The sequence below is a fragment of the Sinohyriopsis cumingii genome, chromosome 16 (genome assembly GCF_028554795.1).
Source record: "Sinohyriopsis cumingii isolate HCF-2022 chromosome 16, ASM2855479v2, whole genome shotgun sequence".
In the NCBI taxonomy this organism is placed as follows: domain Eukaryota; kingdom Metazoa; phylum Mollusca; class Bivalvia; order Unionida; family Unionidae; genus Sinohyriopsis; species Sinohyriopsis cumingii.
In genome coordinates this window covers 3359850-3648207 of record NC_142976.1, presented here as the reverse complement: position 1 = coordinate 3648207, position 288358 = coordinate 3359850, and the positions used below count along the sequence as shown (strand labels likewise).

Below are 288358 nucleotides of genomic sequence, written 5' to 3'. Positions count from 1 at the left end.
GTTAGTGTTAGGACTGGTCGGCCTGGTGTCAGGATAATGTGACTGGGTGGGACATCATGCTATATGTCTGCGGCATGATACCCCAGTGCTAGACATCACTATAAACTGCCCAACTGCAGACATCGTAGCGATATGACTGAATTTTTTTTAAAGCTACGTTAAAAATACAAATCACACACACATTTTCTGAACGTCCAAAACAGTTTTCTTCACAGGAAACTTTCGCACACATTTGCATGGAATAAATACATTTTGTGCGTGAACAAATCATACAGTGATGTCACTAATTAGATCACGTGATTACGTGATTGCAAGTTTGCTTACAATTTGAAAAGGCTCATGAAGCGACGAACGCTCTCCGTTTTGATGTGCAATACCATATTTAACAGGCTTCCTCACTGGCTAAACGTCAAATTTCAGCAAACCCAAGCAAGTTTAATGCCATTGCGACTCTCCCATTACCGTCTAAACATTTAATTTAACTCGCACGTTACATGTGCCCCGTTAACATGGTAATACTTGTACGTTAGTTGTGCCACGCTAATATGCTGATACTCGTACGTTACATATGTCCCAATAACATGTTAATACTCATAAGATACATGTGCCCCGCCAATATGTTAATACTCGTACGTTACTTGTACCAGGCTAACATGCTAATACTCATACGTTACATGTGTGCCGCTAACACGTTAATACTCGTTCGTTACATGTGCCCCGCTAACATGTTAATACTCATACGTTACATGTGCCCCGCTAACATGTTAATACTCATACGTTACATGTGCCCCGCTAACATATTGATAATACCTAATGGGAGTCGGAGAAACCAGGGAGCGAAGCCTGTCGAATGTCAAATTTAGTAAAGTATAATTACTGATTTGAAAACATGCGATCGATTCGGATTAAGCGTATCTTTGGTGTCTAGTATAAGATTATATAGCCCCATGTCCTATCACAGGAAAGACATGTACACTGTTCATGTAACTGCTTGTAGAGAATGAGTGCCCAAACCTGGCTATAGTAATTGGTATTAGCAGAGAAACATAATTCGTCGTGTCATCAGAAGATTTTGAATGATAAAAAGTGCTAACTGTGCCTCCAATGAAAATTATTCAACACATGTCAAATGCGAATTGTGAGGAAAATGCTGTTCAGGTAAGACAGAATAGTATTTTCTCTTTAAGCTCAATCTTTTACAACGTTTGATATAATACTGCCGATGCTATCAACCAGCCGATTTATCCTTATCACTTAATGATAAGGAATTACTGGAATATAAACAAAAGCCTATTAAGGTTCATTTTTGTGAGGGACACTAGCTGCATTACACAAACATGTATATAAAGCACATCGATATGAACCTTTATCATATTTATGAAAAGAAGAAGAAAAACCCAAAAGTATATAATAGTAAAAGGTAGTATGACTAACTTTTATTATTTATTTTTATTCATCTAAGACATCTGATTATTTAAAATCAGGTCAGAGCAATTATGTTTTGTCAGTCGGACTTTCATAGTTGCTACATAAGCTTTTGTGTGTGAAGTCGTTACAGAAAGCAGGCCTGGAGTTGCAAATTGATGTAGTTCACCTTGTAAACAATTACCGAATGATGCAGAAAACGTAAATCAGTCTAAATTTCTACCATCTCAATGACAATTATACGCTACAACTTACACTAGAATAAACCCATCTCCAGAGGAAATTTCAATGATCTTTTTAATCAACAGCAAACAATCACGAAAAGGCAAATAGTTTTCAAACGTTGCTTATGTTTGCTTTTAATTAGTTCGTGTTATTTTTATTTCTCTTCATATCTATAATGAGACATACCATAACCGAAGACACGTTTCTAAATGTATGACAATAAGACAGCTTCGTATATTTAGGTTCAACTCAAAGAAATACAGTTATGTATATTTGTAACAGAGAGCCATAACCAGGCGTTATCTTGTACCCAAAGACAACGCACAGATTATTTGATGTAGTTTTCTACGGAGAAACTTTAATCATGGAATGTGGTATACTCTAGCTCAGAGGTGGGCAAACTTTCCAGTGTAAGTGCCGCATACACAAATGTACACCTTGTCGCGGGCCGCATAGTTCATTAAGTAAAATAATTAATATTTGAAATAGCAAAACCAAAAGGTTTTTCTAAATAACATCATAATTAATTTTCAGTTGTTAATATTTGAAAACTTAAACTTCAAAAGAAGCACATTTATTTGATAAACAGAGTAACATAAACAGAGTCAGTGCGAATGATGACTTGTTCCTAGGCCGCATGAAAACCCTTGGCGGGCCGCATGCGGCCCGCGGGCCGTATTTTGCCCACACCTACACTAGCTGATGCATATGCATAATAAATTAACTAATGATCACTACTCTATTGTCTGAAAGCAGACTTAGAAGATTTGTTCATGCAATTCTAAGTGTGACGGCACCTATAAATAACTTAATTATATTATACCAATCACATTGAATGCATATTATTTTTAGTTTCTGGTGTATTTATTGAATATTAGGTTAAAGATACTAATAATATTGAATTCACGTTTTAAAAACAAAATGTAAGTGGTAGGATGGATAATTTTGTTGAACAAGAAGAATGCCATTCGTTAGGATCGATCAAAGAAAGTTTATTTCTCATTGCAAATAATTTTGTACAAACAAATATATCACTACCCTTTAACTTCTTGTGATCGATTTTATATATTTATAAACTAGTATTTTAATGATGTCGTCCTACAAGTGGTAAAGCAAGTTAAGATATGCTTAAAAGATAGTTTGTTCAAAACTGGAATTCCAGGTATGACTCTTCTAGTAAAACAGTGCTAAATAGATTTCTTACAAATAGCTTTCCTATAAAGAATATCCAATGTTTAGTAATATTAAGAATTGTATAATAATACTAACTAATATTGCGAACTCCATAATCTCCATGTTGTAACATGTAGATGGTTTGATTTCATTAGTTTTGATGGCATTTTTAAAATATATTCTTGACTCTATCATGAAGAAGAAACAGGAGCTAAATGATTTTGCAAGAGGAGCACTAGAGCGAAACGGGTTGATTGTCTAAGTCTCAAACGATATAATGTGAAAATAGACTTTATAAATTTTATAGCGTGATAGAGGACGAGTTTCATTTTGAATAGAAGGTCAGAGTTACAAGGAACAGAGACATAAATAAATACCCGAATCTTATTGGAGACATCCAAATATAGCTAAACGAATAAATCGACGTTCAAGTAATTTCAATCAGAACATTGTACGAAAAGCAAGTTTACACGTCTCTCAAACTCCACAATGAATTCGTGCAGTTTGCACCACAATCTTTCAGTGAATGTTTGAAAGATTAGTAATAAGTACACGTTCCCTACTAGCCTCACATGATACTTATATATTTTAAATCTTTTTGCTTTTTCTACTCCATTTGGTGATAATATACTCACTTTTTCCCTTTCTTTAAAAATGTGATGGCTTGTATTTTTCTTCTTTCTTTCTTTTCTTGTCTTCAAGAGATGTTTTTGTAAGTTTCTTTTGTATTAATTAAAAGAGATTCAAGAAACAAAGATTAACATTTTGACCGAACATCATAAGTTTTCATTATGACTCACTTTGTGTCTGCCATGTTTTCTATGACCAGTTTTATCTAAGAGCATAAGTGTTGTAACTTATCACGGCCCTTAAAATAAAGTTTTTTATATATAAAAAACCCCACAAATTTGTATAATGATATAGACATAATCTCCATTTTGTAAAATTATATATGTTGTTTGTTGTTTCAAGACTGGTCGCTTCTACTTAGGCATTATGGGATTGTTGAAAGCATGCAATATTTACTGACCTCCGAAACTGAAGATCTCGACGACGTGAAAAAATACACACCTCTGACACTGAAGAATTCGACAAACGAAGTGCTCCAATGAGCTTGAGCAATTGTATCTTTTGCAAGAACACGTGTAACACATTTAAACGACAAGTTTTACTAAGATCAAATTATAATGAAGAAATATAATAGACTGACTTGAGCAAGTCATCATAACAACATACCTAATGGAACCAGCTGTTTTGAACTATTTTGTTAGACTCTAATCATTCGTACCTCACCGCCAAACTGGTTGGAGTAGGAATCATATCCAAAATTGGAGAGTAAAGCGCGATGATGTAGAGTACACATAAGTTAAAAGTGTTCCTGCGGTTCAATCCATCATGGGAACAAACCACTTTGCTAGATAATTGGATAATGCTTGTATTGGTGACAGATGACAGTATGTAAATTACTGTGTTACTATATTTATATTCCAGTCTGGTATTCTGAATTATGGATAATATCCTGATAAGAACAAGAATAGTGATATTATCGTAGGCTGTTGGGTAAGTAAACAAGAATAGCGATATTATCGTAGGCTGTCGGGTAACTAAACAAATCGTAATGCTAGATAATAATGTACGTTATTTTCAAATGCTACGACAAACAGTGAAATTAACTACTTAATAACATTTTCAGTAAGCTTGGTTTGGGGACATGATACTACCATTCCGTGTGTTGTAATCTCTATTTAATGAAAAATTTTCAATTTGGTTACTAAATTTTCTTCGTTTACCACGTCAACATAAAAAAATCCGCACGCTTCTGGAACCTTGGCATTCGCTGTATAAGCATCACTCTTTACAACCTGTCATATTTTCACTTTTTGGTAAACGATGTTTGGGTACAAGTGAGTACAATACAATTCATGGCTGTCGCGGTCCGATACGGCCACACGTTCGATCAGAAATGAACGCATTTACACGGTATTAAAGCATATTGAGCTTTAAAATGAACGCTTTGATATCAACTGCAGTTAGTTCAAACCTTTTTGCATTCTGGTTGTTAACTGTTTATAACGGAGGAATTTCTCCCGCACCTACCATTGTCGATAGCTAATGACTGTACTAAAAGAAAGTTGCCTGTAACGACCCTTTTGTTTAGAATGTACCGAATGTATAAGTTTCATCATAAATTCATTTCTGCGCATTATGTTGTATATAACGGAATCGGATACAAATTGCCATAAATCATATTTAAAAAACAACACGTGTTTAGATGCTGACACCAAAGTTTTGAGTACATCTTTAAGACTTGTTTTCTTCAACTACATCATAAACTGTCTTTTCTCTACGTAGTACAATGCAAACGAATAACGCCCAAGAAGCAAAATAACTTCTATGGTTATTAATACTGAATCCGGACAACGTCATCATGTATGGTATCGCTCCAGTCTCTTATCATAATGTAAATTTATCTGAACTGGAAGATATATTTAAACAGCTATCAATGATAAGTTTTAAAAACCATACTCACTTGATATTTTGTATACCGGTAGCACGTACGCTGATCAAGCTATTTCCTCCGCGTTGGTTTTTAAGTGAACGTAAGGAAAACCGGTTAATACCACGACAAAAATCAATATTTTACCTCGTAGTATGACTTCACTATCTCGTTATTCCCTTAGCTGTATGGTAATTACTACAAACTGTCTTGTAATTACGACTTTATTATGCCGTAGTTGCGACTTAGTATCTCGGAACTACGACACAATATCTCGAAATTACGACTTAACTATTACAGGATGAATTGCTTACGACGTAGCACTAACAGTCTTCTGAAGAAGCATAATCAAATTACTTATCAGATAGAAAATTTTATTTGTATAAGGTATATATTAAACAATATTCTAGCAGCATGAAGCCACATTTCTAAAGAGGATACATGAGTGTTGGATTTACATTACGAAAGACGATACCTGAGTGCTGGATTTACATTACGAAATACGATACACGAGTGTTGGTTTTACATTACGAAAGACGATACATGAGTGATGGATTTACATTACGAAAGACGATACATGAGTGTTGCATTTACATTACGAAAGACGATACACGAGTGTTGGATTACATTACGAAAGACGACACATGAGTGTTGGATTTACAATACGAAAGACGATACATGAGTGTTTGATTACATTACGAAAGACGATACATGAGTGTTGGATTACATTACAAAAGACGATACATAAAGTGTTGGATTTACATTACGAAAGAAGATACATGAGTGTTGGATTACATTACAAAAGACGATACATGAGAGAAGGATTTAGAGGAACCACGAATTTTTTAATTTAGTTGAATGTACTGGCCTTTGAAAATAGCTTGAAATTTTACTTAGCTTTTAATATCAAATGATGATTTATTTCGTCCTGGTTTTCAATGGAGTCAGATTTTAGTATGTTCTCGACCGTACATGTCTTAACATAAATTTAAAATAACAATAACACTGGTCTACAACCAAAATGCTTCCGAAATAAATATAGTAAAACTTTACTAATTCGGGGTCACTGAGAACGAAAAATGATGCTTAAAATTGTTGATTAGCTCTACTTTTAAAGATATGATACTACTGGGTCAATATATACGGTCCTTGACATGGGAATGGCGAAGGATAAGTGAGTTATAAAGAAAAGGATCTCAATTAAAAAAAAAAATGACTAAAACACATATTTGATTGATCTATGAATAAATCTATGACTGCGAATGGGCAGTACTTGCTTTATAAGCAAAACAATGAATGATGCAATCCGAAGCTGGCATTGCGTCATACATGATATAAATTGTATCATGTTATTCCTAGAAGTAATGGATGATGCAATCATAACTAAGCTTGCATCACTCTGCTAATTAAATTGCCCGATATCAGCTCTAGAAATCATACAGTGCCGTGCTCTCTTATTTGTCAGTGTTTGATTTTGCAAAGAAACACCTTTCTGTTTAGCCAAAGTGAACAGAGATGCCTCGTACTTGTGTGAACAATGCAGATAACCTCTCCTATGTTTCTGGTGAAGTATCTTTTGCATCACAAAAGCGCAGTATAACCACTATGGTTAAGAAAGCCTATCACCTTTTTTTGGCTGCAAAGTTGGAGATTAGGACAAGAGGTGGGCATCACTCATATGCTGCAACCCTTGTGTGCAACAAAATTCACCAGTGGCTGAAAAGGAAAAGGAAATATATGCCTTTTGCAGTGCCAAGGATTTGGAGAGAGCCAACAGATCATATCAGCAATTGTTACTTCTGCATAGTACCTCCGATTGGTAAAGGTGTGTCAAAGAAGAAAAAGTGAATTGTGTGTTATCCAAAAATTTCATCAGCTATACTTCCAGGTCCCCATGTAGAAGGAATGCCGTTTAATGATGCACCAAAATCATTCTCACTTAAGTCAGACGAAGAAGAGGAAGAGGAATAAACTTCTAGTCCTGAACTATCAATGTCACATGATCCATATTTTCTCCCACCCTCCTCCTTTGAACCACACCTCATAACACAAAGTGAACTGAATGACTTTGTCAGGAATTTGGAACTATTCAAGAGTAAGGCAGAGCTGTTGGGCTAAAGACTACAGCAGTGGAATCTCCTGGCAGATGATGTTGGGGTTTCCATGTTCCGTGACCGTCAAAAGGATCTTATCGTATTCTTCTTCAAGGTAGATAATCTTGTAGCCTGCAACAACATCGATGGTGTGATGATCCAGATGAGTGGAGACTATTTAATGATTCATCGAAGACGAGTCTTAAGTTTCGCTGCATATGGCAATGTTTTGCTATCAATTCATGTTGGTCATGCAGTCCATATGAGGGAAACCTATGAAAACATAATACAACTTTTGAGGTGCATCAACTGTGACCAAAATCAGTGACAGCTTTTTGGCGATTTGAAGGTTCTTGTTCTCTTGCTTGATCTGCAAACTGATTACACAAAGTACTGTTGTTTTCTCTGTGGGATTGTCGTGCGAGAGATTCCCACTGCATCAAGAGAGATTGGCCACTTGTTGGATCAGGAAGATTTGCTACCACCCTTGCACATCAAGCTGGGTCTGATGAAGAACTTTGTCAAGGCCATGGACAAAACACACTTAACTTTAAAGTATCTCCGTTTAAAATTTCTAAGGTTAAGTGAAGCTAGATAAAGGAATGTGTCTTTGTTGGCCGTCAGATTCGTGAACTTCTTCGAATCGATGCATTTAGACCGCTCACTGCGTGATAGGGAAAAGACGGCATGGAAAGAATTCCAGCTAATGGCAAGAAATCTTATCGAAAATAATAAGGCAGACAACTACAGTGAGCTGGTGGAAAACCACCTCAAGGCATACAAAAGACTTGGTTGCAATATGTCACTAAAGATTACTTTTTTGCACTCCCACCTAGATGTTTTTTTCAACCGAATGGTGGATGGTGGAGCAGTGAGCGACGAGCACGGCAAGCGATTTCACCAGGACATTGCAACAATAGAGAAAATAAAGCCCATCAATGCTTGCAGACTATTGCTGGACAGTGAAAAGAGATGCTTCATTTCATGAATACAGAGACAAGCCAAAAAGCGCCGAATATACACTGAATAGAACTAAATTATGTACTTATATATAATTCCAATTTTTGTGAATTGACTGCGTTTTCTACGTTTCTAATGGATGCAAACGGTCACGTGATAGTGATCTAGAATTTTTTACACATCGATAAATTCTGCGGACATCCTTTGGTTTCCTGTTTCCAGATTATTTGATGTGGAGTTTTATCTATATCAACGCCTTACACCCTCATAATAACAACAAGATCCAACCCATCCACTTATGTGATTTCCGATACAAAATGTCAAGCCAAATATTAAAATCTACCATTAGAAGTTAAAACAATGTAATTGCACAGACATTCCTGCACTCCAACACTCGCCCCTTTTGCCGAAGAAGACATATGGCAGGTTTTAGAAGCCAATCTTCAGACGTTATTGCATTTCACCTCGACAACAAGTTACAGCAGTGATTATTGTAGGTCAGGGTTATATGCCAACCAAGGGATATCACTAAAAATGGACCCGATTTTGCTTTTGAAAGATCGAAATGCGTAGAAAGTAAAAACGTCGTTGCTATAACAACACGTGACATACGCAAGCGTAGTGTTAAAAAAAAAGAATATTCCTGGTTTAACCGCAACAACCATTGTTTATATATTAAAACAATGATCTTAACAATATATTACTGGCATGATCCGTTATGACATTCTACCCCCTATCACCGTATATAGAATCTATGAATCTTGGGTAGCAAAGATAGGGTTATGTATTCTATCGCATTTAAGAGGCTAATGAAGTAAAACTTCTATGTATATAAAAAAGTGACTGTTTTGTTGATTGAATCTGCTGATCTGATGTTAGAAAGGAATTAAATTGAAATAATAAGGATTAAATGATCATGGTTGGGTATTTATCGATGAGTAAATTTTACCTAATCACACATAAAGTTTACATAAAACCCTTCGGACTTTTTTTTACTTTGTGAGTGATTAGGTAAAATTTACACGTAGATAAATACCCAAACATTATCATTTAATCCTGTAATTAATAATAGTTTTTTGGCTTTTGTTTCATAATTAATTTTACAATTTATGATTAAAACTCTACTATCTACACAATATACATAGACGTAAAATGTAAAAATACGTAAAATGTAAAACTTAAATATCTTGTAAACAGTAGGTACTCAGTTGTTTCATTCGTCATATTTGAATTCAGCACATCAAAATCCATAATAACTAGCACATTTTATCTCTGAAGCAGACGACTTCTAAAAAATTGTAGACCAGTGTAACTTGAGAGATCACATTTTATATAGAAGCTAAACGGATACCAAGTTCTCTAACTTACACGGAAAACTCGAATGTTAGTTTTAAATTATTTACCTTTCTGCTCATCGTTTTTTATTGGGGGGGGGGGCTTATCGCAAAGAATGGTGCTTCATCACCTAAACATGCTAAGAAACTGTTGTTATCGACTCTGAACAGTAATCTTTGTTGAAGGGGATAGAAAAAAGCAATTTATTGTGCACTTGTGTGCTTTCAACAGCTGACGGAAGTGGCATTATGTAAAACAAGCTTTTACGCGTATCATCAATAATTTAATGCACTATCACTCCTCGTTATCTATTATGTTTGTATTTTGATCATAGGCGTCTGCAGAGTCGACGAGTAGGGGGAGGTAGTTGCCCCCTCCCCTGGCAAAAAATAAAAAGCATTGTGCCGTATATTAACAGCACCTTTCATTTTGGCTACCGTATTCTTGGCAGTATGAATACTGAAGGTCACCGTCCAAAAGGTCACGTCCAGCGTTGGAAGTTAAAAAAGCACTATTCCATTTGTATCACTCACGAAAGAATCAGATGTACAGTCATAGAAAATACTGTGTTGGTATCTGTACAATGTATGAATTATACTTGTACCCAAAGCGGACTGTTCTTAAATATTCATATTTCATGTTGTTGAAAATATCAATTACATAGGTTGAGAGAAATTTTAATATTTAATATTTTAATATTTAAAACTTGTTTGATCAAGACAAAAATTCATATTAAATGCACATAATACTGCGAATGGATGTATATTACTAAAATGCCCTTTCTGAATTTGATATTCTAAGAAAATGAATTTTCATCCATGGTGTAGGTCACTTTTTACTACGTTTTGGATTGAAGAATCTGAAACGTCAGATTCCGATTGCAGCAATAGTTCGCTTATATGCCTCCGTTCGAAAGTGGCTACAATAAATCATCTGTGTACTGTTCCAGCCATTTCAGACAAAGATCGCACAGAATCAGACGATATGTCTTCATGTAGTACCTGTGTAGCATTGAGAATCAATAAAGCATAAATTCAAGCTTATCAAAGGTTTGTAATAGAAGTTCTTCACACATATTATGATGGATCGTGAGCATTGTAAATTGCCCCTTCTCTCTCTCTCTCTCTCTCTCTCTCTGTGAAATGATGTGCGCAACAGTTGCACAACGAGGGTTTGCCCCATTTCTCGATTTTACATTTGAAAAAGAAACCTTTAGCTACGCTCAATTTCGTATACGATGCTAATTCCAACTGTACACATTTCGTCAAAATATTTGGTTTAAATAGTGACCTCCAGTGTAAATATTGATGTCCATAAATTTATGTTACCCATTTTCTTGGTAGCAGTATACGTCAGTTATATTTCAGTTAAATTCCTACTACTGAAAAGTGTCTTATTTTCTAAATGGTATAGCGTTCCCATGACGTAAATGCCTGATTCTTTTGAAATCTGTTCAGCTGGTCAAGAACTGCGTTCCAATCACACCGCGATAATGTAAACGAATAGCCCTCAGGAGGCGTAATAACTTGGAAGAATTTATTATTGCTCTTTAATCTTGACAATATGTCTCATATCAATCCAATTTAATATCGTTGTGCAAATTTCTCTTAAAAGTTGTATTTATTTCAGTTGCTTTTACGACAACAGGTGCAAGAACATTTTAATTCTTGACCTTGACATGGTGGCATTGATAAAACATGCAATCGACTGAGATAACTCTTTGTAAGCGCTTTCAAGCATCATTTACAAGATGGGTATTAAATGTTTTGGTATGTGCTATAATTGTGCGACAGTTAAGAAATGCATGAAAGACCAAGAGTACAATATGGGAATCAGTACGTGTTTTTTCTTTAGGTCAGACGTGAATGTAGACTACAACACGAAGTTAAGCACTGCACAGACGGATAATTTGCTATGCTTAAAGAGAGTAGAATAAGTTGTTTCAAATAATGTATATTTTTATTTTACTTTTTAATGATCTAGACTTGATCTTGACATTTTCTTTCAAATACTTCAATCAGCAACATAATACAATCGAATTTATTATCCACACACATTTAGAAGTTATAGAAAATCAAAATAACAAGGCCATGTTAAGATAAAATTATTTTTAAGTTTCAATTTAAGTCCACCAGCTGAGTCACCTCTTGCAGATATGGCTTTCATTTTCAAGCTCAAGAGGTTTCTTTAATGCGAGGGACTTATACAGTTCAAAAGGACGAAATAATTTCATATATTTTATCCTAAATGATAACCAAATTTTCTTAAAATCTCCCCCCTAATTTTTTTTGTCTTGCATAATTTCAGCTTACAGAAAGAATTTAGAAATCCACTTTGAACGATTACATAATTTGTATTGGGTATTTCCGACTTTATAGTAAAATTTAAAACCGGGCGCAAGGGAGTTCAGACGTAAAGTTTGCTCCAAAGAATAATCCAACCAATTAACCAATTACTAAAATTTACCCCCAAAAGTCGCGGAGATGCTCAATAGCACTTTAACGAAAAATATAACTTTGGAATGTATTTCAGAAATTTATATTAATCGTTAAAATGATATATGGTTATAAAACTGTCAGTTCTTCTTCAGATTATCTCACCAGGCTGCGTCATAGAAAAGCTTCACAGTGGTCTCGAGATAGAAGCTCAAAGAAGATATTAATTTTCTTTTTGATTCGTTGTACCTTTTTCTAGACTATTTCCACGTGGTTTTTAGTAGATATTTATACTTAAAATATCTAAAGAAACAAAATCCTGATATTACAGTATTCACGTATGCATTGGATAATATAATACGTGTTGCTTCATAGCAGGTTCACGTGACCTCGTGCTCAGGTAGCAGAAGTATAAATAGATAAATCGGAACGCCTAATGCCAAGCATTACGGTAAATGGGTCTATCGAGATCGCTGTAATGTTTAAACGTATACATTCTTTAAATTGTATTGCAATAACAGTTTTAAATGTCTGTTTGACATACTCCCAAAACAATGCAAACGAATTCTTGTCAGGGGGCAAAATTATTTGAAAGATTTAAATAACACTCTCCAATTTTGACAGTGTCAAGAGGTCCCTGGTAAATCCAGTCGAGTGCTTTTATGAGCTTCAGCGACCGATTTAAGAACGACAATTCTCATCTTAGAAAGAATACGTTAAATTTGATCGTGATACCGTCATTCGCCATTTTTCCGAGATTCAATAAAATCAGTATAGGCCAATGTTGCAAATGTATTTTTAACATTAGGTTGGAATTTTGTTTCAAGGTTTGTAATAGTTATTCAGCTCATTAAAACATATTACATAGATTACTGAATTTGGAAAACATGTCTGCAATGAAGGAATACTACAAAACAAGTGCTCATTTTAAACGGTACAACCAGATTCGTAAAAAAGAAACCAATGCAAAAGTAAAAGGTCTAGAGTTATCCAAATTCAATTTTCAAGAGGACATCATGGTCAACAAAACGTCTAACTTCAGTGAGTGTCTTTTTCAAATCTGTATTTTCTTATTTTGCGATCATAGACAGTATCTACGTCACTGTTTTGATGTTATGTTATAAACTACATCATGCTTATCGACAAAAGAATATTGAGAATGCGAACCTGAGACTTTGATTGACGAGCAGTGCTAATCCACCTTGGCACTGAAAATAAATAGATCGTGCATCTTGGTTTTTCAATGATTAGTCATTACTTGAAAGAAACCATTCCTATTCCATTGGGAATATACCGAACACAGTAATATTAACTGTTGCTAATGATACTATTGCAGTGACGAATCTAAGTAACTGATGATTTGTCAGCGTTAATGAATGCCAGTATTAATCTTCAGTCCGCTGTAAAATCATTTTCGTGCAAAACAGAGAGCGGATCAGTGATTGTATTGGATGACAAAGATATGCAACATGCCTTATAGCTGTATCGTGAGGTTATTTCTGATTATTGACCACATTTCAGCGGCCAAGGCAGTCTAAATCGGTAAGTGATGTGTGTATGCATTTAGACCAGGATGACAAACAACGATTTTGCTTGATTTTTCCTTTGTTGTCTTTTTGTATTTGTTACTTTTTTGTTTTGTTTTGTTTTATTATTTTTGTTGCTTTTTACTGGCTTTTATTACCGTATTATTCAGATACGTTAAAATTATATCTTTTAAGATTCCTAACTCTACAGACTGACTAAGAATAATCTGAAAACATATTATGCGCTCTCAAAGCGATGAAAAGACTGGTTGCGTCTAAATGCTGTATTTAGTCAAAATATGAGACTAAAAATATCATCTCTAGGACACCATCCTGATGTACTTTATATATTCTTTTGATGTTTAATATCTAGTATTATTTATGACAGAGCTTAATATCATTTACTAATGTTGTAAATCCAAAAACACCGACGAAGAGTAAAAACATTTTTGGACAATTCATAATAAAATGTATAATTGATTATGGTCATTTGTAGTCAGAAGAAGTATGCTATCTTTCCCAAGTGTAACGACCTTTGATTAACAGTTGTCTTCAATTGATTTTTTTTATGACCACCTTGGTGAGAGAGTTACGTCCTTCAACAACCGTTGAGAAATGGGTAAATAGCAACACAGAACTTTGTAGCCAGAGTTACAACCAATAATCATTAAATCGATATACATTTTGCATATGCCTTAGTTTTTATCACGCAATGCCGTTAATGTGAATTTAATTGACCCCATGATATTTATCACCTTATACAAAAAGATGTCGTTATTGCTTTATCTGTGGAAGACTCAAAGTCTTTCCCAGCATATATGTCCAGTTAAAGATTTATAGCTGTATCCACACAGCTTTCTAAATACCCGTAGGCTTACTGTTTTAGTTTTATAAAATTTTAATTGAAGTTCGTGGTCTGTTTTCCTAAATAACCAGACTGGGATTGGGGTTTCCAGTCGGTACCACTCTCCCTCTTTTCATAAGGTTCGTTTTAAATGAATGCTCGTGTATTCTCGTCTATTTCCACTTGCATTTGTCAGGCAACCGAAGGAAGGTAGAAAACGATCTAAACTAATAGATACTTTTCAGGTTGGTACATGGCTAATGAAAGAATAATTTCTCTTTTTATGAACGAAAACTGAGTCAAGAGTCTTTACTATTTGAAACTGTTGCGAGTCTATGTTCTTAAAATAAGCAACAGAAAGAGTGAAAGGCAACACGCTTTGTACAATTCAACGAATAATTTATTTCCGTAGAATACAAAGTGAAAATGAGAAGAAAAAAACTTACGATATTGAGAATTAAATCCTAAAATAATCCAAGAATTACAGACACAAGTCCTGGTAATTTAATGTATAGAGTAAAATTCAGTAGAATTTCAGATTAAATCCTCAAACTGTAGGAAATGTTTATGTGTAAATAGTTTTTTATTGAATCAGAGTAATATAATTCAAGGTTTGAATTCACTATAAATTCCAGTTGCTGTCTCTGTCCATGAATTTAATCAGAGACCTTTTGCATTTCCAGAGAAAATAATCGCTTGAATTAAATAATTTGAAGAAATAAAATTTCTAGCCAAAAAATGAAATGCTTGACACAACATATAATATAATTTGAAAGTGCTAGATCTTAAAGCGCCACTAAAACATATCTTCTCAGCTACAAGATTATATAGTTCTCTACTTGACCTCAGGTTATAATTATCATTTTCTAAAACAAAATTATTACCTAATGGAAAATAACCTTCTAGAATGATCCTGATGTTTACAAAATAGTCAAATACACTAAGGAAGTTCCAAAAACTAGAGCTAGACCCAAATAAACTTACTTACTTAAATTACTAATAATTCTGATTTTAAACCCATTCACACCGAGAATACCAAAATATGTTCGGTTTCGTCCATTATCTAAATTTAAATCAACACGAATACGCTGCATCCGTTTGGATTTACGTTGCTGATGGTTACAGCGTTACTTACTACTCTATTAACACCAGTTTTTACTGCATTCACTGGAATGTATGCTATCTCTTAATCAACTGCAATAACTGAAAATCATTTTATGTGATAATACAGGTTAGAAATTGGGATCGAAACAGTTTATACCATTAGAAAGAGATCAAATAGCATTAGTCAAAAGAGCCATATGTCGAAAAAAACATCACTGCTTAATTCGGTGTTTTACATACCATACGCGGATTGAGTTCATCTTACGACCTGATTCAATTTTGACCAGACGTCTTAATTGTTAAATGATCCCGAACCTTGCATTGGTGTATGTTAGCAATGTATTAGAAACCAGATGTAATTCATTTTCTTCGAGGCTAATTTGTTTGATCTAAATCTGACCTTTAAACGTTGGGGCACTAAACTGTCATTCAACAGATCGCTTGAAAAGCAGAAGAAACATGTCATGTCAAACACACTCAATAACTTGTGTTTAACTATTCAGACCAAACATGTCGTTCCTTCAGCTGCAGTTTCTAACACAACTAAGCATATAAAAGTAACAGATAAAAATGTGAGTAATGCGAGACCTATTTTTATTGCATTGGGTCTTTATTGAGACGAGATAAAAACAAACAAAATTATAAATGTACAGTTGTTAATAAAATATGCAAACAAAGGTGATAAAAATAATGACGTCCGAGATAAAATAATAGTATCCATAAAGAAAGGTTTGCAGATAAGATTATGTTGATCAATGCGTCAAGATATACCGCCATGGTGCCTGTAAAGTTTGGCCACTCATCCGGTTGAGCAAGTTTTTTTTAAATTGTGTTTCATATATGAAAAGCTCCATTGCAGAAATATTAGACGTACATGTAAAGCTTTTCAATATAATCTTGAAAACTGGGTTCATACCAATTATAGACATATTACTTTCATACCAGATGGTTGGGCTAAAGGTGTTATTGTGCCAGTTTATGAAAAGTGTGAGAAAACCAATGTATCCAGTTATAGACCTATGACTTTAGTCAGCGACTTTGGTAAGGCTTTTACCGCTGTGTTATTTTTTAAGACTATATTGTCTTAAACTAAGTGAATAAAAAAAAGAAAACCAGCAAGTTTTGTAAAATTGAACAATTAATTTATTTAACTATAATATAAACTGAAAATTGTTAAAAAGTACATTATTGTGCATTAAATCCCAAATAGCCCTTAAAATTCTATCATATGTTCAAAAGTATAGAATAATCCAAATGAATTCCATTGGTGTTCCAAATGGGTTACAATGTTGAAATTGCTGATATGCCAATTACCCGGACTAATATTTATTTGCTAACAGTTTTGATGTATCACAATGAAATAATAAAAAATTTCTCTCAATCAATTCGCAATAATCCCTAAATTGTGTTTTAGTCCGAAAGTATTATTAAGCACATTGTAATTCCAGTGAATAATTTAAATAAGTAAATCCTCTCAAATTAAAACACAACTAAAAGACTGGTTCAGCTAGGATGCTAAGATAGGAATGAGATATTCAAATATCAACAACAATAATATTAAGCATAAGACACAATTAGAGGACCAGGATGACGGTCGTCTTAAAAGAAATTCCCATCAAACTGTAAACAAAATCGTCTAGATTCAGAATGAAAAGCCGTATCTAGAACTCAAAGAAAACATCTTTACCTATAAAAATAATAATCTTAATATATAATCTACAATCATGCACAAAAGTTAGCAAGGTGCTATGTTGTTACAAAAATACATTAGTCAGGTCGGCCAACTGCTATCATTAATTATTGACAGAGGCAAATCACAATACAAATTAAATATACATAACACATGCCCTTCCCCCCCCCCCAAAGAAAAAGAAATATTTATACAGTAAAGGTTTCTTTTATATGGTAATGAAATATACATATGGTACTATAATAATTAGAATTACATAAATGTATTATGAATGACATAAAATATACCTAAAGCAAATTATATACATGTGAAAGTGCATCAGCAATTAGATTACAGTTTCTTTTGATGTAACTAATGTCAATGTTATATTCCTGCAACATCAAATACAACTTTAACAATCTCTGATTTTTGTTTTTTATTTTGGTAATGAGTTTGTGATTACTGGTTACCATTATCGAAGAAGGAGCTGAACTAATATAAACTTCAAAGTGCTGCAAAGACAATGTCAAAGCAAACATTCCTTATCGATTGTTGAATAATTTATCTGGTGCTTGTTGAATTTTTTTTTGAAATATAGTACGCCGGATGATCTACACTAGTATTGTCTTTTTGAATCAATACTCCACTATTCTAACATCACTTGCATCAACAAACATTTTAAATTTTTGAATGGTATCTGCAACTGAGAGAACTGACTGACTCTTAAGTAATGCCTTTATTTTATCAGAAGCCACCTGACATTTTTCAGATCAACGACATTTGGTTTTATTGTTCAAGACATTGGCCAGAGGTTCACCAGATATGAGAACTAATTGGAGCAAAATTTCCGATAATATCCAGTCATGCGCAAAAATTGCATCAGTTGTTTGTTTTTACTGATTAGCACTGGCAATTTAGATATAGCTTGATATCTTAATTGGGTTTAACTTAACCGTGTCTCACAATATGTCATAACAATATAACACAAGCACGGCAAAATTAACTTTTACTTAAATTAATTATGAAATTTGCATAATTGAGTCTATCAAAGAATTTCCGAATGGTTTCCAAGTGATTGTACCTGCTATCATTGTAGATGACGGCGTCATCGATGTAATCATCACAGTTATCTAGACCAGATATGATCATGTTCATTAAACGATGGAAAGCTGAAGGAGATTCTTTCATAGCAATTGATATCACTTTATAATAATAAAGCCAATCTGTAGTTACGAATGCCGACATTTCCTTTGCACACTCCGCTTGTGGAATTAGTCAGAATCCTTTCAAAAGGTCAAACTTGGTGACATGCTTAGCATTTCCAACTTTTTGTCAAAGCAGTCAGCGATTCTTGGCATTGAAGGTTAATATGTTTTGGCGACACTGTTAACTTTTATATGGTCGGTGCATATGTGGAACGTATTATCTGGTTTCGGTACTAGAATACGTGGTGAATTTCAGTTACTTTTACTTGGCTCTATGAAATCATTTTCCAACAAATAATGAGTTTCATTTTTCAAACATTCCGGTTTGAGAGGATCGATCTTGTAAGGATGCTGTTTCACAGGTGTAGAGTGTACGATTTCGACTTCATGCAAGATTTTGTTTGTTCGTGTAGGAACATCTAGAAACGTGTGCTCACATTGATATGATAGCTGTTTTAGTTCACTCTCTTCTCGAGGCTGCAGGTGCGAATGTTTCTGGTGCAGATTATTCAATGTTTCTGAATTAACAGACTGATTACACCCCATCATTTAAAGCGTCACAATGTGGGACAGGTACAACTAAACAATTGAATGATTACTAGGGCTACCTCTATCAACATACTCCTTTAACATGTTTATATGGCAAAGTTGTTTCTGTTCTCCTCTCTGATATGATATGATTTAAATCGCTTACTTTCTTTCCAGCTGTATAAGAACCATATTACTTAGCTTAAAGGGGATCTTGAAATATAGCAAAGAGGACCAGAACTTTATCACCATGCTGAAAACTCTTTTATTATATGCTCATTTTTTTTCTTCTCATTATCAGACTTGTTCAGTATTTTACGATATTGCACACCTTTATATTGCACACATGCGCAGGACACGTGTGCCCAATAGTGTATTAGGAACTACTTTGTAAACAAATCATGTACACTCGAATAGTAGGCACAATACGTTTTGGTTGATTAAATGTTTCGGAATTAACAAAGCAGATGTTTCGTGGACTGCCACATACCAACTGATTTGCTACAATCCGCGTTAACTTTTTTGATACAATGTTTCGGATTTTGGCGATAGACGCCAGATTTCATAAAATTGTTTGGTACATACAAATAACATGCAAGCTATAAAGGCATAAACTGTCTCCTATAGCTGGTAATTAGAATGTCAAAAAATATACTTACAGTTTTGCATTCTGAATTTTCTCAAAATGTACTTTCTTAGTTACATGAGCCATGTCATGATTTCTCAAGCTTGATTACACATTTCGAAATTGTACTGTAATTTCGACTATATTCTAAGTGTAATTAAATCCTTCTTACTGCACTCAAAATGAAATAAACATTAAATTCAATGGTGTCCTTTTGATAATTGCAATTGAAACACTTCATATTTTCCACACATTATGATTTCAAATAGTCAATGACAGAACAAACACACTTGCAGATGTGAACACGCTTCTCCCGCGCTGCTTCAATCCGATGTATTTCACGTACAATTTGCACAGATGAATCCAGTCCATAATCACGAACTTTCGTAGAATCGAAATAAAATACCAAGCTGTATTCATTCCAGATCAAATGGAAAAGCTGTTGCAATGCGCATTCATTCACAAAATATGACTCCAAATTTTAATGTTAACTAGACACGACATTTTCTTTCGAAAGTTATGTCGAGCGCGCGACTAAGTTCAAATTTATCTGGGCTTAGTTATGTGCGCAATAATAATGTTGTGTAGTGATGAATCTGTGCTTGTGTATTTAGTTTGGAATACAGCATAAATTCAGTTACTTTGTTTCTTGTAATGTATTTTGTTTATTTAATTAGGCCTTAGGTAGAATAAGAAAATGAGCATATAATGAAAAGGTTACTTCATTTGTATGGGAAAATATGAACTCGTTTTGTCGGATGGATATAGTGCACTCCCAAGTTCGTGCAGTATTGCATCCAAGAAAACTCGTTCATATTTTCCCATACAAATGCAGTAACCTATAACTCTTTTGTATTTTGCCATACGGTAATGCCATTTTTGTCTGAGTAGAGTGAGGATTACTTCTAAACACTTCACAAGCCGCTGACATTTGAAATAAGAGACATAGTCAAGAATCTTATTCTCAGAATGTTCGATTGAAAGAAGTTTCGCTAATAATAATTTAGATGGTCCACAGACAGTACGTCCAAAAACAGGTGCAAAGGACAAAAACCGAATTGTTCTTGAAATGATTCCCAAACAACAAACAAATGATATGAACACCCTGATCCCAATCATTTCCTGTATCAAAGCAATATGACCGAATCATATTCTTGAAAGTGTGATGAAATCTTTCTAAAACCCTTTGATCTTCAGGGTGATATGAAGAAGACGTAAACTCGGATACTTGATTCATGCATAACATGCTGGAAAATCCCAGGCACTGACTTTGGCCCTTGATGAGATTGTTGTGAAGTCCAAAAGTGTACAATACATTATTAAAACTTTTACTATGGTTTTAGTTCTGCTATTTCTCTAAGGAATTGTCTCTGGAAATCTTGTTGACGCACACATTATGGCCAACAAATATTGTCTGCCTGACTTGGTCTTAGGTAAGGGACCTACACATTTACCATTATTCTCCTATATGGTTTGTCAAATTCAGGCATAAGCTATTGGTACCTTCTGATTGGGTGTTCTTACCTTTTGACAAGTATGACAAGATCTGCAGTATTTAGAACATCACATTAAATCTTCGGCAAATTAAGATGATTAACGATTTTGTGTCCAAAATGACCAGCCAATCGAGTTTCATTAGTTAGACCAGGAATTTCCTGTCGATATGACTTATAAACAACAATCTGATTGCTCACTGACCACACGTCACCAGCAGTACATCAGGCGGCCTCCATTTTCTCATAAGGATCCTATTTTTCGCAAATAACAAGATTGTACTTGTGTGGCTTCAGTCTCGATAATACTCGTCTGAAGCAAAAGGGAGCTATCATAATCTTGATCCTGTTCGATAATGAGTGATTGTCTTTTGTCACCTTGATCAGAACAGAGTGAATTCACAGTAATCATTTTGTCATAGCTCCAGTAACTCCACAATATATGTATATTCTCCATGGGTAAAGAAGTCTGTGTTTCTATTAACACGGGTCCTGTTATTAAGTCTAATGACAAATTTAAACAACTGAGAGGAACATTAGCAAAGCCGCATTCTACTTCCTGAAAAAGACCACTTCCTCAAGAAGAAGACCTCTCGGATAAGGGCAAAGGTACCTAAGAATAAAAGACTATGTCCCTTAATATTTTAAAAAGGGATATGATTGGTTGAATCTCCAATAAGTGATATAGAACATGACAGTGGCCTTGCCTACTTTTAAATCTGTAACAATCAGAAATAACGCACCCTTTCTTCTTGAAATAAAAGCACGTAAGAAGAGATAATGATGTCTGATAAATTGTTTCAGAATTTTGATTCTTAAAAGTAGCTTTTTATCCAAAAGCGGCTAAGAGGAAGACTTGTTCACAAATCAAACTTTGTGAGTCAAGAAATAGTTATCAGCTACATGAGCAACATTAGCCAAAGTGTCGACCTTTCGCTAATCAAGATAGCTCTTGACGTCACTATGAATGCAATTCTTGAACTCTTCAACTAATATGATCTGCCTGAGGTTATCGTATTCTTGATCAACCTTCTCAGCTGAGCACAACCTATCAAACGAAGTAAATATTTAAAAAGAACTTGCAATATTGGGAACTAAATCGCAAAATCTCATAAAGTTCTGTCACAAGTCCAGAAGAATAGAGTGTTCCGAATGAATTTCAGTAGTATTTCGAATGACTTCCAATACTGAACGTGCTAATGTACCGATAGCCTATAATCTGCTAATGTTATAACAGTCTTGATGCATCAAAATGACCTAATCCAAAACGTACTTGAATGAATTCGCAATAATCCCAATATAGTGATTAAGCCCGAAAATATTAGGCACTCTGTAATTCTAGTGAATAATTTAAATAAATTAAATCCTCTCAACTCAATACAACTAAAATAGATTTGTTTTGGATGTTAAGACAGGAATGAGCAGTTCTAATATAAGCAACCTTATTATGAAATTCAAAAGCAAAATTAGAGGACCAGGATGAGGGTCATCTGAATTTTAATTTCCATCAAACTGTAAACAAAATTTGTTTCTAAAACTTCTATGGCCAGAGTCAAACTTGTATCCAGAAATCAAAACAAAGTAAACATATTTACATACATAATAATAATAATAATAATAATAATAATAATAATAATAATAATAATAACAATACTACTACTACTAGTACTATTACTACTACTACTACTACTACTAATAATAATAATAATAACAATAATAATAATAATAATAAATGATCTACAATCATATACACAAATTAGGAATGTAATATGTCTCATATCCTCCATTATGGACTGAGATAGCGTCAATACAAATTAAATATTTATAATGTATAATTATAGACAAATGTATGTTAATTATATGATCCAACATGTCTCTAAGTGAATTCCCAATAATCCCAAAATAGTGTTTTAGTCCGCAAGTATTATTGAGCACTTTGTAATTCCAGTGAATAATTTAAGTTAAAAATTCCTCTCAAAATAAAACTGAACACAACTAAAAGATTCCCCTTTGGATAGTAAGATAGGAATGAGAAATTCTAATATAAGCAACCCTAATATAAAAGCATAAAACACAGATAAGAGTTATCTTTACGGAAATTTCAATACAAATGTAAACAAAATTCGTTTCTGGAATCTTCTAGGTATCAAAACAAGAAAAACAACATTTTTGCATGCTGCTACTACTACTTCTTAATAATAATAATAATAATGATGATGATGATAATAATAATAATAATAATAATAATCTACACTCAGACAAAACTTAGGGATGAAATATGTCTAAACCTTTAATTATGGACAGAGGTAAATCCCATGCAAATTAAATATACATAACAAAATATAAGACTCTTTAACTTCGTTAATGAAAATAAATTACAATCTTAGCCATAAGCCGGATTCAGGAATTCCTATTCCACAAAAGACAATTTCTTTTGTATAGCCTTATTTAGTATTTATGACATTGCGAAATAATTTTTTATGTACGTTTGTAGATTTCAAAAACGTTTTTGATATAATGCATGTATTGCTGGATTATGACATGAGTTTTATTGGATCGACAATGAATGTTATAGCAAGTATTTATAATGATATCAAATCATGTGTCTGTGTTAATAATGAATTGTCCGGATTTTTCCCCCTGTAGAATATGTGTGAAACAAGCGGAAAATAAATCTCCATTATGGTTCTCCTTATTTCTAAAATACTATTTATAATTATTATTAGAAGAATACTGAAGGTCTGTAAATGTACCTTTATAAATTTGGTACATGGTGAACATAGTCGGTTCCTCCTAATGATTTGATTACAAAATACAAACACCATGAAATTAGAAAACATAAAACATGCTGAAAATATTTAAAGTAGGAAACAATATTAAGTCTTTATGTTTATTCTTGCAGTCGAAGTAGGTGAGTTTTAAAAGCACGCTTGAATGAGATCACTATGTCTTTGTCTCTAAGTTCAGTGGGCAATTCGTTCCACTGTGCTGGGCCCTGGTATGCAAAAAACGCTGTCCATATATAATACTGAGCTAGATTAGTTTGTAGTTATGTAGGAAAAATATTGCTTTTCATATGTATTCTCTCTTATACAAATATTTGTGTGATAATTCATATAACAATAAATGGATATAAGAAGCAAATCCTATATTGTTTGACGTTGTGTTAGCAACCTCTGGAGAAATCAAAGTTTTGTGTCAGTTTAATATTTATCAAAGTTTCTAGAATTGCGACTAAAAGACAAATAAAGACAAAGTTGGGCAGGTAACATCAATTTGTCCTCTAAAGATCTTAATTACCGATTATTTAAACTTGAATTGATTTAGAAAATATCTATTTCTAATTATCAAACAATGTATCTACAAATTTAATTGGGTTTAGAACCTCACATCATAGTTGAAAGTGATATACAGGCTAAGGTTTAACATAATGAAAGATACTGCGTACCCGCCAGTCGAAATAAATAGTGTTGGTTCCACTAGGGTTTTCACTGGTACTTCCGCCACCATTTATACTGGCCGCCATGTATAGCCTATCATGTGCTAAAAAAATAACATTACACCAACATCAACAAAAATGTATACCTCAATATTACATTCCAGGACTAAAGTTTATAAATACTATCAATTAATGAATACAGGTTACATACGAAAAATACTTGCAGGTTCTTAGAGATTTTGTTTTTTAAATTTTTTAATCTCTTTTTAGTATTAGGTTATGATATCACGCGTTGCTTACATGTTCGTTTCTTTTATTATACACCTATCATTTTGTTCTGAAGAAAAAGAAAGTCATTTCCTACACATCCTGTCAAACAAGGCTGGAAGTACATTTTTACTCGACGATTTCCGGTTACTACTCAACAAGCGTGAACAACTATGCCGTACTCTCACTTGACATGCACACAGAAATAAGTAATATTGCCTATAAGAAATCTTTATCCAAATATTTATCGACTAAAGATAAGTGTCAAAATAATGATGCCATTCCCTTGCAAATCCCCATCGGAGGCTTGCACACCGCTGTTATCTTGGTAAATGTAACTCGCATATATGGGCCTGGTGGAATCAGGTCACATTTAATTTTACATTATATTCTCTACCTTTGCTTCTCAGTAATGAACTTTTCATTGTGTCCAAATGATAATAAATCGTATTGTTACAATCCAGGGGCTTTGCTTGACGGAGCGGTGTCAAACCTTGGCACGATTCCGCTAGAAGTCATAAGTTCCCCCTAATTCCAAAGACTTCCATACAATTTTTGTTGTGAATTAGAATGCCCAACGTGTCCATTCTATAAATAATTTTACTCTAATCAATACAATACCACAATTCTTACACCTTTCCAGTTGTCTATCAACCGTATATCTGCATGGTTTCTATTCATCAACTTTCCGCACCTAGAGCATTTCACGCCGTAAAACTAAGTATACAACTACCCCTAACACAGGGAACTATTTTTACTACGCCACCTGAATCAGTCAAATCATGGTTCTAAACCACATTTCGCCTGTAAAATTGCACTACATTTGCCACCATGGCGATATAAACGGTATGTGCCGACGACGGAACAGTCCCTTCTCGTTTATTCTATTGTGTAATTAACCAATCTCCAATAAAAAATACTGCACCTGGAGCCAAACAACCGATTTAAACCAATAGATATTAAAAGGGACTATGGACACTCATGCGGCTTTGACCTGAATTCACAAAAAGTAAACAATAGCATCATGGAAACTCACTAACACTTCACTGCGTGACTTTTGCTCCTAGTAATTGGATAATTATTTCGGACTAAGGAATATTTCCACATTACCTATTTCCCATAATCAAACAAATAATCACAAAATTCTAAGAATTCCTTTAAACGGGACGTTATAACCAAATGCGCACACTCCAAATTTATTGCATTACCCCACCTTCAAAAGATCACTCGTCCTCGAGTTACACAAACGTCACACTTATGTGGTCAAGAATCAAAATTGATTACTCCCCTAAAATCAATGATTACTCCCCAACCCGATTAATGAGACCCAAACACGATTAAGATAATACTCAGAATCAATGGGCATGTTTCTCTTAACCCGTCACTCACATCTTAAACAAACTTTTTCTGGAAATCACCGATTTCTTCTAAATAAACTAAATGTTAACAATGAACACACATTAAGCAAGTTGAATCCAACATGAAAATGTTCGGATCAGCTATCCACGGTCAAACTCTCTCATAACAACCTTCAGAATTCACTGCAGGAAAGACTTCTCTGAACATAGTTCTCTAACAAGACAACAAGTGTTAACACTTGGCCATTCCTGTTTGCCCGAAAAACTCAGGTCTGGAGTTTGCGTTTCCTCCAATATAACATGTTTTCCAAAAGACCTTAGCGCACTTGCGAAAATATACTTTTTGTCTCAGTGTTGGACAACCGATCCTATCTTCTTACAACTAACTCACTACTAATTGACCAATGCTACAGCGACCGAACATGGTTCTTAGAGAACCCGCTCCCGAAAGCGAGAGTTTGAACACTATCACATAATGGATTCACCTATTATATGGTGTGCCGTATCACTACTTCATTATGATAATTATTTGTCATATGGCATATGCTATTAATTGTCTCTCAGGACTCCACAAATGGACACTATTCTTTCCAAGCAGACAATTAAGATTTACCAGTCGCCAATCATAAATACTGCACCTGGAGTCACACAACAAATGTACACCACTAGATTTTAATAAGGGCTATGGAACGCCAGGGACACTCATGTGGATCTGACCTGAATTCACCAAAAGTAAATAATAGCATCATGGAAATTCACTAACACTTCACTCCCTGACGTTTGCACCTAGTAATTGGCGAATTATTTCGGGCTAAGGAATATTTCCACAGGACCGAGTTCCAATAATCAAAAAAGTAAATTAAAAAATCTTTGAATTCGTTAAAACGGGGTGCTATAACCAAATGCGTATACTCCAAATTTAGTACTATAGAGATGAACAGACGGTGAAGTTCTTGTCATAGGTTATCCGACATTCTTTTGAGAGGCTGGATTATAAACAAAGCACCGAACATTAGGTCACAGATTTCACTTCCGGATCGTCATCAATGCCTCCTTAACCACTGTGCACTGTCACTGAAATACAAACAACCACAACATAATGCTAATATTTCTAAAGAATATATAATGACCTTTAAATCAGTACCAAAAGTACATAAATCTAACTCTTGTATCATCACCAAAACGAGAGAGGAAAAAATGATCTAAAAATAGACTGGGACTACAATCGTAGATACAGAACCGGAAGTAATAATGGGGATCGTGAATTACCTGATGAGCCGATGAGTATATGGATTTATGTAACCAAGAGTGACTGTAGTGAAACTGGGTGACTGTTGTTTCATTTATTAACCATGATATTCATGCGCATATCAGATGATCAAGATGTTCATGAAGTTCGTCTAAAAAAAGGTCGAAATGTTAACAATAGCACACGGTTTATTTTATACTTCATTTTCGGTTATTTTATTGACAGCATCAGAAATTCCTGATCTCTGCGCTTCGTATTTTGTAAAGATCCGGATGTTCTGATGCTTACAACTCGAAGTGATATAGCAAACGATTGCAGGAAAAACCACACAAAGATACCTCTGCAATATTCATCCAATCAGAGCATGAGTAGCGCGAATCTCTTTCGAGCAGCGCGTTCTTTATTGATCAAGCAAATGTAAGCGGCATCTTCGTAGATGTGCCACAGATAGTTCAGAGCATAAATTTTCCTGAGCAGTCATTCACGTACGTACAGAAAGCAAACCAGTCAGTGATGCCATGATCGTTTGTATACTCGAATTACTAACAACAAAGCAACATTTACCAAACTTACATCATGTGACATCACATATCATTACCATGTTAATCAAGTACATTCATGAAATAAGTTGATTTCATCTACACTGACACATTAAAAAAATTCCGATTGCGTAACCTGAGCAAACAAACTAGTTTCCAATTTTTAGTACCATAAAATCTTACCTTGCCTACTTCATCACTATCGACCACCATATCTCATTCTCACAGATGGAATGGAACTATTACGACTTTTGTACCATCTTGTTCCGTTTTTGTTTTCTTCAAAATGAATACCTTATATATTAATTTCACAAGATTTGCTTCCCTTGGGTACTATTCATATAAAAATGTCAATTTAAAGCAAATTGCTGTCAAAAATTGTTGTATTTGTTTTTGTTGTGAATGGATGTTTTCCTGTGTTTATTCAATCTGGAAAAATGTGGTTTATTTTATCGCAGTTGCCGTGTTGTTGTTTATTGATGTATGCGTAAACATTGTGACGTCACCAATGAAAACGTTTTGAAATTCATCCAATCAGAGCAACGGTTATGTAGTTATCACATAGTAGGTATAGTTTTCCTATAGCATGTACAGTTTCATATTTTTGATATTACCATATGTTAAAATATCACTTTATGTGATTCTGATTGGTCCAAATAAGCCCATGAAATTATTGTGCAGTATCCTCTTTACTGATTGGCTGGGATCGTGGGAAAACATTTTTAAACCCCGCCTTTTGGAATGTTTTTGTTTTGAATGAACATTTTTGGCGGTCTCTTTGAACTCGACTCGCGAAAGGAAATTGAGGAAAAATTATTTCGGCTGTCTGAATATGGATATGTTACCCCCAGAAGGGTTTGTTACGTCATGCATAACAATATCATAATAAGAAAGATGGCGTAAAACTATAGAACAAGAACAACGATGAGAAGTAAAACTAAGGGTATTGCTTATTTGATGGCGGGGTGGGGGAGGGTCGGTATATCTGTAACATAGATATAGAATCCACCGTATATACAAGCATGGTTTAAATGTTAACTTACAGAAGTAAACAAACTCACCTCTGTTCACAGAAGAATTTGGACATAAATGGGTCTCTTAACTGACAGTAACTTTCTCCAACCACAGCTGATCTTTGCGCAGTGTATACGGGATGCAAATCAGACTAAAAAAGAAATTTGTTCACGTCTTCTGTGCAGTCTATTGTGCCAGTCAAATACTGCAAATATCAGGTCACAAATGCATTGCAGTAAATGTGGGAATTTCTGCATCCAGTAATCCTATTTCACATGAAAATCGCAACAATGTAATGTTTTGTTCTGAAAGGGACATTCTAGGGTAAACATGTAGGCCTCCTGTATACCGTATCAAACAATGTGGCATCACATCGCATTGATCATAATGTTTTGAAAAATGATTTTGCCATTATAAAATGTTCTGTTTATTCGGATGGAAGCTTTTTCTTTGATTTATAGTTTGTAAAAAGGTACAATCTACTTTTACTATTTCAACTTTGTTTGGGACTATATTTTATGCACAACAAATGAAAGGTGCGCCGTATGTCAGAATGAACGAAATTATTCGTTCTTCTTTCAATCTAAATAATTTCCAGTGAAATAAAAACTATGAGATAAAAAGAATCTCAAATGGGTAATGATATAATATTAAATTTATAAAACTCGTTGAATAATGTCTAGCATTTTCTCGCCAAGGCTCGCAAAAGTTGGACAGTATTCAACTCGTTGAATAAATTCAAAATTATATCATTAACCTTTTGAGATCCTCTATTTATCACATAGTCGGCACACTTTGCTTACAGTGTGGGCAGTTTCATATATTTGATATTATACATGTGAACATATCACTTTATGTGAGTCGGATTGTTCCAAATAAGCCCGTGAAATTATTGTGCAGTAGTCTCTTTACTGATTGGCTGCGATCGTGGGAAAACTTTTTTTTAACCCCACCTTCTTGAATATGTTGTTTTCATTGAACATTTTTGGCCGCCATTTTTTGATTCGACTCGCAAATTAGGAAAAATATGGTCTCGTCTGTTTCAATATTGCCACTTTATCCCCACTGGGGTTTGTTGTGTCATGTATAGCATAACATAACATGAAAAATGGCAAAACCGCCAAGACAGAACCATAACAACAAGTAAAACTACCGGTATTGCTTAGATGATAACGAGGGTGGGGATGGATGGGCGGTATATCTGTAGAATGGAATCCACCCTATAAACAAGCTTGGTTTAAATGTGAACTTACTAAAGTAAATCAACTCACCATTGTTCATAGAAGAATGTAGACATAAAACAGTCTCCCAAACTAACAGAATATTATCCAACCACCGTATATTTATGCGATAGATATGTGATGCAAGTCCTTCTCAGAAGAGATTTGTTTACGTCTTCTAAACAATCTAATGTTCCAAATCAAATACTGCAAATATCCGTTCACAAATACATTACAGTAAATATGTGTATTTCTGCATCCAGTAAACTTCTTTTCTCAAAAATATCGCAACAGTGTAATGTTTAGTTGTGATTTGGAATTTCAACACTGTCACTGTTTTGTGAAAGCCAAATCTAGCCAGTACTGTGTACCGTATCAAATAACGTGACATCACACGCATTGGACATTTTGCGTTGACAAATAATTTGAATTTTGTAAAATGTTCTGTTCATTTTGCTGGACGCTTAATCTTTGATTTATAATTATCCAAAATGCATAATATACTTTTACTATTTCAACTTTGTTTGGGACTATTTTTTTACGCACAACAAATGAAAGGTACGGCGTTTGTCAGAATGTCTAAATAATTTCTACTGAAATAAAACTATAATAAAAAAGAATCTCAAATGGGTAATGAATTAATATTCAATTTATGAAACTCATTAAATAATGTTCAGATTTCGCTCGCCAAGGCATTATTCAACTCGTTTCATACATTCAATATTAAATAACTACAAATTTGAAATCCTCTATATATGTTATGGATGTACTGCGTCTGCCAAGTTGTCGAGAACAGACTAACATCCTTATATTCGGTTACATTCCATTTTTCGACGATTTTATCCTGTTTACTCTGCATCACTCTGTCAAAGGATTTCCATACTGTAGTGTTAGTAAAAAAATTATAAAGGTCTTCCTATTGTTTTAGACCATGCGCATTTGTAGCAATACACGCTTAAAATTGTCTGTTTTAATACATGGACACTTAATCATGGTTAAAAGAAAGCTTTCTCGTCAGGCAATTTTTAGGAATAAATTATTTAAGTCTTGACCGGATTAAGGTCCTTGTAGATCCTAGGCACTTCTTTTTATAAAACGACATACCTCTTTGTGTATAGACTTTTCAGCAATATGTTTTCATAGGCCCAAGGCACAGTACTTACTGTGCCTATCGGATAATACGAACTTGGTTCGAAGTGCGCTTGTTAGCTTACGTTCTCTTTTTCAAAGAAAACTGTAATTGCTTTAACAAACTCGTAGGTTGCATAACGGATTGTCAAAAGTGAAATACTACGGTGCCGGATAGAGTGTTTATTACAAACACTGAGAAGGGTTGGAAGCTTTATCTTAAAAATATAGTGAAGATGCCAGACTAGCGAAATCAGTTATTCCAGTATGATGTATTGAAGAAAATACGTTGTCTAAATTTTTATTTATTTGAGTAGTAATATACATTTATCAAATACAAATCCAATACCATGTGGCAGATCGATCCCGAACTGCTAGCTGTACCAATGGTAATATGGCTTAAGTGGAGTATGGCATACGAAGAAATTACGCACGTCTCTCTTATGAAACCAGTTATCTTGTCGTTATAAATTCAGTTTTATTTCCGTTATCTACGGCAAATAGATTTGTACCTGAATTTCACACTTAATAAAAACCATTTCCTTCTGCACATATTATAATAAACACGGCAAAGTTATTGATGCATATGTTTTAAATAAAACACATGCTTTTAGCACTTGAATATTTTATCCAAACAGGCTCCTATAAAAGATGCATAAAGATGACAAAATACTTATCTAAAGAAAGTCTTCGGAACTGACATTTGTTGGTGTTGTTGTTGCAGGGTTTAACGCCATTTTCAGCACAAGATAGGCTATACATGGCGGCCAGTATTAATGGTGGAGGAAGAACCCGGGAAAAAACCGGAAAGAACCACATACCCACGAGAAGCTGCTGACAAACTTTCTCACATAACCACATTAGCCGAATCTGAGTCTCGAACTGACGCAGACAGAGGTGGGATGGCAGTGATCCGTAACGGTGAGCGCTTTAGACCACTCGGCCACTCGGAACCTGGAGTTTCGACAGTTATTAGTTATTTTTTCAACTGAAATTATTCAATGATGGACTAGAAGAACTTAAACATGGCTTGTTCTGCAAAAGAAAGACTAATTTATTCATTTATCCATTTTTCGAATACCCGTAAAACGACCGTGCATATAGGAGTAATTTCACTTGTACGCGTAGAAATTCAGTGTATAAAACTGATACATACAGTACCTTTCACAATGATTGCACCTGCTTGTTCGTGGCCTAAACATCATATAGCTAGGAGACATCGAAAGTCTTGCAGTCAAGTAAGGAGATTTACAAGCGTGCTCCATTTTGATAATTGAGACAATATAGTATGGACATTGATACGATATTTTTTTAAAAAAATCAATTTTCATATGCAGTAGAAATCATGTTCTGTAAAGTGTGTGATTTGTATTTCTTTCACATGCTAGTAAATGGGGGGTACTAAAATATCCAACAGAACTTTCACTACCCTACTCAGATTTTCAAATGCTTTAAAGTTTAATATCAATCAACAGTAAGTGGCAATACATGAAGAGATTCGCAAATAAATAAATAAATCTCTCTCTCTCTCTCTGAAACTTTAACAATCAACCTATAGGTTTTATCATGACCCCATCCCTTTTTCGCTAGGTTCTCAAACTATATACGGTTGTATGAATATATCGGCGTATGTATGTGTATGCATGTGCGTTGTTCAACGCAATATCAATGACTATGTTCTTTGCTAGAATTTATTTTTCACACATAATTGTTTCAACGTTGTCGTTACCTTTTAAGAGTATCGTTCTTTATAATAAAGAACATATGTTCAATAATAATGAAAACTTCAACTAATTACTTGATGAAATATATCTTGCATATATTAAATGAACTTACGATCTATCCAGCTCGCATTACGATCTCTCCATCTCGTCTCCTCAAGTTCACCTAACAATCTCTCCAAGTCGATCTAAGATCTGTCCAAGTCACGCTACGATCTCTCCAACTCACGCTACAAGTCGCTCTACTATCTCTCCAAGTCGCTCTAAGATCTGTCCAACTCACGCTACGATCTCTCCAAGTCACTCTAAGATGTGTCCAACTCACGTTACGATCTCTCCAAGTCGCTCTAAGATCTGTCCAACTCACGCTATGATTTCTCCAACTCACTCTACGATCTCTCCAACTCACGTTACGATTTTTCTAGGTCACCCTACAATCTTTCCCACTCGCTCTACGATTTCGCTAGTTCGCTTTCTCCAGCACACCCTACGATATCTTTAACTCTTGCATTTTGAACGATTTGGCGTACTATACTGGTTTTGAACGATTTGGCGTACCATACTGGTTTTGAACGATTTGGCTTGGCATTCTGGTTTTGAACGATTTTAGCGTACCATACGTTCTGAACGATTTGAGTCAATTAAGAAATATAATACCATCATACAACGCTGGGGAAAGGTGGACATACATTTTAGTAGCTATGACTATAACATTGCAAAGTTTCATTAAAAGTCACACCAATAGATCGAACAATACATGGAAGTGTTTTGCTGTGTATGCACTAACTTATATTCATTTCAGACTAATCTCATTATGCCCTTCCTGCGGAGTGAAATTGTTTTTCCACTGCTGATTATTTGCCTGCTAATAGATTTAAAGTATGCGCCAGACCTGTAAATAACCTGCCTGGTATATAACATTCCACTTGAAAAGCCCACTTGGAATCCAATAACGGCATTGTCATCTGACGTCAGATTTCCATTAGAGTTAACAATAATTGGCCCATTTCGCTCTGGAGAATTTTGAAAATTCTTAAAAATATGTGTCAGCATTATTATAGTAAAGTGTGATTCCAGATAATGCAAAGACGGCACATCGGTCATTACAGATCATATACAGTGACGCAACAATATTATCATAACTGTATATTGGCTCTAATACAGTGTAATTAAGGTTAATATACACATTTCTACTGTGCAATTAACTTAGTTTACACATTTCTTTTGTGTAATTAGAGGTAATGTACACATTTCTACTGTGCAATTGACTTAGTTTACACATTTCTGTTGTGTAAATAAAGCTAATGTACACAATTCTACTGTGTAATTAAGATAATATACACATTTCTACACTGTAATTAACCTAGCATACACATTTATATTGTGTAATTAAGGTTAATGTACACATTTCTGCTGTGTAATTAAGTTAATATACACATTTAATAAGTTTTGTTTATGTTACGCTCGTTATATCACCTCATGACACACTAATGATGTTGTTATCTTTGGGAAACTAAATACGCTGTGTTCTATGATTATTTTTTATGTTAAAAACAAAGTATTACGATACTTTTTCCCCACCATGTATTATGTTAGTTTTTCTTTCTTTCTTTATCATGTGGTTGACAAACCTTTTCGACGCCATGCTTATCGTGATATTACTTGAGTTTGGTTGCCATTTGATCCTAAGGGTTCAGATTTCCCATAGGTTCTCAAAACATTTATTGGTGGGGAAACTCACGGATTAAAAGAGAGAAACAAAGAACATTATGTCCTCTTTTATCAAAACGTCACTCCATAACGAAGCACAAAAGGTTTTTCATCGTTGCGGTGCGAGAGGTTACCAGATTCGAATTGTAAGTTACAGACAGAACTCTCAATGTGACAGGTACGATTGCTTTTATTTAATTAAACATCAATATAATTAGAAAATTAAATAGGTACGGTTATAAATTCTGGATAAACAATTACACATAAACTTATTATGTTAATTCAACTCTTACTAACTTCATACAATTCAAGAATTTGTGCCTTTTAAAATATGATGTAAATTAGCAAATATTTAGTGCGCCAAAATTACCCGAAATATACTTACAAATTTGTAAGAAACCAATGTCTCTAAATATTTCTGAAATAATTTTCTTGTAGGTGCAACATTTTAAGTATTCGACCCAAAATGCTGAAACATGTGTAACTTTTAAAGCATTTTATATCAAAATTTAATTATCGAAAAGAGTGGAGTTGGCAGTGAAATCGCTTCCAACAATAAATCTAATATTAAAATTACAAATAATATATGAATTTCTCATAAGAGTTCAAACAATCCATAAAACACTGTATTGTACAATTCATACTATATAATATAACATACAGTTGTCTAAAGAAAAACATTAAAATGAATTCCACAGTATCTTTAAACACCAGATTCTGATTGAGAAAAAAGACTAAAATGCACGAAGTAGCAGCTTTAAATGTGTAAATGTTTTTCTTAAGTGTAAGGAACAGACAGAGCTCCAAACGTACGCAGATACGGTCATGCTTCCCGTACGCAGATACGGTCATGCTTCCCGTACGCATTTGGGCGATTATTTACAAAGGGCTTCATGTTTGGAACGCAGTCACCCTTGCTCCATAAAAGGATAGAATTAGTGCGAAAGTATCGTATCATTCAGCTACTTCTTGTATATATATATATATATATATATATATATATATATATATATATATATATATATATATATATATATATATATATATATATATATATATATATAGCCAGGCATGAGGGAATGAAACATTTACACATTTTAAAGCTGCTACTTCGTGCATTTTAGAGTGATCAATATTGCAGCTTTGATCCAGGGTTTAAAATTAGAAGAAACCATTTCTAAGGTAATATCGACAATCTTTATGATCATTAAAGGGAATAGATCAGGAAATAACAGAAACCATTTCTAAGGTAATATCGACAGTCTTCATGATCAATGAAGGGAATAGGTGATCATTGTAGGGAATAGGTAATCATTGAAGGGAATAGATCAGGAAATAACAGAAACCATTTCTAAGGTAATATTGACAGTCTTTATGATCAATGAAAGGAATAGGTGATCATTGAAGGGAATATGTAATCATTGAAGGGAATAGGTCAGGAAATAACAGCATATCAGATGATAGATGAAACAACAAAGCCGAAATACGATTTTAAAAAATTCCGGAACACTGACACAAATTAATGTATTGGAAGAAATATGGGAAGGGCACGGGCAAGCTGTTGATGTACTGTACCGTTCTGATGATGGAGGAGTGAATTCAACTGAACAAAACCCACAATACATTTATGTATATTACAGACTATTAATAGGGCTCTCGTATTTGATCCTAAGCACGTCAAACACTAAGAATTCCATTACAGATTATTGATATGGCTGTCGTAGTTGATCCTAAGCAAGTCAAAACACTATGAATTCCATTACAGACTATTGATATGGCTCTCGTAGTTGATCCAAAGCACGTCAAACACTACAAATTTCATTACAGATTATTGATATGGCTCTCGTATTTGATCCTAAGCACGTCAAACACTACGAATTCCAATAAAGACTAGTGATAGGGCTCTCATATTTGATCCAAAGCACGTCAAACACTACGAATTCCATTACGGACTAGTGATAGGGCTCTCGTATTTGATCCTAAGCACGTCAAAACTCTACGAATTCCATTACAGATTATTGATATGGCTTTCGTATTTGATCCTAAGCACATCAAAGCACTACGAATTCCATTACAGATTATTGATATGGCTCCGTATTTGATCCTAAGCACGTAAAAACTCTACGAATTCCATTACAGATTATTGATATGGCTCTCGTATTTGATCCTAAGCACGTCAAAACTCTACGAATTCCCACAATCACAAAATAGGCGTTTTTATTTTTTCTGCATCAATTTTGGACAAAATAAGAGTTCCCACTTTTTAAACCTTTTCACTTAATAATTCTAGCTTTATCAATGTAGAAGAAGGTAAGCTGGGGTGGGGGTCGGGGGTGGGGGGCTTGCTCGTTGGTATAGTGTCCGTTTAAAGTAGCATTCTATCCATAAGATACATTGCTGAATGAAAGACTTGTCTTTGCAGTTCTGAAGTCTGGAACCTGACTTGGCGGAACATTCTTGATATAATTTCGACTAAAAGCCGCTATTCTTTCGTTAGTATAATAAAATTTACAGAAATATATACAAATATAATCGATAGCTTAAAAAGCATATAAGCCATGAGTAATTTTAATAATTTACGGGTATTCACTAATGTATTGGTGGAATTTATGCACACTCTACGGTGTAAAGTGACTTAAAATCTCTCTTTTTATTTATTCTGAAGCTTTTAATTGATATTTTGTTAGATTTATGACATTATTCCAATCTCACCACTCAGAGAGAGGTTCGAGATGGCAAAATAATGTGAATTGAAATAATTGTTTAATTTATTAGACCGTCATATTTGTAATGAGAAGGAAATCTAGCCTCGAAACATTTTTTTAATCATTTTAAATTCAGTCATTAATCCTAAAACTCTCGGTGGTAAACCAGGGTGGACGGTGGTACTAATATTCGTTCCCTTACTTCTTGAACGAGGTTACCATGGCTTAGCTAGGTGGGTGGGTGTTGTCACCCGTTACGGTCAATATTAAATAATTCATTAATATCTACAATTAACCAGTACTAAAGGATGGTTCGTTTAATTTCCGGTTGTATTTTGTATCTGCATATAAATTGATCATAAATCATCCTTTGAACTCTTTTAATTCATGAAGTTATGCCAATAATTGATGTTTTACTATCCTGGATATCAGCCTCGTTTCCAGGTTCGGCACCTTTGGAGCACTCCCGCACTGCAACCGGTTGCATCATCACTTCGGAATTCTCTTTCCTTTATCGTTTTGGCGCTGACCCACAGCGCTGTCCAGGGTGAGCCAACTGTTGATCAGACTCAACCCAGAACCGATTAACGTTTCCACTGCTGATCTGTTTTTTCAGACAAATCCAAATTTGAAGCTTCCTCGGCCTGTTTGATAACCTTGGTGACTAATTTCTTTCGGATAGGTCTTGAAATCTCAATGACTTCCATGGCATGCCGAAAGGTCTGTGCTGTAACGCTTCTGCATCCTATTTCCACCGGTATATACCAAGTCTTCCCTCCATTCTTCTGACACTCATAGATGAGTGGCTGGTACTTGGCCAAATCTTTCTCATGGTCCTCCTCCATTCTAGATTCCCAATGTACTGTCAGTTCCAGCAAAATTACATGTTGGGTACCTCCTGACCACAGTAAAATATCAGGTCTGACGTTGGTGTTACCGATGTCTCTTGGGAACTTCATATGTCATTTTACCTCTGTTTGCATTTCCCAATCCTGTTCTAGTATTAAGATGTCCCTTGATTCAGTGCTTTGCTTTTGTGTATAGCCGCTTCTCACAAATCTGTTGAAGTTTGGACAACGTTTCACTTGACGTTTCTTTCTCCTGGCTATATCCATACTGGCAGCAATCTCAGAAATCACTTGGTATTGGTGCCAACACAGCAGCCTTCTGTTAAAGCTAAATTGCAAGATAACAGCACGTGCTCTAAATTTGCAAGTCTCCCACAAAGTTTAAAGTTTGGGTCGTCAGTTAGTCCTCATGACTTTCGGTTTGTTGGTGTGAGGAGAACATCATACACTGCAAGTAGGAAGAAGCATATTTTCTGGGTATCAGCTCTCTAGATGTTATTTCAAGACAGTTTGCTGGACCTCGAACCTACCAAGCGTAGCCAATTTATCTGCTTCCTCGTGCAAACAGCTTTGAATAGCATTGTCTTCCTCTTTTGCAAGACGTATTTCTTTCTGGACTATGGCAGCTTCTCTTTGATGCTTGCCGCTTGCCATGTAGACATTTTCAGACTTCCAAGTCCCAACGCTCATGTTTCTACTGTGCCTACCATGTCACTGTTCATCAATCAGGATTTTCGCTCAATTGTCGCTTAAGGTATCGTCCATTGTTTAAAGCTAAACCATCTTTAATTACGAATTGTGACCATTCAGACACATCAGTTGTATGCACACTTGGCTATTTCACCAAGTAATGTAGGTTTTCACAATTATTAAGTAAGGTGTGACATTGTTGTTATCTGCAGCAAGGCAAGGTTGCACCTGCAAACAAGTGCTTGAAGAATTTTTCCTATGGTTGATACTCAGACAGCGGCAGACATTTCCTTGTAAGGCACCAATTGTGCACAATTCCACGTAAAGCATAAAATGGCTTGTCGGTGTCTTTGCTATGACATGGTCGGATTTCCGAGTGTCGTGCTAATCGTTCTGTGTATTCAGACAGTGAGTGAGAAAGTCGTTTTACTATTTTACTACGAATCCCATACCTGAGGCAGCGCTCGAAACAGCAACTACTTTGTTTATTATTTTTTTCCACGAATTTGTAATTTACAGTTATTTCACGATGTTCTTTTTATAAATAATTGCCAGGAAAAATAACCTTTCTTTCTTAATAAATTGTTGTTGGACAGGTCTAAAAGTAAGTTTTTAAATCAGAATCTGTATAGCCTGATACATTCAGATATTTATTAATTCATTTTCATGTATTAAATCTGCAACGTCAGCTTAAATATACGCATAATCTGTTACATTATATGCAAACAGAATTTTTAGTGATATTGTGCTGACATGTCGAGTATTTCTTGCAGACCTCATAAAGATACTGTTACTTAATACAGTTTAATATAAATAGGAAATACAATAATAATAATAATAATAATAATAATAATAATAATAATAATAATAATGATAATAATAATAATAATAATAATAATGATAATAATAATAACAATAATAATAATAATAACAGTATTAATTACAATATTAATTATGATGCCACTTGCTATTTTTGAAGGCTTTATTCCTAATTTATTCGCTGTTAAGTGCTTCTCAAGACTTTTTACATTTGTTGTTAGTGTTTCTCAAGGTTCCGTTGAAGGTAAGCCATCGGCATATAATTAAATGTCAGCCAATGTTTTTATGTCTATTGAAGGTAAGCCATCGGCATATAATTAAATGCCAGCCAATGTTTCTATGTCTACTGAAGGTAAGCCATCGGCATAAAATCAAATGTCAGCCAATGTTTCTATGTCTATTGAGGGTAAGCCATCGGCATATAATTAAATGTCAGCCAATGTTTCTATGTCTATTGAAGGTAAGCCATCGGCATATAATTAAATGTCAGCCAATGTTTATATGTCTATTGAAGGTAAGCCATCGGCATATAATTAAATATCAGCCAATGTTTCTATGTCTACTGAAGGTAAGCCATCGGCATAAAATTAAATGTCAGCCAATGTTTCTATGTCTTTTGAAGGTAAGCCATCGGCATAAAATTAAATGTCAGCCAATATTTCTATGCCTATTAATAAACAATAGTGTCAGTATAACATTAGAACATTAAAACTTTGATTTTTGTAAATGGTTCTGTCAGCTTCTGTCATAATAAGCTGATGATTATGTTATCTTTGTTCAAATGCACAATACCACTGTGATATGAAAGCATTGAGTTTATATTTAGAAGTCATGCACGTGAGATTTCAGTATTAAAAATTGTACTGCCGTATGGTTGTGTGACTGTTAAGAAATCAGATGAACTTTATATTTGCGTCCGAGTTTCGTCCATAGTCCCAATTCTTATTGTAAGGATTTCCCACTTCATCAGAGAATAAGAAAGATCTCTTGAAGTTTAGGTCTAAAATTAACTGGACCATTATTCTAAGGAGAGTTCACCGGGCACAAAGAGTATAGAGTTATTGAATGGCCACCAAGTTAACGGCAAGTGCTATCCCGTAACATTTTGTTCGAGTTAGGGCATTATTCCGTTTTCATCACTCAGAGAAAGGTTCGAGATGTCAAAATAGTTCCAAGTGATGAAATTGTATACCTTATTAGACTGTCATATATTTTCTTCTGATTCTGGCAATGATCTAGCAATAAATGCATCTTGATTTTGGTTTCTGCCACTCTAACAGTTCTGAAAAGAAAGAATTTGTGATTTCGTGGACATTACACGTGAAATAGTAGTAATGTGAACAAGGCACTAACTGACCAGCAATGATTGGCAGTTTTGTCAGTAAAAGAAGGAAAAAAAGGAAAGAAAAGATCGAAAAATCGGATGCATTCAGCGCCTTATTATTAACCACAGGAAACAAGTCTTGATGATACTGTCTTGGTGACGGTCGATAACCTCTGTTATATTGATTTAATCGAAACTTGCTACCGTATTTTGGTACTGCAGTATAAATGCCCAAATAAATGCTTGTTTGTCTAACGATCGCCTGAAATATATCGGGAGTCTGGTTTATATATATATATATATATATATATATATATATATATATATATATATATATATATATATATATATATATATATATATATATATATATATGTATATATATATATATATATATATCTCGGGAGTCTGCTTTATATTTAGAAGAGATGAAAGAAGTTGCACATATTTAATACATTTGCTTGTCTGTATTTGTTGCAGGAACTAGGCACAACTCTGAAATTTGGTTGTATTTGTCATTATTTCGTTTGTAAACCCCGATTTAATTTTTTGTATATTTGTTTTAAGTTTAAATTTAAAAATTATAAAATGTCACGATTCTTGGCCAAATCTACACCAAGATTGTTGTTTTGGAGGTAAGATGCCCTAATACAAGTTTAAAATGGTACCTCTGCTCTCTCGTACTTAAGTGCGGATAAAGTACATCACTGTGTGCAGCTAAGGTGAAACGTAAGAGGTCGTATCCTGAAAAATATAAAACTGAACAAATGTAAGTTGCTTTAACATTATCATACATACATTAGAATTAAAAAAGAGTGCCGTCAAGTCTTCTGTCTCTAGATGGAAAAGTTGACTCTGTTCATGACGGTGAATTTTAGACTTTAAAGCCTTCAGAGCTAAATATTTAGTATAGTATTTACGACTGACTAGACCAAGAACCTCGGTGTATTCTTAAGCATTGGTCTCTGTCATCTTGAATAGACAAGTCAAAATCATTTACATAGCAAATGACCACGCACTGATTGAATTCGTATCGTGTCTTTGTAAGAACGAACTCCTGTAACCATGTGACAAATTAATATGTGTGGTACGTGTCTTTGTAAGAAAAAAATCCTACAACCATATGACAAATGAATGTGTGTAGTACGTGTCTTTGTACGAAAGAAATATTTCAACCATGTGACAAATTAATGTGTGTAGTACGTGTCTTTGTAAGAAAGAAATCTTGGCCTCTCATGCTTCGACCTCTTAGAAAGGAACACGTTAAATTTTTCATCATTTCGTTATTCAGATATGTACAAAATAACTTATTTATTTACTTATATCACATACATGAATGCAACAATATATATTAACGCCTCTAGGTTGCTTAATTATCAAACTGACGTGTCCACCGGGGATTTTTCCCGGATGCTAAATAAGGTAGCACTACACTAAGTTAATTCCTTACATATTTCCATTATTTTTCTTCATTTTGAAAAATAAAATCCACTGGATTCATTATAAGCAGAGATGCACCGAGACTGTCTTAGTCATGTTATACACTGACTCAGACGCAACCTATCACCTATCAACAAAGGCAAAGTTGTCTTTTCTAATAATAGTCGCATTTGAATGAAATCATTCGAAATTTAAGAGCAAAATGACCTTTTCGAAACCAACATAATCACATTGTTTTGCTTTTGTCGTCTTAAGCAAAAGCTGAGAGGCTAGGATGAGCTATCACCTGTTACCACTGGGTATCGTAATGCTATTAACTGTTCGAAAGATTGGACGTAAGATGACGTGATGAGATATCACCTGTTACCACTGGGTATCGTAATGCTATTAACTGTTGGAGAGATCATACGTAAGATGACGTGACAGTTTTTCTGTCTCCTACAGAATAACAGCCGAGTAACATTCATGTACTATTCTGAGACTCACCATAACGGAAAAATCGCCCACGCGATCTTTCCGTTTCTTCCTTGTGATCTCAGAAACGTTATAATCAACAAAATGAAAGTATCAGCTTAAAACTTTGTCTTTGATCAGAAGACTCGTCAACCTTTGCGACTTTTATGATCCGTAATAACTCGTGTGGTTATAAATGTATGGATATTTTGGTTACAGAGCACGGTTTTCTATGTTTGTTTTCTGTGTAATTACCATGACACGGTGATACATACTTAACTACGTGTAGCACATAGACATGCATACTAATCTATATATTTCGATGTCTTGGACCCTGAAAAAAATTTGAATTCTCCAAATGCAAATTGCTTCATCTTTCCAACAATCCCTCTTGAGAAATTCAATAACATTACTATGTTAGTCGGAATAATTAATAGGTAACTAAAATTTTAAATATTTCTCAACATTGATTATTTTTTTCATTGGAGATTTTCAAATGATAAAATAGAAATGGCTTTCAGGCATAATTTTTTAAACTTATATCTTTGTCCGTATTACGTCATGGTTAAAGTTTATTAAGTAATGCTGTTAATGCATGCATATTTCATAACATTTCAAATTCAAATCTTAGATGGCCGACAGAATCTAGAAAGCGGTTAGCTCTGCAAGCAAAATTATATAGATTAAGTCAGAAAAAATATGAAAATGACTGAAAATATGAAAGTAAATATGAAAGCGACAGAAAATGAAAAGTGAAACTGACAAGAATTATGAAAGTAAATATGAAATAGACAGGAAATGAAATTTGAAACTGACAGAAAATATGAAAGTCAATATGAAATAGACAGGAAATGTAGAAGTGACAGAAAATATGAAAGTAAATTTGAAAGTGAAAGTAAACAGGTTTTTGCTTCAATATAATACGATACTGTGTTCCTGCCACTAGAAAACAAACAGTGTCAAATATCTGATAAAACGACAGCAGAACTGTGTCATAGTTTAACGTTCTTAAAGCGAAAAGCTTGACATTAAGATTGGAAATATCACTTCACGTGATTTATTTTGTTGTTGCCTAAGATTGGGCTAAAGTACACACCATGATTCAATTAAAATATTTCTTCTTGTCCTCTACAACCAATTGAAACCAGTTTAATCATGTACTCTCTGAGCCACAATAATTCCTTAATGTAACTATGTGTGCCATATATCACACACCATATAATCCGTGGAATATTAATTCTCCTTTAGGGGCCCCGAGTGGGCGAGTGGTCTAAAGCGCTCTCCGTTACGGATCACTGCCATCTCACCTCTGCGTAGGTTCGAGTCTCGGATTCGGCCAATGTAGGTATGTGAGAAAGCTTGCCAGTAGATTCTCGAGGGTCGGTGGTTCTTTCGTGGTTTTCCCGGGTTCTTCCTCCACCAATTAATACTGGCCGCCATGTATAGCCTATCGTGTGCTGAAAAATGGCGTTAAACCCTACAACAACAACAACAACAAGTTCTCCTTTGAGATTTGGTTATCAAGAGAATTTTGATAGAGGGTGCTGAAATATGCTGTAAGATTGTAATTTTAAACAATGGCTCACTTCACAAGAAATACTTTCTTCTAGTTACCACATAAATAAAAACTGCGACTTCATTTTCAATATCGTGTTGAGTATCATGTTCAATATCGTGTTGAGTATCATTTTCAATATCGTGTTGAGTATCATTTTCAATATCGTGTTGAGTATCATTTTCAATATCGTGCTAAGTATTATTTTCAAAATCGTATTGAGTATTATTTTCAAAATCGTATTGAGTATAATTTTCAATATAGTTTTAAGTGTCATTTTCAGTACCCAATTACGTAAGATACAACATTATTTTTATATTTGATTTTGGCCGTGCATCTTATTGACTTCATGTCATTTTTTCCCTTTATTATTTCACATTCTATCCTTATGTGTAAGCAGCCTACCTTTTATTCCTTTTGTTATAAAGGATAGTACACACACTATATCAACGGCATTTTTTTCTGTTTCTTTTTTTCCTATGTGTAGGTTCAGCGACTACCATCATGCAATACCACTTAATTCAACTGTCACCGTGTACTTGTAATGTCTGAAAAAGTCATATTCAAATCAAGAGATTAAACCGTCTAGTCATCGAAGTCATAGAAAGCTGTAAGAACATATAACTCGTGTCCAGAACATCTAATTTCATCAACTGCATGCTGACTGAATCCTAGCACCTGCACTATTAATTTTAGAACGAATAAATCAAGATTATTAAATTTTAAAGAGCGCGTGCTAAATGTACTTTACGCTGTATAGAAAATGTCTAATATCTTTGGATAAATCAGTTACATGTTTGAAATTAAAACTTTATCAAAAATATCTTCTACATATTATCATCTCCCCCCACCCACAGAACTTCTTTGCAACCGATAATTACGATACATTGTCTCGTATTATCATCTGACTGTATCATCACCAGTCTCTGTTAGCTCGTATTTCAAATTGTTGCATATAGGAATTGACAGTCTGTAGCACTACTCCATTCGTTGCTTTTGCTTAGGTTACACGACTAAATTAGAGCATTAAATCTGGTTTCAAATTACAATATGAATTGCATCTAAAATATTTTATTACTAAAAACATGAAGAATGGAGAACGAAAATTCCTTTCACACGTGATAATCATCACGTGATAACCATCTAACAGTCAATGCACTAATAATGTTAAACTGCGGTCAGGCTGTCCCATTGTGTCTTCATGCGAGATTGCAGCAGCTCCAGCTTCCCCTGTATTTCCTGCCAATTACTATTTCAGGATTTGGTTAGCATGTTATTTGTTTTATTTGTTTCATTGATTGTTTAGCTTTTGTACTGCAAAGGTTATCATTTCCTAAAGGACCTTTAATATTGTGCGATTCGGACAACGGAAGTGCTTGATTAATCAAGGAGATCGCCCCTCCCGAGTCATATGAACTTAGCCATTTTTCAGGTGCCCAAAAGTTAATTACGAGCGCCTACAACTTTTCCAGGATGAATCCTATATGCACGTGGTCTGCGCTCAAGAGAAAAGTACGGTATGAAAAAACTAAAGTCCGTGTAAAACAAATTATATTTAGCCACTTTTGTATACATTTTAGATGCAATACCTGATACTAGTTGTAATGTCATATGAAACCAACAATAGAAATTATGGGAATAAAATATTCCTTCGAACAATATCTGTAATTAAAAACCATTGTAACTGTACAATATCAATTAGACTTTTCCTACTATATTGTCATTCAAATTATTATAAAAGCAAACAGAAAAATCAAATAAGGTTTAATTCGCTAAAGAACGCATATTAAATTCCAGCTGTTTGATATTTCTTGGGTCTTTTGATCTTGTGACGTTTTTCAGTTTCACATGTTATCAGTCATAGGCAGAAAAGTCAAATTTTAATTGGTTTTAAACGACTTGAGTATATATCTAACCGGTGATCGTTGAAGTTAAGAAATAAAACCAGTATGCAAATTCGGGCATAAAACCTTCTGTGAACTCAGGCATGAAACCTTTCTGCAGACTCAGGCATATTCTAAAATACGGACACTTTTTACATCTTCATAATATTGGTATTTTAACGCGCATAACGAAACTACATTTCAAAAATCTTCGGTTATCAAATGCTGAAGAATCAGTTATTTATTGTACAAGAACGTAGTTTTTAAATGCTTTAATTTTTTAAAGATTGAAAAAGAATACACACGGAAGTAAACACATTCAATCAACCAAAAGAATTTACTAATACAAATTTTGCAACCCACTGCAAACGTTTCTATGATAACAGCAAGTAAGCGACCATATTTAATTCATAGGCATGTATATCGCAGAATTCGTTAACACAAAACCGTTTCGTGGAACTTACTAGCAATGAGTACTATTAATCTCACTGGAGAGAGACATGGGCGTCTATCTTAATGGAACCCGACGGGAATTTTGTCTAAACAGTCGCACTATCTGGAATAACAATGATGCCCACACTTTTACTTGGATATATATATATATATATATATATACATATATATATATATATATATATATATATATATATATATATATATATATATATATATATATATATATATATATATATATATATATATCGTATATATTGATTCATAACTCTTTATGGTTACATTTTCTCTCTCTACCTCTTTTTTTAAGTAACACTGGAGACATGCAGATACAGACAGACAGAGACAGAAAGAGAAATTTCTTGAATGAAATATGTTTTAAAGAATAATTAGTCCAGCAATGCATTTCAGCTGTTTTATATTCTATTAATTGCATGCATTGCCAAACTACGAGGAGATTGTTTGTGAATGAATAAATGACGGACAAAACAGACACATAAAAGCCTTACAAAATTTGTGTTTCTCGGAAGCTGTATTATCTATTTATAGCTTTCGAAACTGCAATAACGTTAAATTTTATGCTTAACGGCAAATGTAAATTATTGCAGGCTAGCTTAAATTTAAACAATTTACTTTTCGTATGCTTGTATCTCTCTCTGCTTGTATCGTTTAGTACTTAAGGTCAAGCAATTTGGTGATAAATCTGTCAAACAATGGCATGTTTATTGTCAAGCTAAATCGGGCGTTTATCTTAACGGAACCCGACGGAAATTTTGTCTAAACAGTCGCACTATCTGGAATAACAATGATTCCCACACTTTTACTTGGATTTTTATATATATAACTATCGTATATATTGATTCATAACTCTTTTTGCTTACTTTTCCTCTCTCTACCTTCTTTTTTAAGTAACACTGGAGAAAGCAATTTTACCATAACGTTCTGATCTCTATTTAATGCGCCATTAAAAACCTTAACATCAGTGATGCCATCGTGCACCTTCACGTATACAACATGAAGATGGCTGTCCCTCTTCAGTTTAATAGTTTATTCTAAGTCCAATTTATTTTTCTTAAATACCCCTTGCACCGTTACTCACGAACCGGGTTCGATACTTTATCTGAGCACATTATGACTATCTAGCCTGGATGATTATATCGGAATGATTCTTTATATATTTCATTCATGTAATCATGTATACGCGCTTACAATGTGTGAAATCCAGGGAAAGGCGCTTTCTTCTCTGCTTAGTAGATATGTCATTTTATAAGCTAAATTTCATGTATACCTCTTGCATTTTTAAATTTAAATCCTGTAGGTTTGGACATAGAGCTGTGTGTAAAAATTGTACTTGCCTAGAGAGCGAGTTCTTCTATACCGTAAGTCCTTTACTTCAATATTGATCCATCCTGTAATTGTAGAAGAGTGTATGGACGAGTCGATTAGAATGTTGTTAGAAGATATCAAGGCTATACATGTCATAAATTGCAACACTGGCTTGTTTCTTGCATTGTAACTTGTTAATGTATATTTTTGTAAACGCTTTGTAATTATTTGTTTGTGTCATTTGCCTTGAAAAAGGTATCCACAAATCTTGAACGCTCATGGCCAGTTTCTCGGACTTACTGCACCGTCCTTTTCTATGTTTATATCCTATACGTACGTACGTACATACATACATGCATACATACATGCATACATACATACATACATATAATCAAGGGACTCATCTAACTCAAATTGCCTGCATATCAGGACCACTCAGTGCTTCTGGACTTTTCAAATCATTTTTGATGATAGGTTGGCGTTTCTTTATTTCTTTTCCTTCCTTCCTTCCTTCCTTCCTTCCTTCCTTCCTTCCTTCTCTCTCTCTCTCTCTCTCTCTCTCTCTCTCTCTCTCTCGCATATTCTATGAAGTCGAATCTCTCATTTCGTGTCCCTCAATGTCTGGCACTCTCCTCTTGGACAATTCAAGGAGAAAATTACTTTCAGTAAGTCTTAAAGCTAGTTTCTATCTTGCCTCAGAAATTTCGACTGACTATTTTCGCAATGGAAATTTCTTAAAAGCTTGGATATCGTCTGTGAACACATATCCCCTCGTTTAGCTTAGCCAATCAGGATTACTTTCTTTACCAGCCCCACAAAAGTTTTCATTTATTTTATTTGTATCACTTATTTTATGTATTTCATTGAAGTCAGAATAATCCCCTCTAGTCCACCTTTATTAATACCTATTCTGGAAAACATAATTTTACCACAAATGTTTCAAATGCCCAAGTTCCTAAATTTTTCTCAGTTTGTCTTAGGTTTATTTCCTTCATTTTGACCGATTCATGACATTACACTGATATATCTGTCGGACCGTTATCGAACGAACTCTAATTAAAATTCAGTTCATGTCCCAAACAGAGCAGATTCCATCCCTCGCAGTAAAAAATGTATGACGAGTTTAGCCCATACTCAAACATAATGGTTACTTGTCACGCTGACTAGGACAGAATGTACTGCGAAATTATCTGACATAATTTTGCACTATTACAAATGACATTCTCAAACTCAATGAACCAGTTCTGCATTCTTTGCTAGGCTGATCATGTATGGCTCCTAAAGTTAATTATTGAAATATATCAAAGATTAATATCAAAACCATATATGCCAACGTGCAACTCGAGACCATTTTTTTGCCATCCATGCGACAGAGAAATCTACCTGTTTTTCGAACCTTACTTTTCCTATCTCAGTCTGGTTATCTCAGCTATAGTGTCCACGCGCTAGGAGGAACTACTGTTAAAAATTAACCCTTGATGTCTTCTGCTGTGCCTGACGGAGTTGTTATAAAAACTAACAACAACAACAACAACAGCAGCAACAGAAATTCTCTCATATAGCATATGAAGGTCTCTCGAGTTTTGATAACTTCACACAACGCATTTTGACACACACACACACACACACACAAGACGAACTATTTTATAGAGCTCCAGACACACAGGCAACAGACTTGGGTGAGATAAAATAATCTATGTCGATGTTTTTACCAAGAAAAGGAAAACCTAGTCGCGGAGTTATATTATTCGTCTCCCCATTAGGTTATATCTCGTAGGGAGACAAATAACATAACCTCTTGACCAGGATGTCCTTGCCCTAGGTCCAAACTCCAAAATAGATTATGTTAGTCTGTGTTGTCTCTGTGTACAGAAGTTTATTATTCGACCCGATGCTGATTTTTTTTAAGGAAGCCTTCCAGTAACGTGTAAAAATAACATATAACGGTGAAGTGTCTGAAACAAATAATAAACTCGAATGACGCATTTTCATGCTAACTATTTTAAATGAATGCATTATTGAGTACAGGGGGAAAACACTTCTTTCTTCATGTATGCAATCACCTACTCTGTCTTCAAGCTGTTGGATTTTGTCTCATAAAGAAAGAATGTTGTCAAAGGTTAAAAGGGCATTAAAGCAATATAAATATACAGTGAAACAAACTTAAAACCAAGTACAAAATGCCTTGATATTTTTTTTATTGGAAACCTTACAGCCCTTAAATCGAATAATTATCCGGACTGGATAATCATTCGGTACTTCTTTATATCCACAAATTTGTTAAATCCTATTTCAGAATAATTGGATTCCATATTTCCCAAATTATATGCTTTCTCGCAGTAGCAGTATTAACATACACATAATTGATTGTTGATTGATTGTTTTCAATGGCACGTCAACACCTCAGATTGTTATAATTTGTTGAGGCAATTGCTGTAAAGGGTCTTGTCCAGGGACACAAAACTGCCGGCTCGGTCTAGTATTGATAGGATTCAAACTCTTCTCTTTTCTGGTCACGAGTCCAGCATGCTAACCAATAAGTAATCACGGTTTCTCTACCGACAACAAGTGTACATATTTGAGCTATATCTAACAATATGGTAAGAAAGATTAGTTGTGGTTTAACATTTGTTATATCCCATGAATGTCTTATGTAATACAGAGACCACCCATAGCACTTTATCCATAGATTATTGAAGAAAGGAAATAAATAACCTAATCAAAAGAAGGGAAAAATATCATGGAACTATAAAACAGATTTATTTTAAAAAAATTGAATATCAAACTCATACTCCTTAAAGTTCACAGTAACGTGCAGAACAATTAAGATTTGTACCTATATTTTTATGATAGCAAATGCTCCTTTCTGTGCAGTACTGACAATTTTATTTCATCAGAACCAGCTTTATTATCTTTATAAATTTATCTGCTTCCAAGAAAATATGGCTTTGTGTAGAGAAATAATATAATATTTAGCTAAAAGTAAAGAAACATCAAGTGAATTGTCAAAAGTGCCTGAAGAGCTCAGAAAATTTTGAATTTTAATTCGATACAAAGCAATGCATTTTTCAGATTGAATATGCACCGTGGATATCTATCCTGGAGATGCAATTTTTTGAAAGGTAGTTTCACTGAGACTTTATGTCAACCAATCACGTTTTTTGCTTCCATAAATCTCTTTGATGAAATGGCGATCAAAGCAGGAATCCAAGCTCAAGTTCTGATTTACAGGCCACGTCTCACAGCAGTGAGATAAAATTACAATTAAAAATTAAAACAATATAACTGGATTTGTTTTATAAAGAAGGATTTGATTAGCGTTACTGTAAAGAGGGCAGTTAAGCTTTGCACGCCAGAAGTCAAGCTATGACAACAACCTTGTCTAACACGTTAAAAAGTAAATCTTTGACAACAACTTTGTCTAACATGTTAAGAAGTCAGTCTGTGGCACCATCCTTGTCTAACACGTTAAGACGTCAGTCTTTGGCAACAACCTTGTTTGACATGTTAAGAAGTCAATCTTTGGCACCATCCTTGTCTAACACGTTAAGAAGACAATCCATGACACTAACCTTGTATAACATGTTAAGAAGTCAATTTTTGGCACCGTCCTTCTCTAACACGTTAAGAAGTCAATCTTTGGCAACAACATTGATTGACATGTTAAGAAGCAAATCTTTGGCACCATCCTTGTCTAACACGTTAAGAAGTCAATATATGGCACCAATCTTGTCTGACTTGTTAAGAAAATAACAGTCATATATCATTCTTATATATTTGACCACTTTTTCAAAAAAATTAAATTTATTTTACACTTATAGAAAGATGCATTTTAACACTTTAGACTACATTCTTAAATGCACAGTAGCTGATATGATATATTTTCGTTCTGATTCCCGTTTGCAATTCAGGCATATGATATATTTTCATTCATTTCCGTTTCTACTTCACCATGTCTAGTTATTCTTGACTTGCCAATTAAATAAGCAATATCTAGCGTTACGGTAGCAATTACTTTCAACTCAAAATTTGTATCTATATCACAACAGCGACTTAATTAAAAATAGAACCAGACAAACAGCAAACATTATACTTTCTTACTTCCGTTGAACTGACTTCAAAGTGTCTTATTTTTAATCTGAAATTGAATTTTGTGCGCAAGAACTGTTTTTAACATTGAGCATAATCATGTAAAATGTACATTATTTAGTCCCGATACTAACCAAGAAATAATTCAAAAGAATATCAACGACAATCTAGCATGATACGCATTAAATAAGTTATCAATTAACTATGTCACTAGAGGAACCTTCAATGCTTGTTAGAATATAAATGCTGCCCTTGTTAATTACTGATGAAATGTAGAAAAACAGAAGCTACAGAATGTGTGTGCTTATTTATTTACTAATGACCAATAAACCTGCACACAACAACACAAGACTGATAAACTACTGCAAGCGCTTTCGTTGCTTTAAAATTCCATTGATAGAGTAATGGTATGATGTTAAATGACTATCATCACGTTATTATGTAATTTATTTTTAATTTTATAGTAGGTTGATTTCTCCATCTTTATGGGTTATGTATATCTATGTTGTGTAATTGAGTTTAGGCCCTACCTGACAAAGATCTTGTTATTTTGCAAACAACATATTACATAGCTAAGAGTTTATATTAAATATTCAAATGATTATTACTGAGGTAAGCATGTTTACATTAGTTTGAATTTTAGACACTGAGGTTGATAATTCTTGGTGTACCTGTTTTTTTACACGTTCTTTACCAAATATTTAGTAAGAGACCTAATCTATTTACAACTTAGAATATTCTGGAAATAAATTTGATCCTGGTTCTTTTATTGTGTTGTAAGTTTTATACAAGGGAAAAGTAAAAAGAAATTCTTAATTCCTATGTTTAAATCAGTCTTTTGGTAAGTCAGTTTTAGTTTGTGTTTAAGTTAATATTTGAGTGGATTTGTTTAAATTATTCTCTGGAATTACAAAGTGCTCAATACTTTTTGGACTAAATCATTATTTGGAATTAGTATTAATTCTTTCAAAACGATTTTGAATTATATCGTGGGGTCACATGCGGGTGTACCTGCTACGCACCGATGCCTATACCACCGACTTTGAAGCATATTTTTGGTGTTGTGTGAATGGTCGAGTTGGTATATGGGTTGGTGTGTGCAGGCAAGGCGATGGGTGCCGTTTATCCAACTGATCTGGATTTGATTTTCCATAGAGTACTATTTAAAAATTCTCTAACCTCCGGTTTTGGTTAATGAGGCCAGCGTAAAGGTATGCTCCAGTACAAACCGGATCGAATGACGTCCGCTGTCATGTCACAATAAACGCTAATACTGAATAAAACGTACTACCCTATATTGTGACGATTTGACCCAATGTGCTCTAATTTTGACCTGTTTAGTACCTGTTACACAATGTTTTGTCTGGATGTTTCTTGATGGCAGTTAAGGTGCAGACCATTCAGTAATCAGGATTAAATAGGCCTTGATTAAACTATATTTATATTAAAGTTTAGAAAAATAATTAGTATTTAATTTAAAACAACCACATCGACATCACGGTAGATTATGTAAAACTTCAATGATGCCATATCTAGTCCTTATTATATATACCAATGCCTCACACATGTCAACATTACTGCACTAAAAGTTTAAATATTGCATAAATCATTTTAACAAACTCTCATGGACAACATCATTGGGCAAGCTTTCAATAGTTGTCGCTCATTTATTATGTTACTTTTTTGCCAATTGGTGTTTTAAATTCATTGCATATAGAACAAAAGTCAATGGTCGCTTGACATTGGTAACATCTCTAGTAATAACTTTACAATGGGAACATCTTCAATAGTCACTCTGCATTGGGAACATCTTCAGCAATCACTTTGCATTGGGAACATCTTCAGTAGTAACTTTTCATTGGGGAACATCTTCAATAGTCACTTTGCATTGGGAACATCTTCAATAGTCACTTTGCATTGGGAACATCTTCAATAGACACTTTGCATTGGGAACATCAACGTCGACAAGAAGGCAATTAAAACTTTTCTACCCAGCCAGTTTAAATATTTCTAGTACAAAGTTGTCTGTTTGACATGCGATGCCCAATAAGGTTAATACACAGAGATTAAGGATCTCCAATAGATTATTGACTAGAGGATACAATAACGATTTGTTCAGAAGCTCTGACTGGAAAAAGCTCATACAGCATTGAAGCGTCGAGTCTGTGCATCTGTATAAGGGAAACGTTAATTTCTCACGGAACAAATGTCAATGTGCAAGTAGTACTGAAATAAATCGTTCGATGGTTCTTTTACAAGCATTTGATGCGTGTTGAACATCTTAAAAGCATAATACATCCAGTGAGTCTTTTAGTAATTGAGATTAAAATATTGTCTAACATTAATGTTAAAAAGAAACATTGCAGAGGTATCTGAAATGTATCTAAAGTGTTTATGGAATCGGTTATGTTTTTGTTTTGTTTTTTGTTTGTGTTTTGTTTTTAATGTAAAGCCTGTATCATCTATTAGGAACAATACAGTGGCGTATCTACCACCCCCGGTGGACCCTACAAAAATAGGCTGCACTTCTGCATGAAAGAAAGCTAATGAAAGAGATCTGAATTGTTGCACGCAATGGGTCTCTCTACCGATTAAATCGAACACGTGCTTGAGTTTGGCTGGAAGTCCCTTGTTTTCCCCTGTTTCTAAGAACTTCAAACAGTCATAGTGAACTGGAAGATTCCATAACGCGCAGTGGCTACAATTTTTTTCTTCTAATCAAGCAATGACCACAAATACGCAACTATAAATTCACAATTGCTGGCTTTTCCTTGTGCCACATTAACTTGGCTTCCCTTGTTTCACATTTGCACGGCTTCTGCACTCAGCGAAATTCCGAACATTAATACTTTCGATTCCGTCTCAGAGTCATTATTGTATGAAATTATCTACTCGTATGTTTTAAGATACCCTAGTTTCGATGCTTATTGCTTGCAGGAAAAATATAAACGATCATGGTAAATACTTTATGATGCAAACAGATTAGGTAGGAGACAGACAGATGTATTTGTAGTTGTGTGTTTTTTTTTTAAATATGCAAGGTAAGTTCATTCGTCAACATGTATTTTAAAGAATGGCTTGTTCTTACCTTCCGAATAACAAACAAATGTTACTGGGGAACCGATCTTTGAAATCTAATTCACTAAAGATTAAGTTGCCCTTCTGTAATCCAATTTGACCAGTTTAACTGTGAGCGGTATAGCACTCAGGCAGCTATGAATTAATAAGTTTTATCGGCACCACATCCTTTGATTGTTCAATAAAGAAACAGTGTAAACAAGACGTAGTCACCTTTGAATGAACATTCGTAAGCGACACCTTTATTGACTATCCGACATTTAACAACCTATGAACTAGACATAATAACATTTGAATTATCTGTCCTTCGTATTTTTATTTGAAAGTTAAACGGATAAACGAAATCAAAGACAAGTTGTTATAACAATACTTGGGATAACCTATGTCCGATGTATGGTTACTCCAAGTACGAGACGGTCAAAACTTTTGAATTGGAAGCCATTTCTGGCAAACACACGTGTAAGGAATTGTTCGTATGTTTCATAGAAACTACTGTGCTCTATTACGATCACTTTTAGGCCATGAACCGTTGTTATAAACATCTCAGGAAAAACATGACAAATGTGAAGACTAGGCATATACATAATAAACTCCTGCAAATTATCTATACAATTACGTATTATGATGGCCTACTTAACCTTTTTTTTCTCGGTTGTTTTTGACAAAGAATATCCCTCTCATTTTCTTTATGGGGGTTTGTGGTCACGTACATCTCTCTACTATTATCATTATTATCTCTCTACTATTATCATTATTATCTCTCTACTATTATCATTATTATCTCTCTACTATTATCATTATTTTTACAATGACAACCTCTATGACTTTACCTTTTAAAAATTTACATTGTACGCACTTTTTTTCAGCAATGCAAACAAATCAGGTAATTTTGTTGGCAGAATATAAAAAGTGAATAATTTCCTGGAATAAACTTTCAATAAATTTGTATTAATCAAAAGTTTCTTATACGGTTTCATTGCATTTTCAAGCGGTTTCTTGGAAACAATCATTTTTGTCCAGATTAAATTTAGTCCACCTCATTGAAAATCATTTTTATTTCATATTCTTTGAATACGAGTACCTGCACATTGAATATTCAACATTTTTTTCTGGTTCCTAGCAATTACTTCCGTTTTTTACAACGCTTATACAAAAATTCAACTTACCATTCATTAATTCACAGAAGTGGGTTTCTAGCTAGTTGTAAAGGAGACTGTTTAAAATTGTAACGCTGTACCTTTACTTTTTTATTTTCTGGCTTGCAGTCCAAACAGACACTCGCAGACCAAGATAGAATATAGATAGTGTCCATTACGATGCAGTTGATCGTTTACTGGGAAAATTCTTCATATGAACGCGTAAACAACAAGTATCTGCTTTGAAGGTAATGATTTTTATCTCTCTCTTTTTTAAATATGTGCTGTGAAGAACCTATTATACTTACAAGACAGAGGTCTGAGATAATTCGAACTTTGGGAAATACGAAACATCACAAGAATTGAAATAATATTATATTTCTAAGCAAATTAAAATTTGAATCTCAGGCATCAAATGAATATATGTTGGATCTCGATTGCGACCTACCGTTATACTCGCTTATAAGACGAATCCAAATGCAAATTGCACATATCTGTGCAGTTTGTTAGGAGTAATCAGTAGAACACACAACATAGACCCTGATCTTCGGACGCATCATGAAAGGCAGATCAAGATCTTTGTTTTTGCTTGGTTTTCTTTGCTTTTTTGCAGTTTGACTCGACTTATAAGCGAGTACATACATCGCTTGCCTAAATCAAACTGCAGACAATTGGGCCATGCGGATTAAATATAAACAGGACCAGTTATTGACTCTTAAGACAAATAATTGTCCAAAGGTATTGTGTTAGTCATGCGTGAAGCAAGGTTGCACTTTTTTAAAACACATTAGGAAAACCCAAACTTAACGATTTTTTTCATGTCAGACATTTGATTTATGTGAATTTTCAATGTGAATCTATAAGAAACGCCGTGACAAATGTAATATACCGATTTCTATTTTTTGTGTTAATTTCTTTCATGACTGTACTATTTTATAATTAAAATGGTTTATATTGACTCTAAGGAAAACCTGCCAATGACAGATTCATGAACACATAGACTTATGCACATATACATAAGAGTATCATTATGCGATGCTTATCATTTAATCTGTGAGCCAGGTGGAAGGTGTGTGGGCCATCTACTGATAACTTTATACAGGATCCTATTATTATAGAGAATAAAGTTGTAAAGTTTAGATAACCCATGCTCTCTGTCTCTGTCTCTGTCTCTCTATCTCTCTCTCTCTCTCTCTTGTCCAATTTAGTTTTACCTACATGGAAACTGGTATATCAATGACCAACCGAGAAAAAGAGAAGAGAGGTTAAACGATTGAATAGACTCTTGTGTTGGACCTGCTTGCAAGAGGTCCACGCTTTGATTGACCGGGAAGCAGCAATACAATTCCTTATTCATGTTCTTTCATTATTCAAACAAACCCTCGAGTCTGACCAGCAAGCATCATGTTTTTCTTTTATTGATTTGGGCAATATAAATGAAATTAGAGGCTCTTTTTCACTCTGACCGAAATTAGCCTAAGAACTAACTTTGTAGATGACACACCCTACGCGGAAATGAAAAGTTAAATAATGCCATCGCTATACACCTTTCTTGAGGCAAATGATGTCTCCATTCGCAATTAAAATATGTGTATCTGTGTTGTTATGCATATTATGTCAGCTGCTACATCTTTTATATGCCACTTGTTCTGCACATTTTCACACCCCGTAATGACACAAACTTTGATATTCAGTAGAATCCTGTCTAGAATCATCGTAGCTCAAGCAAAGCGTTCTTGTAGCCACAGGTCTCCATCAGAGGACTTGTCTTACCATGTCATCTCGGTACACCGGAAAACATTTAGAACTGGTTGCTCTATCCATTTCTACACAATATCATTTAGGATTTCTGTGATACATATTTATCACACATCAACCCCACACTTGTTCATAATTATGAGTTATTCTTTAAAAAACATTCATTCAGAATTCTCGGGCTCTTGTAATGGCTGATTTAAATTTTTTAGTCATTTCAGTAATAGTAAACATGGTTGACATTCTGCTACTTCGACTAACGAGTTGCAAAAAAGAAAACACGTGCCTATTGTGGAAGTTTCATAAAGCCCATTATTGTTTAACTAATCCAAAAGTTCAGTAGACTATCGAATCGTCTTACAATTTCATGGCTTCCATTGACTTATTTTTTTTTTGTGTGTGTAACTATCGACGTTAGTTCTTCTAGATTCCGTCTTACTATAACGAGCTATATCTAATTCTTATATTACATACAGATACATCATGTATACGAACATCACCGCATTAAAATTGAAAATATTGCATTCCTTATTTTAGCAAATGCTCAAGAACAAGATCAGTGCGCAAAATGGTAATATTTGTCGTTCATTTCCTATGTTCAGTCATATGCTTATTGGTATTTTCACTTCACTGCAAGCACAAGTTAGCTTCTTTAATAACCTCTTTGCACTGGGAATATCTTCAACAAACACGACAAGAAGGCAAATAACACGTTACTACCAGTCATTTAAATATGTTAGGCATGAGCCGCTTCCAGGTGTGAGGGTGCAAGGCATGGGGCATTAACATTCCGCCTTAGGTTTACCCGTGGTGCCATTTAGGGGCACAACAGGGAATCGTATATTAAAACTGTTCCTATTTTCGCTTCTTTTGTTTTCATTTAAAATTTTCATTTTGGTCTTTTAATTTTTATTGTCAGATTTCATTTTTCGACTATTTGGTTTTTCCATATTCATTTTCAATTTTATTTCATCATTTTTATTTTCAATTTTCATTTTAGTTATTCAATTTTACATTTATTAATTTAATCATCAATTATTCAGATTTCATTTCCTTTATAAATATATGGTTCTCCGCTTTCATTTGTTGATTTTGTTTTTCAATTTTCATTTGATTCAAATTTCATATTGTATTTTCATTTTTAATTTTCATTTTCAAATTTGTTTGCTTATTTCTTCAATTTTCATTTCAATTTTCGTTTTCATTTTTAGGGTATTGTTGCTTTATACATAATTGTTGTGACATATTGAAGACTGACAGAGAGAGACAGTCGAATATTCTGCTTGTAATTGAAAACGGCAATACTAATGTAACATAGTCTTTTATTGAAATTATGCAGGATGTACAGAAAGGAACTCGTGGATCGTACATGGAGTTTTTGTACTTTTTAAGAAAAGAATTTATTGTCTTTATTAAACATACGAAGGGTAGTATTCCTTACACACACTACAAACACACACAATATTACGGTTTAATTTTAGATTTTGTTGATGACGGAGAAAAACAACCCTATCCATGAACCCTTAGATCTACTGAAAAAGAGACACTATTCAAATGATTACGAGATGAAACGAAAACAAAATCTATCCTTTATAATTACCCCTCGTGTGTGATAGTATATAGGTATATTTATTGGTACAGTGTACGTAAGCAATGCGTTTGTTTTCAACGTTTGAGACATCGTCCAAGAAAAAAATTAAACACAGGAAATTTGGTTTCGGAATGGGAAATACCCTATAAATTGGACGATACGAACGAAGAAGTGTTCAAAGGCACATTTTATTTCCCTGTTTCTCAACATGCGACTACGAAAGAAGTCGACGTGTACGATATCAAAAGGATTCACAATCGAAGAACATCTAACGTGTAAATATATGTGCTCCCATGTGAAAAATGATATCCACCCAATTTCTATTCTTGGATTGCTGCCTCACAAGTCTTCTACTATAAAGTTACAAACACAATTATAGCTCCATCAGGTTTAACCTTTTTGAGAACAACAACAACGGCAACTACTGTAACTGTAGTATTGAGAACGTGTCCCTAAAAAATCAAATTGTCTTTTTCTTCCAAATCTTTTTGGAGTATTGTATTAATGGAGCACATATTGGAACCTTGAGTTTGCAACAAGGAGATAAACGACGCTGAACTAATTTTGCTGGTTATCTACCTCATAGTTCTTTCTGAAAATGTACCAACAGTAACAACGACAGTTTCGCCAACGTCAGCCACCGCTCTTCCGAGCACATAGGCAGCGCTTTTTTTAGTCCTCGTTGGAAAATCAGCTTCATTTGACAACGATTGACTCTTCCGGGACCAGAACCATCGAACTATGAATAATCAATTTACAGATGTGTTTCCCAGCAAAACAAATATGTTATTTCAAGGCCAAATTACCTAAATCCATGCAATTGGTTGACGAAGCGCATTGGGAAGTAGCTTTGGTAGAAAGCACTTTTTTCCAATGAAGTCAACAATGTGGCTGGAAAACAGATCTATTTCTAAATATTCAACAAAGCTCAAGAATACTTGGACACAAATGATGATCTAATTTATGAATCCAAAACATCATCGCCAGCGAACTCTCAATTGAATATCAATACCACGAAAATTCCTCCATGATTTCATTTTAATGGGCAATATATTGTCGATATAATTTGCTGTTTCAATCACTGTAATAAAGCACTGTAGAAAACTCGCCGTAAGTGTACTGAGCGAATACCATGACATTTATCATCGTCTTAAAATGAAATTTCCTGACAGCACAACGCTGCCTATCAGATTTTCTCCGCGTCTGCTTGTTATTCTGCACGGAAACACAAACATATCACGGCATTCAAACGATATTCACAACAACGACCGATTATACAAGTATTTTCGCAACCTGATTAACCAAAGGACTGAACTTGATGCCTCTGTGATCTGTTATCCTTGAGTACAACGTCGTAGGAAACATAGGTGACACGTCGTAGGAAACATAGGTGACACGTCGTAGGATACATATGTGTTCAGTTGCCGAGTGGCATTCCATCAGAAGTGTATTATGCCATAGCTGCTTACAGTGAAAGGTGAAACACGTATTATGTTTACCGAGACGTTGTGCATCCTTTTCCTGTCAGTAAATAGTATTTTCACAGTGTCAATATTAGTATAAAAGGTGACCTTGGGCAAATATTGCATTCTCTAGGAAAGATCATCGTAAAACTACATTTTTGAAAATATTTCTTCAGGGAATGTGAACAGATGTACCCTGCGAACCGATGTGTCGCTCAACAAAGAAGACATGGTTTTTAAGAGACATGATATTTATCAGCTTTTCGTACAGTGGCACGAATCTTAAAACCGATGGTCATTATAGGAATGCATGCTTTTAAAGAAGCAGCTATGACGAAGAAAAAACAATTCTCCAAAACGTACTAACGACCAACAAAGTCCATAGGAGACCTTGATAAAGGCAGGAAAACAATGTGTTGATTCTAATTAGAACACGTATTGACTTCTTTTGACAGTGAGCGCTCTGGAAACGATGAAAAATAGAAAAGTGGTTTCGAGGACCTTACAGATATATACCGTTTACCTCAGAAATGGCATCCATGCCAGAATGACGCCATATTAGATCATTGCTAAGTCTAGTCTGACTCCACAACGTTGTGAACCCTGAATATGCGCCCATCTTGTTTTTCTTAGCATTTTGTAAGTGAAGAGAAAGGGACCTACACAAATCCTTCCTCTTCAAAGTTGATGTTTTATTTTAATGTTTTAATTTTTTTAAATGGTACTGTCTTGTTTTTAATACTCAAAAATTAATTATCGACTTTTTCACTTCATCTCTATCGATCTATGTAAAATAGAATGCTATCTGTCATGTCCACGTATCAAATCGGAAAATATGTTTTCATCTAAGCCCCTCTTTCTCCCATATAAAGCGACGCGTTCACCAGTCTTGATACCATTCGTCGACTCGTCAGCAGCCACGTCATCTAAGTGAAGTCCTGGTGAATATGCACAGGGTATGAAACCATCTCAACGAGAGGAAAATGGAGACGATCACCATTCCTTCAAGATGGCCGATGATCAAAGGGAAAACGTCCTGCGAGAGGAGATTCAAAGGGAAAGAGAAAAAGAGGAAGAGAAGCAGCAGCAATAGCCCTGCGCCATAAGAATGGATCCATGAAGAGACGGAGAAAGAGGCCTGGGATTGGGAGACGGAAGCCAACGAGCCTCCTTTTAGACCTACTGTCTCCGTTCGCATTTAGACGGAATACTTGCACAGGATGTGTCCTTGTAGTCGAGCCAGACCCGGGATATATATATATATATATATATATATATATATATATATATATATATATATATATATATATATATATATATACTCGTGATCCTGGAGAACACTCATGAGCCCTTTTCAGGGCCATCTGCATCTCTAGGAAGAGAGATACTTGTCTAAGTCATTGCCAAGTTTTGCTTGGATATTTGGATATGTATATATGCCTGTCTGTTCTATGTCTATGTTTACAAACCAGCTAAAACTTAAAACCTTTCCACTCTGTTCTTTGTTCTAGCATAGTCGAGTTTGCTTGTGTGTGTATAATGTGTCTGTAAAGACCATTTACCCTTGTCTTTCTTATTGTGATTGTATGTTAATAGTATATCAGAAAGTTATGTTGGATAGTAAAAGAAATGTTGGTGTGTTGTATATTATATCAAAAAGTAAGTATAGTGGGTCCATAAACACAGCATACCCTTGTCTTTCTTATGTGTGATTGATTGTTGATAATATATCAACAATGTTGGTGTGTTGTATATTATATAAAAAAGTAAGTATCGCATAGAATATCAAAATGTGTGTGTTGGATATATTTCCCGTTCTATAACACTAATTTATCATGGAATAAATGTCGATATGCAAGTACTATTGAGAGAACAATGTTCAATTGTTTTTATATAAGCAATCCTTTGCTACATGTTGAACATATCAACGGCATACCACGTTCAATATATATTTCAGTAATGTGATCCAAATATTGTGTCTAAAATATCGAATCATAACAAGACACATTCAAATGATGTCTGAATAAAGCTAAAGTAGTTATGGAAATCTGCTCCATCTATAATGTTTGTTTCATCAATTAGTCACATATATAGTTGCAAAACTACCAGCACCGTGGCCCATGCAACGCGGGAAAGGGAGGGGAAATTTTCAGAAGAGGGCCAAACATTTTAAGTTTCGGAATGAAAACAAAATGAAACAGATATTATCATATTACCTACTCATGTGCTTTAATCGTCTCGAGTTTTAATGCTATATGCTTGCAGGAAAAACATAACAAGATTAAGGGGAAAAATTTATGATATAGTTAGATTCATAGATAGCTAGGTAGTTTCTTGCCTTTGTTTCAAAGTGATCTAGTATGCAAATCATATATTTAAAATAGCCAGGTCAAACAGATGTGCGTTAACGTGGAATGCATCATTTCCACCTTCCATCTTAGAAACGGTAATAAACTAAATTTTATCAGGGTCTCTAATTTTTGAAGGGAATTTGAAAATCAAATTTTTAGAATGTAACATTTCTCAGATTTGTGTGCCTTGGTAATAACAAAGGTAGTTTCTAGTGCATTGCACAAATTGTTGCATTGTATGTATGTATGTATGTATGTATGTATATATATATATATATATATATATATATATATATATATATATATATATATATATATATATATATATATATATATATAAAATTCATTTTATTTAAATAAAATTGTTTCATAGGTGTCCTTGAGTTATAACTGGCAAACAATAAGATTATTTCAAATATGTTCCCCATTGGGGAATGTTTTATATAATAAAACATATGTACACAACTATCCTGAAGTTGCCACATTTGCACTTTGATAAATCAATTCTATTAAAGTTCGTTAGTCTTGTGAAAGCATTTTCTTTGGGTTCTTTGGCGCAAAATGTCTGTTTCGCTTTCATTTGCATTTCCTGACTGTCGTGTTCGATCAAAGACTTTTATATCTATACCAACAGAATGTGTTCACATAAGTTCGTCAAAGTGTCCGAACTCAGCCTGCAGCATAGCTTTGTTATGAAGAAAAAAATTCATTAACGATAATCTTCTCTAACACTCCACTCTTGACACTGAAAGTATTTGTGAATTGGGGACCTCTTGTTGTAGACATGAGCAAAGTAAATTGATCAATGTTTTTCAATCGAGCATGCAGTTTCCCTTCTGTCACACGTGAAAGGAATAAAAATCAAGTGCCTCTCTGTTGCCAGGTCAGTTAATTCGTCAACATGTTTTCCCACAGAATGGCTTGCTCTCACTTTCAGAATAACAAACAAATATCATTCTGGGAAGCCGATCGTTGAGCCCCAATTTACTGAAGAATTAAGTTGCCTTGCTCCAATTCCATTTAACCAGTTAACTGTGAGCGGTATAGCCTTCGGGCATTAAAGCAGCAATAAGCTTAATTTGCGACACCACTTTTGATTGTTCGACAAAGAAACTGTGCAAATAAGACCTAGTTACCTTCTAACATTTTTGTATTAGTACACATAAATCTTCCTATTATCATTGTAGCGGAACTTTGATGTTAGGAAATTCAACACGTTTTGAGAAAATAAACGACAATAATGAGTACTTTTATATTTCTTATAACGTTTAAAATAATAATTTTGGACTTTATTTAAGACTGGAAGTATTTTGTCTCGAAGATCGTTGTTTAATTTAGGATAGGTAAAATTATATCGATGGGTTGTCATTATTTCCACAAATATGTATGATTCTAGTGCAAGTTGTGTCTTCTTTGTCATTCACGACATATTCTCTTTTGAAAAGCGAAATAGGTGGTCTTGGAGAAAAAATCTACCTGATTACCCAACAGCTACTCGTCCCTACAGTGAATAATTTAGAACATGTCAACTTTTGGCCCTTCCTTGGAATCTTAAGATATATTACAAAACATCAGAACGCAGGAAAATATATCATTAAGTTCTGTACGATCACTGCCAATCATTCAAGAGGAGGAATGATAAATGAATCCACGGACAAACATATATGCAGACAGGCGAACAGGTTGTCAGAGGCACGGGTGTTTTAAAATTACTATTTTTGCCACCGAACGGTGATCAAAAAAGAAAACGAAAAAGAAAATATACGTATTTCTCACTTTCAGAATCTTTGAATCAAAGGCTCCAAAGGCCTCATGTACGGTACCGTAAGAAGGAAGCGCTTTCAGATGTCATTGGCAGCCATACTGAAGGATATCTGATAGCTTTAATTAATTTAATTTTTCAATTTTATACTTAAAAACATTAAATCTCGATGTTTTATCTTTAAACACCTTTAAGAGAAAAGAAAGGTTTTATTGCGGTGTCTATAGGTTTCATTCGGTGTCTATTAATAACAACTGCTGAGTTTTTGTTTCAGTATGTCTCTTTGATCAAGCAAGCTACGAAAAAATTATTAGATTTCTGTAACTATCTTATCAATACGGATGTTTTTCTAATTGAATAGATTCAACAAAAAGAAAACACGAATTAAAATGCAAATTAAACGCTACGTCTGTGATTTTAAGACAATTAAAACAACAGAAATCAAAACAAAGCAAAAACATAATTGGATCGTAATGAACAATACAAAATGGATTGTTCATTATGTTTTTCGTGATTGATATGAATATATGGTCATATAATGAAAAGCACATAGCTATAGGTTAGAGAATTTTTAATTCGAACTCTACGGAGATTCGAACCCAGGTCCGTGCCTTGCCTGCACAGAGGAGCCCATATTCTCTCACGACTAAGCACATATTACCAAACCATGATGTTGTTATTGTTGAGTTTAATTATAGTGGCGTGCGCACAATTGTGCATTGTTCATGGGGAAGGGAATGGTGCCACCTCCCACAGGCTTTTTTGGGTTCAAGGAACCCTGATAGTTTGACCTCAATCTGTGGGTCCATAAAGGTCCCTTACAGTTGAATGGTTGGCTGTCATTAGTGGGAAGGAGAGCTCGGGAACGGTCCTGCCTGCTTCACATCGCTGGTTTCTAATTGAATTTGCCTCGTGTTTCTTGCATTGGTTTTTTGTTTTCGTTTTTTGTCTTCAAAATGTTCTTAAAAGGGTGTGTGTGTTCTATGATGTTTATAGATGTTGTTAGTAGAAATCATGTATGAAGAGAGATTTTCAAAGTTATTACAGTATTACTAATCGAGGTGTTTAGTGTGTGTTTCCTACGTTATGTTATTAATAAATTTTTAGATGTTGCCTCTTTAAGTTATTTATTTATTAATGTTTTTAGAGATTGAATGTTATTCATACTTTATTTAGCAAGAGACCGGAGTCCTAGCCGATTACACGGTTGGTTAAGGACATCTAGGACATCCGATTTTGCAGTTTTCTTAGTTTTTTATAGGTGCTTCTTGAGTGAATTATTTATTAATATCTTTATAAAATTGAATGATATGTTATGGGTTTTTATGTGGGGCTTCTAAATTTATTTAGCTAGTTACTGGGTCTTTTGGTTTTGTTGGGATAGTAATTATATTTTGTTCCTAAGTCCTGCTGAGTCTATGAATTTATTTATAGTTTTATATGCTGATTGTTTATTTTTATTAGAGTCCATAAGTAACTCTGGGTATGTGTGTGGTGATCCAATCTCTTTTTGATGTTTGATAAATATTTTCCTAGCGTGTTGATATTTTGGGCATATATTGAATACGTGGTGCAGATCTTCGATGGTGTGGCAGTTAAAGCAGTCAGTGGCGTAACTCGGGTTGGTGTCACCCAGTACGGTAGCTCATGGTGTCACCCCCATGGTCCTCCTTCCGTAACAGACCATACAGAATCCTTAGTAATGTCATTTTGGTGTCACCCCCTCTGATGGTGTCACCCGGTGCAGTCCGCACCCCCCGCATCCCCCTAGCGACGCCACTGCTGTGCCTGCTGTCATGTATTTAACTATGATCGGTTATCCGCTTATGAAATCCGACTAGATCGAGCAGTGTGTGCTCTGTAAAATTTGCAATTTTTCATTTTGGTGTCACCCCTCTGAGATGGTGTCACCCGGTGCGGTCAGCACCCCCCCCCCCCCCGCACCCCCCTAGCGACGCCACTGAAAGCACTTAATGGTTGCTGGTTTGGGTCCTATAAACCTTCCAAAACTGCTTGCTAGTTTAGTTTTTCCAGTTATTATCCTGTTTATGGTTTTCTGTTCTAAATAGGTACCCTTAGGTAGCTGTATGTTCCTATTTACGGTTTTTGGGGTTTCATGGTGCTTTTTACCTTTTGTGGAGGAGTTCCAAAAATCTTGCCATTTTTGGTCCATTTATGTTTGTGCGAAGCTTAGTGCTTCTGTAGAGCTATAGTTAAGCTTGATAGAGTTTTGATCTCCTAGTTTGGTTTGTGCAACTTTGTCTGCTGTTTCGTTGCCAGAGATTCCAGTGTGCGACGGTATCCACATTAACTCAACTAATTGATGTGCTGTGGTGATGTTACTCATTCGGTGTTATAAGCACTCCAGGGATAGCACTTTCCGTTCTCTCTCTGTCTCTGTGTCTGGCTGTTTGTCTGTCTGTCTGTCTCTCTCTCTCTCTCTCTCTCTCTCTCTGTGTCTACTATTTCCTAAAATGGCACACGCCCACGTGATTTTTTTTTATTCCAGTTTTTTTTATAGCAATCCCAGTCTGTTTTGGAATTAAAGAAGCGGTAGTTCAGTCACGACTCGTACTGTAGACATTTGAAACGTTAATTATTCTCAACATTGCTTTCATGCAATATAGAGAGAGACGTTAATTGATCCCATCATGGTCTTTATCTACAATAGGGAGAGGCATTTGTTAATCTGAACATCGACTTCATGTAAAATAAAGAGATGTTAATCTCAACGTCGTCTTCCTGGAAAACAGGGAGAGAAGTTTATTCTTATCCACGCGACAGAGAAATCTCTTTTGCGAACCTTACTTTTCTTGTCTCAGTCTATTTATATCAGTCCGGTTTATAAAATCCAAAAACAGCAAGTGCAACAATAACAGTTCTTCAAACTTTTTCAAACATCCCTAATCCATCCCAGCTGAATCAATAATGTAATTGCGATTGCAAACTCCAGTACTAACCAATCAGAGTGGTTCATTCATCAATCCAGACGCTGTTCCACAACATTTCCATGTAGCGTTTTATTGCACTAGTAATAGCAACACTTGCCATATCTCCAAGCCAAAAATATACATTTCCAAGAAAATCAGGAATGCATAATCTCCTCATAGTCATTGCACACTTCGTTAGAGCGTGTACTTTATAGTACCATTGACCACCACAGAACGTTTCCAAATTAGAACTGATCAAAATGAAAAGTAATCCATTTAAAATATATAAATTATTTATTGTTATTTCCACATGACATCCATCGATTAAATGTGATAATACAGTAATAACATGAAATGTTTTTTTGTGTACTTAGAGTCGACTGGTCACACCACTACCCTCATTATTATATATTAGTATAAAAGCGCGTTTACAAATAATAGCACGTGGTTCGAGGCTTCATCAATATGTGCAACACAACTATTTTATATATAAAAAATCTTAATTTTTGTTTCTTTTCTAAGACTGGCACATATAGGTAGATTCTACTTAAACAATCACTCAGATTTTCATTAAAGAATGCTAGACCTGATTACCATTATATAAAGTGAGAGGCAATAAAAGTAGATCATTAAGATTGCATGTGTGAAACCTGCTAATTATATTGCAAAAATGGAGGGTTATTTTAACGGTGAAAAGATGGGTGAAAAAAATATGTTATATCGGTGTTTGGACCAATCGTAGGGTTACATTATTTGTGTCCCACTCGGCAAAGCCTCGTGGGGAGACATATAAAGTAATCTCTTGACTGGGATTTCCCTGTCTCTGTGCAAACCCAAACATAGATTATATTAATCTCAATATTGGCTTCATGTAAGATAGTGAGAGACTAGTCAAATTTATTACCAAACAGCTAAAAAATGTATCCAATTGCACTATTGGTGAGTACAACAGTGTCTGAACTTTAATTTTGTTCCCAACAAACAATATGAGCGCACAGACTGGTCACGGGAATATGTGTATTGTTTCCCCAGTATAATGACCTATGCAGAAAGACCGTACATGAATGGTTCACAGCAGTGGTCTAATTCAGACATACTTGAACTCCTCATAATTGATTCGAAGTAAATAATTAAATACGAATTCTTTCATTCTTTCCTTATGTTTTCCCACCGTTGTTAAATTCTCATTCTGAACTCATCATGACCATGAACCCTCGCATAAAATAGTCATAAGGGTATGGTATGATCTATCTACTCCTCTATCAATTTCTGGGAAAGTTTTGAAACTTCAACTAGCATCGTTAGTGACACGTACAAACGTATTATCATTATGTTGGACTAAAACACTGATTTACATGTACCTTCTATTTCTGCAAATTTAGTTAATTTAATGGCAAGATATAGCCTGATAAGAAATCCTACACGAATTACTTCTGTTACCAAAACCTTGCTTGATCCAATCTTTGTAAGTCCTTGTACAAATATAATTCACACAGACATCTTAAGAATTGGTAGAGAATTTAGTGACCATGATGCTCCTAATATAGCGATCAGTGTTAACGTGCACCCATAAGCGACCCGTATGAGCCGTGTCTGGATTTACAGCCAAGCTGATTTTAACAAATTAAGTGCGCCGATAACAGGAACTGTTTGTTGTTTTGGATTTAACGCTGTGTCTTAGCGCGAGATACGCTAAATATGGCGGCTAGAATTAATTGGTGGGAGAAGAACCCAGAGAAAAGCCCGCTAAAATCCACCGACACACGGGAAGCTACAAACTGCATTCTCACATGCCCACACTGGCCGAGCCTGAGACTCGAAACTACGCTCACGGAGGTTACATGGCAGTAATCGGTATAGGCGAGCACCTGCTACCACTCAGCCACCTTGGATCCCATTAACAGGAGCTAACTGGGTAAACCATTTGCTTGCACCAAGAGATATTGATGTTGCGGCTGATATATTCATAACCAAATAATTAGAATTCTCAACTTCTCTTATTCCTTGTAAAACAGTAACAATTCGCCCAACAGATAAACCGTTGTTTGATTGCCAGTTGTGAAAAATTATAAGGAAAAGAGACAGAGCACACAAATTTGCATTCACTCGTGGTAGGCCAAGTGACTGGAATTAATTCAAACAAATCAGGAATGTAATAAACAACATGAAAAAATGTGCTAAAAACAATACATGGATATTATTGATGCACATCTTTCAGATTCTGAAAGAAAATGCTACTAACGCAAGTTTGAAAATTACGAAATCATATTTGAAAGAGATAAACCCATTAAATTATATTCCCCACTTATAGATACAATTAATAATGCTTCGTTTTGCATTAAAAATTAAAAAGAAAAGGCTATTTTATTAAATGATTGTTTTAGTTTTAATTCAACTATCGATGGTAGTAATGTTTCTCTCCCTATTTTAAAAAAAGATGATCTGATACCCTACACGATATTACTATCACTGGAAAGAAATTAAAGATATCATAAGTACCATTTCTGTCAATAAAGCCACTGGGCCTGATGGTGTGAGTCATATAATGCTTAAAGCCGTCAGAGAAACAAAAGGAGCACCACCAACAATGATTTATAATAAATCGTTAAAGGGAAAGAAATCTCCAGACAAATGAAAACTTGCCTCATTTTCCCCATTTCTAAAAATTGTGATTTACACAAGGTTGCAAATTATAGACCAATCTCTACTTAGTTGTGTCGCAAGAATCTTTGAAAGATGCATTTTAAACAGGTGTATAATTACTTTCATCAAAACCGTATTTTTTATAAGTATCAATCAAGATTCGTTCCTGGTCAATCCACTGTTTTTCAGCTGATTGAAATGTATCATAGTGTTTGCACATCACTAGAAAAACCTCCAAATTCTTGCATTGTGTTTTGTGATCTATCAAAAGCTTTCGAACGGGTCTGGCACACAGGCTTATTATTTAAATTGAAAGAATACAGTGTTTCGGTAATCTGATAAAATAGTTTGACATTTATCATAGTAACAGAAAACAAATTGTCCTTTTGCACGATACGTATTTATAAGAAATGATTATAAATGCTTTTGTACAAAACGGATCCGTACTTGGACCTCTCTTGTTTCTAACGATATTGCCGATGGTATGAGCTCTCTCACTGTCTTTTTGCCGATGACTCATCTCTGCACTCTACATCCCTTTATTGTGCTGAAATGAAGCTTGTCATGAATAATAATAATAATAATAATAATAATAATAATACTTTATTCAGTAATTTAGGTCAACAGCCCATATTACAAATACAAGTAAATATAATGTGCGCCATGGTTTAAAGAACTTAAATATGGTGTTCATCATGAGTATAGAGACATAACTTCCAATAATCGGTGCATTATTTTATAAAGATGTTACTACCTCTATGTATATTATTCACCATTCGTTTGAGCTATTAAATATTGTCTAAGACGAGAAGCCAAATTGATGTAGTGAGAAAGATTTCTTATAATTAATACATTGCTATGACTCAATAGGGATACAAATTTTTTTCTACAGATGGAAAGATATAATAAACTTCATTGAAGTATTTCTTTCTTATGTGGTCGCAAGCTGGACAAACGCAAACAAAATGGAATTCATCTTCTACCAAACAAACATTATTTTTCCGGCATAGTTCAGAATACCTATTATTTCTCTCAATCATGTTATGCCTACCTGTCTATTTTTAGCGTATGCGCTGAACATCTAAATTTAGCAAGTAATTTTCAAAGAAAATACGATAATCCACATGAGAAATATTTTTTTTCTGGTCCTAATCCGGTTTTATACATGCTATAATACCTATATTATGTGAGTTGTAAATATCACTTTGCCAGTTTTGTAGTGTTGAATCCTTAATTCTTTGCAAAAATAGTGCGAACAATTGTTTTTCGTCTCCAACTTTTTGATTTAGCCAAATATACCCAAAACCGAAACAAAATGTATTTAAATTTGGTTGCCCAGGTGACATGGTTAGTTTCATCTAATCTTGTCAGCATTAAATAACATTGGTGTGGGTATCGAGCTGAAGGCATTCTTACGACCTTCAACCAGTATTTAATGCAAAAACATACATACGAGGTACAAAGTGGGTATCTTCCGCACTCACTTAACACAATCGCATTATTGGTAAATTTACGAACACATACATACTGTTTGCAGAAATTGTATTTCACAATTTCAATATCTCTACTGGTTTTATTGCCGGATCAAAATTTTTAAAAGCATCCTCTACATTATTCAAAATCTTTAAAGTTGCTTTCTTTGCCTGAGCTGCTAGTATCTGCTTTGTTTTCGTCCAAACCAACTTTGGGGTTAAAAATAAACCCATGTATTTGTACTACGGCACACATTCAATACGACTTTCTTTCGAAAACCATATCTCGTTTTGCTTGAGATATCCCCATTTCTGAAAACAATGATTTTACTTTTACTGAGATTGACCATTATACCGTTCTTATCACAGAAACATTCAATATAATTTATTTAGCTCTGACGTAGCTTTTATTGTATTGGCGCAGTTAGCAACATTAAGGGTAAAGTATTGCAAAGTTATCATCAATATCTACTGAGATAAATACACATCTGTTGCATTCGAGCTTTCACTGTGTAATCAAATTATTAATAAAAAGGGAAAACATGATAAGGCTTAAAACACAACATTGCCTTGTAGCTAATGAACATTCCAAATAAGTAGTTAAACCTTTGGGTGCCCGGGCACAGCTGTTTAGATTGCTCTACATATCTATCAAAATATTTATCAAAAGCTTTTTGACAATCTTCAAAAAGACAAGAAAATATACTTTATATATATATATATATATATATATATATATATATATATATATATATATATATATATATATATATATATATATATATATATATCTGAGCTCAAGCCTGCATAATAAAGATACTGTCGCATGCCGAGTATTTTTTACTAAAGCCTGCCTGTACTTCGTCTAAAACACCATTGTCTTCATTATTAGTCACAATTATCATGTTGGATATGTTGTAATAGTTGTATTATGTAGGGAGAAGGCTAATGTAAGTTGTTAGCATTTGTGCCCAATCCCATTGTAGTATAGTGTGACAATAAAATATGTTTAAACCAAACAGAAATGCATATCTGTATAATATGAAAAATAACTGACTATGAAATTGCTTTTTGGGGGGCAACATCACAGATTTAAAATTCGTTAACATGAACATTAATGAAAATGAAACTAGAGATGTAAGCAGTTCTCTCAAAACCAAAATCAACGTATCGATAATATTTGGTAATTATTGTTAAAGAATACAAAAATATACATTTGCAAACCTTAGGCGGTGTATATTTTCAAGGTCTTGATCAATAACACGAATTCACTGAATGTACCTCCATTTGCAATCTTTCAGCAGTGTATTTTTTCAGTGTGTCAGTCAACAACACGAATTCACTGAATGTTGAAAATTAACTTCCATCTTTATGTTCTTGTACATATAAATGATACAACACAAGATCTCCGATCAATTACTCGTTTAATCCTTTCAATATAACACAGCTATTGATGCCGTGTATACTTTGCATACATATTTTCTTTTTTCAATGTAACAATATGTCTTTGATGCCGTGTATACATGGTATACATATTCAATCTTTTCAATATAACACTGATATTAATGATGTATATATATTTGTATATTTATTCAATCTTTTCAATATGACATTGTTAATAATGCATGGTATACTTTGTATACATATTTCCCCTCATCAATATAACACTGTTATTGACGCTCTGTAAACGTTGTATATTTATAGGTTACTGCATTTGTATGGGAAAATATGAACGGGTTTTTCGGATGGAAATAATGCACGACCTTGGGAGTGCAGTATATACATCTGACGAAACGAGTTCATAGTTTCCCATACAAATGCAGTAACCTTTTTATTATATGCTCATTTTCTTATTCTACCTAAGACTTAATTATATAAATAAAAATACACAACAAGAAACAAAATAACTAAATGTATGCCATATTACAAACTAAATACACAAGCGGAGATTCATCATTACACATCAACAACATTATTAATGCGCACATTGCTTTGCCCAGATAAATTTGAACTTAGCCGCGCTAGACATAACTTTTGAAAGAAAATGGCGTTTTGGTCTGCTTTACATTGACATTTTGAGTCATATTGTGAATGAATGCGCATGGCAACAGCTTTTGCATTTGATTTGGAATAAATAGATTTTGGTATTTGTGTCGATTCTACTAAATTTCGTGATTATGGACTGGATTTATCTGTGCCAATTCTACATGAAGGACATTCAATTTCAGCAGAGTGTTGACATGTACAAGTGTATTTCTGTTCAGTCATTGCATGTTTGAAATCATAATGTGGAAAAAATATGAAGTCTTCCAATCTCAGTTATCAAAAAGACGCTATGGAATATAATGTTTATTTCATTTTGAGTGCAGTAAGAAGGATGTAATTGCACTTGGAATATAGTCGAAATTACAGTACAATTTCGAAATGTGCAATCAAGCTTGAGAACCCATGACATGGCTCATGTAATTCGGATTTGCAGAACTAAGAAAGTACATTGTGAGGAAATTCAGGATGTAAAACTGTAAGTATATTTTTGCCATTCTTATTACCATCTAAAGAAAACAGTTTATGCCTTGCCACTTGCATGTTATTTGTAGGGACCCAGACCTGTCTGGCTTCTATCTAAAGCCAAAATCCGAAACATTGTATCAGAAAGGTTAACGCGGAATGTCACAAAGTAGCTGGCCTGTGGCACTCCCCGAAACATCTACTTTAGTTCATTCAGAAATAAATTTAATCACCAAAATGTAAAGCATCTACTAGTGTATACGAGTTGTTTGCAAAGTAGTTCCTAATAACATTTGGGCACACATGAGTGCAAAATGAAGTAGACGTGAGTGCAATATCGTAAAATACTTAACTATTCTGACAATGTAAAGTTAACGGAGAAAAATGCACACACACATACACACACACACACACTTACACACACACACACACACACACACATGTACGAATATTTTATCAAATCAAGTATTTTTTAGTTTTGAGTGTGACTACCACCACGTGTTAAAAACATCAGCAAGGATAATTTAAGAAATGCTTTCAGCTTAGCTTAGCTAATACATGCCATCAACACTAAAGTCTTGAAATAGATTTACACATGTAATTATAAATATTCCAACTTTAAGAAGCTTAAAAAACAATTATATATTCCTTATGTATCTGCTCTTCCCTCCTCCCCCCCCCCCCCGTTACACTTTTCTCATGACGATGGGAAATACTCAGTTTTATTTAGATGTCTTCGACACAAATGCAGTGCTTTAAATTAGGATTTATTTTCCTGTGGACTTAATTGAAAAACTATCTAATCTTGGCGAATCTCCCATGAACATGAGTTTCATGCAATCTTGAAATTTCCATTATACCACAATCAATCAAAGACTTTAGCATATTTAAAGGATTATATTACGCGGCTTCTTAGCCAATTCGACAAATTGCCGAACGACAAGAACGCCCAATGTACAATTTGATAACTGTATTAAGCGAGAACGACATCTTGCAGGAAAGAAAACTAACCGAAAGCAATTTTTCAGAGTAGTGAACAATATGGGGGTATAGTTGCACTTTACGAGAATAATGTTTTGGTCGATTATTTTTGTTGTACTTCTTAACTTTTATCTTCATTGAAATCATAAAGTCGATTGGAGATTTAAAGGTACAATTCTATGTGTAATTTAAAAAAAAACAAACAACGATATTACTTTTTTTATTGAATTAAAAAATGTTAATTTTTAATGTACAAGTTAACTTTGAATTCGGAAGGGTACATGTGTTATTGTTTATATTTTATGCGCGAATATTCACAAACACAGAACATAAATGGCAAACCGCTGACATCATCGCTCTGGATCCAGTAAGAAACCTGCTTTTTTTCAATCTTTTTATTAGTACATATGGCTGGCGAATACGTTTTAGCATAAAAAGGAAAGGTTGGCTTGCTTCGAGTGAATAATGGATATATTTCCTCTAGAGAGTGAAAAACCTAAATATTTTCAACCATGCAATGAATTTTATCCATTATTCGCTCGTTTAAAAAAAATATCTTCTCTTCTTTCTGTTTGGTACAAAGTCTAACTATGTAGATTTATTGTCTGCTGTAAAATGCTTCCACATTATACATTTGAGAGTTCTGTTAAAATCTTTAATAGTCATATTTGCGCATTCATTAAACATGCGATGCATTTTAAAACTATAATTATCCAACAAAATTTCTTAAACGTTTCGTTATAAAATTATGTTTCTTGTGTTTTTGAGTAGTTGTTGTCATTTGTTTAAGAGCGTTTGTTATATTAATTCCATTGTTTAGTTAATATATATTTATATCTAATTTAATGCTTGCTAAATTGATGCTTGTCAACCAAAACAGTCATCATGCTGAATATTTATTGAATGAGTTATTACACAGTGCTGAGTGACCTCTATTCTTTCAGGCTTATGAAATTCTTCAGCTAATTTGGTTATCCACTGTAGAGCCTTTTCTGATTTTGCTTGGTTGCCTAAACATAATTTATGCTTACGTTTTATAATTGATTTGACGGTTAATTTTTTTGTTACTTTTTCTGGTATTGTTGCAACAACATCGCTGTCTTATTCTTCAATCTGGTCTGTAACAATGATCATGTTTTTTCACATAAAGAATGAAATTTTTATTTATTAGGGAGCCATTATTGAACGAATTTTCTTGTCCACAACATCGTTAGTCTGGTCATTTCAAACATTGTTTTGGTAATAAGGCTCAAGTTTGGCGTGTTATATCTATATGGCATCCTGTTTAAAATAGTAGTTTTATTAATTGGGATAAACTTGTGCCTAATTTAATAGATTACAAAAAAATATTATAAACTACCGTAGCCGAGAATTCTATATAGAATTGGGTAAGCAGGTAACAAAGGTACGTCGGATACTACAATATACTTTAGATTTGTTTTAAAATATTTTTTAAAAAAATGGCTCTATATGTTTAATTAAACACTAGTCTTAGAACTAAAGCTAAAAAAAAATCTGAAATAGATTTTTTTTCAAGCCAAGGACTAATTCATTATGAGGACATACTTTGGGAAACTTTCAGAAACGAAACGAAAAAATCAAACGATAAGTATCAAATCCTGGACATATAACAAGAAAAATATCCCCTAATCAGCTGGTAGCCAGCTATGCAGAGTGTTAAACTTAAAGTAGTGCTAAATAGACCAATGTATGCTTGACAATCCATATATGATGTATCCAAATTACTCATGTATAACTTTATCATTAGCAAATGAAAATACTTTTGGGCAAAATTACTGAACTGATAAAGACAGTTTGATAACATTTGGCAAAAAATAAATATTTATAATATGAAAAATAGTATTACGTTATATGATACGAGTTATGTTCATTCGAACCAACCTAAACATAATATAAAAGTAAAAAGGGTGGGAGAATGTTTATTGATGATGGAACGGAGACATCATACAGAAATTTGCTGACCTAAGACCAAAAATATACTCGCGTGTGAGTGAAGACACAAAGACATTAATGAAAAAGGTGTTGCAAACAAAAGAACTAAACCCTGAGTCTTATAGAAAATCGTTATTTGAGAAAAGTGGAAATTGATCACACAACGTATAATATTAAACTATTTAACATGTGATAATACAAGGTTAATAAAAACAGTGTCACCAGGTGTCATAAAAGGTATATCAGAGAAGACGGCATGCAAACCTATGCTTATGGGCATACAAATAAATATTCCAGTGTAAACAGTTTGTTCACATTTATGATGCCAATCAATCAGTTTCAAAAAAAAAATTGGATTGTGAAGCTTGTCTGTCATTTGCAATACAAGTGAATCAATCTGTTTAAAGCTTTTTTTTTGTAAACGCTGTTTATCATTTGTAATACAGATGATCAGACCTTAACTTGTTATTTTTCTAAAAAATGTGTACAACACTATAAGTACCCATGCAAATAGTAAGCCGTTTATAATGGTATCAATTTTAATAATTTGAGAGCCATTATAAATATACATCAATATTTTTTATTTTAGCGCCATTTTAAACTACGTTTTAAACTGTATTATTAACATATCTGAAACACCATTTCATACACTACAAGACATCATTTTATTCCTTTAATACATTTTACAACAATATTTATATTCCTAAAATCCTCTCCTTTTCCTTTTGAAAATTCATTAAGCAATAATTCATATTGTTATCTTTTAAACGTAATTATTGTGTTCATAACTATATAGATTATTTTTAAAAATTTCACAAAGACAAATTGCACCAAAATTGCATTATTAAATTTCCAATTGAATTCATTATCACAGTGGATCAAATAAAAATGGAACAAAAAATCTTGTCGTAAAGTGTTCCCATAATCTCATATTCTCTATTACTTTCGAGTATAGTAAAGCTTACCGTATCACGAGTCCTGTCGAGTTTGTTTGCAAGATTGGTTTTCTTTACCTGACAACCTATCGTTAGCTAATACATGTCAAGTGACATTGTTTATAGTGTTTTCTGTTATTATGTTTATACGTCAATCTCTACCCCTTAATTCGACATCAAGTATTCTTAATTTTTTTGTCGACATTATCATGTAGATGACATTGAAACAGATCTATATTGAAAATAAAGCGGAAGGATAAGGGATGTTATTAGAAACAAGATGCTTTTAAATATTTATTCCTAATTGGATCTTGATTAACCCATATATTTTAGGAATACAGAATTTGTTGTAATAACGGTATATTTCTTATTCGTTTCATTTTGTTTTCTTTTTGTTATATGGTTTTCACGAATTTTTTACTTGTTTTATGGATACTTCCCCGACTTTCGTGTTAAGTAGGCGAGTTCTTCGTTTGGCACGCTGGTTTGTTGATCTGATATATGTCGTATCAGTGCGTTTGTCCGTCGACAAGATGTCGTATAGGTTAGTTGTCCATTCCCGAGAAAATTCTATGCTGTCACTCTCATCTGGCTGTGGATATTAGTCATGTTGTTGTTTGTAACTGATAAGACCTTATATACGTCAAAAAGTAAGGCAAGGAAAACATTGAATTTTTATTTTGTAGCCGGGCAAGACGGTTTAACATAGTGGAACGATTAAAGTAATGGCAGTACAACTGGTTGGCTTGAAGTAACATGTTTCCACGTTATCTTCTTTGTTTCTCCCAACTATACAGCTGGAAACGGCGTTTCCATTTGATCTACAAATATTAATTAAACGTCTCCAAGATTCGCTATAAAAAGTGCTATATATAGAACAGTTTCTTAATATTTAGAGAATTTCAATATATTGCAATTATGTAATTTATCACACTTTTTGTGCTGTTGACGATGCATTTTTGCTACGATTTTGAACCGAGTACTTTCTGTATATTCTGATTTCTCATTCTCTGATTTCCTACTTCACCTCTTTTTTCTCCATCGTGTTTCAGTTCATGCATTTAGTCATTTAAACTCTTCAAAGATCACTTTGAACTTAAACGTATTTGGGACCGACGGAATAGAAGCTGCACTTGATAACGTTACAACCTGGCATACCAGGTAAACTAGTCTAAACATGTCTGGTTCAAAACAATACATTCGACATATAGATTAACAGAAATGAATAATTTACATCAAGACAGAACGCCACATCTGTGATTGGAAAGAGAATACTCTCAAGTTTAATATTGACCAATTGTCTCTGTTTGACAGAAATAAGCCGTAAAGTATCTAAGTGTTGAGTATTTCTGGCAGTAGGTGAGAAATACTGAGTTCTCAGGCGGCGATTGCTACTTTATATTTACGTCAAAAAGTAGGGCAAGGAAAACATTGCATTTTTATTTTGTAGTCAGGCATTTGATTTCTCGGACTATTTGGTAGAACAATTTGCATCGAAATTTTATGACATGATGTGAAGAAAATATTAACAAAAGGTCGCGTTGAACTTAACGAATCATCGAAGATAAATGTAGAACGATTTATATAAGGAATTGCATTTCAAACCCTGGCCTTACATTTGAGAAGTAACCGTGATAAACTTCTCTAAAATAATAATACCTCGATTGATCTATATTTTCTAGTCGGTCTGGCTCACAATCTACGTGAATCTGTATTAAGTTATACGGGTCTATAAAGATAGGACTCAGTTACTGCGCAGCGTGCATTAAGTGTTCATGGAAACAGACTTTTCAAAGAAATTAAACTTAACTCGCTCCGATAATTTTATTTTCAGCCTCGTGGATGTATCCTACTCAAAAGTTGAATCTGTTATATTTTTCTAATATTTTTCTACTTTGAATAATTTATAAATGCATGAAGTTAACTACTTCTTTAAAATAGTCTGTCGGAGGTACTATAAACTCTTACATGCAGTTTGTTATTGAGCTGAAATATATACATCGATCACATAGACAGATTCTTCATATTGCACAAATGATAGAAATAAACCCTATTTCCGTGTAACTTCGTTTATATTTCTTTGTACAATTACAGCTGTTAGTTTAGTAGGTACACTCAAACTCACACACTCTCTCATTTGTACACGCATATTCGATTTGATTCAATTCAATTCAATTCAATTCAATTCATCTCATCTCATCTCATCTCAACTCAACTCAACTCAGTTCAATTCAATTCAATTCAGTTCAGTTCAGTTCAGTTCAGTTCATATTTGTAAGTGTCGCTTTAGGTTGAATAGGTCATTCATTATGACTTAGACTTAGGTTGAATAGGTTATTTATTATGACTTCGACCTATGTTAAATAGGTCATTCAATATGCCTTCGACCTAGGCTGAATATGGAATTCATTATACTTTAGACCTAGGTTGAATAGGTTATTCATTATGACTTCGCTCTAGATTAAAAAAGTCATTCATTATGACTTCGACCTAGGTTGAATATGTAATTCATTATGCCTTGGACCTAAGTTGAATAGGTCATTCATTATGACCTAGACTTAGGTTAAATAGGTCATTCATTATGGCGTAATCTCGTGTGGAGTTAATAGCGTTCTTCAAGTCGAAAAAGGCGGCAACTATGTGTTCCTTCTTATTGAAGGTATCTCTAATACATGGTTACGTCTGACAAGATGGTTTGTGCTGCTCTCCGAGTCCACACAGAACATCATATAGTAGGTTGTTGGATTCAAAATACCTGAGTAGTCTTTCGGCTGTCATAATTCATTCCATGGTTTTGCAAATACAGCTTGTAAATGCTATGTGACGATAGGTGGAAGGGTCGGATGTATCTTTCCAGCTTTAAGTACTCGTATCACCGTTGCTTCTCGCCAAGACTGTGGTTATTCCTACATGATTTTGACAATGTTTGGCAGTGTACCTAGTGGTGTGTCAGGAAAAAGTCTCAGAAGTTGATCGTGGTTATCATCTGGTCCTGCTGAAGTGCCATGTGCTCGAATGGCAGTTTAGACTTACATGTAACACTATCAATCGGGTATTCGTCTAGAACACGTATGAATCAGACCCTATCAACATTTGAACCCATACCCTTATCGCAGTATGCACATAAATACATCGATGTTTGAACCTAGACCCTTATCGAATTATGCATATATATCCTGGTTTGAACCCATACCCATATCGCGTTATTCACAAATACTACAGTTTAAACCCATGCCCCCATCACGTTATATAGATATGTCACATTTTGGAGCCATACCCTTATACTATTGTAAATATATCACAATTATAACCCATACCATTATCATACTATGGAAATATATAAAACTGGAACCCATACTAGTATCATACTATTGTAAATATTTCAAAATTATAACCCATACCATTATCATACTATGGAAATATATAAAATTGGAACCCATATCATTATCATACTATGAAAATATATAAAACTGGAACCCATACTTGTATCATACTATTGTAAATATATCACAATTATAACCCATACCATTATCATACTATGGAAATATATAAAACTGGAACCCATATCGTTAGCATACTATGAAAATATATCAAATTGGAACCCATACTAGTATAATACTATGTAAATATATTACAATTATAACCTTTACCATTATCAAACTATGTAAATTTATCAAATTGGAACCCATACCATTATCATACTATGGAAATGCATCAAACTGGAACCCATATCATTATCATACTGTGGAAATATATTACAATTGGAATCCATACCATTTATACTAAGGAAATATATCAAAGTGTAACCATGTAACAAGATAACCGGGTTGGATTTCGGATTTGCAACAGAACACTTTTGATGGTGATAAAAATACAATGTTTAATGATGAATGACTTGAATAAGAAAATAATTATGATCAATACGTGTGTGTAAGATCCAAATGTTGGACAAATTAACATAATCCGCACGAAACTAATAATGCAACAAATGAAAATACAGATAAATGACCTTACACAGTACAAGGACAAAGGTGAATAATTCACAGTAATTTCACACAACGAAAAGAATGACGCGTCTTACTCAAATAGTAAAAATGAATTCACTCAGATAGTGACAGATGAGATATTTTACTCAAATAGTAAAATGTTGAAAACAAAGGGACATATATCATACGAAATATCTTTACAATCCCAAAACACTGGGTATCAAAAACCCCAAAATTAGCCCACGGCTAAAAGATTACACGGATGGGATGGAGTTACACACTCCGTCACTAGCACACTTGGCTACCAGTCACACTGGTCAATCAAGCAGTCAGTATTCCATGTAGTCACCGACTACCATTCAATTCATTGGTCAATCAAGCAATCAGCGCTCACCAATCGGTCAGCAACTCCCGATCACCTGCTACTCTTCAGTCAGCTCTGCAGTTGCTATGGTTCAGCTTTACATTTCCTATGGTCAGCTTCTATAGTTAGCTCTACAACTGGTACCACGTCGACTCCGATCAGCTCTACAGCTGCGACTCCGATCAGCTGAAAACACATCTAACATTCCTGACACGGGCATATACGATAAAACGTAATGACGTTATATACGGTAAGCTATACAGAGTACATTATCGGCACAACAATTACAAAACAAAAACCAGGTTTAGAAGTGAACCTACTCGTGACCGATAAGAATCCTACGGTATTACACGTTTCTTAAAAATGCAACTTTATATTGCTAATTTAAATCTCTTGCTAAGTCACAAACAATAATATAAAATATTTGCATTATACTACGTAAGACGAAGATACATAGAAAATATACAAAAATAAACGTGGTAGTATAATAGATATAACTTATACACAAGAAATTAACAAATAACTCACATGCCTCTACAGCTGAAGATGTGCAAGTCCTTAACGTAGACCGATCACTGACGTTCCGTAATGTAAAGAATTTAGTATTACGGTGAGGCATTTATACACAGATGATGCAGCCATACATCGTCTGTGCGCTGGAAGTGATCGGTTTTTCCCATCGAAAGCACTTCTTATGAACCGAAGTCACTGTTTCGAAATATTGTACAATATACATAAATCACCCTCGGGTGTCGTTGTACACAATAAAAACGAAACCCGAGTACATGCATTTAAAAAATAAAGGGATTTATATAATTCCGTGACAAACCAAACCACTATCATAATATAGAAATATATCACAAATGGGACCCATATCATTATCATACAATGGAAATATATCACAAATGGAACCCATACCCTTTTCATGCTATGTAAATGTATTGAGTGGTCTAAGGCGCTCGCTATCACAAGATCACTGACATCTCGCATCTGTCCGCGTGGATTCGAGTCTCAGCTCGACCAGCCTGAGTATGTGAGATAGCCTGACAGTAGCTTCGCGTAGATCAGTGGTTCTTACCGGATATCTCCCCTGTTCTTCCTCCACTAAATATACTGGCCGCTGTGTAGAACCAACGATGTGCTGAACAATGGCGCTAAACCCAGAATAACAACATGTTTTATGCATACGTATCAGCATGGTTATTTTTGCCCTGGCGATAGGCCAATTACTTGTACAATATCTACAATACTATATGCCGTTTTTCACACGGTAATCCATTAAGCACATTTCAAGCAGATTTATAGTCTAGATAAAAAATGTTCTTCTAACTTGCCTTTGATAAGTTTGGTTTTAATCGAGAAAATTTTAAAGATCAAACTTAAATTTGTTTAGTGAAAGAGAACTTGCTGTCTTTTCTTGTAAATTCTTAGTTTTCAACTTTCCGTATACCTTTTGTCCCATATGTTGCAACTGGCCGCATTAGCAGTAACCGCATGATTCTTTTTAATATTTTATGTGATAGCAACGGATGGTCTGTTTCTTTCCTCTCAGATGAGTTACATCTCTGTGCTGACTATGGTGTTTTTTTTTTTTCTTTTTCGGATTACCGTGCTTGTCGATACTCGAGATTTTACAGTTCTTGCCAAGACCCATTGTAGACGCATGGGAGACCAACCTTGAATGGATTACCAGATGTGACAATATTTTAGTGACAGAATATCTTATTGAAGGAACGGAGATGCGTTTTCACATACGAGATATTACTTATACGCCTTATGTGTGGATTGCACCTGCTAGTACAGGATTCTGGTTTGTCGAGTTAATCAGAGTGATCCTAAACGATTTTAACATTGAGCCATAACGCTAGTTTCTTGTCACGATGACGATACTAAGAACAATGAGTACTTTGACGCTTGACGCACAGGAATGCCGATCTGATAAAACCATGACGGTGAAATGAAGCTGCGCATTGAAAGTAACAAACGCGATTCTTTGCTGCACCGACACAACGTGCAAATGGTATTGTTGACGTTGCATTTGGTACACCAGCTGGTTGTGACTGTGGGTTCTGGTGTCAACGTCGAAGACGGTCGCGGGTTCTCTCGTTGGCATGGTTATCTCTACTGTATCGATTGTCGGTTGTGCTCATGCTATTAGTTCCACAGGTAAAATGTTGTCGACGTAACTTCTTCCACAGATACGCAAACACATAAAAATATCACGTCTGCGGCATAACGTAGTCATTGGTTGATCATAAAATGTAAAGTTCGACAAGACCTTGTAAGGTATAAATGAATCAATATACGCATCTGATACATGATTCATCTTACAGTACAAACTACGATGATAGTATATGTAGCATTAAAAAATGTAATTAACTAGATTACCCTTATTAAACTATTATTGTTAAAATAATACACATAACATAGATATGCATAACAATCACCAACAAATATAATTCAACATGAGGCCCATGTATGAGATTGTCTGGCCTTTTATTTGCTATGATAGAACCGAAGTCATCTTTTCTTGACCCAGTTCAGTACCTTTCCAGCATCATAAAAAATCATAGCGATTAGTAAGTCTGGAAGTGCATTTTTATTCCAATTAAGGTGCAGGGCATCCAGCAATTAGGATTGAATAGACTTTGGCTAAACTATAAAAGTATTTAATTTTAGAACAACAATTCATATTTAATAAAATTTGAGTAAGTGCGCCTTCATAACCATACTGTAGGGCACTTTAGATACGGCGTCTCTATATATTCTTATCCACTTTTACACTTATCTGTCTTGCTGTATATTGTGCCCTTTTTATTTCTATTTCTCAATTTCTAAAGACAGAAACAACCTTCAAAGAGTCTTTGGAAGCTAATTAAATATTCGGAAAGGATAACCTTTTCAATAATGTTGTAATGTAGTGTGAAATAACCTTTTCAACAATGTTGAGATGTAGTGTGAAATAACCTTTTCAATAATGTTGTAATGTAGTGTGAAATAACGTTTTCAACGATGTTGTAATATAGTGTGAAGAACGTGAGAATCAGTTTAATCTCCATATAGGGAAGAATGCAACTGCTGGCATGCATTTGCTTGTGTTTTATATTTTCCTATTCCTGACATATCTGAGTACAGAGATTCCGCCTCGGATGTGGAAGGTCGCCGGTTCAAACTTACCAAATACATTTAAAAATGATACTAGCAGCTGCCGCGCTTGGCGCTCAGCATTAAGAGGTTAGTGTTAGGACTGTTCGGCCTGGTGTCATGATATTATGTGTATGTAGGGTCGACATGTCCTAGAATGTGTATCTAGAGTCCATATGTCCTAGGTTGTGTATCTAGTGGTTTATATGTCATAGGATGTGCATCTGGGTGGTCAATATGTCCTAGGATGTGTATCTAGAGTCTATATGTTCTACTATGTGTATGTAGGGTCTACGTCTCCCAAGAAGTGTATATAGGGTCTAGATGACGCAAAGCTGTTTATCTGGGCTCTATATGTCCTAGGTTGTGTATCCAGGGTCTATTTTGGCGTTCTTCTGTTTCGTTTTATTTTGCACACGGTTTTATTTTAAAATTAAAAGAATTTTCCAGGTTGTCCTCACTGGTTATAATGGCCATTTTAAAAAAGACTTTGTCTAACATAGGTATTGTTAAAATAATTTTGTATTCCCTTTATTTTAGTGTTTGATTGATGGGTAAAATTTAGGTTACAGAGTATATAAGTTAGCTTTGGTTCATATGTGACTTGAGAAGTAATTTTTTGTTACAATGGAGCCAATAACGTTTGGTGCTTTTTATATATATATTGTGTGTGTGCGTGTGTGTGTGTGTGTGTGTGTGTGTGTGTGTGTGTGTGTGATTTGGATTTTTAACGTAGCTTTAACAATTTTTCAGTTATATCGCTACGATGTCTGCAGTGTGGCAGTTTAGTGTGATGTCTCGCACTGAGGCATCATGCCGCAGACATGTAGCATGATGTCCCACCCAGTCACATTATTCTTCATTGTATTTGCAGAAGCTGGTATTGCCTAGTCTGGCAAAATGTGTATTCCTTTTTATAATAACTGTTACTGATAGTGTACTTTAGAATAATTCAGACTTATTTGTCGAACATGGTAGCAGTCATTTTGGTTAGCTAGTGTTTAGATCATGTATAATTTCCACAAGTACAATATCCCAAGAAATTTCGTCCACATCACATGAAAGTAATATAGAGGTCTGCCACATTCTCTCCAATGTGCATGTTGAAATTGCAAACAAATTCACCTTACACCTGCTACTTTTCCTGAAGTATATAATATTAGTAGAGAGCGCCCCTATATACCCTAAGATGTGTAGCTATTGTCTGTACTCTCTAGACTGTGTATCTATCAGAGATTTAAGCTGATTTTAGGTTCATACTTTTCTATTTCGTAATGCATTCACGTGTTTTCATGTATTAAAGTTACTAGAGCATAACTGTAGGGAGTAACTGTCAGGCTGGTCCTTGGTCGATTGGACCGATCGCAGCCCCTGACGTTGGCAATTTTTAAAAATATATTTATTGAGAGAGTCATTTTAAACCGACGGAAGAAAATTTGAAGTTCAGTATAATAATAAAACTCTTTATTTTTCCAAATGCTCTGCTCACAGGGGGTCCCGTACGTAAATCGGGGGGGGGGGGGGGGCGAAATGATCAAAATCAGGTCTCGCGTTTGCTAAGGCAGCTCCTGGTAAATATGATATTCATTATTTTCTCATCATAGTTAATGTGGCCAATGATAGACCAAGGAGGACATTATGTAACTATGAAAGTTTGTAATTATTTCACGCTTGGCAATTTTTCTTGTCCAAGAGATTTTTCTTCTACTCCGCTCATTTTGCCTTCACACAAAGACTCTATTAGGGACACACTAATCGTATAGAAATACGGAAACCAGTCTGGAAATGAATGAAGATAAAATAGAGTAAACATGGGTTTGGCTGGCCAGGATTTGCTGATAATGAAATCTAGATTTTAGCAAAAAGAATCTTTTGAAAGATAACCCTAGCTGCAACTGAAAAAAATAGAGACATTGTTTTATTGATGGAATTTCAGTCTTGTAACAGTCATGAGTTTGGAACACTCATTACTGAAATTGGCACCTGGCTCTGGTGCGGAATTGAAATCACACGTTTCAAACAAATGTAGGGTCAGAAAATGCTGTGGTTCGTATCCTTTTCTCTACACAGAAGCTGTCATCCAGGTTTCTTCCATGCTGATGAATATAGGTTTGAAAATTTAAAGTTATTGACTTATTAATATATTGGTGTTTGCATAGGTTTACTACGGAAACTGAATTAGTACTGTGAGTCCTTAAGTCTGTCAGACCAACGTCTTAGCATTAAACGCTTCCAAGAGATTGTCTGGTATTTATAGTTCTTCCCAAAAACTCAGATGTGAGCCATTTGGTTTGTTAATGTTCAAGTTAACGTCGTACTAGACTGATTCCGTTTAACAATTAGTTTTATATATTATTTTTACTAGACAACTGACTGCTAAACTTCAAACACATCCTTTGAAACAATTCTAATTAAAATCATTCCCAAACCAACAGGTCATTAATTTCACTAAACCTACATTAAAAACTACTTTTGAGAGCCCAGTGCACCGTTTGATCTCTAAACGAAATATGTTAAAGTTCTCTTTAAAAAATTTTTAAAAAAATAAAATTAAAGTTATTGCATTTGAGTTCAAACAGTTACTTAGATTAATATAGCCTATACTAACAACATGCTAGAGAAAGAGCGCATAATGTGTCTTGCGTGGAAGGCCAGGCATCATTTCGTTGATTAAACATAAATAGTGTGCATTTCTTTAATATGTTTCGACAATTTTCACACGCCAAACCGTTAATAATGTCAAGTCCATTGAGGCGTTCCACAAAGCGTGCTAAGGACGGAAGACAAAAGATGATGACCGAATTTGGTTTTATCTTTTGTCTCTCAGAATATTTTTTACGTATTCTCTCTCTCTCTCTCTCTCTCTCCTTTCCCATTAGGTATGGATTTAAATCAAATAAAAGTGATAAAGCATCGCACCATTCAAGGTTTGTTTTGTACCATGATGCGCCAGTGCTCCATCTACATAGAGTTAAAAGAGGCATATACTTCCTCTCCATCGCTATTATGTACGTAAGGACTGTTATAGAGTTAAAAGAGGCACATACTTCCTCTCCATCGCTATTATGTACGTAAGGACTGTTATAGAGTTAAAAGAGGCACATACTTCCTCTCCATCGCTATTATGTACGTAAGGACTGTTATAGAGTTAAAAGAGGCACATACTTCCTCTCCATCGCTATTATGTACGTAAGGACTGTTATAGAGTTAAAAGAGGCACATACTTCCTCTCCATCGCTATTATGTACGTAAGGACTGTTATAGAGTTAAAAGAGGCACATACTTCCTCTCCATCGCTATTATGTACGTAAGGACTGTTATAGAGTTAAAAGAGGCACATACTTCCTCTCCATCGCTATTATGTACGTAAGGACTGTTATAGAGTTAAAAGAGGCACATACTTCCTCTCCATCGCTATTATGTACGTAAGGACTGTTATAGAGTTAAAAGAGGCACATACTTCCTCTCCATCGCTATTATGTACGTAAGGACTGTTATAGAGTTAAAAGAGGCACATACTTCCTCTCCATCGCTATTATGTACATAAGGACTGCTATAGAGTTAAAAGAGGCACATACTTCCTCTCCATCGCTATTATGTACATATGGACTGCTATAGAGTTAAAAGAGGCACATACTTCCTCTCCATCGCTATTATGTACATAAGGACTGTTATATTTTTCATTCATATTGCCATTATTTAGCAGCACTAATAGCACGAGGGTGTATTTCAATTATCGTATATACAGCGGTTTCCTAATATAATTTTGGTAGCCATATCTATGTTTAGTTCACCCCTTGCATTACACTCGTTAAGAGTCTGTCATTTTCGCAACTAATGAATACTGACTATCATCGTTTCGTTAGAGAAAGAAGTGTAGTATGGGTCAAAACAAAATTATTCAAAGCATGTTCATAGAAAATCTTAGCCTGAGGAATTTTGGCTTATTGTATCTACCTTCTAGGCGCTTTGGCACTATTTATATGTAGACTAAAAGAAGACTTTCGCGGTTTTCTCAATCTTAGAACTTTGAAGACCGAATTAGCACAAGCGGTAATGTTTGCTCCAGCTATAAAGCATGCATTACGAATTCCGTGTCGATCCCAAGCTGCCGTCTAACAGGTAAGAAGTTATCGGGGAATTGTGCTTTGTCCCATCTGTCTGGAAATTTGTGTGTAATTTGCTTACAATGAAACGTCTCGATGCAGTTTATGGCAATATTTTAGGCTGCATTGCACGATTGTTATATTATATGCTCCAGCCAGCATTTACACAAAGTCAGCTTTGATTGATCGTAGCTAGCGTAACGCTTACATTAGATCCATTACTAAATACATGTTTCATACGCCACAAACCTGACAAAACGTGTATAAACTCTTAAATACTGTATTCAAGTAGCACGTGAGATCCATATTATAAATACGTCCGAAGTTCCAAAATCACAGTCGTAAAACAAGCAAAGACCTCAATGACGGCGCGAGGGTTATAATAGAAGGGGACAATTGCTCTCGAGCGCCAGACAAAGATGGCGCAACGGAAGCTACTTTTTCTTCAGCTGAAACTTTCATGGTACTCACCTTCACCTTAGTGTAACGGGGTCAATTCTTCACAAAACTTAAATTTAAGGAGAGGAGGGGGAATGTTGGTAACTCACATAAAATCTGTTCTCTGTAGCGAAGAACGTTGCTCCAGGATGCCTCGAACCCTTGCGCTGCCACTGAAATAGGAGCCTGATGATGTAATATGCTTGCACTTTATGAAACTCTTCTCTAGTACTACGACTTGAGCACAACATACCGGATATGACAACTTTATACTTGACCAATTATTTTGTATGTACAAAAGATATGTTGGCGTGTCCGTCTATTAACATTAGACACGGTCACACTCCATTAGATCATTCTACCACAAGTTTTTACCTGATGTCCTCTCGAGAAGTCTTGTATTTTACGAAGAAGACAAAAATGAGGTTACAGCTGTCATATACTTCCGTAGGCCGATAAATCAACCTTTCTCCCGTGATTATATTGATTTTCGGTTTAGGGGCTGATATCACCTATTCATGAAAAGCTGCAAATATCTGCCGCGAATCTTGGCTGCACACATCGGTGTACACTTATACACTTAACGTTGTTTCTCGCGGCTGTGGAGCTATCGTCGCCTGAAGGGTTATTTCGGTGACAAGTTCATTATATTTCCGGAGCAAATTTGTTCGTGATTTCTAAATCCACATGGAATAGCACAACCATGTGTCCTGTGGCCATTTTGAATTTCGCGCTAGATACGGCTGTTACCAATTAACGGTATGTGTCTAAATTGCACGCAAGTTTCTTTCGGAGAGATTTGCATGCAGCAAAATTGCACATTTTAATGAACAGGTGACATCATACCCATATATCGACCATGAGTATCAACACAGATTGGGGGGGGGGGTAGATTTATCGTACTAATACTTGTGGTAATTGGGACAATTTAGTTGTTAATGTACTAGTTAATGGAATAAGTAAATCTTGCAGTCTTCTCACAAACTTTTCAGTCTCTGAACGCACACCAAGCTATCCGTCTATATGACTTTTTTATCGTGAACCATTGCAATGCTTCCTGTGCCACTAGATGGCTCTTCAGAAATAAACAGCAGGTATTACCTTAAAATTATAAAAATGTGCTCACAAGTATCACCGTATTATTGCAAGTTTCAGACCACTCGAAGATCACATATATCTGAGAAAGATGCTTGCTCGAAAATGCCTGTCTAAAATCGTATCCTTTAATATATATATTTTCCAAGATTCATTTTGCCGTTAATATTTTCGACTTTGTCTGCAATGTTGCAAATTACCCAAATACCGCCATTGAGCTTCTTTACTTCATTTTTTTGTGGGATTGTCGCGGTCTTGTTTTTATGAACGTTTTATAATAGAACAGCTGCTAATATACACGTGTTTATATAACTAATTTCGATGTTGGTATGCTTTCTATATATCGTTCGGCTAGGATTGATTTCATACAAGAAGTTGCAAACACGATAAGTATATGTTCAGTCTTGAATGTGGATGATGGAGTCGATATCCTATATGCAGATTAATTATAATTCAGTTAATGCCTCGTCAATACAATATATCGCAACGTCTTACTTGATATCAAAATTGAAAGTAAATATCCTTTCGAATCCATATTTGAGTTCTAATCAAATTGTTCATCGAAATGGAAATAACAAATCTGTTATAATGTAAGACTTTATTTGCTATTTAAGTATTCATTTTTTCCAGTAGAATTCGAATTTCTTGCATCAATGCTCATGCAGCGTCAATCCTAAATATCCATGCCAGTTAAGATAAGTAGGTAGATATATTAATAGGCTGGTAGCAACAATAAAGAAACAATGGATGCATAAGATAGTTCAGGAGGTGAATTAGTAATTAATTAGTATGTATGTATGCATGTATGTATGTATGTATGTATGTGTGTGTATGTATGTATATATGTATATATATATATATATATATAGAGAGAGAGAGAGAGAGAGAGAGAGAGACAGACAGACAGACAGACAGACAGACAGACAGACAGAGACAGACAGAGAGAAAGAGAGAGAGAGAGAGTAATAAAGATACTTATGTGCAACTTGTGAGCTGGTAGAAAATGGGTTCATCATTTTTAGAATTCAGTGCAATATACTTTGTAGCCATTCCATGAATGGGTGCATATTTGTCCCGTGAAGGTCCAGAGTGAAGGAATTAACCACAAAATGCATCAATAAATGTCATTTAAACTCAGTAATGAAGGTAAATGGTTGTCCTATATTAAAGGAATACTGTGGTTAGATTTTAATAAATGTGTGTTTAAGTCGTCGATATGAAAATAATTCATGCGTGAAAGCATATTGACATCCACTCATCGGTATGAATATTACGCTCGGATGCATTAATTACTGTAACAGCCGCTCAGTTTGTTTCAATCTGACTTGCATTACACTTACATGGCTCAGTTTAGAAGTCATCAATAATCCATACACATGAAATTATGCATCTCAATTTTTAAACTAGAAAAGAGATTTTCTAAGTGCGTCAATCAATAAAATGTATGTATTATAAAGCATTGATAATTTCTTTCGTCGTATCATTTTATCGGTTGAATTTTTCGTCGACCATTCACCAAGTGACAGTAGTTTTATGATGTTCTTTGCTTTCGACACCTAAATCGAGTGAGTTCATAGCAGGAAACTCCCTGGATTTTAACTTTCTAGGATTCGATTTTATAAAATAAATTGATTTTTTGTGTTTGAAACTATATGAAAATGTGTGATATTAATTTTTTAATATATAGGCGAGCATCTAAATTTCTTTTCCTTAGTTTGAACGTTATTATTTGACAATCTTTGTGAACTGTTGTTTGTTCCTGTTTTATGCCTTTTTTTACACGTTACCGGCACCTTATTACGCTTCCCAAGGAACGGCCTTGTTTGCACCAGTAGACTTCGAAAAAAAAAAATGTTTTGAACGGTGTTAAATGTTACGTATAGTTAATTTGTATTGTTTGTTAGGTTATTTGTAGTCATTATATGCTATGGATAATTGTAGTTTTGACTCGACGTCGACCAAAATCAAATTTATTTTCTACCTGATCTGACTCATTGATTTTGTTCTTGTAAAAAATGTTTATCTCAATCTGATTCCAGAACATTCGAAATTCCCCATGAAATGCCTGGTCTACCTATTTTTTACCACATTTTATACTATAATTTTAGTAACACGCCATCTAATTATAACTAAGATTTTATCTTGTAAACATTTGAAGCCTTCCATAATGAGATTTTCCATTAGATATTAGTTTATTTTAAGAAAATACTAATTGTGACCTGAGGTCAAGTCGAGGACTATATAACTTAGTTCTAAATGGATATTAATTACATCCGAGGAAATGTAAAGAAACAGAAATGGCCCAGCGATGTTCCTATCTTCTTCTCCATTGAGAACTATATTTTGAACTACTTTCTTTCACATAGACTAATGTGGCAGCGGAAGGAGACCAAAGTCAGAATCAGAATGACCTCGACCTTTGCTGCCGTAACATATGAGGTGCACCACGCCAGAGGCGAATCACCAAAAAACATCAAATTGATTCATATTCCTACAGGCACTTCCGAGGTTATTTCCCGACCTGACGAAAATGCCCAAGCCATGTTCCCGATCGCTGTTAAATATCTGTTCAACATCGTTATTCATTCCTTGTTATATTCTACATTTTTGAGCAATTTAGCCGATTCTTTTTTAAACAATAATATAACTACACTAACCATACCGAGCGTAGTATATAACTAGATTTTTTTTCGGAATTTGTTTTGTACTTTAATGATCGAGTATAAAAGGAGTCCCATCATGACGTTCAAAATCTAATTGAAATAAATAATCACATCAATTCGATACCATCTATAGCTGTTGAGACGTTTGCGAGGACACAAGTAATATAAGTATTATCGTCTATATTCGTTTATACCTGTCTTGAAAGATCACTCATTGTGCCCAAAAGTATGGTCTCACATTACAGATTATAGTACTTTATAATCAATCAATCGGTGCTTTCAGGACCTGGTCTCATTCAATATGTGCTTTCAGGACCTGGTCTCATTCTGTCTATGCTTTCAGGAACTTGTGCTTTCAGGACCTGGTCTCATTCAATATGTGCTTTCAGGACCTGGTCTCATTCTGTCTATGCTTTCACGAACTTGTCTCATCCAGTCTGTGCTGTCAGGACCTGGTCTCATTCTGTCTATGCTTTCAGGAACTTGTCTCATCCAATCTGTGCTTTCAGGACCTGGTCTCATTCAATCTGTTCTTTCAGGACCTGGTCTCACAAGACAGGTAGCCCTATGTGAATGGAGATGCGAACAGAGCTGATAGTGAACCGATCCTCGATTCCTGACAAGTGGTCAAATTTAGCTGGATCTCTGAGTATTTAACTAGAAAATACTTGCTTACCTTTCCAGAGTGACAACAACTAAAATTTGCTGTCGTCTGTTTAAGGTGACCATAATGACCTTGAATAATTTACTACAAAGTGAATCAAACCAAGTGATATTCAATACAACTAATATATCCTGGTATGTTTACAGTATAATACATTTTAGTAAATTTTCGTGCAGATATCCTAGAAGAGCCATCGAGCTCTGTTTAGATAGTTATGGATGATATTTACAAAACAATTGTAATATTATACAACGATCTGCCTGTTGGGAACAATGAATCTGGATTCTAATTATCACACTAGACGTTTTAGTTTATGTTCCCCTTTGGTTATTACCCCATGTAATAAAAACATGTTACTTAAGGCTTACATTCCTACGTTGGTTATTACACCATATATTAAAACTGTGTTATTTTCTTAAAGTTTATTATCCCGTCTTAGTCATAGTACCATATATCTTTACCTCATTACTTAAAGTTTATGTTTCCACTTTGACATTTACGCCAACTATTATGGCAGTTTATGTTTCCACTTTGACATTTACGCCAACTATTATGGCAGTTTATGTTTCCACTTTGACATTTACGCCAACTATTATGGCAGTTTATGTTTCCACTTTGACATTTACGCCAACTATTATGGCAGTTTATGTTTCCACTTTGACATTTACGCCAACTATTATGGCAGTTTATGTTTCCACTTTGACATTTACGCCAACTATTATGGCAGTTTATGTTTCCACTTTGACATTTACGCCAACTATTATGGCAGTTTATGTTTCCACTTTGACATTTACGCCAACTATTATGGCAGTTTATGTTTCCACTTTGACATTTACGCCAACTATTATGGCAGTTTATGTTTCCACTTTGACATTTACGCCAACTATTATGGCAGTTTATGTTTCCACTTTGACATTTACGCCAACTATTATGGCAGTTTATGTTTCCACTTTGACATTTACGCCAACTATTATGGCAGTTTATGTTTCCACTTTGACATTTACACGAACTATTATGGCAGTTTATGTTTCCACTTTGACATTTACACGAACTATTATGGCAGTTTATGTTTCCACTTTGACATTTACGCCAACTATTATGGCAGTTTATGTTTCCACTTTGACATTTACACCAACTAGTATGGCAGTTTATGTTTCCACTTTGACATTTACACCAACTATTATGGCAGTTTATGTTTCCACTTTGACTTTACAGCAACTATTATGGCCATGTTGCTTACTTAATATTTGTGCTCCTACTTTGGTCAATACACCACGTATTCAGACCATGGTACCTGAGATGAGCCAAGTAGAGACTGTCCACTGTAATTATTCTAAAGGCTATGAATACGATGATTACATCATGTTAATCACAAATAAGTAAACGTATTTAATGGTATAATGGTTTTCAATATTGATATTCCATAATGTTATATATAACGTAAATTTGTATATAAAAAGCAGTCATGGTAGAGCGATGAAATTGACTAAACAAGGCACGACAGCGATTATTATGCTTATAGAAAAGCGCCATAACTTTAGACATCTTTAAGAGCTTGATGAAACAGAGCAAATGATATTTCTTTTGTTCCACATTGTATGATTCATATTATTTTACACTGCATGTTCTACACTGCATGGTCTATTTATGTTCTACAATTCATGGTCTGTTGTGTTCTACAATTCATGGTCTATTGTATTCTACAATGCATGGTATATTGTGTTCTACAATTCATGGTCTATTGTGTTCTACAATTCATGGTCTGTTGTATTCTACATTGCATGGTATATTGCGTTCTACAATGCATGGTCTATTGTGTTCTACACCGCATGGTCTACTGTGTTCTACAATGCATGGTCTATTGTGTTCTACAATGCATGAGTCTGAAGATAACAGCAAACTAACGTGATCTAAGAAAAAAGAATTCCTGTCATGTTAATGGAAAGGATATCTTGGACTCAAAGTTCCATTTCGGTAGTATTCAATAATTCTTTCTATAAATTGTGACAATCGTTCCAAAATCTACACAAAGAGTGTAATTTACAGACAATCTTGACAAACTAGACATTATCTGCTGATAATGTTTACAACATGTTTGAATGACAACTAGCAATCAGAAGCCCTGAAAATATGTGCCCGTGTTTTTTTTTCTTTCTGAGAGTCTTAAGCACGTCATTAGTATCTCATTGAGAACAGGAACATTACATGTAACTGGAACAATGCTTGTCTTCCGGCTATTTGTGAGAAGGGTATGAAATCTGATCCAGGTAATTTACACACAATGTCTTTTCCGCCAGTATTTTCCAGACTTTTAAAGCGAATTCTTCGCTGTCATCTCTAGTTTCATTTCACACGTGATGATCTATTCTCCTTCGTCTAATCTAGTTTTAATAGAGAACGCACGACTGAAGCGTGGCTTTCTAGAATAACTAAATACATATTTCACAAAGTCAGTGATTGGTGGGAATAATAACTCGTGGTCTGAAGAAGCATTTGGCATTGTTAGTCACTCAGTTCTTTAGCACAGTCTTTAACGTAATAACAATAAGGTGCCATAGTTTGTGTATGAAAATCAAACAGAAAGCAATTCGCTTAATAGTAAAATTTCTGACGAAAGGATCATTAGTAGCGGTGTTACGCAAGGACCTATAATGGGAACACTTTTGTTTGTTATTTCTGTAGATGATCTACCTGTTTTTCTTTCACGAAGCTGATGTAAACTTTCACTTCGATGACACAGATTTGTACGTTCCTGACAAACATGTTGAGAAAATAAGATCGGTTCTGAAGTCTGAATTCTTCAATATATCTAGCTGAATGCCAACAAACCAAAGCAACATGTTGGTAGAACCCAATTTATGCCCCTAAGTTCTGCAAAAAAAAAAAATTACACTTGCTTATACTAACGTATCTCATAAACACAACAATGAGTCAATTTCACGAGTCGAGAACTGTAACTAGCTATGTAATAGTTTACACACGATTTTAACTTTCAAGTAACAATTGCAGAAAACAATTTGCAAACTAAATAGATCTATTTTGATTCTGAAATACGTTTCTTCTTTCATTACAATCCATATATTAATGGGTCGCAAGCCACCCTATGGTCAGGCATACTTATATCTATTGATATTTCTTTTTTATGGTGAATATGTTTATACAAAGTCAAAACTTACGTTTCTGACAAAACAATGCATCGTATCCCAGTCCTATGCATATGATGTGCACAAAAGGAAATCTTGTACGTTTTTAAAACTTCATTCGAAATGTAATAATATATATTGAGCTAATTTCATTTTAATCCATCCATCCATCCATCCATTCATTCATCTCCCTACCTACCTACCTATCTATCTATCTGTCTATCTATCTACTAATCTGTCTCTCGATATGAACGTGGGAGCTTAGGCTGAGCTGTTAATATATATATATATATATATATATATATATATATATATATATATATATATATATATATATATATATATATATATATATATATATATATATATATATATATATATATATATATATATATATGTGTGTGTGTGTGTGTGTGTGTGTGTGTGTGTGTGTGTGTGTGTAGTGAAATACTCGAGTGTTACGCGCAAAAATATTGGTGTGTGTGTGTGTGATTTGGATTTTTAACGTAGCTTTAACAATTTTTCAGTCATATCGCTACGATGTCTGCAGTGTGGCAGTTTTTAGTGATGTCTATGCACTGGGGCATCATGCCGCAGACATGTGGCATGATGTCCCACCCAGTCACATTATCCTGACACCGGGCCGACCAGTCCTAACACTAACCTCTTAATGCTGAGCGCCAAGCGAGGCAGCTGTTAGTACCATTTTTGTAAGTCTTTGGTATGACTCGGCCAGGGATCGAACCCACGACCTCCCGCTTCCGAGGCGGACGCTCTAACAAAATATTGGTATATTCATGTATTGCTAGTATATATATATATGGGTGGGTGGGTGTAAAGAGAGAGAGAGAGAGCTTTGCATGAATCAGGCCGGTATTTATGTGGTATATGCGTCTTTGTAATACTGATGGTAAAACAAGACCGTCTACCATATATATCAAGGCTTACTAAAGATCTTTCGTGGCTTGCAAATTCGGAAAAGACGCGGAACAAAATGCCTTGGCAATTAAAAGTCTTACAGAATCTCTCTCTCTCTCTCTCTCTCTCTCTCTCTCTCTCACACACACACACACACACACACACACACACACACACACACAAGTGGATTTCAGTTGTTTCAATCCTAAATCATTAAAACATGGACTTCAGTTTTGCGCGATTGCATGGGTAATTGAACTAAAGCGCCATCTAGCTGAAGGAAACACTTATCTTATTAATATGTGACCTTTGCTACTGATTTTTGTATGACAACTGCTTATCAACGTTAACAGTGTGGATATGTCTCTTTGATCAAATATATTGCGTATAGTTCATGTTGCCAGTCGTTCATAACTTGGTAACAGAACAAAACGGTAAACTGTTTATTAAGCATTTTTTATTGGATTCCTGTATTCCTTGCTTGAGTCTATTTCATCGCTACGTATCGCCATAAAAGCTTTTGTCTGTAAAAGCAACCGTGTTTTATAACAGAGCTATCATATTTACATTGCTGTAACAAGTTATTTGCAGGCATTTTATGTTAATAAAATCATATGTATAAAAGTCAAGAAACCAAAGCACGTCGTTAAACACTCAATGGTTATTTATCCATGCAGTGTATGCAACATACCGTTTATGCTCCATTATACGTCTAGTCCAACAGCAAACTGTAAACACCCGGATCGCTGGCAGTTTGTTAAGAGTGATCAGTCGGAAAAAAAAAACAACAATAAAAACAAACAACACAGACTCAAATTAGAATACGTTATCTGCATGTTAGATCCGACCTATAAGCGAGTATATAAGGTATGCATTCTACTTGTGATTATTGTGCTCATGATGTTATGAAAGATCAACGCTAATTAAAACAGCATGTACAGTTAACTACGATAAAGAATTAGCAGTGATGTAATGGATGGGATAAAATTTTATTTTGAATGTCTATTACTTTCGATAATTTGTATAGAAAACTTTCATTACAGATTTCCCTGTAGGTAAAAAATTGAGGACATACAGAATATATGATGACTCACCATCTTGAAAAAATTGAAGTAGTTTATAAATAATTGTCCGAGTTGCTTGATATCAATTTATATCTTTGCAGACATTGCCAATGACCTTTTAATTTGGCAGATAACCGATCATAATTCATCTTTCTGAGACTTCAATCAAGCATATACTTCGGTGATTTCGAAGTGGAATGTTACTGAATATATTCTCATATAAACTTGTAACAGCTTAATTGTTCTTCGACACTGAAATTTTATATTTTTGGCCACCAACACGCAGACATAGGTGTTTTCTAAGCTCCATCCTTTTTATTATGCATCTTATCTAGTTTACGACATAGTATTGTGAAAACATTTACGTAAGAGCCCTGATTCCTTGAAGCCAAGATATATATATATATATATATATATATATATATATATATATATATATATATATATATATATATATATATATATATATATATATATTAATGGGAAGACGTGCCGTATTTAGTACACGACCGCCTTACGAAATATGTACTACGGAGCTATTTCATTTTTTATGATGTTTGTTGACCGAGAAATCATGTCAAACCTGTAAGGGCAATGTTACGCTTATCTGAGTTTACGTAACTGGCGGTTTATTTTACTCGTCCCTAATGCGTCGACCGGTCGACGTGCGGATAGTCATTTCTATTGCGTTCACACGGCAGCCCTGTGAATAGTCTTTTAAAAGTTATTACATGGCGGCCGTGAGGATAGACATTTTCATGGCCTAATGCCATCATATTTTATAGACCCTCCGTTAGGTCCTTTGTTCTATATTGAAGTAACAGCTGGCCTTCGCTCTTATTAGCTCTTAGGCCCTGCTTGTGACAAACTTAACCAACACGTATGTATCTGTAATCATGCACGTCCTTGCACAGAGTATATTGCACGAGTGTACAGCTATTATGATTGCGTCGTATTCACAAGTGTCAATGATCAAGAAACTATTTAATGACCGCCAGCAAATGGTACCCGAATGAAATACAACGTGATATTGATGAAACATCAAAGCGCGTATGACTTCAAGCAATAAAGTTTTATCATTGACGCAAAGGTCGAGCGAAAGTAATTTCGCTTACATTTCAAACAGGTACCGATTCAACTCTCATGTATAATACGTGAGTAGATATGACGACAAATATGACCGATATTTTATCCAATTAAATATTTTTGTTGTTCGTCATAAAAAAAAGTGTAAATGTGTATGACGTATAGAAGAATCACATACTTTTCTTGTGTGACGGTCGACTACATTTATTTTCATCGAATTAGATGTGTGTCTATTCTGGACTCTAAATTGACTCACCTTAAGTGAATGTACTTTAATGCTTATCCAAGAAAATGTTTTTGGAAACTAGTTTACCATGAAACATGGTATTTCATTGCATCCAAATCAGCATCAAAGACCTTCGCGATGAAGCCGAGACAAAAGGAGTGGGTTAGAACTTCAGAATCATAACGTAATTATTGAGTAATATTTATATTCCTTGGAAGTGTATGGTCTTTCCGGTATTACCGCCGAGTTTTAGATTTCTCCCTAACATGCGCTGAAAACGGCTTTACACACGTAACACACCCACGTTAAGAACGATTTTATCTAATGGTTAACGACATGGTGTTTTCATGTCAGCAGCAATCGAGGAACACGAAGAAACTGTTTCTAATTTGCATTTTGCTACTTTCGTTATACACGGTTTCTCTCTGAAAGAAACATCAAGAGAACTTGAGCCAAATAAAACCACCTTAACGGACGATTGATTCTTCTAAAGGTTTTGATTGTACTTACAGTTGGAATCAACTGTAATTTCATTCTTGCCATCAGACTTTCAATATTGAATGGCTGTCGCATTTATCATTAGGCCACTTCATTAAAATTTTTAACTAAATGAACGTAAAATGAACGTGAATATTTGTCATTTGAATGCCATAAACGATATTAGTAGTGAATGGGGATACTTTAGCGACAATGAAAATATATTTTTTTCATTTTTTTGCTCCTCCTGTTTTTCATTCTCCTGTTCCTTTTTCTTCCTCTTCTCATTCTCCTCTTCCTTTTCTATCATTTCGTTCCATTCCTTCATTCTTATTCTATCCTCTTCATCCTCCTTCTCCTCTTTTTCTTCTTTAATCATTTCTTTTAACATGTCCTTTGATTTTCACAGATTATTGATTTCCATCTTGACTCGATGGGGATTATAAGAATAAAAATCGTCATCCAGTTTAACAAACATTTCTTCTATCATTCCCAAATTATCCAGAACGTCTTGCAGCTTCTTCATTTTATCAAGGTGGTTACTTGCCATCTTGGTTATTCAATGCTGAATGGCGCGAATGACAAACGCTCGACTTTATTGTAAGCACGGACGTGAAGGAAAACATTTCTTGCACTAACTTGAAATTTTATCTACTATCCACACAAACGTACGCGAACGCATACAAACCCCAAATATAATACCACATAAACGTACGCGAACGCACACAATCATAATATCTACTTTCCACACAAACGTACGCGAAATCATACAAACCCCAAATACACTATCCACACACGGGAAGGAAAAACAAAACCAAACACAATATTTACCATCCACACAAGCGTACTCGAACGCATATAAACACAATATCTGTTATCCACACAAACGTACATCAATGCATACAAAACACAATATCTACTATCCACACAAACGTATGCGAACGCCCACAAATACACACTATACTATCCACACGCGGGAAGAAGAAAAAATATACTATCCACACAACGTACGCGCACGCATACACACACACATACACACACACACACACACACACACACACACAATCACATCAGCAAATGAGTGAGTGTTTATAGTCACACTAATCCACATTCACGCAGGTTGGCAACTTGAATAGTCTCTTTTCTAAAGATTTGGTTAGCCCTGAGAAGGGCATTTTGAGCTTCAGATACACTTGCTTAATGTTGGTATCTCCCAGGCCTGGCCCCACACACGCAACGTCTAATCCAGTTCTGCTCCCAATTAACTTTTGTTCTTAGGAGCGCAAAGCGGGTTGAGTGGCCTCATCATCCAATTCTTCACTTTGTGGAATAGTGAAGACTTCCCTCTGTCTTCTATTTTGCAGTCGGGGATGATGAGGTCTCCTTATCTCTGGCAATGGTACTGGTGGCTGTAGCTGACGTTGTTGTGGTGGTGGTGTTGGTTGTCATGCTGGTTTTTGTGGTGGAGGCATCACAAAGAAGTCTCAGCATGAGGTGAGGTAGTATCCCTCTTCTTTTCCTTCTCCTCTGCTTTCTTTTTCTACTCTTATTCCTCCTCTATCCTAGCACTTTCTGCTATGGCCTGAATGGTCAGTACATCTACTTTGCGCCTGGCATACTCCAGATGCAGCTGAAGCTCCAACAATTTCGCTATTCTGCTACTCATTTTCTCGAAGTTGATACGTCAACCACGGGTAGCCAGACGGGCGAACGCTTCCCTTTATATTTGTGAAGCACTGATGTGAAGGAAAATATCCCTTGACACTAAAACTAACATTACCCATATCATCACCCAAAAAACATGGAACACGCTGACCTAAAAGAAACGCTCACTATTTTTACTTGCAATCATTAACTACAAACAAAAAAACACATGCTATTTGACAAGCTACGGAAAGGAAGTGCTTATAGACACATTTCTATTTTTAAACATAAAACAAAGAAACGAAGTCCTTATAGACACAATTTTTGGCAATTTAACTAGCATGCATTTTCTAGAGTATTGGGGTAGCCCTAAAAAGGGCTCTTTCTGTGTACGGGGATCATGGCAATCTTTTATCATCTAAGATTGCGTCCCTGTCTGGTGGCAGGCTTTCCCCACACGATAGGGTCTGCTTCTTCGGAAAGAGAAGAACTCTTTCTTGTCCACACGAATGTCTACAAAATCTCTGGTTCCTGCTGCTGTTGCTACTCTCTCTGCTCTTTTTTGCTTCTGAAGTCTGTAGTTCTCCTTCCACTCTTCCTTCTCTCTCTTGATTTCCTCTCTGAAGAACTCTTCTGTCAGGTCTTCGGTCCCTTTCAACATTCTGAAATTCTCTATCTCTTCAGGCTTGAGTATCAGGTTTTGTCTGACACGATGCAAATTCACATAAGCTTCGTTCAGCTTGGCTAGTGTTGAACACATCTTCCTAGCAGGATCACTCAGCAATGGATGGCAGACTGGAGAATGCCTCGCTTTCTATGGTTCAAGCGTGGACGCGACAGAAAACATCCCTACGACTTTTTGTCGCGTCGGAACGCTGTGATTGTTGATTTTAGGCACAGGGATAGAGAGAAGTCAAAGAACATGTATAATGATAAAAGTTGAAAACAGACAGCAGACAATTTTTTAAAAGCACGACATATTTTATTCAAACAACAACCAACCAACAATTAACCAAAAAACATTTTTTCAAGCAAACAAACAAACAATTTTTCAAATAACAAACTATTTTTTTACAAGGTTGACAACGATGTGAAGTCAAGCTAGACTTCCACTATGTTTCCTATCTAAAGACATAATGATCACAAAACTATCGATCTACTTTGTCATCGTTTCTAGAAGAGTAACGATCAAAATAAGTCATTCAATGTACTTAAGAATATCGAAGACTGTGTTGATGAAGAAAATATACACAGTATTGTCCACATACCATGAATTCTGTGCCTTGTAATTTCATATTGTTGAATCGTGTTGTCTGAGCATTTCTTCTCATAAAGTCGATGATGTCGTCTTCCAAAAGTGGTAATCCGTACGAATCAAAATGCTCCACACAACCCTCTTTAGGGAAGTGGACGGCTCCCAGTCGGTTCCTGGGGGATGACTGTCGTCCGTGTTGATGACATAAGCGTGATGGTCTTGAGGTTTGCGATGATTAAGTTCATCTTTAGCACTCTCGAATTGATTCCAAGAAGCAGTGTACGAACTATTATTCAAGAGGTAATAAAGTTCCCAGAAATCCATTTTTAGTGTTGTTGTTTTTTCTTGTTTTTTTTTTCACAGATCATGATACGTCATCAATTCAATCCGAACATTTTTGCTTAAAAATTTCTGACAAGTAACCCTTTCTTCGCTTCGTCTCCGCACTATGAGCCAAGAGAGCTTCGATGTGATGGATCATTAGAGCAATCAATGCAGGAGAGGCATGATCATACAAGTCTTTATACCACTAATGCAACACGGTTTCTTCTAAGATGAGACCCCAAACGTCGTCTAGATACTCGTCCGAGTTTTCTTCTTGGCTCTGCATCGGACATTTAACGTGTTGAATTTAACTGGAATTATCGTTTTGACATCCATAGCAATCGTTCTTGATCAATTCCGTACTTTTAATCGCCATGTATTTAGCAAAACAGGTGACTAAATGTTGTTCTTATTCTGGCCATCTGGACCTTATCACTATGTCTTTTTCGTCTTAGTCTTGGAGTTCTTCTTACACGGTATCCTCCCATTCCATTTCCAGAGATTACCCACTTTTCAATAAGGGATTACAGTCTTCCGTTGATTCTGATAGTCTAGAATTACGTCTCTCAAACTGTTGATTTCTATCGTATTATCAAATTAGGCATACATGATGACGTTCTGCTCAAAGTGTGAATGATGTCGTTTCCCACTTTAGGTAATACTTCCACGCGTCGAACGCAGTGTCTGGATTTCTCGATAATGGTTTTGTAATCGTCAGCACCAGCTATCAAATGGAAAGCGGTACTGCTGAGATTGAGTCTCAGGCAAACATCCATGCCGTTCAGCAAATACTTCTCTTGTAACCACATTTCCAAATGCAAGCTGTCCATCAGTTCTAAACTTCGGCTTTCGGCAAGTTTCTTTTGACGTACGTCGAATCCCTTATTGGTGCAATCTTTATCTGCCACCTCACCGAACTTTCCCGTACGTCAAGAGATTGTCCATGTACGCTGAATAAGGGTAAGTATCCATCTGCTGATGACCAGTTTGTTATTCAAGTACAAATCCACCTTGCTGAACAAGGAATGCATCAAATTGTTGACTGACTAGAGCTACTGTCTCATCGGCATCTAGATCGATACCATCCGTTTCGTACAATTTGACTTTCAGGTTATAGTAACTACTGATCGGATCAATGTAATCTTCGGGCTGTCCTTTGATTTCAAACTCAACGGGAGTTCAGTCCGTCATAGAGGAGATGGAATGAAATTCGACCCATTTGGATTATTTCATCGTCATCATGGTGGGCGGCATGGCAAACATGTCTAGTTCTGCCTTGGAACAGACGCAAGACTCTCGGTGCATCATTTTCTTTCTTTCTTTCTATGTGAAGTCCTCTGGAAGGGTGTGAAGTCTTCTGGACGGGTGTCTTCGTCGTCCCTTTCTGCCTTGTCCTTTCTCTGGCATCAGGGAAGCAAGAATGTCTGACTCGGCACCATCCAGGGCATTTATATTAGTTTCTCGCCGACTCAAAATCTCTCAAACCGTTTCAAGCAAAACTTGTTTGCCTGCTCTCACAAAAAGCTTCTTTAGTGTCTTGTTTGTTGATGATGACATTTTGGAGAAATTGTTTGCCGTGCGTCAATGTGGCATCTTTCACGGCGTGCAATCCTCGTGTCACCACCAATTTTGAAACCATGCCCTCGCTGTCGAGTAACTCCTCGGTACACTTGGTACATGACTCTTTAGAGAATCGTTTTCGAAAATGGAGTTTCACCGTGACTTTCCCTCTCGAGAATGGAATATTTTGTCCCAGATCTCCTTTTATCGCTATGTTGACAGTGTGGAAATACGACTTACTGACGGGCAAATACTGAGGATGTACAAATTCGCGCTGAACGTGTTAGGTGTTTCTACCTTCCTTGTCAGTGACTGTGGTAGAATTCACTTTGAAAGGAATGACACGCGGTAATTTTACGGAGGTGTGTCCCACTACGTTGTACTCCACCATATCGGAGTACACAAAGATCAAATTGAGTCCTTCGTTCAGTTCTACAGGGGATCCAAACGCACTGTAAAAATTTATAGTACTGTTGATATTCGAGCTCAAATTCTGTGCTACCAACTGTAGATGTCCACCTAAAATTTTAAACAAACTACCATTAAACCTGATGGACAATATTTCGTTATCCTGAAATGTCATCAGTAGGCGACGAATCACTTTATGGTACTCAATCTTATCACTTTTTGGCTCTGCTCTGGGCTTCGCCAAACGCTTCCTCTAACGTGTCAGCAATTTTGTCCACCAAATGTTCACCGCTAAAATAAATAGCCTGCCAAAATTTTCACATTATAGGTGCTTAATAAGGGATTGCTTGCTGACTTTGTGTCACCCGAAATCCCAGTTGTATTCATCTCTTCTTGCAATTGGACGTTCAGGATTTCAACCTGGAAGGTGTTTTGAGTTTCAGTGATGTTTTTTGTTTGTGTATAGTAAATCATTTCCACCAAAGCCACTTCCCAAAGGGCTTCATGATCCAACTGCATGGTCTGAAGTAATCTGGCCGTCTAACAACACAAAGCATTGTTGGGAAACACCTCCATAGAACTGTCACAGGGTAACGTTAAATAAAATTGGTTATTGTTGTTCATAATGCCAGAACGTCTGCAGCTGTTTGAGAGGTCACTCGAAGTCAGAGGACTGTTTAAAATAGGATTGTTGTTGGAGTTGTTATTGTTGGAGTGATGACTGACACTGCCACAAGACTCTCGCTGTTCCCCTTTGAGGAGTATTTCTGGGAAGGGATGGGAAGAAGATAATTGATGAAACTGCTCAATAAAATGGTCCACAATTGTTTGTCTCCTTGTTGCAGACGCAAATTGGCAATAGTGGTTGCTTTTGTAGATCTTGCAGAGAAGAACTGGGTGAAAGAGTGGTCACGGTTGTAGTGGCAGTTGAGGATGTGTTGAAGGGCACGATGGTCACTTCGTTTTATAGTCGATGAATTGCGAAGCGTCGATCCAAGAATCAAAACTTGGTGGATATCCATTCCAAAACACTTTGACTTATCTAACACTTCGTTTTCCCACTTTTCGGGTTCTTCGTTCGAAAATGATTTCGATGTCGTACACTTCCTCTTCTCTTTTGGTCACATGTTGTAACTTGGGCAAGTAAAACGTTCCTTTCAACACTTCCCCGTTCATGTCTTCTAATTTATAGACGGCAGGATGACGGCCATGCAGTCGTCCAGTGACACAAAACAATTCGGTGGTCCAGTTGGGTAAGTAACCTTTTTCAAAAGTGCGTTTGGTTTTGGCAATGCGCACCCAATCTCCAGCTCACAACACTCCACTTTTCTTGGGGACAGTCACCGTCAGAGACGTACCAAACAGGCGCTCAAAACGTTCACTTTGTTGTCCTGAGTCACTTCTTGAGGGGCACGTCCGATGCTTCGATGGTAAGATTGGTTGTACGCTTGGATCACGTGCGGCAAGACGGCGATGTACTTGAGAGTGTGTTGATGCGTAAAATATGTCCACATGCGTTCTTTCAAGTTGCGTTGAAAACATTCCACGATGCTGGCTTTGGCTTCGGGATTCTCGGTGGTGAAGAAATGAATGTCATGTTTCTTTGATTTTTTTTGGAAAGCTTTGTTCAGAAATTCGGTGCCTTTGTCGGTTTGCCATCGAAGAGGGTGACAAACACTTTGTTTTAACACCACGTTTAAGGCTCGCACTAACTCACTGCTCGATTTGGAAGTCAACGACACAACCCAGGCAAATTTGGATAAAACGTCTATGCCACAAAACAAATATTTGTAGCTACGATTGTAGGTGACCAAATGAGAGATATCGGCTAAATCAGCTTGCCATTGATGATCGATGACCTTCACTCGGGTGCGAAAATTTTCGTCCAGTGGGTTTGTGTAAAATGTATGTAGCTTGTTCTTGTAACCAACGATGCACTTGACGTAAACCGAGACTTTTCAGACGGGTTTCAGCAGCACAATATAATTTCTGAACTCCTCAGTATCCCAAAGGATCGGATAAATTGAAGCAAGTGTTGGCTAACACCTTCTCCATTTTTGTTAATAAGTCACCCACACTTCATGGTTTTTGTTTCGTGTGGTATTTTCTTGGATTGTAATGCTTTGCGTGTCCGGAGAGCAATAGGTATCGAGGAGGAGGAGGATGTCTGAACAGGGGTAATAGGTTCTTGTTTCACTTCTGTCTTCACCTTCCTTTTCTCTTCTGTGGAAGAAGGGGTGGCCATGATCTTTTTAATCCACTCAATTATGGATGTAGGTGGTGTTATTAACTTGCGTACTTTCTCTTATGGAGTTTGAAACTCTTCTTCTTCTCCTTTTACTGTCATGGTCACTTGGGGTAGTGATGGTGGTGGTTGACTTTTCATCAGGGACTTAAATCTTTCAGAGTCGGCTGAGCTGTTTCGTCTACAGTCTTACGGTGAAAGAGTTGCAGTAGTTGCAATAGATGACCGTACCTTTGCGATTTTCTGTTTGGGAAAAATCTTAGCGATCCATCAACGCTTGCAATTCGTGTTGAAACTGGGACATCTCGGTCAAATAAAGATTGGGAGACAAATGCCGGGTCCGTTGTTCATGTCATCGATGGTATTGCATCCATCATTTCTAAGGCACTAAAGCCAGTTTTCGTCCTTCCATTCGATTCCAAAGGTCACGCCGGAGATCTTTTGACTCCGGAGGTCTCTTTTATCATCTTGGTCCTTTTCTCTTGAACTCATGGGTAAAACACCTCCCAACATTCTTCTCAGCATGGTTCCCGCTAATTGTTTGACAAGAGGTCCTTAAAAATCCTCCGCATTGCGCCATCATCTTTTTCTTTTGACGGCTGTGGATTTTCTTTTGGACAATATGGCGACGAACGTGTCGATGTTTGCTATTCATTCTTTCTGGTGTTTAAACAAAGGCATTGTTCCTTTGAAGACATTCAGACAACATTCGCTAACGGTATCGATGACATCTTTGGAGGCTGTTTGAATGAATTGTTTTCGCATGGGTGAAGGAGCTTTGGACAGGACAAGCATCATGTCTCAATGTATGGTTAAACGAGGAGGAAGTCCTTTCCTTTTCATTCGTTTTTTTTTTTAGCCAGAGAGTGGTGTGCACTTCTTTTAGAGTACATTTCTTTGATTCAGGTGCGAAAATACACTTAAGTACATCGCTTGACATACGTACTTTTATCTTTTTTGTCTGAGAAGGTTTGAAGAAAAAAATCCTCTCTTTCGGTTGTTCCTCTTTTTCTTGGCGTCTTTTCAGGCGTAGACGTCGATGCTTGGCTAAATGTTTTTTCGCATGACGAGACTGTCCTTTTCTTTTTCCTTTTTCTTTTTGGACAAAAGAACGACGAATATGGTAACGGTGTGCGTTAGTTTTAGGCGACATCTTTGATCGTTCAGGAGCACAAAAAACCCTGATCCCTGTTCCTTTTATGCAAGTCTCTTTTATACTGGAATGCGTCGCCACTGATTGTCTTTACGTCGCACCGACATGATATCAGGCATCACACGTCGTGGAGGGGTACGCGACGGACTAAATCGGGACAGTTCTTCAAATCCAGTAAACTCTGTAACATGCCCGATCTCTACTTTGCGAGTAGCTGCTACTGCAGCTAAATAGGAGTAGGGTGTCACCGCTGGAGGAGACGTTCGTGAAGACGCGTGTTTCCATTTAAAGTTTCCATCCTGTCCAGACTGCAAGGCTTCTTTCAAGACCACAAGGTTCACCACTCGACTGGTGCGATAATTGAGAGTCAATCCTTTCACTTTACTCTCGGTGTGCACTTCTCCTTGTGGGTCCCGGTATTCGTAGTCGTAATTTTTGGGACAGCCATTAGCAAAACTTATAATCTTTTCTTTGGGTTGCTCGTCCGTCCAAGCTCTCAAACGGTCTCCTTCCATGACAGGGTAACGTTGACCCAGGCGATCGGTGTAGATGCAACTGTCCCTGTCAGAATACAGCACATGATCTCCTAACAGTTCTAAAACATTGTACAATTTTAAGCGAGCATGGGCTGTCACCTAAGCCGTAATGATGACAATTCCAAATTCGTCGGCCTCTACAAAGTCCAGTTTTCCCTCGTAATAGACTAAAATCAAGCCTTCACGAAGGACGTCCACGCGTTTCATGGCTTCAGTTTTGTCGTGAATCATCTGGAAGTAACGGAAGGTTCGGACAAATACTATGTCTTGGGAAAATACGGTCGTTGTGCCATTTTAATCCACAAACAATTCAACATCACTTTGGCAAACGACCGCCTTCCTTCGTTTTTCTCCACGTGGTCTAAAGTGATGCCCTCCTGCCTCCAGTCTTTCTCTTTGAATTTCTTTTGGTCCTCGGGAGTGTGGCACCAGAAAGGATAGCCGCTGGTTTCTTGTTTCAGTTTTAAAAAGGCATCCACGTAGTCTGCTAAAATGTCTTTCTGAGTTTGGTCACCCTTGTGGTATCTGTCTGTCTTGGAAAAGTGGTAAATTTCGTACACTTCTAACAGTTGGTATCCCATGTCCAGAGCTTTAAACAATTCCACGCTAACCCACGTTCCCGTCAAGGCGCTTTCTTCCTGGGTGTGCTGACAAGGTCGATCTTGGTTGCACGTTGCCGCACAAGTACGGCAAAAGGGAAACATCAGTCCCTGAGAGGTAAGACTTTAAATTTAATCAATCCTGCGTATTGTTGAAATGTTGTCCAGGTCGATGTGTTCATTCAGCAATTGATGGTGTCCTGCGGAAAAGTGACAATATTTGCACACGTAAGGATACAGTGAACACACGTCCAAGTATTTGATTTCTTCTCCTTTTTCTTCGTCGACGTGGTACAGAAAACATGTGGCATTCGTCCGTCTTCCGTACAAACTGTCCCGCGTGTTCAATGGTTCACCGACTTGTAACTTTCCACGATACGTTCAAACTCAGGATCAGTTTTCAAGCGGTGATCGTACTCGTGTTCCCACATTTCCACCACTTGGTATCCTTGCTGTTCTAACTTCAAGCGCCGCTGACAAGTGGCCTGGTACCAGTCTTCCATGGTCCGTTGTAAAATTGATTTTTAGTTTCACGTTTAAGGTAGCAGATGAGACATCCGTGAAATAAGCAGCCGTTAAACTCGTTCACGGTCTTTGGGTATTCTAAGTCCCAGTCATCCACCTCTTCGTTGTGGGCGTGTTGGATCCATTTGTCTTCCTTGTGGCACAAGTCATGAAGCCAGCGTAAGGCTTTCACCGAGTATTGACGTTTGAGAGCTGATGACAGCCAGGGTGTTTTCGGGCATGAATCGTTGGCGGTACACTAAGGAATACGCTTTGGCAATGGTGCAGGTTCCTTTCAAAGGATCGACCCCTCCGAGTTCCATGTACAGTTCTCGAAATTTTCCAAAGCAACGCCGTAAAATATCCACGTCGGAACGGCAATACTTTAACATTCCTTCCTAAAAGTCGAAGGGGTCCGAAGGGGTCCGAGGCGTGAATCTGGTACCAGGCGTATAAAGCTTCTCGTTGTTAGGTGCGCATGTTGTCGGGGTCATAGTAGTGAGTCTCAGGCAAATGGGTAGAACAGTGTATTGATTGGCTTCGGTATTGAATAAGTGCGTAGAATAGCGATTGGCCATTTCTGTCATTTTAAACGTTTTAGGAATTCGTTTCAAAGGAATAGCAAAGTAACTTGTCGAATCTATAAATTGTGCTTGTCCCACTTGCATGTAGATGTCTTTGGCTCCATTCAAAGTCACTTTAGGACGTTCAGTACTTTGTTCCGTATAGTATCTCAAAAGAAACTGTCCATCAGTGACATGGCGATGGCAATCTCCGTAACGTACGATGTCCTGTTGAATCCACGACTCGTCGATGGGGTCTAAGATCTATTGGGCATAATCGGCTAGAGTGTTTGGTCCCCGAAAGATTTTTTCACGTCCTACAGGAATCTTGCTACAGTCAGGGCAATGACTAAAGAAAGGTTCTTGGATGCACTTCCCGCACGCTTGGAATTGTATTTTTGAATGTAGCATTCGTGTTCCAAGTCGATGATTTGGCGAGAAATGTGACATCATTTCTTTCCTGAACATACGTGCGCCTTGGCACTATTGGTACATATCCCTTGTCCACAAATAGGGCACATTCTATGCAGTTGACAAGCACTTTTCTTCTGTGAACCTTGCGTCTTTATGTGTTGTTGGTAATAGCCGGGGCTGACAAAACTGCGCTGACAAGCTGGGCAATGCACCAGTTCTTGTCCTTCGTCCAGACAGGGTTTAGAGGCCAAACATCCCTCACATTTTGATCTGTAATAATTGTGTTCTCTCGATTCTTATAACCATCGCCACATTTCTCACCGTAATAACCGTATCCCAGAAATGCGGCGATACTAGTAATGACATCTTAATGTTCATCTTGATAATAGACGTGAAGGTATTTTCCATCTTTGAAAATATTTTCCTCGAAACAACAGAGGTCCACACATATTTTTGAGTGTGTACCTTCAAGGTGTAGCGTGGGGCCAAGACGTCATGCAATTTTTGCATTTCAATAATGTCACGGAGTGGGAGGTCTTTGGAAAGACCCGCTTGCTGTAACAGGAGTTCTGCTTCTTTTCGTTGTTTGGCTCAGTCGGATCGTTGAACAGTTTTCCAGTCTCTTTTCCATTCTAAAGTGTCGTTCTTGTCGGCATATGTTCGTCCTACGACGATGGCTCGGGTTAAATACATCTTGTCTTGATTGTTGTTAATTTGGACGAGGATCTTTTTTGGTGCTGCAAAGGTCGTCAAGCAAAAACACCCTTTAGCGTCCCGTCCCTTTGGAAAGAGAACCGTGGGTAATGAACAGTGTCACTTTTCCATCGGTGATGTAAAACTTGTCGTTGGATTGTTGCAGCTGTTGAATCTTTTCGATGACTTTGGAAGGGGTCAGTTCTGCTAGGTTGCTATCGATCCAAACGGGGGACTTCAAACTGCCGTGATGAATGGGAAGTCTCAAGCGATCGTCTTCTTTGGCTTCACGTTGTCGTTTCAGTGTGGTTAAGAAAGACTCCCACGCCTCTATGATGAACCCCTCTGCTTTCTCCAAGGGTACTTCGGACTTGAAATCTTTAAACTTCACCATGTAAGTGTAAGCCGTAGTTCTAAATTCTCTTGAATATTGTAGTACTTTTGAGGAGTTAATGGTGGGCTTTGGTTGGGTAGACTCTATGTGTCTGGATTCTGGCTCACTCATGTCATCTTCAAAGTAACTGACATGAATTTGAACCAAGACTTCAGCTACTGTGCTAGCGATGAATCACGTTTCTACCTCTTACTTTCTTCTCCTTTGTCCATGGAAGGATGCAGTCGTTTCATCTTGACTGCAAAAAGTCAAATGGCTACATTTTATTTGTCATGGTCCCCTATATACATATCAAACCAGTGTCTTCCCTATATAAAGTGTCAGTGTCTTCACTTCCAGTATTCATTTCACTCTCAAACCGACCAGAACAACGGAACAGCCTACAGAGATCGAAGTTCTTATCAGAGCTTTGCGAGGTGTCATACGAAAGTTTTCTTCTGACAAGCCGAGGGACTACTCTTCCCCTCCTTTCGAGATAAAAGTCAAGATACTATATCTGTAAGAAGTAAGGGCATTAGGCTACAGTGTCCAGACCGTCAAAAAAGCAAGACATGTGTCAGAAGAGACAAAAGTCAATATAACTGGTATCATTGTCAAGAGAAAAGTCATTGGTCTTCAAAATACCTTTAAAAAAGCAACAGGAGCAACAGAAAAAGAGGGGTTCAGAACAGGAAGAAGAGGTACCCTCCAAAAAGGTAGAACCCAGACACGTACAGAAAGAGAAAAAAGTGAAGGAAAGAAGACGAGACGAAGTGAGGAAGAAGAGGAGGAAAAACCTCTAAAAGTAAAGAAGTCTATGAACTGTTTAAAGTGTTGTGTTATGAATTGGATTGTACAGTTCGTAACAGAATAGGCCAGACAGAAAACATAAATGTCTTTTGGTTTTGAATTTTTTAAATATTGACATACACTCACGTATTCACACACGTACATCATGGGCAAAAAAGGGATTTTGAGTTTGAATTGATTTTGGCAAAATGAATGCTATCTCTTTTCGAGAGAGGTGTGTGGTCCAGAAAAGAACCGTTAGGTGGGTGCTTTTATATTACAAAAATACCCTTAGGAACAGGTCGTAATCAGATTTAAATACCTTAAGACTTTTCCACGGCCAAGGCCTACGTCTGGACTTGCTCCTGTCGATGATTTGGTAGAAATTGCTAGGGTGGGTATCTCGGGAAGGTCTTTTTCTCTTGAGTCTTAATAAAAAAAAGTCTGATACATTTTTAAGACTCCTCAACTCTGTCAACATGTCTAATAGTACCGTCACCGTTCGAATTTCACTGTCCTTCTCTCCTATACCTTGTTTCTTCTCTGCTGCTTCTTCTTTGTGTTGTTTCCTTCTTCTTGCCTCTTTCTCTTCTTGCCGTTGAAGGAGAAAAGCTTGTTCTTCTTCTTTCTGCTGTTGTAAAAATTCCTCAAATTGTTCTTCGGTCTCTGTTTAAAATCCTCAACGTGTGGTAAAGAAAGAGAAGGTGGCAAAGGTGCTGAAACCGGAACAAATTCTTGCGAGGAAGAAAATCCCAATTAAAATCTGTCTCTTCTGGCAGTAGGACTGTGTTGACTTTGGTAGCCGCTGTTATGCCATCGCTTCTCGTCTCCACGGTCTGTGTAGCCCAATTCATCGTCTTCTTAGTTTCCGTCATGTTTGAAAACTGTCGCATTGATTCACTGCGCACAGACGCTTTTATTCCTATATAGAAAGTTTGACGTCACATGTAGCTCTCTTCGGGTTGGAAGACAGACTCCACACTGTGACTGAATTTTGTATCGCGTGCTGTAATTGGTAAAAGAAAAGCTCAGTCAGTTTCTATCCGCTCTTCCACTATAAATAACCCGCTTTACTTCATTCATTTCACCTGTTCTCGTCACAAGATGTGGGCTAACGTCGAAGCATCTACCCTCGTATCGTCGATGCTGTTCCGCACTGACTTACCCATACATGTCAAATCATTATGGACAATCATCAAGGTCACTGATACGAGCGTTTGGAAAAGAATGATCTATATGGAGAGACAAGGCTGTCTGGAAGTGAGTCCTCATCTACAGAACAGAAGTTAGAAGAGGTTTGAGGAAGAGAAGAAGACCTATGCGATGCCCTCTGTGTTAATGGAATCATGTTAACAAAGATACCAAAAACACTTTTCAGGGCCACTCCACTGTCTCGAAAAGATATTTATTCTCTTGCCTTAAAATTTGTTTTGTCGATTTTATTGTTTTTCTGTGATAGATTGATGTTTGTCAATCTATGCATGTATGTATGTTGTATGTGTTATATATGTCTATGTCCTGCCAGTCCCGCCAGTCCCGTCCCGCCAAGCGTTCAAGGTCTTTTCCCCCGCTGTTCGGTCCAATTGGGTTCAGCCCCTTGTAACATTGTTACCAATATCCAGTACCATGACGTCACCTCACCTGTTCGATTCATATTATCCCTATACTGTACAATAACCCAACTTTCTCGTGTCGCTATACAGTCCCAATATTCCCCATGTTAAATTCCCATTGTCGCTAAACATTCACAGAGTGATCTGAAAAGTCTTATCGCTAAACGTTCCCAAGGGAGGGGGGTCTGTAACGCATTTTCCATTGTCTCTAAACTATCCCTATTCACTACTGATAATTTTCTGATGAAAGATAAGTCATTTTAAATCTAAGTTTCTGGTTTTATTTATGTTGCTGTCAGTGTATTTATCTTAATGAAATAACTATGAGTGGTTCTCTCTGTCAAGATAGCAGATTTGTTCATTAATACATTTGTCACAAATCCACAGTGAATCACGTGGCAAACTATGTTTTGTTGGCTATTTGGATATTACATGGTGCTTATCTGAAATATGATTCAGTCTTCCAAATGTGTGGTATTCACTTGGAAAGAAAGAGCTTAAGTAATTTAGTCTTTATTTGTCAGAACGTCACAAATAAAGAAAAGAAATCGTCTAATTGGCAAAAACGAGTTATGAGACAATGCTTGACGATTTATTGATCAGATGCTCGTGTAGACATAAACGTCTTCGTACAGGGTTCTACGTTCGTGTAGATATAAACGTCTTCGTACAGGGTTCTACGTTCGTGTAGACATAAACGTCTTCGTACAGGGTTCTACATTCGTGTAGACATAAACGTCTTCGTACAGGGTTCTACGTTCGTGTAGACATAAACGTCTTCGTACAGGGTTCTACGTTCGTGTAGACATAAACGTTTTCGTACAGGGTTCTACATGCTTAGCCGTGTCGCAAATTGATGGCGTTGATGTCGATAAACAGCATCGATCAATCTTTTGATTTGAAATGATTTCCAAATCCATGACATATTTATTCAAGGGATGAAACATCTGATGCAAAATGACTGCCAAACTACCCAGGAGTCACCATTAGTTTATAACATTATCCTTAACTACTTAATTCCCGCAGATTTTTGAGCCATAAAACACTAGATGTTTACAATCATTTTCGTCGTAAGTGCAATTATTGACGTCAAACGGGAAATCATAGATGTTAAATTATCATTAATAAAAATTTAAGATTAATATCTTATGTTGACTCTTAATTTAGATATATTGAAAATACCGTTAATAATGAAGGCACAGTCTGTACATATCCCTGTCAAATTAATAAAATTAGATGACTTTTCACGATTAAATGAAACCGTCGATATTGTCTTTAGTGGTAAGAACATTTTGTCATAACTTAATTTTCATTCTTTTTATTCATGCTTGGATAATAAATGACACTGCAGATTTCTTCCGATCCACGTGTATTGTAAAAATCATACGGATAGAGGAGTGACAAAAGTGTCTTCAGTTCGTTAAGGTTCATTCTATTACCGGACAATGGATTCATACAATTTGCGGGGAAAACGTTTGATATCAGAATGTATCTACGAGCCCCCATAATAAAAACTATGTTAGTATTCCTTGTTCTCAGCTGTATTCAACTTACTGTTAGTTTTCGATTAAATCACATTCTGTCAATCTCCGTCTTTATGCATACCTTTGCTTCAAAAGGAGTATCGCAAAAGAAATTTACGAGCCATGTTTTACCATAATTCATAATTGTTTTGGCTGAAAGTTAATTTACTGCAGTGGTCCAAACACTTCCGGGAGCTCCGGTTGGCAGAGTGTTGTCAGACACTAACCTTTACAGATCGCGGACATCTCACCTCTGTCAGCGTGGGTTCAAGTCTCGGACTCAGCAAACATGAGTATGTGAGAAACCTTGCCAGTAGCTACCCGTGGGTCGCTTTATCTTAGCCCGGGTTCTTCAACCACCAGATAAACTGGCATCCATGTATAGCCTATCGTCTGATGAAAAATGGCGTTAATCATATAACAACATCAACAAGAAATGCTATTGTTTTTAGAAATTGCGTCCTTTTATGCTCTTTTTCTTTAGAACATGCATCTGTTATATCCTTCAGGTGAAACACACTACAGCTAGAAAAAGGCATTGTCAGTTACTTCTAGAATTGTCTTAGATTTTATATATATATATATATATATATATATATATATATATATATATATATATATATATATATATATATATATATATATATGTATGTATGTATGTATGTATGTATGTATGTAAGAGGAGGTCTTGTAAGAATGCTTCAGAGTAACCAATATACTCTGCCACACCCAGACAAGAAATGCGTCGCCTCTGTTGTGAAGTTTTTCTTGCTTTTGTTTAAAAGTTTAAATATTATTATCGTTGTATTTTGGAACACTATCATAATTATACACTTTGAATGTAAAGAGGCAGTCTCTCATGTACTAACCATGATGGAAATAGGCAGTATCATGTATACTATGCATTAAGTAAATACGCTATCTCATATGTATTTACCATGATGGAAATAAGCTGTGTCACATGTACTAACCATGATGTAAATAGGCAGCATCATCTATATTATACATCATGTAAATAGGCAGTATCATGTATACTATAAATTATGTAAATAGGCAGTATCATGTATACTATGCATGATTTAAATAGGCAGTATCATGTATAATATGCATGATATAAATAGGCAATATCATGTATACTATGGATGATGTAAATAGGCAATGTCATGAATAATATGCATGATATAAATAGGCAGTATCATGTATAATATGCATGATATAAATAGGCAGCATCATATATACTATGCATGATATAAATAGGCAGTATCATGTACAATATGCATGATATAAATAGGCAGCATCATATATACTATGCATGATGTAAATAGGCAGTATCATGTATACTATACATCAGTTAAATAGGCAGTATCATGTATACTATACATGATGTAAATAGGCAGTATCAGATATACTATACATGATGTAAATAGGCAGTATCATGTATACTATACATAATGTAAATAGGCAGTATCAGATATACTATGCGTGATGTAAATAGGCAGTATCACGTATACTATGTATGATGCAAATATGCAGTATAATGTATACTATATATTATGTAAATAGGCAGTATCATGTATAATATGCATGACGTAAATAGGCAGTATCATGTATAATATGCATGACGTAAATAGGCAGTATCATGTATTATTATCTCCTCATTTTTTTCCCCGTTAACTTTACATTGTCAAAATCGTTCAATATTCCCCGGTACTGAACGCGCGCGACAATACACATATAGCATTCACGTGAATAAAGGAACTACTTTCTTTTGTAAATAAACAATGGACTCAGACGCCAGTACTTTTGATTTGTAAACAAATCATGTACACTCGCGTAAGAGGCTCTTTACGTTGTGGTTGTTTAAATTTGTTTCTGAATGAACTAAAACATGTTTCGTGGACTGCAAAAAGACCCAGCTGTCTTGACATTTTGCCTTGATACAATGTTACGGATTTAGGCTAGCTACCTTATATAAATGACGGATTAGGTCCTTACAAATAACAAAGCATATAACTGTTTTCTTTAGCTGGTGATAAGAATGGCAAAATAAAATATACTTACAGTTTTACATCCTGAATTTCCTCAAAATGTTTTTTCTTAATTCTGCAAATTCGAATTACATGAGCCATGTCATAGGTTTTCAATCTGGATTACACATTTCGAAAGTGTGCTGTCATTTCGATGATAAGTGCAATATTCTCCTTACTGCACTCAAAATGAAATACACATTAAATTCCATAGCGTCTTTTTGAAAATTGCAGTTGAAAGACTTCATATTTTTCCCACGTTATGATTTCAAACATTCAATGACAGAAACAGAAACACATTTGCAGACGTAAACAAGCTTCTCCCGCGCCACTTCAATCCGATGTATTTCATGTATAATTTGCACAGATGAATCCAGTCCAAAATCACAAACTTTCGTCTAATCGAAACAAAATACCAAAATATATTCACTCCAGATCAAATGGAAAAGTCGTTGCAATGCGCATTCATTCACAATATGACTGCAAATTTCAGTTTTAACTAGACACGCCATTTTCTTTCGAAAGTTATGTCGACCGCGCGACTAAGTTCAAATTTATCTGGGCGGAGCTATGTGCGCATTAATAATGATGTCATTTTGTAATGTCAAATCTGCGCTTGTGAATTTATTTTGGAATACGGCATTCATTCATTTACGTTGTTTCTTGAAGTGTATTTTGTTTATATAATTAAACCTAAGGTAGAAAAAAAATAAGCATATAATAAAAAGGTTACTGCATTTGTATGGGAAAATATGAACTCGTTTTGTCGGAAGGATATACTGCACTCACAAGTTCGTGCAGTAGTCATTCCGAAAACTTATTCATATTTTCCCATACAAATGCAGTAAATTATAATAATATGCATGACGTAAATAGGGAGTATCATGTATAATATGCATGATGTAAATAGGCAGTATTGTGTATAATATGCATGATGTAAATAATCAGTATCATGTATACTATGCATAATGTAAATAGGCAACATCATGCATACTGTGCATGATGTAAATAGGCAATATCATGTTGACTATGCATGATGTAAATAGGCAGTATCATGTATAGCATGCATGATGTAAATAGGCTGTATCAAGTATACTATGCATGAATTAAATAGGTGGCATCATGTATAATACGCATGATGTAAATAGGCAGTATCATGTATACTATACATTTTGTAAATAGGCAATATCATGTATAATATGCATGATGTAAATAGGCAGTATCATGAATTACATGCATGGTGTAATTTGGCAGTATCATGTATGTAAATTATGTAAATTGGCAGTAAATATATAATATGCATGATCTAAATAGGCAATATCATGTATAATATGCATGATGTAAATAGTCAATATCATGTATACTATGCATTATGTAAATAGGCAGTATCATGTATACTATGCATGATGTAAATAGGCAATATCATGTTGACTATGCATAATGTAAATAGTCAGCATCATGTATACTATGCATAATGTAAATAGGCAGTTTCGTATGTGCTATGCATGATAATAACGTGTGGATATGGCAGTTCAAAATTCAACGTTGCGTGTTTTTTGCAATGTATTTGAAAATCTCATGCAAAATCAGAAAGATTGTCTCCAGGGATGAAAAAGCTGACTAAAAAATACCACTCACCTTTCGGGGATTCGATGACTTACGCAAACTGTGCTAGTAGCATAACTAAAGGCAAAGGTGGGTCGATTTAAAAATATAATGTTCACAAGAATTTGATTGCATTCCTACCCATGCGTCTCTAGAAAATATAACAAAACCTTCAAGTCATAAGTAAAGTCTTCATTGAAACTTCTGTTGTTGTGTCCGTCTCTGCGCATATTAGACAGAATTACATACTACAAATTAGCATATTCTCACAATAATTAGTAAATATACTTATTTTGACAGGTGACCCTAGTTCTCATTCAATATGAGAAGACACCAAGATAGTATCAGTTGCTTCAACTTATCATGAAAGAACTTCAGCTCCATAACAACTGTTAGTTGAAAGGAGATGCTGAATCTATAACTGTTGTACCTTAAGCTGTGTTTGTGTTCGATATGTTTAGCAATGATTGAGTCAATTACAATTTTTTTTCTTCTGGAAGCGCTTTACTGTATCTCAGCAGATTCAAAATAAGGTATATGATACATGAGATCAACAGATTCAAAATAAAGTATATGAGATAAAAGATAAACATATTCAAGATAAGGTATGTTGCATGAGATCACGTCAGTTCTCTTTAGCCAAGCGATTCGTTTGGATTCGAAATGGATTTGATAGTGTTTGCATTGAGATATGGAAGCTTTGCTTAAAACATCTAAACAATATTTTAAATAACTGAATCGGTTGCATAAATAGTTTAGTAATATTGTGCTTTTAATTATTCAAATATTTGCAGTTAATACGTCTCTCAGGAGGTCCCTGGAAAAACAACAGTGGAAAATTAGTTTGTTATTGATTTTATATTTGCAAGTATTTAAAAGATAGCTTCAAATTACTTAGTGTGGTTTGTTTGGGATGAGATTCTTACTCTTTGATGCAAGAAGTAGGTTGAATTTATTTCACAGTAGTAATTTCTTACTTTATGTTTTGGAGGGGTGGGGTGGGGAATGGGGCTAGTAATAAAGCCCAGAGGAATATTAGATTATAAAGTATATAATACTCTTGACTATTAAAACATGTATGGTCTTTCATGTCCTGGATAAGAACAAAAAAGAGGACAGAATGCGGATTTGAAACTCAGTGTTGCATTAATTTTAAAATGGCAAAATAAACTAAAGTTTGTTTTCTTTTTCACAATGTTATGATTACGGTAACAGTCACCCTAATAAAGCTTCTGCTGCTTCTGGTAAAATACGGTAGCAATCACCTTATCAAGACGCCTGTTTCTAGACTGGGAAAGTTACGGTAGCAGGTCACGTGTTAAAGCACCGTTTGTCACTCTTACCATCATTTCGAGTTTCTCTGCTTTATCGTCTTTGTCGCAAGCCATGGAACGAGAATAGGCTACACCCCCTTATCACAGTGGCTTCCTGTGTGGAGATTTCCTCGTTTCTCTTGAATATGTTTTACAGTATTGTAATACACTGTATCCGCTGCAGCGTCACCGCCATCATCAGCCTGAACCAACTATCACTGGGTATTTTGCCCCTGATCTCGGAACACCCTCCTGATGGCGGGGTATCAGTGTTGACCTCACGCTTCATCCCATAGGACGCGATGCAGCCATTTTGACCAGTGCTTTGAACCGCCACTTTGCTGGTTTTCCTAATTATCCACAGAACACTTCCAGACTGATTGAGGTGGTAACCCTCTCCTTTTCATCGCTGCTGGGAACAATCAAGTACTTGATCCCCTTCTCTTACATGTCTCTTTCAGCTCTGCACACTTAGTCAACTTTCTTTCATCAAAATTCTACTCCCAATGTACAGTTAACTCAATGGCCATCAGCTTCTTCATAGATTATAAACAAATAACTACATCTCGACGTCAGAACAATTGGATAAATTCTGGCCTGAGATTGATGATAACGTTTCCAGCTTTCTCTCCCTCTGCAACATATCTGATAGCTCTCAGAGGACACTGTCATGTTTCCGAAGTAGCTGTCTAGTATGAGTGCAGTTTGGAATGATGATACGATGTACTGCATGCCATCTAATTTACCATAGAAAGGAAGTTCATGAGTCTGAATGAGGCTCCATCTGCGCCATTTTGTTGGAGATGGCACAAGATCTTCCATTGATATCAGCAGAAACTAGATCGGGAGAAGTTCTTAATTTCAGCGGACCACGTTGCCTTCATGTCTGGTAGAGACCACCTGGTCCATACTACTTGGCTTCCCAGGTGAGCAATCTTTTATTGTCGACTCGTTTCCTCCACTTTCCTTAGCTCGTCCTGAATCACTGACCTTCTCGTACCTGGATCAGCTTCCTTGGGATGTGACCTGCTCCCATGCTTTGTCTTCCAGAGTAGGTTGCTCCAACTATGTCCTTGTGATTGGGTCTACTTTCTGCTGATTCAGCTCCGAAATAAACTGACCGATTTTTACCAGGATTTATTTCAATGCCAGCAGCAATCTTCTTGTCCTGCGAGTGCTTCATCATCATAATTGATCTCGCTTTAGCCTTCTTGAATCTTCCACTTCTTTTGTCAATGGTAGCTGGAGCATTCCAGTCCCAGCGTATAACCCAGCTCCTGTGCATAATGGTGTGATTCACTCCAAGACATCTGCATTGATACTTGCTAATTGTTAGCTCTAAGATCTCCACAGTTGTCCTTGCTATCTCGTATATCACCAACAGCCACATCTTAAGTTACGTGTTTAGGCTCGAACAAACAGTAACACAAGAAACCTGCTGTAACCTGTAGTGCTGAAGTCTATAGTTCCTTGTAGAAACAAGAAATATCACTCCGGTTACTGACAAACAAACAATTAAATTGAAATAAATATATATCTTAGATCAGATATAATTAAATCAAACATACATAACACACACCAATCCAAGCAGTAGTCAGCTCTGTTACATCCATGTCTTGAATTTCCCTGAAGTCCTGATTCAGTAATCTACAGCAATCCTTCTTCTTCCTGGTTCTTTAGCTGTTTCGTACCGTTTATGTCATTCAGTGTCGCATCAAACCACTTTCCAAGGCACTTGTCAAGATTGTCCAGGATGGATGAAATTTCCTCATCTTGGATCTTTATCGCAACCTGGAAGACGACCTAATTGTTTCTTATCACCATGCTCCTGGACATCTTTGGCTTAATTTGTAGGGGCCCCGAGTGGCCGAGTGGTCTAAAGCGCTCTTCGTTACGGATCACTGCCATCTCACCTCTGTCTGCGGCGGTTCGAGTCTAAGATTCAGCCAATGTGGGCATGTGAGAAAGCCTGCCAGTAGCTTCTCGTGGGTCGGTGGTTCTTTCCGGGGTTTTCCGGGTTCTTCCTCCACCATTAATACTGGCCGCCATGTATAGCCTATCGTGCTGAAAAATGGCGTTAAACCCCACAACAACAACAACAACAACTTAATTTGTATGCAATCCCATCACAGTCTCCTCCGGTGATGTCAATATCAGTCTTACTGGACATGTGTGTCAGTGGTCAATGTCAAGTCATCCATGAATCCCCTGCTGGATGGTACGCATAGCACTGATATCTTGGTTCGCATTCTGCTGCTCCATTCGTGGCCATGATATATAGTTTAACAAAGATATCAGTCTGTGACGATCCTTCTTTCTAGAGCAACACAAGAGGTTGTGAACTTCTCTGCCCTGAATTGTAGCTGGACGTTGCTGTAATGCCTAACTGATTATCTGCTTCATGCCCTCTGGTATATGGTGACTCAGTCAACAGTAAATGCTGTTAAGGGTTAACAGCTATGGAGGAAGTTGGCTACAAAACACTTCGCTTACATTTGTACCATCCTTTCTCTCATTTTTAATCTAATTAATATATTAAAATAATATTTATAAAGGTCATTATTTACTTCTCTACTTAGCAACAACAGTATGAAATAAAAAATTTACTTCTGTCCACAATCTGCTTAATTTACAAAATCTTACAATTAAGCATCATAAAGCTTTTATATATATATATATATATATATATATATATATATATATATATATATATATATATATATATATATATATATATATATATATATCCATTTATTCTTGCTTGTAACTTCATATCAGAAAAGTAAACTATGAAACCATCAGACGGGCGATTTTTCAATTATTTGGCATTTCAGTCTCTTTCCCATTCACAGATAATTTGTAGAATATTTGGTTCCATTTAAATTAAATGGACAATAATTGCTAAAGTTTGCTGCACGAAAATTTTTCAGAAATATGGACCTCAATTTTGTGAACACAAATATCTTAGTTAATGTGTATTTTGTGTTTTTCTTCTGATGCAGCTATTTTAAATAGTATTTGAGAGTATATTTTGAAAGATTTATGCGGAAATAAAGATATTTGATATCACTAAAGAAATATGGAACTGTTTGCGGCATGTCCTTTTTTATTCAGTCATCCTATTGACAGACGTAAGTAAAATCAGTGCCAGTAAACAGTACCCTAATGGCGGACGAGTGTAGTGACACGTAGCGGTCAGGGGGAGTCAAATATGGATAAACTGTCCACAGGAAAGGTCAATAAACAACTTACACGATTATAATGTAACTCACCAATGACGCAGAAGTATAAGTTATTTCCCTCGGATAGTTTTCTTGTATGATGTATGAGCATCGCTGATTTCGTACACACTTTAACTATTTTGTTACTGTTGGCTGACAAACAAAGCCACTGTCAAAATAAAGCCTGGAGCTTTTCGCATGCATGTGAAGTAGAATGATCAGATTTGATAATAACATAGCATGTAAACGAGAGACAAGAGTACAAGCTGTCATTGTCAATTTAAGTTGGGTTGAAAATTTGTAACAAGGGAAAAAATGAGTTGACATCAACGATATATTATATATCATTAAGGTAAAGGAGAGCTATTTGCCCATGTGGGTTAGGATATCTAGAATAGTCAAGATACCGTCTCCTTCAAATAATAAAAGCAAATGAGTGCGATTCGTATGAGAAAGAGTTCACTTTGTATATTTGGGATTCACACTTTCTTGTCCTTATTTTAATTTTATTTACCTTCTCAGAGTTTCTTCCAACATCTTTACATTTTGTTCTTTGCCTCATGATGAATGGTTGCTGTTATTTGGAGGTATTTTTCTTCCTGAGGTTCGCGGCCTTAACTTTCTGCTATCTAGCTGTTGTTTTACACTAAATAGCCAGGGTTGTGCTGATGAAGCGTTAAACATTATAATACATAGTCAAACAAACATGCATAGGCCATTGTCAAATATCGTAGTATTTTCAGTCACGCTATGTGGATTAGGCTGATAACGCCAGAGCAACATGAGCGTGCAAACAACAAAAATACAATTTTAAGTTCGGTCTGTGGGTGTATATTGTTTAAAGCGCTCTCCTCTGCGTGGGTTCAAATTTCGGGCCCGGCCAATGTGGGTTTGTGAGAAAGTTTGCCAGTAGCTTCCCGTGGGTCGGTAGTTCTTTCCGGGGCATTCCAGGGTTCTTCCTCTACCAGTTATACTGGCCGCCATGTATAGCCTATCTTACTTTGAAAAATGACGTTAGACCTAAAACAACAACAACAACAACAACAACAACAATTGTCAGTTCATGACAAGATAGTATGCCTTAGGTTACATTTTATCAAGAATCCGCTGTAGTTCGGTTGTTAGAGAGTCGGACTGGTAATCCAATAATCGAGGGTTTGATACTCGCCAGGGCAAACCAGGGTCGATTGCCAGGGTGTCCACGAGAAAAGCACATAGCTCCCAGTTCCTTAGCATGATAGAGTCAATAATGTGTTAAATATGCATTTAAAATTTCATAAATGAAAACAACAACAACAACAAAGTATTATCTTAATAATTTCATGAACAGCCAAGCATTTTATCATCAAAATATGTATATGTTTTATTTGGCATGTACGGCATCGGGCGATATGATTGGACGTGTTATTCACTTGCGCTGCATACGATTGTCGTCAATACAAACGAGACTTCAAGTCGAGTGACACGTCAGTAGATTGCATCTAACAGAAGTGTGTGCACTGTACAAAATCCTGGCCGTTGTATGGATTATATATTATGTATAGACGAAGACTTTTCAAAGTGTATTAGAGAGAGATGTTTGCTTGCGAATAACAAAACCGCGACAAGCTGTGCGCCTAAGGTAAGGAAAGCAATATATTTTCATTTTGCTTTTGCATTTGCATTTTATTATCGCATGAACATAGCCCAATACCTTGCTTTATACACTGACAGGAGGGATACGAGTCAACCCCAGAATTACTTAAATAATTACTTTTATCCTAAAGGGGGTTAAATCCCTAAAATCTACATTCATTTTCTTCCCACCAATGAAACATTGGAAAATTTGAAACAATCGTCTTTCATTGCTGTCTCGCCTGCGAAGCATAGTAATGTTTTGAGGGGGTTGGGGATTGTTTTGTATCGGATTCAAGTTACGTTAACGTCAAGATTTTGGGATGCAGCTGAAACAAGGAGCACATCATAGTGTCTAAGGCTCAACCTTTGTTTTAATTTTTCGGTAGAATGTCATTTTAAGCTAAATAACGTCACAATGAGTTGAAACGAAAAGATAACTTGTTTCATGAGGATGAGACATTACTATCCGTAGCTTGTTGTTGTTGTTGTGGGGTTTAACGCCATTTTTCAGCACACGATAGGCTATACATGGCGGCCAGTATTAATGGTGGAGGAAGAACCCGGGAAAACCCCGGAAAGAACCACCGACCCACGAGAAGCTACTGGCAAGCTTTCTCACATACCCACACTGGCTGAAACTGCCCGTAGCGTGATACAGCTTAAATAGAGGCATAACTCAGCAAAAACCTCGGGATATATGAAAATTCAGCATCGTAGTCATTACATTTCATCAGTCGGATTAGGTTTGTAAGTAGCCACACTGGTCACGCTTGTGATCAAAATTTGAAAGAATTAACATTAAATTTAAATTATATGAAATTTTAACAAATGCACTTTGGTACAGTAGAATGTTCGAAGAACATCACGGGCTGAAGATATACATGTCGCCTAGAAAACGTCAACGCATGTGCTTAAACATTGTTTTGTAATTTGACAATTCTGTTTACACTGAACCTGCGTATTTCTCTGTGCGCACTAGTAAATACCAAGTGTCGCTTAAATTCCGTAACCCGTGTGTGTGTCACTATTTTCAGGCATGTTTTAATCACACACATGCTGCAGAAAAGAGCAAACACATCAAATCAGTTGTTACATTTTGTGATATTACAGTCAGCTTCAAAGCACTTTCAGCTGCTAACGTATCAAATGAAACGTCCCAGCCTTAAAATCATGACCCTGTTTTACTACTGGATTTTTTCCTTTTTCTTTCTGGTGTATAATGCAAAACAAAATGCCATCCATGTCGTTGCCATTAGGGTCGCTATATCAGGTTCAGTCTTGTTCATTCTACGTATGAACCGCTCCGGTGGCCAAATGGTTAGAGCGTCCGCCTCGGATGCGGAAGGTCGTGGGTTCGATCCCCGGCCGAGTCACACCAAAGACTTCTAAAAATGGTACTAACATCTGCCTCGCTTGGCGCTCAACATTAAGAGGTTAATGTTAGGACTGGTCGGCCTGGTGTCAGGATAATGTGGCTGGTTGGGACATCACGCTACGTGTCTGCGGCATCATGCCCCAGTGCTAGACATCACTATAAACTGCCACCCTGCAGACATCGTAACTATATGACTGGAAATTTTTTAAAGCTACGTTAAAAATGAAAATAACACACACACACACACACACACACACACACACATTATACGTATGATTTTAAGTAATTGGCGTAGATATAGCTTTGCAGGCGCATTAAGTGTTGACAGATCTAGGTAGACATTGCAGCTTGGTAAGTGATGTTGAAAGGTATGTACAGCAAGCTTGCTATAAATAGACGAATTTCTGCTTTATCAGAAGTACTCCACCTATTCTATGTTACGTTTCGGTCTATATTTAATGTCTACAGTTGGAACGACATCGTTTATCAGCGGCTTGTCAGCTTTGGGGTGAACTCTAACTCTCTCTCTCTCTCTCTCTCTCTCTCCCTCTCTCTCTCTCTCTCCCTCTCTCTCTCTCTCAATAGTGTATTTGTGATCATTCACAAACACACACACACACACACAGCAGCAGCAGCATGCACACACACACACACACACAGCTGCACGTAGGATTTCATGAGCCAGTGAGGAACGGTGTCCTCCTGACCAAACAAGTGGTTCGTCTCCGCAATGGTTTGCCACCGGTCATGTCCGAAGAAAGAAGATAAAAGGGTGACAACAACTTGTTGGTGTGTGTCCCCCACCCATCCTGCCTCAGCTGTGTGGTAAGGATCATACATTCTGATTTGATTTCTAAATCTGTACATGTTAAATACATGTACTATTTGGAGCAATGAAATCTTTCAGAATGTTCACTTTTAGTACCGAATCAGTTTTCTAATTGAATAATTCAAGTTAGATTGCAATTTGGTAATGTTTTTGTAATAGTGATCATTGCAATTTGGTAATGTTTTTGTAATAGTGATCATTGCAATTTGGTAATGTTTTTGTAATAGTGATCATTGCAATTTGGTAATGTTTTTGTAATAGTGATCATTGCAATTTGGTAATGTTTTTGTAACAGTGATCATTATTAAATATCAGATTCTGAACCAGAGAACATAATCCCAAAATAAACTTGGCATAGCAAGCTTAGCAAGTAAAATAGGTCATTGCAATCACAATTATCTTTGTATCGGTGTTGACATAAGTGACAAATGGCAATGCACACATGAAATTGCATACACATACATGGAAATGTGTATACGAAACTAAGCTACCAGACATTATCTTAAGCATGTCTGTCATACTTTGCCAGAACAATTATGATCCTTGTATATATCGATCGATCGGTCGATCGACTGATCGATCGGTCGATCGACTGATCGATCGAGATCGAGAGTCATAGCGTTAACGTTCACTCGGTAGCATATTGAATGACACCCATGATTCCTTTGCACAACAATAGACTTGCTTAGTGGCGTAACAACCGCCCGAGCAACCCCCTCCCCCTCGCAACTCTGTGTGTGTATCAAGGGGGAGGTGGGGCAAGTCCAGTGGTATCCCAGAATGCCCATCAAACAAATCAAGCACCCTTTTTATTTGGAAGGGGCCCATAATTTCTTGCTATGACAATGACTTATGTACTAGCAATTGCGGATCAAAACCACTTTAATCCTTGGAGAATATATTACTGTGCTTTAAAATGATTTCATCACACTGGTGAAAGCAGTAAATAGTATTTGTTATTATCATAGAAATGAACGTGAAATCATCTCGAGACGTGCCTGCTATTCGCGTCTCATGAAGCGTCATGTGACCATATTAGTTGTAGTCATGTTCTATATTTAGAGTGGGAAATTCTCACTTACATTTTAACTTTTGTCCTTGAGTAAACGCGTTTTTGGGCCTTTTACAATAATTTTATTTCGTGATCTTTCAACACTTGGAATAGGACAAAGTAATTCAGTGCACAATTTGTGAAAATTTATAAAACCATGCTCAGTGAAGTGTCTTCACAAACTGTAGCTGTTAGCATTGATAATGAAAATTTGCATAAATCTATCTTAAACTGACCCTTTCAAGCGTCAGATCTTATTAAGGAAATACTCTAAAATCCATATCTGATCGAAGATGGATCTGCAAGAAGCAAATAAGATTAATCAATTGTTGTTAGCTTCCTGTTAGAGCATGCAATTTGATTTAAAACTGGTTTTATACATTTCTGCCAACTACTTCCTCCACTCCCACCCCTACTACAATGGTGAAAGCTGAATGTGTGCGAGTGTGCTTTAAATTTTTAACGTAGCCTTAACAATTTTCCAGTCATATCGCTACGATGTCTGCAGTGTGGCAGTTTATAGTGATGTCTAGCACTGGGGCATCATGCCGCAGACATGTAGCATGATGTCCCGTCAAATCACATTATCCTGACACCATGCCGACCAGTCCTAACACTAACCTCTTAATGCTGAGCGCAAGCGAGGCAGATGTACCATTTTTAGAAGTATTTGGTATGATTCGGCCGGGGATCAAACCCACGACCTCGCGCATCCGAGGTGGACTCTCTAACAACTAGGTCACTGGAGCGGTCTATAAAGCTGAAAAGGAGTACAATATCAGCGATATGAATATTTATTTTGTTTTGTACACTATTTTTGTATTATTTTTATTTTTATATTTCTTTTATTATTTTTTTTGCTTTTATACTCCGTGAGAGACGGGTTCACTATTGTGCTATTATAACAAAAATTAGAGTTTCATCAAGGTGCGAAAGACAGACAATCCAATATTGTCGGATATGCTATATTTTTTCCTTAGTTACAATGAGAAATAAAACGCACTCTTGTTGGCAATAGATGTGAGAATGCATTTGTGACATTTATGTTGGATGTTTAAGTAACATGTTTGGAAAAATGTCATGCATATTCATAATGAGTGTTCATTTTTAAGATTATAAATTGAAAGGGTCATTTAGTAATAAAAAAATAATAAATAGCTAATAGGTTTGTGCTATAAGATAAGGTAATTTTGTCTGGTAAATATGTTTACGTGACCTTTAGATCTTGCTGAGGAAGATGATGAGATTTTAGTCCAGGTCATTGGGTTTCCCCATTTTCTGGTCACCTAATTTCTGATTTGTTAGCTGCAAAAGTATCTGACTTTGTTACTAGTTTGAATGTTCTTGAAATGAATATTTGACCCTCATACTGGTTCTGAAATTATGTCTTTGTTTTTTCATATAAGGTAGTGAGTAACAATTAATTATTCCTATCTTAAACATCAGTATTAGCAGTATCAGCATTAGTTTTGTTTCGTTATAATTTAAGAGGATTTATTTATTTGAAATATTCATTGGAATTACAAGGATGCTCATGAACTTTAGATATAAGTAACTATTTTAGAATTAATATGAATTTTTTATAAACGTTTTGGATTATATCATTGTGATGCATCAAGACTGTCAGCACATCAAACTATTCCTTACTATTGGCATATCAGCACAATAGAGTGAACTTCATTCGGAACATCACTGGAACCCATTTGCAATACTCGATACTTTTCAACTTTGGATAGAACATTTTTTGGACTATTTAAGATTTCATTCACCATTATGAAAGTTATTTTTAATTTATCACTTGTATGTTAGGAAAATAAATTATTTGTTGAGTTTTAAAAGACGGTCAAAATACACATTGATTTAGAACATTGTTACAGCTAACAATAATGTGCGACCTGGGTAAGCACAGTTAGATTCCCAGATTTATGAGCTGTGCTCTTCATTTTACTACTCGGGCGATTGGTGGGAACCTTGTTCGCATATAAGATAGGAAAGGGTGGTATCTGGCAGCTCTCAAGTGCCCAAAATGAGACTGTCTTACTGCTTCTGATAAAATTGTTATTTTTCCAATACTTAGTAAACATTTCAAACTATATGACATTCTTGTTCTATTCATAAAAATGTATACTGTAGGCGTACCCACGGGTCCACTTTGTAGAAACTTTACACAAAGTCCCCTCTTCTTGCAAGAGGTGTGTGGGTTGGCGGATTGTACTTTCTTTCAAGGTGTCCGCTTGTTGGCAATATATATATATATATATATATATATATATATATATATATATATATATAGAGAGAGAGAGAGAGAGAGAGAGAGAGAGAGAGAGAGAGAGAGAGACAGAGAGAGAGAGAGAGAGAGAGAGAGAGAGAGATCTGAGCAGAGATATATAACATACCAACACGAGCCCCCGTACATGTAAACAACAATTTAATCAATTACGTAAAACAATTGTGAGAATTAATTACATCAGGAATATACTCTGCTTCTGGAAATAAAACTTTCACCTGATTACAAAGAACACAAATATATTTATATAAAGTAGCCGATCTGTTTTCCTGATAGATTTAGTTCATCATAGGATCGAGTGAACAGTAGTAGTCAATGCCTTGTACAATTGCATAACCTGCTTCACCGTTCACTCCACTTCCACTGTAGCTGTTCCTTCGACCTCCCTCTGTTTTGCCTCTTTTGGTCCTCAACTCTATACGTAGCACGTAGATTCACAGATACGTCACAGGATACGTCTCAGAATTAATACGTCGCAGGATACGTATCCGAATACGTCTCAGAGATAATATGTTGCAGGAGCTATTTTCGCCCTTTTAAAATATATAAATAGAGACAACCAAAATTTTCTGTTGTTTATGATACAGGGGCTTGCACTATCCCCTCTCGTTATTAGATCTTACTATCGGTGCTAAACAGATGCTAAGGCTATCAGTCGGCTGCACGTCTCCTATAATGACCCTAGTTAGTTTAATGGCTAGTTAATTATGCATTAAAACCACACATTAACACCACATGAGGCATAACGGTTCCGAGCCAGCCTCAATTTACACAAGTGAATAAATGAAACACATTACATGCCTTACTACGTCATATTCGGCGAATACACACCTCATCTTAATCATACGTGAAATCTTCTAAATTCGGTGAATTCACACGGATTCTCGTAACTCATATTAACTAATGTAATGCATGAAATTCTTAGAACATAATTCTTATGCAAACAAGATGACAAATTCAAACAATTCGTCAAACTTATCTAAAGAAGATTAATGTACGACTTCCTATGCATAAACTCAACACAGTTATACTTCATCAAGCAAATTATTATACGAATGTAGCAAATAGATTCATGCAAATATAAGTAAATAAATTCAGCTAAGCATTATATATGGCATCAACAAATTACATGGAATTGTTACAAATACCTTTGAGCTTTCAGCGTTCTTCGCGTTTTCTCGACAACAGTTTTACGAGAGAATTTCTCCCAAATTACTCTCGGGGTATTCTACACTTGTTTTCTCTTGCAGAAATGCTTAGACTGATTAAAATTTTCGATGTCCGATATTAAAACTAGGAAATTTAGTGTGGGAAACACGCCCGTTATATAGCGTAACCAATCAGAATCAAACATATTTGCCGCCTTTCTCTAGAGGCGCCAAAGTCGGGGTCAACTTAACCTTGTAGTTTGAGTAACAGTGTTCTGCGATCTTTCAGTCTTGACATTTACACTATGGAATCGAAGTTAACATTTGTCTCCACCAGTCTTCTGTTGGCTAAATAAACGAATGCTTGATTAAGAATGAAATTCTCCCCTCGAAAAGACATTACCGATCATGGCAGTATGGCGATTTGATACGCGCCTGTCCCCATAAATCTAATTAATTGTTCTCTGGTCTCAACTAATGTGTTCTTCATAGATCGCCAGAAATTTGCCCCTTAAAATATAAATTTTGTAAATGGTACTTGAAAGCCATGTTTGTAATATGCATTCGGACTGGTTGCAAGATGTCAGCTTTAGATAGAAGTGAACTGTTATTGGTTGAAATCACTGCAAAATGCCGGTTAATTTGATTCCTAACATGTTCAAATTGTTCTGCTTTAAAGTTTGTGACCAAGGCTTTCCCTAATTCCAAACATTCTTCCTCTGTGCAAAAATATTGGTTGCCCAATCCAGATGCACTATCCATAACTCCATTTTCCAACAGATGGCTTTAGTTTCCTGAATTCATTTTAGGTAAATGTCATCCATCCTACGTAACGTACATCCACATTTCCACCCTGAAAACCAAACTTGAAAAATGTATTTAACATCAAAATGACAATATGTTGGAAGATATTCATGTTTTCATCTACTCCACCAATTATATATAGTGTAATAACAACAGACTCATGAGGGGGCCCCGTGTGGCCGAGTGTTCTAAAGCGCTCTCCGTTACGTACCACTGCCATCTCACCTCTGTCTGCGTGGGTTCGAGTCTCGGATTCGGCCAATGTGGGTATGTGAGAAAGCTTGCCAGTAGCTTCTCGTGGGTCGGTGGTTCTTTCTGGGGTTTTCCCGGGTTCTTCCTCCACCATTAATACTGGCCGCCATGTATAGCTTATCGTCTGCTGAAAAATGGCGTTAAACCCTACAACAACAACAACAACAGACTCATCTGTTTAATTCTTCTGCAGACAGTTTACACTAACAGGTCATTTGGGTGTTACACGTAACCTACCCGTCATTGTGCTGGTTAAATTTCTCCAGACAGTTAACACTGACAGGGGATCATTTGGGTGTTACACGTAACCTACCAGTCACTGTTTGTTAAGTTAGCAATGTGTAGCAACTTATCTGAGCACGATAAAATATATTTCCTCGAAGAAAGCTACATTTAACTGAAGGAATGTGAAAAATCCTAGATTATGTATGCACCATTTTGGGCAACTGTAGTGTAAGATTTCTAACTTGTGGAAAAATAAATAGCTGCCTTTTCAGTACTTTAAACATATCTTTGTGCCATCTTTTGAAATGCTTTGTAGACCAAACTGGTTGTCTTAAAAAAAGAAAAACGCCGCACTGCTAAAGGTTGTATGACGGATAAAGCCATCAACGACTCTATGTTAATATCGGTGACATGACATCTCACCAAACCTCTAATGCATGGCCTCGACCTTTGTCCTTTTACAAACCAGTATCATATTCCGACAACTCTCTGGCTGCATCTGGTCCAAATGATGGAATACTCTTTCTACTGAAATTAGAAATTCAGCTTTTTATCGCAAATTCCAGTTATTGTCTAATTGTTTGGCAGTGAACACTGTTTGGATCACTGAAATGCAGAGTTATAAGTCCCTATTTTATTGCATATGGTATTTTTCTCTTCTTTCAATCTTTTAAATAAAATTATATCATCTATTATTATATATTTCATTTAAATCAGTTTTAGGAAGGACTGCGAAGTTTGACTGCCGTATGTAGTATATATATATATATATATATATATATATATATATATATATATATATATATATATATATATATATATATATATATATATATATATATATATATATATATATATATATATTATGATGACCTTATTGTCGATATGGTTAATTACTATTTAATGCCAAATGCTTAATTCTCTTCCAAAAGAGGCTACTCCGGTGGCCTAAATGGTTAGAGCGTCCGCCTCGGATGCGGGAGGTCGCGGGTTCGAACCCCCAGATGAGTCATTCCAAAGACATACAAATCGTACTAGCAGCTGCCCTGCTTAGCGGTCATCATCAAGAGGTTAGTGTTTGGACTGGTCGGCCTGGTGTCAGGATAATGTGACTTGGCGGAACATGATACAAAATGTCTGCTGCATGATGCCCCAGTGCTAGACATCACTATAAAGTGACACACTGCCGACATCGTAACGATTTAACCAAATTTGTTGAAGCTACGTTAAATAATCCAAATCAGACAAATGTACTCTTTATAAAAGACTATTGTTATTATCATTATTATTATTATTATTATTATTATTATTATTATTATTATTATTATTAAATATGATCAGAACATACAATGCCTCGAGCTGTATTGCTAATCTTCTTACGATGTGTCAATTAGCTAGATATATCATTTAAATGTTTGCTTTTCCAAAAACGTAATGAAAACACGATGAGTTGATGACTAGAAATCGATTGGTCATATTTCAAATCGTGAATGACCCTTTATGTAAGTTATTAATCTAATAAATAATACTCGACTCCAATGTATGCCTTGTGTGTCGCCACGCTTCGTTTATTATCACTAGGTCCTTTAAGTATCGTGTTTCGCTGTCAATCAAATTGTTCACTGATATGAAAATGCAAATCCGCTATGAATAAAGGGCTATTACTCTCCAAACCTTTTCAGCACGAAGCTCAAATCTGGAAACTTGAACACCGTAACTTTGGGTCTTTAAACATTCATGACCTTTTGAACCTTAGTTCCTGTAACGACATGCTGACTGTGGAATTGGAGGTGTTGTGGGGTTGTTTGGCGGATTGTACCTTCTTGCAAGGTGTCCGCTTTAATTGGTTATCGTTATCTAGAGGGTGATCGCCCTCGGTGTTGTTGCCCTGATCGAATATATATATATATATATATATATATATATATATATATATATATATATATATATAGTGTGTGTGTGTGTGTGTGTGTGTGAAACTTGTAGGTGGAATAAATATAGATCTGAGCAGATATATAGAACATAATGACACGAACTCCCGTACATGAAATACAACAATTTAATCAATTACAAAAACAAATGTGATAATACGTTACATTAGGAAGATACACTTCTCTTTTAAAATAAATCATTCACCGAATTTCAAATACAAATATACTGTTTTAAATGATAGAATTAATTCATCATAGAATCGAGTGAACAATCGAAGTCATTGCCTTGTACTACTTCATAGCCTGCTTATTTCCGGTTCACTCCAACTTCGCTGTAGCTGTTCTTCTTCGTGCTTTCGCTTTTTTTCTTCTCTAAACTCTTTATTGTCTCGCCTCTTTCGGCCCTCAGACTTTGTGTGGGTAGGTGGATACGTAAGTGCGTAGATACTTGGATAAGTAGGTACGTGGATACGCCAGTGGAGCTATTTCCCCTTTCAAAATAAACAGAGAAGCAAGCTAAATCTTCTGTCAGATATCCTAATGGGAATAGATCATTACTCCCCTCTCGTTATGTTAAATATCGTCCTATTGGAACTCAAAGAGATTGTTGTTGTTGTTCTAGGGTTTAACGCCATTTTTCAGCACAAGATAGGCTATGCATGGCGGCCAGTATAACTGGTGGAGGAAGAACCCTGGAAAACCCAGGGAAGAACCACCGACCCACGAGAAGCTACTGGCAGGCTTTCCCACATACCCACGCTAGCCGAGCCTTGGACACGAACCCACGCAGACAGAGGTGAGATGGCAGTGATCCGGAACGGTGAGCGCTTTAGACCACTCGGCCACTCGGGGCCCCGAATTCAAAGAGATACCAAAGGCTATCTGATCAAGCCAAACATGGCAGACCATAAACAAACATTGTTTCTTAAGACTAATTTACTTCCTAATGGCTATTTCATCACTGACTCACATTAACATCACACAAGACGTAACAGTTCCGTTCTCGTCTCAATTACACAAATGAATGAATGAAATTCATTAAATGCTTAACTATGTTATTTTCAGCCAATACACTCATTCAAGTCTTTAGCACACATGAAATGTCACTTCATGGGTTAACAACGTTGATTTCAGTTAATACGCACTCAAGTTTTTATCAAACGTGAAATCATCTAAGATCGGAGAATTCACACGGATTCTCGTAACTCATATCAACTAAAGTAATGCATGAAATTCTTAGAATACCTGATTCCTATAACAATCAAGATGACAAATTTAAACAATTCGTCAAACTTATATAAAAAAGATCATTGTACGAATTCAGATAGATGAACTCAAACACAGTTATACTCATATCAAGAAAATTGATCTACGGATTTAAACAAACAAATTCATGCAAATATAAGCAAATAAATTCAAGCAAATCATTATATTAATATCAACGAATTACATAAGACTGACGCAAATACCTCGTGCTTTCAAGCTTTGCTAGCTTCTACCGCCAGAATTGTGTCCGTCCAGACATCCGGTCCCTCGGATAAATGTTCTACGAGAGAATTTCTTCTAAATTCAATCTCGGTGTCTCCTATATATGTTCCTCTTGCAGGAAAACATAGACTAAATTTTGCGATGTGGCATATTAAATCCAAGAAATTTCGTGTGGGAAACACGCCCTTTATTTAGCGTAACCAATCAGGATGAAATATATCTACCGCTTTTTATAAAAGCGCCAAAATTGCAGTCCGCCTGACTTCTAGATTTCCAAATAATTGATTCTAGACGATCTCGGCTCTGACATTTTCGATACAAATATCAAAGTTAACCTTTTCCCTCCAGTCTGTCTGACTGTTAAACAAACGAAGACTTAATTAAGAATCACTTACTCTCTATACACAAGCCATTAAAAATCATTGCAGTATAGCGATTTAACACGCACCTGTCCGTATAAATCTAACTGATTGTTATCTCGCCCAAATTAATGTGCTCTTTATACATCGACAGAAATGTGCACCCTTTCTCAGACTTTCAGTTCTGTAGATTTTGGGTTTTGAATTTGAGTTTCTTGCTCAGAAAGTTTAGAGACTACCGGGCCAGAACTGTAAACAATATTATTAGAAATAAACAACATATATTTTCTCATAAATGATCAGTATTTAAGTCTTTCGCTTACATATTAACGATATATTCTAGACTACCACGTTTAAAAGAATAGATGTATGGATGGATGGATGGAATCTGTCTCGGTGGTCCTGCATTATTCAATATTTCTTTTTTTAAAGTTTATAATAAAAGAGCATAAAAATGGAATAACACATAGGATGAGGTTACACCGTGTGTCGGTTGACCAATTTATGGACGGCGTTAGACCGGATCTAAGGTATTGCCATTACAAATATATATCCATCTTTATTCGGCCATATCTTACAAAACTGCTCAGTAGATATGAGTAGATCGAGTTTTGTACATATTTTTATTTTCTTACTATATTTTTTCAAGGCGCATGTGAGAGCGAGAGTTCGTTTTGCTATAAGCAAATGAAATGAACCTACCCATATAGAAGTCATTATATATATAATATAATAACCAGGTACTTTCATGACAAGTCCCTTCAGAACTGAGAGAAGATCAATTAAGGTAAAGCAAAAGACCTCAACAAGTCAGAAAAGTATTGGTGCGTAATGTAAAGCGACATGGACTATTTGAGCTAGGATATTCTATTATATCATTGTTACCCTTGCTTTATGGTTTTGCTATATCACGTAAATGCACAGGAATAGTCATTGCTTTTTCAGTTACTGACACATTTTCATTAACGGTATGTGTATTTCGCTGATAAACATAGGCGCAAAACGTACATACCAGTCCATCAATTTGTATATAGTAAACTAAGTCATGTTGTCTAATTGATGTGATATTTCATGACGACCGACAGTTTTGTCCTATAAATATGTTGGAAGTTCATTCGGGCGTGTACGGCATCGGAAGAGATCGGTTCTCTTAACAGAATGTGATTGGTGTCAAGATACAATTAGACGTGAAGTATAAGTAGATAAGTTTAGTAGATTGTATCTAAATGAACTACGTGCGCTGTACAATAACGCAATCGCTGTATGTATTATACCTTGTATAGACCAGGACGGTTACATGTGTATTGATGAGATGTTGACTTGCCAAAAACTTCAACGAAATAAGTCGTACGCCCAGGTAAGTCAATTCTCATTTTGCTGTACTGTTGGCTTATAGTTGCATGTTATTTGGAAAATGAGATAATGGTTACATCGTCAGTTGTCTAGATAATTATTTTTACATTTAAGGGAATCCAATCCCTATATTTTCTTCAGTTTTTTTTTTCTTCCTGAGAATCACGGGTAGAAACCGAGCATACAATGGCACAGAAATAATCTCTTTTCCGGCCTGCGTCGTTGTCGTCGTCAGCATCAATAGTTTGGGTTAAATATTCGTGTTAAAGTATGTTGATATTCATGTTCGAAGCAAAATAATGTGTTTTCATGGAGCTTCTGCAATAGCTATTTAGGTTACGTGACTATATATTACATTGCCATGATTGAACATTTAGGCTGAGAACTTAGCAGGCCTCACGCTATCGTGCTAACCTTTTTCCCAAGCCGAGTGGAAAGTTTGAGTGCCGTCTACTGCTCGTCTTCGTCCACTGGCTCCGCACGGGCAGTTACTCCCACCCCCACCCCGCTACCGATTGCACCGCTTATTAAACATGTTTTGGCCTACATCCGTAAAACTTAATAGCTGACAACTACCCCCCCCCCCAAAAAAAAAAAAAAAAAAAAATTGTCCCGTCTACCTATCAACCATAGGAGTAACCAGATTTACGTGTTTAGCTGTTATCTACCTCAGCCTTAACTAATACTTGACATGTACGGATACATTACCGTCTTTTTGTTTAGAGATGAAGTAGTATTCTTCTCAGATTACCCTCTTCGCTGGAGTAAGTCTGGTGTCGTTTTTGTTTTGGGGTTTAACGCCATTTATCAGCGCAAGATTGGCTATGCGTGGCAGCCAGTATAACTGGTGGAGGAAGAATCCCGAAAAACACCGGCAAAAAACACTGACCCACGGGAAGCTAATGGCAGCTTTCTCACACACCCACATTATAAGATATAAAATTTATTGCAGTATTTTTGTGTTTTTTCCATAAAAGAAGCATTTTTTTCTGTACTTTCTAGTGTTACAAAGTTTCGATTTTTTTTAAGCCTGAAATTTTATCCTGTACTTAAAAGTACCTTGTCTCATTTAGAAAAGGTATAACTATTTTAGTGGCGTGTGTTTCTTTCTAACTGTATTGAGAATGATATGGTTAACTTTGTCAGCGTCATTTATGATGCATCTTTTCTTTTCGAATACAAAATGGGTGGTATTGAAGAAGAACAAAATTCATGCTATCCAACAGCCACCCCTCCCTACCATGACTAATTTTGGGTATATGACATTTGACCTTCCTTTTGGAGTCCAAAGGTGTAGAACCAGAAACAACTTCCCTGGAGTACTAAATGACAAAAGTGTGAAAGTATATTATTAAATTATGTGTGATTACGCCTTGTGATGTTGGAGAAGTAGGTATGATGGATAAACACACAGGCAAACATCTGTATATACAGGTTCACAGCTCGTCGGACGGACAGAGGTTTAAACAGTTCTGTTATATCGTTGCCAGCAGCTCAGGAAATAATCACGATCCGCAAATAATATGCATTCCTTCCTTTCAGAAAAGTTTTAGATTCTTTTGAGAGTATCCAGTTTTAAAATTCAAAGGCCACGACTTCAGTATTTGAGGCACCGTATGAAGGAAGAAAAAACAAAATTATCCCTTTTCAGATATCATTGGCCGTCAAAGTAGATAACATTTGACAGCTTTTATTAACAGATCTATATATATATATAGTGTTTATATGTGATGGAAAAAAAGGTTTTGAGTCTCGAAACAGTATTATAAAAACGTTTTAATAAAGATGCGAGAAAGAAGTTGATTTTTTTATTTCTCTGTCTTCACTAGTAATGATAGCTAATTTTGTTTCATTATGCCTATTTCCTAAGGTAAAATTCGCTCGAATTTTCTATCAGTATATACGATCACCGTGGGTTCGTGACTAACAAGACTGTCTGCTAGTGACTTTGCTTAAAATGAGCTTCTAGTTTGCAGTACATTAGTTATGGCAAGGGTGCCCGCACGTAGTCCCCCCCCCCCCCCATTTCACACATAAAGACTAAATATGTTTCGGCCTACATCCGTGAAATTTAATAGCTGACCACTACATATTTGCCTCCCCCTCCTAAAAAAAAATCGGCGAGCACCGGTTTAAGTGAACTGCTTAATCACAAATGTAAAACAATAAATTCCTCTGTAAGTCAAGTGCTCTGATTAATACATTAGGCATACACATTACGGTATATTATAATGGGTGGTTCTCCGTACGTTTCCAGCGAATGTCGATCAATATTTCCGGAATAATGTCATGACACTGGCATTTGAGAAGTAGATAAATGTCCTGTACATGGCAATAAGTGCCTCACGCTCATGCGCGAACGGTGCCTTAGGAATGGAAATTCCCACGCAACTGCCTGTGACGTAAATAAGCGGAACCTCCCTTGTTTGGCGTACTCCTTCAAACACGACTGCCAACGGTAGCATTGTTTCATTTTACAATGATACGAAAAATAGTTTTTAAAATATTTCATGTTTCCTTTTTCACTTGATTATTAGTCATTTAAAAAGAATGAAAAAAAAACTCTGGATAATTTTTGTAATTTTTGTAAGTTTTATTTGTATGATTTAAAAAAAAGTTGTTGATATTCCAGTTCATAAAAACATCTTGTTCATGTTACCGTTAACGTATATAAGCTGAAAATAAAGTTCATAGTACCTGTATTTGTAACGTTTAAAAAAAAGCAGACATTGTTTAAAACGGTTTCACTCACTTCGGATTTTTTTAAAGACAGAAATCACAAGAAACAGTGAACCGGAGGATAAATACTACAAATACATAAAAATAAGTAAACTAAAATTGGAAACTAATGAAATGGAATCCATAAAACCTGACTTTGTCAAGTCAATATACATTCCAAATTATTTGTATAGCGATGGTTATAATAATAATAATAATAATAATAATAATAAACTATCTTTAACGAGAATAACACATAAGGTCATGGCTGACCCATCTGCCATGTGGTCCCTCAGTTTTTGTAATCGGCTAAGTTAAAAATGGCGGAGAGCGTGGTTTATTCTATGGATTCGGATTAACCGTGACGTTTGTCTCTGCCATGTCGAAGCAAAACAGTTTTTCTTTCTTTAATATTGACAGGGTACTCGTATGCTATGCTATAGTCTATTTCTAGTACTAGAAAGAACAAATAAGTTGCACTGAAGATCGATTCCTATTGCAAGAAGGATGTACGTTTAGTTCATACTTAATTTAATCTAGGTCTCATTAAAAAATATAAAACTATATTCCCATGTAGTGGTTGTTTATCAGCACAGGCATGTGCACGTAAGAAGATATTCTTCGTTCTACGTATAAAGATATATGAAGTGTTGTAAATTGTATGCTTTTAGACTCTCTCTCTCTCTCTCTCTCTCTCTCTCTCTCTCTCTCTCTGCGCCGTACCTTACTTCAAAGGTACGCAGTGAGAGTTTAAAGGAGCTCGTTGCTTCACTTGCTCCGAAACCATAGTACTGCATGACATTTCTTAGACACCTAAACAGTATTCACATAGCTATTTTCCACCAAAAGCACATATAATAGCTTAGAACAACAAGAATATCAATTTTGCTGTACTTGCATATATTGATATATAAATGTTTACATGATTCTGTTTCTTGTATAGCATCAGATTTCAGGAACCAACGCCTGTGTCTTCCTTTGTAGTCAGATGTGCTTTCATTAAAAAACAATAATTTGTATTTTATTGGAATTGTGTCTGAATATCCACTTTGTAGAGTACTGAAAACGCATCTTCAGTAAGTGATCCGTGCCTAGTTTTGAGACTCAGAAGAAGCATATCATCTGTTACAGTCGGACAAGGACGATCTTTTCCACTAAAATTACACATAATAACTTGGAACAACAAAAGCTGAAACAGACGAGATTGTTAAAGATAATATAAATATGAAAGAGAAAAAGGATAGATCTTGAAAGATCGTAAGGCTGAATTTTTTTTTGGGGGGGGTGTCTTTTTGCTGACTCATGATATAAAAATTAATTGGAAAAACAAAACAAAACAAAGCAAAACAAGGAGACGGGAGCCACTCCATAGAGACCTTGCGTAGATCGCCATGGAGGGTAAATTATTTTCAGGCAAAGAAAGCTGAAAAATGCTTTGGATTGTCGCCGCTTTGAAAGAGAGCTGTTTTGTTGAGAATGTGTTTGTTGTCATCGTCGCAAGCCATGGGCGAAACCCGCTATGCTCTCTCTCTCTCTTCACCCACAACTGCCAGGGATAAGATTTCTTCGTTTGTCAGGAATATGCATAAGTAAAAATACATTATCTACGAACCAACGAAAAAGGCTCCTATTCATCACCGGAAGTGACCTCTCACAAATCGATAAGTGACTGTGTCTGGAAGAGAAAATTTTACTGGCAACTGTCCAATAAAGGTTAAGTTGAGTCACCATTGGTTGCAATAATTGAATGATGCATACATTTTTTTATAATGTTTTAACAAGGAAATCGTATATCATGCAGTGACGAGTGTGTGTGTGTGTGTGATTTTCATCTAAGGCTTGCTACAGTGGATGTTTTGTCTAACTCTTAGCCCTCAGTTAGTTCAATATGTTCTTTTTAAACGAAACTCGGGGTATCCGAAGTGGATATAAAATGGTTCCAGGAGTGAAAGCGTTTACGAAAGCTTGGATTTTTTGTCAGAAATGGAGAATATTCGTGTGACGAGGCCTCACGCTTCATAGCGGTGAGTATAAACCTATAATTTGACAATGATAAATCAAACAATAAATTAGAAAAGATAGAGGCTGCTGTGGATAACATGGACGGTCAGTCTTAACTGGACAACTTTATAGTTTTGAATTGGAAGGAACACCTAATGAAAACTGGAAAATCCGTGAGGGCAAAAGGTATATTAAAGATAATCTGAAATTTGAAAATGTTGAGAATATAACTATTAATGGCGCACGCCGTTTATGAAATCAGAATGAGACAAATACCCGATCTAGAACCCCATAACCTGTTCTTGTCAGGCTGCCATGTACGCAGACCTTGAACGTGTATTGAGCAGGAAGAAATGCACCTCATGTGGCAGATGTATATTCTCGAATGATAGTTTTCATTCGTTCATTCCATGTATCTTGCACTTATTTACGTTTTTGCTCAACACGACACAGTGAAAGTGGAAAGGCATATCCTTGCCGGCATCAGTCCTGGGTTAATCAGACGGAAGTTTACAAGCTGGCTAGACCCGGGTCAGCTCTGAATGGAATTCCAGGCGTTCATTGGATAAAATCATAAAATAGTGACACTGTATATCACCAGCGAAAGCCAGGAAAGTGGATGGTGTGTGGGTGGGGGATTTAATTCCAAGTTGACCAGGGTCTCCCCCAAACCAATACTTCAGAAAAATCTAGCGAACTTGACGGCTTCGAAATTTATATTGTCAACGAAACTTGCACAGATAAATATGCGTTCTTACTGATTCTGTTTGATAAAGTGTTTGATATATTTCCCAAGAAATGGGGGGACATATGTCCATTAAAAAAGAAAATCTCAGTTCAATGTCCCAACAATTACACAAGTATTTCGTGAATAGATTAGTGTATGTATTTGAATACCAAGCTATGTGTCTGATATGTGGTCACTAACAGGTTTTCGCAAAAGATATTCCATGCCAGAAAATATATTTATTCTACTATCAGTGGTTAAGAAATATTTGCGAAAGATTCTTCTGTTTATTTATTGATTTTTATACAGCCTTTGTGATTATATTACGTGCCAACATATGGGTATTATTATCAAGAAAACGTAAATTCAGGCACATAGATTCTTTAGTCAGTATATGCCAGTTCAAAATTATGTGTTATAACTCCCACAAGTTGAACAGATTGTTAAACTGTTTCAGTTGGATTTATATTTTAAAACCTAGCAACAATTTCGTACTATGATTCAGACCACTTGGGCTGCGAAAATTCAAAAGACGTAGAAAAAGTAAAACGTAACTTTTGCAAACGATATCTTACACTTTCATTTTCTACTAATAGTGCATATGCAGTTCGATAATAGGGTAGAAAAACACTGTACATTACACACTATAGACGATATATTACATTTTGGCTACGTTTGATTTACATGGATCAAAAGAGGTATTCCTATAATTGTTATCTGATCTAAAAGCGTCTTGATGAAAATCGTCATATTACAAGGGGCAACACGCGTGCAAAAACTAACTTTATTCACTTGGGTTTTGTTTTTGTATGGATTGGGCAGAGTGTTGGAGAGATAAGTGTGTTTGATTTGGATTTTTAACGTAGTTTTTTTGTTGTTGTAAATTCAGTCATATCGCTACGATGTCTGCAGTGTGGCAGTTTGACTAGCACTGGGGCATCATGTCGCAGACATTTAGCGTGATGTCCCACCGAGTCACATTATTCTGACACCAGGCCGACCAGTCCTAACACTAACCTCGTAATGTTGAGCGCCAAGCGAGGCAGCTGTTAGTACCATTTTTGTAAGTATTTGGTATGACTCGGCCGGGGATCGAACCCACGACCTCCCGCATCCGAGGCGGACGCTCTAACCACTAGGCCACCTGAGCATTGTTGGAGAGATAAATATGTCTGTTAAGATATTGCATGGCAGAGTTAAAGATTTATGAGGCAAACGTGTCATACTGCACATTAATGGTATGGGTTCGTTCCATCCGAAGATGTTACAGATATTTTCAATCTTTGTTAAATCCTTAACGGTTTATATCTATAATACTTCCATTTAGTTTTAGACATACGTTCTATGGTTATGACATGGTTGTTTGTAGTTATTTTTCCCCCGTCTAGTGTCTCGGTTATTGGATAAATATTTGATGAAACTCGTCCTCACGACCGACTCCAACATAATTTTCGTCTGCTGCTTTATTTATATTGGGCATAAATACTTTTGTTTATTAAAGACATTGCGATTTTATAAGGATATCAAGCCAGTTATAACATGAAGGCATACTCCTTACCAAGGCTCGTTTGGGGGTGGGGGTGGGATGGGGTACTGGCTTCGACACACGCTCCTGTCTATTTAGCGTTTCTATTGATATCGCTGTTACGCGGAGAGCTCTGTGCATTGAACTGTAAAACCTACGCCACACAATCATTGCAGTTTTAAGATGGGTTTTATGGATTAATTATTTATTAACTCCCCAATAATATTTGTTTACACGTTACCACGGTTCTGGCGTAAATGGAGGTTAATCATTCGAAATTTCCCATGCGATTTTTGACACGCACGATTACTCTTCAACATTAATAATTTGGTTTGTCCATATTTTGTTAAGCGTAAGACTTTATATAGCATTTATTCAGGCGAGATAAGGAAACGAAAGAAAAAAGACAATTTTGAAAATAATGAATTCCATCTTATCATCTTTGATGACTAGTATTTAAATGACCTTTGACTTGACCCATAATTACATATAAACATTTAAGAAAGCTGTAATTACAAGGTCATGCTAGTCATATCACCCTTAATGAATCCTTGCAAAACATGAAAATATAAACAACTGCTAAGAGACCGACAAACACAGATATAGATTGGTAGATAGAAAAATATATGGCGGATGGGCATGCGATTAGACAGACAGACAGACAGATCTTTCCATGAGGTGGTATCTGCACGCAACCTTTAAGTACCATTTGTAATTGGTAAGAGAGGCCTAATCTACGTTTGAATACTGCTGGCAATGTTAGGTACCATTTCTACTTGGTAAGAGTGGCCTAATCCAAGTTTGAATACTATTGTCAATCTTATCGTCAACAAGACCCTTTGGAAACTTCTGAGAAACCAAAGGCTATTTTAAGAAATGATTTTTTTTTTTTGCATTATAGAAGTAGCAAAACTGATTTTCTTTTGACAAATACTTTTCATGAATTAGATTGACTTTTGTACCACTATACACTGAAACAATTTTATTTCTGTTTACACGCCTGACATGAATTTCTACTCTGACGGCCTACCATTAAACCGATTTTTATTCATTTTGTGTGTGTCGCCAAAAGTATCAGCAAACCTCAATTCCTATTTTCACCCCAGCTGTTAAATAACATGTCCAACCGAAAAAGAAATAACGTCATTTAGCAACGTCCTTGCGATGGATCATATTTTTTGCGACGTATTTCGGTATATGATAAAAATTTACCCCATACTAGGTCTATCCAATAATTTTCGTCTCCAGGCAGCTTAGGGTGTTAAAAAACTGGTTGAAAAAAGCAATCATGTATTCCCGATACATGTGATTTCAAAAGAGAATACAAACTTTTAGCAAAAGCCTAGATATGTACAACCAGACAATACGTCCATCTGCTGTGGGTTGTTGTTTTCATTGTTGTTCAAAAGAGACGCTTCAGATTTCCTAAAGAATATTATCATAAAATGTGGACAACCCATGGCCAAGATTAATTAAGGTATTGGCGTTGAAAATTCATCAAAGGATATTAAAGAGAAGTGTAAGTTTTACTGGTCATAAATTAGAAGAGCTTATGCGATGGCCTGTTATCCGTCTGCCGTCGCCGTCGCCCGTCTGTCCGTTAGTACAAGTTTGTTATCGCTACTCTTCCTAAAGTATTCTGAGGATTTATATGAAACACTTTCATAGCAAGGTCTAAGTTCTTGGTGCTAGATGCAAATGGCGCCGCTCTGACAGAAAAGGTTGTCCCCACGGCATATATATTTAAATTCTTGTTATCGCTACTCCTCTTGAATGGAAAGTCATATCGACATGAAGTTTTCACCATAAGACTCCGTGTGATGTATATTTAATCCAAAATGAAAATGATGCCGATATGTTATCCAATAATACCGTCTTGGCTGCCATCTGTTAAATATAGTTATCGCCACTCCTCGTGAAAATGCTCGTATCAGGAAGGGGATTTCATCAAAAGATTTATGATACTTAGTTGGTTTTCAATGAAAATGTTGCCGATCCAATATGGTCACCTTGACGGCCATCTTGAAAGTCTTGTTATCACTCAAGAATATCAGAGATTGTTTCAACACTTAGAAGTTAAACAGAAGAAACAGTCTTAACTTTGTTCCCTGAAAATTCGTTTTGGCCAGTAGAGCACTATTCTCTTCAAGGGACTCTTACTACTTATCCATGCGCATTAGCGTCGAGGATATTGTTACACCATCCAATTATCCGTCCGTCCGTTCGTCCGTCCATCCATTTGTTCCTTATCGCATTTTATCTGTGCTAAGTGGAAGTTCATAAGGCTTGCTATTTATCTTGTCCATGATTTTAGTATGTAGGAGATAAAAGAATCTGCTTTGTTTAACATTTGTGGTTGACAACAACGCTTACAACTCAAAGACCGAATGATGAAAGTAGGTTTAATTGGTTTCGATGTGTAAAATTTATGTTTGAACTTAAAAAGAGCTGTGAATCAGTTTGGTTTGAGCATACATACAACCATTCACACGAGGGTGGTTCGTGTTTACCAGGGGAAGGGGATTATCATCTGTGTATCAGTAGGTGGTCGGGATGGAGGGAAGGGGTGTTGTCAAATTTAAAAGTTGTCAAATATACATCTGTAGCAGTTTTAACGGAATAAAAATAATTTTAGTTCTGACGTGAATGAGTGGATTTTCCAATAGAAATAACATTGATAATTCACTGAGTTGAATTCTGAAAAGCATTTCCTCACTGCGGTCAAGATGCTTAATATGCCTTTTTGTCACTTGATTGGTCCAGTGGTAAACATGCCAATCAGTAACGCAAGAGGTCAAATCCAACAAGATCTTTTTGCTTTTTCTTCAGTATATACAAAACAACATAAACGCTAAACAGCTGACGTTATCGCGCGGGATGCCGTAAGAAACCTGATACTTCAGTCTATTATACAAATTGCAAACCCACACGTTTGATCGTTAAAAATAAATGTTGCTTGTTCCATTGAATAACATATGTTTCATCTCGTGGGTGAACAACACAAGTATTTTCATCCACTCAGTAAAATATATTCGTTATTCACATGATATGTGTAAATATTTTCTGTATATTTCAACTTGAAGTCCATTGTCAACGATTGTAACATCAAGAGGTGGAATATCGAACTAAAGTCAACACAGACATGCACTGAACTTGCTTATGCAATAAGTACTCTCTCTCTCTCTCTCTCTCACACACACACACACACACACACACAAACACACACACACACACACACATAGCGTAAGGTAATCTGGTTCGATATACCATGGGGGGGGGGGGTCTTGTAATTAATTGGGATATGTAATAATTATTGTTATTCTTAGGAAGTTGTTGTTGTTGTTGTTGTTGTTGTTTTGGGGCTTAACGCCATTTTTCAGCACACAATAGGCTATACATGGCGGCCAGTATTAATGGTGGAGGAAGAACCCGGGAAAACCCCGGAAAGAACCACCGACCCACGAGAAGCTACTGGCAAGCTTTCTCACATACCCACATTGGCTGAATCCTAGACTCGAACCGCCGCAGACAGAGGTGAGATGGCAGTGATCCGTAACGGAGAGCGCTTTAGACCACTCGGCTACTCGGGGCCCCTTTCTTAGGAAGTCGAGTGTTAGGTTATGAATATGGTGGCTGCTTTATCTTTCCTAGTCTTTCGTTATCTTCATTGTACAGAATTATAACAACGATTTTTGCATTTTATAAGTAAGTCTCCACTATCACAGTAATTACCCACGATTCCACAATAATCCTTTACGTCGAATTTATTGTTTTTCAAATATATAAGACTTCTTTCGGGCTATTACTCTGTCCGATTAAGATTATAAAGAACAAAATAAAAACTTAATGTATTTCTTTTTCCTTTTCATGTCGGCAAAGTGTTTTCAAATCACACGCAATTAATACCTACCAATTATATGTGCAAATAAAATGTACAGGATTGTGCTATGAACCTTAAGGATACATACACATATAGACTGTGGTGTACTAAGGGTAAATGGAGCCCAGGGGTCAGTGGCTTAAATGGCGACCAGAGCGAGGATGATTCCCCAAATGGTCAAAATACGAGGCCCGAATGGCCTAAGCCGGGAGGAGGGTTATGGGGAGGGGGCAGTAGCCCTCTCCCACATAAACCATTGGTTTTTTGGGAAGCACTGCCAGTTTCCCCAGTGGGACCCGCGACAAGCCCTGGCCGCCAACGATTTTCCTGCAATTTAATGCAGTTTGGTAGTTTTTCCTGGCATTTAAATTCTGTCATTCACACAAGACAGCCAAGAACCATTATATGCACGGCTGTCATTTTTACATTATTCCCATTAATCACACCTCAAGTACATTAATGTCAAACATGTACAGAAACCATGAATTTTAACAAAATCGATTTATTTATGGACTGTTTGTTTACAAAAGTATAATCCTCCCCCATACCCTTCTCATAAATCTAAATAATAGTGCTTGTCTGACTGATTCGAAGACGTCTGTTTTAACTGATTTGTGCCCAGGCGAAAGTATTACTCGATGTCTGGATCCATGTCACTCGCTGTGATGCGAAAGCGTGATTAGCGGGTGTTGAGGGGTGGGGGGCGCCGATGGATAGAGCAGCAGTTAGTTCATGAAGCACACACTGGCAGCAAAAACGAGTTTGCCAATTCTTGTAATACGGGTGCTTAATGTAATTTGCTGAAAGGTCGGGATTCAAGAGTAACACTTTTACGAACTCACAATTTTGGTCATATTCAAACAAAAATCAGCACTTTTCGCTCCCAAGACCTCTTGCACCCGGGGCAACCTTGCCCTTCCCCCCACCCCGTCAGTACGCTACTGCATATAGAGTCATACAGGCACGTAACAAAGTCGTTCTTTCAAGTGGAATGAATGAATTTGATGTTTCATTGTTTACATAAACTGTTCAGCAGTACGAAAATAACTTCTAAGCATTATAGCACACAAATAAATGTAATAGTATTGCACACAGAATATAATACTCATGCTTTTATTTCGGCAAAATGCAAACATTTATTCATTGAGTTATCTAATGTACATTTTTCTCTTGACGACTTCGAGGTTACTTTTCAGACGTGTTGATCTCCGTCCCGTCCGCTGTCGAAGATCGGAGGCTGCAACGAAAAATCAACACATGTTTGCGTTTTTAAACAATTCAGAGCAACTTACAGTTTACTAGACAAGTTTATAAATCAATATTGTTATTCCTCAATCCACTGGTTAAATACTCCATTAATATGCACTCTAGGAACACGCACAGCGAACGGCTATTTGCTGCTGACAAGTATCACAGCAATGGAAGACGACTATAACAGTCCATAGCTCGTAAATGTGTCTGAACTTTAACTGACTCCGGTAATATAAACGGACACGATTAAGTCACATTCTGTCAGATTTATCGAGATGAAAATGTTAGTACTGAATACAAATCTTGTTCTTCTCAGCGTGTATCATTCAGCATTTAAGAGAAACAAGAATCTACGTTTCTAAAGAGCAGCAATGGGTTATATAGTCATTGCTTGAAACAGGCTTTATCGGGCCTACAATAGGCGAAGTTAGCTACACACGACGTAACAAGCTATTAGCGAAAAATGAAAAATGTATACAGCGAGTGGTTTATCATTGATACAGCGTACATACTATACATATATTTTATTTATATCACATACAAATAGACATATTTGCCCTTTGAACGTAGCTAAGAATGAACGAATCACATCCCTGCGAGTGTGTCCGCCACAAAATGTAGTTCTACGCCTTTTCTTGCTGTACATCACACTTTATAATCTCTCTCTCTCTCTCTCTCTCTCTCTCTCTCTCTGTAGGTATGGATATAGGTCATGCAGGACACCAGGAAAAAAAATTGACTCACTGACTTAAAAGCAGACAGAAGGGTGGTCATACGGGTACATACATACGACGGACATGACTGACCGCAATATACCCACTTAATTCCGAATGTAAACACGCTCAGGTATGTGAAAGACTTATTGTTTTCATCTGTATACAATAATCACAGGTATTTATCTTTATACAAGACTCATAGATATTTATCTGTACACAACACTCACCCAAAATATGAACATTGGAGACTGAAATCTGCAATCGAATAATACTCAGGCAGACGCTAGTAGGAAGAGATAGAGATTAGAAATTAACATTATTTGGCATTGAGTATATTTTCCTAGTTCTATTTTTGATACTTAATAAAATACTTTTTACGGGTTTTAACTATATGCACCTGAGAGAAAACCTATCCCGGAGACGGAAAAATCCGATGCACTTTGTACGTATTTTTGCTTGAAAGATAACACACTGTTTTTCTTTAATTTTGAGATGTATCGATCTTTGTATTAATCGTTCACTATCTACGAAATAATGTGAAATATTTATATACATATAACTTCAACATAACTCCAAACAATTATTTTTCCGACAATTCGATTCGGACATCTGTATCAACTTCTAGCGTCTTTCGATTCCGTGTAACTACAGACAGAAGGTGGAAAAATGTTCTATAAAGTAAGGTTGTAGGCAGAATTTTTTCCTGGCGTGGATACCGATTATATAATGTTACAGAATTCTCGCCTTTTGACCACATTTCCCATCCACCTTCTCTAGAAACGGTAAGTTTATTAATCATTTCACTTTTATTTGTTTTAAAATCAGTTAAAAAACAAAAGTAAGACACTTTTGGCCGACGATTTTAAAAGCCTCCACATCGCCGGCATTTAGTTGCAAGCGTGACATGTCAAGTAAATGTTTCAGTGCTCAAAACATTGAACTGCAACGTTACTATCAACCATGTATATCCACATAATTCTACGAAACTATGGAGACGTAATACATGTTTCCCCTTTCAAAAATAAAATAGAAGCATGAACTATAAAATATGTTGTTCGTTAATGCAGTATTATCTCTGGGGTTATGTGACATGAACGCATCAAACTCGACACCACACGTATCCGGATATCCGTTTCAACGTACGCACTATTTGCTGATGCAGCTTTCACTTCCAACGTTCTAAACAAAACAAAACAACAACAAAAGTGCGTTTGAAAATTAATATATATATATAAATGTTTCCTGTAGGAAATCCATTAACTGTAGGATTTGTTGATCAAGTTTGCTATATTGTTTTTAGTGGGTGTGTGACATCAACGTATCACACTCGTCACTACTCATCGCCTTGTATTCGTTCTGATGATACAACTTTCACGATCAAATAACTGAATACAAGAAAACGCGTTTGTACTCGTACTAGCAAAATCTTACCAGTATATACCTTTTTTGGGGTCCAAATCAAGATTTCAGCTGACAATTGTCTGTCTTGCTATTGCCGATTTGTAGCCCTTCCCATCTTACGGTGAATAAGACCAGATTAACCAACGCGCGGACTTAAATTTGATTTAAAGGTACGGGATGTGTTATATCAGCCGCAATAAAAAAATAAAAAAAATACCAAATACATTCAACATACATACGGACGTACCATATAGTGCCCTGTCGGCTAGTATTGGTGATGATTAATCCTCTCCTATAAAAAGATGATTTTAATGTAAAGGTATGCACATCTAATCGTTAATTAAAATTAACATTAATTAACTCACTTTAGGAAATTTTCTCTTTCAGACGTACGTGATACACTCACAAACACAAGTTACATACGCATACAATAATCGCCATTACAGACAACACAATACTATCACGTCTATGTTCACCTACCTTTCATGTGATAGCCTTACACGCATTTTCACTGTCTGTTATATTGCAGTCAACATGGCTTACGTGAGTACGAACATGTGCCTATGTTGTTAGTTATCAATTATTATATATTTATAAGAATGCGTTTGATAAGTCATGTACGTATTCCTAAAACATTCCTAAAACATAGCCTGGTAAACAAAAACTAGCGTCAGTTTTGTTAACCTCTTGAGCGCCTATCGACATACTGCCACTCCAACTGTTTATTAAGTTATATAAACGTTGTACAGAAAAGAAGATAGCGAATCCTAGTCCCACACTAACTGCACACAGTGTCAACAGTAAATTCATGGTCAAGTTTGGTCTCATGACAAACTTAACTGGCGTTTGAGTCATCTACAACAACCTAAGGTTTGGGCAAATCATTTTAAATTTTACTATTATTATTGTATATCGATCATCTGTCGGAAATTAGTAGGCCCATGTATTCTTCTTCCGTCAATAGTCTTTATTACTTCGACTCAGGAACAACGGAAAACAAAGGTAAACTCTCTCTCTCTCTCTCTCTCTCTCTCTCTCTCTCTCTCTCACACACACACACACACACACACACACACACACGTGCGCGCGCGCGCATACACACACAAACAGCACACAGACACACACACACACATACATCTATACACATGATATCACTTTTAAACGTATAGCGAATGTCTGGATGAGAAACAGTACGAGGCTATATTGTGCCTGACAGCACATGACCTCAGTTTTACCGCAGTATTGTAAGAGGATAGATAAAGGATTTCATGAAATATATACTTGTACTTACAGCTTTTATTTTCAGCTTCGCACAGTGTTTGATGTACTACGGGGATTAATGAGAGTAACTGTTGTACTACTGGGTTTAATGACAATATATAATGTACCATTGAGACTGATGTCAGTATATAACATACTGTTGAGATTAATGCCAGTTATATAACGTACTATTGAGATTAAGGGCAGTTTATAACGTACTTTTGAGATTAATGATAGCATTTAACATACTTTTGAGATTGATGACAGTATATAACATACTATTGAGATTAATGACTGTATATAACGTACTATTGAGATTAATGACAGTATAAACATGCTATTGATATTAATGACAGTATATAACGTGCTATTGTGATAAAGGAATGTATCTAACGTTATTTTGAGATTAATGATAGTATTTAACATGCTATTGAGATTGATGACCCTATATAACGTACAATTGAGATCAATAACAGTTTATAACGTACTATTGAGATTATTGATAGTATATAACATACTTTTGAGATTAATGACAGTAGGTAACATACTTTTGAGATAAATGGCAGTATATAACGTACGTTTGAGATTAAAGATAGTATCTAACATACCTTTGAGATTAATGACAGTATATAACGTACTATTGAGATTAATGACAGTATATAACGTACTATTGAGATTAATGACAGCATATAACGTACTTTTGAGATTAATAACAGTAGATAACGTTCTTTTGAGATTAATGATAGTATATAACATACTACTAAGATTAATGACACTATATCACGTACTTATGAGATTAAGGGCAGTTTATAACGTACTCTTGAGATTAATGAAAGTATTTAACATACTTTTGAGATTAATAACAGTAGATAACGTACTCTTGAGATTAATGAAAGTATTTAACATACTTTTGAGATTAATAACAGTAGATAACATACTTTTGAGATTAATTACAGTGTACTGCTACTGAGATTAATGACACTATATAACGTACAACTGAGATCAATAACAGTTTATAACGTACTTTTGAGATTAATAATAGTTTATAACATACTTTTGAGATTAATGACAGTAGGTAACATACTATTGAGATTAATGATAGTATTTAACATACTTTTTAGATTAATGACAGTATATAACGCACTATTGAGATTAATGACAGTATAAAACATACTATTGAAATTAATGACGGTATATAACGTACTATTGAGATAAAGGACAGTGTATAACGTACGTTTGAGATTAATGATAGTATTTAACATGCTATTGAGACAAAGGACAGTGTATAACGTACTTTTGAGATTAAGGGCAATATAAAACGTACCTTTGAGATTAATGACAGTATATAACATTCTATTAAGATGAATGACATTCTTTAACGTATTATTGAGATTAATGACAGTAGATAACATACTACTGAGATTAATGACAGTAGATAACATACTTTTGAGGTTATTTACACTATATAACGTACTTTTGAGATTAATGACAGTTTATAACGTACTTTTGAGATTAATGACAGTAGATAACATACGTTTGAGATTAATGACAGTAGATAACATACTTTTGAGATTATTTACACTGTATAACGTACTTTTGAGATTAATGATAGTTTATAACGTACTTTTGAGATTAATGACAGTATATAACATACTTTTGAGATCAATGACAGTAGAAAACATACTTTTGAGATCAATGACAGTAGATAACATACGTTTGAGATTAATGACAGTAGATAACATACGTTTGAGATTAATGACAGTAGATAACATACGTTTGAGATTAATGACAGTATATCAGGTACTATTAAGATTAATAACAGTACATAACGTTATGGAAACATTACCTCTCAAACACATGTTATGTTATTTATGTCGATTAGACGATTACTGTCAGTTGTGCTTGACCACCTGTACGTTTGCACAAGGCAGTCTTTAAGTTGGAGGACAAACGATATATCTAATAATAGCCAATATTTTTACAGTGGGGTAATTTGTGAACATTTTATGTATTGGAACTTTTTTCTTTGCAGAATTGTTCTTGCATGGAACACGTGAATGCAAATTTTAGTTGATGAGAAATCTAAATTCAACCGAAAGTAACGTCATGAACTGTGATATGGATGAAGTTACCCGGAGTATACATAGTACAAATAGTCATGCCACCGCACAACTGTTGGTTACAGTTTCGTTAGTTGCTGTTTTTGTGGGAACAAGAACTATTCTTAACCGAATTCGACAGGAATTAGCTCAACTTACGGTTGTCATAATCGGTGCTGGGCCAATCGGAATGACTTCGGCCTTAATTGCAGTGCAGTGTGAACGTGTTAGCAAGCTAATTCTGATTGAAGAGCAAAGTAAATATTCGTTAGAAAATAGGTCATACCAAATAGCATTTCAACCTCAGATTGTGCATTTTCTGAAAAGTATTGGGGTTGATTTTGATCATTTGGAAGGCTGTTGGCATCATGGATGTTTTTACACCAGAATTGGGATATATTTGGAATATATAATAAATATTCTTCATCTATACAGCACTGAAGTGGAGATAAGATTCAGTACAAAGGTATGTGACTGAAAATTATTATTATTATTATTATTATTATTATTATTATTATTATTATCATGCTTTAAGAACATAACTATTTAGATAAGAAACATAGATGCATATTTTGAAAAACACGTTTTCTTTATGGGATGAGAGTTATTTTCTCTTTTTTTATAATAAATATTCACTTACTTATATCAGAGTTTTTGTTTAATTAACGTCTTCAGTATTCTCCTTGATATCATTCTCTACAGTAGCCTTTCGAGAAATGTTTATATTTTCAACCTTGATTGTTAGCCTTCCATATCATTTAAAAAAAAAAATAGATATCACTTCTGGAATGTGGGGAACAAGAAAACTGAGTGCATTTAAAACGTTTATCAATTTTTTTTAAAGTTTACCAGACTGGAACAAGATGCCAATTTAAAAAGTATATATAAAAAGTATTTTATGTTGGAATTCGACGAAATTAAGATTATAGACAGTGATAAATATTGACATGTGATCTTTGCAGAATGAATCTAATACGGTCCGTTATATATCCTAGAGATCACGCTTTGAAGACGGTGATTACATACAATGAAACAAAATGATACCGCAAAGTGCCGAACTAATGCAAGCTATGATCTTAACGCTTTCTGTACCGGCTGGTCCCTTTGTTAAAAGCAAACACTCACAAAATATACAAAACACACAACACAAAAAGAATTAGATTGGTACTTTACCAAAGAAGACGCAAGAGTAATGGCATGTAACAAAGTTACAGCTGAGGTTAGCATAAAATCTCTGAAAAGGAAGAAATGTAGCTTCTTTGTTGCGTGGCATCTTTTGTTGCATGCTTTGTTTTGAAGGGTATTTTGGTACTGTTTGGTGTAGGACAGAAAAGTCTTATATTTGGCTGCACATTCTCAAACGTTATATAATTGCGTAGGCAAGAGTACAAGAAAAAATGTAATTACAGAAGGGATAAGTAACTGTTACCTACGATGAATTGGAAATGCATACATATTCCACACACAAAAAACAGAGTAATGAAATTAAGCTGAATGGAAGAAGTTAGCATTTGTTTGTTCGCTTCGTTCCTTCATTAATGTTGTTGTTATTGTTGTAGGGTTTAACGCCATTTTTCAGCATCCGATAGGCTATACATGGCGGACAGTATTAATGGTGGAGGAAGAACACGGTAAATCCCCGGAAAGAACCACCGACCCACGAGAAGCTACTGGCAAGCTTTCTCACATATCCACATTGGCCAAATCCGAGACTCGAACCCACGCAGAGATGAGATGGCAGTGATCCGTAAAGGAGAGCGCTTTAGACCACTCGGCCCCCCCCCCCTTTCATTAATGTAAATATTTATTTCCGTAGCAGTAATACCGAAGAAACACTTAAGATGCACAATAATACAAACTGTGCAAACATCAATTTTTTTTGTGGGTTTTTTGGTGATAACTTGTAAAATGAAGTATGTTGGAAAAAGCAGTCAGCAAGTATCTAAAACACTTGGAAAATCATAGATTTGACACAAATAACTCATTGATCAATCTTTTTAATCTCATGTTCCACACACATTAATGGCGGCTGCCATAATTTACAAGATGTTTTTATTTAGCCTAAATGATATTAGGAAATGGAACATCGGTCACAAGGAACGTATTGGTTTCACCGTCTGGATACTGTCTATCCATTAGGTTTAAATTAGGTTTGAATTCTGAGACTGTATATTATCCTGCTTGATAAGTTATTGTATTTGGTCACTTCTATTGGTGTGGGTCTGAAACACTTTCTAAATACCTGGTTTGTTCGACTGAACACACTTTAAAGTATTTTGTCTACTATGTTTTCGCATATTCTATTTCTTAACTGTAACCTATATATGGCAGCTGTTTTCCTTTACTTGTATGTATGTATATATATATATATATATATATATATATATATATATATATATATATATATATATATATATATATATATATATATATATGTATGTATGTATGTATATATGTATGTATGTATGTATGTGTGTGTGTGATGGCGGGTTTGTTATACCGTCACTATGGTAGGTGTTGGGGTGGGGTGCTTCCAATATTTATTTAAATTATTATAGAAGTCCCACCCAGGCTCGATTTTGGCTGGAAGTTAAATTAGAGAAAGATGGATGTAAAGCTCCGAGCCCCCAGTCAGCAATGCCGACGGTTGAATGCTTGAATATACAAAAAAGTGAAAATCCACTAATAACAATTTAATGATAATTCAATAAACAAATGATTACAATTTCCCAAGTACTCTCCTTCTGACCCTGTGATAGCCGATTGCATCATTTGATTTGTAGTGTGAGATAGCTTTCCACCTGTCCTTGTATTCTACTCATTTGTGTATTCTTTTCTCCTATTCCTCCAATTCCTTTTCCTCTTCTCCCGACTTTCTCCAAATTCATTATCCTCTTTGACTTCTCTCTTTACTTCTCCTTCAATTCCACTTTCTCCTTCTCGACTCCTTTTCCTCGTCTCCTCGACTCTGTGCCGACAAGACTTGTCGACATCGACTGCTCTGACAGTCTTACTTCCGTCTCCCCTATTAGAGACTCGGGACTTAACTGAACCGGAAGTTCTGTCCCCCCCCCCCAAAATGATTTCTTTACGAAGCTTTGTATTTCCTTAGAATCTCCCCTCTAAGTTTTCCCGCCAAATTACGAGTGGCTTTCTTGGAGTAATCTTATTTGCTCAACAATCTTCCCAGGAAACTAAAGTTTCGCTTGCTAGTTAGATGCTATAATTTCGGATCGAAATTGTTTTCACACCCTTCGTCTCAATTCCGATTGGATGTCTCATTGAGTCGATCCAATCAAACATAGCGGATAATGTCCTTCTCGCTGTTTGTCCACGTGGGAACTGATTTAGAACACGTCCCTTTCTCTCGCGGTTCCTCTGATCTAGGAGAAAGTTGTAACACGTGGGTGGGAAGTCGCTCGATCTAACACCTATGCCAATTCAAGATGCCGGGTCGTCTCTCTGGTCACGGTAACCTTGCGTAAGAGATAAACTCTATATACACACGAGGCTATTCTCGTGCAAACATACTCATTCATATCATTGATACCCTTAATATTTAAAGACATTAATCGTGCCCCGGGTGGTGAGTTGATTAAAGCGCTCACCGTTACCGATCACTGCTATCTCACCTTTGTCCGCATGGGTTCAGGTCACGAGCTCGGCACATATGGGTAGCTTCCCGTTCTACAGGCTAGGCTATGATGTGCTCAAAATGGCGTTAAACCAAAACAAGAAGTAGAATAACATAAAGATATTGGTCAGAAAATTGTTTGAAGGTATTCGTAAATAACAACTCATCCAAATAAACGTAATTTAATCTTAGACAAAATAAGTACGGAATGACTCGGATAAGTAAATACAACGTCAATGTTAGAAAGTAAATAGTATACAAATTAGTTTATTAATTTTTGCTCAGAAATACGTCCTATTAGAAATATTTTAGTCGCTGGGATGGCAAGAAGAACACATTTAAAAACAAGTAAAATGGCAGAGTTGTTCTATTCCGCACCATGGTGCATCTGGATGTCGTTATTTCATGTCATGAAAACTATGTTTTGTGTTGGTAATTTCGTAATTGGTTCACCAGTTTGGTGTTTTGTTGCACACAATTTATATGCTTCACTAGAAGGACAGGCCTACATCGTTTCAGTTGTTTTACGCGGCTAATCATTTACAAACATGACCGTCATATTTGCTTGGGCGAATCCTTTTTGTGTGTGGTGACAACAGGAGTTAGTTTATTCCCCGCGTGCGATAAGTCTCGAATAATTCCGTAAATTTCCATATCTTTAGGCGTTACGTCCTTTTGAACCCATGTTTATAAGTGTTACGCCGCTTGCCCTTTTTATGTTGTTAAATGTTTGGAGAAATATTCAAGCTGGATATTTTAAATATTGGATGCAGACGACACACTTCGTGCCTTCCCTTGTATCACTGAGAAGGACTTTTCCAAGAACCGGAGAAATGTAGCAAGCTAGTTCATTGTTTACCTTGAAAACTTCCATTTGGTTTGAAACACGCCCAAGATAATAGTGCTAGGGACCACCTGGCGACAATCAGATTATAAACTATAAATTAATAAATGAAACGACTCATTTGTGGTGCATTAGTTATATCATTGATGTTTTTGTTCTTAAAATCGGTAGCGGTACAAACAAACGAGAGGGTACGCTGATATATGAAGCTTATATATGAAGGAACATAAACCCATCCAAAAAGTCAAACATTCTCTATCTGCAAAACTAAAGATATTAAAATTCCCTAAAAGATATATTTTTAAAAATAAAAAGTTAGGAAGACAATTTCAGCAAAATATAGGGTCAGTGTGTTATGTAAACTACGTTCTTTGAAGTGTTCTGGGGTGGCACATCATCAAGAAACTTCTTACTCGAGTTGACATCAATAACGTTTGCTTCTCATTTTTGGGGCGTACACTTGTACATTCGCTAAGCGGGCCTTCCTGTCGAGATTCATGGTCAGCATGGGTCAGATTGTGTGTCCACGCGACTGACACAATATCACATCATCTTTCCTATTTGTTGTGCATCACGGGTGTCACTCCACAATAATATTTTAATGTCACAAAACCTATTTGTGGAATTTTAAACGAATGCATTTTGGCAAGTTAATATATCGACGTATATAAAACGTAAAGTCAATTTATCGAGTCCTCAATAGCGAAACAGGTGACCGCAGGACAGCACTGACGGCTTTATCTGCTCTTTCATTAATATCAATGCCAATATGGCTGTGCAACCAACAATAAAGGACATTTTGTCCATATTTCATGAGAAAATCGTGTTTCTTCTTGATATAGGATTTTATTAGATTGTTACTATTTTGCTTTTGGTTGAGAAAGAGAATTCGATAAAATAATGACGGGGGTTGGGGAGAGGTATTAAAAGAGTTTGCATCAAAAGACGAGGGTAAGGCTGTAATTCCGCCAGAAGCGTTATCGGCGCCCTAGGCGAACTATGACTGGCATCCATCCCACCCCAATCCCCGAAAAAAATCACTTCCGTCCACTCTGGAACCTCTTAAAGACTGGCACCATTTATTTTATACAGGAGATCGAAACGTAGTCCTTATTCAATACTTTTTTAATAGAGTAACCATATGTTAACCTTGAGACACAGGTTCATCATATCCTCTCTCTCTCTCTCATATGCTAAAATGAGCTTTGACCCGGATATTCTGGTTTCTTGACACGGATTTGCCGAAGATCCTGGTTTAGTATCTCCAGAAGTATGTTAGTAAATAAAACCTATCGAATCCGCTATTTTTTAGAAACGACCAGCTGCCAACTTCGATTAGCAGCGGGACTGAAACGTATCTGTTGTTTGATTTACATGATAATCATACGGTATTTGTGAATGTTTTATATTGAGGAAGAAATTTATTTCCAAATTAAATATAAGAATCATTACTGATTTGTTAACGAAGTTTCGACTGGCAAATTTAACAATTAACAAATCAGTTTACATATGCGAAATCCTGTATCTGCGAGAAAATGTCCTAATTATTTCACAACATCAGGGTGTTCTATGAAACAAAAAACCATATTTGGAACAAAGTGCGTGAAAAGAAGGAGTGGGGCAGGAAGGTGTCAAAAAAGTGGTGCAATGTTGCGGATAAGTATGACGACTTGTTAGTAAGTGGTATCTCACTAAAACACCATATTTCTGTTACATTTGCGGTTTACGTGAAATGCTTTAAATAAAAACAAAATATCAAATTGAATGAACTAAAATATAATATTAGGTTCAATGAGTCTGGGTGGCAGCACAGGCTCTCGGTGAAACTTTATCGGCTCGCTATCGCAGATGCCTAGGCATCCTAAGGACAATCATGGATAGGTCCAAATCCGAATTCCGGTGTGTGTGTGTGTGTGTGTGTGTGTGTGTGGACAGACAGACAGGGAAACGTGGGAGTCGGGTAAAAACGAAGGAGTCGGATAACTGTTAACCCAGGGTGGATAGATTCAGTTGGCTTCCTCAGAAGAGTCCTTTCTGGTGGATCGGGCGAACGAACAAGTATGCTGACCCTCCCCCCCCACCCCCCGACTGTGAGAGAAGATGGTTAAAGCTGCTGGACAGCTTAGTTGTCGTAGGAACTGATGGCCATCACTGCCTCCGGGCTTGTCTTCAGAGGTCTCGCCATTGTGGTGCCACTGGATTTCAGACACTGGGCGAGAGAGTGAGGACAACTCTGCACAACTTTCCCTCTCTTAAATCTAATTAACGCGCACGTTATGACATTATTTACCTCACCCACCAGACACCTTCAAATCCCGAGGCGATAGGCGAGCGGCAAAGCAGCAGATGTGGATACACTGGGATCGGTAGTTTCAGACCTACAAACAGGCGACTTAGGGCATATGGTCGTTTTTCGCTTGACCGAAGCAGTACTGGAACTCGGCAGTCCATAGGGTGACTGAGCAGCCATTTGAAGGATCACACTGCTTACCTCTGCATCATAAGGAAGGTGCTATGAAGGGTGCCCTAAACACTGCCTTCTTTCACCTTAACCCTGTTAGCATACCGCGGCTGACAGGTATCCCACTTTAGCAGTCAGAAACATAACAAGAAGGCAAGTCACCATCGGTGCCTGGAACATACACATTTAAATGAACAGTACGTCAACAAACAGACCAGAGAGAAGGACAGCTCTAGTTGGCAGAAAACTGGCCAGATTCAGCATCCCAATGGCAGCCATGAGTAAACTCGCCTAGCTGAGAAAGGACAACTCGTCGAAGTTGGAACTGGCTACACCTTCTGGAGTGTCTGAAATAAAGAACAACGACATGATGTTAGTGTTGCATCTGGAATCAGATAATGGATAGTTAGCAAATTCACAAATGTCCTATAGAAAATAAATGACAAACTAATACAAGCGAGACTCTCACTGTCTGGAAAAGGGATGCAAGTGGGATCAGCGCATATGCGCCCACAATGACCAACTCAGTTGAGATCAAGGACAAATTGTATGAATACCTGGAGTCTCGTATTGGAGAAGTACCAAAGAAGGCAAGGTCTTCTTCCTTGGTGACTTTAATGCTAGAGTTAGTACATATCACCAGACATACCTAGGTGACATTGGCAAAAATGAATTGGGCAAAGATAACAGCGGACTCCTCGTACTGAGAAAATGTCCTGATCACCAACAGTCTTTAGCTTGCTTAGATGTCTTTGTTGCACCCACGCTCCGAGCACTGGCATCTTACTGATTACGTCATCTTCAGGAGAAGAGACAAGTAGGATGTCCGAGTGACGAAGGCCATGAGAAGTGCTGAACGCTGGCTTCACCACATGTTGTTAGACTCCAAGCTCAGTATCACGATTCAACCTAGCTGACCTGCAAAAGGTTCCTCAAAAGCGTAATGTCTCCAAAGTGAAACAGTAGATGTGAAACAGGTATTTGTCAAAGAACTGAGCCGCGAACTACATACAATCGATATTAATAAAAACTGTCAAGGAAAACTGAGCATCATTCACAGACTCTGTGTACTCAATTGCATCCAAAACCATCGGTCCCTCCACACGTAAACATACAGATTGGTTTGATGAGTACGGTGCTGTCATGCAGAGGCTTCTGAATGAGAAACATTGGTTCAGAAGGACTGTTTAGAAGTCAGCACTTCATAATCTAAAGAGACAGCCGTCAACAATATCTAGTGGACTGTCCAACGCAACTTCAAAGACTTGCAAGACTTATGAAAGAGCAGTAATGCAGATGATATTCATTCTTGTGCAGACATGAATTACTTAAGGAACTTCTATGCTGTTTCGAAGACAATCTACAGGACAAAGTCATCAGGAACATCTCCAACACTGGGTGCTGACAGTGCCACACGGCTCATTGACAAACAAAAGAGACATTCAAGATGGGAAGAGCACATCAATACCATCATCAATCAACAGCGAGGAAGCTGTAAATGAACTGCCCAAAGTCGAAATCAACATATCACTTTTTGCTCCTCCAACCTTGACCGAAATTTTGAACGCCATTAAACAGTTGTCAAATGGCAAAGCACCTCGAGCAGATGCCCATCCAGGAAGCTGAATAATTTTTTACATCGGCTGCCAGAAGCATCTGATTAGGATAAGATGGCAGGACATGGTTGGACAGGGTCCCAGAGACAGAGGTTCTCACATGGGCAGGCATTCCAAGCATCCACACTCTGTTGATTAAATCAGAATTGAAATGGACAGGTCACGTCACTAGGATTTCTGAAGAGCATCTGCCAAAAGTGATAGCGAGCTGAAGGTGGGAAAGCGGGCTCAGGGTGATCAGAAGAAATTCTTCAAAGATTCCCTCAAGTCATCCTTGAAACACATCAACAATGACCCTGAGTTTCGGACAAATCTTGCACAGGATCACTCCACCTGATGCAGTCTCATCCATACTTGAGCTACAGACTTTGAACGGAGGAGAATTGCAGTGGCAATACAGAAGCCCAAGCAGAAAAAATCTCAGAACTGCAGAAAGACCTCTGTTGATCAAGCTGCATCTTCTGTCAAGTGTGTCACAGACCGCTCAGAACACAACTTAGCTTTATCAGCCACTCACGCACTTACATAAACCAAGATAATTAGTAATGTCATGACTATCTTCGAAGTCGAAAGACGAACTGCAAATATATTTAGAGACGTGATGTCACCATCCATATGTTTACATTCAGAATGCAACAATGAAAGCATATAAGACAAAACGTATGGAATCATATATATCTTGGCTAAAAATAATGATATCAGACTTCCTCCCGGATTCCCTGCACAGAAAGCGACAGACGTATACGTCTTACACATATTTTCAGCCTCAACAGTTTATGAAATAAGTTTGGTAACTTTACAGCCAATAATTTAGAATGGGCTGTAATTACAGACATAACACACACACACACACACACACACACGTACAGAAGGAGCGAATCATTAAGTCCCCCAAACTGATGAGTGGCCCATATCATGTTATAGATATATATTTACGTGAGTATTTATATCTAATGATTATTTTGGTACACTTGCAATGAACAATATCTAATCCCGGATGAGCCTGCTAAGATAAATAAATAAATAAATAAATAAATAAATAAATAAATAAATACCATTTTGCCATCATAGTTGAACTCAGATCGCTAGATCAATAAATAAGGGGTGGGGTGGGGGATTGTCTTGCGAGATGCGGACAATTTAACCAAGATTTGTAGTGTTATGTATATCTATATTTGTGTAAATCCTGGTACATGATTTTATTTAATTTTCGTAATTTTCATTCATGATTGTAAACTGTATAGAAATTATTTTGTTATAAATTGTGTACTTGACCTGGTTCAATTAAGAACTCAAATTGCGCAGAATTTATAAATAGATGTTTACGTATGTGGTGCCAATTAGTAATAATAAGACTTAAAATAGCACCTCTATGGCGTAGTTTCTCAATGACTGATGGAATTTGTACGTTTCCAGAATAATTTTGCAACTTCCCATTGGTTGCGCTAGGTCACGTGAATATGTTTAATTCAACGCAAAATCAATAGTGTATGTTGTCACTTGGGGTCTATCACGAAGTACAATCGCAATATACGGTGTATATAAGGAGAAAATTAAGCATCAGATTCATTCCGCAGACGTGTTTTATATTGTACTTAGATATTGTTCGAGAGGAAAAACATTTGTTTGTACTGTTAAGTGGAAATAGAAAGTGCTCATTATGTGGACAATAACATTATTCTGGAACTGTCATAAATTATTGGAAGGAGTTCTGGACAACGCCATCTTGACAAGGTCACGGTTCTTGGAGGATCAACACATTTCCGGTATTGAATTTTAAAAGGAACTTTTAATTCATTTAGGACTTGCATAGACCTTTATAAGGACTGGTTTGGATTCGCTTGATAATACTGTAAGTTCTCACATCTTTCATTTATAACTTTGATAATTAACCTGTTTGTAAAGTTTTATAAAATATGTTGGATTTGCTTATTTCTGTTACTTAAATTGTGACCACATATTCGTAACAGTGGGTGGGAAAGGAGATCCGTGGCTGTTTCCATGCTTACAATCTGCAATATATTGAATCCAGAACATTTGTTCCTCTTCAGTGTTCCGCTACATCTGTTGTCATAATTGATCATTACACTATTAATGTGCCATTATGGCAACAGATGGCGTTGATTATAACATTCCAACTTCCATTATGCTAATAACTTACTTGTAACTTTCACTGTATTACAATGCAGCTTATATAATGGCATGCATTTTTACCATTATGGTTATTAAAATGCAATCAGATGAATTGTCAGAAATCAGAGAGGTGACTTAAAATTTTTATGAACCAATGTAGAATCCGGACGTATGTAATATTACAAATATTCGCATGTAATTTGAAGATAGGAAATTTCAATATTTCAATATCACGCATAGAAAATGCGAAATAGAAAATATGCATCATGCATACCATTAACAGCAATCCCCCTCCATACCTGCTCACACTAACTCTTTTTGGTGACAATGTTTCTGAGTGTTGAGGTACCGCAAGGTATTAGGGATCAGTGTTGACTGGTTGGTATGTTCAACTACTCCGGCTTTGATGGATACAAATAAGGTGGCACAGTCAATATAAGTGTTTATGGAATCTGAAAGTTTCAAAAACCTCATTTGGAATACCTTGTTTGTTTATGTATGATTGGCGGCAAACTGGAAACATCATAGTTCCATATCTTCTGTGGCATAATGACGTGGCAGGTCAGAGTCTATGCAGTTTGTTCAAGGTATGATCGCTATTCAACAGTGTAGATTATGGTCTACCGGCACGCCATTACTCAAAGTTACATTTATTATTATTATTATTATTATTATTATTATTATATATATATATATATATATATATATATATATATATATATATATATATATATATATATATATATATATATATATATATATATATATATATAATAACAATAATAAAACAAAGCATTCGTGTCTTGTTGTCTCATTAGACAGGACTATATTCTATGCCTTCCTCGAGTCAGAGGCCCCAATCTTCCTTGTATATCAGGTGATAATTACTATCAAAGGAAGTGTACCAGATAATTGCAGAAATATACGACTCCTTTATATGTATTATCATGTGTTCAGATTAAACCACACATGCAAACAAAGAGCGCCGATATTATGCGCGTATTTCCTATCAGTCATTTGTCCCTTTCAGCACTATATGTAAAAAGTGGCAAGAACCGATGTTTTATCCAATAATGTCCACAATCGATCGTGATTGAATCGACACCTAGGGACTGTATAATGTACTTGCTGCATTGTTGTAAGCATTGTAAATAATTGGTTTTGACATCACAGGATGCTCACAAAACGGTATCCATTTTTTTTAAATATTACCCAAATTATACTCCATCCTTTCTTTAGGCCAATTTCTAGCCCACGTATGATTTCTCTGCACGAAATATGTATGTAATCATCTAACGTTGTTTTCTCCTCAGTTGTGGAGAGGAAAGCAAGCCGGAAGCAAGAAGCTTCTATCGACATAATGTCCTTATCGATCTCGTTTGTTGCTACGAGGATACATGCATCAATACTGTTAATGCAGGTTAGGCATGTGCAACTTCCTCCAAGGCGCAGGTCAGATGGCAACTTTTTAAGTCTACCAGTAAACCAGATCGTGGGTGTAAGTTACACTTGCCTTAAAGAAAGTGTTAAACTTATTCCTAAAACATAACTTCATTGTCATATTTGCAAGAAGTATCAACAAATAAATGATTGAAGCCAAAATTCTCAACAAGCTATACCACGTGTTCGTCAAAACAAACACTGCCACAGGAGCACAGGAATTTATATTAATGATTATCTAATTCGTTACCTAACGATCATCCATTTTGTTTCATTTCAAGTGAAGCGTCGCTTTATGATTAATATTGTCTGGAATGTTGTCAGAAATTATAAAGATATGTAGTGTATTATTAATACATTTCTGGTAATCTTGTAAATGCCATGTATGTCTCAGTTTTTGGAACCGCTCCGGAGGCCTAGTAGTTAGAGCGTCCGCCTCGGATGCGGAGGTCGCGGGTTCGAATCCCGACTGAGTCATACCAAAGACTTATAAAAATGGTACTTAGAGCTAACTCGCTTCGCGCTCAGCATTAAGAGGTTAGTGTTAGGACTGGTCGACCTGGTGTCAGGATCATGTGACTGGGTGGGGATATGATGCTACATGTCTGATGCCCGGAGTGTTAGGCACCACTATAAACTGCCACACTGCAGACATCGTACCAATATGACTGAAAAATTGTTAAAAGCTACGTTAAAAATCCAAATCACCCACACACGTACACACACACACACACACACACACACACACACACACACACTGTTTTTAACGACAGGGAATGCCATTAGAATGTTTAATTTTGTATGGATCAAATGTGTTCACCTTGAGAATGAGATGTTCTTAGGTGGAAAAGTACGCAATTATAGGCAAACAGTGTATCTAAGAATTCAATCTTTATTTCCAAATAGTAACTGGTAAAACAATAACTTGATCTTCATTCATTTCAAAAGGTTCATAGCAATGTGCAGGGCCGGAAAACGCTCATTCGGATAATATTTTATCATAGAATCTCAATGTGGTCCATTGAAACCATTTGTCTTCGATTAATATCCACGATATTTGAGTCAAACAAACTGCATCGTTTTCAAGGGAGATTTTTTCTTTTCTAAATATTTAAATAATACAAATTTAAAACTTTCTCCTTCAAGGGAGTTTCTTTGCATAGCATCTATATCTGTTGGTATGGTTCGTTTAATTTTTACTCAGAAATATTCGTGTAGACGAATTTTTCGGCCGTGTTTGGATTTTGGCAATGCAAACAGAAAACTATCAGATAATTTACCGACAGCCTGACAATTTCTGACCTGTACAATTATTCAGTTTAGCTTACTTTAGTGACTTACTATTACTTTATTATTAGTATTATTATTAGTAGCAGTAATATTAGTAGTAGAGTAGTAGTAGTAGTAGTAGTTAAAATATTACTTCATAGTAGTAGTAGTAGTAGTAGTAGTTAAAATATTACTTCATTAACGTACATGGCTTGATACAATCTCTTGCGTATTACTATTGGTATCTGTTATGTAAAAACCACAATTTAAATAAAATATAATGCTAAAGGTGGAGCCTTAATTCTGCTGACTCGTACTTCCTACTGAATTAGTTGAGGAGTGGAGCCGCGGTAGCTTAGTTGCTTGAACGTCGAACTGGTCGTCCAATACCTGTCTATGCCATCCAGGGTTGGCTGTCATTGTGTGGTGTGCCCTTGAGAAAGGAACATGGCTCCCATTTCCCCCACATGACCTTGCAAGTATTGTGTTAAAAGTATCGTTAAAACCAAGACAAACTAAAGGTTAACAAGACATATACAAGGATATCATTGCTTCTGTTAGCCTAGTATGCGTCAAACCGGACTGTTGATACCATGGAAACCGTAGTCTAATATTTTACACAGAGTTGAATCTCTCTGAAATGATCCGTCCTACATATGAGTTGTTTTTGCGTTGTTTTATTATTTTTGTTAGTTTGTAATTATGTAGTGGACGTAAATAGTTTTATTTGTGCTTGTTTGCCTTTGTTAATGTTTGTCTTTGTCCCTGAGCTAGAGGAAGAGCTTGTTCAACTCGCAGACTTGGAAAAAACACAACATATCGTCGGGATAATATCGAATTCATCACCCACCCACCCACCTGCCACAAACACGTGAAGCTATAAAAAAATTTTGTCTAGAAATGCTTGTAGTCAACTGATTTTGAGTCCAAGTTTCTGCTTGATTGTCTTATATAATGACACGCAATTCGGAGTCAGCCACTCAAAATCACGAATTTGGAATCTAAATATGTTTGGGAAAATACTGAATCGTTATAATAATGCGTTACTTGGATGAGTAATTATGAAACCAGTGTTTTGTATTTTTTATCAGACGTATTTATATTGTATAAAAAGAGTATGTTTAATATTAAAAAATAACATATTTGATAATAATAATAATGATAATAATAATAATAATAATAATAATATTTTAGTAATATTAGTTGTTGTAGGGTTTAACGCCATTTTTCAGCACAAGATAGGCTATACATGGCGGCCAGTATAATTTTTGGAGGATGAACCCTGTTAAAACCCCGATAAGAACCACCGACCGACGAGAAGCAACTGGCAGACTTTCTCAAGTACCAACGTTAGCCGAACCTGAGACTCGAACTCACGCAGACAGAGGTGAGATGGCAGTGATCCGTAACGGTGACCACTCGACCACTCGGGGTCCCCAGTAATATTAGTAATACCTGATTAAATGTTGCTGATTTGGCTTTGGAAAACCTAACGGCACGAATGACAATAATTGTTATTTCCACCATGGCAAAGGGTCTAGGGGATTGGCTGTACTTGATCACTATTTTACCTTAGAAATGGATTGGTATCTTGGGAATATTGTTTGTCCTGGTTACCAATGATTAATCGCTGCCAACAAACTTTAAAGGGGATTAGTTCTCTGTAAATTAATTGTAGAAACTCGAACAGGATCTATCAGGTTACCTGGTTCATTCTCAGTTTAATTTTTTTTTAATTTATAGCTAAATTCAATACCTTGTTGAATTATTAATTGCCGATGGCTGTGCTTTCGAGTTTAAAATTAAAGTACGAGAAAACTAATTTAAAACGAAATTCTGTATGTGACCTTAACAGTGTGAGTAGTTCCGTGAGTTAAAGATGTCCGTAGGGAAAAAGTAATTTTCGAACAGTTCACTAAAACCTTTGAGCGTTGATTGCTTTTTAAGGGTTGCAAAACCGATTTATCACAGAGTCTGACAACTCACAATTTATGCGTAACACCTGGTGGCCAGTCACGACCGCCTTGCTGATTTCAGAGTAAATGACCTTCTATTCAGATCTATTCAGAGCTTCGCTTGCTAACCAAAGTGTTTAAAAAAAAACAAAAAAAAAAAAAACCTGCAACCATCGGTACTAACAACTGCTATTTGCCAATGCATCTATAGATAAATGAGTGTTTAGTGCTATTTTAAGTTGATAGTATTGTTACTGGATAGATACACGAGAGAGAGAGAGAGAGAGAGAGAGAGAGAGAGAGAGAGAGAGAGGGAGGGGGGCGGGCAGATAGATCTAGGGGAGTGTTGGTAATGGTTTTAATTCTTAGAAGTTTCCAGTAACTAAAAAGATCATAGTTTGTTGAATATGGAGCGATGTGTGGATTTAGGCAGGGAACAAAGTCATTAGTTTCATACAACTAAAAAAGGATTGTTTAGTTCCTTAGATTTTGATGTGCATGCAGTAACTACAGGCATATCTCAAGACCAGAATGGTACAAATGCAACTGAACCAAAGATGGTCTTTGGTAACCGTCTGTTTTTACTTTTGAGAACTGCAGTAGGTCAGCTGGTAGAACCTCGGACTTGTAGTCTAAGGGTCGCGTGTTTGATACCAGCCCACGCCAGCCTGGTTCAGCAGCTTCGGTAAGACTTTCGGATTGGCACGTAGCTCTCACTTCATCTTCATGATATATAGCCACCATTGTGTTTTAAGCGACGTTAAAACCAACGAAACAACTAGATGATTTGGCTCTAAATAACGTTTCAAGTTATCAGTTACATTCGAATTATCCTTTATTTACGGAACGTGTGTCAAAATAAAGCATTGATTGGATTCAGTAAATGGAATGTGTACATATGGAAGTGCTAAACATGTTTGTGAGTGTGTTAGTGAGTGTTGTTCTTATAAAAGTTATTTAGTAAATTGATGCAAACTTGTTTAAAGTACAACTGACTTTGTAAATAATACATGTACACTGTTAGTTCTGTCAAATATTCAATTGCACTGAACAAGTAAATAGCATGATTAAATTATCGTTAGTAAAGGCTACGTTAAGATGCAATAGGATCGCATTCCTGTAGAGATAACTTGAAATTGCTGGCGCTGGAACGTAGGTAAACTTGTTTTCAACAGAGATTTTACATATGAATGTATAAATGTATCGTATGCATTTAAATCTATGATTAATATATAACAAACAATTCTTCTTTACCATGTTAATTTATTACCGGTTGTTGTTTTATTAATTAAAACTGGTTTCCTATTTTCCAAAAGAATATGTTTATTTACGGTGCTGTTGTAGCATATTGAGAGAGCCAGACCAATTATTTTTTTTAGCGTTTTAGATATCATATATTGTACGAGAACATTAAAAAATAAAAATAAAAATCATCAGACGAGCAGCAGAGGGGGCGAATCCGACATTTTGTCCAATCGTCATTTTGCTTAATTATTACTTTCTGCACTCAACGATCTAGTGTCGTCAGCGCCTGGTAAAAAAAACGACGTCGTCGTCGAGGGGATCGTCCGGACGTCATTTGGTTTAATTAATACCTTCTGCGCGTCGATCCCCAGCGTCGTCAGCGTCCGGTAAGCACATCGACGACCGCGTCGATGTCATCGCCCCCTCTGCTACTATGATCTTACAAACAGAGTGATCACTAACTCCTCCTCTTGCAGATCAATTAGGTTATTTGACTGATCGGTAAGTCTGAAATTAATTCTCGTTAAAAGCCGATTATGGCATCGCATATAGACCGGATTAATCGGACTCTCAATGATCAAAAATCCCGGAGGGGCTGTTGGTGAAAACGAATAAAGGATATACCCCTGTTGAGCTTGATTTGATTGCTTGGTATCCACCTGGTAACTCCCTTCGATAACATCACACACCAGATTAATCGCTATCACCGATGCAATATTTACGTTGTATGGAGCAATATGCCTACCACCATCTCCGTTATCGTATCTGAGGATAGTTGATGGGGGGCGTCCGCGGGTGGATTCTTAGGCCATCCTAGTGTGGTTCTTATTGAACTGTTATAAATATCAACCATATACCCCGGTGTGCTTATTTCAATCGTCGACGATAACGTCGGTTCATGAACCGTAATAGCGATTTTTGATTCTTTTCCTGTGATCGATTTTATCCTGCGTTGAAATTCCTTATTGATTTGTTCTATTTGGTATGACCCAGTTGGTATTGTAACCTCCTTCCAGTCTGGGGTTCCATCGGGTTTATTTGTCCGTGCAAAAACCAGCGAGTTATTAGGTTGTTGTCCGTTAAATGCGTCCGCTCGGATATTAGGCCAACTGTGATATATTCGCAATTTTGCCAGCGCTATTTCCTTCACTGGAACCGGTGATGGAAAGTTCACACTGAATTCGGGTTTCGTTGATGTCACTGATATCATACTTGTTTGTACCGGAGTGGTGTTCTCCGAGATCTGAGACCCTTCGTTCGGTAATTACCCATCGTTTGACATCATGGTTTGGAAACATTTTTTCATATTCTCGTTGGTAATATTTGTCGCGGAGACATAACCGGGGCTTTCACTGAACGGCTTTCAAATACCATACAATCGTATTTATTTCCGCTGGGAAATTTCTGAACTGCATGATACTTTCCGTTCTTATATTTTACATTGATTGGCATCCTCGGGCAGGATTTTTTATAGTCGCTGATGACGCTGTCGAATTTCACCGGGTGATACTCCAACAATGACATTATAATTAAAGCCGTTATTTAATTAAATATTAAAATGATATCAGGTGGACGATTCTGGATGAAATTGCGCCGAGAATTTTTCCAGACAAGCTAGTCATTTCGTTGACGATGTTGCCTCGGGGTGAATTAAACCAGCATCACCAAAGTTACCATTATTTCGATATGACAAAACCAGAATAATTTTCCCGGCGAAACAACTTTACAAGTACACTAGAGTCAATACTATCTGTTTAAATATCAACGAGAGAAGGATCAATCGAATTTGATTCCACCGCGGAGACATGTAAATGGTTCAACCTTAACCCGGACACAATTCAACAACTCTTTTTTCAGGCCCGAGATGGAATTGTTACGCGGTGATATCGGCGCGGAAAAGCGGGCTTGGTTTGATGACATTGATACTCTATTCGATAACGCGATTAATAGTCTTCCAGAAAAATATCGGCTGCGGGTCAATTATTTACTCGAGTCCGGAGAAAACAAAACGAAATACGGCCTCAACCCAAAATACCCACTGTTGCCGTTAATTTAACTAAACGAACAATTCTGCGATTCAGTTGTATCAACGAAACAAATGTCGGTACGTCACGAAAGCCGTTTTTTAAGTCAGCGGGGGATTACTGGATGTGATTCGCGGTGATAAAAAACATTGTACCACCAAAGAGATAATTTCCGACGCGATAAAGAATTTAACGCCCGACCAGAAAAACGCGATGGAGGAACTGTCCTAGTTCCTATAAAATAATAATTATGACACTTCCTCCATGGCGGTGACTTGTAAACGCCAAGGGTACGTTTGTACCAACACCAGATGGCACAAAAATGGTGAAGGAATTTAATGATTCACAGAGTAAATTACCTATCGCGGCGATGAAACACAGCGGCGTTACGATGAAGCGCAACGGCGTCGCGATTATGCGATACAACATTTTGATAGTTCACGTCAAACCATTGATAGGCTTCAACATGAACTCAAAAATATTAAGCAGGAATTGGATGAAGCGCGGTATGATAATGCGCGGCTGATTCAGAGAATCACTGCAATCGACGACGGTGACACCAGCGCCAACGAAGTCGTCGGCGGTTACCGAGTCTAACAGTGAAAAAAATAAAAAACCTCACGAGGACAGACCTCGTGCGGATAAACCACGTCGAAGTAAATTCACCGTCGATGTAATTCCAGGTGTGATATCTCCTGACGATATCAGGTTTGTGACACGCATGGATAAGGCGTTGCGCGACTAGTACTAGAATGTAACTGTAATTGTGCCATTAAGCACTCTGTTTGATTTTTAAAATCACGTTCTCGCTTCATGTCTTTAGCAGAAAATCTTCTAACTCTAATTCTAGGTCCATCATTGTTAATGATTTTAACGAGATATTTTCTTTCAGAATTAGCTAGCATGCTGTTTAGTTTCTTTTCTCCAGTACTATCAAATTGTGATGAATTATCATGCTCTTCAACAATTGCAAGATCACAATTCTCATCGATGGCTGCAATTCTATCTAGTGTGTCAATCATTTTCTCATATTGTCTATTGAGGCGTCTTAGGTATTTTTCATAGGCTTCATCCTCGCGCTTATAACCATCAAATATAAATTTCAATTTCGGCGTTGGAGTTGGAAGCTGTAGTGATTTACGTGAATACTTTTGTTCTAATTCTCTATAGGCTTGTTTTGAAATTGACTCAACAGAATGCATATTCCAACCTTCTTCTTCTTCAAGAAGTTCCATTTTCACTGGGTCCTTTTTATCATCACAACACGTTGCTATATTATCAACAAATGAAATATGCGCATCGTGAAATATAACTATATTTGGGGTTCCATGGCTTATGTAACTTTCAAACCACTGAATAATTTGAGACGGTGCATCCTTTATAATGAATGATTGGTCTTTTTCATCATCATCTGAGGAGTCTTCTATTTCATCATCTGAGGAGTCTTCTATTTTCATGATTTAATATTTATCTCATTTGTCTTATCAATTCAATTTTCTCATTGTCGAATCGCTTTGGTTTCGATAAATTCTTCCACCGTTGGAGGCTCTGATCGGTGAAAATTCGGCGCATGTTTGTTGTAATAACTCATCAACAACCTGAATTCACATCCCCACATCCACCACAAATTTGATAGGGTTATTTAACACAGGTAAAACCATTCATTGTGCAGGTGAAATCATTCATCGTGTCGATGGTACATTTCTCAAAGAAATTCACTGCGTCGGTAGAATATTTCATGAAGAATTCCACTACGTCGATAGAATCATTCATTGTTCCGGTAGAATCTTTCTCAAGGAAATCCACTGTTCCGATAGAATCTTTCTCAAAGAATCTTACTGTGCCAGTAGAATCTTTCTCAGAGAATTTCATTGTGTCGGTAGAATCTTTCACGAAGAATTTCATTGTGCCGGTAGAATCTTGCCAAAATAATTTCATTGTTCCAGTAGAATCTTTCCTAAAGAATTTCGTTGTTTCGATAGAATCTTTCCCAAAGAACTTCATTGTTCCAGTAGAATCTTTCCCAAAGAACTTTATTGTGTCGGTAGAATCTTTCCCAAGGAAATTCACTGTTCCGGTAGAATCTTTCCCAAATAATTTCATTGTTCCGGTAGAATCTTTCTCAAAGAATCTTACTGTGCCAGTAGAATCTTGATCAAAGAATTTCATTGTTCCGGTAGAATCTTTCACAAAGAATTTCATTGTTCCGGTAGAATCTTTCTCAAGGAATTTTATTGTTCCGGTAGAATCTTGATCAAAGAATTTCATTGTTACGGTAAAATCTTCAGTGATTTTTATTGTGCCTGGTAAATCATTATTATACTGATAAAATCTTCAAATATTTTATTATGCTGATAAAAAACCCCGCTCAAAGAATTTCATTGTGATGGAGAATCTTCAATGGTATTTTTTATTGTGATGGAGAATCTTCAGTGATATTTTTTATTGTTGCGGTAGAATCTTCAGTGATATTTTTTATTGTTACGGTAGAATATTTCCAAAAGAATTTCATTGTCACGATAGAATCTTCAGTGATATTTTTTATTGTTACGGTAGAATATTTCCAAAAGAATTTCATTGTCACGATAGAATCTTCAATGGTATTTTTTATTGTTACGGTAGAATATTTCCAAAAGAATTTCATTGTCACGATAGAATCTTCAATGGTATTTTTTATTGTTACGGTAGAATATTTCCAAAAGAATTTCATTGTCACGATAGAATCTTCAGTGATATTTTTTATTGTGATGGAGAATCTTCAGTGATATTTTTTATTGTTGCGGTAGAATCTTCAGTGATATTTTTTATTGTTACGGTAGAATATTTCCAAAAGAATTTCATTGTCACGATAGAATCTTCAATGGTATTTTTTATTGTGATGGAGAATCTTCAGTGATATTTTTTATTGTTGCGGTAGAATCTTCAGTGATATTTTTTATTGTTACGGTAGAATATTTCCAAAAGAATTTCATTGTCACGATAGAATCTTCAATGGTATTTTTTATTGTTACGGTAGAATATTTCCAAAAGAATTTCATTGTTACGGTAAGAATATTTCCAAAAGAATTTCATTGTTACGGTAGAATATTACCAAAAGAATTTCATTGTCACGATAGAATCTTCAGTGATATTTTTTATTGTTACGGTAAGAATATTTCCAAAAGAATTTCATTGTCACGATAGAATCTTCAGTGATATTTTTTATTGTTACGGTAGAATATTTCCAAAAGAATTTCATTGTCACGATAGAATCTTCAGTGATATTTTTTATTGTTACGGTAGAATATTTCCAAAAGAATTTCATTGTCACGATAGAATCTTCAGTGATATTTTTTATTGTTACGGTAAGAATATTTCCAAAAGAATTTCATTGTCACGATAGAATCTTCAATGGTATTTTTTATTGTTACGGTAGAATCTTCAGTGATATTTTTTATTGTTACGGTAGAATATTTCCAAAAGAATTTCATTGTGATGGAGAATCTCAGTGATATTTTTTATTGTTACGGTAAGAATATTTCCAAAAGAATTTCATTGTCACGATAGAATCTTCAGTGATATTTTTTATTGTTACGGAGAATCTTCAGTGGTATTTTTTATTGTTACGGTAGAATATTTCCAAAAGAATTTCATTGTCACGATGAATCTTCAATGGTATTTTTTATTGTTACAGTAGAATCTTCAATGGTATTTTTTATTGTTACAGTAGAATCTTCAATGATATTTTATTGTTACGGTAGAATATTTCCAAAAGAATTTTATTGTTACGGTAAGAATCTTTCCAGAAGAATTTCATTGTGCTAGTAAATTTTACTGTGTGATGGATGTGAAACAAAAAAATAATTTATCGAGTAAAACAGAAATAATTTTTAGTTTATTTATTCTGCGTAATTGAAAATAATTATTTCCAACCAACTTTCAATAATAAAAAAAATAATTATTTTTTGTGCTGATAAAATATATCCGCGCTTTTTTAAGTTCGAATCAACTTAAGTACTTAAGCTACTGCTCAAGTAATTACCTTGGTAATTTGATTCGAACTTAAAAAAGCGCGGATATATTTTATCAGCACAAAAAATAATTATTTTTTTTATTATTGAAAGTTGGTTGGAAATAATTATTTTCAATTACGCAGAATAAATAAACTAAAAATTATTTCTGTTTTACTCGATAAATTATTTTTTTGTTTCACATCCATCACACAGTAAAATTTACTAGCACAATGAAATTCTTCTGGAAAGATTCTTACCGTAACAATAAAATTCTTTTGGAAATATTCTACCGTAACAATAAAATATCATTGAAGATTCTACTGTAACAATAAAAAATACCATTGAAGATTCTACTGTAACAATAAAAAATACCATTGAAGATTCATCGTGACAATGAAATTCTTTTGGAAATATTCTACCGTAACAATAAAAAATACCACTGAAGATTCTCCGTAACAATAAAAAATATCACTGAAGATTCTATCGTGACAATGAAATTCTTTTGGAAATATTCTTACCGTAACAATAAAAAATATCACTGAGATTCTCCATCACAATGAAATTCTTTTGGAAATATTCTACCGTAACAATAAAAAATATCACTGAAGATTCTACCGTAACAATGAAATTCTTTGATCAAGATTCTACCGGAACAATAAAATTCCTTGAGAAAGATTCTACCGGAACAATGAAATTCTTTGTGAAAGATTCTACCGGAACAATGAAATTCTTTGATCAAGATTCTACTGGCACAGTAAGATTCTTTGAGAAAGATTCTACCGGAACAATGAAATTATTTGGGAAAGATTCTACCGGAACAGTGAATTTCCTTGGGAAAGATTCTACCGACACAATAAAGTTCTTTGGGAAAGATTCTACTGGAACAATGAAGTTCTTTGGGAAAGATTCTATCGAAACAACGAAATTCTTTAGGAAAGATTCTACTGGAACAATGAAATTATTTTGGCAAGATTCTACCGGCACAATGAAATTCTTCGTGAAAGATTCTACCGACACAATGAAATTCTCTGAGAAAGATTCTACTGGCACAGTAAGATTCTTTGAGAAAGATTCTATCGGAACAGTGGATTTCCTTGAGAAAGATTCTACCGGAACAATGAATGATTCTATCGACGTAGTGGAATTCTTCATGAAATATTCTACCGACGCAGTGAATTTCTTTGAGAAATGTACCATCGACACGATGAATGATTTCACCTGCACAATGAATGGTTTTACCTGTGTTAAATAACCCTATCAAATTTGTGGTGGATGTGGGGATGTGAATTCAGGTTGTTGATGAGTTATTACAACAAACATGCGCCGAATTTTCACCGATCAGAGCCTCCAACGGTGGAAGAATTTATCGAAACCAAAGCGATTCGACAATGAGAAAATTGAATTGATAAGACAAATGAGATAAATATTAAATCATGAAAATAGAAGACTCCTCAGATGATGAAATAGAAGACTCCTCAGATGATGATGAAAAAGACCAATCATTCATTATAAAGGATGCACCGTCTCAAATTATTCAGTGGTTTGAAAGTTACATAAGCCATGGAACCCCAAATATAGTTATATTTCACGATGCGCATATTTCATTTGTTGATAATATAGCAACGTGTTGTGATGATAAAAAGGACCCAGTGAAAATGGAACTTCTTGAAGAAGAAGAAGGTTGGAATATGCATTCTGTTGAGTCAATTTCAAAACAAGCCTATAGAGAATTAGAACAAAAGTATTCACGTAAATCACTACAGCTTCCAACTCCAACGCCGAAATTGAAATTTATATTTGATGGTTATAAGCGCGAGGATGAAGCCTATGAAAAATACCTAAGACGCCTCAATAGACAATATGAGAAAATGATTGACACACTAGATAGAATTGCAGCCATCGATGAGAATTGTGATCTTGCAATTGTTGAAGAGCATGATAATTCATCACAATTTGATAGTACTGGAGAAAAGAAACTAAACAGCATGCTAGCTAATTCTGAAAGAAAATATCTCGTTAAAATCATTAACAATGATGGACCTAGAATTAGAGTTAGAAGATTTTCTGCTAAAGACATGAAGCGAGAACGTGATTTTAAAAATCAAACAGAGTGCTTAATGGCACAATTACAGTTACATTCTAGTACTAGTCGCGCAACGCCTTATCCATGCGTGTCACAAACCTGATATCGTCAGGAGATATCACACCTGGAATTACATCGACGGTGAATTTACTTCGACGTGGTTTATCCGCACGAGGTCTGTCCTCGTGAGGTTTTTTATTTTTTTCACTGTTAGACTCGGTAACCGCCGACGACTTCGTTGGCGCTGGTGTCACCGTCGTCGATTGCAGTGATTCTCTGAATCAGCCGCGCATTATCATACCGCGCTTCATCCAATTCCTGCTTAATATTTTTGAGTTCATGTTGAAGCCTATGAATGGTTTGACGTGAACTATCAAAATGTTGTATCGCATAATCGCGACGCCGTTGCGCTTCATCGTAACGCCGCTGTGTTTCATCGCCGCGATAGGTAATTTACTCTGTGAATCATTAAATTCCTTCACCATTTTTGTGCCATCTGGTGTTGGTACAAACGTACCCTTGGCGTTTACAAGTCACCGCCATGGAGGAAGTGTCATAATTATTATTTTATAGGAACTAGGACAGTTCCTCCATCGCGTTTTTCTGGTCGGGCGTTAAATTCTTTATCGCGTCGGAAATTATCTCTTTGGTGGTACAATGTTTTTTATCACCGCGAATCACATCCAGTAATCCCCCGCTGACTTAAAAAACGGCTTTCGTGACGTACCGACATTTGTTTCGTTGATACAACTGAATCGCAGAATTGTTCGTTTAGTTAAATTAACGGCAACAGTGGGTATTTTGGGTTGAGGCCGTATTTCGTTTTGTTTTCTCCGGACTCGAGTAAATAATTGACCCGCAGCCGATATTTTTCTGGAAGACTATTAATCGCGTTATCGAATAGAGTATCAATGTCATCAAACCAAGCCCGCTTTTCCGCGCCGATATCACCGCGTAACAATTCCATCTCGGGCCTGAAAAAAGAGTTGTTGAATTGTGTCCGGGTTAAGGTTGAACCATTTACATGTCTCCGCGGTGGAATCAAATTCGATTGATCCTTCTCTCGTTGATATTTAAACAGATAGTATTGACTCTAGTGTACTTGTAAAGTTGTTTCGCCGGGAAAATTATTCTGGTTTTGTCATATCGAAATAATGGTAACTTTGGTGATGCTGGTTTAATTCACCCCGAGGCAACATCGTCAACGAAATGACTAGCTTGTCTGGAAAAATTCTCGGCGCAATTTCATCCAGAATCGTCCACCTGATATCATTTTAATATTTAATTAAATAACGGCTTTAATTATAATGTCATTGTTGGAGTATCACCCGGTGAAATTCGACAGCGTCATCAGCGACTATAAAAAATCCTGCCCGAGGATGCCAATCAATGTAAAATATAAGAACGGAAAGTATCATGCAGTTCAGAAATTTCCCAGCGGAAATAAATACGATTGTATGGTATTTGAAAGCCGTTCAGTGAAAGCCCCGGTTATGTCTCCGCGACAAATATTACCAACGAGAATATGAAAAAATGTTTCCAAACCATGATGTCAAACGATGGGTAATTACCGAACGAAGGGTCTCAGATCTCGGAGAACACCACTCCGGTACAAACAAGTATGATATCAGTGACATCAACGAAACCCGAATTCAGTGTGAACTTTCCATCACCGGTTCCAGTGAAGGAAATAGCGCTGGCAAAATTGCGAATATATCACAGTTGGCCTAATATCCGAGCGGACGCATTTAACGGACAACAACCTAATAACTCGCTGGTTTTTGCACGGACAAATAAACCCGATGGAACCCCAGACTGGAAGGAGGTTACAATACCAACTGGGTCATACCAAATAGAACAAATCAATAAGGAATTTCAACGCAGGATAAAATCGATCACAGGAAAAGAATCAAAAATCGCTATTACGGTTCATGAACCGACGTTATCGTCGACGATTGAAATAAGCACACCGGGGTATATGGTTGATATTTATAACAGTTCAATAAGAACCACACTAGGATGGCCTAAGAATCCACCCGCGGACGCCCCCCATCAACTATCCTCAGATACGATAACGGAGATGGTGGTAGGCATATTGCTCCATACAACGTAAATATTGCATCGGTGATAGCGATTAATCTGGTGTGTGATGTTATCGAAGGGAGTTACCAGGTGGATACCAAGCAATCAAATCAAGCTCAACAGGGGTATATCCTTTATTCGTTTTCACCAACAGCCCCTCCGGGATTTTTGATCATTGAGAGTCCGATTAATCCGGTCTATATGCGATGCCATAATCGGCTTTTAACGAGAATTAATTTCAGACTTACCGATCAGTCAAATAACCTAATTGATCTGCAAGAGGAGGAGTTAGTGATCACTCTGTTTGTAAGATCATAGCAGCAGAGGGGGCGATGACATCGACGCGGTCGTCGATGTGCTTACCGGACGCTGACGACGCTGGGGATCGACGCGCAGAAGGTATTAATTAAACCAAATGACGTCCGGACGATCCCCTCGACGACGACGTCGTTTTTTTTACCAGGCGCTGACGACACTAGATCGTTGAGTGCAGAAAGTAATAATTAAGCAAAATGACGATTGGACAAAATGTCGGATTCGCCCCCTCTGCTGCTAGACGAGAGGAACAATGTAAACTTTGGACTTTTTATATATAAAAGTCATTAAATAATCCACTCGTATTTGTACACAACTCCTTAATTTTATTATCAGGAAGCTTTGTCATTTCACCCTCAAAGACTTTGTATCTGCTAAAAAGACCCCCTTTCTTAATTATAAATTGAAATTAACAAAAATATTGTTTCTTAGGTAAGATATTTTCGACTGATGGAAATCTGTATTAATATCTTCCATGAGGTCGTTCACAGGTTCAGAATTGTCTTGATGGTGCATACCCTTTCTTGAATACTAGTAAAGCGACGTAACGATTGCTTAATATTCCGCTGCAATCGCTACAGAGTCAATATCAAGAGAGTCTGTCATTTCGATAAACAACGGTGTTTTATGGAAACAAAAACTGAATCCAAAAAAAACTTTTTTTTTCTAAAGCAAAAATCAATCCCGAAGTATAATTTTAGATTGCATTTAAAAGTTCCTTTACGTGTTTTCAGGTAGTGAATATCAAATTTCTTGAATATCCTTTTAACTTTCGTTAGATAAAAATAACCCTTTAGATTATCCACTAAGAGTTCACACCACTTCTTAATTCGTACGTTTGTCACGGGTATTTATACAAAGATTTATTTTTTTTTTTAAAAAAACAACATTTAGTTCATTTTGATCATGAATAACTTTGTCCATTATTTCCTTATTGGTACAAATAATTTATCTTAACCGTATAGATTATTTCAACATTTCACAAAAAGGTTGCTGACTATGAATCCAATCAATTAGTCGAGACCCCCAAAATTGGCTTTACAGATATCACTAAAACTTGTTATATAGTAATTTTCAGCCATCTGTATGATGTTTGTAAACTGAAACAAATTTGTTTCTTTGACAAGTTTATGACCTTACATGTATATTTTTTATTTTATTACTCCTTGGACTATTATCTGTAATCTAAAATTGTGCTGACCTTGCGCGTTTAAATTAAAAAAGCACAAATTCTCAACTGACGCATCGGTTATTGTTGCAGTTATTATTTTTTTAAAATCTTCAAGGAATGTAGATTTTTTTAACAAAGAATTCGACATTAAAGGATCGTATTAAGAGTCTGTATAGAAGGGAAGTAAATAAATTGAACTGGATGCAGTCAAGAGTTTATTTGCCTCTATATTCATGGGGCTGTATACACACCATCATACTCGCTTATAAGTGCAACTGTACAAACATAGATCTTCGTCGCATAATGCACCTGCTTGATCTGGGTATATACAGTGTTAGATCTGATCAGTAGGGCAAACACCATTGACCCTGATCTGAGGACACCTTATGCAGAACAATTTACCAACGGAATATGTATGCGCGATATAAGTAAAAGCACCTGTGAGTAAACAAAAAAGAAACCAAGAACAGATGTGTCGATTGCCTTCATAAAGAAACTATGTGTGTTATTTTCCACACTGATCATCTTGTGTACAACTACCTTTCATCTCCGTCTTAGAAACCAGTTTAATGTGTGGCTATTTCTGTTCTTATCCGAACTCGACCGTAATAGCCAATTAATAAAAGTGATCTTCAAAACATGTGAAACTCGGTCTCATTCTCGCTGACTAACTCCTAAGAGAGAGAGAGAGAGAGAGAGAGAGAGAGAGAGAGAGAGAGAGAGTGAGAGAGGACAAACTTCTTAACAGAAATGCATCCACTTATAAAAACAACTTGTGCAGTGACTTTTATAAATAAAATATCAGACGGATTTTAAAACTGAAATCAAATGTTTTCACATATCTAGCAGAATTTAAGAATGATGACGGCACTGAGATAACCTCAGTCTCTTTTTTAAGTTTAAACTTGTTATTTTGCATAGACAGTACAAGGTCTCTAACAACTTATACCACTTACGCTACAAGGTCTCGACAGTCCGCGTTCATATACTTTGTAAAGTATTTTGTTCCATACGCCTGCTGGTTTATGGAATATTATCAATGATCACCAATGTACAAATATTTTTGATGTAGAAAGTGGACTGCGGTGAAGAAGCGTACTTGGTTCACGCGTTGAAATAAAAAACACTGCCTATGTAGATCTAATTATAAAACTTCGCTGACAACTACATCACACTTTGAGTACCACAAATAACTAGTAACCACTATCTTTCTTGTTGCTGTTGTAGGGTTTAACGCAATTTTTTCAGTACAATATAGGTTATACATGGCAGCTAGTATAAATGGTGGAGGAAGAACCTCGGAAAACTATGAGAAGAACCACCGACCCACGAGAAGCTACTGGCAAGCTTACCCACATGGGCCGAACCCGAGACTCGAACCCACGCAGACAGAGGTGAGATGGCAATGATTTGTAACGGTGATAACTTTAGACCACTCGCAGCCCCCACTATCTTTGAAAAAAGTGCGGAAATTTCTCCCTTTTTATCCATTATGCACCGCGCTGATGTGAAGTAACCGAACAATCACTCAAGTTTCGATTTAAAAAGAGAAAGATTAATCGGATCCTCCTCGACCTTTTCCATAGCATGTCATAAAGACAAATCGGATGTACATAATGACCGTTTTGAATTGCTGTCAATCCATGGCTGTTATTACATTATAATAACTTCACTACGTAACAATGAATAGATGACATGTCATCACTAACAGCGACGTATGCAGCAGTTGCATACAATTTAAACGGAATGTTTTCTTCAATTTTGTCATTAGAAGTTGCTGGAATAACGTTCAAAATTATATGCGGAGGCATTTAATTGATTGTTAAAGCGTCGTCAAGTGCTATTTTCAAGATCTATATGATATAAGACTATGTTCTTCTCACATCGAGCTGGAGGGTTAGTCAGACAAAAACGTACCAGTTAGGTAAGAATCACTGCGGTTACCTCTGAGGCTCTTCATACAGTCGAAGTTATTCGACTCCCATTAGAAAGAGACGATGATGTTCCGAATGAGACATATATTACTAGCTACAAGGCCATGAAACTGACTTGCAAATTTAGGCCGCTGCCAGCTAATTTATAAACAAGCCTCGTCCATGTGGTATTAATTCCTTCGCTTTGCAAAAATAGCATATTTATGGCAAAAAGGATTCTCTTTGTTAATAGGTTTAATTTTGTACATATTCTACGTGACAGGTGATCTTTACGAAGAAATACCTGAAAGCCTATTCGCACGTAAGATGTAATTTTCATGTGAATGAATATGGTAAATATAATCGCCTTTATGTCTGTTGAGAAGCTTAATGTAATAAAATTTATGTAACTAATGGGTTCTTATTACTGACATAATTTTGGATGGATGATTTATTATGGATGAAGAACTTATTAATATAATTTCTCGAAAGAACATGACTGCATTGAAGCTATTTATAATAAATGATTACCGTTGTGATCCATAATTGATTTGAATATACTGACTATATTAAACGGTTACCTATCTTGCATCGATAAGGGCTTTCTTAAGTTGATTGCCTTAATGGTCTTTCAATAAAGTTTTGCCTATACATGAACTTGCTTTCAAACAGATATGGAAAACACCCGCCAGAAATTTGAACTGTTTAAACTTTTTAAGTACCTGTAGGTACCGGTTGAAATTTTGTTTTTCAGTGTGCCGAAATCCCTAATGCGCCGGCAGTTCTGGGTCTGTATAGTTTGTTAGGAGTAATCGGTAGATAAGTGTAATGGTGCAAGATTTTGTACAAATAATTTCGCAGTACATTATGTCGTGGTCAGCGTGACACGTAACCATTAAGACTGATATATGGGCTAGAATCGTAATAAATTCCTGGTACTGGATCTGCTCTGCTTGGGGCATGAATTGAATTTTAGTTAGAGTCCATTCGACAATGGTCGGACAGGTATGCCAGTGTAAGGTCATTTAGAAAAAAATGACAAGAGTTGAGACAAACCAGAGTAAAAAGTTTGGGAAATCTTGGGCCATTTGAAACAGGTGTCATATAATGATATTTTCCATAATAGGCGAAGTAGAGAGGAATAGTTTGATTTTGATGGGAGTGCTAAAATGTGTTGGCTCTCAGACAAAGTAAACCTTATTGGCTAAGCTAAACGGAAGGGTGGGGTGGGGTGTCCCAGACTGAATTCAAGGTTTTAAGTCAATTTCTCTCGCATTAGTCAGTCTAACTTCTAAGAGAAACCAGAATTTAACTCCGAAAAAACTAAAAAGTATTTTTTATTTATTAAATAAATCGTTCAAGGAAAGGGGTCTGGTCTGGAAATTTTTGAGACCCGGAGCCAGAGAAGAGACATAAGAAATTCTGAGATGATAAGCGAGCGCGGGTACGGGAAGGCAAAATGGCATTGTATCAGCTGCATACAATTGATGTAAGTCTGTAATTATGTTTGCTGAATTCATTCGTTATAAATTCATACTTCAATTTTTCCTGAGTTAGAAAACTATCGTGCAGATGAAGTCTGGAATGTTATATGATTCAGGTATTGTAAGAATATCTTATAATATTTCTTTGGTATGAATTAATTTGAATTGAGTGGGTTTCTGTGTAATAGAAATCATGTATGGTAGCTAGTTTCGTGCATTTCTTCTTATACAAATTTTGAGAAGCAAAGTGTCTGTCTTAAATGATTTGCGTGTGTGTGTGTGTGGTTTGGATTTTTAAAGTAAATTAAAAATTTTTCAGTCATATCGCTACGATGTCTGCAGTGTGACAGTTTATAGTGATGTCTAGCACTGGGGCATCATGCCACAGACATGTAGCGTGATGCCCCACCCAGTCACATTATCCTGACACAAGGTCGACCAGTCATATCACTAACCTCTTAATGCTGAGTGATGCAGCTGTTAGTAACATTTTTGTAAGTCTTTGGTATGACTCGGCCGGGGATGGAACCCACGACCTCCCGCATCCGAGGCGGACACTCTAACCACTAGGCCACCGGAGCGATACTGTATTAAGTAGGTTTAAATTGTATAAAAGCTTTTTAAAAAGATGTACATCGAGCCCCGAAATAACCTCAAAACAGGAGGTTGTAAAGGTGAGGTCATTCATCTATAACATCAGGGATCACTGTGGTTTGAATTACATAACAATGACTAGCTTATTGGTAATGTAGGCCATAGGCCAATAATACTACAGTTACATAACAATATAGGCCATAAACCCATAATACTACGGTTACATGACAATGACTAGTTTATTGGCAATGTAGGCCATAGGCCCATGATACAACGGCTAAATGACAGTGACTACTTTATTGGCAATGTAGGCCATAGGCCCATAATACTAGTTACATAATATAGGCCATAGGCCCATAATAATACGGTTACATGACAATGACTAGTTTATTGGTAATGTAGGCCATAGGCCCATGATACAACGGTTAAATGACAGTGACTACTTTATTGGCAATGTAGGCCATAGGCCCATAATACTAGTTACATAATATAGGCCATAGGCCCATAATAATACGGTTACATGACAATGACTAGTTTATTGGCAATGTAGGCCATAGGCCCATGATACAACGGTTAAATGACAGTGACTACTTTATTGGCAATGTACGCCATAGGCCCATAATACTACGGTTACATAATATAGGCCATAAACCCATAATACTACGGTTAAATGACAGTGACTAGTTTATTGGCAATGTACGCCATAGGCCCATAATACTACGGTTAAATGACAGTGACTAGTTTATTGGCAATGTACGCCATAGGCCCATAATACTACGGTTACATAATATTGGCCATAAACCCATGATACAACGGTTAAATGACAGTGACTAGTTTATTGGCAATGTAGACCATAATCCCATAATACTAGTTACATAATATAGGCCATAGGCCCATAATAATACGGTTACATGACAATGACTAGTTTATTGGTAATGTAGGCCATAGGCCCATGATACAACGGTTAAATGACAGTGACTAGTTTATTGGCAATGTACGCCATAGGCCCATAATACTACGGTTACATAATATTGGCCATAAACCCATAATACTACCGTTACATAATATAGGCCATAAACCCATAATACTACGGTTACATGACAATGACTAGTTTATGGGCAATGTAGGCCATAGGCCCATAATAATACGGCTACACAACAATAATGCAATGAGATTAAAAAAGAAAATGAAAATGAAAAGTCAAATACCTACAAAAGAAATATGCAGGACAATATAACAATAATAGAATAATCATATCTGTGACATCGAATATAAGTAGAATAAATATATTTACATGTACATTGGATGTCATCTGTGAAATGCTGAAAAGACATTGTGAAAGTTAAATTTAGAGTTCGAATACTTTTGAGAACTTCAACTTCAGGGATAGGACCTTCAAAACTATGATTTGGAGTTTCGGTCATGCAGTCAAAACTGATTACAATCGGAGTCAAACGACACAGAAACGTGATTTTAATTGCGCTACGTGTAGTACATAAACCGTCGATGACACGAGATCGTGCCTTTACTGCAGGCTTTGCGCACACGTGTTTGTTTACTCAGCTTCCAAAAATTTTAGTCAGCTGACCTTGATTTTATTAATTACTTTTTTATCTGTATAGTTCTCTTTTTTTGTTTCTTTATGTGAATCTAATTCTACTCAGTTTATAATCAGCCAGATCTTGAATGGAACTATGAATCTAAATTTAGGGAGAGAATACGTATCTTGCCTTTTTAATGGATCGCATTGTTTATCCCACCTTAAAGGCCGTGTTTCTTATCTGTGTTGCACTGTAACAACACAACGGGCGGAGTTTAGGAACATATCTGTGATTCATTGTACAACTTCATCAATACCACGAGAACGACTCAAATTAGATCGAAATTCATAAAGTTCACGTTAGTACCAATTCATAAATTCGTGATTTTTTTGTTGTTGTTTTCGTTCAATCTGTACCTGTCAAACCTCTGACATGTATAACTTTCCCCGATAGGTGCAGGTTTCTAATGCCAACCTGTGGAAAAGTGAACTCGCATATGACATGGAAGTGTACAGATTCACTCATATCACCGATTTCAAAAAAGGAACAACGTTTGAAGAGGCCGGTTGAAGCAGTCATATAGTCAACCACACTAGCCCAATCATTTACGAAATTACACATACACCATTATTTGCGATGCATTCTAAATTTCTATCTCGATCTAGATTGCATTCTACAGTTACATAGTGTATAAATCAATCATTGAGATAACGAATGCGCTACACAATCTTTCGATTTCCTTTCCGTATCATGCTCGTCTGATTCAATGAGAACATTTTCTCCAAACACAAAATCAGCAACATCATTTACTAAAAACTCATTAAGTCTATTAGTTCCACATTTTGAGGTCCCTGTCCATGAAAAGAAGAACAACAGGGTGGGAAGTTAGCATTTCTGACAGAACTCTTTCTTCAAATGATCATTCACGTCAGTGTCAAACAAGTCATACCGACGACCAACGTGATCAATATGCAAAACAAAGTATCAAATCTTTATCTAAACCTAAACGGTCGTTTCTTAAAGAGGAGGTTAAGTCCTCCAGTTCTAAGTAAATTCGTTTCACGCTATTTCTTCTACTCATTTTAATTTCACAAATAGTCACACCACCGAACTTCTGTCTTCTTCCTTATTTTACGAAACGTAAAATTAAAGTGTACTTCTGCAAAACTGAATTTCTGACTTGCTCCAAGGTTCATAATAGGTGCGGATGTCAACTCTTGTGATAAACGACTGAAAGTTATATTCAGATTTATTAAACAATCCTTCCATCTTTCAAATACATTTGGGTTTTGTTGTTGTTTTCATCTGCTGCGTGTGGGGGCCTTGTCCGCATTCCTATTTCTAGCCAATGGCTGGTCATCGTCCTCGCCCGCGGGCTACACGCTGTCATCGCGTGGCTTGCTTTAAAATGTATGTGCACAAACACGTACTTTGTCAGATTGTGCGCAGATTCTGTTGAATTTTTCCGCCAGATGATTTCGTCGAATTTGTGAACGGCTTTCAGTTTTATTTATTGTAGGAGAACAATTCGAATGAAAGATAGGCCCATTTTTATTTTCATTTTGACGGGTTGGGGATTTGAATTTTAATTATGTTTTTCTTAACATATGACTGCACATTTTATTTGTCTTTAAAGTTCAATTTGATAAATATTGGTTAGGCTTGGCACCATATCCAAGCACGATGTATTGGTACTTTATTAGTGTTTATTTCAAGGACGTCCCGCATGTATGCTATTATTTTCTCGCATTTTTCCCAGGTTTTGCGGATATTCAGTTCATCAAATCCATAAAATAATAAGTTGTTCATTCGGGGCTGAGGTTCTAAATAAACACAATGTTTTTGAAGGGCATGAAAAGTGCGTTGCAAGATCACAATATTCCCGCAGGTCTTCATGTTCTTCTTTTATGTACCTTGAACTATTGCCAACATTGCTATTTAAGCTCGAACAGTTGCGGTTGAGAGATTTAAATTCTTGCTGTATTCCATTTAAAACGACCATAACATATTCCTCGCCATACTCAAAACACCATCTTTGAGATCACTGCCATTATCTAACACTAAACCACCAGATGCCATTATGTGACAGGGCTCGATGTGCGTTCTTTGTTTCCGGGCATTGTGCCTGGAGCCTGGGTTTGGCCCCGAACCCGCCAATATTAGAAGATCATGGAGGACTTAGTCGAGTCAGAGTGTGACTTCCGTGATTCACTGATACTTTCAAACCTTGCACACTTACCTTCCTCTTGTATGGTTGCATGAAACAGCCTATCTTAACACCTCCACACTAAAGAAATTCTCATTTTCAGACAAATTTGGCCGATTTTTCTCAGCTTGTGGAAGCACATCTCTCATGTATAATCGGCAGGTGGAGCTCCGTTGGAACAGTGGAACACTATGATCTGAAGACACCTGTGCATGCGCTTACGTGTACATTGATAGAGGCTATGTCGTTAGGGCTTTTAAATGTTTTCGACTTCATCATTTTCTGGTGAAGTTGTAGGAACTAAAAGAATTGCTTATTTAAGTGGCAGTTGATTAATGATGTTACCTATTTGTAATTACAATATTATAATCCATTTATTCCTATCAGCTAGAGTTAGTTACAATTCATGCATTCTGATGTGCTATGGCCGAAATACAGAGTGTAATAATTAAGAAGGGCGCATACAGCTATTGATTTTGCAATCAGTTAACATTAAAATCCTGTGAAATAGTCAAGGAGCGGTGTTGGAATGGTGGTTTCCAGATTAGGGATAGAAATGACATTTAAACCCAGAAGTAATTAACCTTTACATAGTCATCCATAAAAGGTCTACAGTAGTTTCCAGCATCCATTGTAAACAGGAAGTATAACGCTAATAAATTAATTGAGAATAACGTGACATTAACAACGAAAATGTTATCCCTTTTTCTAGCTAATGTGATTTGGGTTGTATTTTTTAATTGTTAAATTCAAATTTTGTTAAAGGTTAAGAGTTAAAATTTGATCTCAGTATATAGTCAATATGGTGCGTGTGTTTGTGTTTTTTATTTTTTATTTTTAACGCAACTTTAACAATTTCGCTCCGATATTTGCAGTGTGGCAGTTTATAGTGATGTCTAGCAAAGGGGCATCATGCCGCAGATAAACTTCATGTCCCACCCAGTCACATTATTCTGACACCAGGCCGACCAGTCCTCACATTAAGCTCTTAATGCCGAGCGCCAGGCGAGGCAGCTGTTAGTACAATTTTTTGTCTTGGTATTACTTGGCCGGGGTTCGAACCCGGGACCTATCGCGTCCTAGGCGGACGCTCAAACCACTAGGCCACCTGAGCGGTCCCAATATTGTGCCGAAATACCGTTAGGCCACATACACACATACATACTGGTGGTCACATTTGGCCTAGTGATCGAAGGCGCTCGCCTTTCAGATCACTGACATCTCACCTCTGTCCACGTGTTCGAGCCAAGGCTCGGCCAACGTGGGTATGTGGGCAATCTTGCTAGTAACTTCCCTTGGGTTGATAGTTCTTCAGGGGTTTTCCTGGGGTATTCTGCCACCAAATATAGCCTATCAGGTGGTGCGAAATGTCATTAAACCTACCGTAACATACGTAATGTTACAGTGCATTAAAGACATAAAACAATTTTTTGTTAAAATACTAATTTCCATTATATAAAAGTAGAAGTACTAGAAGGAGTTGTAAAATGTCAGAGTGGATTTCCTTAAAATGTGCTTCAAAAATTATTCTTACTGTCTACCCTTAAGAGCGAGACTGGACTGGACGAAAGTCACGTGATTTAAGTAACATTAAATGACAGGCATTAATACAGACATAATGTATGCATTATTCGTTACCCTGATTAGCCACTACAGCCGAAGCTTCACGTGAAATGCAAGTAGCATGCAGTCGACTCATCCAGTTTCTATACTCATTAATATGCATAATGCAGTTACCATGTTGACCGATGACATTATGCAGTGTCTAGTCATTAATATGGAAAGTTTACCGTTGAAGAACCACGCTCTCTTTTCCAAATGTACTGGTGGTTATAAAGGAATGCGTGTAAAAAGAAATGGACTGGGTTTGAATGTGCTAAACACATATACAGGTGGTAAAAGTCTATGTAACCATGTGTTAAACACATATACAGGTGGTAAAAGTCTATGTAACCATGTGCTAAACACATATACAGGTGGTAAAAGTCTATGTAACCATGTGCTAAACACATATACAGGTGGTAAAAGTCTATGTAACCATGTGCTAAACACATATACAGGTGGTAAAAGTCTATGTAACCATGTGTTAAACACATATACAGGTGGTAAAAGTCTATGTAACCATGTGCTAAACACATATACAGGTGGTAAAAGTCTATGTAACCATGTGCTAAACACATATACAGGTGGTAAAAGTCTATGTAACCACGTGTTAAACACATATACAGGTGGTAAAAGTCTATGTAACCACGTGCTAAACACATATACAGGTGGTAAAAGTCTATGTAACCATGTGCTAAACACATATACAGGTGGTAAAAGTCTATGTAACCACGTGCTAAACACATATACAGGTGGTAAAAGTCTATGTAACCACGTGCTAAACACATATGCAGGTGGTAAAAGTCTATGTAACCACGTGTTAAACACATATGCAGGTGGTAAAAGTCTATGTAACCACATGTTAAACACATATGCAGGTGGTAAAGGTCTATGTAACCACATGTTAAACACATATACAGGCGGTAAAATTCTATGTAACCACGTGCTAAACACATATACAGGTGGTAAAATTCTATGTAACCACGTGCTAAACACATATACAGGTGGTAAAATTCTATGTAACCATGTGCTAAACGTAATAAACTTTACATTATCAGTAAAGTATGACATGTGGGTCAACATCATCTAGTTTCATAATTCATGCATGAACATGTGTCAGATTGAACCCAGGTCGGTGGATTGAGCAACATTTCTAATAATGACCTACTTTAACGACGAGGGTGTTGTGCCCATCAAGATGAACTTTCTCACCAAGTTTCGTGATTTTAGGTATAAGAACATGCATACAGTGTGCAAAAAACCTGTCTGGTCAGGTGCTAATTGCAAAATTTTAACCTAAGTCAGGAACGTGAAACACAGGTAATAGTGACTTTGTTTTGCTGGAAGGGTGCGCTAACAGAGATGAATAAAATCACTTTTTTTCTTTTACAATTCTAGCATGAACATTGATTGCGAACAAAAATAACAGTCCAAATCGAACGGAATCAGTGAAGTGTGAACAATGGGTCACCGTGATCAGCTTTTCTGATGAGTGTGTAGTAATCCTCAAGATACATCTATTTCACTTAGCTTCAAAAGCGGTTAGAGCGACCGCCTCGGATGCAGGAGGTCGTGGGTTCGAACCCGACTGAGTCATACCAAAGACTTATAAAAATGGTATTGACAGCTACCTCGCTGGGCGCTTAGCATTAAGAGGTTAGTGTTAGGACTGGTTGGCCTGGTGTCAAGATAATGTGACTGGTTGGGACATCATGCTACATGTTTGCGGCATGATGCCCCAGTACTAGACTTAACAATAAACTGCCTCACTGCAGACATCGTAGCGATATGACTGCAAAATTGTTAAAGCCACGTTAAAAATCCAAATCACCCCCCCCCCCGCCCCCCCCCCCCCCACACAGACACAAAGAGCTTCACGACTCTTGGGTACAGGACGCGACAAAACCTATAGGGTCATGGCCGATAGGCAGAACTTTATTATAGGCCCCTGTAATGTTAGTCACTATGACCTTTCCTTGTAAAGGTCAGGCATTAATAGAGATGCATAATATTATCTAGTTAAATTATTCTAGCATGTATAGGGGAAAAAGACGATAATCAAAGCCTTAACCATAGTCAGCGAAGTTTGAAAGATTGTTACAGTAACCTACTTTGTTTTGATGGTGTATTAATCTTAAAGATGTATCTCCACAGCATGTTTCATGAATCTAGATATAACGCACAAGCACATACAGACACAAGCACACAACACACACACATTGATATACCAATACTGTTGGTATATCAAAATGCGATCCAGACCATGGCGCAATAACACGAGTATATAAACTTTCTTTCAACTGCAGGCCTGTATATCAATGATGAATTCCCACTCAGAATTCATCACCTATGAAAATGACGATGAAAAGTATTAATAGTCCCCGTTTTCTAAACGGATTTAACATGGTACATAATTTCGTCTCATTTTATAATTTCTAAAAGCCGATTATTAATAATTAAATATAAAAATGTCCAAACAATGCTTCTCTCTCTCTCTCTCTTTCTCTCTCTCTCTCTCTCGATTGATTGATCGATCGATCGACCATCGTAGCAAGATACGTGCGAAAATCCCTGAAAATACGATCGTTGGGGATTTTCACTTGTGTGGTACAACGATGTCTCTGGACCTAAGAATGATGGTAAAGTTAAGTCAAACCGTCCAATAGAATAGGAGAGAGAGAGAGAGAGAGAGAGAGAGAGAATCTTTCGTGTTTAAGTAATATGTGTATCTTATATTTATTTAATCACTGTAAATAAAAATAGAAATTCAAAGAGAAAACAATCAACATATCAATTTGCAAAATGTGATTGCGAACAACTAAAAAAAACTTAGAACTACATCCTGTAGCGGACACTCTCTCGGGGATGTGAGAAGTTCAATCACTCGGTCAATACACAGTTGCCCGGAGCATATCGTAACTCCAATTCAAAGGGCAAATATGTGTATTTGTATGTGATATATATATATATATATATATATATATATATATATATATATATATATATATATATATATATATATATATACATGAAATATATTTTTCATTAAAGGAAACGAGGCTTGAAACATTTAGACAACGAGTGCTATATCACTGAGACAGCGTACGTACTATATATATACATACATACATGCAGGGTGCAGTTAACCTCCTTGACCATGAACTGAACGCAGAAACCTAACCTAAGCCAGTAAAATATAAAATATAACATTTAAAATATAGGTCAAAGTGACATTTATTGTAACGGCGTAACACTTGTAGAGATGAATGCAGTCTTTATTTTGACGCATCTAGCATGAACGAAGCTTAAGAAATAAAACTTTAAGCACAAATTTAACCGAAGTCAGTGAAGCGTGAAATATGAGTAGTAGTAATCTACCTTTGTATCGAGGGCGTTGTACTTCCCAAGATGCATCCCCTCGACAAGTTTCCTAAGTTTAGATATAAAGTGTATATACGGTATGTTTAAGGTTTGCAAAAACAAATCCTGAGTTTAACTCAACCAAGAATTACCAAAATTGACTTGTAATGTACATGTATAAATAAAGATAGTTCTCTTCCAATCCAAGTTATTGTCTGGGTCATAGGAGGAAAGAATCACTGAAATACAGTTAGTGACTGTATATGTGTGCCTGCTTTTATCTGTACGGACCCCGACGCTGGGGTAGTACCATAGTTGTTGTTTTATTGCTTTGGGTTTAACACCATTTCTCGGTGCAAGATCAGCTATAGATTGTGGCCAGTATAACTGGTAGTGAAAGAACCTACCGACTCACATGGAACTATTGGCAACTTTCTCTAATACCCATATTGGCCGAATTCGAGACTCGAACCCAGGCAGACAGAAGTGAGACTCAGTGGTCGGTAAAGGCAACTCTTTAGACCACTCGGGGCTCGTGTAGTACCATAGCTCTCCGCTATGCATAGATGAGAGAAAGAAAGTACATACTGTTACCGTACACTGGACTTTTTTATAATGAGTTTTAAAAGGACAGAAACATAAGAAGGACAAGTAGGAATACAGGTGTAGGAATACAGGTGTAGGAATACAGGTGTGTCAAAAAAGACCTTTTACAATATTAGCTCAGCTACAGTGACTACCAATCTTTTGAGTTAAATCCGTGGAGTATTTATTATTCATTGCTTGATTGGGCTCTTGCTTTAGCTTTCAGTATGTGTGGAAGTTATCATTTACAAATTTCAGCAAACCTGTCAACCCAAATGGCCGAGTTAATAAAGTATGGCATGTAAATTATAACAACTCTCGTGTTCTCGTGTTATGTGATGCTTTGAAAACGTTGTTAAAAGATATAGAAAGACTTGAGGATGTGCCCGATCTTAGCAGGCAGAAACTGAGGCATATAATGTTATTTGATCAAAGAACAAAATCCAACTAAAGGAGCTGAACCATTTGATTTAAAACAAGGTTGGGGAAGGCAAAGGGCCAAAATAGTCGCGTATTTAACACAAATAGGAAATATCTTTAGAGAACATTTTGATAACTTTGAGTCGCAAATTTAAAAAAGGTTTCCATTATGCGAAACGTTAAAAAGGCTGTTTAAAGGAAAAGATGTAACAATTACTGCTATTTCTACAGCTGTTGGTTTTGTAACAAAACCACTTGGCCCTGCCTACAGTAGCAAATTTTGTTAAAGGATTAATAATAGACCTGATGCAGCCTGATGAAACGTGAGCGATACTGGCGGAGATAGTAACGGAGGCAACGGTGGAGAAGGAGATCAGTGCAAAAGTGCATTAGTTGATAGAGTCGAATCGTCCCAGGGATAAGTGCTTGGAACATTTTCCTCAGGCCATAATGTCCATATACTCCTTGCCTCTTTCTGGTCTGTCTCTTGAGAAAATATTACAGAATTTGTATCACCTTTTTAAGTTTTATCACCTTCATTAACCTTAGCCTCTGTATTTACATCTAGATTTTGCCCCATGATGAAATTAATCTGCGGTCTTTTGTGTATCAAAAATACTCTATCAACACTATCTGCATAGTCTGACCTAACTTTTGAATCTGGACCAAATTGATGAAATCTAATTTGAGTGTTTTAAGCTCTGGCAAAAGATTGTTCGCCTAAAATTCAATATTCAAACTTCTTTTTACGGTGCTTTGAACACTGTATTCAGACTAAGCAACATATTTTCTATCTTGTACTTGAGAAACTAAAATAGACTTTCTATTTTGTATTTTATACCTAAAATCGGGGCCCCGAGGGGCCGAGTGGTCTAAAGCGCTCTCCGTTACGGATCACTGCCATCTCACCTCTGACTGTGTGGGTTCGAGTCTCGGATTCGGCCAATGTGGGTATGTGAGAAAGCTTGCCAGTAGCTTTTCGTGGGTCGGTGGTTCTTCCGGGGTTTTCCTGGGTTAGTAGTGAAAGGGGTCACCCTACGTACAATGGGAATTAGCATTACAGGGACCCCTGGGTCACTCTACGTACAATGGAAATTTAACATGGCGAAAAATCGTGGGTCACTCTACGTACAAGGGGAATTTAACATGGCAATAAATCGTGGGTCACTCTACGTACAAGGGGAATTTAACATGGCAATAAATCGTGGGTCACTCTACGTACAAGGGGAATTTAACATGGGATTTTTTTTTAAAAAAATTTTTTAAAAAAAGGGGTAGGCAATGGAAAGGCTATCTCTTTTCGAGATATATGGCTGGCCCTGAAAAGGGCCTTTGGTTTATGTTAATATGCCCTTAACATAAAGGGTATTTGCGACATCTTCTTGTCCTCAAACTTCGTCTTACAGCAGGGCCATACATCAGAGTCCTCTTGAGGCAACCTTGTCTCTCTATATAGACTCTTCTTATCCACAGGCTGCTGGTGGTCCTGTGGACAACGGTCCACTTGGATCGGACATACATGAGCATGTCCGTCCTGAACATCATTGTTGACACAAGGGTTGAAGATTCAACGTCGGTCCACATGTTGAGGCTCCGAGAATAGGTGAATCAATGCAGTGAACGGCGCTTATTTATAGGGACAGGAAGGATTGAAACGGATTGAGTTCATTCACCAATCCGAACACGCGTTACAGAATTCAGTCAGCCCGCATCCAATCCGAAGAGAGCAGTCTGTGACGTCACGTAGTCAATATAGATTCGCTAGCGCTTGTGTGCAGTCAATCTATGCGATAGTGATTCAACATGACGGAAACTCAGAAAACGATCCAGTGGGGTGCACCAGAAGGGGAGACCGCCCAAGGGAACCAAGGGGACTTACTTTCAGAAGAGGTGAATTGGGATTTTGTGGATTTTCTCTCCTCGCAAGAATTTGTTCCGGAACCTTCGTTACCTTCTTCATTACCGCAAGTGGAGAATTTTAGACAGAGACAGAAAGAAGAATTGGAGAAATTTATACAACGACAAAAGGAAGCGGAACAGGCTTTTCTCCTACAGCAACAGCAACAAGAAGAAGAGGTAAGAAAAAAACAACAGCAAGAAGAAGTAGCAGCAAAGAAACAAGAGGGTGAAAATCAAACGGTCACGGTACTGTTGGACATTTTAGCGGAGTTAAGAAGTCTGAAACAAATGTATCAGACTTCTTTATCACGACCGAAGAGAATACGACCTTCCCGAGCCAAACATGTCAACCCTGTGACTAAGCCTACCGTACCACCCTTAGTGATTTCAACCCAATCATCATCAACATTACGCAGTCCAGAAGTAGGCCTTGGCCGTGGCAAAGGCTTAAGGCAGTTAAAATTGATTGCTTAAACTCACCCCTACACCATGAAGAAAAAAAGGCCCTTTTCAGGGCCACCCACATTTCTCGAAAAGAAATACAATTTCAATTTGCCAATAACTCAAAAAAAAAAAACTCACCCATTTTACCCTTATAGTACGTGTCTGTGTATGAGTGCGTGAGTGTAGCTTCTTATTTTAAAATCACAACTCAAAGACACTTACCTTATATCATTCATTTATTCTTGTATCCATTTTTTACAATCCAATTCACAATTCACAACACAACACTTTAATAAAAAGTTCATTGATTTCTTCTTTTCTCCTTGTTTAGTCTCTCTGTTTTTTGAATTTCTTCACCGTCACACTCTTTTCCTCTTCTTCCTCCTCGCTTTCTTCCCTTCTTCTTTTTTTCTCCTGTTTCTTTTTCTTCACCTGTCTTCTTTCTTCCTCAGAAGAATCCCTCTCTTCCTCTGAAGAATCCCTCTCTTCTTCTGAAGAAGAATTCCTCTTTTCTTCTGACTCCTCTTGTTTCTTTTTTGGGCAATCTGGAGACCAATGTCCTTTTTCTTTACAATAATAACAGGTATCTTGACTTTTGTCTTTTTTATCCCCTGTTTTTTTTTCTTTTTTGACGGTCTGGACACTCTGAAGACCAATGCCCTTTCTTCTGACAGATATAGCAAGTATCTTGACTTTTATCTCTAAAGGAAGGAGAGTAGTCCGTAGGCTGGTCTGAAGAGAATTTTCTAATGACCCCTCGCAAAGCTCTGACGAAACGTTCCATCTGGTTAGTCTCTTCCATCGTTGTGCTCGGCTTGAGAGTGAAATGAATAGTGAAAGGACAAGACACACACCCTTTTATGTACGCTGGTTTGCTATGACTATAAAGTAGTTTATGGTGTTTGAACTTGAGTCATTTGACTTTTTGCTTTCAAGATGAAACGATCCCATTCATTCGAGAAGAAAGAAGAAGAAAGTAAGAGGCAGAAACGTGATCTATCGCCTCGTACCAGGGCTGAAATCTTGGCACAAATTCATGCCAGTGATTTTGAAGAAAATTTAGAACCACGGCTTGCAAATACACGGTGAAGTTTAAAGATTTCAAGTCCGAAGTACCGTTAGAGAAAGCAGAAGTGTTCATCACTGAGGTGTGGGATTCTTTGCTCACTGCACTTAAGCGACAATGTCAACCCAAAGAAGACGATCGCTTGAGACTTTCCATACAACACGACGGTTTGAAATCCCCTGTTTGGATCGAGTTTAGCACCCCTGCAGAATTGACTGCTTCCAAAGTCATGGACAAGATTCAACACGTACAACAATCTAATGATCAGTTTGACATCACCGATGGTAAAGCCACACTGGACATGACCCACGTCTCTCCTCCTCAAGGGACAGGACGCAAAAAGATGTTATTGGTGGACGACCTTCGCAACACCAAAACGAGTCTCGTCCGAATTAACAACCCTCATGACCAGATGTGTTTAGCCCGTGCCATCGTGGTGGGACGAACCTATGCCAACAAGAACGACACGGTAGAATGGAAAAGAACCTGGAACACTATTCAACGTTCCGACCGAGCCAAACAACGAAACGAAGCAGAACTCCTGTTACAACAAGCCGGACTGCCCAAAGACACACCCTGTGGCATTCCCGAGATGCAAAAATTGCAAGATGTCCTAGCTCCACGATACACCTTGAAAGTGCACCCTCAAGAAATGCGCGGGCCTCTATTGTTTCGAGGCCAAGATTTTAAGGACGGAAAATACATTCACCTTTATCATCACGATGACCATTTCGATACCATTACCAGTATCACTGGATTCCTGGGATATGTTTATTATTGTGAGAAATGTGACTATGGTTATAATAATCGAGAGCAACACAAACATTGTGGATTGAAATGCTCAGGATGTTTGGCCTCTCCACCCTGTCTGAGCGAAGAACCAGTGCCTTGTTCCACTTGTCTGCGCACGTTTGTCAGCCCTACCTGTTACCAACAACATTTGAAGACGCAAGGTTCACAGAAGAAATGCGCTTGTCAACTGCTGAGATTGTGCCCCGCGTGTGGACAAGTCATACGTACCAATAATACCAAGGCACACGTATGTTCAGGAAAGAAAAAATGTCACATTTGTCACCACATCGTGGACTTGGAACACGAATGTTACGTGCAAAAATACCAACCCCCACCAGAGAAAGAGGACGGTCACAAGAAGAAAGGCAATTTCATCTTTTTCGATTTCGAATGTATGCAAGAGACCGGCATTCACATTCCTAATTTCTGCGTGGTTCATCGAGCGTGCGAAAAGTGCATTCAAGAACCTATCTTCAGTCATTGCCCTCACTGCAGCAAGATTCCTGGAGGGCGTGAAAAAATCTTTCGGGGGACGAACACGTTAGCCGATTTTGCCCAATGGGTCTTAGACCCCGTCGACAAGACGTGGAGCCAAGAGGATATCGAACGTTACGGAGATTGTCATCGTCATGCCACGGTAATGGCTCACAATTTCTCCGGATACGATGGACAGTTTCTTTTGAGGTATTATACGGAACAAGGCACCGAGCGTCCTAAAGTGACTTTGAACGGAGCCAAAATCATTTTCATGCAAGTGGGACAAGTACAGTTCAAAGATTCGATGAGTTACTTGGCCATGCCTTTGAGTCGAATGCCTAAAACGTTTGGAATGACAGAAATGGCTAAAGGGTACTTTCCACACTTTTTGAATACCGAAGCCAATCAATACGCCGTTCTACCCCATTTGCCTGAGGCTCACTATTACGACCCCGACAACATGCGTACCGAACAACGAGAAGCTTTCTACGCTTGGTACCAGGCTCACGCCTCGGACCCTTTCGACTTTCAGGAAGAAATGCTAAAGTATTGTCGTTCCGACGTGGACATTTTACGGCGTTGCTGTGGAAAATTTCGAGAACTGTTCATGGAACACGGAGGGGTCGATCCTTTGAAAGAAGCTTGCACCATTGCCAAAGCGTGTTCCTTAGTGTACCGCCAACGATTCATGCCTGAAAAGACCGTGGCTGTCATCAGTCCTCAAACGACCCACTTTGTCAAACGTCAATACTCGGTCAAAGCCCTACGTTGGTTACATTACTTGTGCGACAAGGAAGACAAGTGGATTCAGCATGCCCGCAACGGAGGGGGCGAAAAGACCATCGGAACGCATTCGGTCGATGGCTGGGACTTAGAAAACCCCAAGATCGTGTACGAGTTTAACGGTTGCTTATTTCACGGATGTCCCGTCTGTTACCCTGACCGTGGCACTAAAAATCAGTTTTTGCAACGAACCATGGAAGACTTGTACCAGGACACTTGTCAGCGACGCCTAAAGTTAGAACAGGAAGGATACCAAGTGGTGGAAATGTGGGAACACGAGTACGATCACCGTATGAAAACCGATCCCGAGTTTAAACGCCTCGTGGAAAGTTACCAGTTCATGGACCCGCTGAACCCGAGGGATAGTTTGTACGGAGGAAGGACAAATGCCACCTGTTTGCTGTACCAAGCCGACGAAGAGAAAGGAGAAGAAATCAAATACTTGGACGTGTGTTCGCTGTATCCCTACGTGTGCAAATATTGTCGCTTTCCCGTAGGGCACCCACAATTGCTGACGGAACACATCGACCTGAAAAACATTCGACAATACGAAGGCTTGATCAAGTGTAAAGTTTCGCCTCCCACGAACCTATACCATCCCGTCTTACCTCACCATTGTCAAGGCAAACTGATGTTTCCCTTGTGCCGTACTTGTGCCGAAACGTGCAACCAAGACCAGCCTTGTCATCACAGCCAGGAAGAACGGGCCTTGACGGGAACCTGGGTCAGCGTGGAATTGTTCAAAGCTCTGGACATGGGATACCAACTGTTAGAAGTGTACGAAATTTGCCACTTTCCCAAGACACAACAATACCGCAAGGGTGACCCCACGCAGAAAGGCATTTTCGCCGACTACGTGGATGCCTTTTTGAAACTGAAGCAAGAAGCCAGCGGCTATCCTTCCTGGTGTCACACTCCCGAAGACCAAATACAATTCAAAGAGAAATACTACGAACAAGAAGGCATCACTTTAGACCACATCGAGAAAAACGAAGGCAGGCGATCGTTTGCCAAAGTGATGTTAAATTGCTTGTGGGGTAAAATGGCACAACGACCGTGTTTACCCAAGACGGAATATTTGACAGAACCTTCCCGCTACTTCCAGATGATTCACGACAAAACCAAATACATGAAACACGTGGACGTCGTTCGAGAGAATTTGATCTTGGTCAATTACGAAGAAGATCTGGACTTTGTACAAGACGACCCTTTTGGGAATGTCATCATTGCGGCTTACGTGACAGCCCATGCTCGCTTAAAATTGTACGAAGCTTTAGAACTGTTAGAAGAACGCGTCCTGTACTTTGACACGGACAGTTGCATTTACATCCATCACCCGATTCAACATCACCCTAACATCGAAGGAGACCGTTTAGGAGCCTGGACAGACGAGCATCCCGACGACAAGATTCTAAGTTTCGTCAGTGGCGGTCCCAAAAATTACGGCTACGAATACCGGGACAAACAAGGAGAAGTGCACACGACGTGCAAAGTGAAGGGACTGACTCTGAATTATCGTACCAGTCGAGTGGTCAACTTTGGGGTATTGAAAGAAGCCTTGCAATCGGGAGAGGATGGAAACTTTAAAGTGACCACTCACCAACCGAACAAGATTGTACGTTTACCCACTCACCACATCGTCAGTCGACCCTTGGAAAAAGTCTATCAAATCGTGTACCAGAAGCGAGTGCGACTTCCCAATCATTTCACCTTACCGTACGGTCACGTCGGTATTGGTCTGTATATAAAAAAGGAACCCTAGGCAAGATCGATAGTTCATTGGGACTACCAAGATCGAGCGAACAAGATGAATACTTTGAAAGAGACATCGTTCCAGTTTGGGGATTGTAAAAAAGTTGTATCTTTCTCTGGTGTGACTAATACTGGATGGATAAGACCCATGCATTGCGACGGAAAATGTCCGGAAGGAAACTGCGATTGTCCATGCGGTTACCATTGTAATTGCGTAACGGAGTTTGCAGACGAGTGCGATTGTGAGCCTTGCGATGTGTACGATGCTGTACGTTGTGACCTGAGCGATGCCGTAAAGCATCATGGGAACTTTGTTCTCACTACCCCTGTCATGGAAAGTGATGCTGTGCGTGTCAAAGCTGTGGGATGCGAAAGTGTTGCCGCTCGTCCTCTTAGACATTTTACTGGGTTTAAAGGGGAATGTTCACCTTCACGTCTACCCCCCTACGGATGTCATCCAGCCCTGAGCAAACTCCTGTTCCTGTCACCCAACCCTCATCGAAACGAACCTGTGAAAGACGAATATTCGTTTCCTGTGCGTTTGTCGGAATACTGCGACTTTGAAAATCGTCTTCAATCGTTCAAAGGAAAATGGCCAAAGTATCTGGGAGGACCGACCCCCGAAGAATTAGCCAGAGCCGGATTTTTCTACTTGAGCGAAGGAGATAAAGTCAAGTGCTTCAGTTGCGGTGTGTCACTTCACCACTGGGAACCGCAAGATTCGGCCTACGTAGAACATGCTCGATGGTCACCGAATTGTCATTACTTACCCTTAGTGGGACCGAGACATTGAAGTAACTTCTTACCATAATAATCTGTTCATGGATACTTTGCTAGAGAACATTCGTGCTTTGCCTGTGGAGTTGAGAGAACGCATTTACCGAGAGCTGGTCAAAATACAAGTGAAACGTAAAGAACAATTGCATCCGTTACGTCACCGGTGTTTGAACCACTGGTACCTGAAGGCTATACAAGGACTGATTCAATTGAAAGTGTTCCATCGGACGGACATTGATCAACGATCCTCTAGTTTTAAAAAGGATTGGTTTGGTATGGACGATTGTAGTTACATCATTGTAAACGTACTGCATCGAATTCCAGAGGAAGAGTTAACGAATTACCAACATCTTGAACACAATGTCAACTTAGTGAAAGAGGAAACTTCTGAACGAATTGTAATGTGTAGATTAGTGACTAAACGATTTAAATTCGACACTGAAGTGAAACCATGTTTGTGCAAAGAGTACATTTCTTGTGTCAGACCAAAGAGGATTTAGTATGACCTATTCATGGATACTTTGCTAGAGAACATTCGTGCTTTGCCTGTGGAGTTGAGAGAACGCATTTACCGAGAGCTGGTCAAAATACAAGTGAAACGTAAAGAACAATTGCATCCGTTACGTCACCGGTGTTTGAACCACTGGTACCTGAAGGGTATAAGAGAACTGATTCGTCAGAAATTGTTTCAATGGTCAGACCTTGTTCAATACTTCCAGGCCCCCGATGATTCACGTGTTGATCATTTTGGTTACTTCGAGATTCACCTAGAGCAACCCATTGAGGAAGACGAGGTAAAGGATTACCAACATATTTTCCGTGGAATCTACTTAGCGGAAGAGGAAACTTCTAATCGAACTCTGAAGTTTCGGTTACAGTATGCAAGATTTACATTACCCACTGGAAAACGAAGATCACTGGCTAGAAAGTACGTGTATTCTTTTCGAAACAAAGAAACTATAAAAACAGGCAGCTATGCCACGACTTATGTCGTATGTAATCCAACAGATTCCGTGGAAGGAGCTCAATGACCATATTCAAACCGTGGATCATTACCATCGATTATTACAAGAACTTTATCCATTCAATTTGGGACGACAAGTGGTGTGTGTCTTAGTGACTTGTTTTCTGGGATTTCGTTTACCAGCCGATTCTTTGTGGACTCTTTACGATCAGTACTTACCACCTCCATGGCCTTAAATGGTCACGAAAAACTCCTTTTGCTCAAAGCCTTGCGGTTTCATCTGGATACTTCTCGACCTCAACAGGAAAAAAAGATTCGTCAACTTTTAGCTACCCAAGACGTGTATGACGATGTGTGTGTAGCTTGTGACTTACACCCTCATTGGACAGATGTTCGTGACTGGAAAAAGGGGGGTTTTGAGGCTTGGACCCAAGAAGTGGCCCAGTATGCACAAGAGTTGTTCAAGGAAAAAAGTTACTTTTCAACCTGTGTTAGTGACGGTGCCAGAAGAACCCGTCACCGAGAACAACCACTCGCTTCAGGACAGGACTGTCATGGACATTCCTGAAAGGTCATTCCGGGAGGACACTTGTGTGACAATACCTCATGTAGAGACTGTAAGAACATTACACACTGTCCCTAGGACATCTTGGTTACCCGAAACATGTTGTACAGACACTTGTTTATATTCCACTTTGATCGCTTTGCTGTGTTTTATATTCCTGTACATCACTATTTGGGTTCTATGTATTTTTGTCTTTCGTGTTCATATTTGAAACATTCAATAAACGTGTTCTGAAAAAAGTATATAAACTCTTGTCTTGTTTGTTTTTCGTGTCACAAGTGACATTTCTCACACCATGGCTACCTCTGCTGTCTCTGCTCCCTCTTCCTCTACTGTCAAAGTCATCGACGAACACTTAGATCGTGCCAGTTGGGAGGCTTTGTATCTTCGCCATCCCTTTAACATGCTCATTGCTGGACCTAGCGGTTCAGGCAAAACCGAATTCGTCAAACGTTTGATCGAACATAAACATCATTTGATCGATCGGCCACCTCAACGGATCGTGTGGTGTTACAAAGAGTGGCAATCGGCGTACAGCCTCTTGCGAGAAAGTCAAGGCGATTCCATCGTGTTTGTGGAAGGCATTCCTAAAGAAGACGACGGCATCGTCTCTGACTCCCGTCAAACCCATTTGGTCATTTTCGACGACATGTTAGGAGAAGACGAAGAAGAAATTAAATTGTGGTTCACGCGCAAAGGGCATCACCGTAATGCCAGTGTCGTTTACATCACCCAAAATTTGTTTCAACAAAGTAAAGCCCATCGCATCATCAGTCTCAATGCACATTACGTGGTCCTGTTTAAAAGCCCTCGAGATAAATCGCAAGTGCAAGTCTTAGCCAAACAGTTAGGAACGCCTTGGCTGACTCAGGCGTACGACGATGCCACTCAAACGCCACACGCCTATTTACTCGTCGATTTGAAACCTACGACTCCCGAGGATTTGCGATTTCGTACCCACTTGTTTCACCACTGGTGCCAAGACGGAGGGCCTGTCCTGTACACGTCTCCGTCCTCGACTTCATTTCACTCCCCATGAAAAAAATCTATAAAAACCTCAAACCCTTTTTCGTCTGTCTCACACAGTGTGAACATGACGTCCCTTCAGTCACATCTTCCCGTCAAATTGATTCGTGCCTTGTATGGCATCAGTCAAGAAAAAGATCCACAAACACGAGCCAGTGTCTTAGAAGCTAGTCTCAAAGAAGTCTTACGATGGTTCACGGTGACGGCACGTCAATTACTCCAAGGAATCATTCAGATTCCTCATCAAACCCAACGCTTTTTCGATCGAAACAAAGTCGCTTTGGTCCAACTGGCCGATCCCCGCATCGACACTCAAACCAAAAAACAAATCATTTTGAAACCTGGAGGGAGCGGTACTCTAGGAGGGGTCATCATTCGCTCACTCTTAAGATGGGATCCTAATGCCCCCAAAGTTATCCCCAAGACAAAAGTCCAACGAAGCCCCAAGAAGAAAAAGAAAAAGACCAAGTCCCCAAGAAGAATAACTTCTCCAGTGGCAGGACCCTCCTCTTACCAGACACCACCACCCCGGAAAAAGAAAAGAAGCCCCCAGAAAAAGAAACAGAGAAAAAGTCCTCAGAAAAAGAAAAGTCCACAGAAGAAAACTAGTCGCAAGAGAGGCACTTCGGCCAGGACGCAACCTTACACTCGCAAACCACGACCTGCCACAGCGTCTCCGTCAGCCTCACGTTTGTCCACTTCTCCGTTGATGTCACCAGGAACTGAAGAGTACTTGGAGACGTTGATCACACCAAGAACTTCTCCGTTGATGACCCCCAAAAGAACTTCCCCAGTGGCAGGACCCTCCAATTTAGTGGCAGTGGCTGCTGCTCACAAAGTACCTTCTCCCAAAATCAAAGTCCATGAAAGATCGGGCATGTTACAAAGTTTACTGGATTTGTCCAAGCAAGAACTGGCTCGATTTAGTCTGTTACGTACCCCTGCACGACGTGTCATGCCTGTCCTCAAACTGATAAAACGTAAAGACAATCAGTGGCGACGCGTTCCAGTATAAAAAGACCTGTGACCAAGTCGGGGGTATCAGTGAACTTGTAAAAAGATGTCACCTCCAAGAAGCCACAAAAGAAAGAGACAAAGGCAGACGCGTCATCCGACAAAGTGCTTAGCCAAGCATCGACGTTACCCTCAGAAAAGACACAGTCGTTCCAAGAAAAAGAGGCGTCAACAAAGGGGAGGATTCCTTGGCGATTTTAGGAAAAACATTGCCACCTTTATGACAAAGCGATAGTCCCAGAAAAAAAGATAAAAGGGTGTGTGTTAAGTCATCGACGTTAGTGTCTGTTCGGTGAATGTCCCGGAACCCACAAGCAAAAATGTCACCCTCCAGAAAACCCCAAGGAAAGAAAAGAAAAGGACTACCACCACGTTTAGCCAAACATGGGGACATATTTTCTGTCCTGTCCAAAGCTTCTCCACACCTACGAAAAAAACTCATTCAAACCGCCTCCAAAGAGGTCATCGATACCGTGTGCGAATGTTGTTTGAACGTTTTGAAAGGCACGATCCCTTTGTCCAAACACCAGAAACAATGCTTAGGCAAACATCGTCACGTTCTTCGGAAAATGGTTCAAAAGAAAGTTCCCATTCGTCAGAAAAAGAAGATGTTGGTCCAACGTGGAGGCATTTTACCTCTCTTGTTAGGCCCCATACTGAAAGGAGTCTTGGAAACCATGTTGGGAGGACTGGTGGGAGCAAGATAAAAAGGCCTTCGGAAGTCCCAAGATCTCAGAATTCACCCCTGACAACCCCATGGAAGGACGAAAACTAGCTTTAGTGCCTTACAAACGATGGATGGAATACCATCGGTGGCAAGAACAACGCACCCCGCATTTACCTCCCAATCCCAATTTGAGCGAGATGTCCCAGTTACAACACGAATTGCAACCCTTGATGGATCGCCAAGATTTGTCCGAAACAGAAAAATCGCAAAAGTACGGTCAACTCTTGCAACGACTGCAACTCTTTCACCAGAAAGCTTTAGACGAAACAGCTCTACCCACTCTGAAAGATTTTAAGACCTTAATGAAAAGTCCAGCACCATCATCATCATTACCACCACTACTGTCATCCCCAACCGTCACCAGAGATGCTACCCCACAAAGACCTGAGGAAGAAGAGACGCGCGAAGTGTTTCAAACACCGTCAGCAGCTCCCATTTCGAGTAAGATTGCAGCATCCTTGTTGACCCCGTCCCCCACACCCCAACGAGAAGAAATGAAAGCTTGGGTTAAAAAGATGATGTCCACGCCTCCTTCGACAGAAGTGAAAAAGAAAGAAGGGAAACCAGAAGCGAAAAAAGAAAAGAAAACCAAAGCCATTCCATTGCCACCTCCACCACCACTACCTTCGACTTCTACTCCCGTAGCCCATCGGACACGTAAATCCGTTTCCAAACCACCCTTTCTACCCACCCAAAGTAGCATCACCGAAGAGTGGGTGACTTATTAACACACCAACACAAAATAAAAAAATGGAAAAAGTCTTAGCCAGCATTTACTACGATCCCTCCCATCCTGCAGGTTACGCAGGAGTTCAAAAATTGTATCGTGCTGCCAAAACGCGACTGAAAAGTCTCCGTTTACCTCAAGTGCAACGATGGTTACAAGAACAAGCTACCTACACTTTACACAAACCCATTCGACGCAAGTTTGCCAGAAGTCGCACCCAAGTGGAAGGCATCGATCATCAATGGCAAGCCGATTTAGCCGATGTCTCACATTTGGCCAGCTACAATCGTGGCTACAAATATTTGTTTTGTGTCATCGACGTCTTTTCCAAATTTGCTTGGGTCGTACCCTTGACTTCCAAATCGAGCAGCGAGTTAGTGCGAGCCTTACAACGGGTGTTGAAACAAAGCGGTCGTCACCCTCTTCGATGGCAAACGGACAAAGGCACCGAATTTCTGAACCAAGCTTTCCAAAAAGAATTAAAGAAACGTGACATTCATTTTTTTACCACCGAAAATCCCGAAACCAAAGCCAGCATCGTGGAACGTTTTCAACGCACTTTGAAAGAACGCATGTGGAAATATTTTACACATCACCACACTCTGAAGTACATCGACATCTTACCGCACCTGGTGCAAGCGTACAACCAATCTTACCATCGAAGCATCGGACGTGCCCCGCAAGACGTGACTCCCGACAACGAAGTGTTGGTGTTTGAGCGCCTGTTCGGTACGTCCCCGACGAGGGCTGTCCCCAAGAAAAGTGGAGAGTTGACCGTAGGAGATTGGGTGCGCATTGGCAAAACCAAACGCACTTTCGACAAAGGTTACTTACCTAACTGGACGACCGAATTGTTTCGCGTCACTGGACGAGTGCATGGCCGTCATCCTGCCGTCTATAAATTGGAAGACATGAACGGAGAAGTACTCAAAGGATCGTTTTATTTGCCCGAGTTACAACGTGTCACCAAAAAAGAAGACGACGTGTACGACATCGAAAGCATTCTCGAACGCAGAACCCGTAAAGTGGGCAAACGACGTGTCAAAGAAGTCAAAGTACGTTGGAAAGGATATCCACCCAGTTTCGATTCTTGGATCGACGCTTCGCAAGTCATCGACTATAAAAAGAAAAAGTGACCATCATGCCCTTTCACTCAGCAGACGCAGCTACGTCGACCACTCCTTCTTCACCTAGTTCTTCTGTGCAAGATTTACAAAAACAACCCTTGTGGGTGTGGTGTGGAGAACGTGTGCCTAAAACGCAAATCGTCTTTTTCTGCCAAATCTTCGTGGTGTATTGTGTCATCGGGGCAGCCATCGCCAATTTGAGTTTGCAACAAGGAGACAAACAATTGTGGACCATTTTATTGAGCAGTTGCATCGGTTACCTGCTTCCCAATCCCTCCCTGAAATTCTCTTCGAACGGGAACGTTGTGTCCAGTGCCAGTGCCAGTCACCACTCCAACAACAACCACAACCAAAACCCCATTTTGGGCGGAGACACGCCTCTGACATCCACTAACCCCTCGGACAGCCACAGAACTCTGGAATTATGAGTCACCAAAACCAATTTTACTTAACCTTACCCAGTGACAGTTCCATGGAGGTGTTTCCCAATAACACGTTGTGCTGTTACACGGCCAAATTACCTCAAGCCATCCCCTTAGATCACGAAGCCCATTGGGAAGTGGCTTTGGTAGAAATAATTCACCCAACCCAAGTCCTCAATGTCATTGACAATCAAAGTAAATTTACGGTGGAAGTTTATGACGAACCATTGCAAAAGTGGATGAATGACAATAACAAATATCCCCATAAAAAACAAAACACAGTCAATCCAAAGTGGACCGACTATGAGTTGTTCATTCCCTCAGGCTATTATTTTAGTGGTCAACATTTGGTCAGCGTCATAGCCTCCAAGTTTAATGGCGTGTTTGGGGAAGCTTTTAAGACTTTCAAGTCCAAAGCTGTCACCCTGGAATACCACAAAACAGCTCGTCGCTTCCTGATGAAATTTCCTGAGGGGGAAAAAATCATGGGTTTCTATTTTAATGATGAATTGTTTGACATGTTGGGTGGTGACGTAAAGATGAGGAAGAAAGTAGAACATACACTAAAAGAAAAAGTTGTCATTTACAGCAACGAGTCTTTTGGCCAGTATTTTCGTACCCCGGTAGAACTGAACCAAGGACTGAATTTGATCTTTGTGTATTCCGATGTGGTAGAATACAACGTGGCGGGACACACCTCCGTGCCGTTACTGCGTGTCATTCCTTTCAAAGTGGACTCTGCCACAATCGCTGACGAGGAAGGTGGAAACACTTACCACGTCCACCGCGAATTTGTCCATCCTCACTATTTGCCTGTCAGTAAGTCGTATTTGGACACGGTCAACATTGCTATAAAAGGAGATCTGGGACAAAATATTCCATTCACCAAAGGAAAAGTCACGGTGAAACTCCATTTTCGAAAACGGTTCTCTCACGACTCGTAAGTAAGTAAGTCATGTATCCAGTGTACCGAGGGGTTGCTCGACAGCGAGGACACGGCTTAGGAGACATGTTAAAATCGGCCTTTCGTTCGGTGGCTCCAGTCTTGAAACCGATGGTGACACGAGGATTGCACGCCTTGAAAGATGCGGAACTGACACAAGGCAAAGAATTTCTCCAAAATGTCATCATCGACAAACAAAACCCTAAAGAAGCCTTCATGAGGGCAGGCAAAAATGTCTTGCTGCAAACGGGCAAAGACATTTTAGGCCGACGAGACACACCTATAAATGCCCTGCACGCTACCGAGTCAAGCATTCAGCAAGGACAAGGCAGAAAGAGACGACGAAGAAGAAAACACCCTTTCACCAGACTTCAAGCGAGAAAGGCCAAGAAAAGAAGAACCGTTCGAGACTTAGACGTTTTCGATTATTGAGACACAGCAACAACAAAAAATGATTCACCGAGAGTCTTGCGCCTGTTCCAAGACGGAACTGGATCTGTTTGCCATGCCCCCCACCATGATGACGATGCAAGAATCCCAATGGGTGGAATTTCATCCCGTCTCCTCATTGATAGCCTCAGCTCCCATCGAGTTTGAAATCAAAGGACAGCCCGAAGATTACATCGATCTGAATAGCAGTTACTTGTACTTGAAAGTCAAAGTTCTAGATAAGGATGATAGTGCAGTAGATGTCGGTGAGATTATAGCTCCCGTCAACAATTTCATGCATTCCTTGTTCAGCTCAGTGGACTTGTACTTGAACAACAAACTGGTTAGCAGCAGCATGGATACTTACCCTTACCGTGCCTACCTGGAAAATCTCTTGACGTACGGACCAGATGCCAAGACAAGTCATCTCAATGCCTGTGTGCTGTGGGTAGATGACGAAGCGGGCAAGTTTAAGAGAGCTGACGCAGATGACAATGACGGCTTTGTGGCAAGACGAGCCAAAATCTTAAATAAGAACAGTTTAGAACTGATGGATCGTTTGCATTTGGACATGTGGTTGCAAGAGAAATATTTGCTGAACGGGGTCAATGTGCGCCTGAGACTGAATCGCAGCAGTGCCACTTTCCATTTGTTGGCTGATGAAACTGCTACTAAGGGTGGCAATCCTAAAAGCCAAATCGAAGAGGCCAAACTCTACGTACGACGCGTAGAAGTGTTACCTAAAGTGGGAAACGACATCAGTCAGACGTTGAGCAGAACGACCGCCAAGTATCCCATACGACGTGTGGAAGTGAAAACGTTCACCATTTCTGCTGGACTGCAATCCATAACCGAAGATCATCTGTTCCAAGGACAGTTACCCAAACGTTTGATCCTTGGTATGGTCTCGAATGCAGCCTTCAACGGAGCCTTCACTGAAAATCCTTTCAACTTTCAACACTTTTTAGTGAAGAAAATCGAAGTCAGTCGCGATGGCAAGACCTTGTGTACCCGACCTTTCGAAACTGACTTTACCAACAAAAATTACTTGAGATCGTACTTGTCCCTGTACGAAGCCACCGGCCAGTTAGGAACCAACACCAGTCACGGCATTGAGTACGACGATTATGCAGGAGGCTACGCTTTGTGGGCTTTCGATTTCACTCCAGACCAAGGCAGCGACGAGGGACATTTCCACCCTATAAAATCTGGCCAGATTCGTGTGGAACTTCAGTTTGCAGATAAACTGGACAAGACAGTGAACGTCATCCTGTATGCAGAATTCGATAATACCATAGAAATCAACAGTTTGAGAGAAGTCATTCTAGATTATTAGAAGCTATGGAAGACTGTTATCCCTCTTTACCTAGTGGAGAAACTTTGGACATGGAATGTGAGGAGACCGTGGAAAAAGAAGAAGAAGTAATCATGATGAAGTCGAGATGGCCAGAACAAGAAGCCCATTTAGTCTCCTGTTTTGCCAAACACTTGGTCGACAAAATAACAGAATTGATCAAGAAAAATTGCTATGGATGTCAAAACGATCATCCCAGTCAAATTCAACACGATAAATGCCTAATGTTGAGTCAAGAAGAAAAATTGGACGAGTATCTGGACGAAGCTTGGAGTCTCATCTCGGACAAAGACGTGTTGCACCAGTGGTATAAAGACTTGCGTGAACATTCTTGTCCACCATTAACCACTCAAGAGATCCATCGTATCGAAGCTCTCCTGAATCAGAGTGAGGAAACAGAACGAATAACCGTTTATTCGTCAGACATTTTCAAGCAAAAAGTCAGGATCGAATTGACGACGTATTATTACCTGTGAAGAAGAAAAAAACCACACAAATGGATACCTGGGAACTTTATTACCTTTTGAACCACAGTTCGTATACGGCTTCTTGGAATCCTGTCGTCTGTGCTAAAGATGAACTCCCTCATCGCAAACCTCAAGACCATCAAGCTTACGTGATCAACACGGACGACAGTCATCTCCCAGGAACCCACTGGGTATCCGTCTACTTTCCTCAAGAAGGATGTGTGGAATATTTCGATTCGTACGGATTGCCCCCTTTGGAAGACGATATCATCGACTTTATGAGAAGAAATGCTCAAACCACCCGATTCAATAACGTGAAATTACAAGGCACAGATTCCTTGGTGTGTGGACAGTACTGTGTGTATTTTCTGCATCATCGCAGCCTGGGCTATTCCTTAGAACATTTAGTGACTCATTTCGATCCTCGTTCTTCTGCTAGAAACGATGTGAAAGTAGATCGATGGTTCTGTGACCATTATGCTTATCTTTTGTCTCAAGCTAGGAAACGTAGTGTCCATCAATGGCCTAATGATTTCCAACAGTGGAAATCACAATTTCATTCACAACGTTGTCAGCCTTGTTTAAAGTAGATTGTCCATTGAGAAAAAAAGTTTGTGTTTGAAAAAAATTGTTTGATGTTATAGTGTTGGATTATTGTTAAAAATGTTAGAGTTGTTGTTTAGTGTTAAGTGATTTTTGAATAAAAAAATGTTGTGTTTTGAAAAAATGCCTTTGTGGTTTGTTTAGCTATAAGAATGTTGGATTGATGCTCTTTGATTTCTTACTATCCCTCTCATGACACTCACTGAACGTTGCGGCTCGAAAACCGTGTGGGGGATGTTTTCCTTCACGTCCGCGCTTTGACTTTAAGAACCGGGGTTGTTTCCAGTCTAACCATCCATTATCGACTCATCCTCCTAAGAAGATGTGTTCCAAACTAGCTAAGCTCAACGAAGCCTACGTGAATTTGCATAGGGTCAGACACAGTCTGATACCGAAGCCAGAAGAAATAGAGAATGTGAGAATGTTAAAAATCACTGAAGACCTGATAGAAGAGCTCTTCAGAGAAGAAATGAACAGGGAGAAAGAAGAATGGACAGAGAAGTACAGACTTCAGAGACAGCAGCAACAGCAGCAACAACAACAACAGCAGCAGCAGCAACCTGAAGCTGACAGAGGCTTTGTCGATTGTCGTATCGACACTAAAGAGTTCTTCTTCTCTTTCCGAAGAAGCAGACCTATCGCCAGAAAGTCTATCCTCAGAGGACATCGCATTCTTAGAAACTAAAAAAAGAATGCCATAGCAAAAAAAAACAAAAAAAACAGCCCTTTTCAGGGCTACCCAATAGTCTAGAAAAGAAATAACGATCGATTTGCCAAAATGTGTAGGTAGAGTAGTGTGAAAATAAACACTAACTCTTGCTTTTAAAAATGTGAGGGTATGTGTTGGTGTGTTAGTGTTAGTAAGTGATCAAGTAGGTTGGTGTGGATAGTAGATTAAAATGATTTTTGTTTTTTTTGGGCTGTTTGAGGTGTATATTTGGGGTTAGATTGGATTGATTTGAGTATGTGGATAGTCTATTGAAGTGATTTATAAAAAATTTTAAAATAATGATGGGTAGCATAAAAAAGTGAGTGAGTGTTTCTTTTAGGTCCGCGCGTTGTTGTTTTTACTTTTGGTCATGATCTAGGTAAGATGAATTTTATGTTATTAGGGGGATGTTTTCCTTCACGTCCGCGCTTTCAGTATAAATTGAAACTCGTTCGGCAGTCCAGCTACCCTTGTTGATTGATCAACACCAAAAAATGAACACGAGACTTGAGAAACTGTTGGAGCTTCATGTGCATCTGGAATATGCCAGGCGCATATTAAATGAACTGGCCGCGGAAGCCATTGTCGAGGAGGGAAGGATAAGAGAGGAGGAAAGAAGAAACAAAGAAGAGGAGGAGAGAAGATATAAAGAAGAAGAAAGAAGATATAAAGAGGAGGAGAGAAGAAACAAAGAAGAGGAGGAGGAAAAGGAGAGAAGAAATTTCAAAATCCCAGAGAGCGAAAATTGGGATTCTGAAGCGACATATCCTGCCTCTGCTCTCTCCCCCCAAAAGGTAAAAAGTAACTGGGGGATAAGATGTGTATGTGGCGCCAGGCCTGGAAGGTGCCACCATTAACCAGGTGTCCATGAAGTTCCAAACAAAACAGCCCTTTTCAGGGCTACCCAATACTCTAGAAAAGAAATAACGATCGATTTGCCAATGTGTGTAGGTAGAGTAGTGTGAATATAAACACTAACTCTTTATTAATAGTGAAAGTGTATGTGATTGTGTGTTTGTGTTTGTGTTAGTAACTAATAAAGTAAGTTTGTGTGAATAGTAGATTATGGGTTTCTTTATTGTTTCTTAGCGTATGTGGAGAGTATAGTTTGGGTTATATTATATGAAATGAGAAAAGTGGGGATGTTTTCCTTCACGTCCGCGCGATGTTAGTCATGATCTAGGTAAGATCAAATTTATGTTATTAGGGGGATGTTTTCCTTCACGTCCGCGCTTTCACTATAAGAACCCACAGTGTTCGTTGTTCAAACCATTCTGCAAAGAATAAAAAGAAGATGGCGTCAAACCAAATCGACAAAATACAAACCTTGCAAGACGTTTTAGACAACTTAGGAATAATGGAACAGATGCTATTAAGACTGGTTGAAGACCATTATTCCTATAGTCCCCATCGTGTGAAGATGGAAATTAATAACTTAAGGAAAGCAAAGGACAAGATTAGTGGTGTCATGAAAGAGATCAAGGAGTTGAAGGAGGATGAAGAGGAAAGAATAAGAATACGCAATTGGAACGAAAAAATTGAAAAAGAAGAAGAAAATGAAAAGAGGAAGAAAGAAGAGGAGGAAGAGAAGAAGAATGAAGAGGAGGAGAAGAAAAAAAAGAAAGAGAAGAAGAGTGTAGGAGATAAAATAAGAACTTGGTGGAGGAAAAGAAGAAATTAGAAGAAGAAGAAAAACCCAAAGGCCCTTTTCAGGGCCAGCCATATATCTCGAAAAGAGATAGCCTTTCCATTGCCTACCCCTTTTTTTAAAAAATTTTTTTAAAAAAAAATCCCATGTTAAATTCCCCTTGTACGTAGAGTGACCCACGATTTATTGCCATGTTAAATTCCCCTTGTACGTAGAGTGACCCACGATTTATTGCCATGTTAAATTCCCCTTGTACGTAGAGTAACCCACGATTTTTCGCCATGTTAAATTTCCATTGTACGTAGAGTGACCCAGGGGTCCCTGTAATGCTAATTCCCATTGTACGTAGGGTGACCCCTTTCACTACTTGGGTTCTTCCTCCACCATTAATACTGGCCGCCATGTATAGCCTATCGTGTGCTGAAAAATGGCGTTAAACCCTACAACAACAACAACAACACGCACTATTCCGTCGTCTGTTATTCCGCTGTTAATTCATTCATCATGTTTCGTCTTATGTTAACTGAGTGTTATAAAATTCATAATCGGGTTCTGCAAACTATCCTGCCGTAGGTCATACATTTTCTTTAAACTCTATTCCAGCTGACATATTTGTGGTACATGTTAGATTTACACTAATGTAGTAGAAATAGCGTCTTAATACTTCTTTCTTACATATCTCCAATGATAATGTTGTGGCCTATTAGTGTTATTATAATATTGTGGCCTATTAGTGTTATTATAATGTTGTGGCCTATTAGTGTTATTATAATGTTGTGGCCTATTAGTGTTATTATAATATTGTGGCCTATTAGTGTTATTATAATGTTGTGGCCTATTAGTGTTATTATAATATTGTGGCCTATTAGTGTTATTATAATGTTGTGGCCTATTAGTGTTATTATAATGTTGTGGCCTATTAGTGTTATTATAATGTTGTGGCCTATTAGTGTTATTGCAAATTAATTACATTGTTTCAAGGTCTATGCTGTTGTCTGTGAAGTTAAAAGCTTTGTTATCTGGCAATGCTATTGTGCATTCAGACACGACTTTTCTTATCTAAAAATCACGTGACACTGATATATTGATGTTACTAACTCATCTCCAAGATATAAATTCTTATAATATATTCCACATCCTGCTGTTGCAAGCCATACTGCACAGTTTATTAGTTTTTGCAAAATTTAATATCGCCCTTTGTATTTTTTTAAAGTATGAGCATCGTCAATTTTAAAACAGTATTTTTTGAAAATAAAAGATTTAATGTCTTTTATTTATAAAAGTGTTTATTTCTGTTTAATATATCTTTATTTCGTCTAATAGAGTTACTGCTTTTTAAAAAGCTGCTGTTCTAAAATTGGGTAAAGTGTTTTAGTTGTCTTTAGTTCTTTTAAATCTGGACGCCATAAAAAAAATTATATCAAATATAGGCGCTAATTTTTATCCTATATTTTTGGTGGAACCTGTGGCTGTAGGACAGGGGTTTAGGTTTTTAAGAATACAGTGGAAGGATGGATGGGATAGGGATGGAGTGTTGTTTAGGGCCAAAATTAGGCGGTTAAAACTTTTGTGATACAGCTTTTGTGGAAATTATAAGAAAACAAAATATGTCATGGAAATAGGCTGATGGGGACATATTTTAGCGCAACAAATCAATCGATTTGGCCAGTGGCATATAGTTTCCCATTACAAATACTGGAGGATAGGGCAGTGTAAGGGTTTTAGAAGAAGAAAAACATCAGATGATGGTTGGATAATTTTATTAACCTGCATAACCAGCTTTAAGTTGCGTGGAAAGTGATTAACCAGTTTACACAGGATAGTACAAGTATGTTGGCCCAGGACACGTTATCTAATTGCTAATATATCACGGCGGCCAACTCGTCCTGATTTGGGCAGGATTCGAAAGCACAGTCTTATCGCCGAGAATCTGGTATTCCAGCCATTTCGGCACCATGGCTCTCTTCATGTTCGGATTCTGACAAACAAATTACAGTTTACCAACCCAGTAGTAATTATACACCACATTTGTCATTACAAATGACACGTTTCGCAAGATTTATCGGAATATTATATTCATTAGTTCATACTGATAACATGTGCATTAACATGTTTAGAGAAGAGCACCTGACTAACCATTAGGCATTCAGCAAATCTACAGTTATCAAGATGGAAAGGTAAACGACTTTTTAATGAAAACGAAATCATTATTATAGATAAGCGGCAAACAGTAGACCGATATTTCATAGAAATGCCTTCGATAAAATCTTATAGAACTATAGTGCAACATAGTAATGTTAAAAGTTTTGATCCGCATGCATCCAAATTGTTTACCAAAAAAGAATCGCCTCCATCTATAATACATGTAGTAGGAGTAATGTAAAAATAATTATTAAAATTGCTTTGAACTTCTGTGGCCCCAGATTCGATGACCGGTTTCCACACATGTTAGGGTACCGTTGTAATCAGAATTCCTCGTGGATTTTATACTAATTTACATATCGAAAAAATTTAATGGAGTGGTACAGCGTAGAAAAGGGGCAAATTGGAAGAGTACTCAGTAACATATTGCTGCTGTACACTTGGCACAATAGAACCATGTAAAACACAAAGACAACTGTGTGAGATTATTTTTTGCACGAGTTTAGTAAAAAAAATTTCTCTAGTAATTCTTGTTTGAAAAATAATCTTGGGAACATTTCGATGAATAAGAAGATTGGTTGTTGAATTGTCTTTTCAACAATGAGTGTATGTGGAAGGGGGTCTTCGAAAGACAATTAAGTATGAATCCTTCACTAAGGGTGAGCGATCTTCGAAATACTAAACTATGATTATTTTCTCTTAGTTTGTTAATCAAAATTACAAGATTTTGTTCTGTATTGAACTTGTGTTATTGGTCTTTTTTTTTTTTTTGGTAATTCTGTGTCTGTTCAGTTGCCAACATAAGTTGTAACACACACACACACACACACACACACATGTTTTCCCAACAGATAGGAATCACATTAACATAAAACTCAACCGTTATTGAGAGTATACGTCGAAGGTGCCAGTTATTGTATCGAAAGCCCACACAAGGAGACAATCGCCTAGTAGCTACTTTATCCACAAGATTTCACAATCTGCGAGACAAGCATTGTTATGAAAGAGATTTTCTGTATCACAACCTTCTCATTTCTTGCCATAATAAGGAATTTGCCAATGGAGAGAGAGAGAGAGAGAGAGAGAGAGAGAGAGATAGAGAGAGAGAGGGAGAGAGAGTGAGAGAGAGAGAGAGTTCAGGCTCTCTTAACAAAGGGTGTCACTCATAACTCATAACGGTGTAGATACGGCTACATCTTGGGGAGGCTGAACGAGAGGTAACGGGAGCGACTGTAAGGAAAGAGCTGTTCTGACTCGATGCGCGAATTTTATTGAAATAATTTATTAATATTATTATTAGTATATATATTCTATTGACACATCTATAAAGCCTTTATATTTAAGATACACGAAATACATACAAGATTACACTTTTCCTTCGAGCTTACCAACTTCATACATTTTATAATTTCTGCCTTTTAGAATATAATACAGATAATTATATCTTAATAAATTCATTATAGCCAAAACGTATAAAATTCAATAGTTGCGATATAATGCAACACTCGTTTTGAAGAAATGTATTTTACTAAATTTAAAATAGAATACTAATTTGGAATAGGTTAACATTATTCTTTATATCTTAAAGAATCTTTTATTTCCATATTAAATCTAAACATCAAGTTAGTAGCGAATTCATCTTTCCAATAAAACATACCAAAATACAAATGAATATAAGTTCTTTGAAACAATTAAACATTCCATTATATTATAATATAAAAAGGACTCATAAAAATGTTGCAAAAATATGAACTTTCCCGTAAAATCTCAAAGATTAAGAAGTACATATTATTTAAAGAAGTTTACGAACACGTACAATTCTTACCTGTAATGAAAGAAGTTTACGAACACAGACGATTCTTACCTTTAATGAAAGAAGTTTACGAACACAGACGATTCTTACCTGTAATGAAAGAAGTTTACGAACACAGACGATTCTTACCTGTAATGAAAGAAGTTTACGAACACAGACGATTCTTACCTGTAATGAAAGAAGTTTACGAACACAGACGATTCTTACCTGTAATGAAAGAAGTTTACGAACACAGACGATTCTTACCTGTAATGAAAGAAATTTACGAACACAGACGATTCTTACCTGTAATGAAAGACAGCCGTTCTGACTCTTGATGAACGAATTAATTCTGCATAAGCCTGCTCTCAATTTATACGCAGTACTTGTGGTCGCGCATTTCGAATCAGAACAAGACTCTCGTCCTTTCCCACGGGAAACGTGTGAATCATCTAGCTTACTCATTCATTAAGGATTCAGTAATTAGCAGATTCCCACCAAAACTAAACTGCTGACCTTTGGATACAAGAGGAATGTATTCTATGGGTTTTTGCACTTGCTCGTAAAGCGCGATCTTTATTAAAATAGTATACAGCCGTAGTATAGAAATAGATAAAATTAATCTCAATATATTTTAGTGGAAAATTACTTTCAATATAATTTTATGAAAAATTTACTTTTAATATAATTTAATGAAAATTTAAATCTTAATGCTTTTACTCGAATATTTTGTCCTAATAATATGTCAATTAAGGCGGCAGTTGTAATTGTTCGGATGAAACCTATAATTAGAATCATGGCAGGTAGAATCGAAAAAAATTTAAAATCTGAAAGTAGTGTCAAGAGGGCCCATAGGTTTTCAATTTTGAGTGATGGTTGAATTTCATGAAATGTATTGATTGTTGAAATGATGACCGAGCAATCCACATGCCGCGTCTAACCTTCTTGTCGAGTTGCCAAGAGTTCAGCAATTGTTTCTTGTTAGTTAGCATAGTGAATCTTGACTTGTTTGCTTTGAAGATTTGTTTGGTGCTAGCTCACACTCCCCTGTGCCACTGAGCTTGTGACACAGCCCACTAGGTGAAAAATGGCGATACTCGAACATTTTGTTTTAGAGATGCTATGGGTATTTCATGATGTTTGCCGTTAATGGAGGCCGTCAGACAGTTTTCTGTACTGTCTTTAAAACGTAGCTCCATAGTGTTTCGTTTGAACCAGGGCTTTTTGAGCACGCGCTTGCTTCTATGTATGCGTTTTAAAGGTTCGAAGATGAATGTGTTCGGGGCTGTGATGGGGTGGGGTGGGGGGCTGGATGATATTTTAACGTTTTCGTGGATAATATGCTTTTAGGAAATGTGTTCTCAACAAAAAGGTATGTGTTACTTTTAGAATGAGTTTCCTTAATGGTGTAATTAGAAACACGACGGTTTGCACCTTATTTTATAATGCCCATAAACATAAGTATTGATTCATTTCTCCCTGATTTTATAATGCCCATACACATAAGTATTGATTCATTTCTCCCTGATTGTATAATGCCCATACACATAAGCATTGATTCATTTCTCCCTGAAAAAATATTTTTGTATGCAGCGGCGACGGGATTGTTTTCGTTATCTTGTATATTCCCATGCGGAGGTTTTCACTTTTTGTGGTTTATGAGTGTTTTCCCTTCAGGTTACGAGTTTTTAAATTAAACTCATGGTTTATTTCTTTTGCAATTTGCCTTGATATTCCGTTATTACTTTGGTTGATATTATCAATAATGATGGAATACATTTTGAACATAAGCCCAGCAAATTCTCTTATCAGTTTTCCATTGCAATCGTCCTTCAATTTCCCTACTGTTTTTTTTTTTTCGCAGAAGTGAAGCGGATGATTATCATTGTATTGCTTGAGTCATAATACGAACTATTCTTTTTCATGTCACTGCATATATTTTGGTCTTAAATTCCATCAGCTGTGTCTTTGTCTAACAAATTAATATTCTTGACCTAAAAGTCCAACACCAACTGTCCGGTATCAATGGGTCGGTTGAGCATAAATTTTGACTTTACAAAATGAATTATTACCAAATCTTCATCAAATATTTTTTCTTGATACATGTCTTGGGTTTGTTACCATTTTTTCTGATTTTCTTTGTTCCGGTATTCTGATCAATTCAACATAAACCTATTTATCAGGTTCTCCGTGGCTTGACCTAATAGAGTTCTTCATCAGGTAGAAGAAATCTTTTTCAGATTAGTTTTTGGATCTGGTCCGCAAAACATTGTTGAACTGGATGTGAAGTGCAATCTGATTAAGATCCTAAATCCCATTTACTTCTGCTATTTTTATGCCCATTTCCAAATATAATGTTTGATTGCAGTAGAGAACTACCTATGTTTCCCAGAGACGGGAATTACATACGTATATATCCATGTGGGCCACCATTATTTTCATTAATTCTATCAATCTGCTTTTTAAAAAAAAATAAAGTTCCTTGTTATATCACGGATAATCCCACTTCTCTCACTACTACAACAGTACCCATTAAAATTAATATTTTCCAAAATGTAAATTATGAAGTAATTCTCAGTATACGTTCTTCATTTGTTCCCATCCACTGACCACTACAATCAGTATAGTAAATTATTGCCGACGTGATCCCCAAACACAAAAACGTATCACGCTTCTAAAGTCATCACAATTCATGGACGGGTATGTATGCCGCTCAGTTTGATTGCCTATAGTAAAATAATGCGAAGTCGAGATTGAACGCCATTACTGTGATAAGCGTCTTTTGCACGCGTATATGGGATTTAAAAAGTAGTATTAATTATTATATACATACATACATACATGCTGGTTGACGACTGTAAATTATCGATGGATGTAGTTACAGTTTTCGATATTAAAATGTACTAATTCTCGTGTTTGCATTGTGGCACAAGGAGATGCGTAGGTAAATACACGTTGTTTAGTCGGAAACGGTGCTATTTCTGTGAAAAATGTCCGCATCCCATTGATTGCTAGAGCCAAACGTGTTTACTATAAATAATGATTTAGTAAACATGTGAGCTGGCCTACCAGTGACATGCTATATAAACATTGTGCAATTTAGACTATCTGTATTACCATACAAACATAGTATATATTGAAACATTTTTTGCGTTCTGAATTTTAAAAATAACATGCTGTTATTTAAAATATTTTTCTGAAATCACAGTACACCTGCAAATCATTTGTCACCATTCACACACAACTGCATACTTTAATCCCTTCACTACGAATGTTTACACTAGAAACAAAAAACATTAGCGCTGCTTGCATCATTCTGGATTACAAACGGTGGTTCCACATACACGTACTTCGTTTTCTGTGGGCACAGTCTGAATTATCTCCAGAATTCCAAGCATTTGTGCCAGGAACTCCAAAGAGAATTCACACACACGATTGTAATCATAGTCAACAACTCACCGAGTTCACCTAAAGACAATTCTGCCTAGGGCAGTCTAAGTGCATGTAACAGAGGATGACTTTAATACGGCCTACCAGACAAGGGATTGTAGATGCCCTTTTGCAAATATCTCACGTCATTAAAAAAAACAAAAACAAAACAAAAAACACCGAAGCCAGGCATATAGCGATGTCGTGTTTGCATTCTTTTTATCAAAAGCCATGAAGCTAAATTAGTTCATTACAATTTACATATGAAAATATGTTTTTGCAAGGATCACCCAACCGACGATTATTGCCTACCATCCTTATTATTCAACCCATTAAATAAAAGAAATCATTTTGTATTTCGTCCTGTATGCTTAGGCACGTCATAATATGACGATACTGTAAGATCACACCATAGTCGGTTTTATCTCGTGATACTGAAAACTATTTAATCATATTCATACTATTTACCATACATTGTAATACCACCAGTTGTTTTGTTGATATCATTATTTAACTTTTCAACTGGTGTAGCGTTTCGGGAGAAATTAGATCCAACATTTAATTAGTTTTGTTTCTCTAATGCATCAACTAATTTTCTCAGAATACCATAGTTTGGTTGGTCACCGATGAATGAATCCATAGTTTACTGTGTTTTAATCCACAAATTTTCTAAATAAATTTTGTACTAATTTTGTTCTACCGTTTCCAGTTGTGCCATCCAACGTATAATGGCAGTCAGGTAACATGAAGAGCTGTTTGGTATATTTTGTTTTTTATTATAAACATCAGGTTAATTATTTATATTATAATACCCAGTTATGTTTAGAATATTTTGCTTGTTTATTATCAGCATAACAATTTTTCATCATATTACATAGATGTGTTTAGAATAGTTTGCTTTTTTATCAATAACATATTTTTTCATTTAAAAACATAACTGTGTTTAGAATCTTTTGCTTCTTTATTATGAGACTGAAAATTTAATTTCATTATAATTCTTAGTTGCATACCACTAAGTCCGATGTTTCTCATAGCTATTGAGATTGGGAAAAAGTCTAAGGGCTCTACCTAGTTTTAACCAGTTCATGGCTTTGTGTGTCATCACTATGGAATTCGTTTACATGCCTCAGTCATCCCTTACTTAATCGGTGACTGAATTTTAATTTTCATCTTTCATCGTTTACTTTCAACGCACTGATTATTGATGTTGGTATAACAGAAGCAACGCACAATATTATCACAAAAACTTGAATTGCTGGTGTCATCGCTAGAGACGCGCTCGCGCGCGCACGTGTGTGTGTGTGTGTGTGTAATTTGCATAATATTTATAACTTAAGAATAACTGCTCCGGTAGCGTAAGTGGTTGGAGCGTCTGCCTCGGATGCGGGGGTTCGCGGGTTCGAACCCAGACCGAGTCATACCAAAGACATTTTTTAATTTAAAAAGAAATGGTACTAGCAGTTGCCTCGCTTGGCTCTCAGCATTAAGAGCTTAGTGTTAGCTAAAGCACTTGGTTGGCTTTGGTACCACTGACGTAACAATTGAAGCATACTACAAAATCAGAAAGATGCACGATAATATTAGAAAATATTTACAAGGCTGCTTTTACAATTCCAAACAATATACGGAATAGTTTGTTATAATACTGTAGATAAAACTAAATATAAAATATATTAATTCTTTGTTAATAAATTGCAGTTTAGGTAAAGGCTTATATATTAATGTAAGCAACTCTGATGCATTATTTGTATTTACCCGAAAAGGCCAGCCAGGTATTCCATTAAATATACGGCCAAATGAGGTAATTTGTTTGCACGTAAACTAGATATATCAAATATCCTCTGTCACAAAGTGTGTGACATTACGATTCAATAGGTAATACAGAGGTAGATTTGAATAATAAAAGAGAAACTTGTTACTTCTCAATAAAAATTATATTACACATTAGTAAATAATACACGATATCAGAAAAGGAAACTCATTTGTGGGGGTTCATATTTGGAAACGTATTTGACTCATTAAAACATTGTTTCTTGTGGTAGCAAGACTGAAGCAAGCAAACAGCGAACAATAAGTAAATACGTCATGAAATCACTAGCGTCTAAAACTGGTTTTAAAGTATTAGAAGGTACTCAAAGCAGGTTCGAGACTCGAGCAAAAAATCATAAGAGAAACAAAAATCATTATTAAAGTAAAACAACCAAAACTAGAAATAAAGCAAACAATAACATCATTTTTAATTGGTAATAATAAACACGATATGTGTTAGAAAATTCTTCAGTGAAAGTATTAAACCAATATTTATTAGAAACCTTGAGTATTTTAATGTATGGTAGTGGAATGAAGAAGTTATAATTATTTTTACACGCACACGGGTATTTACTTGACCGAGTGGTTGTCAAACCCTGGCGCGATTCTCGCTAGAAGTCATAAGTTTCCCCGACTTTCCAAAGACTTCCATACAACCTCAGTTGTAAATCAGAAAGCCCGACGTGTCCATTCTATACCTAAATTTTCCTCTAATTAATGCAAGACCACAGATAAACCAAACTGCCAACTATCTATCAACCGTACATCTGCGTGTTTTGGCTTCATTATGTTTCCGTACCACCAACCGTTCACGCCTTAGAACATATATGAGTACTCCCTAACAATGGGAACTATTTTAACTCCGCCACCTTAGGCCAGTCAATGTATGCTTTCCAGGCACATTTCGCGATATAACTGCACCATATTCGCCTGCATGGCGACATAAACGGTGTCTGCCAAGTCCCTTTTTATTTATGCCCTTGTGTAATTTACCGGTTTAATACCGTAAGTACTGTCCTTGCAGTCACGCTACCAATGTATACCACTAGATTTTAATATGGACTATTTTACTACAGGGACATTCATTCGGTTTTGGTCGGAATTCACTACTAGTGAACCAGGACATCATGGAAATACACTAACACTTCACTCCGTGACGTTTGCTCCTATTAATTAGCTCATTAGTTCGGGCCAGGAATATTTCCATGGCGCCGAATTCCAATAATCAAACAAGTAATCACACAAATCTAAGAAATGCTTAAAACGGGGCACTACAACCAAGTGCACATACTCTAAATTTACTACATTATATATAACTATAGTGTATAATCATGATAAAAGTTGTATCACCATCTCTTAGTATTTTTGAAGATAATCCATTTGATGGTTCAATCAGGAAATTAGGAGTGCAATAAATATTTACAGTGACTGTAATACTATGAATAGGGATGACCAACACATACATAGAAACGATGGATAACGATGTGTACTTACCAGATCCAAAGCAAATTAGTTAAGGCCGAACACACAGTATAATACTGTAATAAGTTTGGAGTATGCGCATTTGGTTATAGCGCCCCGTTTTAAGGAATTCTTGGATTTTTTTGGATTACTTGTCTGATTATTGGAATTCGATGCAATGGAAATATTCCTTAGCCCGAAATAATTAGCCAATTACTGGGAGCAAACGTCAAAGAGTGAAGTGTTAGTGGGTTTCCATGATGCCATGGTTCACTGGTAGTGAATTCAGGTCAAAACCGAACGAGTGACCCTGGAAAAAATAGTCCCTATTAAAATCCAGTGGTGTACATTGGTGGTGTGACTGTAGTAGCAGTATTTACGGTTGGAAACCGGTAAATTACACACAGGAATAAATAAGAAGGCACTCGGCAGATACCGTTAGTGTCGCCATGATGGCAAATGTGATGCAGTTTGGTGAAATGTGCATGAAAACCAGGGATTGACTGGCCTAAGGTGGCGTAGTTAAAATAGTTCCCTGTGTTAGGGTATAGTTGTATAATTTCTACGTCGTGAACTGCTGGCGGTACGGAAACCTAACGAAGAGAAACCATTCCGATGTGCAGATGAATGGTATTTGGCAGGTTGTGAGAGTTGTGGTCTTGCATTGATTAGAGTAAACTTTATGTATAGAATGGACACATCGAACTTTCTAATTTACAAGTGAAGTTGTATGGAAGTCTTTGGAAATTTGGGGTAAACTTATGACTTCTAGCGGGAATCGTGCCAGGGTTTGACACCGCTCGGTCAAACAAATACCCCTTGTAACAATACTAATGATGCAGTAGTAATGGACTCTCACTTAGTGCCCCATATTTAATGGATGATATCGTAGTTGCATGGTTCTGATAAAACAGATGCTAACAAAACATAAATTAAAATAATCTTAAAAGCAAGATGTTCATGCCATGGTGTAGGTATAAACGTTTCACGGGCACAAATAAAAAAAGTGCTAGCTAGATTAACTTTTACAACTTTGCCAGATATTTCGGTGTTAGTAAGGGATTACCAAAGTCTTGTACAATCGGAAAAGCAATAAAAAGGCAAAAAGTTTCGTTTTTTACCTGGAACACCACCACTTTAAAGTATTAAGATTGAACGAATTATTAAAAAAGAAGCTTTACAGGTTACTTTAGCAAAAGTATCGTGCCAAAAGATACTAAAACTCCATGGTTGTTAATTTGGAAGACTTATTCAAAGTGATGGTACGAATCAGGTAGCTATTTATAACGACCCTGACAGTCACAACCTATTTTGGTTCCTGTTGATTTTCTCAACTAGATATTATTTAAACATTAATAATAACTGGCAAGCAATATGTGCATAACAGTTCACAAATTCAGGGATGCGGTAAGTCGCAGATTCGAAACCATGGCCGAGTCATACCGAAGACTTTTAAATAAATGGTGCTAGTCGCTGCCTCGCTTGGCGCTCAGCATTAAGGGCTTTAATGCTAGGACTGGTCGACCTGGCGTCAGGATAAAGTGACTGGGTGGGACATCATGCTACTAATTAAACCTGTACCATCACCAATAATCAAATAATAATTAAATATGTGCCATCGCCAGTAATTAAACCAGTACAAACTCCAAGACAATCCTATTTGAAAACGGACACAAACCATGTTCCACCTCCATGAACACTGGCTCATAGGCCAGATTTGTTGTAAAGATGAATATAGACGAACACTTGTTAAAAGATTCCAAGGCTCCGGTAGGCAAAGATGTGAATATAGTAATGACTTAGATAAATTCGTATCAAATATGAAAGAACAAATTGTAGCAGTTATAAGGACAAAATAATTGGTAACATGAGAATAAACTAAAGTATTTTTAAAACATACAGATGCACAAAATGGTAACATTTGAGGGAGAAATAATGTAGCAGAGACAATTGATGCTTTCTGTTGTAGTTAAGCCGCACCTGTGTTAAATGTAAACAATGTTAATGACAGTATCCTGCATGCTTCTGGCGTAATAAAGCGCCTTTTTGGAGCATTTTGAAAGCAGGAGAACGGTTTAGTAATTTGGCGTATTCTCGTTGTTTATCTAAGCATCTAGCAATACACTCCACTTTCAGCAAAGAGTAACATTCCTCAACACAAAGAAAAAGCACGACAAAAAGGTACATAAATCTCGAAAAAAAAGTGCTGATAAATGTTTTCAATGGTCTGTTTTTTTTGTCAGCTTTTGGTTAATGCTGACTGCAGTGTCAAGCACATATGAAAGCATGCAAATCATGTTGATAAGTTTATTTTCCATGATATCAAGTTCTTAGTTTCATTAAAATATACTTTAGGGAGCCACGGTAGCTGAGGGCATAGAACGTCGGACTTGTAGTCCAAGGTCTCGTGTTCAATACCTGCCAAAGTCAGTCGGGGTCGGCTTCCTTGTCGTGACCTTGGGAAGGACACTTAGCTAACATTTCATTGGCATTATATAAAAATAATGTGTTCAAACTGCATTTGAAACCCACAAAACAAAACAAAATCAACAAATAAATAGATACGTTTCAAAAACTTGATAACAACTTGGCTATCAATATTTATGGGTTAGATATGGATTATACCCATTAAGGATTAGCAATGAAAAGAGGATATTATTGTTTGACTATTATTACTAAACGATGAGAAAAACAATTATGTAACGATCAAAAACATTTCCCGATTGCTATATAGCAGTGGCAAACAAGAACAAAAACTGAATTTATGTAGAAGATGTCTTCGCTTTTTATCACAGAAAAGTTTCTGGAAAATCACGGTAATGATTGTTACGTACTGAATCTAAATGAGAGATTGCTTTGCTACTAGAGACCAAAATACCCTAAAATAAAAAGCATCAAAAACAAATGTAGGTACCATTTCCCATTTATGCCGATTCTGAAACAAAGGGTTAAAATCAGCAAGGTTAATTTTACAGAACAAATGACCAAACAATTTCCATGTGGTTATACCTATATTGAAGTGCGATGCAATGGGATGTTCATGAGTGGGGCACTGCATCTCAGACAAACTGTTCTTTTCAAACTTTCTTAGTTATCTGGACGATAAAGTAACAGAAATATGAGAGCCTCTCAAAAAGTAAGGAAAATGAACAACGTAGTAGTAAAAATTCAACTTCCTGTCAAATTTGCAGCAATAAACTATATGACGATCAGGTAAGGGATCACTGCCGTATTACTGGTAAAAATGGAGAACCTATCCATTCTGATTACTTTACGAGAACTAAAGTACCTGTGGTATTTTACAATCTCAGGGCTAGACCGTCTCATAACGTCAGCTGCTAGGGAAAATACCAGCGGATATAAAAGTAGCATACCAAATAACATGGAATGATACATGTCTTTTATCATAGACCGCTTTAAATTCGTTGATTTCCTTCAATTCTTTAACAGTACCAACATTGGCTGTAAATCTTCAAAAAAACTTATTTCAAGATAACAAAAGCATTTATCAAGCCAGGCTAGTTTGATCGGTTGACTAGGAAAGGGACGTACCCATATGAATATATTAGTAGTTTTAACGTTTTGAAGATGATAACATATAGTCAGAAAAGGCGCTTTACTCGACCATAACGAATCGAGCATAACAAATGAAGCGGTGCCCAGAACAGAGAAAAATGCATCTTTAATAATTTTAGTGACTACTATGATATCTCTCAAACCGACGTTAAGCTGCTAGTAGATGCACATGAAAATTTGAGAGATAGAGGATCTCAAATGGTTAACGATTTAATATTGAATTTATGAAACGAGTTTGATAAATTTAATATTAAATCATTACCCATTTGAGTTTCTTTTAATCACATAGTTTTTAATTCAGTGGAAATTATTTAGATAGAAAGAAGAACGAATATTTTCGTTCATTCTGACAGACGGAACAATAGACTGTACAGAAGACGTAAACAAATTTCTTTTTGAGTTGGATTTGCATCCCATATACACTGCTTAAAGATGCTATGGTTGGATAAAGTTCTGTCAGATAGGAGACCCAAAAATATGAAACTGCACATACTAAAGGAAAATTATACCTACTATGTGATAAAATGATTTAGTAAAGCTAACAACCAAGTAGTTTCCGGCTATAACCCTTCCAAACTAAGTGACTATACAATGTGCATTGATATCAACATTTGATATGCTTGGTCTGTGATGCAATCGCTTCCAAGTTTTGGGTTTAAGTGGATTACTCCTAACACGATATTGACTAACACTGATAATGATTCAAAGACATAATGTGTTTTGGAAGTCGGTCTGAAGTATTCGGATTAATTAATTGACAGCCACAGCGATTATCGGTTGGTACCCAAAATGATACAGGTCAAATGTCAATGGCTGTGTGAATGCCAGGTACTATTAACCAATCGATTTGATCGCTAATTTATTAATTGTGATAAACCTATTCCAGATTTAATGAGTAGGAAATATATGTGATTCTCTACCGCAGTTCAGTTTTATTGGTATGTGTCTCATCACGAGTGAATCAAACACTTTCATGAGCATGGCTTGATAGTCCATGTTTCCCCTGTTTCCAAGGACCTCAAGACAGCATTCGTTGTTAACTGAAAGGTAATACCATATTAATTTTTCTCTAATCACATAATAACCACACATCACGATAGTTTAATATTGTAGTAAATTTAGAGTATGCGCACTTGGTTATAGCGCCCCGTTTCAAGCAATTGTTAGATTTGTGTGATTACTTGTGTGATTATTGGAATTCGGCGCCATGGAAATATTCCTAGCCCGAACTAATGAGCTAATTATTAGGAGCAAACGTCACGGAGTGAAGTGTTAGTATGTTTCCATGATGTCCTGGTTCACTAGTAGTGAATTCCGACCACAACCGAATGAATGTCCCTGTAGTAAAATAGTCCATATTAAAATCTAGTGGTATACATTGGTAGCGTGACTGCAAGGACAGTACTTACGGTATTAAACCGGTAAATTACACAAGGGAATAAATAAAAAAGGGACTTGGCAGACACCGTTTATGTCACCATGTGGGCGAATATGGTGCAGTTATATTGGCGAAATGTGCCTGGAAAGCATACATTGACTGGCCTAAGGTGGGGGAGTTAAAATAGTTCCCATTGTTAGGGAGTACTCATATATGTTCTAAGGCGTGAACGGTTGGTGGTACGGAAACATAATGAAGCCAAAACACGCAGAGGTACGGTTGATAGATAGTTGGCAGTTTGGTTTATCTGTGGTCTTGCATTAATTAGAGGAAAATTTAGGTATAGAATGGACACGTCGGGCTTTCTAATTTACAAGTGAAGTTGTATGGAAGTCTTTGGAAAGTCGGGGTAAACTTATGACTTCTAGCGAGAATCACGCCAGGGTTTGACAACCGCTCGGTCAAGTAAATACCCGTGTGCGTGTAACAATATCTTCACATTTGCATAGTTTTCTTGTTTCATATTTATTTGATTCACTAGTAACTTAGTAAGCCTTTCTAAGCTAAATATTGGTACTTCACGCGATTGCAATACAACACACGATCCAAACACCCAATACAGATAAGTATTCCCATCTCAAATGACTAGACTCGTATACCAACAAAATATCGAGATACTTCCCAATACCGAGAAACGAAGGAGCGTCCATTTAACGAAACTTATCCAGAGTCATAAAGTATCGCGAATATTGCTGATTATGACGTATGCTTCTAGAAACTGGCTAATTACTCGGGTGGAGATATATCTTAACAACACCGACTCCCCACAATCAACAAATGTTAACTAAAATCTAACAAAGCTGTGAACGGAAACGTAAATACAAATGGCCTATAACCTAGACATATTACACTGTATTTGGATATGGGTATGATATTGACCTACGTCCATAGGGCACCACCTAAGTCCATAGGGCACCATCCATCTATCCAGTTTAACTCTGTCTTGAGGACAAGAGACAAGAACGAAGTTGAAAAAAAATTCTTCGTACTGATGAACACATCTGTATTCGGCAAAACGGAGGAGAACCTGATAAATAGGGTTAGGGTTACAAATAATATGGTCGTAGAGTCCGAATGAAAGTAACAGACCCATAATTCGTATCATGCAAAATATTTGATGAAGATTGGGTAGCAATTTATTCTTTAAAGTCCAAGTTAACGCTATACCGGCCTATTCATACCGGGCAGTCTGTGCGGGATCTATCCAAGATCTTGATGTATTAGTTTTATTAAAATCATCTTAAAAGGTACATGGTTAGAATATGTATTTCTTATTCAGACACATATAACTTGCAGACGGAAATTAAACAAAATATATTACGACATGAAAAAGACTACCCGTATTCTGTCACAAGTGTGCGACCTATCAATCACCTGCTTGACAGTGCTGCAAATGAAAAAAGCTAAAGGGAAATTCAAGGACGAGTGCAAAAGAAAATTAGTAAGCGAATTTTCTAGTCTTATGTCGAAAATGTATTCCATCATTTTTGATAACAACAGCCAAATTAATAAGGTTAAAAGAATATCAGGGCAAATTGTTGGGAAAGAATCAAACCATGGGCTTACAATAAAAGCAGTATTTAAAAAAAGTACTAAAAGAAGCATGAAATGCATTACATAAAGATCGAAAACCACGACATGGGATTATACAGGATAATTAAAACAAGCCTGTTGCCGCTGGATAGAGAACAAATTTGTATCAGGGAGAATGGAATCAATAATTATGCTTACGGGCATTATAACATATTGTGCTAATAATTGTTTACATGACGAAACCATTAAAAAAGAAAATTCATTTTACTTGTAACATATAATTTATTCTTGAGAACGCATGTCCATAAAGCATATTCCCCGCGTGCCTCTAAAACTCGACAATACTATCAAGCGTAAATGCAAAACAAAAAACAATTTTTAAAAAATCTAATAACGTGCAATACACATCAACACCGCTAAGCGTACATCCAAAAAACATGCATCCACTAACGTGTACAACACATAAATACTATCAAGCGTATATGAAAAAGACGTATTCATCTGTAAATGTTTTAAACACATAAACACCATCAAGCGTACATCCAAAACGCACATTCATCCGCGAACATTTAAAACATAAATACCATCCTCCGCGAGTCCTACAAGCCTGTTACATCAGGATGACATGAAAAATTATGAGTGCCAGGTTTTAAATACAACATAAAGTCAAAAACTAGCTGACAGCCCCGGCGTCCGTCATACGTGGCTTTGCACACCTATAGACGAATTTCGTACAGTTGCAGTTAACGACGAATTTCGTACAGTTGCAGTTAATGTGTTGATGATACATATACACCGTCGACTGATAATATTGCTGGACAAGGTGTGAGCTTCATGCGACATTCAGGTTCAACGTCCATCACCTATGCAGCTGACACTCAAATTCAAACCGTCAGAGCTTAAGCATGTTTAAACCATTTTCATCATGCACTTAAACTTAACACTAACTGACATCGGCTAAGTGTCGTTATAACATACTCTGTTTTATTGTATGTGACATGCTATTGAGTAGGGAGTGGTTATATCTCTTCTGAACATAAATCAACTGAATCATGTAAGAATTAGTGTGCATGATGCCCCTGTAAACTGCCACACTGCAGACATCGTAGCAATATGACTGAAAAATTGTTAAAGCTACGTTAAAAATCCAAATCACATCACATTCTTGTTGTGGATTTTACGTTGTTGATCAGTACATGATTGGCTATATACAGCGGTAAGTATAAGTGGTAATGGAAGAACTACGACAAACCCAGAAAAGTACCACCGACCCACGGGAAGCTACTGGCATGCTTTTTCGCATACCCACATTGGCCGAGGTAGAGATTGGAACCCACGCGGACAGAGGTGAGACAGCAGTAATCGGTAAAGGCGAGCGCTTTAGTATGAGGCGCCGTAGGGGACAAAAGCTGGTCCAATCAGTGTGTGTGTGTGTGTGTGTGTGTGTGTGTGTCTGAGTTTCATTTTTAACGTAGCTTTAACAATTTTTCAGTCATATCGCTACGATGTCTGCAGTGTGACAGTTTATAGTGATGTCTAGCACTGGAGCATCATCCGCAGACATGTAGCATGAAGTCCCACCCAGTCACATTATCCTGACACCAGGCCGACCAGTCCTAACACTAACCACTTAATGCTGAGCGCCAAGCGAGTCAGCTGTTAGTACCATTTTTGTAAGTCTTTGGTATGACTCGATCGGGGATCTAACCCACGACCTCCCGCATCCGAGGCGGACGCTCTAACCACATGGCCACCGGAGCATTCCAATCAGAAAGTTGCAGTTCAAATTTCGATGTCGTATGTCGAGAAATCCAATATCACGTGTTTGATCAAATTGCATGTCCTTAAAGTTCCATTTTCTAGATCGAGATTTTAGACTTTATATGTTGAATTACTCCGTTATGGTTTAAAGTTCTATTTCCTATATCGACGTTTTACAGTGTATATCTTAAATTATACAGCGGTGGTTGAAATTTCAATATCATATGTCGAGGATCCCTAATTCACACGTTGTATGTAACTGTTTGTGATGAAAGTTCCATTTCATATGGCGAGCAATTAGATTTCATCTGTTGAATTTCGCAGCAACGAGAAGCACCCTCCTTGTTTAAAAATATCTCGGTCAGTTCAAGAGAGTGACCTCTGGCGAAGAAATTCATATTAATTCTCGACATGTGAATGGTAACTTTCAAACTGGAAATGTATGAAATGTAGGCTAATGGCGCCTTATAATTGAATATACGAATGATGTATCTTAATACTCGACATTATTTTGAATTTTTGAAGTTGACATTGTGTAATGTTATTTTTAACACCTACACATCATTTCACCATATCAAAATAACAATTCTGACAAACACAATAAAATGTCCAATCACCGCTGTGTAATTCAACAGATACAATCTAAACACTCAATATACGAAATGGAACTTTCAGCACAATCAACGTACTTCAACATGTTAAACTGAATGTGTAGACATATGAATTAACATTCAACAACCGCCGTGTAATTCAGAAGATACTATCTAAACACTCGACCATGGGCATCGAATTTTCACTCAGCGCTCTGTAATTCAACTGATGAAATCTAAATACTCAACATTTGAAATGGAACTTTCAACATAAAGTCTTTGAACAAATAAATTAGGAATTCTCGACGTATGACATTGAAATTTCAACCACCGCCGTGTAATTCAAACGACACAATCTAAAACCTCGACATAGAAAATATAACTTTCAGTCACTTTTGTTTAATTCAACAGATACAATCTAAAATCTCGACCTAGAAAATGGAACTTTAAGGACAAGCATTTTTGATACAACACGTGTAATTGGAATTCAGGACATATGACATTAAAATTTCCACGGCAACATTCTTTTTGGACCAGCTTTTGTCCGCTACGGCGCCTCATACTTTAGACCACTTAGTCAACCCTGAGCTCCAGTTGTTGTGCGCAACGTCTTTAACGATGTATGTAATTTCTATTTTTCGTCGATGGACTTTTTGATTGTGGTAAGTCTTAGTAAATCTTCTTTATCTCATAACATACCTGTGACCCTTATTCTTTCAAATTAGTAACATTCTTTTTTTCCCAGGTAAACAAATTAGAGATTCGCTAATGCAGAAATTAGGAGATGAAGTCATATTATTGTATTTACCCTGTATTATACTTGCATAGCTGCGAAAAACGTAGACTACGATCTGTCTTCGCCTAATAAACCGTCAAATCAGAATCCAGGCTTTCATTCTTATGATTTTAAGCGGACAAAGTTGACCCTGATCTGCCAGTGATTTGTGCCACTGCGACCCGTAATAAACGCTGCCAGTGATTTGTGCCACTGCGACACGTGTTAAACGCTGCCTGCATTTGTGTGCGCGCTGTACACTGGTAAATATGTGAGCAATATTACCTTAAGGCTGTCCGACTTTGTACAATCAAAACTGACTGTGCAGCTCGAAATGACGAGATCATTACACTATGAACTCATACATATGACGTAACTTGTAGCCGAAGTGTATTGTAGCACCATGAACTCTCGCGAGATTGGACGAAGAATAATGGCATTACCACTTCTGTCTCTTATTACGGAACGAAAAAGAAACTGTAATCATAGCAATAACTGTAATATATGAAAGGAAATTATTAAATCAGCGAAAGTATTCGAGATCTTGTGGAATTTTAAGAAATGCTATAATTGTGCCGCTCAGGATTTTCTTACATGTATGTATTTATTTATTTGTGGATAACCAATCTGATAGCAATAAATGTATCATACTGAAATAATGTTACCGACCGAGATATGCTTTTTGTGTGTGTTTAATATGAGGAATCTATGGTCTTGAACCTGTGAAAATTGGATGATTGTTTTAAACACTCATTCAGCTATTGTTTTATGTACAGTAAGTGACATGGTTGTTTTGCTCATTTTTTTAAATGTACAAAACCCTCATATTGGGATAGCTACAAGTAGCGCTAGAATATGCACGCCAGCTTATACATTTTTCAGATCTTATGGATTGACTGGGTGCTTAGCAGTGTAGAAATATCAAAATACTAAATACTCTAGCACGTGGCAAGCGATCATCATTAAAGTGATTAGATTTCTGGAACATAGCCGCTGTCAAGGGATTGTCAGATTATTAATATCGAAAGACGCGATAGCTGGTACACAGTTGCTATTAAGGCATCAGGAACAATGTCATCTAAATATAAGTTAAGTATGCGTTTAATTGTTTTTGTAATGAATAATTATCACCATTCTTCCGCTTTGATTTTATTTGTGATTAGACCAGTAGCAAACTCTTGGTACGGCTTGTACTGGTCACTGAAAGAAAACAATTCGCTTCGGCGCAACATTTATGTTATCGACCATGTACCTGCGCTAAAGTTTGCGATGACTTGCATGTTGGATAATAAAGAAATCATTCTGATTTGGGGGTCAAGCGGGTCGAAGGTCAAGATCAGTCTGAGGTAAATAAAGAATTTTAAAAAATAACTTCAGTTCTAGATCACGTACCTTGATCTAAGTCTTGGGAGAGCATGCAAATTAGGGTATGGAAGAGGTTATTTGATTTGGGGGTCAGAATGTCAAAAGACAGTGTTATTGTGGCTAAAAATAATGGATTTTACAGAATAACAATTGTCCTAGAGTTTGATTAATGACCAAACCGGAAGTGTGGCTTATGCTAAAGGTAATAGAGAAATCTATGTATTCTGAGGAGCACAGGTCAGAGGTCACGGTCATGGTAAGTCTGATAAGAAAATAATAGTTTCTCAATTTTAAGTTAATTCAAGACGCCATACTTAAACCAAAAGTCGAGGTCATCGAAACCCTTTGGTCAGTAATCTCCATGATCGACCATACTCTACTAATGCCAACATGCAGGACTATTAAATACGGGGTGGGTGTATAATCTGACATTGACATTACTCTTACTGCTTTTGCGAAAGGTCATTCACTGCCTAAATCAACACGACAGATGTCGTAGGCAGTGATATCAACCCTTTTAAACTCCTGAGGTACAAGAGTATTCTTACAAAACGATTGACAGCCCAATGATATTGTTTGCATGGCCCGCCAAACGTTATCCAAAAGGACCAATATCTGTATCTATTCTACAGATAAACAAAAAGGATTTCTTTTTAAACAAGCTATTTTTACTTTAAAAAAGCAGCCTTTTTTTCCAGGAAAACCTATTGATGACGAAACCATCTACTTTATGTTGGCTAACTTCGAAGAGACATTTTATGCGAAACTGGTAGAAAGGTGTATAGTGCAGACTGACTGATTTTAAAAACTATTTGTTGTAATTCAGCTCTTATTTCATCGACGAGAAGCATTGTCATAACGTTCTTTCTCTAGAAAGGAATCTTATGTCACATACTTATGCAGAGACATTTAGTCTACTAACCTGACCTTTATTCCACGCATGCCTTACTGCGAACGACCTTAGTGGAAGGAGATTCCAATGAATAAAGGTCAAGATACCACATACCGGAGTATTCTGTGACAAGAGGTGTAAATAAAGAGAAAATGGTGAAAATATGTTGATAATGGCCTTAAAAATTGCATTTGTGCAAATAATACAAGTGTAAAACGTTAATCCAATATAATTATATTAACCTTTTGAAACCTTCTTGTGGAATTGCTCTCTGAATATGGCAGAAATCGTATGTGATTCTACAACAAATGTAAGCGGTAATGCAACTTTTCCTTACACTTGCCCAAGTCTTGCTTTATCAAATTAATTGACATGTTACAGAAGAAATTGTCATGTGTGATGAAAGCTTTTTGACGTTATCTTTTGACAAATATCCTTGTTGATCAGAACAGGATGTAAACGGGTGCTCAGATAATCTTTTGATCGATATTAAAGCTAAAAGACAAATGCTTGAACTCGACCAGAGTTTAATATAGCCGTATTAATATTATTTGTGTGGGTGTGTGTGTGTCTGTGTGTTTGTGTGTGTCGCAGTTGATAATGATTTCTAGCACTGGGGGTATCATGCCGCACACATGTAGCATGATGTCCCACCCAGTCACATTATCCTGACACCAGGCAGACCAGTCCTAACACTAACTTCTTAATGCTGAGCGCCAAGCGAGGCAGCTGCTAGTACCATTTTTATAAGTCTTTGGTATGATTTGGGTTCGAACCTGCGACCTCCCGTATCCGAGGCGGTTGGTCTGACCACTAAGCCACCGTTACGGTCTGAATGTTATTTAACGATAACAGAAAGCCACACTTGACAATGTAAAATACTGCCTTTTAACATCAGAATCGTTTATTTATGTTAAAGTCAAATAAGTCTTCAAAACCAGTGAATATTCTTTTCATATTATGTCCGAGTAGTTTGATGTGAATATTGTATTTTTTTTAATTATTAGCAAACATTACCCAATTAATCCATGCAACTGGTGGTGGTGGTGGTGATGATGATTCTTGTTACATCACTGTTATTAAGCACATAAAAGATGTATTTGAATAAGTAACCTGTATGTTGACTCGTCTTATCAATAGTAAATACACACATAAACACACACACATGCAATCTCACACACACACACACACACTTCACAGGTTTTCTTAATAGTAACAGATTACAATCTCGTCTGTAATCTTCTTATCGGAAACTTACCAGTTTCGTTTGTTAACGACATTTAATGATGGTATCATAGAACAATAGTAGCTCTTGCACTGAACAAAAGCTTGTATCTCCAATCCATACATTTATCTGCAGGTTGTGAACCCTGTTTCCAAGAACGGGAACACTTTCGGCTTACTCGGTATTTATTCCTATATCCCATTATTAGACGTTTTGATCAGAAATTCAGGGGAACACGGGTTTGCACGTTATTTATGAAACGTATATGTTCGATAGTAAAAACAACACATTTTAAGCTTGCCTTTTATTACTGAAGTTTAGGGATCAATAATGATAAACACCGAGAGCATTCGAATGAACGAACCACTATTTCTGACTAAAACCAAACATCGGATATTTCGTCCATTATAAAATTATGGATATCAGACATTCTTCAGAAGAAGACGCAATTATCGATTCGAGCAATGAAGTGGATGATCATTATTCCAGAAACATTCCATTTCGATGAGTATGCTTAAGTAATTTACTTCACATTAGCGGTCGTGGTCATATGGAAATTTCCATAATCAAATAACGAAATAGAAAGTGTTACTGAGCCCTACATCTTGAGTTCAAGTAGGTCAGCGACATACTGAACGGTTATATTGTGGAACATAATGCAAAATAAGTTATTATTATTATTATTAGTAGTAGTAGTAGTAGTAGTAGTAGTAGTATTGGTTCGAGTCTCTGGCTCGGCCAGTGTGGGTACCTGAGCAAGCTTGACAGTAGCTTCTTGTGGGTCGGTGGTTCTTTCCGGGGGTTTTCCGGGTTCTTCCTCCGCCATTTATACTGGCCGCCATGTATAGCCAATATATGTTGGCCAGTATGTTTGGAGGAGGAAAACTCGGAAAACCACGAGAAGATTTTTGGCACTCTTTCACATATACCCACCTTGATCAAGCCTAGACTCGAACCCACGCGGACAGATGTAAGATGTGAGTGATCTGTAAAGATGGGCGTTTTAGGCCACTCCATTACTCGTAATCCGCTCGCCCCCCCCCCCCACCCCGCACAAATGAAGGCAAATATGTCTGTTCAGCATCAATACATATCAATCATAAGATGATACAACTTGACGAGCACTAAAACCATGTTCCAAAAGTATGTCACTTTTACCCACATTTCACGCTTTACTGGCTTGGGTTGACTTTCGTGTTTTAAGTTCATTTATCTTTCCATGCTAGAATCTTCAAACTAGATGATTACATGCATCTAGGACCGGCCCTAGGGCAAGGCGAACGAGGCAACGCCTTGGGCCCCGCGCCCTGCACATCGTAGGGCTGGACCTGCATGAATCGTTATTAGTATCACAACCTTAAGAACAAAAAATATTACAGGGACCTACATTTCACATTGTACTGGCTCTTATGTGCAGTATTTGTGATGAAGCTCCTGACCAGAGCTTGTTTTACTCCTATAAACATACTGTCATATCTGGACTCATCAAACTTAGTGAGAGGATGCATCTTGCTAAATACTTTATACTCGTCTTAAACGTAAGTCGTTATTACCCATTGTTCACTCTTCACTTTTAAAAGACAAATGATTTCTAACTGTTCATGCTTAAATCATTGAACTAAAAGAATTATACATCTAATTTTTCTCAGCAACACATCCGTACAAAAAATTGCCATTGTGGCTTGCGTTAATATTTTGCGTTTACCTCGTGATTTTTTTAGCTCTACTGGCCATTGACCAGAAGAGCTTATGGAATGGCTTCTTGTTCGTCGTCTGTCCGTCCGTTGGCACAATTTTTTTTTTATCACTATGCTAAACGATTTGGATGGTCACCTCAAAATTAGTTTCTCACTGTCTAGTTAAATCTAAATCGAATTGGTACCTATCTAACGTCCAATATAACCGCAGCATCAGTCATCTTGAAAATCACGTTATCGCCACTCCTCCTGAATGAAAAATCGTATGACATGGGTTTTCCACGAGAAGACTTCTTACAATGACAGGCTAATCCTAAGTGGAAATGGTGCTGCTAGTACATCAAATATGGCCCTCAAAGTTGCCATCTTGAAAATATTGTTGTTGCTACCCCCCCCCCCCCGACTTGAACGGATGGTACGATTAGCATGGGATTTTCACCAGAATTCTTATGATGTGTACGTGATCCGAAATGAATATGAACGTCCAAACTTGTCACAATAGTAGCTGTCTGCAGCCTTTGTTTGTGGAAATCGCACAACGCAAGTTCGCTTACCAAATGGAACATCAGTTTTTACAGCCGAAATCAGAGCAATAGAGCTTGCTCTGCAACATATAGAAAAGAACCATATTTTAAACAGTATCATCTTCTCCGACTCGCTATCAGTACTCCAGTCACTACACAATAGAAAACTGGAGAACCCATTATTGAAAAACATACTCGTCAAAAATACCGAGCTGTGTGTCTCCCACAATATAATATACTGTTGGTTACCTAGCCACATTGGCATTAAAGGTAACGAAAAAGCAGATCGCGCTGCTAAAATGGCCCTTACTCAAGAACCAACTGATTTTAAAGTACCATATACTGATTTTAAACCTTGTATCAGAAAGTTCTTTCGTCAGAAGTGGCAGGCATCATGGAATGATGCCGTGAATAACAAACTTCATGCAATCAAGCCAACTCTAGGAGAATGGACTCCTTCCTACAGAACCATTCGTAGGGAGGAGGTAGTCATAGCAAGAATCCGAATTGGTCATACTTATATCACCCACACCCACATACTAAAAGGTGAAGACCCACCAGAGTGCGTTTCTTGCAATGAACCATTCACTGTCAAGCACTTTATGATAGAGTGCTTCGACCTACAACCTACGCGCGATCGTTATTACATTGTGCATGACATGAAAGATCTTTTTGATACTATAAACATCACTCGTATTATAGAGTTCCTGAAAGCCGTAAATATTTACTCTAAACTCTGACTTTTATGCTATCACCTTGTGCAGTTTTATGCAATATATATACCGTCCCATTTTAATACATATTCATCTTATTTACATCTCCCGTTGATCGGGAAGCTTTATTTTGCACCGTTACCATCTTACCGTTTTTAATTTCAACCATTTGTTCTTTTATATCGCTGGTCGATATATGTCCTTTTATAAGTTTTAAAAGATTATACAAATAACACTTTGTTTGGCGCTAAATAGCCTAACAGTGCTGATGCGCCGTTAAAATCAATCAATCAATCAATCAATCAATCAGTAGCTGTCTGTAAAATATTCTTATCACCATTCCTAGTCAATGGATTGTCGTAAACATATGGCGTATATCTGAAAGTCTTCTTATGATGTCTAATTTGCCCTAAATGAAAATGATATTGATGAAATATACAATACGGCCACCATAGCAGTCATCTTGAAAATACTCGTTATCGCTAATTCTCTTGAACAGAAAGTCACATCGACACGGTGTTCTTATCAGGAGACTTCTTCTGATGTCTGTAGGTGAAAATGGTGCCTCTCGAACATCCAGCGTGACAGACAGCCACATCGGCCATCATGAGCATCTTGTGTTTGTTACTCCTGCTAGATGGATAACATTGGATTTTCACCAAAATGACTTCTCGTTTTGTCTATGTGGACCTAAATGAAAAATAGTGCCTACACGAGATACATGGCCGCATTGACTGCTAGCTTGAAAATGTTATTATCGCTACTCCTAATAAACGGAAAGTCATAGGGACATGGGATTTTCACAAAGAGGCTTCTTATTATAATTTTACGTCATTTCTTGTTTTCTAATTCTATATCACCATCCTCTCAAATGCTACTGGAACTATTATTCCTAAGTGTTTTACCGTTACAACTGAAAAAAATTGATCGACCATGCCGTGGCCTCACTTGACATGCAATGAAACAAGGAACATTTTCTGTGTAACGAATTTGCATCGTCGCGCTCCAATAATCTGTCCAGTCCCGTTGCAAAATACTGTCCAAATAATGATACCATTCCCATGCAAATTTTCCATTGATGCGGAGCCCATAACAATGTCCCGCCAGAAATAGTTCAACCTTCATTAGACAGGCCTCAGAGAGAAACATTAACCGATATTCAGCAGTTGAAATCTTCCTTGATACAACATTTTACAACATTACGTTAATTGTAACAACGTTTGACAACATCACATTAACTAAAATAACATGTATAAAGGTTTGCTGCCCCTGTGCGTCTTAGGATTCGTGTTATCAACAGCGATCGATTTGAAAATCAGTACTGTTTCACTCACTTCATTGCGATATACTGATCAATATATAATTCGGTTCTTGATTTAAGATGAAGTTCGTATCAAAGAGGTTCAAACATTAAGCAGTTTCTTTGTAATTGTTTTTCATTTAAGTTAAGTTACTTTATTAACGTATCTTAAAATTGGTAGATATATGATAACATTTTCATAACTTGAACAAAATATAATAATAATAATAATAATAATAATAATAATAATAATAATAATAATATATTTACGATTTCTATGTAGCCCTAAATGAAAATGGATCGATCTGATATTCAACACGGACACCATGTCAGCCTCAAAAAATCTTATCGCTTCTCCTTGCTAGTTATCACTCTAGAGTCAAAATTTGTGATCCGATTTTAATCAAACTTGGAATATGGTTATATGTCATTAAATTATATGACAAGTTCAAAAATGACCGAACGCATTTCAATTAGGTATCTTGCAATTGGCTGGCTGACATTGTTGTCACCCAGGTCATTGTTTCTGAACCAGTCTTCATAAACTTAAGGTATTTGTTTATGTCATTAATATATCGGGTGAGTTCGACAATGAGCGAAATCCGTACATATTAATGAAGTTGACGAATCTCTGAAGTGTACGTTTTAAAGATCTCGAAATAGTTCGATATTGAGCGAGATCCACTTATTTGATGAGGTGATTTTGCATCTGATTTGTTGACCTTTTCTTGACCTCTCTGGGAGACATATTTATGATCCGATTTTGATTCAACTTGCAAAATGGGCGTATGTCATCAAGAAATTAGATGAGTTCGTAATGAGCGAGATCCACGCATATTATTCAGGTAATCTTGTATATATATCTGGCTAAGATTAGTACGACTATGGAAGCCAGACATCTCGTGGTAAATTATATTAGACCATAACAATGTAACTATTTTACGTCAGTCTGGTTTTTAACACTAATTCTATTTCTAGTGGAGATTGGTATGTGGAATATAACATAAACCAGATTTGATTTTGTCTTAACGGAGATTAAAAACGGTGACACGACAGTAGCCAATATGAGGAAATACTCCAGATAATTGGCGTAAGGATAATCGATATTTTACTGTAGTTAAACTGTCTTGACATTATTTTGTGAAAGGCCATAACTCGTCCGTCTATCTTGAAAAACTAAATATAGCCAACCAGTTAAGATAATATTCGCTTGTCTAAATATCAATGTTCTAGTCTAATTTCCCGAGGATAGAAAAAAAACCCACCAATTGAACTCCTGTCATTGATCTTTTAAGCGTAAGAAGGACATGTGGAACCACAAGACAAAGACTGGAAAGTAATCAAGACTATATTTTAGTTTTATTTTCAACGTCTTATACTCCGCTCCTTCAAGACAATCGTTAAACAGGATACCTGCCCGAGTGTTTCTCGAACTCGAGGAAGAAATTTGTTTTTTTACAAGCAAAAGCAGCCGTGTATGAAACAAAGAAAATGTAGCACAAAAAAAATCCAAAAGATAAAGAAAAGATAGAAAGAAAAAAATATTCATGAATTGTTAATTTTCCATGCCTCCAAATCTTTCACAAATACACACCCGGTGCTCTTGTATACACAATAAATGATAGGACGGTAAATATAAAATTCGGAATGCATAGTTTGCAAAACTATTGTAAAACAAGCTTTAAATTCAAAATGGTGCTGATTGTTTTAGTAACTAACTGGAAAATTGTTCTTACCCAAGTTACAGATATTTGCATCATTTTATTTCTTCAGCGGACTCTTAAATATTGTCTACGTTGTACTCTTTTTCATCCTGTCGGACGAACTCAACTTTTCATGACATTTAGAAAATAATATTTCACGAGTGAAGTGGAAACCATTTTGTATTGTCACTTGTGGCTTTGCCACTCGTGACAACACAAAATGTTTCCACTTCACTCGTGAAATACTTCCTTTGTGTCTACTTAAAAATGTATATATCCTCTATTTATTCGTCACTAGGTACGCTTGGGTGAATTTGACTGAGAAATGTTATTTACATACATCCGAATATTGTGAAATATCAACATTAATGACAATATAAATTATTAAATGCATTGTTGTTCTCTCTCTCTCTCTCTCTCTCTCTCTCTCTCATGATTTTACTTGACAAGTATCCATATCTATATCAACGTATGCGTATATGTATGGACTGGCACTTAACTCGTATGCCAGATATGAATGACCTGATGGATTTTTTAATGAATCTTTTTTCCGTTCTGTACTTTGGCCATCAGTGCCACGCGACTGCTTGATAGAAACCTGTAGTCTTCATCATAGTGATTTTCTGACTGATTCGTCAGACTATGGACTGGAACACATACCATGTTTCGGTGGAGTTTAATCATGATAGTGAGTTTCCGGAACCGGATATGATCTGCATTATCGCACCAATAAGAGGGAGCTCTTTTCCGTCTGCAACATAGAGATAAACGCAACGCTTAAATCAAAACAGCAGAATCTGCATAATGTTAGGATCACAGTCCACAAGATTTAATGTCAACTATCTACTCAAAACTCGTCTTCCTCTTGAGACTGGTCACATGTTTTCGGCAATAAGACCGCTCTTGTAATGATCAGCCTTTTCTGTATTGACCATCGCTATAAAGCGGTCAAAAGTTTGGTCCCAGCCGTGTCCGGTTTCCAATTATATTAGCTTATATCGTTGAATTCGGCAAGCATTGCAATTGTATGTCATAGTCGAAACGTATTACGTCTGATAAAAGAAAGCGAAAAGCTATAATACTAGGAGAAAAATGAATGTCCGAACTGTATGAAATAAAAGAAAACGTCTCAATACCATGAATCTGTATGCGAAGTTATATACTCTACTTTTATTTAAGATAATCCATTAAAAATTTTGAACGTACGATATTATATTTGTGTACATGATATCGAATAATTTCGACATTTAGATGTAAAAATAATCGAACGCATAAAAAGAATGAGCTAATAACGCGTGAGTTGTTTTAGGTAGAGTTTCACCATTTAGAGGCTAATTTGCTCTTATTATCTTCCTTTTCTTACACTGGTATGTTGCCATTCATTTTTTTTTTGGTCAGCATCCATGTATTTATATTTAATTAAATAAGTTATAGTCAAAGCAAAGATCTGCTCGTATGACCCATTTTCCTGTGCAGTGTCACACTTGTTTACGAGAGTTCATATTTTCTCCCACATAATGAAGACTAACTGCTACTTTCATCAGGACATTCCTAGACATTGATAGTGAAATTGCTCCAATCAAGCATGTGCTTTGTTTTGTAAGGAATCTGTCGTAATGAAACAATCTCGTTATCCCTTATCAGTATCACAGTATCTTTTTTCCATAAAAAGAACGCACAATTTTATTTCAAATCAGCTCACTGCCACAGTAATCATATTAGTAAAAATCAGTTTAACAGTTTACACTTGCTAGGACCATTTAATCCATGAAGAATTTTAATCTAACCAAATCTTCTTTAATAACTAAATTAAAAAGTTAAAGTTAAAGTAATTCATACATGAATAAATACATTTTACCATATGTGATATTAATTGTTTGTATGCGCATTTATTCAGAAAAAAACAAATTTTAATATTTGTTCTGAAATGTAACACTATAAGATAGTTTAGCCAAAGCCTATACATCCCTGAATGTGGAATGCTCTGTACCTTAAATGTCATAAAAAATATTCCAGACGAAAATTATTCATCGCTACGGACTTTTTCAGTGGTAGCGGACACTGAACTGAACTGAGAAAAAAAAGAGATAACGCCAGGTCTGTCATTACAAATAACAGAATAATACATAGTTGTTTTCTATTCACGCTATTTTCATGGTGACATCACAGCGCGCGGCATTCAATCAGGTCCATACAAGATCACAGCGTTAGGTTAATGGTTTAGCATTGATTTTGCCGTCAGTAGCTCTCTGGTCATGTAAATAATGACTTTTCAAAGTAATATGTATGTATGAATAACGAAATAAACTGAATAATTGCAATTTAAAGGCACGTGCAATCAAATTCTGACAAATGACACTGCTTACTGAAATAGTCGGTTCTGAATGTTCACATGACTTGATTGACTTATTTACTGTAGCAGGGTCAGAAATGGCAGTGCTCCAGTAATGACTGTTTTGCAATATCCATTGGACAAAATGACCAAAACGTCTCCACTGCAAAAAGCCAAAATGCATTCATTCTGCTTTTCCTTCAGATAGAAATACGTTTTTTCCCCAAATTTTCATTTATTATCAGGAATATTTCTCCGATCAACTGATCATTCGCCATATTGTATAGACAAGATACGATGCAAGCCTCTAATATTACGGTGCAATGTCAGGTCAAACAATATTCGAACCTGTCGTAATAGACGTATAACTACGACAAAGAACCATCTGGACTAGCTGGGCAGACGTGTGTATGTTAAGAGTAACAAAATAGTCTCAAATGCCTGTCCCCTTTACTTCATTTAATTTCATGACTTGATAAGGTTAGTGTGATATATGTCTTGAATATAAGTTATACTAAGTAAATTCATTGTGAAAATATGGGAACGTGCTTTTGCAAAACGTTAAATGGCAAGTGCATACTGACGACCATTCTTTTACTGACATCCTTTGTCAAGTCTTCAGCTTCGGATGTGCTTGATTTTGTACGTTGTCAAGCTCTTCGATTTCAGAGATAAGTAAATCCGCACTCCCATAATTCCTAAATAGAAGTGATCGGTTTTGAAACGTTCACAAGAGCAGTGCTAGAAGACTTGATAAAGTTTTCATATTCTTTTTTCTGTACGCTGCTTTTTGAGAATCCCTTGAAAATGAGGTAAAAGCAAGAGTAGGCTTTTGGCAAGAAATCGCCTGTTTTTCAGCTTGTGGTGGCAGTAGCGATTCGAGAAAAGCGATTGCGTCACCCGGGGAACAGTTTGAGATTGTATCCAGATCGGGGACAATGTTGTTTACAGTTTAGTATGGGTAATACAGCACTAAATACCGCACAAGTTTGAAAAGCTGACGCTGTACGTCTTAGATATAACTTCAACACATCGTTGTCATCATGCTGCTTCACAGCGTTTTAATAAGCTTGTACGAACTTAATTTATAGCAATTTTGTTTTTAATTGCTCGTTTCTTGAAAATAATCAAAATCTAATTGAGAATGTGCTTTCGCATTCGCTATTTTGTTTTAATTTATGGGTCAAACGATGGCACGTGTCTGCGGTCAAGAGAGTTATGCAAATTAAATGCGAATTTAGACCGGCTTCATATTCCAAGTGAAAGAAAAGCAAAACAATCATCTGCGTATTTTTTTTTTCAGTTTTCACTGGAAATTAAATAACGTATCAGCAATTCATGCTGTAAGATTTTCGTGTAATTTATTTAATTGCTATTTCCAGTAATCTGAATCTACTGTTTTGAATTTTTGGGTTCATGTCTGGATGCCTGCATGACCTACAACCCACTACCACTAATTCGTTTGGCCTCCTGTCAATTTTTTGAGAACATTTGCTGAGAAGTTTTTACAAAACTATACAAACTGCAAAAACTTAATTAACACCACATTGTTTTGCGCATTGTGCTTTTCTCATTGGTAAGAAAGATTGATGGTGTTACAGACGTCTCGACAATCTACTCTCCTATTTTGTTCCCAGAATTTTAACCTGTATATAATGCATTTGATTTTGTGTTTGGTGGGGGTGGTGGGCGTTTATTACCTTTGTTTTGTTTCTTTTGTTGTTTTGTGTGTGTTTGTTTGATCGTTTGCTTGTTGTCTTTTTTGTGTGCAACATATGCATTTTTCATGCGGTCGGTCATGAACATAAAAAAATAAAAACGATTGTGCGTTTATGTGATCAACATTTTTATTAAGCATGCTGACTAACCGGCCAACCAAGCATCGATTAGAGGGTTAAAACCGTACCTTTACTAGACCCCTGTATTTCAAAGCTCGCATGGAGTCACGCGAAAGGTCTGGTTGAACGAAGCCACCTTATCAAATTTAGATTCAATTGGAACGTCCATGGCCTATCCATCGTATGCTAGAATAAACGTCGGTTGTAAACAATGGCTATTTTAGACTTCTCTCAAGCCCATGGTTATCGTTATATCGTACAACTTCTTTGATGTCTCAATGACTAAATGACGTGTATTAAATAAAACAACGTAAGCAACATCATCAGGCTTTAGAAATCGAACGATTTCTTCCATTTTTAATACAGAGTTGAATGGACGGCATTAAAAGTTAAAAGTGAATATTTTTAATTAATTCTAGGGACGATATTGAGCTTTGTTTCTTCAACATAATCATTTTAAAAGAATCTGTTTTGCGTATCATTCGTCCGCCAAAGACTTACCAATTTTGGGAAGTATCACTCAAAAAGGTATTCGACTCGCATCAGAAAGAGATGAGAGACCTCCGAAAGAGTTATACTCATCATACCGCTCTGGTGGCCTAGAGGTTAGAGCACTCGTCTCGGATGCTGGAGGTCGTGGGTTCGATCCCCGGCCAAGCCATACCAAAGACTTACAGAAATGGTGCTAACAGCTGCCTCGCTTGGTGCTCAGCATTAAGAGGTTAGTGTTAGGACTGGTCGGCCTGGTGTCAGGATAATGTGACTGGGTGGGACATCATGCATGATGCCCCAGTGCTTGACATCACTATAAACTGCTACACTGCAGACATCGTAGCGATATGACTGAACAATTATTAAAGCTACTTTAAAAATCAAAATCACACACACACACACACACACACATATACATACACATGTTCCATTAGCTGTTATTAAAGATCCGGGTCATATGACTAGCAGGGGATTTCACTAAAAATGGACAAGATTTTGCTTTTGAAAGATCGAAATGCGTAGAAAGCAAGAACTACGAATGCTTAAACAGCACGTGCCATAAGCAACAACAACCCGAATAACGGGTCTATGTATTCTGGCGCAGTGAAGAGGTTAATTAAAGAAAACAACGAGCCACCTAAAAGTGAATGTTTCTTGATGCACTCTGCTGATATGATGACAAAAAGGAAGAAATCTAGAATTACAGATTTAAATGATCATGGTTGGGTATTTATCGAAGTGTAATTTGTTACCTAATCACTCACAAAGTGAACTTTGTGCTTTTAATTTTTAATGTTATTCATGTAATATTTTGTTACAAAAATAAAGAAAAGAAAGTAATTCGGATTGAGTAGCCACAAACTATTGCTTACGTTGCTATTAGTGATGACAGTACATTGAATCGCTGTGAAATTAAGTTATTGTGACATGATAACCACCATGGGCTTTTAGTGAGGTCAAAATGGTCGCTATTTTCATCCGGCGTATTTTTAGCTTCTGTGGAAAAAAACTAGGTACGTTTAAGTTAAAACTCGTCCGTATTCTCTGGCTGGGGTGAGAAAAAAAATATATGAATACTTCATATATGTCTGATTAAGACAAGTCAGGCAAACAACGTTCTTGAGGACGATTTCTCGTGAAACGGTAACTTGCGCTTTGTACGTAACGTAATATACTCTGTCTAAATGAAGTAACGCTACCACTAATTTTATGTAAGAACGGAAGTTTTGTTATATCAAGCCAAGTATTCTATTGGTTCAGTTTTCTAGAACTGTATACGCAAAGATACAAATGAGGGCATTTTTAACGTTACCACAACCTTTACTGTGACTGTTTGCTTAACAAAGGATACAGTTGATGCATTTAACTGTCAGAAACAGTCACAAACATAGGACAAAAACAAAAATCGACAGGCAAACAAACAAAAAACCAGATACATCTATACAGATACCAGTGAAGTCAGAGATAGAACGACCGAAGATTTATTTTCATCTTATATTAGATTTCTGCATTCTCTTCGTACATTTCTTTGCAACTTACATCGAACCCGCTTAGCTCCAGGATTAACACAGTAAGATGTAACCATTGACTGACTTGCCGTTTCTGTTTTGTAACACAATAAGATGTAACCATTGACTGACTTGCCGTTTCTGTTTTGTAACACAATAAGATGTAACCATTGTCTGACTTGCCGTTTCTGTTTTGTAACACAATAAGATGTAACCATTGTCTGACTTGCCGTTTCTGTTTTGTAACACAGTAAGATGTAACCATTGACTGACTTGCCGTTTCTGTTTTGTAACACAATAAGATGTAACCATTGTCTGACTTGCCGTTTCTGTTTTGTAACACAATAAGATGTAACCATTGTCTGACTTGCCGTTTCTGTTTTGTAACACAATAAGATGTAACCATTGACTGACTTGCCGTTTCTGTTTTGTAACACAATAAGATGTAACCATTGTCTGCCTTGCCGTTTCTATTTTGAACTATCTCAAGATTGCTTCTGGTTATTTTTAAATGCAACCCTGAAGTTGTAGTTTATAATTCAATTCAAAATGAGGTATAGATTGATAGAAGAATTTTTCCTCAGTGGGACTTCCACTGGCTGCGTGTCAGTCTCTTTTATGAGGAGTTTATGAAAATATAGCTGTTTTGAAGTGTAAACGAGCTACCCTTCTAGAAGTAACCAAAGAGACCAAAACTTGATTGCCCGGATTAAGGAATAAGGTATTTAATTTCAAATAATAGTGTCTATAAATCGTAAATTTTGAGTAATATTTTTTCCGCATTGTCAGTGGATAAACATTTGCCTTAGTCACAAAATAAATGTGTTTCACGCTTCTATTATAGTTCACAAGAAGCACTTGCAGTGAGATTGACGTCCTTCCTGGTCGGGTTGTAGTTTTGTGTTGTGACGGAAGTAATGGACAGTCAGCGAGAATCCTGGGTCTAAGTGATGAATGTACGGCACATTCCTGTGGCATGTACGGAGCTGTGGCTGCACTGGATCTACTCAATCAGACATCGGTACCTACTCCAGAGCGAAGAGTGCACAATTTAACCTTTGATCTTTCTGCGTATGGACCATCTTCACCAGAAGAAAACGGATTTTCGCACTTCTGTTTTAAACTTTTTGGAAATACTAGACACAGATATATGGCTCTTGCCGTTAGTAAATCTGAAAGCCGTGTTGTGAAGACCTTAAGGACGATGTTGGACAAATCGGTAAGAAGTTCTCCTTTCATGTATAGCTTAATATTCACATACAAAGTTATATAAATGTATAATCGTACTAAAAATTCAAGGCACTTATTTTTTTAAAAAAATTTAATTTGAATAATATTAGGATTATCCAAATTTCATAATTATTTTATTCTTGTTAGATACCCGCTTTGAGATGCAGAATATTTATACACATAATATGGTTAACTGTAATACAATTGTAAAACAGAAAAATTGAAAAAAAGGAATCATTAAATTCATTTTAAAAGTGGTAAGGAGTCTTTACAATGTAAAATGTTATTTACAACATAACACTTTGTAATTAAACAATATCATAGTCATTAATCTAATCTAGAACTGATATACATGATACATATATTGATAACAAAGATCTGAATAATTTATTACAAGCTATGAACCTTCCGACTATGGATATTGTTAAAAATTAATTATAAGTTATTAAGGAAATTAAATAGTATATCCCTGAAAGTAATATTTGCAAGATATAAAGAAAATATATAAAAGAAGGTATTGATAGTTTTATTCTAATAATCATGTTGTTGCTCATGAACTTAATTAGTGGTAGTTTATTATCATTCTTTGCTTTTTTAAGAGGAAGAGTTATGGATTTGCAAAACTTGGTTCATACTGGGTTCTTGATAAAATATTGTATATAGAAATTAAGGTATTGAGATTTACACCTTTCAAAGGAAATAATTATATCTAATTACCAAATGATTTATCAACAAAAGTAGCATGGTTTAACACTGAAAACTCCGACAATCGTTGTTTTGATTGGGAGTTTTTGTCTACTTTGATTCCTCGAAATAAAAGTTGAAAAAAAGAATAAAATCCAGAGACTAATTTTTAAAAACAAAAACTGAATTTTAGTACAATCAAATTTTATATATATATATATATATATATATATATATATATATATATATATATATATATATATATATATATATATATATATATATATATATCATTGAAATTCATTACAAAATTCCAGACCCTTAATACAGAAAAGATGGTGAATTATATCCTGTCGAAATGTCACATAAAGAAAAGAAATAAATAGACTAGATTTATTATTAGTATCACATGTAGTTTTTGGGGAAACATTAAGTCATTGTCATTACGTCTTTGTTAAAAACACGTCAGTGTTTCTTATTCTTATTATTATTCCTCATGGCACCATACACATTTGTACAAGGTGTTTACACATTTTTAATTTTAGAAGAGTGTATCTGAAAAATAGGAAATTGATTGTATGGGAATTGAGTCAAATGGTCAACTCACAGCATTACACAGCCCAGGGAAAAACATTTATCAAATTAAAACAATACAAGAATAAAATAAAATATCCCTACCTCGTCTACCTGGTGGTTATTGTACATCTATGCCAATCACTTACGCAGCCTCGTCATCCTTTATTGTACATTCATACGAACCAGTTACGTAGCCTCGCCGTATCGCTCCGGTAGCCTAGTGGTTAGAGCGTTCGCCTCGGATGCGGGAGGTTGCGGGTTCAAACCCCGGCCGAGTCACACCAAAGACTTAAAAGAATGGTACTAGCAGCTGCATCGCTAGGCGCTCGGCAATATGAGGCTTGTGTTAGGACTGGTCAGCCTGGTGTCAGGATAATGTGACTGGGTGGGACATCATGTTACATGTCTGCGGCATGATGCTCTAGTGCTGGACATCACTATAAACGTCCACACTGCAGACATCGTAGCAATATGACTGAAACATTGTTAAAGTTACGTTAAAAATCAAAACCACACACATACACACATACACACATAGCCTCGTCCTCCTTTATTTTACATTCATACTATTCAGTTGCATAGCCTAGTCTTTCTGATGGTTATTGTATATTTATACCAATTACTTGCATAGCCTCGTCTTCCTGATGGTTATTGTATATTTATACCAATTATTTGTATAGCCTCGTCTTTCTGATGGTTGTTGTATATTTATACCAATTACTTACATACCCTCGTCTTTCTGATGGCTATTGTACATTTATACCAATTACTTACATACCCTCGTCTTTCTGATGGTCTTTCTGATGGTTATTGTATATTTATACCAATTACTTACATACCCTCGTCTTTCTGATGGTTATTGTATATTTATACCAATTACTTAAATACCCTCGTCTTTCTGATGGTTATTGTATATTTATACCAATTACTTACATACCCTCGTCTTTCTGATGGTTATTGTACATTTATACCAATTACTTACATACCCTCGTCTTTCTGATGGTTATTGTATATTTATACCAATTACTTACATACCCTCGTCTTTCTGATGGTTATTGTATATTTAGACCAATTACTTGCATAGCCTCGTCTTCCTGATGGTTATTGTATATTTATACCAATTACTTTTTGCATAGCCTCGTCTTTCTGATGGTTATTGTATATTTATATCAATTACCTTTTGTATAGCCTCGTCTTTCTGATGGTTGTTGTATATTTATACCAATTACTTACATACCCTCGTCTTTCTGATGGTTATTGTATATTTATACCAATTACTTACATACCCTCGTCTTTCTGATGGTTATTGTATATTTATACCAATTACTTACATACCCTCGTCTTTCTGATGGTTATTGTATATTTATACCAATTACTTACATACCCTCGTCTTTCTGATGGTTATTGTATATTTATACAATTACTTACATACCCTCGTCTTTCTGATGGTTATTGTATATTTATACCAATTACTTTTTGCATAGCCTCGTCTTTCTGATGGTTATTGTACATTTACACCAATTACTTACATACCCTCGTCTTTCTGATGGTTATTGTATATTTATACCAATTACTTATATACCCTCGTCTTTCTGATGGTTATTGTATATTTATACAATTACTTGCGTAGCCTCGTCTTTCTGATGGTTATTGTATATTTATACTAATTACTTGCATAGCCTCGTCTTTCTGATGGTTATTGTATATTTATACAATTACTTGCATAGCCTCGTCTTCCTGATGGTTATTGTATATTTATACCAATTACTTTTTGCATAGCCTCGTCTTTCTGATGGTTATTGTATATTTATATCAATTACCTTTTGTATAGCCTCGTCTTTCTGATGGTTGTTGTATATTTATACCAATTACTTACATACCCTCGTCTTTCTGATGGTTATTGTATATTTATACCAATTACTTACAAACCCTCGTCTTTCTGATGGTTATTGTATATTTATACCAATTACTTACATACCCTCGTCTTTCCGATGGTTATTGTATATTTATACCAATTACTTACATACCCTCGTCTTTCTGATGGTTATTGTATATTTATACAATTACTTACATACCCTCGTCTTTCTGATGGTTATTGTATATTTATACCAATTACTTTTTGCATAGCATCGTCTTTCTGATGGTTATTGTACATTTATACCAATTACTTACATACCCTCGTCTTTCTGATGGTCTTTCTGATGGTTATTGTATATTTATACCAATTACTTACATACCCTCGTCTTTCTGATGGTTATTGTATATTTATACCAATTACTTATATACCCTCGTCTTTCTGATGGTTATTGTATATTTATACCAATTACTTACATACCCTCGTCTTTCTGATGGTTATTGTATATTTATACCAATTACTTACATACCCTCGTCTTTCTGATGGTTATTGTATATTTATACCAATTACTTGCATAGCCTCGTCTTCCTGATGGTCATTGTATATTTATACCAATTGCTTGCATAGCCTCGTCTTTCTGATGGTTATTGTATATTTATACAATTACTTGCGTAGCCTCGTCTTTCTGATGGTTATTGTATATTTATACTAATTACTTGCATAGCCTCGTCTTTCTGATGGTTATTGTATATTTATACAATTACTTGCGTAGCCTCGTCTTTCTGATGGTTATTGTTTATTTATTCCAATTACTTGCGTAGCCTCGTCCTTTGGATAGTTATTGTATATGTATGCCAATTACTTACGTAGCCTCGCCTTTCTGATGGTTATTGTATATTTATACCAATTACTTGCATAGCCTCGTCTTCCTGATGGTTATTGTATATTTAGACCAATTACTTTCCTAGCCTCGTCTTTCTGATGGTTATTGTATATTTATACCAATTACTTTCCTAGCCTCGTCTTTCTGATGGTTATTGTATATTTATACCAATTAATTGCATAGGATCGTCTTTCTGATGGATTATTGTATATTTAGACCAATTAATTGCATAGCCTCGTCTTTCTGTTGGTTATTGTATATTTATACCAATTAATTGCATAGCCTCATCTTCCTGATGGTTATTATATATTTAAACCAATTGCTTACATAGCCTTGTCTTTCTGGTGGATTATTGTATATTTATACCAATTACTTGCATAGCCTCGTCTTACTGGTGGTTATTGTTCATCTATACCAGTCACTTAACATAACTTCGTCCTCCTGGTGGTTATTGTTTATTCATGTCAGTTACTTATATAACCTCTTCTTCCATGTGGTTATTGTTCCGGCATATATCCTCCTGATGGTTATTGTACATTCATACCTATAAGTTACACAGCCCCGTCTTCCTTTAATGTATATTCATACCAATTACCTACATAGCTTCTTCCTCCTGGTGTTTATGATACATTCATACCAATAAGTTGCATAGCCTCGTCTTCCTTGATCGTATGTTCATGCCGATCGGTTACATAGCCTCGTCCTCCTGTTGGTTATTTTATTTTTACATTCATACCAATTACTTTCAGAGCCTCGTCATCCTGGTGGTTATTGTACATTCATACCAATTACTTACACAGCCCCTCTCCCCCTTATTTCGTCCTCCTTTGATGTTCATCCGTACCTATCACTTACATAGCCTCGTCTAGGGGTTATGGCCCTATGGGGGTGCTCCAAAGCTGTTACGTACTTCAGACAAACTGACACGTGTAGATGATGTTGTTTGCACGGAGAATGTTGACATATCTCTACAGTGATTTACTATGGCTGAAACTTATTCACATGTTGTAGTCGTGGAAATCGTGCCTGATCTGATGAAGAAAAAACGACTGCCCCTGTGTCCTGGAAAGATCATCCTGAACTTGTCCAAAAAGTAGACTAGCTTAGCAATTATTGCAATAGAGAAAACATACCTAACAGATCTTATTATTTTCTTCTGTACATTTTCTATCTGCTTTGTGAGATTTGTTGCGATATATTGTTTATTTCTTATGTTAAACTGGGGTTTTCAACTTGTTTCTTTAGAGTTTTACGGCACATCAACTCAGGTAGGTTAGGCGATTGGAGTAAAGTACCTTACTCAATGACATGCCAACGTGGACTGATCTTAGGGTAGAATTCGATCTGGCACTCTTTCTGTTGCGATTCAAGGTCACTAACCACTGACCCACCGCGGCTTCTATCTCCATTAAAGAGACTGTGCCCATTCTACATATGTGAGCAATGGGTGACTTCTTCCTCCATTAAAGAGACTGTGCCCATTCTACATATGTGAGCAATGGGTGACTCCTTCCTCCATTAAAGAGACTGTGCCCATTCTACATATGTGAGCAATGGGTGACTCCTTCCTCCATTAAAGAGACTGTGCCCATTCTACATATGTGAGCAATGGGTGACTCCTTCCTCCATTAAAGAGACTGTGCCTATTCTACATATGTGAGCAATGGGTGACTCCTTCCTCCATTAAAGAGATTGTCAATGAGGTTAAATTATAGTTATGGCTGCGGTTTGAACTAAAGTTATATTGGGTATGATTTACCTTTTAAGAAGTCGATTCTGACGTCACCAAACTGACTTCAGACCAGGGCTTAAAAGTATTAATTTTTTTTACTGATCCTCAGGGTCAACATTACAATATTGTATTGACCCCATCTAAATATCACTGATCCGCAAAATGTTGTATTTCTTCTAAAATTCACTTTGGAAATCGCACCACATCACATCATTTTCTGGGTGATATTTCAGGCATTCGTGTTCTTTTTCCATGATATGTGGTACTTTCTGACATCTCTCGATTGTATTTACAGTTGTGCCCTTTCTTTATTGCCTTGATCTATTCCGGTTACTTTTCAGTAGCAGCGGCACACAGTGCAAGAATTTACAAATCTTTCCAGTAGTCACCTCACATTGCAGAGAATATTTTATATGAACAATGGTTTAAACAAAACCTGCTATTTCGTATAATTCTACATTATTCGCCGAATCGACCAACGGGACCGTTTCCGATTGGTCAAGTTTTGTCACCAGCCTGATACTCGAACCTTTTTTTTTTTTTTTATCGTAGTAGTGAAATTAGTGGAATGGTTTTTGTGCCTAGGTCTCAATGGACAGTTTTTATGGTGAATTTTCATCCAACAATGACCTATTGCAGAAAAATGAGAATAATTTTACACTGAAGATACAAATAAAAACAAACTAATGATTTTTGTAGAAAGCATACATGTGAGATTCTGACTGCAGCAAACAGGTTAATTCCTGATGCAACTGGTGGTTTTTATGCTGAACCAACACTGCCACCAACCCCATAAATTTACATTTATTTTTTACAGGAAATAGCTATTATAAATATTTTCCTGTGATAAGGCAGCTAAAAGAATCAGTATGTGCCTTATGCATGAATAAAGTTCACTAGTACTATAACAAATTAGCATACTTTTCATCACCCCTCAACCATCAAAATGTTTAGATATTTACCTCTGTAGCAGACACACGTAAATACGTAAGCCAAGTCGGCTGCTCATTTGCAGCCCAAGTTACGCATTTGATCTCCAATGCTCGTCTAACTGTGACAGGCAGTCACCAACAAGCCAACCCATTTCCAAGCCTAAACCACATTACAGATTTAGCTTATGTGTGAATTTATAAATGTTAGGCTTGTGGTAATTAGGTTCATGCCTTCTACCTTATAAAAAAGGGGTGTCAAAATACGAAACTATCCAGTGAGACCTTAAGACCAGTTTGGTTTGCGTACTGTTTAGACAGTCGGGACGTTAATTTAATTAATGAGTGAAAGGACACCTGGCCATAGCTGCCGCTGGCATTAACTGCACTTTGGTAAGTGCATGGTAGCGGCAGGTACTCAGTTAACACAGCAACCACCAAAGTGCTCGTCATCACCTGTTTCATTAGACACACAAGTCCGCTTGTATACGTTTGATCGTGACAGGCGAGAGGATTAAATGGCCACTCTGCAAATTCATTGATCTCGGATTCGCTCGATAAACGTCAATTTTGTTCCCTGGTTCCAATATTGCATATTACAAACGTGTATAAAAATATTTGTATATTTCGTATTTGTACTCCTATTTTGATACGATGTGTTAGAGGCATGATTTATTTGTGATTCCATCAAAATGCACTTACAGCGTTAATAAAAACCATAAATATTCATAATTAAAAAATAGTTATGTCTCTGAAATAGAGAAAGTAAATTGTTTATTGTAACTAAGCTTGTGCAATTACGTTTTTCTTGCAAGTAAAATAATATAGCATGCTCATTGGTCATACTTATTTTATGTCAATATAGAATATTTCAAAAGATGCACACAGTTAACGATATCAATTTTTTTATTATACAAAGACGATAGCCGCTCCGGTGGCCTAAGTGGTTTGAGCGTCTGCCCCGGATAATGGATGCTCATAATGCAAATGTTCTGCATGCTAAACACGTCTCTCAGTTTACGACAAATTATATATATCTCCCTTATTTTTTTCCACAGCTACCCATCCAGTCATTTACCGTATATACGCGCTTATAAATCGATTCCATTTTTAAACAACAAAGATCCCAATCTGCCATAGCATACTTAATACGCCAGCAGATCATTGTCTACGTTGTATGTTCTACTCATTACACCTAACAAATTAGACAGATCCAGATTTGCCGGCGCATAATGCACCGGCAGATCCTGGTCTGTGCAGTTTGCAGTTGGACTCTTCTTATAAGCGAGTATATATATTATGTATTCACTTGCCATTCTTCTAATTCGTGCACGAACTTCAGAGTTTCCTGATAGCTAGTGTTTGAATTCTTTAATTTGACTATCTTGTGCTAATCAATCTTCTTCCAAAAAACGAGAAATATTCTACATACTTTATGTTTACTGGCCTGATAAATATCTTCATCACGTGTTGGCTCCCCACTAAACGTTTCCATGCCTATTAATCAATAGTGTAGGCAGTACAACTTCATATTTGTATCAACAAGCTCCCTAATGTCAGTACTGGCTGTCAGCTATAATGTGGGCCTAATCATCACATTTTAAGTAAAGTTTTCAGATTGCAACTTATGTAGCAATTCGTACATATATAGCAAATTCATCTACTATAAGGTGCCTAACAGTTAAGTTTTGGAGGTGGAGTGGATGCGATTTTCTTTTCAGTTGAGATATCTTATTTTCTTTATCTCAGTATAATATTTTTTCATATACTATAATGGATATCATATATTATTTTGCTATAAATCAGAGCAAGATATTGTTCGAGCTATTGGCAGACGGAATTTATATTTTTTTTTAAAAATGCCCTACAACATTAAATGGTTGGTCCCGAGTATAATTGTATTATTGCTTGTCACGTAACGAATATTCAGAAATACCGTTGTACGCAATTTTTCGTCGTACCCAGCTCTACCATGTAGTGGTTATCCAGTAGTCATAAATGTCATTCACATGAGAAGTGTTGGGCTTTTGAAACATAAAATTGTGATGTATGATGCACAATTGAATAATGTAGATTATTTAAAATTCACTATTTCTTTATATTGATTTATTCCGTTCTGTTATTAATGGTAGGACCAGCATATTCTGATGGATCACTTAGGAAAGACGATGACTCAGATATCGTTGGCTGCTAAAGATGCTCTCCCACAGTTAAGTGCAATACTGGATTCTACGCTCACACAAGCCTTATCACACGTGGTCGTTTCTACGAAACATTTATGCTAATTTTCAGGTGGATAATGCAGAGATTCTATACCATAAAATACTTGATTTATATCACTAATCGGTCATGGTATAGTTAGTTGTGAAAGTATTATGTGTTGTCTAACTCTTTTTAGTAGTTTGACCCAGTTTTTGTCGTCAGGAATAGTTTAGTACCATATCTAGGTCAAACTTATGACTCCAATTTTATCATTACAGGTGATGAGAAATATATTTCTCAAGTGCTATAATACGTACAAGACAGAAGGTGAGCCAAATATAAGCGACTCTTATGCCCTAAACAACATTAAGTTTAGTCCCAGGCTGTATGAGATCAAATTGTCTCAGAGACTGGAGAGCGTGGCATACATAGTTGACTGTGATATGTTTGTGGTGGCCGAAGGGGAGTCGTGTAGATCATGTAATTTTAACACAGGTGAGTTTAAAGTCCAAAGAAATCAGTTTCATGCTGATTGGTGTGAGGCGGTGTTGTTTTAGATGACCAAAAAGTGTTAGTGAAATTTGTATGTAAAGTCTACGTTTATTATAATGTTATTTACATATCATCTTCCTTTCGTTCATTACCTCATCCAAATAAATTCCATGAATGCAAATTGAATTTAGAAACAGTGCACGGCACATAGGCCAAAACTTTTTGCAACTTTTTGTTTCTGATCAAGTACAATTATAAACAGGGTTGTGTCCCAGAAACAGACATGAAATAAAATAGTGCATCATACTGGCAAGCGTGGGCAAAATTCAGTGTTTGTTGCCGACAGGCATTCCAACTTCAGACTTATGTGTATATGAGAAACCATTACCACACATGAAATGTGAAAATCTTTCTTCGGAACATAGTGTTGAAAGAAATTATAGTGGAACTTTATGATCTAAGGTCCCATTTTCTCTTGCATTTTTTATGTAGTACGCTTTCAGATCTAATTTAATCAATTAAGGCTTTGTTGCCAAAGTGTGTTGTCAGTAACTTGTTTCTCAAGGCTATTAAAAATAAAAGAAGATAAAATAAGCTCAACAAACCTTTTGGATAATGGTTAAGGACAGTGATGGCTCCTACTCCTTTTTTTCTATATTCGTAATGTAGTAGACGTCAAAATTGCTTTCCTTTTTAAGCGTATTTTATTTACCGTATTTTTCCACATAGAACATCACCTAACTATGAATAGCTCAGATCCGGAGCTGATATATATTGTGCCAGCAGATGAGTAACTCTGTAGTTTTCTTGAAATTATTAGTGTGCGACAGCAGAGCTGGATTAACAGAATTCGAAGTTGTGTATACAATATACACCTGTAAATAAATTAAACTGTGTTTATTTACTGGCAGTTGTATCATTATTTTCAGGAATGGACGTTAACGTGGGATTGAAAAGCCTCACACTACTTGAGCCTTTTCTGAGGAAAGCAGCTTTAGCCATAACAGAAGCCGCCATCATGAATGTCTTGATTTTTAAGATGGATCACGCAGAAAAACTTGCTAGAGAGTTCATAAAATCGGGAATGAAGGAGTACATGTTTTCTTGAAGACGGTTTTAATAGGGTTTCGTAGTGAATCCTATTCACGTTAGGATTCTTCACTGGAAAATAGATGACGCAATCCCGGATTGGGGAATTTAGAGCCGAATTGCGGTTTATATAAAAGAGATTGGTTGAAGAACACGTGCCAGTTCAAGATCATAGGAACATTCAGTTGCTTGTATAGGGTCTAGCATTGTGAAAATGTGTGTGATGCGTTGAAGAAAACAAACATGCATTGTGTTCCTGTGATTCTAATGGCCCATTCAAAATTAGCGGGCTAGAGAAGACCCTAACATTGAGCACAATCAATGCATGTTCTTCCAATGGATAAAACATACGCGGACCATGAAATGTTGGCTGCAAGAGTGAGATTTCAAAAGAAGTACGGTTCCTAATGAACAATTTTACGCAAACTTATGACATCGTATACCACTTTCTAGGGTGGACAAGTTTTAGGACCTTTTCTGCGTGGGAAATTTTGTTTTTTCGTTTTATTACCTCAACTTGTCATAAACCAGAAGAGCTTATGAGATGGTCTATTGTCTGTCGTCCATCCGTTCATTAGCATACTCCTCCTATACTACTTGCAAGATTGCCATGACACTTCAGATGGTCCTAAAGGAAAATGGTACCGATATTCATCTTAAACATTTTGTTATCGATTCTCAAAAACGCAGTCCTGTTGACACGGAGTTTCACCAAAAGACTAATTATGACATCCAGTTAGTCCAAAATCAAAACGGTGCCGATCTGATGTTAAATATGGCTGTCATGGAAGCCATTTTGAAAATCTTCGTCGAGCTACTCTTTCTACATGGAAAGTCATGTCGACAAAAGTTTTTCACCAGAAGGGCTCTGATGGTGTTAGTTGGTTTCGAATTAAAATAATGTCAATCTGACACCCAGTATGGCCAACATTGCGATCATCTTGAAATTCTGATTGCTACTCCAGAATTGAAAGTCATCAATACAGGTTTTTCGGAAACGGACAAATTATGATAGATAGTTGGTCGTAAATAACAATTGTATCCCACAGTCAATAGGGTTGCCACAATGAACATACGAAAAATCTTTTTGCCAGTATTTATGATGAATCTATGGTAATATTTGCATGGGTTTTAAAGATGTCTAATTTATCGTAAATGAAAATGGTGCCAATCTTGCAGCTTATTGGTCCCAGAAGCTGATTTGAAAATCCTATCGCTCAAGAATATCATCGATGTTTCCTGCACTCAGCAGTTTAAATGAAGAAAAGGTCTTGAATTTCTAGAAACTCTTTTTGGACAGTAAAGTCTTCTTTTCTTCGATGGACTTTCGTTTATTCACATCTTCATCTGAATATTTTATATACATTGCCCTTCACAAAACTTATGCAGTTTAATTTTCGATTTTCAATGTTTGGATATTTTTTTCTTTGAAGTGCTTGGCATGCGGTTTGTAAAACTAAAAGAGTATCCCATAAGAAGAGGAGATTAAATACTTTAGTCTTTACCAGGATACAGCTACTACAAGGGTCGTACAATGCTACATGGTCATTCAACTATAATTACAAACAAGTTTTACTTTGATATGCTTGAGATGGTTTTGATATGGGTGTATAACTTAGTTTTCAGTATAGTGCACCCAACCTTGTTTGTTTGATGTTAAAAGCATATCGATATAATAAAGGCTATAATGTGCAGAATCAATGGGAGTAAAGTGATTGCCCAGACACACACCACCACAGACTGCTTACATGGGTAGGAATCGGACCAGTCATCTTTGAATTGCGAGTCCAACACACTAACCACTGAGCCACAGTGGCTTCTGGTATTCTCAGATTTATCGAACTGAACATTTATACATACTGGTGTTCTTTGAATTCTGTTGAAACTGTAGAGCAAAAATATGTGGAAAACCTAAACAGCGAATACGTACTAATCATATAAACCATTTTCTTTTTTGTTTCAAGTCAGAAAAAGGACATGGCTAAAAATACATAATAATACTTATCGGACTGACGGCCTTAACATATGCCTACGTCAAATTAAACTTGTTCTTGACGCCGACTCGAGTCCAAATGCAATCTAGTTTTTTGTACATTTATCGACATTTTATCAAACGACTTTCATGGTAAGAACTGTTCTGTCGCCAGCTTCATCACTGGTATACATGTGTATATGTATTTAGGCCATGTTTCTATTCACGAAGAAAAGTCGTAATATGGCACCGGTGAGTTAAGTTTTGGCGAGATCTTCCCATATTTGCTATATTTTCTACCCTAACAGTAAAGGGGGGTGTTTTTAAGCTCTGTCCAAAAGTGATCTGACCGAGAATTAGTCAGCCAGAGATATAGTCTTATTCAAATGCTTAATTAGTGAAGTTCAACAAAGATGACGACCTCCTCCAAGCTGCAATCGTGCCATCGTGCCTCAGTGCTTGAACCACGGCTAAACACGACAGCACTTTTTTGTCCTCTATCTTGTTTTTTTTGTTGACTTGAGTATAAACCTTGATTGATACGTTTGTTGGAACAATGACGTCACATGACCACCATCAAGGTGTCCAAAATGGCGATTATTCGAGTACCGATTGAACAAAGTCCAGGCGTTGATCGTCCTTTTCTAATGATTTTTGATATGCGATTCAAAGTTTAAAATATACATCCAGGTAATTGTCGCGTAAAATAAAGAGCCAAATTTGGAAATATAGTCTCGATGCAGATAAGTCTTTAAATACTTTTCGGCATATAACTTTATTGGTGTCAAATCGGTAAGATAAAATATCGAGACCATAATGCTATTCGAATATTTCGAAGGTAGCTTTACCGTAGAAGTGACATTGGCCTAGCCACATGATGCAACTTGTTTCGCATCCATTACTACTTAGACACCGGAAGATATTGCAAACCCATAATAACATGGACAGTCATGGCATCCTTATATGGAGTCCTAGTCGAGATTTATAGTGTCATAGATTCATAGATGTTAAGGCAGTTAATTGTCCCAAATAATAAATGAGCGTAGACAGGTCAGGTAATCATATTCTCAGTACTTAATTTCTACGGGCACTCAAATGGAGGCAGAATCACTCACACAAAAAGAATTAAGCTTTGTTTCGGACATTTTGTGCTGAAGGAGATATGATTGCTCCGGAGTGATACTATAATGATCACAAAATATGGATTTCCTTAGATTCGTACAAGAAAGCATTCACGAAGGGCACAATACACTGATAATACAATTTAAATTCTGTGTGATTCAAAATAATTTGGAAAAAAATACCTAAAATTCTAATGTAGGCGGACATCCCTACCCGGATTACCACGAAACTTAAAACAAGCCATTTAAAACATTCCATTAAATATTTCCCAAAACTATGTCTATGAATGTGTACATGAATGGGTTTATTGTTGCATGGATACAAATATCAATATTGGAGTTTAGAAGCAAGCAAACTGTTTTTTTCTTATATATTTGAGCGTTCCATCGTCGTCGTCATCTTCATTACCATATATGCTCGCATATTAGCCTGGACTGATTGTAAACATAAAAGACCCTGGTCTTCCGTTGCATACATTTGTTTCTTTTCCTACCAATTACATCAAACAGACTGCTTTGACCCGGGTCTGCCGGTGCATTACTCGACAGCATCTGAATCTGTGCAATTTGCAGTTGGACTGTATTTGTCATTGTTTATATACGGTAAATGAAGAACCAACCAGCTTTGTCAAGGCTAATAAAAAAAATACTTGGTACATTTAAACCTGAATTTTGTACTTTCTTCTAGATAGTCCAGAAACATCTAATTAATGTTTTATGTGCACGAGTATTTTTTACACATGTGTAATATTTCATCACTCAAATCTCCGCTTGCGAACACCCCCTAAATAATGGCCACTCCTCGGCTTCAACAGCCTTTATTTGCTTTCATAATGTAAAAAAGCAAACATATGTTCAGAATAGGACTATGTCTGTATGTATGTATGTATGTATGTATGTATGTATGTATGTAGGTATGTATGTATGTGTGTATGTATGTGTGTATGTATGTATGTATGTATGTACGTATGTGTGCATGTATGTGTGTGTATGTGTGCATGTATGTATGTATGTATGTATGTATGTGTGCATGTACGTATGTGTGTGTGTGTTTGTGTGTGTGTGTATGTATGTATGTAGGTAGGTAGGTAGGTAGGTATGTGTGTGTGTATGTATGTATGTATGTATGTATGTATGTATGTATGTGTGTGTGTGTGTGTGTATGTATGTATGTATGCATGCATGTATGTATGTATGTATGTATGTATGTATGTATGTATGTATGTATGTATGTGTGTGTGCATGTACGTATGTGTGTATGTATGTATGTATGTATGTATGTATGTAACGAGATTGAGATCGCTCTTTAACAAGCTGTTATTTATTCCCAAAATAGGCATTTCACAGTGCCATATCGTCTTTGTGTAGAATACTTTCTATTACACCACCGTAATCATGCATGTTACTAAAAGCTGTTTCATTATGATACTATTTCTCTGATGAATTTTATTGTCAGTTTTATGTCGTAAAAATTAATTTTCAAGCTGTTTGTAATTTTCTGAACCAAATATACATATTAAAGTTTTGTGACCGTTGTCTTGGATAGTTTCAATGTCAACATCGATACTAAGATGTTGCTGTTAGCAATCTTTTTTGCCTAACATTTAATATTTAAACGCAATTTTAATTTGAGAAAATAATATAATTGGGTCAAATTCACATCGTTTCGGCAGTCTTCGTTGTTATTTTTATATTTGTATTTCTTCAAAATTACCATTTATATCTTAAAAAAGAATATATCACTGAACATTAAACATGTGAGTCTTTTAACTCGAAGACTTCACTACAAGAATCTGATTTGTTTTGTTTGCGTTATTCTGAGTGTTTGAGTTGTTTTAATTCAGTCAGTCATGTGCGGCTTTTCATTGTTCACAAGTATTACTATTTTATTAAGGTTTCGACATCTGTAAAATGTCGTCCAAAATTCAGCCGCACAACCTTCGACTTGTTAAGACGAATTCGACCCCAGATTCGATAGTCACTAACAAAGCAGCAATTGATGGCATGTACACTGTTAGATGGCACTTTCAGTTCTGTGTCAGACAGCAAACCGAAAATGTACTTTTTACGATGGACACGTGCATATGTTTACAATAAAGAAGTCTAGATATAAGTTTAAATTGGCTCTCCTTCATAAATTTTCACCAAAAAAATAGCTGCATTCAATTTCCCTGATTCGTAATGACGACAAAATTTGAGAATAACATGCAGTTTTAGAACAATGAATATAACAAGTACTTTGTTTTGTAATGAAAATATATAGATGATCTCAAAGTGAATTGAAAGTGTACGTAGTAATCTCCCTCTCTCTCGTAAATAAATAATTAAAGGATGAGGCATCTATTTATTTTTATGGTACACCAACATATATATCCCAAATTCACATACAGTGCAAGTTTAATCTAATAAGTGATGCTTTAGAAAGACGGATCTACAGACATAGACGGACAAAGATAATAATAATAATAATAATAATAATAATAATGTGAATTTAGTTCGGCGCCTAGTCTTTGAAGCTCTGGGCACTTTACATTTCATCTGCAGCTTGTTGCATGTCATCCGTGACTTCACATCGTAAATGCACCTCTCTGCGTCTTGGATGGTAGCCTCAGCTTCAGTTGGGCAGTTAGATTTGCATATCTGAGGTCATCAGCATACAACTGGCGAGAAACCGGATGTCGATCTATGACACTTGAGAGCGGCTGAGTGTACATAATGAAGAGACCTGGGCATAGTACAGAGCATTGTCGAACACCCAAACACAGATCAATTGGGCTGGAATGTTAACTACAAGACTGAGACATTTCAACATCCTTCACAGTCTAAGACTAAACATAACAAAATCATATGGACAGACATGTTCTAAACACAGATCGTCTGCAGTATGACTGTCAACATAATGTCACGATTTTATAAACAGAAACATATTTCTTTTATTTCCTAAGTTTGACTTTAATTGTCATTCCATATTTTAAAAATATTAAAGAAGTTTTTTACCTGGCTGATTTAAAAAAGGATTGGCTGCTAAGCAGTCATACGAAACAACAATAACTAAAACATGTCACATTTGAACATTTCTTGACAATTTGACAATATTAAATGAAGTGGTTTTGAAGATGTGAACATTATGTTTCTCGCCTGGCTGACATGGGGACCAAGATACACACAATGTACAGTAAAAGAAATGTTGAATAAAGCAACTGAATTGTGGTTTAACATCAACTGTTCTGTGAATTAAGTCATATGAATGGCAAATGAATCAGTCCTTGGTTATATAGATAACATGCACTGCAGTCATGTTCTCAATTAAGGGTCACAAGGATGAAATTATATACTTACATCATTGTCCATGTTAATTTCCAGTAGTAATAACCTGATTCATTATATTTAATACATATCCATTCCTCCATCTTTAATGTAAAATACCACTGTGTGACGTGACGGGTTGTTATGCCGCCACTGTGGTAGGTGTATTATGGTTGGGGTGTGGTGCTCCCAATATTTTATTTAAATTATTATCGAAGTCCCACCCTGGCTCGATTTTGGTTGGAAGTTAAATTAGTGAAAGATAGATGTAAAGCCCCAAGCCCCCAATCAGCAATGCCGACGGTTAAATGATTGAATATACAAAAAAAAAGTGAAATTCAACGAATAACAATTTAATGACAATTCAATAGTCAAATGATTAAAATTCACAAGTATTCTCCTTCCGTTCGACCATGTGGTAGCATATTGCATCACTTGATTAGTAGTGTCAGATAGCTTTCCACATGTCCTTGAATTCTACTCTTCTCTCCTATTCCCCCTATTCCTTCTCCTATTCCTCTCGACTTTCTCCAAATTCATTCTCCTCCTCCACTTCTCTATACTCCTCCCCCGTTTCCACTTTCTCCTCCTCGACTCATTTTCCTCCTCTCCCTCGACTCTCTCCACCGACTAGACTTGTCGACTCCGACTGCTCTGCTAGTCTCACTTCCGTCTCCTCTCTTAGAGCAAAGACTTAACTGAACCGTAAGTTCTGTCCTCCAAAAGGCTTCCTGTGAAAACACAAGGACGGTACAATATTTTCCTTAGCCCTCACATCTCACACTACACGCAGCTATCATCAGATAACGGTTATTAAATTTCTTCGGTCACGCATTCATTCACAGCTAAATACTCATAAGTCCTTGTATGGTAAAACAACGTCGTAATAAAAGCACGGTATTAATTACTTCTCATATATACATCAATAAATTGCGTCACATCAGTACATATTCCTAATACCATTATACTAAACAATATCACAGCAACCATACACATTTCTTTACATTGCAACTCATACAAAGTACACAAATATTCAAATATCCATACATCCATATTGACTAATCTTACACACTTCAAACATTTTCCAAATTCACAATTCAAGCACGTGTAAGATCTAGCATATCACATGAATAAATGCACTAGTTTGAAAGTAACCTAATAGCGAATTACAAAAGTAATTCTGACCATAAGCTAACAATCTACATAATTCTCTACATAATATTCAAGCTCATTTCTCAAAGACGCATGTAAATTAAACACTACAAAGGTAAATCTACGTACTAAACGAACCTATTACTTAAGAAGACATACTAAACATAATTACAATAACAATGCCGTAATAGTCTGCAAAACTCGAGCAAATAACTTACTGACTTTTACGAAGCTTTGTCTTTCATTAGAATCTCCTCTCTAAGTTTTACCGCCATATTACGAATGGCTTCATCGGAGTAACCCTGTTTTGCTCAGCAATCTTCCTAGGCGACACTAAATTTTCTCTTGCTAGTTAGAAGTTATAACGCAGATCGAAATTGTTATCACAATTCCAAGTGGGTGTCCATTTGATCTGATCCAATCAATCTTAGCTGACAATGTCCTTCTCGCCGTTTGTCCACGTGGGGACGGATTTAGAACACGTCCCGTTTCCTTCGCGGGTACCTCTGATCTTAGGATTAAGTTGTAACACATAGGTAGGAAGTCGCTCTATCTAACGCCTGTGCCGATTCAAGATGCCGGGTCTTCTCTCTGGTCACGGTAAATTTTAATAAGAGATTAACTCTAGCCTGCAAAATGTTTATACATCAAACCATGGCTTGTAATAATAACATAGCTTATGCACGACTTGCGAACTGGGGCTGAGCAAACGTGACACACTAACACAGGGAACTATTTTAACTACGCCACCTTAGGCCAGTCAATCCATGGTTTCCAGGCACATTTCACCAGTCAAACTGCATCACATTTGCCACCACGGCGACATAAATGGTATATGCTGAGTGCCTTATTTATTCCTTTGTGTAATTTGCCGGTTTCCTACCGTAAATTATGCCACTGCAGTCACACCACCAATGTACACCACTAGATTTTAATAGGGACTATGTTATCCAGGGTCACTCATTCGGTTTTGACCTGAATTCAGTACTAGTGAACTGTGGCATCATGGAAACTTACTAACACTAAATCGAAGCTAGATTATCCAACACCTGCTCCATTTACACAGCATAATCTGGGCCATTATTGAAGGTCTGAAATGGATCCAACTAACAAACGCTAGACAAGCAGTTTTCATTAGCGACACCCTTAGCGTCATCAGCTCGATTAAATCAAACCACTCTATCACAAGAAGCAACTTCCTGAAGGAAACCAACCACTTAATTAAACAACTGCTAAATAACAAACATATAACAGAGTACACGTGTGTGCCCTCCTATATCGGACTAGCAGGTAACGATGAAGCAGACCAAGTAGCTAAACAGTATCTCCATGAACCTGACTCCACAGCATTATACTACAACATCCAAGAATTGTATAGCATCATCAGAATTAAAATCGACAATAAGTGGCAACAACAATGGTATAGCAGCAAAAGGGACGCAAGCTATACTCCATACTAAATTAGGTCGCAAGACATACCAACCCACCACAACTCGTTAGAAGTCAGGATAAAAAAAAACTTATCAATATGATACTAATAGGCAAAAATAAATTAGCCAGCAGCTTTGGGAAATATTTGACAATCAGCATAAACTCAAATGGCAAATGCCCACACTGTCCACTCCAAGAAGATTTAGAACATGTTTTTAACACCTGCCATAAGTATGGAACCCAAAGAATTAGGTTTATGACTAAACAACATAAAATAGGGTCCCCACCGACCTATCCAGATTTCCTCAAAGAACAAAACTTAAATAAGGACATTACTTCAAAAATACTATAAACTTCCTTGCCGACATTGGGTCAAAAGGGGGGATTTAAACAAAAGTGTATGACTAGCTAAACAATAAATAAATACCATTCAATTAATTACAACTAGCGGACAGGCTAACAAACTAAATTTAAGGAACAACAAGACCAGATGTCTTTGACATGTCTTAACGACCCGAGTATTCGGCGAAGATATCTGTCTTATCAAAATAGATTTAGCCTGAAAATAACAGCACATAAATAACTCTATTCACAAGCTAGGATAATAATCAAAACAAGATAAGTCCAAGCCTAACAAAACTAGGAAACAGGCAAACAAACTTAAAATTAGGGAATAAATAAGAACAGATGTCTTTGACAAGTCTTAGCGACCCGATTATTCGGCAAAGATATATGTCTTATCAAAATAGATTCAGCCTGAAAATAAAATAACATCACATAAATGAAACAAAATAGGAACAATTATCACAACTAGTAGACAGGCTAATAAACTTTAAATCAAGGAATAAATAAGATCAGATGTCTTTGACATGTCCTAGCGACCCGAGTATTCGGCAAAGATATCTGTCTTAATCAAATAGACTTAGCCTGAAAATAAAATAAGATACTAATAGCTTCATCCAAAAAACTAGGAAAATAAATCAAACATAAAGATAGATTAGCAAGTACTTAGCTCAATCCTAAACCCACACATATAGAAACAAATAAACTGCAAGAACTCTTAATCTAAATTAATTTTTAAAAAATATTTTCTTGTATTTGTTCTTCTTTCTTTAAAAAAAAAATGTTTTCATTAATTATTTTTCTAGGGCACCACAATCCTACAACATGAAATTAAGGACACTAATATCTTTTCCTACCGCAAGGTGACCGCAGATTATATGTAGTACAACAAACGCAACTGCACTAAGGCACAGCCTGTCCTCGAGGCACTAAAAACAATTAGAACACCTAGATAAGACCCCAAAAACTAGAATATATAAGGTGGTCTAAAAAGCCCAAGACCATCAGGCCCCGCTGCACAAGGCGCAAAGTATATCAATAAAGGAAAACTTATTATAACCCCAAAATTAATGCCTATGAAGTGGTCCAAACCCCAAGGACCATCAGGCCCGGCTGCACAATGCAACAACCAAATACCTAGCGAAACTAGTTAGGACCCTAAACTTAAGAATATATGAGGTGATCCAGACCCCAAGGACCATCAGGTTCAGCTGCACAAAGCGGCGCACCATTAAGCCTAGGAAAGTTTAAATAACCATACACAAAAGGGTGAACCCAAACCAAGAACCACCCTACCCGAATCAGATTCAATAGATAAAGCTTAAATAACCCTATAGAATATCACTAAGAGGTCACTTGTGCGGTACTATCTTTAAAAAGACCGGCATAGAATATATCTCTAAAATTCCGTCAAGACGACAATTCATTAACCTTTTGGCAAGGGAGTCAAAAAATGTATACCCTGGATAAACCAAGGTGCCTTCCTAGTGAACAGGCTCCTCCCTGACCGGACCTTCCGCCTCGCCACTGCCGGACATTAATTTAATAAACGTGCATAGCACATATTAAATACTTGAATGGAGAGGCACTTTTTCCTCTCTTCATGAACAATTAATTAACTCTCCACATGGGAATAAAAAACTAGGTGTCCCGATGTGACGTCATAGTGGCGAGCAATCGCTACTGGCGTCACATACTGCTTGGTTGACACCTAGCGCAGCTAATGCAGACTGAATTGCTACCTTTAACTCGAGTGTGTGCTGGGTCTATCCCCACTCGAGTATAGCCTTACATTCAGGTCGCTAGGGTCTAAGAAACCAGTCATATTCACCCAAGACCTGATGGCTCAATTAAATAGTGCCTTTTATGCATAGTAATGCCTGGGGGATGAGGCTCTAATTCCTTCCCTCGGGATCAATTAAATAGTCCGCTTATGGACATTAACTAGACGTACATGCCGTATAGGCGAAAACGTCTATAATTTAAATGATGATGATGATGTATCCTTTTACTCGAATTTTACTGTCTGCAAATCTACAACCGCACGTTGTTTTGGGGGGTTTTTTGTGTTCGGAGTCGTCTGTGATTTTCCATTTCCGCCAGCAGTCTCAAACTGGTTCAGCAAAATTAGGATTTTCGAAGTTTCATATCAAGAAATGGACTGAAAGGCTTGATCAAAGCGACAAAACTATAGACATGCACTTTTATATAAAATGACAGCTGGTTTGGGCCCTGCCTGTTTCACATCTCCAATTCTACCAGCTGTTTGTGACATTGTCGCTATTACATTTTCCAGTCTTTACAAGCTAGAACAATTCTTTATTACAACTCGTTTCTTTATTACAACTCATTTCTTTATTACAACTCGTTTCTTTATCAGAATTCGTTTCTTCCTTCGGTAGGTATAGGAAGGAATACATTATCTATTGCGGCTCACCAATCCGACTCCATTATCAACCTTAAAGAGAAGACTGAATATTAGCTACGTTCATGTATGGTAATGTAACTTTAAATACAATCTTGTATGGTATTGCAACGCTTCCGTATAAAATAAGCATTCGTCTTTTCCATGCCGTTCATAAATGTTTTGCAGAAGTCAAAAAGGTTTACTTTTGGTGACTTTTTACTCACATACTTGTACGGGTCATCAACAACTGTAATGATGTGTTCCTTATTTTCTGAATGAGTATCAATCGCTCCTGCAACGACTTGCTGTACAAGGAAGTACTGTACACTTTGGATCTTTCTTCTTTTAATCATTTCTTTTGATTTCATTTTCTTTTCATACATATTATCTTAACTTTATACACAATATTTCTACATTTTGATCAACACTTTCTACTTTATCACCTTACTTTCCTTTCTTCACCGTCATCTTTCAGCAACTCCATGCTTGATCAGCCTTTTGCTTCATATACCTTTGTTAAATGCTGACGATTAAGTAAAACACTGTTCACTTTAACTATTCAACTAATTTCAGTTATTTGTCATTAAGACTCAATGTCGTCCACCATATATTCAAATATATTTCTTAGTTTTTTATAGTCAAAACAAAGAATATTGTAATGATTGTAATGCGTTGACTTTTATTTCAATCCTTGCCCTTTTGTATTATACATCTTGCAATCTCCAAATATTTTTTTACAAAAAATGAGACATGTTCACATTTTAAGAAAAAGAAAGAAAAAGTCACCCCACCCCCAAACAAAAAAAAAATAGTATGACAATTACTGAATCAAATTTCATAAGAAAAATCGATAAAATGAGAAAATCGTGTGAAATAAATGTTAGACATTTCCAGCTAAACCTTTCGATTTCTATCTTGATACTAACGATAGAGAAAATATGTAGTGAAGAAGAGGTGATTGTACATTTATGTACCTTTGTATTGAAGACAAGGTAATTCTATATCCATGTACCTATGTAGTGGATACATAGTAATTGTATAGCCATGTACCTTTGTATTGAAGACAAGGTAATTGTATATCCATGTACCTTTGTATTGAAGACAAGGTAATTGTATATCCATGTACCTATGTAGTGGATACATAGTAATTGTATAACCATGTACCTTTGTATTGAAGACAAGGTAATTGTATATCCATGTACCTATGTAGTGGATACATAGTAATTGTATAACCATGTACCTTTGTATTGAAGACAAGGTAATTGTATATCCATGTACCTATGTAGTGGATACATAGTAATTGTATAACCATGTACCTTTGTATTGAAGACAAGGTAATTGTATATCCATGTACCTATGTAGTGGATACATAGTAATTGTATAACCATGTACCTATGTAATGAAGACATTGTAATTGTATATCCATGTACCTACTTAATGACGACATTGTAATTGTATATCCATGTACCTACTTAATGACGACATTGTAATTGTATATCCATGTACCTACTTAATGACGACATGGTAATTGTATATCCATGTACCTACTTAATGACGACATGGTAATTGTATATCCATGTACCTATATAGTGGATACATGGTAATTGTATATCAATGTACTTATGTATTGAAGACAAGGTAATTGTATATCCATGTACCTATGTAGTGGATACATAGTAATTGTATAACCATGTACCTATGTAATGAAGACATGGCAATTGTATATCCATGTACCTACTTAATGACGACATTGTAATTGTATATCCATGTACCTACTTAATGACGACATTGTAATTGTATATCCATGTACCTACTTAATGACGACATGGTAATTGTATATCCATGTACCTATATAGTGGATACATGGTAATTGTATATCAATGTACTTATGTATTGAAGACAAGGTAATTCTATATCCATGTACCTATGTAATGAAAACAACTTAATTGTATATATATATACCTATGTAATGAAGACATGGTAATTGCATATCCATGTACCTATGTAATGAAGAAATGGTAATTGCAAATCCATGTACGTTTGTAATGAATACATGGTAATTGTATATCTCTGTACGTATGTAATGAAGACATGGTAATTGCATATCCATGTAACTAATTAGTGAGGACATGGTAATTGCATATCCATGTAACTACTTAGTGAAGACATGGTAATTGCATATCCATGTAACTACTTAGTGAAGACATGGTAATTGCATATCCATGTAACTACTTAGTGAAGACATGGTAATTGCATATCCATGTAACTACTTAGTGAAGACATGGCTATTGTATTTCCATACAGCTATATAATGAAGACATCATTTCAAATGTTCGCATTTTACGTTTGTGTGGGGGAGGGCAGAACGTTAAATAAAACAAAAACAAAATAACAAAAAACAGAATATTTTGAGACAGATGCCATTTTTCGGCCTTGTCATTTCACCAATCTCTCAGAAATATATTGAAATAAAAGTATAAATCTAGTCACTGGAAAGAGATTATACGAGAATGTCTCATGAACCTATTTCAGCCTCCAAGTATCACCAAGAAAATAAGATAAAGTGCTTTCTTCTTATTCATTTTTGTTTTTGCAAAATAGAAAGTAATGCAAAAAAGACAACGTGAAATGCTAAATTATTCAGGTTCTGAACGCCCTTTCTCAACCACCTGACCGGGATAGTTAACCTTCATTTATATGTGCCATGTGATTATATGGAGTTATTTAGGTAGAGCAGTCATACATGCATCGATAAAACTGCATTATTCGTTTTTAAAATATTCTATTCTTCAGTCGTATTGTCCCATGTGTAGCAAATACCCAACTGTGGAGAGAGTAGATCGTGATTTACCGGATCATTATAATGTGCATCTTCTCCATATATTTTTGAAAGTCAACAGTGTAAATGCAGATCTGCTGTAGCTTATGTACCGGTAGGTCTAGGTCTAGGCACATTTTATGTGGATACAATACTGTCGTTGATTACATTTCCGTTTAATCGTATATTGTTCTGGCGTTTGATCCTAATATCTGCATCACACAAATACTGGAGCGTTTGAGTTGTTGTTTTCGCTGACATTCGCGCGTCGATATTGAGACGGACCAAATCCAACTTTTCATATATCAGACAGGATCATCGTTATCATTACGTCATTTCAAACTTGATCTTTTCGCCAACTTGGAACGAAACACGAACACGGTTTTGTGTTTATTGCATAGCAGCTCTTTTGCATTGTTTTGAATATTGTAGCTACTCAGCGCCAACAGTTTCTGTGCATCAGTACTACGAGGGACATCGAGACATCACCAAAAGTTATATTTGGGATCTTTTTTTTAAATAACCATGTCCAGTTCTATTATGTGTTAGCTGGTGTGCCGACCCGAACAAGTTAGATATATCTCAGAAAAGACGGGAGATAAAGCTTTGCCTACTGCCCATTGCCACTGCATGCTCTTTTTCCCAATATAAATTAGAACTCAACTGAGAAGAGACAAAATATTGAAATGCTTGACGTCAGACATACGTCAAAATGAAAATCAAAATGTCATGCTTTCAAAATACTGCTTGACAGTCTCACCAAAAATATATATTCTTCTGTGTTCAATATTTGCCAGCGTTTAAATATCAGCTTCATAAAAGACGTGCACTCAATTTCAACAAGCGTCCACTTTGATGCCTTCTTGAGAATTCTATGCGCATGTTCAAGACTACATAAAAGACGAGTTTTTTCCTCAGGTCCAGCTTCAAATACTTTGTATCGTAAGTTATTGCACAATTTGAGTTATTTTTGACTCCCAGCTCTCATAGTTGATCTGAGGTATTTTTGACAACCAGCTCTCATAGATAATGTGAGGTATTGTTGACAACTATCTCTCATAGTTAATTTGAGGTATTTTGGACACCCAGCTCTCATAGCTGATATGAGGTATTTTGGACAACCAGTTCTCATAGTTGATTTGAGGTATTTTGGACAACCAGTTCTCATAGTTGATTTGAGGTATTTTGGACAACCAGTTCTCATAGTTAATTTGAGGTATTTTTGACAACCAGTGCTCATAACTGTGTAACAAAGAATCTTCATCTGGGTAAGGTAAATAATAATTTAGGTGAAGAATTAGCAAAGGGTTCGAATAATGATATACCATTTAAATTGTCTGCCTCATAAGATATTAATTGTAATAACCGAACCCAGGATGAATATATTTCTCAATCTTTTAAAGTATACGAGTGCAATGTGTGTGTGTGTGTGTGTGTGAGAGAGAGAGAGAGAGAGAGAGAGAGAGAGAGAGAGATTTGGAGTTTTAACGTAGCTTTAAAAATTTTAGTCATATCGCTACGATGTCTGCAGTGTGGCAGTTTATAGTGATGTCTAGCACTTGGGCGCCATGCCGCAGACATGTAGCATTATGTCTCACCCAGTCATATTATTCTGACACCAGGTCGACCAGACCTAACACTAACCCTCGTAATTTGAAAGAGAATATCCATGCAAGTATTGATTGGTTCCTACAAAGGATACATAATCAATGGTTTATTTGGTTTTATTTTCCTTGCACTCAATTCGTGGTAATAAAAACTGTCCAAATACGTTATTATAAACTTTTTCTAGCGATAACATTTTTATTTTGTATTCTGATAGAAAGATGTCAGCGGAAACAATATCCTCATATTATATTATGAAATGAAATCGTTGACCATTTTGACGTTTTCACAACAACAAAACACAATCACATGTGCAATCAATTAACACAAATTATCGGTAATTTAATACTATTTTTCTTTATAAGACTGCACGTATAAAAATTATATTTAAAAAAGTACGAAATGATCGTTTTGTGTTTGTGGGCGGAATTTAAAAGGTGGGAATATTATTCGAGGAATAGAGTCATTATAATAAACATCATGCATAGCAATATAGCTTCTCATTTATTAGCGATGAATGAAAACTGTGAAATGTGTTTTTAATTAATATAACGAGAAACTTAGCTAAACACAAGTCATAGAAAATAAATGAGATCAATAGAAACTTACCTAATAAAGCGAATAAGGGCTTTTGTTTCATTTTATTCAAACCGACGTGGGTATTGGATGTTTTTACAGTCTTGGTTTTCCTGTGAAACTATCAAAATTTGAAAAAGTTTTATCTGATCAGTACCATATTTCTTTTATATTTGGATTATACGTTTCTGAGCATATGATTGGCACTCTGTTGATATTATTACGTTTGACATAGCTCACTAATCAAAGCATTGCAGCCTGTATTCCTCATTTTGTACTATTGTGGTACACAGAGCGACTGATTTGTCCTATTTTGGTTCACAGTACGACCGATTTGTCCTAGTTTGGTTCACAGTGCGACTGATTTGTCCTAGTTTGGTTCACAGTGCGACTGATTTGTCCTAGTTTGGTTCACAGTGCGACTGATTTGTCCTATTTTGGTTCACAGTGCGACTGATTTGTCCTATTTTGGTTCACAGTGCTACTGATTTGTCTTTTTTCAATAATTCTGTGCTTCAGATACTCATTAAAAGCAGAAAAAGTCATTGAGATCTACCTGAAAAAATAAAGACAAATCCACGTGCACAGGTTCCGGTCACTTGATTATTGCGTGCTTCCATTCATTAATAGCAGCATCAGATTGTATGGTTATTACTGCCCCAGACATCATACTGGCTGCGAATAGGAGACATGGCGAAGGAATTTAGTCAGTGAACGTAAAGTTGATTATAAAATGAATCGCTGTGATAGACCTGCTCGCTATGGAGTACATTACTCCAAAAATAAAATACACCGAAAGTGACCCCGTAGTTATGGATAGCTGCTGTGATACCGTGTTCCGGGAAATCTTTGTTAACTCAAAAACTCCTGTATCGTCAGATCTCTTGGCGTCTTTACTAACAATCAGTGGAATCAATCGACATCATTAGTGCAGTGTGTTCAGGAAACACCAAAATAGCGTCGGGTAAGGTATAAGGGCATGTATCAACTATATCGGATGAAAATTCAGCTGAATTGCAATCATCAAGGACTTGTATGTTCTCATGCACATCAGAAAAAAAAGAGAAACTGTAATTTTGCTTTAACAACTTATTTCTATGGTATATTCATCCCTTTATTTTCACACTCACCCACACTCCAACAGTAACTAATGGTTAGTAAAACTCTGCATGTTGACGCCCATTAAAAATGAAAGACAAAAGAAAGGACAGCTCTAGCAGGCGTGAAAAAAAAAAACGTAATACAAGATAGAAGTGGAACATACAGCAAAATTTCTTACTTTCAGAATTGCCGATCAGGTTTCCAAGCAGAGTGAATCTAAGTTAAACAGCCATCCATTACAATCTGACCTTCAAACTTATCTCAACCCCAATGGACACAAAGTTGCTCTGCACAAAACTATGTTTCACAAGGTCCATAGCTTGATATCCATTTATGGCACCTGTGATAACAATGACAGAGATATTGGGGGATAACTTATCGAAACCTCTAGTAATACAAACTTACACCATGGCCAATCATTCGTTCTACCTCCAATTAAATATGCTGTCATTCGGATTGCTGGTGACTTTAACCATCCATACACTGATTATTCAAGTAACACCAGTACCAATCATCAGAACAAAAACTTAATAAAGAAAGATTGCATGTCCTTTGAAAATGAATTGGGGTTAAACCAAATCATGGACTTCGCAGGTAAAGAAAACATATCGTGACCTATTTTTACTAAAACTGACTACCATGGTAAACCAATCCTGTGTTAACGATAGAATTAGTGGCCGTAGTACCACCTATATTGGCTCCAACGTTAGTACAACGTGGAAAATTCTGCATGTGTAATAAAGTTTAATAAAAGGAATATTAAAGATATACGTGTCTAGCTCTGTCTAATCACCGTAGTACATTTAACGCACTTAATAATGTCAACGAGGCCTGGTCATTCTTCAGAGATGGGAGCCGCAAAATTATCAAAGAAAACGTTTCTTCCTGTATGAGCTCGCAGCGATTCCGCCAACCATAGAAATCAACAGAAGTTTTTTATCACCAAGTTTTATTAAATGTTTTCCTGTTTGTTCACTTAAGGTTACTTACAATCAATCACAGATTGAAAAGAAAATGTCATGATCCTTGACTATAAATCCAAGGCCACCAAATAAGAATTATCAAACGCATATGTCTCGTGCTGAGGATACAGTCGCGTGCTAAGTACGGTCAAGATCCTGACGTATTGTATTCGCAATCTTATTGTTCCAATAAAAATCAAAAATGCCTTTGTTGTATGCTGACTGCAAGATAATGGAAGACTGGCGTATTTTGGCGTAATTATGACGTCACATCTGAGGTTAAAGTCTAACGACGTTAGCCTCAACTCGACAGAAGCAAGACGGCGTGTTAAGAGAACGCTATATTTATTCGTGGT

At 36.6% G+C, this 288358-nt stretch overlaps 1 protein-coding gene across 5 annotated transcripts; it reads left to right on the top strand.

Annotated features, from left to right (window-relative positions):
• The first annotated feature begins 56736 nt into the window (after positions 1–56736).
• Positions 56737–274422, top strand: LOC149779835 (uncharacterized). 5 transcript variants are annotated; one of them, XM_089936508.1, is made up of 5 exons: positions 56737–56829; positions 158892–159424; positions 258382–258756; positions 267907–268123; positions 269050–274422. In XM_089936508.1, the coding sequence occupies exons 2-5, from the start codon at positions 158933–158935 to the stop codon at positions 269226–269228; spliced, it is 1263 nt and encodes a 420-aa protein (XP_089792634.1). In that variant the 5' UTR covers positions 56737–56829; positions 158892–158932; the 3' UTR covers positions 269229–274422. The 5 variants fall into 5 exon arrangements, with proteins under 5 accessions (XP_089792634.1, XP_089792635.1, XP_089792631.1 ...); XM_089936509.1 differs by lacking the exon at positions 56737–56829 and adding an exon at positions 128128–128282 and having other exon boundaries at positions 267907–267955; XM_089936505.1 differs by lacking the exon at positions 56737–56829 and adding an exon at positions 128128–128282.
• Positions 274423–288358: the final 13936 nt, after the last annotated feature.

Coding starts and splice junctions, on each gene's coding strand:
- LOC149779835 (XM_089936508.1), top strand. CDS start 158,933: ATGAGAAATCTAAATTCAACCGAAAGTAACGTCATGAACTGTGATATG. Junction 159,425..258,381: donor AGATAAGATTCAGTACAAAG/GTATGTGACTGA, acceptor CTTCTATTATAG/TTCACAAGAAGCACTTGCAG. Junction 268,124..269,049: donor ATCATGTAATTTTAACACAG/GTGAGTTTAAAG, acceptor CATTATTTTCAG/GAATGGACGTTAACGTGGGA.